The following is a 267,771-nucleotide window of genomic DNA, read 5'->3' on the forward strand; positions in this document are numbered from 1 at the left end:
TTGAAGGCTGCTATCAAATCCCCCCTCTTATCTTCTGCAGACTAAATAACCCCAGTTCCCTCAGCCTCTCCTGATAAGTCATGTGCCCCAACCCCCTAATCATTTTCATTGCCATCCACTGGACTCTCTCCAATTTGTCCACATCCCTTCTGTAGTGGGAGGACCAAAACTGTATGCAATACTCCAGGTGTGGCCTCACCAGTGCCAAATAGAGGGGAATAATCACTTCCCTCCATCTGCTGGCAATACTAGTACTATTACAGCTCAATATGCCATTGGCCTTCTTGGCAACAAGGGCACACTGCTGATTCATATCCAGCTTCTCATCCACTGTAATCCCCAGGTCCTTTTCTGCAGAACTGCCGCTTAACCAGTCGGTCCCCAGCCTGTAGCGGTGCATGAGATTCTTCCTTATACATGAAACCTCTGCACTTGTCCTTGTTGAACCTCATCAGATTTCTTTTGGCCCAATCCTCCAATTTGTCTAGGTCACTCTGGACCCTAGCCCTACCGTCCAGCGTATCTACCTCTCCCCCCAGCTTAGTTCATCTGCAAACTTGCTGAGGGTGCAATTAATCCCATCATCCAGATCATTAATAAAGATGTTGAACAAAACTGGCCCTAGGACTGGCCCTTGGGGCACTCTGCTTGATACCGGCGGCCAACTAGACATCAAGCTGTTGATCACTACCCATTGAGTCCAACAATCTAGCCAGCTTTCTATCCACCTTATAGTCAATTCATCCAATCCATACTTCTCTAACTTGCTGGCAAGAATACTTTGGGAGACTGTATCAAAAGCTTTGCTAAAGTCAAGATATATCACATCCACCGCTTTCCCCATATCCACAGAGCCAGTTATTTCATCATAGAAGGCAATCAGGTTGGTCAGGCATGACTTGCCCTTGGTGAATCCACGTTGACTGTTCCTGACCACCTTCCTCTTCTCCAAGTGCTTCAAAATGGATTTCTTGAGGACCTGCTCCATGATTTTGCTGGGGACTGAAGTGAGGCTGACCAGTCTGTAGTTCCCCGGGTTCTCTTTCTTCCCTTTTTAAAATATGAGCACCATATTTGCCTTTTTCTAGTTGTCCATTCTTGTTCAGCTAATAGGATCCTTTAAAGTAGCTCATATGTGGTTTACTTGTTTAACAACAACAAAAAAATATTTAAGAACAAGTGTTCAACGAAATTGAAAGACATTGCCTGAGAAATTTCACACAAAGAAAAACTGTAATTTAAGTACTTTTTTCTTGTTGCATATTCACAAATGCTGTAAGTGTTATTTCTCAACTGTTTTTTTCAGTCAGTCTGTGCAGGTTCATATGCTGCTCTGGTTTTTAGCTAGCTTGTATGCTGGCCTGTGACAAGTCTCTTAATGCCTCTTCTGCTCTCAGTATGAGACCTCTGTTAATATTGTCTTATAATCTAACATTGCTACTTTTTTGTATTGAATTTTAAGTCTTTCACGTGTTTCCTTGTCATGGAGATTTTTGTCTTCTTTTCCACTTTGTTAATCTTTTCTCTTCCCGCTTTCTTTCCCTGCTTTATTTTCTGATCTGCATATCTATTTCAGTTTTTAAAAAATGATCTGTGTCCTCCATGCTGCTCCCAGACCTAATAGTTCTTCATTTTCTCCTCTAGTTGAAATTCTCTTTCCCTTTTCTTTTTAATTGTGTTTCTGATGTATCTGTTTCTAGTGTCAGCATCTCCCTGCTCACCTGGCTGCTTAGGTACATATGAAAGAAAACAGTAGTGTCCAGTCCAAGGTCCTGATCCTGCATGTGGCTGGACCTTTGTGCCCATGCGCAGTCTTAATGGCTTCAAGTGAGTAATCAATATTTGATAACTAATTATATAGCCGGACTGTGTAGAGACAACTATAGTTATGGTTCCCTGTTTCCATTCTACATTGATGTTTTCAGTTGCTAATCATTTTTGTCAAACGTTCACCAAGCTTTGATCTCTACATAAGTGAACTTTTTTTTTTTTTAAAGTTTGGAACAAAAATGGGTCTGCCTTTTCAAGGTCAAAGACAGAGAGAAAAGGGAGAGAGAAAACGCTACTCAGTAAGGGGGGAAAGAAACATTGGAGACAGTTAATGGTTGCCATCTTCAAATGCCCCTGCTGTGGGATAAAATTGCACCTCACAACATCATTCAGTGCCATGTAATAACATTACATTCTTGGCCCAAAGAGTTTAAAATCTAGGGTCCTGCTACTGCAAACTGCTCCACAGAAGTATGAATGTATACAACTTATTACCGGAGAAGGGCCTAGATAGTGATACATGCAGATGAACTGCAACTAGATATTTTGTCTCCTATATTTTTCAACCCTCAAAATTATGGACATTTTAAAATAATTCTCTACAACGTGATGAACATATACAAATGGGGTAGGTCCTGTGAAAATAAAAAAGACTGTCACCCTTATCTTTACAGGAAAGCACTGAGGTTCAAGGGTTTAGGACACTGAGACCATGTCTATACTAGCACTTATATTGGCAAAACTTTTGTCGCTTAAGGGTGTGAAAAAACCATTCCCTGAGCAACATAAATTTTTCCGGCATATGAGCTGGTTTTATTATGTCGACAGGAGAGCTCTCTCCCGTTGGCATAACACAGCTACACAAGTGCTCTTACAAGTTCTGTAAGCTTGTAAGTGTAGAAATGGCCTATGTCTCAAAACTTCTACTGGTAAGACAAAATATTATGTTGTGATATAAAAATGGGATGCTATGGCATAGCACAGAAGATGCTAGCCATCATAAATGATAAATATTACTGAATGCAATAACCACTGCCTTCCAGCTCTTGCTACCTGCCTAATGCTTTAATGAAAATTACAATACCCTGGTTGTTACTTTCAATTTTATTTACTCAGTCTTAATTTTAAAATTTTTTAAACAAACACAAAAACTTCTTGGTTTTTTTCAAAATGACACTCCCCCCATCTATTCCACTGAAAACTACCAATCCTGTTAACTGTAGGTGTGAAAAAGATAAAAGAATCATGTCTAAAAGGAATAACTATCTGTGACTATATGACCCAGAAAATACCTGATCTTGGAAGCTAAGTGGATTTTGGCCCTGTTAGTACTTGGATAGAAGACTGTTTTAATATGCTGGGTGCTAGAGGCTTTCTTTCCCTTTTTTAGCACAAGTTGTGGTAGTCTCCTCACTGTGTGTGTTTGCCATCCGTTTTTGATCCTATTGGCAGAAGCAGGAAGCGGAATGAGCAAGGATTTTCAAATCATCTCATTTTAAAAAATTCACGAAAGAAAAAAGTAGGAAAAACAAATAGCTGAATGATGTCATTTTCCAATATTTATTTTACTTTTTATTTACAGTGTGAACAATTACATTCTTGACATTTATTTTTTGTATAACTCACCTGGTTATGCAAGGCACTTAGTGCACAAATCTAAGGTTAGATATTTTTAACTGCTTTGCTGCTGGTATTCTGCCGCTTCACTGCATCTTCACCTAGGTTTTATTTTTTTAGTATGTTCTATCAGTGCAGAGATATCACAATGGAATATCTTCAAAGGATTCAGCAGCATCAGTGGTACATTTTAGGTAAGAGCAACATATTAAAAGCCCTAATAGCTGGACATCTTTCTATGTGTGTCCACACAATCATACTGGCAGAGAATCTTCATTTTTTCAAAAAGCTGTCTGTTAATCACATAAGCTGACTCTTTTCTCTTGTAACAAATTCAGTTCTTATTACAGCTTGAGTTCCCGATACCATGGTAATCGACATAGTATTAAAACCTCAATAGATTAAACCCCACAATACCATTCTGGGGTAGGGAAAAAAGGAATAGTAAGCTATCAAGCAGCTCTGCAGGAGAACTGAGGGCAAGATTTTAAAAAGTATTTAGGTGCCTAAAGATGCAGATAGGTACACAGTGACATTTTCAAAAGTGCATAGGTGCTTTGAAAATGGCACTTACATATGTTTAAAAATCTGGTCTTCAGTTCCTTGCACCTCTCATTTTTCCAAGGAGTAGGGGCTTTGGGCATTAGCTCTCTAACCACTGTAGATCCAATGGCTAAAATATCTGCCTAGGACAACTGTACCCATGTAAGAGTGGTCCTTAGGTGGTTGCACAGTTGTTCCAGAAGTTGGTGGAGGGTGTCTAGGAAACTACATGGCTCAGGCTCTGTCTACACCAGCACTTTTGTTGCTCAAGAGTGTGAAAAAACATCCCCTGAACTAGACAGCACTTCATAAGCAGGAACCACGCTCCTGTTGACGAAGCTACCACCCCTCGCTGGGAGTGGTTTTATTTTGTGGCTGGGAGAGCTCTCTCCTGCGATAAGGAGCAACCAGTCCCTTATACAAAAAACAGCTGTAGTCAGCAAGCACCAGGGCTGGCCAGGGCAAGGGGGAGAATGCACAAGGGGCAGTTTGCACCAGGCCCTGTGTTTGAAAGGGGGGAGGGTCCCCCAACCTGTGGAACAACATCAGGCAGGGTGCGCTGGGCCCCATGGTGCGAGGAGCACTGCAAGCTGGGGCGTCGGGCGCTGCACCGCTCTAGCCAAGGTGCGCGCTGGGTGCACGAGGCCAGGTGAAACCGGCTCCTCTCAGCCCTGGGGCCAGGACAGGAAGCTGCAGAGACCCATCACTCAAGGGCGATGCTTACAAGCGGGGAGCCGCTTGGGAGAGGACGGGTAGAGAGTCCCAGGGGCCAGGCGCTTCAGAAGGATGGAGGCGCCCCCTCAGTTGAAGGTTTTGCTCTGGGCCCCTAACGCTCTGCGCGGCCCTGCTCAGCGGTCTGGCAAAACGCGCAAACCAGCCGGCAAATAAACAGAGGCAGCCGTGATTTTAACAGTATTTTAAAAAAAAAAATTAACGTAACGGCTGTTGGGGGTCTGAGCCCCGACTGCAGGACGCGTGGGACTGGCCCTAGCGCGCCGCTTCGCCAGCCCCTCCTATAGCAAACGCGTGCCGCCGCCGCCGCCGCCGCCCTGCCCCGGGCCCTGCGCCTGACCTAACCCCCTACCGGGCCTGGGCTAAACCCTTTATTCCATTCCCCGCGCACTCCACCCCCCAGGTGTGACGCTGCATGGGGGCGGGGCTCCATCATTAGGCTCTGCCTCGCCGCTCCTTTTACACCACCCTATACGTGGGGGAGGGGGAGAAGTAGTGACGCAATAAGCCTGCGGTTGTCCCGACCTAAATCCTCGCGCGAGCGCGGCCCCGCCTCCTTTTTCGTAGAAGACTCGTAGTAGTAGCAGCACCTCGTGGGTTGGCAGGGGTGCGGGAGTTGCCCAACCGGGGAAGTGTTGGCTGCGCAGGTCCGTTCGCTCCCTGCTAGAGTTCTCGCGATATCTGGAAGCCGGCTGGGTTGGTTCCTGGTTGGTGGGGAGCGCGCTGAGAAAGCCGGGGCGGCAGCAGTGACGGGGGGCCTCAGCGCGGAGTCTGTGAGCGGCGCCCCCCCATCCCCTCCAGCAGCTGTGTGAAGGGTCGCTCCTCCTCCCCGCCCAACCGGCACAGCGGGAGCGGGGTCCCGGCCCGGCATTGTCTGCGGGGCGGGCGCACCGGGATCATGTCCGCCGGGCACCAGGAGCCGCCGCCCGATGAGACCCTGCCCCCCGCCAGCACCGCGCCTCCCGCAACCACTAACAACGGCAGCGAGGCCGCGGGGGCACCACCCCCCGCCGCGGGCGACGCTGACATGGAGGTGAGGACCCCCGTCCCCGAGGAATAGGAGTGTGAGCGAGGAGAGACCGCCCTGGGCTGTGGTGCCCCGATTCCCACTCCGGGGTTCTCCTGCTCCGGCCCCAGCGGTCCCCTCCGGACACTCGGGGCCCCTTTGCCCCCCACTTGGGGAGAGGGGGCCCGGGGCGGGGATGAGCCGGGCAGAGTCCCCTCCCGGTCTGTTCGTAGCGCCACGCGGTAGCCGGTGCCCGAGCCCCTTTCTACCCGCCGCCCGTCGCGCCGTGCCACGAGGGCTGGGTGCGGGAGCCGCGTGGGGCAGAGACAATAGAGCGGGCGGGCGGATGAGGAGCCCTTAGCGGCGTGTGTGAGGAGGCGCAGAGCGGCAGCGGAGATGCCTCCCTCGCTGGCCGCCTACTCCGCACAGCGTGTGCGCGTCGCCTTCCTCCCCTGGGTTCAGGAATGAATGGGGGGTGGGGGTCAGGAAACGGGCGTCGCGTCTCCTTGTGTGCAGGGGCTGTGGGAGTCTCTCGAGTTCCCAAGGGGCTGGGAAGCGGGTAGCTGTTGTGCGGCATAAAGAGCAGCTGTTACAAATGCTTCGAGCAGAAAGTAGAGTCTCCTCCCTCTCAACTTCCCTTCAGCGTTGTTGCTCTTTTTCTGTTCATTGCCCGGCCTGTCATTTCGGTGGGCGCTGTGTACATCAATCCATTCAAACAAGAGGTCCCCTCCCCCTCGCCCATTGTTGGTGTACTACAAACTTCTAGAAAGATGAGAACACCAAGAAATATCGACGGGATGCGCTTTGACTAACTGACGATTTTAAAAAATTAATCTGAAATGTGGATGTTGAAGGCACACTGAAATCCTCACACGTTAACAGTTGAATTCATTCGTCTTCTCTTCCAAAGTGAGCATCCCAACAAAGACTTATGTTTAGCTATGTTTTCTCTTTAAATTATGGAAAAATTGAGTACATTTAGCAATGTTTTATAAATCAGTGGCATTTTCTGTGATCTGAAATGTCTTATTTTGGCAACACGTGCCTAATCCAGAAATTTCCAGGGTTTAGGAAAACCTGGGATTTGAACTAATGCCTAGAGATAATTGTTTTGAAACAGCATTTGTTTCTTTAGCCATACATGGACACCAGTTTGTCTTTTTTATTGCTGAACATTTCATGTTTTGAATCATTCTTTATAGTCAACCTACGTAATCTGACTAGTTTGCAAATTACATATTTTTAAGTAGCTTCTTTAGATGAACAAATCACTAAAGCATTGGTGTAATAAATACTATTTAAACCTACAAAAGTAAGGCAACGTAGAGTTAGGGCTGTTAAAAAAAAAAAAGTAAAAGCTAAGTGGGAAGCTGTTAAACAAGGATTTTTGATGTATGTGGTTTTTGTCTTTTGTATAGTTATAGTTCTATTAAGAAGAAACCAGACTACTTTGGATGTATGTTTAAAATTATTTCTTGACATACTATATTTGGTATTTCTTTTTTTAACTGGATTGGAAAGTTTCCTGATGAAGATTTATAAGTGCTCTGCCTCCTTCCTCTGGAATATTGATTTACGTTGATTCAGAATGAAAGACCTTTAGCTGTTGTTACCAGATTTGCTCTCCCCCCCCCCCCCCCCCCGAGGTTGCTTAACTAGCCAAAGAGGCAATCAGATCCCAGCCATAAACTCACTTCCTTCATCCTATATGAAGAGCTACTAGGGTCTTGTCTGCGCTAGCATTTTTTTAATCTCCCACCATTGCACCACTACTGATGTAACTCTTCTATTAGTAACAATGGTGAAAAAGCTAGTGTAGACTAGCTGCTGGTGTTCTAAGGGTTAGAGGAGATATGGTGATAAAAATGTTGGTGGACAGGGAATCTTGTTGCTATCAGTGGTAGGAGACGTGAAGGAAAAATGCTAATGTAGACACATCCTAGGAAGCCATGAAGAGCAATGACACTTCTTTGGATGGAAAGTATAGCTTCCATTTTGGGAAACATGCCATAATTAGGTAATTTTCATCTGAGAATTTTTGTTCATGTAGTTCCTTCTTATACAGAGGAGGCCAGCAACATATAATGTTACACTTTCAAAAGAGGAAAAAAGAACAGCTGATTTATTTACAAAACTTCAAGCATTATGTGAATTCAAACTTGGTTGAAGAAGTGTTTAATGGTGTCTTGACTATTTTATGAACTCCTGGTTTCAAAATCTTATTGGCATGTTAAGAGGGAAATGCTTGTCCTAAATTCAGTCTACAGTTGCTGCCCATTCATTGTCTTTTTAAAGTTGTACAGTGTAATCATTTGTATGTGTATAGATTTATGTGAATAACTTGTCAAAAGTGTCTGTCTCCTGTGCAGGGTTCACAACAGTTCTCCTCCTCTCTTAGCAAAAAGCAGGAGAGGGTTTCAAGTAGACCCTGGCTAGATGGGCAGCACAGTCTGGTATAGAAAAGGTTGAGAACTACTGCCTTAGTGCAGTGAATTTTCCACCTCTTTTCTGTTGGATCCTTCCCTCTTTACTGGCAAATTAAAATTCTGCTTTTACATTTTCATATCCCCTTTTGATAAGTCTTGCCTTGGCACAGTACTTACTATGTCTCCTTTTTATGTCTCTATTCTTTCTTTTCCATCCTTTGCTTTGTGTATGTTCCTGCCTGTTCTGTTTTGATATTACTTGTCCATTACCCACTGGCCACTAGGGACTGAAGTGAGGTAAATAACTTTTTGCATAGGCCATCTAATCTAAACAGATGGTGGATGGTAATTGTCTGTAGATATCTCATTCTCTTCCCCAACCTCCTTCAGAACATATGTTGTAAAATGCCCCCTCAGGACAGTTGCATGGGGGAGGATCATGCCAGTAGTATTTCCACTTCCACTACACATTGCCTCTGTTCCTAGCACTAGGAGCAGAGTGAAACTTGTAAATTGTTAATGGAGATGCACTTGTGTGATGGGGTTATGGAGATGAAACAGAGTACTTTATTGCCAGAGGGGAGAATGGGATTTTATTTATTCCCTATCTGAAAGGGTAGTCAAAGAAAATACCTTCGCCTTCCCCCCCCCTTTCCAAAAAGGGAAATGTGTGTGGGGTGGAATCAAATTACTGAATGGAGACTTTTTTGTCCCAAATCTAATCATCAGTGATAATTAGTTGGTTTGGTAGGCAAAAGAAAATCAAATGGCACCTCCTTATTAATTTGCCACCCTGCCACTAGGTCAAAACTAAAATTAAAACAGTGCAATTCTTGGTAAGTAAAATTGATCTTGGTTTGAATGTATCAAGGAATTGAGATAGAGGTTTCATCCTCTGGATAAATGGTAACATGAATAAAATAAGATGATTTCTGCGCAAGGCTGGATATCTTTATAAAGGAGAGTTCAATTTGTGTTTAATTTTTTTCCCTCCTAGGAAGTTTTTGATGATGCATCACCAGGAAAACAAAAAGAAATCCAGGAACCAGATCCTACATATGAAGAGAAAATGGTTTGTAATTTTGAGCACATGTGCAATATGGTACAAATAGCCACTATTGATGTAATTGCTTTTTATAGAAAAGTTAATTTCTTGCTCTTATTTGAGACGTCTTAACTTGTTTCCTGGTACTCTGACTAGGCATTTCTGCAGAAATCTTCATTTTGAGATTTGTAGGCTGCTTCCTCTTCATATTTTGTCCTCTGCTCCTCCCTTATTTTCCCACATGCCTTGACATGGTACAAGCTTCTGCAATTTTTAGTGGTCTAAATGAAGTGAGATATCCTAGCATTTTGGGGGTACTGTTTACAAGGAGTGGTGTAATGTGAAGATCTGCCTTGTGACACATTGTTCAGAACTTGATTCTTTCCACTTGTGTTGTGAGTGGAATGGTGGTGATGTACTGAGCTTCTGGAGGGAGGGAACACTTCGCATATGTTATGCATCCTCCGGCTAGTTCAGAGCTGTGTCTATAGACTCTTGAGGCAGTTGTGCCTGGTCGTGCAAAGGACTCAGGCCACCTTAAGAGAAGTTGAGAAATAATCATTCACCCTCTGAAACAGGAACTTGTATCTGGTCTGAGGGAGCCCATCAGTATCTTAAATCAAAACCCCATAGAATTACTCCATAACTTTCTTAAAATATAGGGTCAGATAAGGTCTAATGACCATGGCCTTTATTTTCCTGCTCTTGGAAAAAAAAGTTTAGTATCTTACATTTTTTACTTCAAATGCTATAGCCCTATACCAGTTGTCCCCAAACTGTGGGGTGCCACACCCCTAGAGTGGTGTGGAGGAACTTTGTGGGGGCAGGGCTGGGCCAGCCCGCATGGGGGGTGGGGAGGGAGTGCCACCCAGCCCTGCTCCCAGCTCTGTTGCAGCCTCAGCACTTGGCTGTGGCTTCACGCTCTCCCGCAACCTCAGCCCTTGGCTGCAGCTTTGCTCCCTGCTCCAGCCCTGCCCCCTGACGGGGGGGGGGGGGGAGCGGGCAACAGGGGTAAGGAGGGTGTGGCCATAAAAAGTTTGGGGACAACTGCCCTATACAGTAAAAGAGAGGTAGTTGTAGTGTGAGGGAAGAATAAAAAGCTATGCAGCAGAAAGCTCTGTGTTGGTGCTGAAAGTTCTCTGAAGTTGTATTAATTACCAGGCAAAATAGATTTGAGATGGGAAGGCTTCAAAGTAGGCAGAGTCTTCTGAAGTAGCATGATTTAGTGGACTAGCATACTAGACTGGGAGGCAGGAAATTCTGAGTTCTAATCCTGACTCTGAGTCATAGTGTGACCTTGGGTTGGTGACTTAATCCAGGGCTTGCAAAATGTACTAGACATCAGAACCTGATATAGAAGAACTGAGGTGTAGGGGCAATACTGCTGGGAAGACCTGCCCTCTCTCCTCCCCCCCCCCCCCTGCTTTAAAAGGGGATGTCACTGGCTGCTTTAAGAGGGGATATCACTAGCATTCATAACAAGTTAATGGATGATCTTCTGTCAAACTCTGGCTGGTATGTAGGGAATGAGGCCATCCACCACCCTATCTACTCTCCTGTCAAAGCTTCCTTTTTTACATCCTTCCTATTAATAACTCAAGTACCTGTGTCTGCTTATAGCTTTACTAAGCTGCAGAAGCGTGAAACTGAAGTGGATGTTCTTAGTTCACTGCGTCCCTTGTGATGCTGAATTATTAACGTTGAAAATTAAGGATCTTTGTCAGTTTAATACTGCTGTTTCCTGCCAAAATTATGGACAGCGGTTGCACTAAGACTTTGTGAGTCTGCACACTGACAACACTACATTGGTTTACTTACAAAAAGGTTGTCTTGGGCCTACTGGTGCTTCACCATAATAAACCAGACTTCTCATATACAGGGGTTTCTTCAGTCTTGGACATAGCAATTTGTATTTTGGAGCTTCCTGGTCTCAAAGCTAGATTTCAGTCTTATTCAGGTGTCCTCTGTGACCTTGGCCTAGACTTATTCTGGGATATTTGATGGGCTCTCGTTTGATGGGCTCAAATCCATTTCACAGCCATTAACTTTTGTAGCTACCTATTTTAAAGAATATACATTCAAATTTGAATCATTCTAAGCCATTCATTGTAAATAGATTCTAAATTTTTATAATATGAGCATATTGTAATGTCTCACTTGCTCAAGTGACTTGTTTTTCATTATATCAACAGCAAACAGACAGAGCAAACAGATTTGAGTATCTGTTAAAGCAGACTGAGCTGTTTGCTCATTTCATTCAGCCTGCTGCTCAAAAGACTCCAACTTCACCTTTGAAAATGAAACCAGGACGTCCACGAATAAAAAAGGATGAGAAACAGAATCTGCTGTCAGTTGGCGAGTAAGTAATACCTCTTCTTCTAGTTATGCCTGCAGTATGTTTCTGTATTTTTTTTTGCAGATTAGGAACTTCCTTTAAAAGATGAGTGATGCTGGAGGGTATTTTGCTGTATCTTCTCAAAATTGCTGATGGTTTGGCTTTGTTTTTTAGACACCCATACAGCATTATAAAATGGAGAGTCATTTTGCAAAATAACCACTGCTGTTTATAAATTGAACTTTGGTCAGAATCCAAATAATTTTTGCGGTGATGAAGTGAATGAAGAAAGAAGGTGGTGGTGGGGAATAAATTTAACAGCTCTTGGGGAATCCACATGTACTGAATTTTGTAGGTGAACCAAAATGCTAAAAAGAAATATATTTTGTTTTTGCTTTTATTGCCGTTTATAAAGTTGTAGATATTTTTCTAACTCCTGAAAGAGAGCTCTTGAGCAGCTGCCTCTGAGAAGCTTTGCAGAAGCTTAGAAACTGCCTGTTAAAAGTACAACCTCCCTGTTAGAGGATAATGTTAGCATCCTTCCTATAGTCTTTGCATTTTTGCCCTCCTGCAAGCATTTTGCTCCCTACCCTTGTATTGGAGCCCTGGTAGTAACAGAAGGAGAGAGAATATTTCTTCTACACACAGATAAATGCAGCTGGAAGTCGAGCTGTCAGCACAGCACTAACTACTCCAATCAACATAAATCAGCAAACATGGTGACACAAAACAGTAGATGAGCATGTAAGACCATGCTGTGGAAAGAGTAATTATCCACAGCATGGTCTTACAAAGCATATTGCAAATGTTTATAAGAAATCAGTCTGCAAGTTTCTTCAGACCTCTCTTGTTTACCTCTATCAAGAATGGTATCAAGATTTTATTATGGAGCAGTCTGGTGTCTTCTCAATCTAGTTTGAAATTTGTTTTATATTTTACTTTTGATCTTTTAGCTATCGACATCGTAGAACAGAACAGGAAGAAGATGAGGAGCTATTGACAGAAAGCTCCAAGGCAACTAATGTATGCACTCGATTTGAAGATTCTCCATCATGTATGGTTTGCTCTTTCATTCTTTGTTCTTGGTAAAATCTCAGTGGACCCTGCAATTCTTCTATTTCTAGTATTCTTGCATTCCTGAGAAGCGTGTCTTTCCTGCAAGATCCCCATAATCTAGAACAGTGGTTTTCAAATCTTTTTTCTGACGACCCAATTGAAGAAAATTATTGATGCCTGTGGCCCAGTGGAGGTAGGGGTGTGTGTGGGTGGCGCGGGGGATGCTCAATGCTAGGGCAGAGGGTTGGGGTGTGGGCTTACCTTGGGCGGCTTCCGGTCAGCGGCGCAGCGGGGATGCTAAAGCAGGTTTCCTGCCTGTCCCGCCACTGCGGATTACGCTGCGCCCCGGAAGCAGCCAGCAGCAGGTCTGGATCATAGGTGGAGGTGTGCAAGCAGCTCCATGTGGCTCTCGCCCTCAGGCACCGCCCGCCCTCTCAGCTCCCGGCCAGTGGGAGTGTGGCGCCAGTGCTTGGGGTGAGGGGCAGTGCACGGAGCCCCATAGCCGCCCCCCGCCTAGGAGCTGGACCTGCTGCTGGCTGCTTCCAGGGCGCAGCGTGGTGTCAGAACAGGTAGGAACTAGCCTGCCTTAGCCAGGCAGCACCACCGACGGGACTTTTAACAGCCCAGTCGACAGTGCTGACCGGAGCTGCTGCGAACCAGTGCCTTACATTCTGCGACCCAGTACTGGGTCATGACCCGCAGTTTGGAAACCACTGAGTTTATGGAAAACTGTAAATTTGCAAATGTTTGGATTTTGGATATTCGTGAATCTGTTGAGGATCTGGCAGTTTAAATTTTTAACTTGCTATGTGGCTGGAAATGTACTTTTTTAAGATGAGTTTTGATTCTGCAAAAAAAAAATAATTTTATGCTGAAGATGTGATACCTGTGCTACAGTAGGGAATTTTTGTACTGCGTAATTTCAATAACTTTTGCTATGAACAGCAGATGCAGGACTTTCTTCTCTGCAGCTGGGGGTAGAAAAATAGGACTCTACTCTCTCTCCTTCCTGCGTCCTCACCAGAGTATTTCCAGTAACAGCGTTGCTGCCTGCAAGTAGCTTTCCTTGGTAGCACAGTGAAGTTTACTGTAAGGTAGTTTGACTCCTATTCAAAAGATTCAGAGCAGCAGCTGGAGTGATTTTACTGTGAAAGACACATACTGGTATAGTACTTGCCAGTGGTGGGGTTTTATTTTTCAGATTATGCATACTACGTATTTAGCACCAGTCTAATCTATCTTCCAGTACAATTTAATCTAACTGATCGATTGATCTTAAATTTTGAGGAGAGATAATATCCTTTAACCTGATATTGCTTCGTGGTTACAGCTTGGGTTTGAGATTCGAATTAAGATTATTACATTAGAATTTTACCACGTCTAGTGATGTTGAGGGAAACATGCTCCTTATGTTTTCACTCTTCAGGCTCAGAGACGTGTATTAAGAAATGCCACAGCCTCTGCTGGCAGTGTCCTAATTACTCTCTGGAAAGTATTACTGTCACATTCTCCTACCTTTAGATAAGAAATACTGTCAGTTAGCAATAAGGGAATGCTGTGATGACTTCAAATATATTTTTACAAATCTTTTAATCTGTTTTTGCATGTCCTCACTTTTAGATGTAAAATGGGGTAAACTGCGTGATTATCAGGTCCGAGGGTTGAACTGGCTCATCTCTTTGTATGAGAATGGCATCAATGGTATCCTGGCAGATGAAATGGTAAGTGCTGCTAATTTTTGTTGAGTCTGTTTGGGGAGAAGGGACATGAAGTGTAATCAAATTTTGGTCTAGTTAATTTTTTTAAAGAAGCTGTTTATATTATAAAATGCAAGATGTTACTTGTTATGATACACTTTGAATGATTTTTTTTTGTAAAATGTGGTTAATTCATACCACAACATTTTTGTTAAAACTACATGCATGACATTACTACAACAGCTGTCAACTATGGAACAGCTTCCTTCGTGAAATGGAATCCCTTGGATGTGCTTATCTACCTCAAGGAAATCCAAACCCAGAAAAAGTTTGTTTTATGGAACAAACTGCCCTTTATATTATTTTAAAGCTGCAACTGTTTTGAGTGGTATTCAGAAAGTTCTCATGGTAAGGAGCATTTAAGGTGCAAAAAGAATGGCAGCTGCAGGGAACCAGATGGAAGCCATTTTCCTCGGGCCCCAGTCCCTATAGAACCCTAATACAGTGAGAGAAAAACCCCCACTCCCTCTCTAGTCGTCATTGCTGTAGAGAACAATTTGTGGGACACTTAGTGTTGTGAGTAGGGTTAGCTGACTTGATTGCAAAAATGCCTGTTTCCTCTAGATTAGCACTTCCCCTAATGGGAACTGTAGCAATAGGACATTTCATAGGGTGCTACCTGGTGTGCTGCACTGTCTGGCTTGATAAGGTCAAGGGTTTTTCTATACCAAATGGTAGAAGTACAATTCTAACTGGTTTCAGAGTAGTAGCCACGTTAGTCTGTATTTGCAAAAAGAAAAGGAGTACTTGTGGCACCTTAGCGACTAACAAATTTATTTGAGCGTAAGCATAAGCTTTTTATTTCACTGTGTGCTTTAAAAATAAAGTAGTTGTCTGTCAGTTCAATGTATCTTGAGGATCTCTGTTGGGATTTCTTATTTTTGCTAGTTTTGTTTTCACCTGCCTTTTTAAAGTTTACCACTGAGTTGCTAAGGACATTTTTTTTTTAAGAGAGCCTTTCCCCACTAATAGAAATAAATTTTAACCTCTTAACAGGGTCTTGGAAAGACACTGCAAACGATTTCTCTTCTTGGGTACATGAAACACTACAGAAATATTCCTGGCCCTCACATGGTATTAGTTCCCAAATCCACTTTACACAACTGGATGAATGAGTTCAAGAGATGGGTACCAACACTTCGAGCAGTTTGTTTGATAGGTGACAAAGACCAAAGAGTAAGTATGAGACACTATTGCATATTCATATTTTTCTTCTCCCCTGCCCCAAAGTGTTTATATATGGTAGACCCAACATATAAACTTGCCACCTTGTTATGTTTTCTAATCAACAAGTAGCTGCTGTAGATTGTTCAGGAGGAAGACTAATGCTTCCGGAAGTAGATGCCACGGAATTTTCAACTTAGGCTCAGAAGTGCTCTGTATTAGATACTAGATGACACCCTTATTTTTTTTTTTTGCAAGCAAACAAAAATTGACAAATGAACATATAAAAGTATACAAATCTATTCAGTAACTTGGACTTTTGTTGGTCAATATAAGACCTAAAAGGGATGCTATTATTTGAAATCAGCTTAAAAAAAGAAAAGTAATTTCAAGCACTCCCTGTCCTCTTTAATTTCCTCATTGAACAAGGGTGATTGGTTTGCTGCTATTGATTTGAAGTGTGCCTACTTCTGCATAGACATCCATCCTGCACACAGAAGATTCTGGAGATTCACTGTAGGTCAGGACTACTACCAAACCAGAGTGCTCCTCTTCGTCCATGCAACATCGCTATGGGTGTTCACAAAGGTGATACTGGCAGCCCACTTCGGCTGCCAGGGCTCATCAGTTTCCCCTACCTCAGTGATTGGTTACTAATGGGAAAATCTAAAGAGGTGCAGATAGCAAACTGCTCCCTACTCACTCTTGCACTCATGGGGACCTTGAGCAAATGTAGAAAAGTCCATTTTAGTTCCCCCAAGGACTATAGACTTTATCGTGGCAACCCTGGACTGTATTAGTGCCACGCTTACCTACCTCAGGACAGATTCCAGTTCATAAGAATCTCATCACTCCACTTCAGCTGCACCTGCAGATGTCTGTTCATGCCTGCCTCCTCCTTTTAGGTCATATGGCTTCATGTACTTGACACCCTTCACAAGACTTTTTGCCTTTGATGTCTGCAGGGTTCGATGCAGATCGTTTACATACTGAGTAAACAGTTTGGACAAATTAGTCTTGCCACCCCACAGAGTGCAAGCTTCCCTCTTCTGCTGGGAGAACAAGGAAGTAGTGTGTATATTTGGTTCCCTTTGACCCTCCTCCACCTACAGAGAGATTGATCACAGCTACTTCCTTACAAAGGATGGGAAGCTCAATATGAATATGTAGCACAAAGTATATGGACCCCCTCCCGCCAAATTCCAGTTGCACAGAAATCTCCTGGAGCTGTGGGTAGTCCATGAAGCCTGCAAGTGGTTCATACCATTTATTGTAACCCTGCATGTCCAAGTCACGTCTGAAATGGCAAGTGTTCTGCATCAATAAACAAGGAGTAAGGTCTCCCCCTTTCTTTATATAGAAGAAGTCACGCTTTGGAGCTGGTGTATTTTCTCTTGGCAGAGCACCTCTCAGAGATACATAAGAAGTTAGGAGATAACCTCAAGAGGCACTTCTCCAGGGACCGTGAATGGGAGCTACATAATTTAGTGGTTCATAACGTATTTCAACAATGGGGGCCCCTATCTTGGAACCTCTCTGTGTCAGGAGAACAAGAAATGCCCAATCTACTGTTCTGGGGGGACTCAAGGTTAGGGATCCTGAGGAGACTCTCTTCTACTACCATTGTTGGGACAACTAACATATGCCTTCACACCTCTTCCACTCTTACCCTGGGCCCTCAGAAAGATCAAGCAAGTGGGAGCCTTGGTGATGCTTATTGTCCCAGATGGCCCAGACAATTCTGGTTTCCTGAAATTCCAAATGTCAGCATGTCCATGCATCCGTATCCAGCTGTTCCTGGACCTATTGACCCAGCACAAAGACATCCCAGTCCAACTTTCCTTCACCTAACAGCCTGGTATTTGGATGGGCAAGAAACCTAGAAACGACATGTTCAGAAGAGCATATCTTTAGTAATAGGAAGGCGTCAAACAGGAATGTTCTATATTTCAAAGTAGAAACGATTTTCTGTCTGGTGTCAATACTTTCAGGTAACACCAGAAGATTCCGACATTCCTGTCATCTGAAAATATCTCCTGTCCTCAAAGACTTCAGGTGTTTCTCTTTGCTATCTCTGTGTGCACATAGCAGGTATCAGCATCTGTTCCCTTTGGTTGACAAACACTCTATCCTTACCCATCCTGTGACAGGTACATTGTTAGAACTTTTCCCCTGATATTGAAATCTACCCCGACTTGGGACCTCAGTCTAGTCCTATCAGCATTAATGAAGATTCTGTTTGAACCCTTAGACATATGTTCCTTAGCTCACCTATTGATTTGTGGTGGCTATCACTACAGCCAGAAGAGTGGGTGAGCTGGGAGCCCTTGTGGTTAATCTGTTTTACACAACCTTCCATAAGGACAGAGTGTCTCTGAGATTACACCCAAATTTCATCCCCAAGGTGATCTCAGAATTAATTTACCGGTCTTCTTCCTAAAGCTGTATGTCACCAATGAGGATAGGAAGCTTTGCTCTCTGGATGTCGGTTGAGCGTTGACACTACCTGCAAAGGTCTAAATCCTTTAGGAAATCATCTAGATTATTTGTATCCTTTGCAGAATGTGAAGCTATCTCATCCCAAAGACTGTCGGATTGAATTTCAGGTTGCATGTTGCTCTGTTATGACTTAACAGCAATTCCTCCCCTAAAGAGTGTGAGGGCCCACTCACTTAAAGCTCAGTCTTCATCAATAGCATCAGTTTGAGAAGTCCCTCTCCTGGAAATCCTTAAAGCGGCACCATGGGGCTGTGTTCACAAGATGTTATGCCCCCAGTGCAAGCTGGTACAGCATGGGTCCTTGCACCCTCCTACTCAATGAATACTACTTGTTGACTCACCCACAGTGGAATACAGATCAGGACTATCACTCGAAGAAAGGTTATGTACCTTAGAGTAACTGGAGTTCTTTAAGACGTGTGGTCCCTATCTGTATTCCGCTACCCGCCATTCTTCCCCTGTTCTTTGGTGCCGTATCCTAGGGTTATTTTGTGGTCAAAAGGTACTAAAGAGGCAGCTGGTCTGTGCTTCCTCCACCATGACCTTGGTTCAGAGCACGAGGAGGAGAGGCGCCTAGGCATGGATTAATGTACGCTGGTAGCGAGAATCTTCTGGTCTCAAGAGCATGCACACTGGTGGTGGATTAGAGGATAGGGACCACACATCTCGAAGCCCAGTTATTGTCACATAAATAACCTTTCTTTTTGAATTCTCCATTGTTGGGCTGTATTGTAGTCCCTAGATGACCGCACTCAGTAGCTCAGTTGTTTTTTTTAAATTAGCCTAGCGGAGTCACAACTTGGATTTGCTTTACATACTCCAGACCCATTATACTCTAATCTAGTGGTCCCCAAACTGTTTACCTCACACCTCCCCTTACTTCTGTCCGCACCCACCCCCCAGAGCCAGGAGCATAACTGCAGTTCCAGGAGGTGGGAACGCGGACAGGAGTAAGGGGGCCAAGACTGGGGCCACAGCTGGGGGTGGGGTGGGAGCAGAGCAGTGGCCGAGGCCAGCAGCCACAGTGGAGCACAGATCCCTGGGTGCAGGGCTGGCAGCCGGCGTTGAGACCAGGAGCGGAGTTTGGTGGTGCTCCCCCGAATGTTCCTCTGCGCCCCCCAGTTTGGGGACCATTGTTCTAATCCAACTGAAAATATTATAACATTACTGGTGTTAGTGCTCCTTTATGATTTTTTAACCTTACAGTTTACCCATTCAAAAACTTTTGCGCCTACTCTTCTGGTAAAGACTGATATCTGAAGCTCACTTTTCTTCCCCACTTAAAAATGAGATATTGGCACTTGTTCAGTCTAGCGAATCTCTAAGACTAGAAAGCACATCTGTTGCATTAAGGCTACAATGAATTTTATTTTTAACCCCTAATTTTGCAATGCGAGGGGGAAATTTTGTTTTGAACACTAGACAGAATATATTTTGATTTGATTTAATTTAGTTATGAGATATGGTAGTTAATCTTCAAGAACTAAGTTTTTCTTTTTCTTTCTTTCTAACCAGGCTGCCTTTGTCCGAGATGTATTGTTGCCAGGAGAATGGGATGTCTGTGTAACATCATATGAAATGCTCATTAAAGAGAAATCTGTGTTCAAAAAATTTAACTGGAGATATCTAGTTATAGATGAAGCCCACAGGATCAAAAATGAAAAATCAAAGGTAATTTAGAATTTACTCAAAGTAGACATTTGCATAGATTACAGATTTTTACAATAATACAGTCTTGATAATTGTCTTGATCTTTTTCAGTTGTCAGAAATTGTGAGGGAATTCAAGACGACAAATCGGCTGCTGTTAACTGGAACTCCACTTCAGAACAATTTGCATGAACTCTGGGCACTTCTCAACTTTCTTTTGCCAGATGTCTTTAACTCAGCTGATGTAATGTTTCTTATTTTTCTTTAACTGAGTTTATTTAATTTTTAATCTACTGACTTGAGAGAAATACAAATAACTTTAATAGACCTGGTTAATTATGTTGTGACTGACAGTCCATTCATTTCTGGTTGTTGAAAGGTATAGTATGTAGATGAATTAATCCAGTATATTGTCCACTGTAAGTTGTTTTAAACATTATTGTCCACTTAGCGCACACAATGGGTGTTTCAGTCACTGTGGTTTGATACTCATTTTCATGCTGATGATTTTTAAAGAAGGATTCTGTACTGTGGTATCTTAAATGACTAACTTTTGTTATCAAATCAAATTTTAAGAAACATTTTGTTATTTAGTCTTCACATCTTGAAATTTAGTTAGCAAGATTTTGATTCCATATGAGTTGGGAAAGCCAATGCAATTGTGTAGTGCACTCACTGCCAGGCTTGAGTGCCTTGTGCCCACATCTGATGGTGCTGCAAAGGCAGTGTATTTAAGTCCAGATTCAGTAAGGTTGTTTTGCTTAAGGTTATGTGCTTTTGCTTAAGTACTTAGCTGAATTGGGCTTTAGCCCCTGTGGGAGAAGAAGCTTTGCAATGTATTCAGGTAGCATGCATAGCTCCCCACCTTTTCCGTCCATCAAATGCTCAGTGGCATCCAGCCAGAGCGGATAGTGATATTCTTACTATAGAAGATCTGACGGTGGCTGCTCCCTTCAGCAGAAAAGAGCTGGTACATTAAATGTTGTTATGAGTGTACCGAGGTCTTCCATAATGACCATGAGAAAAAATGACCTTCATATTGGAGCAAACAAGAAACAGCACTTCGATTCCAAAAGCAACTTACTTGGCTGTTTGCTTTCTGTATTTTTCTCTTCTTTGATTTTGAACAAACTGTCTTCCTCCTATATCAGCTTCTGTTGTGAAGTCATCCTGTTTTTGTGGACAGGGCGTGGAAATAAGTATAGTGTCAAAAAATCAGCATTGTAACTTAAGGGTGAGTTATACAGTTTTTGTACTGCTATAACCATATCTGGCTAGGTACTGACATAGTTAAAGCAGTACAACCTCTTGGGGGGATTCAGTCGTACCTAGTATAAATGTGCTTATATTATTATAGCTGATTACATATCAGTATACTTAATTACTTATGTTGTGAAATTTAAATTGAATTTGTAATGGTCATGTGGTGAACTACTTTCTTTATTGCAGTAGATTAACTTTCTTGGTGTAATAAAATGATTTCTGTATATAAAACATTTTATTAATATAGGACTTCGATTCATGGTTTGATACAAATAACTGTCTTGGAGATCAAAAGCTGGTGGAACGTCTCCACATGGTAAGGTTTTTTTTTTTTTGGTGTGTGTTTTGTTTTGTATGTGTCACGTTCATATAATGTTGAATAAGTATTGTCATTAACCAGTCCACTTGTTCCAAAGATGTCTTTGCTCATAGAACATTCAGGAAAATACCCTTATTCCAAAACATATACTAGACTTTTAGACTATTTTGCAGAATAATTGCATCCTGACTTCAGTGATGCAAAGGATGTATTTCGTTCTTAAATAGGCTTGGTTGAATAGCTTTAAGCCCAGATCTTACATTTTGAAAAAGGTGTACAAATTCCAGTATAAACAGGTATTGTGTGTATTCAGCCCCACCCCCCATGTTAAAAGAATATTATTAAGATTGCAAAGTCAATCATTCATATTAGGAAATGCTTGAATTAAGGTTGTCTGTACAACTTTAATTGAGTTCCCTTGTGCATATATATTGTGATACAGTCTTTAGTTAGAAGATCACATACTGTTTTTTCCCACAGAACCCCTGCCTCATTCTGTGCACAGGATGGATGGTGCTAATTTAATGAGCAGCTATTTAATAGTTTGTTTTCTTGTCACTGTTCAAATATGTGGCCCAGTGCCTTATTTACTGAACACTCTCCTAAACCCCTGTTCTGAAGTCAGAATTTATTCATTTCCTCTCGCTTTTGTATGGCACTTCTCTATAGTATCTGAGTGCTTCATAAATATTGGTAAATGTATTTTCACAACATCCCTGTGAGATGTGGAAGTATTAGCCATATTTTGCAGATGGGGAACTAAGGTACAGAGAGATTAAAGTCAAAAGTATCCTGTAATTCTGGGTGTACAATTTGAGGTCCCTATCATTCTGAAAAATCAGGTCCTTAGCATTTTATATGTTCAAAGCACAACTCCCATATTCTTATGATCCTATTCTCCTCTGTAGGCCTGGCTCTCTGTTCTTACTAACTCTCCCATGGTGCATCAGTCTCCCCTTTTGATGAGGGTAGGTGATGCATTATGATGTCCCATGGCTGCAGTGCAGCGTGGGACATGACATCCAGCTAGGGAACTCATCCTTTTGAGGAGAATAGAGACATTAGACAACCAAACTATAGGTAGTATGAGGCACTATGGGGGCATATCTGAACTGAAGTATTATTTTTGGCAGGCAAACAATTTTCTGTGGAAAACAGCCACTTGTGAAACATTTTTATTTAATTGAAAAATCTTTTTTTTGTCAAGACAGATTTGACAAAAAAATTTCACCCATTTTGAGTTGTAATGTAAGTGCATGAGAAACCAGAATATGAAACTGACCCTAAAGAAACTGAAACTGGTGAATCTAAATCTTTTTCCAGCTTGAATCATATACATTGAAAGTACCAGAAACACTAAAATGTGAAGAAAATTCAGAAATGTAAGGTGTTCCTACTCATCTTGTCTGGCACAGATAACTCATACCACTCGGCGGGAGTCGGGGGACGACGACAAAACAAAATTCTTGTGAGATCATCTCTTAGAGAGTTAGGGCGTGATGGGCAAAAATGAGTGTGGGAATCTCTAGCAGCTTTTCATATCAGTGATGCCACTTTGATTTGTGGGGCATCCTAATGCAGCTTGGTTATCTGTTACTGCTTGCCATGCTTGATAACAAAAACAGAGGTGCGGCATTTGGATCATAGCAATACTTGTACTAACCATGCTAGTATTTCTTCCTTTTCTCCCTGTGGCTCTCAGGATGGTCTGGTTTGAATCCTTCAGAGGAAACTCAAATGTATTCCTCTGGAAGATAGCTGTCTGTGTTAATCATTTTTCCAGAGGACCTAGTTATGGTCTGGAGTTTGTTCCTCCTAGAATTTCAATGAAACATGGCTTTAAAGTACCAATGGATTCGTTTTCAGAAATGTATTCAGTGAATCTTCTCTATTTTATTGATAGCTCTTGCTTGTCTAGGAAATAAGAAACATGAAAGACTTTAATTTCTTGCTTTATTTGAAACTCAGTTTAAACATTCAATCTTCTCCAGGTGCTAAGGCCATTCCTCCTACGCCGTATTAAAGCTGATGTAGAAAAGAGTTTGCCTCCAAAGAAGGAAGTTAAAATTTATGTGGGTCTAAGCAAAATGCAAAGAGAATGGTAAGTAATTCAGGCATTTGTCTGTACTACTGTTAAAGCTGACTAGAAGTCTGCTGTCCACAACTGAACTAATTAAACTACAACTTCTGCAGAAAAATGCTGTTGTATTGTGCAGAACCTGATCTAATTGCTTATGATGCAACCAGCTGGGAGGAATTTAATATGTGTCCTTGTGATAGCTTTACCTAATAGCTAAGTTGCTGTTTATGCAGTCATCAGTGAGCTCTTCTTATGGAATGGGGGAGGGTCTGCTTTTGAATTCTTGCTTTATAACTTATACAATAAGAGGGCCTTTACATAATTTAAGTATCCCTTTCAATTATAGGTATACACGAATCTTAATGAAGGATATAGATATATTGAACTCTGCTGGGAAGTTGGACAAAATGAGACTGTTGAACATCCTGATGCAATTGCGAAAATGTTGCAATCATCCTTACCTCTTTGATGGAGCAGAACCTGGTCCACCTTACACAACAGATATGCATTTGGTTACCAACAGTGGCAAAATGGTGGTATTGGACAAATTGCTACCAAAGTTGAAAGAACAAGGTATGACTCTTATTTCTTTCCTGATTTGTTTGAATCATTTGTCTGACTTCTTGTCTGCGTCATTTGATTTTAATAGATGGAATTTAATCTCCAGATGTATTTTCTCTGTAGATCATAGATGTTGTGGAGGCTAGGGTGGCCTCATAGGTAATTGGATCACAATCCATTAAAGGTTTTATAGATCAGGATCAGGACTTTGAAATCTGTTCTTCAGTTAAGTGGGGGCCACTGAAGCTTCAGTTGGTCCTGAATGTAGTAACCTGTTTTCTCAGCAACAGGTGCCAAAAGCACATCACTGTGGAGTTCTGCTAACTATACTGGCTCTCTATAAGATACCAGATCATATTCAAAACCTTGGTGTTAACCTTCAAGGCCCTCTATGGAATTGTTCCAAGGTACCTTGGAGCATGTCAGTCTCCCTTAATGGCAACATTCCCAGGACATATGAAACTCAACTTAAGGGGAAGCTTGTGAAAGTGGGGAAACTATGCTTTCTTGGCAACAGGGTAAAGGCTCTGGAATTCATTATTGCAGGAGCTCAGATTCACTACAAATATTCCTTCCTTCAGAACAAAGCGTAAAATTTACTAATTCAGTTAATGTTTTTACAGACAGACCTAAGCACAGCAAAGGAGGAGGCAGTCGAAAACTTAGGGGCAAGGGAAGATGTTAAAGAAAAAACAGCCATAGGCAATAGGAAGTAAACCTAGACTTAGCCCTTTGGCCTGTATTTTTGCTTTATCCCTTGGGAGATATTCAGACACTATAGTGATGGATGCCATAAGACAGGAGATAGGAGTTAACAAATCAAAATGATAGTGTTGGCATTTTTTGCTTATGAGGCTTGTTGCTATATACTGTTTCATTTTCAGCTGTCATGTGACCGTTGCCTTTAGTCCTAGAAAAAATTATCTGGATTAACTAAAAATGGATTGCAGTGAACAGGTATTTATCCAGTGTAAAGGGTAAGCGTCATAACTAACTGAACATGGAAGAAATAATGGTGGCAATTTTTTTTGCCATTTATGAACACCATAAACAGGATAGGGAGTTTGCAGTTCTGTTGTGTTGCAGTAGAGCACATTCTTGACTTACTTACCAAGACCAGCATTTAAGTGGGTACTTGCCTCTCAGAGGATTTATTTTAAAAATGTGTTTAAATCGTCATACTTGTTAAATGCTTTAATGTCCCAAATTGCTCAGTTCATCTTTAAGTTTTAATTTTCAAGTATTTGCACGAGGGTATGGGGGGAATGGCTTGATTTTAATTACTTTTTTAATGAAAAGGTGAATCAGTGGTGGTTTCTATTGAAATCCTTATTTAGTGTGTGCCTTTGTGTTTTAAGTTGTCCTTGTATATAACTTGCAGTAAAGGATCAATATCATTTTCACACTAAGGATGAAGAATTTTTAAACAATATTGATATGTCTATGATAATGCTATGGACATTTATTGAGTAAAATATTGAATAGCAATATCTGACTATTGCAGGTCAGCATTATATATGTATTTCTGTTCCATATTAAATGAGGTGGTTCTTCGAGTGTTTGTTCACATCAGTTCCAATCAGGTGTGCACGCGTCGCATGTACGACTGTCTAAAATTTTTCCCTTAGCAGCACCTGTCGGGTCAGCCATGGAGCCCCCTGGAATGGCGCCTTTATGGAGGTCAATGTATGATCCTGCCGACCCGACCCACCCTTCAGTTCCTTCTTACTGCTGGTGACGGTCATTGAAATAGCATTCACTTGCCTCACGAGTTCTTCCCTTAGCTTGTTGGTTAGGTCTATAATTTAGCATAGGTTTCACTTCTTAGTTTAGCGTAATTTAGAGTTATACTTTTGGTTAGGGCCCGGGGTTTCACCCTATCCATTTCCTTCCCTCGGGGTCAAGTGTTTAAACTGTGTGGGACCTGCAGTAAGCCCATGTCAACAGGTGACCCCCACGACGTATGCCTGAAGTGTCTGGGGGAAGAGCACCAAACAGACAGGTGCAAAATCTGCAGGTCCTTTCCACCCAGGATGAAAAAAGAGCGGGACTTCCATCTCAAACAGCTTTTGATGGAGTCCTCTCTTTGTCCTCAACCTGCCTCCGAGCCTGGGGTCCTGGCGCTGAGCTAATCAGTGCGCAGCACTCTGGCCTTGGTGCACAATACCGCACTGAGAACAGAGTCCAGAGATCCTCAGCACTGCTCTCCAGCTCTCCAGACTACCTGGCACTGTTCCCACTTGTCAGTACCGGGGGGAAAAAAAAGGGAAGAAAACTGACAGAGGCCACTCGCAGAAGCCGAAGGTGTCTCAGCCTCCGGGTGCATCAGCAGTGCGTCCCGGGAAGGAGCACTCTGCACCCAAGGGTCAAGAGTCAGCACCGTTGATTTTGGTTCCCTGACGGGGGAATGTTGAGTCTGGTGCCCTGTAACTCCCTCAGACAGGCAGTGCCAGGTGGAGGAATTGAAGTTACCCTCCTCCCCGGACACTTTCAAAGCTGACAGGGAGTTGTGAACTGATGGCACCGCAACTCCTGGTGGTCAGGGACCAGCCCCCTGTACCTCCACGCCTGACACCATCTACAGGGAAACCAGCTATGATGCGGCATTCTCCTCCTGTACAGTGCCGTTGTCCTTGGCGCCGCTCCCGCTCGCCATCTCCCAGGCACTGGCAGCCATCTCGGGATCCCTTACACTTCTCCCCGGTGCTGCCCAGGGGATCTAGATCTCTGGCACTGTTAGAGAGGCAATGATCTCCAGCACCCAGCTCTCAGCATCGATCCCCGATGCGGGGATATTGGCACTGATCCCCTGTGCAGTACTGGTTGGTGCTGCCATGGTTGTCCAGGTCCAGATCGAGGTCGTCAGACTCGGATGCGGAATCATTCCACTCCTGCCACAGTGGGCGCTGTTCCCACAAACGTAGGAGCAAGGCACCTGTAGCTTGGCCTCCGCACTGGCAGCCTCAGCTGCAATGGCCCTTTTGGACCCCTGGGCTTATTGCCAGGTCCAGGGTTTGTTCTCCAGGGACTCTCGTTCGGTTGTCTCCGAAACCAGAGCACCCCAACCACCTAGGGATCGCCCAGCCCCTAAGGGATCAGAGACTGCTACTTTCTGTGAGCAGGTGGCCCAGGTCATCACAGAGGTTGCCACGGTGACCATATCGATTGCGGACCAGGCTACAGTTGCAATGTGGGTCAGCCCACGGGGCCCAGATATCAAACAGGAGGAGGCCAGAGAGTTTGAGGGACAAGAGGACCCCATGCCACTCCTAGCCTCATCATCCTCATCCCCGATGAGGCAGTAGCAGGGGCCTTGGCTTCTGGACCTCCACTGATAGATCAGAGGGCATACCAGGACTTCCTGTGCAGGATCGCCTGCAACATGGGGTTGCAGGCAGAGGAGGTTATCAAACCCTATGGTTGATATCCTAACACCAGAGGGCCTGCCCAGGGTTGCTCTGCCCAATTAAAGCTATACAGACAATGTAAAAATGCTCTGACAGACCCTGGCATCCATTCTCCCCCTCCCTGCCCAACTGCAAGGGGCGTCGAATGCAAGTACTTTGTCCCGTCCAAGGGATAGGAGTACTTGTTTCCTCAGCAGCAGCAGTGTTCCCTGGTTAATGAGAGAGAGAGAGAGACACGGGCAACAGGGGCCGACTCCAAAGTCAAAGGAGCCAAAACGGTTAGACCTATTTGGTAGGAAGGTCTATTTCACTGGGGGCCTACAGCTGAGGATAGCTAGTCAACAAGCTATCCTTAGCAGATATAACTTCAACTCGTGGGCCTCGGTGTTTAAGTTTAAGGAGCTTATACCATCAGACTCCAGAGCCGAATTTACGCTATCATTGAAGAAGGAAATCAGTGGCAAGGACCTCCCTTCAAGCTTTCCTTGATGCGGTGGACTCTGCCACCCACACACTTTCGTCTGGTCCAGCCATGAGAAGGGGTGCATAGCTGCAGGCGTCTGGTCTACCTCTAGAAGTGCAGCAAACCCTGCTGGACCTTCCGGGGCGCAGAGTTATTCTCAGACCAGACTGATTTTAAGTGCACAGCTTAAAGGACTCTGGCAATGATGAAGTCGCTGGGGATGCATACCCCAGCAAAACATTTCAAGCCCCAACAACAACGGTTCTACCCTCCTCGTCCCAGACAAGACTTTTACAGGTGGCTAGAAATTCTAGGTGCAAACCAATCCACTCACAGTCAGGGCAAGGCCAGGGCCCAACCAAGCCATTGTCTGGCTCAAAGCAGGCCTTTTGAAATTGCACCTGAGGACGGCATACCCACCATGGCACCAGATCTTCCCCCTTACTTTTTGAATTGCCTATCCCACTTCTACTGTGCACGGTCCCAAATAACATCGGACCAATGGGTTCTTTGCATGGTAGAGGTGGGATATTCTCTTCAGTTCTGCTCCTTCCTTCCCTCCCTCCCTCCTACCCACCTTCCCCATCCCTCCTCAGGGACCCTTCTTACGAGCAACTTCTTATCCAGGAGGTGTAATCGCTCCTAGATGTAGGGGCAGTGGAGGAGGTTCCTCAGGAGCAAAGTGGCAAGGGATTCTACTCTTACTTCCGCATCCCCAAGGCAAAGTGGGGGTCTCAGACCCATTTTACATCTGCGTGGTTCATGATAAAGTTGAAATTCCACATGGTCTCCCTGAGCACAATTATCCCTTCCCTTGATCCAGGAGACTGGTACGCCACCCTCGACATGAAAGACGCGTACTTGCACATAGCCATTCAATCTCGGCACAGACAGTTTCTGCGGTTTGTGGTCAGCCATAAACATTACCAGTTCACGGTCCTCCCGTGCGGCCTATCGACTGCACCCTGGGTATTCACCAAGTGCATGTCGGTGGCAGCAGCCTTCTTCCGCAGGAGGCAGGTACAGGTATATCCCTACCTAGAAGACTGGCTGCTGTGGGGCCGTTCCAGAGAGCAGGTGGAGTCTCATGTCCAACTAGTCAAATCCATGTTTTAGAGACTAGGTCTCCTCCTCAACATGAACAAGTCAACCCTATCACTGACCCAGAGAATAGAATTAATCAGGGCAGTGCTGGACTTGGTACAAGCGAAAGCGTACCTACCAGACACATGATTTCAAGCCATGGCAGGCGTCCTTCAGAGCCTCGTGCAGTACCTGACCACTATGGCGTGGGGTTGCCTGGCCCTCCTTGGCCACATGGCAGCCTGCACTTACGTATCAGGCATGCCAGACACAGGCCATCCCAAGTGTGGCTCACTTCTGTATGTCGCCCGTGGCGCAACAGGCTGGACTCAGTACTTATGTTGCTACAAGTACTCCAGTCCCTCCAGTGGTGGCTCGACCTCCGTACAGTGTGTGAGGGAGTTCCTTTCAACAACCCACCTTGACCCTAATAATGGACACGTCATCGTTGGGTTGGGGGGCACACCGAGGGGGCCGCCAGACGCAGGAGCTGTTATTGCAAGACGAGCGCTCTCTTCACATCAATATCAGGGAGCTCCGAGCAGTACGATTGGTGTGCCAAGCGTTCCAGTCCATGCTACAAGGCCATTGTGTGGCAGTGATGACAGACAACACCATTGCCATGTTTTACATCAACAAGCAGGGGGGGAGCGTGTTCCTCCCCCCTATGTGAAGAAGCCCTTCAACTTTGGGAGTTCTGCATACCCCACTCCATGCACCTGGAGGTGTCCTGTCTCCCAGGAGTGCAGAATGAACAAGCGGACCACCTCAGCAGATCGTTCGCAATCACGAGTGGTCTATCTGACCCGATATCAAACACTCCCATCTTCCTAAGGTGGGGATTTTCCGCAAGTCAACCTGTTTGCCACCAGGAACAACAGGAAATGCCCGATGTTCTGCTCCTTTCAGAACCACAGCCCAGGGTCCCTCTTGGATGCATTCCTACTACCCTGGGGAGACGACCTCATGTATGCCTTCCTGCCGGTCCCTCTCATGCACAGGGTACTACTCAAGATCTGCAGAGACAAGGCAAAGGTAATCCTCCTTGCTCCAGTGTGGCCCCATCAGCATTGGTACATCATGGTTAAATCCGACAGAACTCCTGTGCCCAAGTCCTGTCAGGAATGTCCTTCTTGGTAGTAGGAAACCATCCACCAGGGCCACTTATTTAGCCAAGTGGAAAGGGCTCATGTGCTGGTGTGAGGAGCATCCTATAGCTCCCTTACAGGCATCAGTTCCGCTCATCTTAGAGTATCTCCTACACCCGAAACAATAAGGCCTTGCACCGTTGTCTATTAAAGTACACATCTCGGCCTTCCACCTGGGAGCGTCTGGCTGTTTCGTATTCGCCAATCCCATGGTAGAGTGTTGCTTGAAGGGGCTGGAAAGGTTATACCCACGTTTGTCAGCCAGTACCTGTGTGGGACCTTTAACCTGGTATTATCCGGACTCTTATAGTCTCCCCCCAGCCCTCCCTGAGCGATTGGCAACTTGCTTTTTGCTCTATTTGTCCTGGAAGGTGGCCTTCCTGGTCGCTATCACATCAGCTAGGAGGGTGTCTGAGTTGAAAGCACTAACTTCTGATCCACTTTACACAGTCTTCAAGGTGCAACTCAAGCCTCACCCAGCTTTTCTTCCCAAGGTGGTGTCTCGTTTTCGTACCACGAAAGATATCTTCCTGCTTGTTTTTTATCCCAAGCCTCATATCAGTGCCCGGGAACAACTGCTTCATTCACTGGATGTTCGGAGGGTGTTGGCATTCTACATTGAGCGCGCTAAGCCGTTCAGAAAATTGAGCCAACTATTCATAGCAGTTGGAGATCGGATGAAAGATTCCTGATCTCTTCAAAGTGCATTTCGTCTTGGATCGCAGACTGTATCCACACATGCTATGAGCTGGCCAAGGCCCCGGCTCCACCTATTACAGCAAACTCCACAAGAGCTCAAGCTTCTTTGGTGGCATTTCTGGCCCAAGTCCTGGTACAGATTTGCAGAGCAGCTAGTTGGTCATTGGTGCCTACGTTCACCTCTCAGTACGCCATCACCCATCATGCCGGAGACAGTGCAGCCTTCGGCAGAGCGGTGCTCCAATCAGTAGTTCCTTGACTCCGACCCCACCTCCCGGGTAGAGTTTGGGAGTCACTTAATTAGAATTGAAGTGAACAAGCACTCGAAGAAGCAAAAATGGTTACTCACCTTCTCGTAACTGTTCTTTGAGATGCGTTGTTCGTGTCTATTCCAATACCAACCCTCCTTCCCCTCTGTCGGAGTAGCCAGCAAGAAGGAACTGAAGGGGGGTCGGGTCAGCAGGATCATATATTGAGCGCCATAAAGGTGCCACTCAAGGGGTTTCCATGGCCAACCCAACGGGTGGTGCTAAAGGAAAATTTGCCGACGATCGTCCATGCAACATGTGCACACCTGATTGGAATGAATGTGAACAACCCGTCTTGAAGAACAACGTTTACGAGAAGGTGAGTAACTGTTTTTAGAACCTTAAATGTCAGTTCTTTAATACAGCAACTCCTCGCTTAAAGTTGTAGTTATGTTCCTGAAAAATGCAACTTTAAGCGAAATGATAAGCGAATCCAATTTCTCATAAGATCTAATGTAAATAGAGGGGGTTAGGTTCCAGGGAAATTTATTTCACTGAACAAAAGACTATATTTTATATATCTGTATATTAAAAAAAATAGTCTTTTGTCCAGTTTATTTTTCTCTCTTTCTCTCTCTTTCTCTCTTTCTCAACATTTAATACTGTATACAGCAATGATGATTGTGAAGCTTGGTTGAGGTGGTGAAGTCAGAGGGTGGGATATCTCCCAGGGAATGCCTTACTGCTAAAGATGAACTAGCACTCGATTGTTGTTAACATAGCCTCACACTCTGCGAGGCCGCACAAATTGAGGGAGGGGAGACAGCATGGCAGACAGAGACACCCTGTGTGAGAGAGACAGATGCGCATTGCCCCTTTAAGTACGCTTACCCCACTCTAAGTAGATCAGCAAGTTGAGACATCAGCTGCAGCCAGCAAGCTCCCTCTGTTCTGAGCCCTGTTGTCTCTCCTCCCCCTCCCCCCACCGCTCTATGGAGATGAGGTAAGCAGGGGGTAAGAGCAGGGGAACACCCCCAGCAAGCAGGAGACTCCTGGGAACAGCTCCAAGGCAGAGGGCAGGAGCAGCATATGGCAGTGAAGGGAGGGACAGCTAAACTGCTGGCAATTGATGGACAGCTGCTGCATGGGGAACTTAGGGGAGCAGGGAGCTGATGTGGGGGGGGGAGGGGGGGCTGCTGGTCCACCCTGGTTCCAGGCCCCCACTAGCTAGCTCCAACGGGCTGCTCTTTCTGCAAGCAGTGGACAAAACAGGCGGCTGCCAAACAATGTTATAAGGGAGTATTGTGCAACTTTAAACGAGCATGTTCTCTGATTGATCAGCAATGTAACAAGGAAACAATGTTAACTGGGACAACTTTAAGTGAGGAGTTTTCTTAATCTAGATTAGATTTTAAAAAATTAGTTTTAGTAATATTTGTCAGGTATCATTTTATCCGTTTCTCACATTTTGAAATAAATGTAATCTAACTAGATGCCCACATTGATTAATTTTTACCAGGTTTAAGAGTAAATAAAACCCCCAAAGCTAGTGTTTATATATAATTCTTGGCTATTTATTTGTTGAACAATTTTACTTTTCACCTCTAATAGGCTCACGAGTATTAATTTTTAGTCAGATGACAAGAGTACTAGACATTTTGGAAGATTACTGCATGTGGCGAAATTATGAGTATTGTAGATTGGATGGACAGACACCTCATGATGAGAGACAAGTGAGTTAATTAAAATAAAAATTAAATAAAATTGCGTACTCAAAATATACAGTTGCATTGACTACTTTCTTATTTCTACAGGATTCTATTAATGCATATAATGAACCTGACAGCTCCAAGTTTGTGTTTATGTTGAGCACGCGTGCCGGTGGTCTTGGAATCAATCTGGCTACCGCTGATGTCGTAATTCTTTATGATTCAGACTGGAATCCACAAGTAGATCTTCAAGCTATGGTAAGAATTCCGAGTCAGAAATATCATTATATATCAAAACGTGCTTTTCTTACAGAACTGCCATACAAATGTATATATTGCATTTCATAGTGTCCTGGGTTTGGTTCTATATATACTTTGGTCCATTTTAATTAAATAGTGCAGTCTTTTTAAAATTAAGACTGATGTCAGCTACTCTTGGAGCACAGAAATTAAAAAGGGCACAGCACTTAAGTCAAATTTGGCCTAAAACTTAAAGCCTTAATCTGTCATTTTAAGACATTGGAGTAATCATCACTAGTATCTCTTGAGTTGAATCAGCTTTTCTGTTACTAACTTGCATTATAGGGGCACACATGCTTAATCTTTATATTAAAAAATGTTGCTTCTCAGTCTTTGATCTTATGGAGATAACAATGTATTGACTTACACGTTACAGAACAAGAAAGTCAATATTTTTAAAACTTTCATATTAAAGGTATAAATTATAAAATATGTATGTACAAACCGGATATCTGTGTGCACATTGGCATGTTGAAAATCTGAGGATTTCAGCCAGGCTGCAGATATTTTCAGATATGCTTAATAAAGGTTGTTCAAAAGAATGACACAACAAAGGCGTAACAGGAACCAATGGATGGAAGTTAAAGCCGAACCAATGGATGGAAGTTAAAGCCAAACAAATTCCAATTGAAAATGATACTTTGAACCATCACTGTTAAAAAAAACTAAGACTTGAAAGCAAAGCCTCTCTGGAAGATTACTTTAGTCCAACACAAGTTATTAAACTCAATATAGGGATAAGTGGGTGAAATTTTCTGAGCTGTTTATATACAGGAGGTCAGACGAGATGATCTAATCTCTTTTGGCCTTAATATCTGTGAAATATCTGTTTAAAATATGTACTGTGTCTTTTAGGCAGGAATCTTAAGCAATGTGCACTGTTCTCTGTGCAAGAGACCTCATTAAATAAGCTTTATAGTGCCAATAACAACTTTTTTGAGCAGCCATGTCAACTGGATTTATGAAAGGATTTTAACCTGAAATGTAGGGTTTTTTGTTTTTTGTTTTTTTTCCCCCCATAAACAAGTATGGTGATAGCTACTCTCTTAAAACCTGATTTTAAATTCAAGCAATAATTGTATGTATTTGTATTTCAATACAAACACTTTACTGTGCTATGTTAAATGACATGAGTATTTCACAATTTTCTGCATAGGACCGAGCACACAGAATTGGCCAGACAAAAACCGTTAGAGTGTTCAGATTTATCACAGACAACACTGTGGAGGAAAGAATAGTGGAAAGAGCAGAAATGAAACTTCGTTTGGATTCCATAGTCATTCAACAAGGCAAGTGTATTGACAGCTTTTCTACCTTTGTACTTTGCTATTTCTCTCCTTTGCCACTCCCCTTTTTTTCACATGTAAATTCTGGATAAAATTTTGGCCCCATTGAAGTCAGTTGGAGTTTGGCCATTGAAGTTAGCAGGGCCATGATTTCATATTCTGTTCTTAGGATGGAAGGGGATGATAAATTTAAATTTGTTTTTTTTTTTCTTGTGTGGCAATCTTTCAGCATAACACTTGTTACTGCATTATGGAATGACTAGGGCATCCCAGATGGCTAAGAATGCGTATACTTAAATAAAAATATAAAAAGTGAAAATGCTTTAAAGAGGGAAGTGTAATAATAAAGTTTTATTTCTGTGTCTAGTTTTAGGGTAATGGAATAAGAGTAAGGCTGATGTAACTCTGTACATTAGCCCAGCCCAGGGGTTTTAAAACTTCCTTGCACCGCAACCCCCTTTTGACAAAAAAAAAATTACTTCATGACCCCGGGGGGGGGGGGGGGGGGAGGGCAGGACCAAAGCCTGCCCAAGCCCCACTGCCCTGGAGGTGCAAAGCCTGAGCCTCACCATTCTCGGCAAGGGGGCCAAAGCTGATGCTCAAGGGCTAACTTTTTGACTAGTCTAACTTGAAATCAGTTATTTTTAAAAAGTACCATAGCTATTGCTGTCATGTTCACAGGGAGATGTGGACTTGAAATTGTGAAAATGCTGGCCAGGAATGAAAGGCTACATGGAAGACTTAAAATCCTGAGTCTGTTTTTTGATGGACCCCATTAATTTGTATTACTAAGCAAGAACCAGTCCTTGCTTAACTATCTAGATTTCTGTCAATTTTTAAAAAAAAAATTTTTAAATGTTGAAAATAGTTCTTGTGACTGATTTATGTATGGCCTGTGACAAACATAATAAACAAGGAGGGAAAGGAAGTGTTTTCTGTTCCTGACACATCCAAGTGATTGGCCTAAAATCACTAAGCTCTGCAATAAGGTATTGTCCTCCAATATTTTTGTCTTCAGGAAGACTGGTGGATCAAAATCTGAATAAAATAGGAAAAGATGAAATGCTGCAGATGATTCGACATGGAGCTACGCATGTGTTTGCCTCAAAGGAGAGTGAGATTACTGATGATGATATTGATGGTATTTTGGAAAGAGGTGCAAAGAAGGTAAGGTGCAAATTAAAGAAACCTGAGATGTGTTTCTACTATGGATAATTTGAATAACATTACAAATGCAATTAAAATTTTTCAGACTAAAATTTACATAGTAGATCAGGAGTGTTTTTTGGCATTAAGATCCGTACTAGCAAGTCATTTTTGGAGTCTCTCTCATGAATGAGGAGGAGCTTTTTTGAAAAGTGTTTCTCATTGATAACTTCTTTTCCAGACTGCAGAAATGAATGAGAAACTCTCAAAGATGGGCGAAAGTTCACTTAGAAATTTTACAATGGATACGGAGTCCAGTGTATACAACTTTGAAGGGGAAGATTATAGAGAAAAACAAAAGGTAATATCTGAATTTGTTTTGGAAGAATTCACTGGTAGTATTTGTATATGTTTACTGCATGTTGCTGGTTTGGTGAACATGTGATAGGTAATATGAAGGTTTCCTTGCTCGTTAACTTTGTGGAAGGCTATTATTGTTTCACGTACTTTAGTTCTAGTTTTGTGTAAAATTTATACTTTGTATAAAATACCTTAGAACTTGAAGTCACTTTAATTTATTTCTTTAATATTATAGATGGCATTCACAGAGTGGATTGAGCCACCTAAACGAGAAAGAAAAGCCAACTATGCTGTTGATGCTTACTTCAGGGAAGCTCTTCGTGTCAGTGAACCAAAAGCACCGAAAGTGAGTTGATGTACTTTAAACCAGAAAATGATTGAAATGTACAGCAGACAGACTTATCTTAACTTGCTTCCAACTATAAATCAATTTGTACACTTTTTTATAAATTTCCATCAGTGGAAAATTTTTGTAAAATAAATGAATGGTGTATATAAAGGCATTTTAAAGATGCAAACTGGAGTGTTCAAAGGAATCTCAACATAGGACTCATGGAGGGAGAGGAAGATTAAAAGAATGAGATCTTTCAGTCAGGTGGTGGAAGATAAGGACAAAAGAGGGTGAGAAGTCTAGAATTAGATTCTAAATACCTAAGTAGATTTACCTTAAATAAACTTTCTCAAGCAATTCTTTGGCCTTCCCAGTGGTCCTACTTAAAATGTTTTTTATTCTCCTAGTTTCTAACTTCTTAAACAACCCAAATTACATTTGATGTGCAGTAGTGTTATCCTTCTTTCCACAATATGAACAGTAGCTTTCCTCATACAGTATTACGAAGTAGTGTTTTGTTGTGACTGTGTGATGCTCCCAACTGTGCACAAGAGCATGAGTACCAACCTGTTAAAAACCATGGCACAAACCCCAAATTCTCTGGTAGTTAAAAATTAGATTTCACTCACCAACTTCAGAGTCTTAAGGCACTTCAAAAGCCTTAAAACGGAATCACAAAGTCTGTCATCCCACACAGGTGAGCGTTTCTCTGTGATACATGGCCCCTTACGTCAAAAATCACAGCAATATTTAAGTTACTCCTAATTCCAAAGGACCAGTCACTTACCCCAGGTTGATTATACTTTAGGTCTCTCATCAAATACAACACTTGTAGCCAATCCTATAGTAAACCATATGAAGACTTATTAAATATGAAAAGGAAATTAGAGCGTTATTTACAAGGTTAAAGCAAAGAAACATAGACATAAAAGTGAGTTACAGTCTTACCTTTCAAAAGATAATAGAGGTTTCTATAATCAGCAAGCACTGTTCTTTAGGGTTAGCCTAGGTTAAGCAGCTGGGGATCTCTTGCTTATGCCTAGAAACACCTCGCTCCCACAGAGTCTGAGCAGCACGGAGATCCTTAGTACCTTATGGCTTTTATCCCCTCCAGGCATGCTCTGAGCTGCAAACTCGGCTGATGGGAGGAGTCCATTTTCATGACTCATCTTCACGGGGGAGGGGAGCAGAACAACAATAAGAGTCTTTAGTCTTTTTGTTGATGGTTTCTCATAAGAACATAAGAATGGCCATATTGGGTCAGACCAGTGGTCCATCTAGCCCAGTATCCTGTCTTCTGACAGTGGCTAGGTGCTTCAGAGGGAATGAACGGAACAGGCAGTCATCAAGTGATTGGTCCCCTGTTGTCCACTCCCAGATCCTGGCAATCGGAGCCTAGGGACACCCAGAGCATGGGGCTGTCTCCCTGACTATCTTGGCTAACAGCTATTGATGGACATATCCTTCATGAACTTACCTAATTCTTTTTTGAACCCCATTAGAGTTTTGACCTTCACTACATTCCCTGGCAACAAGTACCACAGGGTGACTGCATTGTGTGAAGAAGACTTTCTTGTGTTTGTTTTAAACCTGCTGCTTTATTAACACACAAACCAGTGGTCACCCAATGAAATTATGCAAAGGAGTAAATAACACTTTCTTATCCACTTTCTCCACACCATTCATGATTTAAATCCAGATGTAGGGAGTTTCCAGGTGTAAGATCCAACTGTAGCCTGTCTGGTGGTATTGCGTCTCCTCTTTTGGGAGGGGCATCACAATTTTTGTAGAAGAGCAACTCTTCACACTAATGTCCCTTTCCTGCATGATGATTCATAGTGTCAGAGGCTCACAATACAACTGCTCAAATATTACATTACAATACGGAGCATGGATATTACAAGTAAAAGATTAATGCATGCAGCAAGTCAGACATTCAATAGAGTTGAAATACTAAACACTTTCTTATAATTCTAATACCTATTTTATCAATATTAACCCACAAGTGAGCCAGATTCCAGCTATGTATCTTCATGTCCAGACATGAAGATCTTGGCATCAGCTGGCACCTGGTCTGCCAGTGTCCGTCTCCATTGTGAAACAAGAACAAAGGTTATTAACCTCTTAACAAAGGTTCTTGTGTATATTCTTATACAACCAAAGCTCTAGCTCGGGGTGGGCAAACTTTTTGGGCTGAGGGCCACATCTGGGTGAGGAAATTGTATGCAGGGCAGGGGGTTGGGGTGTGGGATGTGGGAGGGGATGAAGTGTGCAGGAGTGGGCTCAGGGCAAGGGATTGGGGCAGAGGAGGGTGTGAGGTGTATGAGGGGGCTCAGGGAAGGGGGTTGGGGTGCAGAGTGCAGGAGGGGGCTTAGGGCAGGGAGTTGGGGGGCGGGGTGTAGGAGGGGTCTGGGGCGCAGGCTCTGGCCCAGCGCTGCTTACCTAAAGCAGCTCTGGGGTGGCAACGGCGTGCACTGGGGCCAGGGTTAGGCTCCCTGCTTGCCTGCCCTGGCCCGACACCACGCCGCGCCACGGCCCCTGGATGAGTGGGGGGCACAGGGCTCCGTGCACTGCCCTTGCTGTGCCTCCAGGTACCTCCCCTGAAGCTCCCATTGGCCGCAGTTCCCCATTCCTAACCAGTGGGAGCTGCGGGGGTGGTGGTGCCTGGAGGCAAGAACAATGCACGGAGCCCTCTGCTGCCCCCCACCTGAGCTGTGCAGGGATGTGGTGCCAGCCACTTCTGAGAGCGGCGCGGGGCCTGCGGATCCAAAGCCCTGGATCTGGCCCGCAGGCCATAGTTTGCCCACCCCTGCTCTACCTTCTGATGGACTACAATTTTACTTCTTTTTTTTTTTTTAAATTACATGGTTTCTGAATGAATTTAACTATAAGCAAAACATACTAAACTTGAAAGTGAATTAAATGTAAAGTATATCTTTGATTTTTATTTATTTATTTTTTTAAGGCTCCACGACCTCCGAAACAACCTAATGTTCAAGATTTCCAGTTCTTTCCTCCACGTTTGTTTGAACTACTAGAAAAAGAGATTCTGTATTACAGAAAAACTATTGGGTACAAGGTATTAAAACTGCTCTTACACAGTATTTGTGTATGTGCTCTTCTGTCCTGAGAAACTTTAATTACTGCAATTAAAATATTTTAATGATGACACTTTGTGCTGTTTTGTCACTCAAAATTCAGATGGAGTACTGTTGTTTTGCATGCTGAAAAAATAATCAGCTCTTATCTGGAGAGTTCTGGTTAAATTCTGTGAAACTGAAAGGTAAAAGCTGATGAAATTTCTCTCTCAGGTACCTCGTAATCCAGACTTGCCAAATGCAGCCCAAGCACAAAAGGAAGAACAGCTTAAAATTGATGAAGCTGATCCCCTTAATGATGAAGAGTTAGAAGAGAAGGAGAAACTACTAACACAGGTATGGTCATTCTCTTAAAATAACCTCCAGTTGTACCTAACTTCATTTGCTTTATCTTACAGATAGATATAGGAAAAGCCTTTTGACTCTGTGGAATAGACCACTGGTTCTCAAACTGCAATTGTGAATCTGGTTCTAGCATCTTTCTCCAACAGATATTCTGATACAAACCAGAATGAGACTTGGAAAATAGCTCCTAGGTGTCGCCGGCCGCTCGTTGAGCTCCCCCTGCTGGACACTCACCATGCTACTGTATTTGGATCTAAACACTGGATCCTGTGGGCATCTAAGCCCACTGCGTCTGAACAGCATCAGGGCTCTGCCTCTTGCTTCTGGCTCTCTAGTGTCCCTTCTCAGACCCTGCAGTCCAGCTGCCTTAGGCCACAAGATCAATGCTGACCCCTATCCCCAGTCTCCCAAGTAGCATAAGCACATCTTTTCCCAGAGTACTTCCAAGAACTTGAAGGTTTGCAAAGCCTTCTTAAATGTGCGCCCCACTCCCAACTCACTCCCTTGCATAGAGGAAGCATAGAGACTTACAAACTCATGCATAACCTTTCGTCCATTGTCCTCACCACTCTTAAGAGTTTGTTTTAGGCCAGTCCATTCAGAGTACCCAGATCCTTCTCTCCTACTAAGCCTTCAAGATCTCTCTCACCTGTTCAGGTCCAATAGTAAAATGGTTCCTCTAGCTCAGAGAACATGTGCCTTTTATCAGCAACTGTGAGCACCTCTTCCTTTGTTCTGTTCTGCTGGGGAATTTCTATTGCCCCAACTCCCTCCCTGCAGACAAACTGGAATAACAAATTTCCTTCACTTGGTCAATCTCTTTAGCATGTCCATTGGATTGCCACGGTAAAGTCATTCCATGTTAACAACTTATTTGATTATCCTGTAGCTGCTTTGTGACATGACATGGTTTTTGTCAGCAAATAGCTGATTTTAATACACACTGAGAGTTAATTATATACACAGAATTAATAAAATCAGTCAGAATTCATACGTTTTACATAGATTCCCCAAAGTATTATGAGGCAACAGGCGAAGAGGGGAAATTTGGTACTAATTAACATAAAGTCTTACTCGTGAGAAGGAAATAAACTAGATACAGAACAGAGGATAAATAACTAAGCCGATATATCCATTAAAGCAAGTTTAATTCAGCTTCTCAATAATGTACTGATAATTTTTCAAATAACAAATCAAGTGAGCTGTCTCTAAAATAATGTGTCTGGCTGAATATTATTATTTTAAAAAACAACAATGGTAAATAAAATTTGAGGTGGAAAAAAATGCTTTAAACTCAAAACTGGACCAATTTGGTACTCACCAGGTTATAATCTGGTAGCCGTTGGGGAATATCAGGGTATTTTTTTATAAGCCAGTCTAGTTCCTAGTGGATAAGTATCCTCATCAAGGACGTTTACTACTGACATTTATTGAAGCGTTCTTTGCTGTATAGGGGTGGGTAGAAGCCCACAAGTTCAAACCTAGAGCTAATCTTTCTGTTAGGGCAAAAGCATTTGTGCATGGGAGAGATGTAGAGACTATTCTTGCAAAATATACTGGGTCATGCTAGATGATTTTTAACATATATTTTGTGGTTCAGCTATCTATGACCGATGGAGCTGTTAAGAGGATTAGCTTCTGAGGGCGCTTATTCCCTTCAAAGAATATCCATGGATGTCTCTATAAGGAGAAACCTTTGAAGGTGGAGGAAGAGGGTGTTTGATTAGGACCTTGAAATGGAAAAAGAAAAGTGGACTTGGGACTGGAGAGACAAGTGGGGATAATGTTTATAATTCTGGGATCCTCCTGTGCAACAGTATTGGGGGGAGGGGAGGATGAGTAACCTCTCTCCCTCTCTGCTCTAGTGGAGAAAATGTTTTCACATTAGCATGAAACAAACTGTAAAAGAACAGACTTTAATGCTACTGGTGTTCTGTTGTTGTGCTTAGGCAGTGATTCTCAACCAGTACATTTACTCCTGGGGTACGCAGAGGTCCTCCGGGGGTACATCAACTCATCTAGATATTTGCCTAGTTTTACAACAGTCTACATCAAAAGCACTAGCTACGTCAGTACAAACTAAAATTTCATACAATTACTTGTTCTGCTCTATATACTATACATTGAAATGTAACTAGAATATGTATTCCAATTGATTTATAATTATATGGTAAATAAAAGAAAGTAAGCAGTTTTTCAGTAGTAGCGTGCTGTGACACTTGCACCTAGAGTCTTGTATGTGTCTTTAGTATTTAAATTGAAATTAATGTCTTGTTTTTTTGTTTTTTTGTTTTTTTTATGAAGAAAACCCAACACAGTTAACTAAAAGATGTCTATATTGCTTCTTATTGCTTTCAAGGGATTTACCAACTGGAATAAAAGAGATTTTAACCAGTTCATCAAAGCTAATGAAAAATGGGGCCGTGATGATATTGAAAATATAGCTCGTGAAGTTGAAGGAAAAACCCCAGAGGAAGTCATTGAGTATTCAGGTAGTTTTCTCCTTGAATGACGTGAACATATAACTAACTTGTAGTGGATGGTACCTGATGTATTTTGGCACTTTTCCAGTTTGAAATGCCTGTAAACATACACATTTTTTTTTTGCTTTTGAGAAGTTTAGATAATGGCTCTTTAAGACATGGTGAAATAATTGATTGTTGGAAAAGGACATGGGTTATTTAGTCACGTATAGCCACTTAGTAGTTTAAAGCTGCACTGAGATTGAAATTAAGGAGAGTTGGATACCTAAGCGCTTTTGAAAATCCCAGTAGGTACTTGTCTGCATCTTTCGCTTAAATACTTTTATAAGTCTCTGGCCCCCGGTCTCCAACACTTTTAGACATCAGCCCTCCAGCCTTCTTGCCCCAATCCTAGTCTACCTCGTATTAGTAGCAGTGGAGTGTTGAGTTGCAACTCCTCTGCAGAGGCAGCTGTGTCCTGTGGGTAGGGGGGAGAATCCTGGTCTGATGTACCTGAGGGAGTGTATAGCAATAGGACTTTTCTGCAGAGATTGCCCATAAGCTTTTATAGCCATAACTGGCAAGCAGTGCTGAGCAGGGGAGCATCTGCTGACTCCCTGGCCCCTCTGCCTAGTCCAGTTACTTGCTCAGAGTAGGTAAACTGCTCCCTGGTTCCAAGTCCCACCCCCCACTTTCCTGTTACAGACAAAATAATTTTTCTCTTTTCCTTTGTTATTGTGAATGTTCACTCTAACGAATGGTGTGGGGGGAAGTGAAGAGGAGAAATGCTTTTTCTCTTTTAGTTTGGAATGAGGTTGGGAGGAATAATGCCGGAGACTACCTGTTCAGATTGGTCCAATTGGGACAGCTCCTCATTCTGCTCTGATGAACCACAGGAGGCTTGTCGGAAGATGATGCACTCCTACAGTGGAGTGGATAGGCCTGCCCCTTTGGCACCTTCAGCTGCAATTCTCTTCTCTTCTCCCTCTGACCAACCCCCTCTTTAGTAATACTGGCTTTGGACATGGTGGGAGGTTGACTTGCGGATGAAGAGAGACCTCAGGCACAGAGCTGTCCACCCCACTTTGGGGAGATCGTCATCTTCTGGCAGACATCAGGTTTGTCAGAGAGGAGTCCCAGTTTGACAAATCTAACAAGGTGTGCCAGAATGGAACTCTTGCTGTATTTGGGTTATGACTTAACGAAACTGGAGGGACAGGCGTGTGTCTTGTGTGCAGAAGGCCCTCCATGTTCTATCACTTCCCCACTCTCAACTATGTATATAAGGCTTCTGCATGGTATGCAAGTGGGGGAAGGCATGGAAGTGCTGATGTTCCTGTTCATGACTGGGTAGGGAGGCCAGTCTAATACAGCCTAGATTACCCTTTAGCTTGTCCCACCTGTCGCGTTTCCCTGGTTTTGGGGAAGAAGTGGGCCAGCCAGTGGAGCTCCAAAGCAACAAATTGCCTGTGGATCACCAGACTAACTTTGCTTGGGTGAACCAGAGGTTCATTCTGACCTGCTTCTCACTTCCCATCTAACAAGGTTTTTAAACATTGATATACATGTTTGAAAGCTTTAGTTGGTATGGGAGGCGAGCATATCAAGCAGTGGGGCTGCTTTTGGGAGCAAGTGTGGTGACGCAACTGTATAGAGAGCTCTCAAAGAAGGGGCCCTGAGGGTTGGGGGAGTGAGGAGAGGCCCGGACCAGAAGAAGGGACTGTTTGTGTAATCTTGACCAACTAACATTGCAGCCCCATTCTTATAAAATGGGACTATTGGCCTGTGTTTGTAAAGCACTTTAAAGCTTCTTTGAGAAGTAATGAACCAGGTGCTAAATATTTTATTTTTAGCATGTCATTAGTGTATCAGTCACCATCATAATCCATATCCGATAGATAACTGGGTTCCCAGTTAAAGATCTACAGTTAATGGCTGCCTCCATTTTTCTATCCCTGCCTCTCAAAATAGTATTTTATGTGGCTTAGGACAGTGGTTCTTAACCTCGGGTACGTATACCTCTGGGGGTACTCAAAGGTCTTCTGGGGGTACTCAACTCATTTAGATCAATGTTTCTCAACCTACGGTCCACAGGTGGTCACAGGAAGGGATTATCGGGGCGTTGCAAGTGCAGTGCCGGCATTAGGGGGTGGGTTTCAGCCCTGGATGGCAGGGCTTGGGCTTCAGACAAGGCTCACAAGTGACAAACAGGCTCAAGTATCACATGGAAATGTAAGTATAATATTTATATTCCAGTTGTTTGTTTTTTGTTTTATAATTGTATGGTCAAAATGAGAAAGTAAACAATTTTTCAGTAATAGTGTGCTGTGACACTTTTGTATTTTTATGTCTGATTTTGTAAGCAAATAGTTTTTAAGTGAGGTGAATCTTGGAATACGGAAGACAAATCAGACTCCTAAAAGGGATACAGTAGTCTGGAAAGATTGAGAACCACTGGCTTAGGGTATGTCTACACTGCAGTTAAACATCTGTGGTTGGCTCATGTCAGCTGATTTGGGCTGTGGAACTTTTAACTGCGGTGTAGAAGTTTAGGTTCAGGCACCCTCCCCATTTGCAGGCTCCGGAGCCTGGCCTCTAGCCTGTTCCCAAATACGTACACTGCAGTTAAACAGCCCCATAGTCTGCGTTGGCTGACATGGGCTAGCCGTGGGTATTTATTTCAGTGTAGACATGCACTTAAGGAAATGGAAAAGATGGTTTTAAAGCAAAGCTTAGTTTCAGCAGCTGGAGCTTCTTTATTATGTAAAGTTTGTGCCTATATCAGCGGTAGTGCCATGGCTATCACTGTTATGCAGGAGTAGGAATTAGTTTCTGACTAAAGGAAACTGCAAGTGAATAACATTTCACAGGTTTTTACCATATAAAGGTGATTGAGTCATATGTGTGAGAAGAGACTAGCAAGTGTTTTTTTTGTTTGTTTGTTTTTTAACTGTTAGCTGTGTTCTGGGAAAGATGCAACGAACTCCAGGACATAGAGAAGATCATGGCTCAGATTGAAAGAGGAGAAGCTAGAATTCAGAGGCGGATTAGTATAAAAAAAGCACTTGACACAAAGGTATTTGCTGTGGTTTTTTTTCTTCCTTTTATTGTCCTGTATCTTTTGGGCTAAACATGATCTAATTCTAGCTACCAGTCTTTATAGGGGTGAGATCTGCACTAGAGTCGTATGTTTGGAGCCCCTGTAAAAGGGTGCGGAGATAAAGCAACACTATTCTCACTGCCAGCAACTGTCTCCCTGGTCTTTCCCACCCCTTCATAAAAAGTCATATACTTGCTGTCCATATACTTGCATATAACTTGCTACTTTACCAATAAATTGCTAATCTCTTCCTGCTTTGGCTGATATCCATAATCTGTCAAACTGGGTGTTCTTATGGCTTAATCTATTGCTAGTTAATTTACCTCTTTGTGGTTTCATGATATGAATTGTTCATCCTGTGATCTCTGAATGTCTAGCACAGATTTGGGAGATGTGAAAAACAAAAATTTGAAAAAATCCAGCTCTTCCAAAGTATTTAGCCAAATTCACTTTATACAGAGAGGGAATTCTGACTCTATTGTCAGAATGTAATTGAACCATAGCACTTTACTTTCATCTGTGGGGGTGCAACATGGGGTAAAATGCTCTTTAAGTAAAATATCCATTACTTAAGTAACAAATTTACTTTGTGCAGAGGTATTGTCCAGACGGTTATTGAATTTGATATTAACCTGTACTGATATTCAGAGCTTTTAATTGTAACAGGGTTTAATAAAAATATCTACTGTTCAGCAACTGGGTTAATATAAAACTACTCTTGAACTGCTAGTGGGATCTGAATATCAATTTTGCAAATATGACAGTGGTGTCAGGACTCAAAATCTTAAAGCTGGTCAGAAAAGATTACTAGTCACCAAACATGTCTGGATCAGCTACCCATGCTGCTATTCAAACATTTAAACTGGTAAATTCATCACCTGAATTTGTCCCTTGAACAAGTTGGATTCATCTACTTGACTTATTTTTACAATTTTAATTGACTATCATTTGTGTGTCATGGACTGTTTAAATGATGTATTTTTAGTATTGGTTGCATGTGATCTGTAGCTTGATATGAAACATTTGTCTCTAATCTAAGTTGTTCCTTAATTTTGTGTACTCAAACCTTGTCTCTTTCCTTTAGATTGGCAGATATAAAGCACCTTTCCACCAGCTGAGAATATCATATGGTACTAACAAAGGGAAGAATTATACAGAGGAGGAGGATCGCTTTCTAATCTGTATGCTTCACAAGCTAGGATTTGATAAAGAAAATGTTTACGATGAATTAAGACAGTGTATTCGAAACTCTCCCCAGTTCAGATTTGACTGGTTCCTGAAGTCCAGAACTGCAATGGTATGTGTTGGTTTGGATCCTTTTGTTCATTGTTTTTATTCACAAGACATTCTCATCCACATAAAGTTTATATTTGTCTGTTCTGTTTTAAAACCTGTGTGTACAAACTCTACCAGGGAGAGAACATTTTCATGGCAGGGCTTTTAATGGCCTTTGAAATACGTAGGTTGCTATAGAGAAGAAATAGTGGGCAGAGGGCAAGTAGTCTGAGGTGCATGATGAATTCACTCATCAAATGGCTGCAAAGCTCATCAGCATGTGATGAGGGATGTGTGTGGGTGTGTGTGTATATATATGTGTGTGTGTGTGTGTGTGTGTGAGGTGTGTGTGTATGGGGGGGTGTATATATATGTGTGTGTATGTATATATAAAATAAAAAGTTTTCACTATTGAAAATTGATGAATGAAGTTTAGGCTTTTGGTTCCTGTATGCAGCATCTGTAACTTAATCCTGATTCCTTTTTAATCTTACGAATAGCTTTGACTGTAGAACTGTGTAAAACAAACCTGTTTCTGCACATTTTGAAAAACAAATATTCTTGCCTCAGTTCATATGAGACTTTAATATAGGCTTGTGTGGTACAGAATGTCTTTTTAGAATACAGGATCTTTTTTAATATCAAAGCTGAAAATTAAAGCATAAACACTTAATATTGAAAGGGTTTGGTTTTAAACCAGCAAATAGCGGTAACTTTGGAATAAATAAATGGAGTTTTTGACTTCACTGTGGGTTTCATTCAAACCTTGTTGTGTGTTTTGAGACTGGATTAAATGTTGTTCAAGACTTTGCACTGTTAAATACAGAAGTCTGTTAAAACACTGGATAAGTAACAACTCAAATGGCACTAAGGTCTTGAATTTGTGTGTTTATAAAATTTTATAATCTCCCCCCCACCCTCCAAGTGTACAACTGATGTGAAAAACCATGTCTGAAGATAGGTACTATATAGGTGAAGTAATCAAATGGCTATCTTGTGTGTAACTTAGGAGCTACAGAGGAGATGCAATACCTTAATCACTTTGATTGAAAGAGAAAACATGGAATTGGAAGAAAAGGAGAAGGCAGAGAAGAAGAAACGTGGACCAAAGCCTTCTTCAGTGAGTTTTAATGCATCTTAAATCTCTGTTCAAATGCTTTGCTGAAGAAAATTACCTAGTTATAGGCTGCATCTCTGGTGTCTGAGAAGTATTGGGTACTTACCAAGTGTCTGGAAAATAGTGTGACTTCTCAAAAGTGGTGCCTAAAGTGCCATTCTATGGGTCCATCTACTTAACACATTTAAAAACCAGCGTGCCTGGAAGCTAGGCTCCTAAAGCCATACTTTTGCACCTAAATAAGTAAGTTGATTTTTCAGAGGGTGGAGCTTTTTATTTTGGGCACTTGGGTTTGAAAATCTTAGCTTAGTTTTGTAACTACAGACCTGGAAACAACCTGGAATCTGAAAAACAGAGCTCTTTAAATTTCTTGCATCATCAGTGGCAATAGATTTGCAATCAAAAATTGATTGAGTTTTACGGATTCATAAAACAGATAAAATCCAGGCTCATTTTCTTGTGTTTATATGGTTTGCAGGGCTTTGCTGTATTTTAAGCTTTTTACTAAAATAAGTAGATATGAATTAGACTTTCAGGAGGCAGATGCTAAGCAAGTTAAAATGGGAATTTCTTTATCACAACCCTTCTTAGCACAGAAATGCTTTCAATAAGAAATGGGCAAAGAAATGCAAGTGAAAATGTTCTCTAGTTTTTGGCATTATTTTTGCATTGTTTCCAAATTGGTTTAGCCACCACATTGTAGCTTGTGCAAAAATATGGTGAAGATTTGATATCTGCCATGAGTAGAACCACCCATAAATTTCATTAGATTTGAATTTAAAATGGGAGTCCTCTAGGGTATAAGTTCAACAGGATAATTCTGACCTTCATTATTCACCCTTCTGTAAGTGTGACAGTCTTATTTTTGCAAAAAGAAAAGGAGTACTTGTGGCACCTTAGAGGCTAACCAGTTTATTTGAGCATGAGCTTTCGTGATGCATCCGATAAGCTCATGCTCAAATAAACTGGTTAGCCTCTAAGGTGCCACAAGTCCTCCTTTTCTTTTTGCGAATACAGACTAACACGGCTGTTACTCTTGTTCATGCACCTAAAGGTGGTTCTACAGCTATTCAACTTTTGCTGACCTGCCATACCAAACTGGTTCCACCTTAAAGAGCTGTAGGCCTCTTATCCCTGATAACATTCACTTATTCAGAATAAGTAGTTGAAGGCAGCAGCTGATTGAGTAGGGAGATAACCATGGAATATGCTTTAGGCTCCAAAAGCATCATTAAAGTCTCTAATACTCACTGTTCAACCCAGTTAATGTATTGGGTATTCACTTCTGCAAAAAATAAGCATGCATGTTATGTAAAGTCCATAGCTCTTTCTGCTAAGTAGAGGAAAGCCTAAGAGCCCTCCCCTATACTGGAAATTGACCAGGGTTATCTGAACTGTTTAATGTCCTTGCAAAATAATGGTTGTCTAACTCTTTGTTTTAAACGGCTGTGTTCAATTGGTACTGGCCAAGCAAACAGTTAACTTGAACCCACTTTTAACATTATACAGTCTCCAAATAGGTGGGAATTTTTGTTACAGTAAGCAAATTTTGGGGACAATAAAGTAGTGATCCATATATTTATCTTACAGGCACAGAAGCGTAAAATGGATGGTACTCCTGATGGTCGAGGCAGGAAAAAGAAGTTAAAGCTGTGAATGCTGAACTTTTGTAATCACTAAATTTTTAAAAAGTAGTTCTTTAATTTACGGGTCTTCATAAGATGTACTGTACAATGCTCAACTATTATGTCATTAAAGGACATCAGGTTCATCTGTTTACTGAACTAGAAACATAGTACTTAATGTAGTTTCACTTTTTTAAATGCAACAGCTGTGCTGAACTTTTTTTTACCATTAAAGTAATAAAATAGGCTTCATTTATTAATAAAAGGCTTCAGTTGACTTTTTCTTTCACAAGCTTTCAGCCGGAGCTCTTTAAATGTTTGAGAACTGGTTTATTTAGAGTTGTGTAACTTCAAACAAATCTTAACCCTCTTGTGGATATTCCCCCCCCCCCCCTTTTTGTGATTGGAGTGACTGCTTACTCCAGTCAAGAGAGCTAAACAGACATGTAAGTGTGGTCCACCAACTTTTGTAGGCCTCTAGGGTTTTTTTTTTCTGACCTGCTACTTATTTACAGACCTCAAACAGCATCTGTTGGTGAACTACTCAACAAAAAGTGATGGAAGTATAACTACAGTGTTCTGCTTTGCCCTAACCCATTGGAATCTATGATGGATATCCAGATTTGCCACGAATCTTTGGATTAGGCCAAAATAGCTCATCTCGCAAGCCAGAGTGAGTGTGGAAGTAAAATTACTTTGTTGAATCTCTGTACTCTACTGAAATTAATAGTATGATAACAGCCTTAGCTAGGAGCATTTGTATAGGCGGCTTTCAGTAAGTCAAGACCCAGTCAAGTTAGAACTACATAGTTAGGAAAAAACAAGTGACTATCATTTTGTCTGATGTGAAAGAAAAGCAACTGAGTTCAGTGTTCTGGCCCAGCTCATGGCTTTCTCACACTTCGGTAATGTTGACTGAGTAACTTTGCAGGATGGGCACAATCATTCAGCGAGCAAATCGATATGCTGTCCCTGAATGTGAGACTTTAATTCAGTGCATTTTCTGGAGGACTGGCAAACTAACTCTACAAAAGCAGAAAAATCTCACTTTGTGCAAATGAGCATCATTGCACAATGTTTTCTAAGATTAAGCCCTTTCTTAAATACCACAACGATGGATGTATTTGAGAATTTGGAACAGAGCAAAATCGTGAACTCTACAAAATCAACTTGTTTAATACTGTACAGCAACACTGCATCAGGTTTGGTACACAATTTAGTGTTCCTTCCATTTCACTACTTGCAGATGGTGAAGTTTTCTTTTAGCACACAAGTGTACAATATAATGCTGCTTTTGCATTTACTACTTGAGTTCTGCCTCTACTTTCCAAAAGCATAAAAAGATGTAAGAGGAGCCCCAGAAATGTTGTACCATAATTAACCTCTACAAATATTGTTTCCCTTTGAATGCTGTAACAGGAGTGGTTGTATATGGCTTTTAAGTACATTTATAATCTAGGGCCTGGCGAAACTGAAATTGGCAGCTAAGAGCACCACTGTTTACATCAAACAAAAGCCTGAAATTGTTTTGTTTTTGCTTTCAGCAAGGCCAAGAAGTTTGTATGTCATCCTAAATGTAAATTTTTACAGTATTTGAGATTTATGTAATTTTCACTATACATGCTGTTTTCCTTTTCACAAAAATAAATCTATATCGTAGCAACTAAAACATCAGGCTTACATCGTGGCTATAAAGGCAGAGTTAGAGCTGTACCTACACTGGTTCAAAAACCCCCCAGGGTCTTCTCTTGTTCCTGGAAAAGGGTTTTGAACTCTAAATCACTCATTCACTCCTGAACCTGTTTTTAGTACTAACACATGACCCACCCAATTACATATCTGTGCAAAGTAGTCAGCCAGACACTTGCCTGAGTTTGCTTTTGCAATTAAATGACATCTTAGAAGGATAGAGAACTGGGCTTTGAAAAGCCCCCTACACTTCAGAACTGTCACTACTGCTGTTACAGGTGGTCATAGTTGCACTGCTGCTGGAGTAGGTGACAAATGGTTTCCTCTTCCTATCAGAGGACTGTCCCCTTTGCTTTAACAGAAATACAATGACTACCAGAGTGCTGATCAGAAGCAGCAGCCCACCTGCTCCTCCCACAACAGGTATTATGCTGTTTTCAGAGTCTCTACTAGTGATTTCCAATACTGGTCTTTGATACGGCTCACCTGCCAGGAACTGATCATTCTGGGTGATTTTACTGGAATGGTAGAGGACTATATGCTGAATGTTTGTGCCCCTGTTTTTATTTGTTCCTATGTCTTGTATGAGGGCAGGGCCCTCAGGATTGGCTCTCCGACTGCGCTTCGGGGTCCTGGTGCTGCTGAGTGCCTCATGATGCTCTAGGCTTCTCTTGCCCATGCCTCGGTAAGCATTCTCTCTTGCCCTAACCGTGTAAATTGTATGAATGTACCACTCTCGGCCTGCTGCTACCTTTGAACAAAACAAAAAAACTCTCTTTACCATACATTGAAATCACAAGGAGATGATAAACAGTAACTTGCAACATCTGTGCCTAGACAGCTGTGCACAGCTTTCAAGTAAAAGTACTTTTTCCATTTGCTAGTACCCTCAAACCGGGTTCTTCAAATTGTGCTTCTCTATAAAAGCATCTTTAGGTTAATCTTGGCCCTCCCCCATTAGTAATACCATTGGCTCTAGTTTCTGCTCTCAGTCACAAAGCCATGCAATCTCATTGTTTTCAGCAGTTCGCATTGAGATAGCTCACACTTAGGGCTTGGCTACAGTATGCCACAGTGCAGACTGGAGCAGTGTGACTTGTAGAGCACCCCAAAATACTGTGCTGTAACTGCCTTGTGTGGACATTGACCTCAAAGTTACTTAGTTTGCGTTAGTGCAGTCGTCTTTCCAACAGGACCATGTTAACGTGAACCAGGTACCAGCATCCACCCAGGGCAGTTACAGCACAACATTCTGGTGTGCTTGGGAATTCACCCTCCCCATTGTCTACAGTGTGGCACAGCACACACAATGCTGATGATACACAAGAAGAAAAAAAATCTAGTTCCCTCTCTTACCTGTGCTGAATCTATAGGACTAGCAGTAGTAAAAAGCAGTACAAATGACAAATACATGCAGGGAGCTGATCCGTTGAGTCAGAAGATCTCATGCTTTTCAAGGTAGAAAGCCATTTAAAGAAAGTGTAGCTAATTCATACAAGCAAAATACTGAAAAGCGCCCATGAGGAGGGAGAGTTCACCCATCACATCCCCAGAGGCTCAGCAGCTGCTTGAGATAGGTTTATGGTTTTCATGGGGTGTTTTTTGTTTTTTTGGGTGACTCTTCTGGCTGGTTTCCAGATCACAGGTGAGCATGATAGAGTAAAAAGAACCAAAGTAGTCCATGATGATAAAATGGAGATAATATCCTTTTCCCATGAGTAGCTTTTTGTATAAACATAAATACCAGAGAACTTACCTGGAAGAGAGGAGAGGATGATAGACTGAAACCATCAGAACCAGGCTGCTTTACTAAAGGATAAGCATCTGCATGATCAATAGCTAATTTAGCGTGAAACTTCACATTTCCAAACACTTCTGCCTGAGTGTCAGGTTGAGCTTTATCCTGGGGAAGTGAATAAAACATTGCCAGATTACTATTTTCAAGCTTTATTTCTAAATTGCTCTATGTGAACTAACCATTTACATACCAGGATCTTGAATCTGTACAATAGGCTAGGTGAGTCAGCCAGGCACCCATATTCCTTATTATCCGGACTGTATTTGGGCACATATCCATCAGCCCCAGTGCACAGGAACACCTTCTCAATGTTGCAGATGAAAGAGTCTCCTAAGTTCTGAACTGGGTCCACCATCACTAGGCCATAAATTTCAGACCCTAATAAAGCAAATTAAACACTTGGTAACCATACAGGAAGTAATTCATTTCACGTTGTACAAACAATGGTACGTAATAATAAAACCAATGCAACGAGACCTATGGCTGTGTAGTCAGGAAATGATCATGTTAAGGTCTCAATTGCCTGTAGTTGTATATAGTACCTTTATTACTGATTTAGCACTGGCAACTAATCTGCAGTAGTTAGTGCATTGTAAGCAGTGTTTCCTGAGTAAGCAGGCTTTTTTTCTTCTTCTTACTAGGGGGCAACCCATGGCCACGTAAAAAGGTATCCAACATGATAGCTATTATGCTCAAGTAAACTACTGATCTATGAAGTGTTGTTGTAGTCAGGTCCATTCCAGGATATTAGAGAGACAAGGAGGGTGAGGTAATATCTTGGATTGGTGAGAGAGACAAGCTTTTGAGCTTACACAGAGCTGGTCCAGTCCAAGATATTACCTTCCCCGCCCTGTCTCTCTAACCTACTGATCTAGCAGACTATCTAGGTTTCATAAGGTGGTCTTGTGTTGGAGACCAGTTACGCACATAATGAATTGTGCTGTAATGTTGGCATAATTGAACTTTATTATGAATCCCTGAAGCACATCCAGAACTCCAGTCAGTGCACAATGTGAAAACACGTAACGTGTGCTCAAGTCTTTGCCCTGGCTTCCTGCTTCTGGTTGCAATTCATTGTGATGGTGATTGTTATGGGTGAGGCTCCCAGTTACTTGAGAGAGTGAGCTGTACTTTTCTGGTGATAGGATCTTCCCAATTAAGAGGCCCTATCTGTTTTGAATTTGCTCACACCAGAGCTACAGTCTAACAACATTCAGGGCAAGAATAATTTATTTTGTTTAGCCTTTGATAAACATTTAGAAATCCCACACCCACCACACAGGTGCCTCTGTAATAGGTGCTATAGAAATGAGTAAAAGAAACATTCAATTATTGTTCAAAGTAGATCTATTTCCGTGTTCATAACAGATTAGCAGTATGTAATACAATAGGATGCGGGCTACTAAAAGATGTGCTTACCTTCAGCAAACACCACATCCGTTCCTTCCCCAAATCCCATGGAGCCATTGGATATCCAGAGCTCCTTCTTGGACAGCAGGAACATTTGGGTATTGAGGCTGAACTCAGCCGCTACTGGGTCACTGACCTGTGGCAAAAAAAAAAGAAGCTCTGAAATCTAGCTACAGTTTTACAAATGTCAGTGCTTACTGCAGATTCTGTGATGTTCAGCTAATCAGATCACTCAGTACTCTGTACATCTCAAATCCGAACGTAAAATTAATACATGCAGGGTTGCTGTACAGGATAAAATGGGATAAAATCATCATTTAAGAGCTCTATGAGCTCTGGCACTGGTCCCATGAATGATAATGTGTCATGAAGAAGATCTGTGAAGCTTGAAAACCTCTCTCTTTCAGCCTGTGTTCCTCTAGGGTGCACCTTGCCCCCACTCCTTCCTTCTGGGGCTGTCTACCACCCCGTTTCTCCTATGCCTATCAAGTTTCCCACCAGTTGAACCAGATGGAGTGGCATCAACTCTAGGAGTCGGACCATAACCAGTGAAGCTGGATTGATCAAACCAACTCATTTCACATATGCCAAACACTCAGTAATGACTTTTGGTCATATTCAAACTAACAACCTAAGCTCCAAGTGCCACAACCCAATCCCCTGAGTTATGTTCTTCCATGTATTAAATTATTTTTAATTCAGGAAAAAAGCCAAACCCTACTGCTATAACCTTAAGATTGCATATTTGCATAGGTCTGAAAATAATTCAAAATTATTCACACAGCAACCCTAACCCCTTCCTTACCACATAAATCATGGTACAAAGTGTTAACTTCCTCTATGTACCTCTATATGGCTGAGTAATGACTATGCTACTGTGGAAGGCATATTTTTTAGTTTCTTGCCCTTGTCTGCTTACAGCCATAAGGCTGATTTGGTACATTTTTTTCATATAATTAATTACCATATAATAAATAAGAGTCCTATTTACACTGACACAGATTTTTCAGGACTGGGTGCCTAAAATTAGGCACCCAAATACTTACTTAGGCACCTGTGTTAGGGGCCTAATTTTTAAAAAGATGAGCACTGTGCAACTCCCACTGAAATCAATAGGTGCTGTTGGGTGTGTAGCATTTTTTAAAATCATGCATTAATTTAGGTGCCTACATAAGGATTTACAAGCCTAAATTCAGGATATTTGAAAATTACAGCCACACTGCAGTTTAGTGGGAAGACATGTGCTCAGTTTTGCAATCCTCTTGCTTAACTGCTACCTAGATGCGCCTTCTATCCATCGACAGGGAGAATCTGCTACACATAAGACATCCCTATAACACAACAGAGGTAATTCATGGGACACTATATTCATTCATACCATTTAATTACTTTCATAAGCACAGGAATATTCTGATTTAAATAGGCACATGTCCATGACAAATCTGAACGAAGTGTCAAGTGTACAGGCCTGATTTTCCACTCCATTACAGCCAGGGTCTCAGCATTAAAAGAAGTTGGGGTTCTAGTGCTACCTGTTATGAACACAAATGATCTTATTTTCAGTCTGCTCAATTTTTAACATCCACAAACAGCTCTCATAAACATGGTGTAAAAAATATGAAGTAGTTGAGCCACAGGCTATAATAAATTGTGAAGGAAGGAAATGAAAAATATTAGTTTAATTGTCATGGCACAGTGTGAGATACACCAGACAAACACAGCTCTACAGCAATTTGAATGCATGAAGACAAGTACGGCATTTAAACAGTTAACCTTAAATAAAAATGCTGTACCTGTTGGAACCTGATATCAACTTCGAAGGTGATTGGTTCCCATGGGTTACAGATGATAGGAAGGGTATATTCCTGGTTGGGTGCAGCAGTACATGGGATACATTTTACAGTGTAAGTGCCAGAATAGTCTCGTACCTAGCAAAAAAAAATCCACAACATTAGAAAGCGAACATTGCTCCATAGTCTCTGAACAACCAGTGCTTCAGTTCAAAATACAGGGCACTGCCACTACCTTTATTGTAATCCTTCAGTCTAAACAGCATGTATATTCAAAGGCATAGGTCTTCTATCTGTTACCTTCCTACTTAACAGTGTCATATGTACACAAGGACACCCAATTGTAAATACTTTTCTCAGGGAAGCAAGACAGTTCAATCGATAGGAGTCAGAACTGGGAGTCACGAGACCGGAGTTCTAGTCTGAGCTGTGTATGTTGAACCTGCATATCAAAAGAGCTATTATATAATTTCTCCTTTTCCATAATTTTCCCATAATTTAGCCATTCCAACCCTAGGCCCCAAACCTCCATTGTAATCCACACGGTCCACCTGCACAGATTACAATGTCGAGTCAGGGTCATGATTGTACCTATTTACTTACATGACTCCCACGACTGTAGCGTCAGATTTCTCTGGCAATGACTCCCTTTGGACAAGTCACTTAAATTCTGTCTTATCTTAGGCAAATCATTTACTCTTCTTCCCCCCATCCGTATACTGGGGATAATAATATCTATACACCACACCAGGGAGTTGTGATCATTCATTATGTAAAAGTAAAGCAGCTGGAAGCTGGCAAGCATTAAATGATCGTCGTCGTTATATCCTTGATCAAATCTATGTGAACAGACTCGGATTGATTTTGTAGAACCCACGGCAGGACAGCTTTCACCAGAACAGAAGTCAATCCTGCATACTGCCATCTCCCCAAATTCCCACTCTGAATGGGAACTCACAGCAAAGTCTGAGCTAAGGCTCCACTGCTGCACGGGCTGGTGGAAGGTTGGCTCACTTCGTAACAGGCTCAGTGTGAAAGTGAGGTCAGGGTGGTCAGCAGACATCACCATCGATGACAGAGAAGTACCTGTAGAAGCGAAGGGTGAGTTATATCCTGGAAGGCATCAGCATCAATCAGCACACAATGACAGCCGACACAAAGGAATCTCCGCCATCCCTGAGAAGAATGGTTTCAATTTCCTTTCCCCCCCATCTGTTGAAACAGGGTCTTTGTTATAAAACACCTCCCTTCCGTCAGGAACAGACAGTGCTCCAGATGGCTGTCATGTCTCCTGGAGATACTAGTCCAGGAGAAGAGACCAAGTACTTACTTGGGTGAGACATTACAAGCTGTCCTCGAAACCGAATCTGAGTCCTGAAATTCACCACCAATCGCCCTTCATCGTTGATTCGCATGCTGGTTGGGTAGAGGGAACCTAGACGGAAAAAAGCCATCATGTCTACCTAGAATGGTTTTCAGTTTGCTTTTTGAAAGAAAGGCTCTTTGTTAGTGTCAGTATTTGGGGAAATGAAATAGGTTGCTAAGTTCTGGCACTCTCTGGGTGATCTAAACCCTCCTGCATTATAGAACCTTACTGTGACTGATATTCAGACTAATTGACTTTAATAGAACTAAGGGTCTGCTCCACTGGGACAGATTCCGAGTTACACTGATATAAATCAGGGTAGCTCAGCTGAAGTAAAGCTTCTACAGGTACTTCTCTGTCATCAGTGGTGATGTCTGCTGACCACCCTGACCTCCACTTCACACTGAGTCTGTTGTGAAGTAAATGGAATTACACTAGTGTAAAACAAATACCAGTGGGAGTAGAATCAGGTCCACTGAGTTTTTGTCTTCAAGCTTTAACACAAAGGCTTCTGGCTCAATTTCCAGTAGGATCGCTCTTTTGCTGGCACTCAAACATTTCCATTAACACAGGGGCTTGTCCATTGTTTTGTAAACCTACATCCATCCAGCACTCTGGGGGTTTACCCTCCTAAAAATGGCCTCTGTTATCTATTTCTAAAATGGGGCTGTCTATTGTTTTCACTCATTCTGTGGTAGATTTAAAGGGCTATATGTTTGGGGAAAACTTTTAAAATATCTAATTCAACAACATATGGAATTAAAAACAAACAACCTTATTCTTTGGGTATTTTAATAGTGGGAATTAGCCTTGATGCTGCTTTTTGTGTGATTCTCAAGGCCAGGAGGAGTCTTGATTTAATCACACAAACTGCCATATGCTTCCCCCAGGAAGGAAGGGGGCCATGATGGGACAGAGTCTAAAAATAAGAAGGAAAGCAGCAAGAACTGACCTTGGAGCTCTGATTCCGGTGGGCTGCCTATGCCATCTTTCCACAGGATGGCGGTATCATATACAAAGGTGAGTCTCAGTTCCGACTGCAAGTCAAAGTGCTGCCAGCCACCAATGGCAGCAGGAGAGTGAAAGATGTAGGAGACATAGAGGGGCACCCGCAGCGTGACATACGATTGCACCAGATTTAACACCTGAAAACCATTGGGGCAGAAGGTTACTGCACTTCTGTCTAATGCTGAGAAGTTAGTTGCCAAACTTTCATTCTAGCTTTCATTGTACTTTGTCAGCCATAAGAAAACACCTAATTCACTTTTATATCTTCAATTAGTCAAATGTATGGAAATGTCTCTTTTTTTTGCCGTTTGCATTGCTTACATTTCAGACCCTCCACACATTTTACTCGATGTGTTTACAGACCTACTTTCTGCCATTGGGAGTGACTTCCAGTGCACGTCAAAGGAAGAGAGTTATGGCATAGGCTGAAGCACATCAGCTTGGGCCACAGCTCTGGCATTGACCTAAGAGTTGTTCCAAATGTTACAGTCGTTCTGGGATATATAGACATATCCATTATGGAATAGATACTCGCAAGCTCACCTTCACGAGTGAACTCTGTTACACGTCAGCCCAAAATTCTGGAAATGAAACTAAGCTCTGGAAATGCACTAAGCTCTTCCTTATTCAAAGCGCCTTTTCAAACTGAACACAGCTGATGTCCTCTCAGAATTAGCACGAGCCAAGTTTTGTTGCTTTTTGATTTTTCTTTCAGAATTGATTACAAGTTGCATGGTGTTACAGATGGGCTGCACCAAAAGCCAGATTTGACAACCACATACTTTTGAGGCATTGAAAAACAGAACGTGGATCGAAAACCCAATTTTGAAAATGGCACCTGTCTTTATAATATATTGAACCAAAATTCCAGACTGGAGTCTCTCCTCTGTTTTATCCATGATGGGGTTGGAGTGGGAGAGTCTATAGCTATATACCCATACATACACATTTTGGGGGCGCCCCCAAGCTCTAGTCCCATTGGACTTCTCATTAAGGTGGCTGATCATAATGGAACTCGGTTATATCAAGGCCTTTTCTAAACCACCTCTGGGTGCAGTTGCTGGCATGTCTGGCCTTTGCTGGACATTCTAGTAACTCATACATAATAAAGTCTGGGATCATGGTTGGTTATTCTCAGGAAAGTGGATGTCTGTGTGTGTTTTTTAATTTCTAGCATCCAGGCCTCTGACTATGTTCTGTCACCTGTCTGGCAGCACTACCAAGGTGCAGTCATTGCTAAAATGACTGAGCACGGTGAATCTGTCCATAATTAGAACTCCCAATTTAAGAACTGATGAAGGGGTTTCTTTTCTTTCCATAGTCTAAAAGTGCACACAAGAGAGTTATGAGGCTTCTGACAATACGTTATGTATATATTGTCAACAGGGCCAAATTCTGCCTTTGTTTGCATCAATGTAGCAAATAAAGATAATTTGGTTGATATGGTGTGCGCGAGCACACTTGGAAAAAGAAATATTTTGGGTTAACAAAAAAAGCTGAAGTCTACAGGCACATTCACACCCAGGTTAGGAGCAGCAGCCAACAGGAATCACACACACAAGGTGTGTATGTGTGAAACCCGCACTGAAAAATTAATCATGGCAGCATGCAGAGGTACAGTGCCCCACCTAGTAATAAAATAAATAATAAATAATAATACCACTTAGCTCTTGTATTGTTTTTCATCAGTAGATCTCAAAGTGCTTTTTAATGTATTTAAAACAGTGGGGGAAGAAAATAAACAGCACAGCAACTCTTATAAAGGAGCAGTTTTTTTAAAACCAGATCTTTTCTCACTTCCTAGTTGGGTTAGTTGTCAGGGTTTACTAATTAACAGAGCACTGCTTTATTTAAGCCAGGAAAGAGTAGCTTTCTATTGGAAGTCAGAGAGGAGTGAGGTGGCTCTTCTACTTTTCATCTCTCTCTATTTCCGCCTTACATTACTTCAGACAAAATCTAGAAAGGGGATTTGTGGTTATGCAAATAATCACTCTGGCTATACTGGGCTAAATCTGCCAGTCCAACTGAGCTTTTCTCAGTACAGTATGGGTGGAAGGAATATAAAGGCAGCCAGAAATCAGAAGGATGCAAGGTGAGCTGGCCACACTCCCTACACCTGGTGCCAGGATGTGCTATTATCCAGCTGGATGCCAGCCCGCAATTTCCAACCGATTGGTGCAAAGCAGCCAGACTGGGAGTCAGGGTCTGGCCCACTGTCTCGTCCCAGTGGTATTTTAGCAGAAATTGAGGGCACTCAGTACCTCGCTGGATTAGTCATTAGAGAGGAGACTAATTTAATGAGTGGAGCAACTGATGGAGAAGCTATTTATCAACAAATGAAATACAGGAAACTGAAAGGGTTCTGGGGACTTCTGAATGTCTCTAAATTGTTCTAAAGGAATTGCGCCCAGGACAGCTGAACCTTTCTTGTGAGAATTTGTATCAAGTGATCTGTATAGCGGCTAATGCTTTGCTTATAAAATAAAAAAGTGTTTCTTGCTTGGACTTGGTTCTTCACATTTCTGTCTCTTGTGCAAGTGCTTCCGCAGTGACACATACCTGGCCATCGGTGCCAATGGAGCCACCGCAGTCAGTCAGCAGTTCAGACATAGCATAGTAGCTGTTGAACTCCCAGAGGCAGGCCTCCAGGTTGAGGTTACGGTAAAAACGCAAGGTCTTAGTAGATCGCAGAGAGTTGCTGTACTGGTAGGGTGACGTTTCCCCAATCACTTCAGGGTTCTTGGTTTCATCTGTAACAAAACCATGTTTGGTCTGGAGCTCATTATAATCCAGAAGGTTGGAGCACTTGTGGTTGCCCACACGAGTGCCATCAGGGCTAAGAGTCAGCTCGAAGTTGGATAATGGATGAGTTGAGATGACAGGCAGCATTCCTGAAACACAATGCACACAGTCCATTTAGCATTCTCAGCTGACGAGACTGACTGGTCAAATGTTCTAAGCACCTTGCAAATGTACTGACAATTCTGACATCACAAATGGGGTAGGGAAAACTTCACCCTTCTGCTACATGGGAACATTCTGAGGCTATAAGGCCATATGTACACTTCTGTACATTTGTAAGTATGGAGACAGTATGAACGTCACGGATTCACCATGTTGTTCCAGAAGGACTTCCACTATGGCTTATGAGTATGTGAAGTATGCCATGTATATTAGCTGTGTTTGTTTCAGGTGATTTTTTTTTTTTGGTGGCTCACTATGTCTTGTGTAACAACGACCCTAAGTACAAAATCCATTGCGGATAGCAAACTTTACATTTCAGAAAAATTTGGCTTCGGCTGTTGAAGGGTTAAATGCAGATGTCCCTGCAACTGCCTAGATGCCTAATCCCTGTCGCTGTAGCCGTATAGCAATAATACAGAGAACTGCATGGAAACCTTGTTCATAGTAGAAAACTGAAACATTGCTGACCAAAGTTTTTTCAGCAATGCTTCAACCATGTACTGGTACTGAAAAGGTTTTAGGCCTGAATGTATCTTTTGAATAGTTTCAGTGAGTATTACCGAGACTCAAATATGCTTTCTACAATGGTATTGGAAATGATTTTGTCTCGCGAAGGCTAACACCTACATTATTGCTGAAAACCATTTTCAGCAATGGCTCAGTTTCCTAACAAAGACCAGTCTAGATAAAGTGCCCCTTGAACAAATGAAAGCAATTTCCTTGGCAAACCTCTGTTCTGAAAACGTAAGAGGCAAAGGCCTTGCCTCTACTTTGAGCCATGCTACTAATAACTGTGTTACAAAACATTTAACACACATGGTTCTACTAGACCCACATAACAACTCCCTTGTTCGAAGATGGCTGCCAACCACATTTTTCCGATCATTCCAACCAGGCAGTTGCTAGCAGAATTCTAACACACTGGTTTTTAGACCCATGCTAGCCCAAACTGCAGCAGCTACCTTCTGCAGACAGTCTATAGCAGTGTTTTTCAAACCGAGGGTCGCACCCCAGTACCGGCATGGCATGTAAGGCACTGGGTCGCCTTGCTCTGGTTGGCACTGCCGACTGGGACATTAAAAGTCCCATCAGTGGTGCTGTCCAGCTAAGGCAGGCTAGTCCCTACCTGTTCTGATACTGCATTGCACCCTGGAAGTGGCCAGCAGCAGGTCCGGCTCCTAGGCTAGGGGGGGAGGAGGCAGCAGCATGGGGCTCCGTGCACTACCCCTGCCCCAAGCACTGGCTCTACACTCCCATTGGTCAGAAACCAGCCAATGGGAGTTTGGGGGCGTGCCTGCGGGCGAGAGTCCCACTGGTCGCTGGGAGCTGCAGGTGGCCATGCAAATGTAAACAAACGGTCCGGCTGCCCGCCAGCAGATTACCCTGACGGGCCGCAGGTTGCCCACCACTGGTCTATAGCATGGTTTCTAAACATGAAGTTGATTCTCCTCTCACTTTGCTTTAAGCCAGGAATAACTCTGTTGAGGTCAGTGGAGTTACACCAGTGTAAATGAGAGGAGAACCCAGCCTACTGTGAGTATGTTTACACTGCAATAAAACACCTGTGGCTGGCCCGAGTCAGCGGCCTTGGGCTTGGGCTGCAGGGTTATAAAATGGCAGTGCAGATGCCCAGCCTGAGCCCGAATGTCCACATTGCAATTTTATAGCCCTGCAGCCTGTGCTGCATGAGCCCGAGTCAGTTGACACAGGCCAGCTGCAGGTATTTTATTGCTGTGTAGACACAGCCTGTGTGTAACAAGATTTTTGTAATAGTTTCTGGTTCAGCTGCAAAGCATGTGATAACATACTAGGCTGTAACAGGGTTTGAAAACAGATTTAAACGAAGTATGTTCCATACTGTGGATAGGACCTAATCATAGAATCATAGATTTTAAGGTCAGAAGGGACCATTATGATCGTCTAGTCTGACCTCCTGCACAATGTAGGCCACAGAATCTTACCCACTCACTCCTGGAACAAACCCCTAACTTATGTCTGAACTACTGAAGTCCTCAAATCATGGTTTAAAGACTTCAAGGTGCAGAAAATCCTCCAGCAAGTGACCCGTGCCCCACGCTGCAGAGGAAGGTGAAAAACCCCCAGGACCTCTGCCAATCTGCCCTGGAGGAAAATTCCTTCCCGACCCCAAATATGGCGATCAGCTAAACCCTGAGCATGTGGGCAAGACTCACCAGCCAGTCACCTAGAATTCTCTGCAGTAACTCAGATCCCACCCCATCTAACATCCCATCACAGGCCATTGGGCATATCTACCGCTAATAGTCAAAGATCAATTAATTGCCAAAATTAAGCTATCCCATCATATCATCTCCTCCATAAACTTATCAAGTTTAGTCTTGAAGCCAGATATGTCTTTTGCCCCCACTGCTTCCCTTGGAAGGCTGTTCTAGAACTTCACTCCTCTGATGGTTAGAAACCTTCGTCTAATTTCAAGTCTAAACTTCCTGATGGCCAGTTTATATCCATTTGTTCTTGTGTCCACATTGGTATTGAGCTTAAATAATTCTTCTCTCTCCGTGGTATTTATCCCTCTGATATATTTATAGAGAGCAATCATATCTCCTCTCAGCCTTCTTTTGGTTAGGCTAAACAAGCCAAGCTCATTGAGTCTCCTTTCATAAGACAGGTTTTCCATTCCTCGGATCATCCTAGTAGCCCTTCTCTGTACCTGTTCCAGTTTGAATTCATCCTTCTTAAACATGGGAGACCAGAACTGCACACAATATTCCAGATGAGGTCTCACCAGTGCCTTGTATAACGGTACTAACACCTCCTTATCTCTACTGGAAATACCTCGCCTGATGCATCCCAAGACCGCATTAGCTTTTTTCACGGCCATATCACATTGGCGACTCATAGTCATCCTGTGATCAACCAATACTCCGAGGTCCTTCTCCTCCTCTGTTACTTCCAAGTGATGTGTCCCCAGTTTATAACAGAAATTCTTGTTATTAATCCCTAAATGCATGACCTTGCACTTTTTGCTATTACATTTCATCCTATTACTATTACTCCAGTTTACAAGGTCATCCAGATCTTTCTGTATGATATCCCGGTCCTTCTCTGTATTGGCAATACCTCCCAGCTTTGTGTCGTCCGCAAACTTTATTAGTACATTCCCGCTTTTTGTGCCAAGGCCAGTAATAAAAAGATTAAATAAGATTGGTCCCAAAACCGATCCTTGAGGAACTCCACTAGTAACCTCCTTCCAGCCTGACAGTTCACCTTTCAGTGTGACCCGCTGTAGTCTCCCCTTTAACCAGTTCCTTATCCACCTTTCAGTTTTCAAATTGATCCCCATCTTTTCCAATTTAGCTAATAATTCTCCATGTGGAACCGTATCAAATGCCGTACTGAAATCGAGGTAAATTAGATCCACTGAGTTCCCTTTGTCTAAAAAATGTATCACCATATGAGAAAACCTCTCTAACCAAGAGCCTACAGTGCTGTTTCTTTCAAGAAAAATCCCTCTTTGCCAGAAGTAATGCTAAAGTTTGCTATAAGGTGGACACATGGCTCATGACTGCCACTTATCTGTGGCTGCTGGAGATGAAAGTCCAAGGCAGCATCTGATCACAAAAGGAATTATGTGACCTTTTCATGCTTACCATCCATATGAGGCATTGTAACTGTTAATTTGATCAGGTTGGGGTAATCGGGATCATCTGGACCCGTGTAGCGAATCTTGGCTGAGAAAGGTTCTGCTCCAACCGTTCCTGGGATCCGAGGTTGACAAAGACCTGGGGGGAGGGAGAGATCATGAAGAGTCTGTTAAATTGCGAGACACTAGTCTAAACAAAAGTCAGAGCTTGTTCTACATGTCGATAGCAGGGCTGGATTAAGGCAATCTGGGGCCCCGGCACACCATAATGGAGCTCCTTGTGCCTCCAGCTCTACCCTCCTGTCCCTGTTGCATGGCTCCAACCCTAATGTCAGGGCTCCATGTCCACTTGGAGTGGTGATGGCAGGATGTCTCCCTCCCAGAGAGGCAGGAGCAGCAGCAAAGGCCTCCAATCCCCTAAACTGTCAGAGAGGGAACGGTGGCAGCAACGGGGCCTCCCAGTATACCCCAGGAGCCAGGAGGTATCTAGGCACATGGGGGAGTGGTCCAAGCCTGCTCCACTCTTCTCCTCCTGCCACAGGGTATGTCTACACTGCAGCTGGGAGTGAGCCTCCCAATCCAAGCAGACAGACTCCCACTAGTGGGGCTCAAGCTCGCAGGCTATAAATAGCTGTGTGGACGTGGCTGCACTGGCGGAGGCTTGGGCTAGTCAACTGAACTTGGACCCGGGGGGGTTCGGTGAGTCTGAGCTCAGGTGTCTAGCCTGAGCCTCTGCTGGTGCAGCAATGACCACTCTGCTATTATAAGCATGCTAGTGCGAGCCCTGCTAATACAAATCTGTCCAATTGAGCAGGGAGGCTCAGTCCTACCTGTAGGGGGGACATACAGACAGAGTGCTCTACACTGGGGTATTACAGGCAGAGCCCTTCAAAGTAACGGGTCTTGGAAATAATACCGCACTGAGATGCATGGGGCAGTTCACACCATCAGAGCTATTGTTCCTGGCTCTCTGCAGACTCAGGCAGACCTCACTGCATCAGTTACACACATTTCCATGTTTTCAAGCTCTTCTTCCCACCCATCAGGCAGGGAAACTTACATGCTTTAAAAAACTGAAAACAGAGATTCTGATCTTATCAGCCACATCGTTCTTGAGGAGCTGAGGCCCTGGGCATAGACCTACAGCGCCTATGCTTAAACCAACCCTGGTCTGTAGATCTCTAAATGTTCCCATGTTCAGAAGTCCTTCGGTTCTTCTGAGCAGGCTTCACTGCTCTCTACTCATTGTTGCTAACTGTTCTGTTTTGATGTCTAAAATAGAAATATCCATATTTGCTGTACATACATATAAAGTGAAAAGCAGAGGACACATTCAGGAGTGATCTGGCTGTTTGGTTCACTAGAAATAGATGCCAAATAAATGAATCATTGTCTCCATTCCACCCCCTCCCCCAAATATGAATGACACCTGAATTATGGGTAGACATGAAATGCTGACATTACAGGGCTGATGTGGCACCTGCCTTTCATTCAACATGTTACCACATACCGTCTTCTCTGTTCACTGTGTAAATAGGGCTCAGCAGTTCCAGACCCACATCACCATTGGCACTGACAGCCCGTGCTGCACACTGGACCCTTGATCCAGCCTGGAAGTATATGGAGTCCAGGGAGATGGACTTGGTGTTGGTAAAGAAGGTGTTGGAGTCCACTGCCCGCAGGGGGCTGGTGACACCGTCGCTGCCACTCGGAGCACTGATAAGCCAGCGGTACAGGGTCAGAGTGTCATTGATGTTTTCAGCAGCACAGAGAGACCCAGTCTTGTCATAGTCTGAATACTTGGGATTACATGCCTGCAGGTCAACAGACACACAAAATATACAGCGTTATCTCTAGTTGCCTGTGTGCTCTGGGAAAGCTAGCAATTAAATGCTGTTCTAATACCTACTTCTGGTAAAGTTTCAGAACTTAACACCTTCTTTTTACAGTTAGAGTTCTCTGTCACACAACTCGATTGAGGAGACAGGAGTGAAGGTCTGGGACTTCAAAATTTAAGAAGAGGAAGTGTGGAAAACTCTTCACTTTATCATGTACTTGCTAACCGCATCTCCCTTTGCTGCACAACCTTGGAACGTAATGGGAGCTACAGGGCTCAGCACCTCTGAAAATCAGGCCACTTATTTGTGTATCTAAAGATGGAGTTGGGTGCTTAGCTTTAGGCATCCAGGTTTGAAAATTCTGGTCAATCTCTGTGTCTTCATTCCTAAATCAGTAAAATAAGGGGACGTAGGCCTTATCTATATGGTCTGCAGGGTCTGAGTAACCACACATCGCAGTGAAAGGCAAGCTGTGTCCACACTTGTCACTGTAATGTGCAGCTACATGCAACAGTGAAAGGCTCCACAAAGTCGGAAGCAACAGGAAAAGGTTCTGGCCGGGGGGGAAACAGCAGGATACTTCGCTAAAAATAGACATGGGAGGCACTGCATGGGTGTGTCGGGAGCTGTGGCGGGTGGGAGATCAGGCATGAAGGGCCCTCTTCTTGCCTAAGCCATGCCTCACCATCCACCCTGCTATTTATACCTGTGCTAGCTGGGTGTGCCGTGTCTGTACTCTGCACACCCCAGTAAGTGTAGACGCACCTTTACATACCTAAGTCACAGTGATGTTGTGGGGCCTGAATGATTAAGCTTTGAACTCTAATCCTGGTTCTATGTGACCTTCCAGTCTTAGTTTCTCTGATTTTCTTACCCACCTTTTCCCAGGGGTGTGTGCGGAATACTAAATTAATGTCCGTACAGCACTTTGACCCTGGAAACCACTCTGTAAAGGACTAATAATTATTATTTATGTACAACAACATAGCTGCACTGCTGTTACCCTGTTGGCAGGATAAGAAAGCAGAGAAAGCAGAAACTTCACTGGAGGCTTGATCCAACTGTATAGGTAAACTAATTTACTGTAGACTGTAAGTTCTTCCTAGGATTGCCCTTATAAAAAAATACTATAGTACTCTATAGCATTCATCCAAACCAGTACACTGTACAAGTGTAAATTACTACAACATCAGAGCCATTGCTGTAGAATACACTAAACAAGCATGTGTGCACATGGAGTTTTTTGTTTTTTTTAAAATCATGGCTATGATTGTCAGGGCTTCCCAAGCTCACTCAGGCCAACAATAGCCCATAGTAACTGGCTGCTACTTGTAGTTCTTATCCAGGAGTTCTTTTTTCTCTATTTGCAGCCTGACAAGCACCAAATGCCTTCTAGGCCATTAGTAAGTAATATCGTTTAGACAAAACCATGCAGGAACAGTTCATACCGTTACACACACAATAGGGTAACCAGTTGGAGGATGTGGGTTCTCTTTGCTTTTAGAAGTGTCATCGTACATCAGGAGCGATACAACCTGGGGCACAGCTGGGAAAGTCACATCTGCAATACTGTCCACTTCTTCGATGTACACAATGGCTTTGTTCATCTGAATTGTGAGAACGAAAAGGTTACTACTGCAACTGAAAACGAGGAAAACGTAGTGCTGCAGCTGGACTTCTGCCTCTGAAATTCGTTCGTGTCCCTCCCCCCCCCCCCCCCAGAGTGTTCATCAACTGTTGCTCATTGATCCTGCCTATAAAAGGATCGTCTGATGTTAAAACCCCCCGTAAGTTTTGAGTCTCTCTGTATAAGGTCCGTTCACGCACAATTAACTATTAATGAATATCACACCACCCCGTGCCTGTGAAGGGAAAGATAATTATTGGGAGCAAGAGTAAAGATTAATTCTAAATGCTTTCTCCACATATTCAGGTGCCATTGATACCAACAGCTGCATGTGCATGAATCCAGGTAAGTATAAGGGGCAAGACTGTTTTATAAAGGGTGGTTAATGTTAGGTTCCTAAATCCACATTTGGGTTCCTAAATGAATTCAGCCTGATTTTCACAGGTGTTGAGTACCTCATGCTTCAATTGATTTCAACAGTGCTTCTGGGTGCTCAGCACTTTTGAAAATCCGGCTGCTTATTTAGGTGCCTAAATACGGATTTAAGAACCTAATTTTAGGCTCCCAATTTTTAAAATCTTGGCCTACTTTGAGTTTACCTTGGTGGAAGTATAGGAATGGTATAACGTATCCTAGGATTGTAGTATCTATTGCGATACGTGCACACACTGTTATATATACGTTACCCAGATATCTCTTGATGCCAATTGGCAAAGGGCACAAGAGGTACATGAGGGTTACAGGAATCCCCAGGGCCTGGTATTTACATTCTAGTTCCCAAAAGAATGTCCTGTGAGGTTTCTGATGAAAGCTTGAGTCATATGGGCATCAATATCACTGCAAAATGAGTGTACAGATGTTGTGTAAGGAATTACGTGTATATATTGAAAATTATGTTCTTAAGGTCTGTGTCTAGGGACTTGTCACCAGCAAAGTGAAAAACAGGTCGTCTTTCAGGCAAGAAATGTTTATGTATCTGTCTGTTTACATGTAAATTAAGTATTGTATGGTTCACAAAAGGTCTCCCCTCACCAGTCTGAACTGAATACTAAAGAGGGACTGTGAAACCTTCAAACAGAGGAAAGAAACAGGAAGAGGTAAACAGCGGGAGGAGGGAACCCAAGCTTGAGGTGCACCTCAAAGGGCTGTGCTGATATATTTAGGGGTTCAAAGACACACCCTGGCATCCTTCACCTAGTCAGTAAATGGACAGCAAATTTGCTTCATGAAAAAAAGGAATCTCAACCAGACGTGGTTGAAAATGCTGGAGAGAACTTTGGGTGAGAGAAGCTTTTTTAGAAAGAAGGATAGCTTGTTAGTTAAGCTTGGTCTCTAGGAAGCTTGTTATGATTTTGTTTGATATGTAACCGTTTGTTTCCAATATTCTTACTCATTATCTCTTGAATCTCTGTTCTTTGATAATTAACTTAGTCTTGTTTTCACTATAAATATATCTAAAGTGCTGAGTGTTCAGCAGAGCTGTGTTCTAAGGTAAGCTGCGGTGTATTGTGACCAGTAAGCTGGTAACTCTGTAGAGCATTCAGTGGACAAGGGGCTGGACACTTCAGGGAATACTCTGACGACTCAGGAGGTGGTGTGTGCCTGTCGCTAACCTGTACGGAGAGAGTGAGGCCTGTAAGGCAGTGCATGTGTTGCCAGAGGCTGGTGGTTTCAGGGAGCTGATCCACACGAGGCACAGCCAAGACTTCCTCGTGCTAAGGGCGGGCGGCGGCGAGGTGCCTCACAACCCTAGGTATCCCCAGGAAGTGTCACAATATAGTTACAAAACAAGAAGCTGTAAAAAGAGCTGAAGCCAAATCCAGTCTCTAGAATACAGTCCAAGGAACCAGGACCTTTTGGGTTGCAGTAGCCTCCAAACTCACAGTGCTTCCCTTCTACACTTCCATGGAGTAGAAAGGAATGGCCAGGGGCTCCACATCATTACCCTGTTTGTCCCAGACCCACCTCAGCCCTGTCCCCAAATCTCCACCCATGGAGATTCAGAAGGAGTCTTTATGGACCCATACTCTGCAGTGCCGAGGGATATGGAACACTGCTCAGGATCCCCCAAAACTCCCTGTCAGAACAGCATTGTGTCTGTTGCATACAGAGCCCTCCACACCATGCAGTTTGCCCTTTACAATGAGTCTGATGGCTGAAAATAAATAGTACTGATATGGAAATATTAAAAGCTGGATCCTAACTATTGTAGCAGCCTCTGTCATGGTTTGCCCTGTCTGTAACTGAGATCAAAGTCAGTAGACTGCTGCAGAATGATTTGCATTTTATAAAACCAGAGAGCAGAAACCAATGTCATATAGATGGGGAAATCACTGCATTCCTCTTTTTCTCCCTCCATCTGACAATCACACTGAAATCATTGGATCTATAATTCACTGTTTCCGGGGCCAGTTTTCAAAGTTTGATACCTCCATTTGTATCTAATTCATGTGCATCTGCACAGCCAGTTAGGGACCTAGCTGGCCATGTGTAAGCATGAACACCGGACTGTCATGCATGTATTGGCTATTTAAGCAACTAAATAGGCACACTGAAAATCTGAGGCTACATCTACACTTAAGACAGAATGTAGAGCACAGGAACCACATTTGTAGATACATGCCGCAGTGAAAGGCTCTGTTAGGGGGGAGGCAGCAGGGAAAGGGTCAGGCCGTGAGGAAAGGCTCCAGCAGCTCTTTGCTGCTGGAGTCTTTTCCCACCCCCAGTCCCCTTCAGTATGGCAGGGAAAGGCTTTGGCAGGGGAAGGCAGAAGGACATTGCTAAAAATAGCAATTAGATATGGGAGGCACTGTTTGGATATGTCGAGAGCTGTGTAGGGTATATACTGTGGGGGTTCAGGTGTATAGGGCACTCTACTCATATAAGCCATGCCTCGCCTACGCTGCTGTTTATACCCATGTTAGCTGGGTATGCAGTGCCTGTACTCTACACACTGCCCTAAGTGTAGATGTAGCCTGAGGGGAAAGAATGTAGGAAGGGGGAAGCCTTTGAAAATCTGGAGCTCTATATTTCACGAAATAGCCCTACAATTACTGCATATTATCACAGGGACATTTTTTTTTTAAAATTTGCAATCTGTTATTAATGAATAAAGGGATATTTAAAACATTGACTGGGTTTAAAAAACAAGCATGCAAACCAAACCAAACAGACATAACAAAATTAAAAAAACAAAACAAAACAAAAAAATCCCCCATCGTTACCTGTGTCTCAGCCACCATATTCTCATCTGGTTTCAAGTGGACTGTAAATGCTTCTCTCATTTCTCTCACTCCATCGTATAAGACCTCAACTTCAACAATATGTTCAGTTTCTCCTTCTTTGAATTCAATGTCTGGTTTAGAGACAAACAAATTAACCTTTTTTCCTAATCAATAGCAGAATCACTGTTTTCTCTATCGTGGATGTTCAAATGACACGTCATGTTGGAATGGAACACTTCGGCTTTTCTGTTGGTTCCAAACATTCAGAGGGGGCTATAAAGTATATGAGCTTGTTAAACTGTTGAAGTGGTCCTGCTGAATGACTGAGCCTAAGTACACTTGAGTCTACTGTCATCTGATACAAGACACATGAATCGCTAGAGTCATTTTTAAAAAAGAATTAGGGAATTATATGTAAAGCCAATAATGTTGCTGCTCGCTATACTTCATTCATTTGCATGATAACTTTCTGAACTGGCATTTCAATAATTCCATGACAATCCTTACCATCAGACATTGGATTATAGTCTTCCCCAGAGGTGGCAGAGCCATCTTTTGTGTGGATTCGCACAACAGATACTTTTGAGCTGTCACCCAGACGTAAAATGGGGATCTTTACAACTGCAATCTCTCCAGGCTCCTGAGGCTCCTGAATGCTGTGTTTGATTTTGGAGAACTTAATCACTGGTTCTGTAAGGGAATTGAAAAAAAAAAGTCACTCTTTCCCATTTGGATCAAGTGCAAAAGTCATTAATGAACTGCCAATAAACAGCTTGCACGAGAAAAATGGGCCAAACAAACGTGGAAAGTCAAACAAAAGAGCTAACTGTTTTGTATCTTTTCTTAAAAAGAGAATGACTAGTACTGTGGTTGAGACAAAGTGGGTGAGGTAATAGCTTTTATTGGACCAACTTCTGTTGTTGAAAGAGCCTTAGGCTATGTCTATGCTACCGCGGTGAGTCGACTTACGCTACGCAACTCCACCTATGTTATTCATGAAGCTGGAGTTGACATACCTTAGGTCGAGTTACCGCGGGGCCTACACTGCAGGGGGTCAACGGGAGAAACTTTCCTGTTGACTTAACTTACTCTTCTCATCGGGGGTCGAGTACAGGGGTCGACTGGAGAGTGATCTGTTGTCGATTTGGCGGGTCTTCACTAGACCCGCTAAATCGACCGCCAGTGGATCGATCTCAGAGCGTCGATCCCAGCTGTAGTGTAGACCTGCCCAGAGACAACCTTTCAAGCTTACACAGAGATCTTCTTCAGCTCTGGGACAGGTACTCAGAGGTCACAGCTAAATGGTAGGTGGAATGATTGTTAAGCATAAGTGTTAACACACGTTATAAGGTACCATTCAAAATGAAGTGGGCCATTAACACCCATAGCCATAGGAACAAGAGGTGGTGGTTAGTGGGTTACAAATGGTTGTAACGAGACATAAAACCAGTGTCCCTATTAACTCCATGATTTTTGGTGTCTAGCAGAGTTAGGAATTTAAGCTCCCAGGTTTGTCTTTTGAAGGTGTTGTGCATGTTTCCTTTGAGGACAAGGACATAATATTGTGGTTTTCATTCAAGAAACACAAAGAAAAAGAAATGGTTATTTGTAAAAAAAACCCGTTTATCCAACTTGAATATATGTAGTAGGCTGTGATAAGGCCACTGTACTTTCTTATCCAAGAGTGTACATATACACTACTGTGTAAAAGGGTGTGACACTTAGCCTGAAAGGGTTAAGCAACTTGCAGGCTAAATGACCCAAATTCAACCTTTAAAGCCATATTAGAAAAGTATGTAAATTGTAATTGGGGCCATTCCTTATAAATAGTTAAAGCCATGTTAGACAGACTAGTGCTTTGAAATGTAGACTTGTATTGTTAGAGAATTGGAAGAAGATTGAGATTGTATTGGTCTGTTTACACCTATACATTGTTAGAGGTTAACAATATAACCAGACAGCTCCTGTCTGTCACTATTTTCTATTGATTCAGAGATCAAACGGGGATATTAACGTTTAAACAGAACTTGCGTGTAATAATATCATTGTCTAGATTTCTCTTTGAAATTTGTAGTAAACTGTCTATGAACTGCTTAATGGATAACTACCTTATGCTGATGAATGCTACTAATTACCTGTGTATACACAGGAAATAGAAAGTTTTACTTCAAGGTCACAATGCTTCACCCAAGGAATACCTGCTGTCAAGAGGCTATCGATAGCCTGCCTAGGGCTCTGATCCTGTTATCTCAGGTCTGCTTAAGCTTGGTCAGGGGAAGCTTGAGTTGGAAAACTGAGGTCTCTAGCTTCAGTCTGGATTACCCTGCTACTTCTCATGGAAGAATTTGAACAAACTCTCTATATGGACTGCCTATTTGGACTATAACCTGATGGACTGATTCGGGAAAGAATTTTTTTTGCATCTCAGCAGCTCACCATCTCTACTATGAAACTGACCTACAAACTTTATTAATATCTGTATGTATAATGATCTTTTAACCACAATACTCTCTCTTTTCTTTTGTAATAATTTTTAGTTTAGTTAATAAGAATTGGCTGTAGGTTTGTATTTGGGTAAAATCTGAAATATTAATTGACCTGGAAGGTGATGTGTCTGATCCCTTGGGATTGGTAGTAGGGATGTTAATACCATTTAAAAATGTAACCTTTTAAATTATTAAAAATATTTTGTCTAAATGGTTAACTGATTGTCTAAATGGTTAACTGTGGCTGGGGCCACTTCGGCCAGGCAGCACAGCTGGGGTTGGTGGGCCGGCATGGGGTCGGTGAGCCCGGGGTTAATGGTTAAGGCAGGTCAACTGCTAAGACTAATGTTTATCGGCTAACCTTTTACATCCCTAACTGGCAGACTTTTATATATGATGAACAAGACTTTCAGTAATCCTCATCACATTTGACTTGGCTGTCTGGGTGGGAGCCCAAGGCTGGATTACTTAAAGGGAGCTGTGTTTATGGCTTCTGGGTAACCAGTAAGGTGTTGTAGAAGCTGTTTTGTTGCTGGCTTGGTGAATCTAATTATTAGAATAAATAACCATCAGTTGGGGGATTGTCTACCCCATTCTTTGCAGTTTGCCCTGATTGAGCATTCTCAGTGTGCCCCCCACCCCAAGGCAACCACAGGTCACACAGGGTCTTCTCAAACCCAGTGTCAGACCCTGCCGCTGTCTCAGTTTCCCTACTCTCATATAACCTAGCACACAAACTCACCAGTCAGTGCACCAACAAAGCTCCCACCAGTGTCAGTATTTAATTTTTTCCCCGAGGGGTGCATTTATTGTTCAAATGTAAAATTCAACGTCGTGGGGGGGATGGAGACATTGGAGTCACTGCTTCATCTGTTTTGTTCTGGTGGAACCTCTGGATCTGGTGCATACTCCTCCTCAGCTGGATGAGGGGACAGGTCCAGTTGCCTTCTGCAAGGGAAGGGAAGGGAAGGGAAGGGATGACTTCCCTAGCAGACTGGACCAACTCTGAGGGATAGTACTGGTTCCATGGGCCCCAGTATGGTCAATAGGATGGATCAAAGTGAGGTTGTGGAGGTCTCCATGGCACAGTGTACCAATAGTTTTGAGGTAGCTGATGAGGTGGAGGTTGGTCCCAAGCTGGTGCAGGCCTTCTGCCCAGGAAGGTGTGTCTTTGGAGGAGGGAGTAATGGTTCACAGGGCAGCTCAGAATCTTCTGATGAGGAGAAAGCCAATTCCAGATCTAAAAGTGGTACAGATGGTGCCACCAGAGGGAAATCATAGCCAAAAGATGGAACAGGAGACAGACCCCTCCCAGAGGTCAGCTCTCCTGGTGGGGTCAGAACCTCTCTCGAAAGGCAGGGATCCAATGGAATAGGAGACTCCGGGTCTGGGACAGAGAAGATCTCATCAGGAGGAGCATGGGTCTTGACTCTTGGGTCTGTCTGAGCTGCAGTAGAGACAGAATGTGCCACAGCCACGGAAGACAAATATGGTACCGTGGGTAACCAATGCTCTTGGTGATCGGTCTTCATTGGTGCTGGCAGATCCCAGGGTTTGTGTTTGGGAGATACCAGAGGCATCAGTGCTGCCGGATTGTGATCTGGTGCTGGTGGAGCCCTAGACTTGTGGGCTTTCTTGTCATGCCTCTGAGACTTAGTACATCCTAAGTTCTCTTGGGCTGAGCTTAGAGACTCGCTCAGTTTAGGTAGGGCTGTATCTGACTTATTTGAAGTGGATTTGGAGGAGGATTTGCTCTCATGTTTACGAGAATGCTCCCTTCTCTCCCGACAAGACCCCGTGGGGATAGATTCCGTCGCTTCTGAGTTGCACCTTGTGGTAAGAGATGCACTCCTTGCTGAGTCAGGCCGACACACAGTGGGGGTCCCTCGGCCTGGGTCCAACTGCGGCCTCATGGCCCTGTCCATTAGGTGCTTCCTACAGCTACGAGTGCTTCCCAGTTACGGCTGAGGAACGAACAGCAGGTACCGCAGCTGGTCACGACGCAGGCCCCCCTGAAGCACCACAGGCAGTGTTGGGTGTCATCACTGATTGAGAAGGACTGCAGGTAGGAAGCACAAATTTTGAAGGCTGGAGTACTGGGCATAATCCAGTACCCAAACAGGGTACAAGACAGGAGGTGCTCCGAAGGTCAGGGAGGCCAACATTAAAAACTATCAGATAAAACTTTAAAACTCTCCAACTTCTAAAAACTATGTGCAGATATTTAAATATATGTTCACTGATAAAAGAATAAAGCTGAAGCTTTGGACTCCGGAGGTTCCGATCCAGACCAAGAGGTGGTGAAAAGGAACTGGAGAGATGGTCAATTCGCACTGCCCTTGATCTCCTTAGTTGGAGGCACGAAGTGAGCCAGGGCACGTGTGGACCAACAGACACTGCTTTCAAAATTCTCTGGCTCTGGGAGCATGGAGCGCATGCATACCTACAGTGGGATACACATAGGGACCAGCATTCGAAGAACTGCTATTCACCATGTATCATTACACAAGAACAGAGGGAAAAATCAGTGAAATTGAAAGGTGTCAAATTCAAAACCGATAACCAGGAAAATATTCATACAATGCACAATTAGCCTGTGGAACTCATTGCTACATCATCACATCAGAAGCTTAGCAGGAAACAAAAACTGTTTCATCGTTTATAAGGGTAGCAGGAGTATTCAGAGTTATAACAGTAAATACATAACAATAAACAACAAGATGCTTTGAAGGAATTAAACTTCTTGCTTCACGTGTAAACAAACTTCTAAACTATTGGGATTAGGAGGAAACTTCCCCTAGGGGTGGGTTATTCAATAAATGTCAACTAGAGGGTTTCTTGTCCCTTCCTTTGAAGCATCTGGTACAGGCCTCCGTTGGCGATGGGATATTGGACTAGATGTACCAGTGGTCTGATCCAGAATAGCAAGTCCTATGTTCCAGCTTTCAGCTACTGCTGTGGTACTACTTTGAATTTGTATATTTAACAATAAACACAAAGATGCTTAAAAACTCACTGTCTTCTTCATCCTTAATCTTGATCAGGGTCTCTTTTTGCTCCCAAATGGAGGCACCAAACGTTGAGGTACTTTTTGGTGTTCCAAGCACTAGTCTGAATTCTTCCTCTTCTTCATAAATTGCATCATCCTCCAGTATTACCACACAGGGCTTCTCAATCTCTCCTGCAGAGAGGGGATAAAACAGGCATTACGATCACCCTCACATGTGGTTACAAACCAACTGCAGCACAAAAGACCCAGGATAAAAACCAAATGCACCTTTAAGGTTCCCTAACTAATTTAAAAAAAACAACAAAAATGACTAATCTCAAGAGAGTGGAAGCAAACAATGTAGTTCCAGGATAGGGTAACTCAGACCTTTCTGCTAGTTCTATTTGATATCACTCAACATATTTTCAGTGTGGTTTTCCTGCCATACCGTCCAGTATCACAACAGGCACTAATGGGCATCCTCAGGAGCACTCAGCGGAGACCAAGGATTGAGTGATCACATAGACTGAGCCGCCTTCTTACCCTGGGAAGGATAGTTAGGATTGAGGTATATTGGTGGGGCAGCATAAAAAAAGCTCTTTGGTCAACAGAAAGTTCTGTCTCCAGGGCTGTTAATTCCCGTTAAACACCTTTCATCAGCGTTAAAATGTACTTTGAGAGACAAAAAGATGTCAGACCTAGTCTTTTCACTGAGAACTAGGACAGAAAGCCATAGTCACCAGCAGTGAAGGAGCTCATTGACCAGGTAAAACACATTTTATTGGGAAATTAAGTGTGTCTTTAAAAAAAAAAAAAGATGACTTCGGGGTCCTCATGGACAGGTCCTGTGGGTGTTGGGTGCAGCCATGAAGAGTGCTGCTTGCCAATCATTGCTGCTGTGCTTCCACTGAAAGCATCAGATCTCCCTTCCTTTTATTTTTTCTGTATACGTACTCTGCTTCAGAAGAACAGCAGGGGCAACGCACTTAGGTAGTTTGATTTCCCTTCCTTCCCCATTTTTGGATATAAAATATTTGAAAATGCTGCAGACTGAAGCTGTGGGTACAGAGCTCTTTGCTGAAAGCCTGTGCTGCAGCAGCTTCATCTGACGTGAGATCCCGCTGGCATTACTTACATGGAGATTCCGCCCAAACCGTCCCCGGCACTCAGCTTTTATTCATTAGCCGATGAGTTCTTTTCCTCAAAAGCACCGAGAGTCACTATTCCTTCTGAGGATCTCCAGTTTTCACGGGAGGGATTTTACCTGGCAGAAACACCACCACAGAGTCATCTGTGTTTGGTCGCTCCTGGTAGTCCATCATGACTTGAGCAGAACCTTGGCGAGTGTAGCAACGGACGGTAGATTTATGGTTAATATCACCACTACGATAAATGATAGCCACTAACTGTCCATCTTTTTCATTCACTGTGTACCATGGTTTCTTGAACTGGACTTTGGGTACTGAAAACAGAAGATTTTACACATTTCATTGTAGAGTCCACATGATAAGAATGCCCATGGCATACGGATAGAGGGTGCTGGTTACATTCTGGAAGAGAAATATTGGACGTGGACCTATTTCTCCTCATAGCCATTTGCAGCAATCAGAAGGGGTTCAGCTCAATAAGTGCTTTTAAAATAATACAGATTTTAACTCCTGATGAATTAAAACACTTTCAATCTGTATTGACTCAGCCACTGACTCAGGGACTGTCTACACAGCACACTAGCCTGCACCAGAGCTGTGTAAACATTAGTCCGCATTAGCATGCTGTGCACTAACTGGCCCATATGGACCTTGCTGGCGTTCACTAGAAGTTCCCTGGTGCACATGAATGTAGTCTATTTCAAACACTACTATATTGATGCTCACTTGTCTAGGGAACTTCTAGTACACACTAGCAAGCTCCACATGGGTCAGTCAGTGCATGACACACTAGTGCACACTAGAATGTACACTCCTCCGGAGTGAAGTAACACACCTTCTAGTCAAGCCCCTAGACTCTACTGACCTCACTGCCTTTCTTCCAAAAGAAACAAACCAAACCAACCCAGCAGCTGAGAATTTGATGTATTTTGATCTAATCTGTTTCTGAATGATGGGATTATTTTCTGTAAATATGTATTAAGGAGTCTTTTCTAGTCGCAGATTTAGGCACGGAATTAATACAAAAGCGATTGAGCGGCACAATCCTGCTCCCTCTGAAGTCAGTGTCAAAACTTCAAAAAGGTACAGGGTTGGGCCTGGTGGTTGCAAATTTCACACAGCTCGAGATTGGAACTAAACTTTGAAGAGCATGTTTAGAGACCAAACTGGCCTAGAACTATGTAACTTCATTTATTTATTACAGTGGTGTTAATCTGCAGAAACTTGAGATCCCAGGGGATTATACCTGGCTACTTATCAAATAGCCAAGTGCTCTGAAAGGCATTGTGCTGATTATTAAATAATGTATGAATTTTCCGTTTGTTATCTCATTGTGAGCAATGCAAGTCAGTGAAGTAGTCTTACTCCTCAGCAGAAGATGCACTACGTGTCATTTGATAGAGCTGCCCTTGAGCATCACAATTTGTACAATCACGTGAGAAACCTTTGAATTTTACGGTCCAAACTCTTATACTAACACGGAGGCTGGATAACTCACCCACTTTTACAGTTTCGTACTAAAGGCCTCAGTACCATTGACATGAACATTCATTTAATGATCAAATTCACCCAAGTGCAGCAGGCCCCGGTGAACGAGCTTACATGTATCTCTAGAAGGACAAGGAGAGCCAAATCTACTTGTCCAAAAACACCATCTTCAAGCACATAGTGACCAAGTGAACAGGCTGCAATATGGACCACAGAGGAGCTGTGCTACAGACTTACTCCAGCTTGTGCATAGAGTCCATTTTCCACCACGTCAGCTAAGGCAGAATTCCATGATAATGAACTGCAGTACATAATTATACATGTAACAGCTAACACTATTGCCAGAAGATTTCCTGGATCTTGTGTGTGTACTTTAAGTACTAAAAATAAAAAAAGCTTCTTGCTTTACACTTACAGTCAGTAATGCTGTCATTGATGAAGATGGTGGTTTTGCTAGGCACCCCAAGCACTGCATTCATGGGCATATAGAGAATCAGCTCAAACTTCTCCGGACCCTCCAAAACAGGCTGCCCCAGGTCGTCGAGGACAGTCACTCGGAACACCTGCATCTTGACTCCAGGAGCAAAGTCCAGATTCCGGCTGATGCCCACGTAATCAATTCCAGCTGTTTGGGAAGCAAAAAGAACATGGCCACTCATTTGCCATATATTAAGATTTTACCATTTATTTGCAGAATATGTTCACAAAATCAAGACAATCTGTGCCTTATTTTTCTGAGAAGTATTTATTTTGGATTTTTGTCACTTGTAAATTAAAAAAAAACAAAAAAACCCTCCCCCCTCCCAAAAAAACAAAAAAAACAAAACAAAACCGAACAATGAGCATAAAAAGCAAAAACAAGCATAAAGGTCCTGATCCTCATTTGCACTAAAGGCTTGTCTACCCAGAAAGTTACTGTGGCAAGCCAGGGTGTGAATCTACAGTGCACTAGCTTGATGCGCAGTAACATCCTGTATGGACACAGCTACAGTACACGAAGTCCTGGAGGGCAGCTCGTCTTACTACAGTACTCCCAGCTGCACTCTAGGACTTGCACTGTGTTGGAGCAATGTCCACACTGAATGTTATTGCACACCCAGTTGATGTGCTGTAGATTCACACCCTGGCTTACCATGCAGTAACATCCTGTATAGACAAGCCCTAAGGCCACTTTACTTCACTCTGGCAGTGCAAACGGACTAGAAATGTGTCTCTTTACACTGCCAGAATGGTATAAAGTGGCCTTGCTGTAAGTGAGAATCAGGACCGTAGTCCATACAGTTTTAAAATAACAATTTGGCCAATACATTGAGCATCATGCCCATGGGCCGTATTTGCTCTTAAAAGTTAAACAGAATTATTCAGTGATCAGAAGCAGTTTCTGAAGTATTACTTTACAGGTTAGCTTTTTCAAAATAAAGGAACAGACCTACAGTAATTCCACACAATCACTTGGGCTGGAAAGGGCCGGTGAAACCCATCTCCAGCACAATGCCAGGATCACTGTATCCCCAAAACATCCCTACCTCAGGATCTCATCATTAAATGTTGACTTTCTCTGTCTATATTTTTTTTACAGTAACTTCAGTACTGGTGAACAGTGCTGGATTGACATCCTCTGGGGATGGATATTCGCTATTCACAGAAGAGGTAAAATATAAAGTCTTGACTGGAAAATTTCCATAGATGGTAACTCCACTGCTTCCCTGCCAAGCACGTCGGCATAGCCAAACTGATTTTATTCTGATTCCACAGCTCTTTGCACTATTTATTCCAAACTTTTCTCCTTCACTGCACCTTAAATGCACTATTTATCACCCTTGATCAATGAGAGCAATCATTTTCCTTCCTCTCCACAGCAGATTGAACATTATTATTTATAAACTTCTATCATTTCTTGCCTCGGCTATCTTTTCAGCAAACTCTGAAGATAGTCAGTCAGATGTAAATCTCAGCAGAATTTGACTTACGTGTTTAGCTCTCTTAACTTTTCTTTACCTTCACATGTATATGTGGACCTCCACATCATGAGACATGCCAACAGTAGAAAATAGTGTGTCACTCTCACAGTTCTTCAAACATGTTATAGGCACTACTTCTCACTGAGAATTTAGTCCTCACCAATTCTGAGCTTTATAAAATGTTATTTTGGTTTATAAAATTTTAGTCCAAAAATTTGTTTGAAAAGTTTCTTAACCAAATATTTCCTGCTTGGGTATCTCATATAGATTTAAATGGAATTTCATCAAACTTTACAAATATTTGGAAAGTATGAAAAATTTTAGAGGAAATTTTTTTTTCTCCAGAAACAGTAAATGTCTGAAAATAGGGGGTTATAACTGAAGCGTCTCCTCAAATCAGACATGTAGCACCCTGAGTGCAACATTATTAAATTGCTTTGTAGCCAGCACAGAGCCCTACAGGAATCCAATAGCAATAAAAGCCTCCATTTCTTCCTGAACTAACAACAAGCCTTAATATTTACCACACACCATGTGTGGTTGTCTAACTACTTCCCTGACTTACAGTAGTTCCATACAAACCCCCATTTCTCCTATTTCCCTGCATGAATATCATAAGTTATATAATTAAATGCCACTTGTACCTATTAAAGCCCTTTATTCAGAGGTGAAAGTAAGCCGGTCCGGTCCGGTACAGCGTACTGGCAAGAGCCAGTACGCCGTGCAGGACCAGACTGGCTTCCCCAGGCTGGCGCTTTAAAGGGCCCTGGGCTCCCCGCAGCGGCCGGAGCCCTGGGCCCTTTAAAGAGCTGCCTGAGCCCCGCTGCCGGAGCCCCTGGGGTAGCGGCAGCAGGGCTCCGGTGGCACTTTAAAGGGCCCAGGGCTCCGGCTGCTGTTTGGAGCCCCGGGCCCTTTAAAGCACCCCTGAGGCTCCCCGCAGCGGCTGGAGCCCCCGGACCGTTTAAAGCTCCCCCCGAGCCCCGCTGCTGGAGCCCTGGGGTAGCGGCGGCACGGCTCTGGTGGTGATTTAAAGGGCCAGGGGCTCCGGCTGCTGCGGGGAGCCCCGGGCCCTTTAAAGCACCCCCCCCGAACCTCTGGGGCTCCCCACAGAGGCTGGAGCCCCCGAGCCCTTTAAAGTGCCACCTGCGCCCCACTGCCGGAGCCCCGGGGTGGCGGCGGCAGGGCTCCGGCGGTGATTTAAAGGGCCCGGAGCTATGCTGCGGCAGCAGCGGCCACAGCCCGGGGCCCTTTAAATCGCCCCTGAGCCTTGGGGCTTCCAGCTGCCTCTGCAGCTGGTAGCTCCGGGGGTGATTTAAAGGCCCCGGGGCTCCCAGTTGCAGCCGGAGCCCTGGGGCCTTTAAATGTTGATTTAAAGGCCCCGCCTCTTCCGGTTGAGGCCACGCCCCCCTGCTCAGGACTCCGGAGAATTGGTAAGTCCTTTAAGTTACTTTCACCCCGCCTTTATTACTTGTTATTTTGGCAACAGCTCTGACCATTTATCACACACTTATTAAAAAAAAGAGAAGACTGCTTTCAACTTGATTAATGGGAAGGTCACTGAAGCATTATTTGTCTTTTGCCAGCAGATCACCAATGAGGAGGAATGAATGATCCTTAATAAATGCTGTTTGCTTTCCAATACCTAGCAGTTACCACAACTGCTCTTTATGTTGCTGGCTGCTTAATTAAATTCAAACAAACAGCATCCCAGCAAAACGCCATCCTACCCAAATGCTCCCAAAATCCCTCTTAAAGAGATTGTCTTTGCAACCTGGCTGAGAGATGAGCTATTTTGCAGATGCAGTCAACAGGTCTGGGCTACTTTGGATCAAAGTGAGGAAGGGAAGGTTCCAGGGCTCTCATGGAAAATGCAATGCCAGCAGTTTCCTCTCTAATAACTGAGGGAGATCCAGCTTGTATACCCTCTTTCCCTGCAGCTGGGGCAATATTAAATAGGAAAAGAGGTAGTCTCTAAGGTAGACCAATCCCAACCCAGTTAGGGCTTTCTAGATTAAAAAAATAATTACACCTTGAATTCCACTCATGAACCAACAGACAGCCAGCACAGATCACAGAGCACTGGTGACATGTGATCCTGGTGAAATTCACCACTTAAAGAGTGGACATTGGCATTCTGCCCCATGCAGAGCGTATTGCAGTAATCTTATTACGAGGTGACAAAGACATCGATAACAGCAGTGAGGTCTGCATCCCATAGAAGAGGTCATAAACTCTTTATTAGATGCAGCAGGAATAAAGCCATCCCAGCCACTGTATCTTATGATCATCTAAAGCAACTGGAGGCCTAACAACGCCCCTAAGTTGCAAACTCAGGTGACCAATTTCAGAGCAACATACTTAAAGGGGACAGCATTGTCTGTGCCATCTGTTCTAGTTGCTTCCCTCAGCCTATCCTCATCATTTCGGTCTTGTGTGGATTGAGCTATAATCAACTTATTAACATTCATGCCCCAGACTCTACCAGATGTTGGTGAATGAAATCATCTGCACTGTCTGAGTCAGACATAAGACTGGGTATTATCTGCCTGCCAAAAGCACCAGATTCCGCACTTCAATAACCCTGCCAAAAGCCTCATACACACATTGAATCAGAGGAGTGTCAGAATGAACCCTGATAGCACCCCACGTGAGTACAGATCAGAGAGCAATCTGAACATTTTTTATTTGAAAGCAACTCACCCTTTGCTGATACTGGCTCCGTTTTCCTGGAACGTGCAGTGACGGAGGCCGGTTTGGAGAGATCTGTTCCAGTTCTCCAGACACGAACTTCAACGTAACCAGCACTTTCATCCACCCGATATTCAGTGTCGCCGAAGTATAAAGCAGGTTCTAAACAGAGAGAGAGAGAAAAAGGGGAACAGAATGGAGACAAAGGTAAATTTTCCAAAAAGCCTTATTTGTGCACGTGTAAATATGGGGACATGAACTTGCACTCTGCAGGCGCACACAGCTGGCCACCTTCTACCACCTGTACTCCCTCTTTCAATGCTCTTAACACCTGCAAGGAAACAAGTGTCAGAAACTGCACCTGCAAAGCCCATTGATACCAATGGAGTTTGCAAGTATAAATTCCGACACTTGTGAGCTCACAGGTATTAAATAACTGAACATGAGCATGCAGGTGCTAGAGTGTGTGCAGAAGCATGTATGTACATTTTTGTCCTCACAAGTGGAGGGCATGCTTTGAAAATGTGCTTTTAAGAGTGAGAAAGTATTACATTTCTTTAAGGTTTCTGTTTTTCCCCTCTGTAACTGGGGTAGGTCAGTTTAAGAACCTCAGTAGTCATTCTAGCAGGTTAGCTTCACACCAGTCCAAAAACTGTACTATATGAAGACAACATAGACGTAAAACTGTGGGGGTGACCCTCACAGTATCTTTTCTTTTAACTCAAAAAAAGTAGAAACATATCTGAAACTTACTATATTATACTATATTTTTTAAAAATCTCCCCAAAAATCCCAAGTCAAAGGGATACGTGCGTGGGGGCGGGGGAAGCAAATGGAACTTCAGGTATTAAAAGATCTGTTTTTAATTATTATCAAAGCAAAATTTTGACATGGACATGGCAGTTTAAAACTTAATCTTTCTTCTCTCTCTCCTGCGATCCTTCCCCCCTCCACCCCCACCCCCCCATAACAAACTGGCCTTAATTTTTAATGGGGAGGGGACAGAGTCTTAAGATCCAGATCAAGGAAAAGGTCGAAGTTAAAATGGGCTTAAGCAGTCACCCTGTTGTTTAGAGTAAGAGATCAAACATCACAAGACTGTTTCAAACTAGCAGTAATTTAGCAGCTTTTGGCAAATCGGGGTGGCTTGTGGAGGTAAGCAATGTCCTCGGAGTCCCAACCAAAAAGCATGAAGCCTGCACTGGGGGTACTTTGCACTATAGGAAAGTATAACACTACATACAGTGTCTCCTAACCTCTATTCACAGCTTCAGCTACTTCTGTCATCTAAACAATAGCTGTCTTTATATTATGATATTATGATATATATATAATTATGTATTATCTGAAATCAGGGTTACTACAGCTTGACAAGTTTTTCCCATGCTACATATTATTACTGGTATGTATTAATGCCTAGTATAGGGAACACCTGTAATATCCAGGTAATATGATCTGTTTTCACACGGAAACCGGTACCTTTTTAACGGTAACCACTTTAGTGGCATGAAAATTTAGATGCCAGTTTAATACTTTGCACTTATATAGTACCTCTCAGAGGAAAGCTGCGTTAAGTGCCATTAACTTCACTGAATAGCGGGGGAAACTGAGGCACAGAGGGGCTAAAGCCCAAATTCCCATAAATGGCCAGTAATGCAGGGTGGCTTGGTTTTCGGCACCCAAATGGTGACAACTAGGGCCTGATTTTCAGAGGTGCTGAGCCTGCACAGCTCCCAGTGAATTTAGTTGTGGGTGCTTAGCACCTTTGAAAATCAGGTCCTAGTCTATCATGTTGGGCTCCCAAAAATGAAGCCACTTCAAACTAATACCCAAATTTTCAAAAATGGTTACAAGTGACTTGTCCAACTCTGGACAGGGGGTCAGTGGCAGAGCCAGGAAAAGAATTTAGCTGTGTCTTTCGAGAATGTGAGCAGCATCTTTCAATTAACCCTTGCCACAGGCACTATCTGCCACCCACCCACACAGAGAGAGAGAGAGAGAAAATCAAATAATCATCTGGCCTACGTCCAAACATTTGCCACCCAAGCTGTCAGACATCTTTAGGTACTTGCAGGAATTGTGTCGAATCACTGAACTGTGAACTCCTGTGTTACTTTACTAACTGACAGGTTTCAGAGTAACAGTCATGTTAGTCTGTATCCGCAAAAAGAAAAGGAGTATTTGTGGCACCTTAGAGACTAACAAATTTATTTGAGCAGTCTCTAAGGTGCCACAAGTCCTCCTTTTCTTTTTGCTAACTGAGTAAAACCTAATCATCACAAGAGACTCTCTGTTGCTGAAGAGGAGTCAGGGAACCTGGCACGTATTATTAAGGAAGGTACAAGTGTTCCAACTGAGGCTTCATGCATATTTACTTCCAGCCTTTTGACAGATTAGATTTAAATAGACAAAAATAAATTCTTCCTCAACAGACTGTGTAGTAGTAAGACTACCAAAATATAGACATTTTGGGATGGAGAAATCCAAGGAGAGATTTCAGTATGAAACCAGGGGCTTTTGTTTACAACAGTAAAGGCAGTAATCACTTTGCTTTTTCCCTTCAGAAATGTGCAGACTTCCATAGCTTTCAAAACAAAAGTTTTTGGTGCTCTGCTTCATCACATTTCGGGCACTGTGGTGACCATAATTACTACTCCATTAGAACACTCCCCCACACCCCCGGAATCAGAATCTGACCCATTGACTCTGAATGGACAGGGAATAAACATTTTTTCAAAAGCACAATATAAATAGTTTATCTCAACTGTAATCATTCTAATTGTTTGGGGAGCGCAATTTTACAGAAATTGTGATTTTACTGATCTTGTTCACAAAGTACGCTTGCCATTGTGCAATGTATTATAGTCCCTAGAACAGTGGCTCCCACTGGCCACAGTTCGCCGCTCCAGGCCAATGAGGGCTGTGGGAAGGGCGGCCAGCACATCCCTTGGCCCGCGCCGCTTCCTGCAGCCCCCATTGGCCTGAAGCGGTGAACTGTGGCCAGTGGGAGCCGCGATCGGCCAAACCTGCGGACACGGCAGGTAAACAAACCAGCCTGGCCCGCCAGGGGCTTTCCCTGAACAAGCGGTGGACCACAGTTGAGAACCACTGCCCTAGAAGGATAGCTAATAAGCTGTGCAATTTCTCTTCCCTTCTCTTCCTCTCGCCACAAAAAGAGATTGCCCCCAGATACTGGACTTAGTTGAAATTAGCCTGGTTCATTTGCTCTATTGACATAGAAATTGGCTTTCAAATACCATATGTCCACTTTCTAACACATGGCTTAACAGGTTTTGAAGTATGAATGGTAAATTCCTTTAAAATTTCAAGAGATCAAGCAATTTAACTTTCTTGCAGTCCAGGATAATTGTCTTGAGCTAAACCTTCATATGTCAGGCTCAGTGATGCAAGTAGAAATAATTTCTTGACGGTATGCTGAACTCATGGGAGGGACACAAAGGGGGAGCATGTGACCTCCCCACATGACCCCCCCATGCGACTCCTTCCCACACGGCCCCCAGCCCAGGGCCCCCACACTCTCCCCATCCACTCCCCATGATCCACATCCATCCCACGTTACCGGGGGGGCTCAGTCCTCCTCCAGCTGCGCTGGAGACTTCTGCTGTACTGACCCCAGGCAGGAGGACTCAAGAGACACAGCTGCGTGGAAGGGCTGGGGGCTGGGCTGGGGGCAGTACAGCCGCGCCGAAGTTGCTGCTGGCATGGGGCTGCCCAGCAGCCCCATGTTCTGCTCCTTTCGCAGGGCTCTCCCAGGAACCGCAGCAGCAAAAGGAGCAGAATGTGCGGCTCCTCCAGCGGGGCTGTTGTTCCACCCTCTGCCCCAGCCCTGTCCTCCGGCAGGACTGCTGTACAGACCCCAGGCAGGAGGACTCAGGAGAGGCAGCTGGTGGAGGACTGGGTCTGGGCTCCTCCTGTGTCTTTCTGGTATGCTGTACCAGCTATAAATATCTTACTGGTACGGCGTACCGTACCACCCTACTTGCACCACTGGTCAGGCTCCTTAACTAAGAGAAGAGTAGCATTTTCTTTTAATCCACATGTGTCTACAAATACATGTACTGCAAACTCATTACAACTTAAGGGATCAACACTGCTGCCATTGAAAATGAGCCTATAGTTTGGAAATGGGACAATGAAAATTTGATGATCTGGTTATTGCATTGTTCTTCCTCCCCTGATGCTTTCTACTTGTCATTTCCCATTGTAAAACCTTGTCTTAAACTGGATTGTAAGTTTTTTGGGACTGGCGCATACCGTCTCATATATGTCTATTGCCTAGTGCAATTAGAAAATGATCTAGATTGGGACTTCTGAGCCTAAGTCTAACAACAATGAAAAACAAAAATATGTATTAAAACACTGTTCTTAATTTCTAATATTTGTGGTTATTGTAAGTTTCTAACTACGTACTTCTCATAATTCAAATGAATTTGTTTTTCATGCAATCACAATATGTCTCAAGAGAATAGTTCCTTGTGTTTATGTACATACTGTGTGTCCTTAGACCAGACTTGGAATTTTAGCACTATCAGTATTAGATCAGTTATTTTAATCTAGATACACTTATTCTCCTAGAAGTAGCAGCCATATAAACAATTAGTCAGTAGACTATGAATCAGACATGACCTTAAGGAACATGACACTTGTCACGCCTCAATTATTATAGGGCTTTAATCGCTTGTCTCTGAAACATAATCCACTCTTACTATGTGGACCTAAACGTACAGCCAGTACCCTCTATAAAGTTGATTTTAAAAATAATTGGAGAGGAACAGAAGCCTATCTAACATATGCTTTCTTCTGTCTTGATAACAGATAACCAATACACAGGGAGTAGATTCCCAACTGAGTTAAAGCCACATGCTTTTTGTAAAATTATAACTGTGAAGCCAATCCAAAACAGTAACAAATCAAAGCCAATGAGTTAGATCAGGGATCAGCAGCTTGCAGCAGGAGGACTGCATCTACTCCATCAGATCATTTTATTTGGCCTGCTGTTAGGGTCGCCCCTAGAATGTATTTATTTATTTTAAGATTGAGCCAAGGCACTGAGAGAGTCAGTCTTTTAGTACAGATGCTCCTGACTCATATTGCTTGGCTTGGCTGCATTCCCGTCAACACAGGCTCCAACTCCACCTCATGCCATCCAGGTCCAGTGATTGCCTCCCCACTGGCTGATTGGTTCTCAGCTCCCAAACAATCAGGTCCTGGCCAGGCCCCACCTAGCAGTGTTGTTACGACCTTAAAGCTGCCCATGCATGAGTTAGATTACAATCTCAGTGACACTGAGGTAATCCAGAGCAACCCTATGGAAGAAAATGGTCTCATGGAGGTCACACACTTCCCTATGGTTAGTGAGAAAGCCAGTGCAAATCAGATCCCATGTTACACCAGTGGTACTTACAAATCCTGAAAAATCTGGTTCGTTAAATCACCATAAGATGTAGCTAACTCTGGCCTGGGGAAATTGCTGCTGAGGCAATGCTTTCAGTGATGACACTTATTATAAAGACAAAGAAGCAGGGCACCACACAGTATAGGAACGGGAGAGACCAATGAGCCTAAGCTGTTCTATCATTTTAACATTCATTCATTGCCAGTGTACTGAAGTCACTAGCTCTCAGCTCAGCTCAGCAAACAGCACCTACAGCCCATAGTGCCCATAAATCCCATGGGAGTTATGATCTACTGTGTTTGCTTACAACAAAGTATGCCGTGGTTCTACCTTAGAGCTACAGGGCCAGATTTTGGCCTTTTTGCACTGCTCTGATGCACAAAGGGTTCATAAACCTATCTGCAATAGACATCTGGAGATCCTACTTGACACGGGTGGGGCTGTTACCAGAAAACATAATGCAGAGCAGCTCTAGCCTGGTTCAGCGCATGTGATGTCGCCATCTAGTGGCTATCTGCAGAAACCAACAGTAGTACTTTAGTATAGTTGACAAGGCCCTTCTGATTTGATACCAAAATTGCTAGACTGATCCCTGTTGATGACTTTGGAATCTGTATGAGTAAGAGGCAGTAATTTGTTAGCTGTCAAATAAAATCAGTGTAACTCTAACAGATGAATCAAGAAAGTATGTTGGTCTTAAAACTCTACAACAAGTCATTTGACTCTGGGATCACGCAGTCCTGAACAATTCCCCAAGAAATAGACACTACAGCATTTTTCTCTTATCCAGGATTTAGTTTGTGTGGCCTTGCCATATAATCCCTGTAATGGTACATTCCCCATTTACCAGGGAAGGTTATGCTAATTCTTATGGGAGAATAGAAGGAAACTCTACCTTTCTTGTTTGTCCCCAATGACCTGATCAAAGAAATTCCCCTAGTTTTAATGACCATGATTTTTTTGTAAAAATTCTTTGCATTCAGAGGACATGTGCTAGTATGACCCCTAAAATGCCTGGGTAGAATTTTCTATAGAGGTAACTCAATTTACAAAGATAAACATATTATTTGGATTTTAAACAGCTGATATTAAGTCAAAGAAGGTGGAGGGATCCCAGCCAAAGTAGTTTATCTTGAAATGCAGCGGATTAACAAAGAAAGCAACTCTAACAAAGGAGGTCATTCAAGTTTTTATCCTCTTCTTTCCTATCCCTTTCCATTCCTGTCAATGAAGAAACTATCAGTTTAATTACTAACCACTTCATTACATGAAGTAGAATGGCTTCTAAGCTAACTAATAATCTTTACTGATGGCCATAAATTGCCATAAACAAACCATTCATTCAAAATCCATATCCTAGTTTTCAAAAAGGCCTATAAAGTGTTTGCTCAGTGCAGACAACCTGGCATTCCCTTAACTATTGAAAAAACAAAGTTATGGTCCTGAAACCTTCTCTGTTTGTGATGCTACTCAGGCACTGCCAAAGAGCTGATGAAGATTTCTGCTTACTTATAAAATTATAAATTGTTTGCACCTCTTTCTTCAAAGCTCATTACTGAACAACTGGTTCCTTTTTTCAGTTACACACAGTCAGACAGCATGTTGCCACATAATATGAAAAAGATACAGAACCTAGAGTTTACTAGGATATGATCAAGGGCCCATTACAAAACCCCCATTGTCTACTTGTATGTAGAGAACCTAGATCAAAAGGACTGGCATTTTGTCTTGACTACCTGTTTCTGCTACTTCTTTTTTCTTTAATATTTGAATAAACAGTTTCCTTTACTTAAATGCTACCTGTGATGTTACTGGTATGTGGAGTACTAATTAGCTTTAGATATGCTTATGCTTTAAATCTTTTCATCTGTTGAGTTAAATCAAACTGGTGCCTATGGAGGCTTTACATGAGTCCTGAGACCGAATTTTGAGTTTTCTCTGGGTATTTACAACACATAAAAGATGTCAATTAGGGTGACCAGATGTCCCATTTTTAAAGGGACAGTCCCGTTTTTTGGGACTTTTTCTTATACAGGAGCCTGTTACCCCCCTCCCCCGTCCCGTTTTTTTCACAGTTGCTATCTGGTCACCCTAATGTCAATACAGGTACAGAGTAGCATAATGAAGGCCCCGATCCTGCAACAACACTGGCAGGCAGAGCCCTGCATCTGTGTAGAGCCCCATTGACTTCATCTGCACATGCTGTTGCAGGATTGGGGCTTAGGAGAAGTGACAGAAAAGTCTAGTAGAAATATTATTTCAATAAACAATTACAGGATGTCTCATTATAAAGCTCTTCATTTTAAGGAACCACTTGATATATGCCTCTCAACTCCATTCAAATCCATTTCAAGCTCTTTCTAACATTCACTCCATTATAACATGAAAAATATATATGTATCCAAGTAAAGATGGGTCAAAACTAGAACCTCAGATCTGAAACCCTTCAGAGTCTGAAGGGGTGCATGATTGCATATGAATCAGCTCCTGTGATGGTGGTCCCATGTCAGAACCAAAACCTGAAGGGGCCAATGTTTGGAAGCAGCCAAAAATTCCACAAGATTTTGGCTCAAGATGGTGAAAAATCTCATGGAATCTGGTGATCTCACAAGATTTTTGAGACTGGGCAGAAATCTCATTAGAGCTACTTGCAAGATACTAGTGCTGTCTCGTACCTACCCTAACCATAACATGGATCTGTGACTGAACACCATCTCTTTACCTTTTCTCTAGCCCCAATACTAGACTTACAGAAAGGGAATAAGGACTCAATTTATTGCACTGGTGCTTGAACGGCTGACATTTACCTCAGCTACACCATCTTTACTGTTAGAACAGATTTTCTGTAAGACATTGTTTAATTTGTTAAAGGTGCCGTATAAATATTCAAATAGCACTAATGCGGTAATAAAACTTTCTGCAAACACCTGCAATTTTTACTGCTAACATTTGAATTCACTTTCTTTCTGTTGTAAGGAGAAAGCTTAGGTTGGTTACCACATGTGGCTCTGTGACTCTCACTGACATGTTGGAGCTTTAGAAATGCTTATGTCGATCGGCCTCTTAGTTCAACGCTCTAGTGATCAAATATATAACTTAGCGCTGACACGTTTGATAATGGACTATTCGATAACCCAAACCTGTTCCATTAACCATTTTGAGAAGTGTAAAGCAACAGACACAGGAAATAAAACCCAACACTTTGTCTCTTTACTTTCAGAAATTCTCTGGAAAGAAATCTTTTAAACCAAATCTTAAAAAATAAAATAAAATAAAATAAATTCTTTGGGCTTGATCGTGCACAGTGCAGTTACTGAGTGTTGTGCATATGAGTGCACGGTAAAAAATGATTATTGGTACAGGTAGTGCATGGGGAGCCTGATGCAGCATTCGTGAGAGAAGTGCAGTGTGACTGCCAAGTTGCGCATGACTATTAAAGCATAGGGGGAGAAGGCCTTGCTAAGTTTCTTATTAGAATGATAAGGATCATGCTTCTACCTACATAGCCCTTCTAAGGGTCTGATCCTACTCTCATTGAAACCAATGGCAAAATTCCCAGTGACTTCAATGGTACCAGATCAACCCCATACAGGCTGATATTATGCACTCATCTGAGTGCTCAAGTCTGTCTTCTCAGACACATCTGTTCTCTACTCACATCTCACCCCATTTGTACCCTGTGCACTTGCAGCTAAAGGGTTTTCAGAGCGGAGACTGTACCATTCAGCGTGGAGGACTATGGCTAGCACTACCCCTTAATCTTATCTGCCCCCAAGTGCAATCTCCACTCAGTCTTGTGCTGGAGTGCAACAACCTTCTGCACGATGCAACCACTTAACGGCATCTTTTTTTGTAAAATCAAATGCTTTTATACACAGAGGTGCCTCTATTTGAGCCAACTATGGACTGTTTTTGGCTTAGCTCATGCTCCCCAACACTGACCATTTCTTCTAGGAGTGCAGTAAGCGGGAATGTTATCAAATGGATAATTTCATGCACTGGATCTTTCCCTTCAATACCACGTTTACAAGCTGCTGCTGAATGCTGATATCCTAACTCTGGAGTAACAAATGGAAATACCTATAAAAGGGGTCAGCTTGTATACTAGAGCTCCCAGAACACAATTTACCTTACTGAGGCCACAACAAGGGATTTTTTTTTTTTTTTTTGATATTGTACTGTAGTAGGACAACTGTTTTGAATTTAAAAGGCCATAAGCCTAAAATGCATTTCAAGTTTTGGGTTCAGTTACTGCAAAACATTTTGTCTGATTGTGGGCCTGATCCTCCACTGCCTTGCACTTTGGGTAGTCATTTACATCTGCACAAAGTGAGGGCATTGTGGCTATGGAACGGTCTCAATCAAAATAGGAACCCTTCACACGCACTTTTCAGAGGTATAAATCATCACACAAGGTAAAAAGCAGTGGAGAAGCAGGCACCATGATAGCAACTTTACCACCCGCGCCAGAGTCCACTTTCATTTGTTTTTGTCAGACCCTCTCATTTGCTCCTTCCATTAGGCTTTGGTGCAGCTCAGAGGACTAATAGAACTGTGGCACAGTGCATCTAGTCATGAGTAATTTGGTCAAAGAACTCTGTGATGAGTTACCAAAGAAATTAAACACATTATTTGGGAGGCTTGGGCATGCTCTTTGTATCTGTGTAGTTTTTGACTTTTAAAAGCTATAATTATTATTCGAGTAGGAAAGAGGCATTTTTCTGGTTTGAGAGTGCCTGCAAATCCCATTAAGCATAACAATTTGAAATGTCAATTTGGCCCACATGTTCTGTTTTGTTGTGTTCTATTTTACAAAAGATGTTTTTTTAAAACAAATGAAGAGATGATCTTGCAAACACTACCAGTGCTTCCTACTATGAGAAGTTCCTGTGACTTTAAAGGGACTACTCACTGTAGTAAGCATTATGTCCATTTGTTGGATCAGGATTTTGTTCTGTAGGAAAAGGTACTGACTGAAATCCTGACTCCAATGAAGTCAGTGGGAGTTTTGCCATTCAGTGGATCCACAATTTTACCCTTAAACACTGTCTGAAATAATAGGTTGGAGAAGGATGGCTATTAGACAAACTTTATTAACTTGAAACAAACAAAAAGGTAATCTCCCCAAAAGGGAAAAAAAGATAAAAATGTTTTATTTAAAATCATAAAAACGTAGTGCTGAAACAGACCTCAAGAGGTCATCATCCATCCCTCCCTTGATGAGGCATGATTAAGTATAACTTAGACTATCCTAAAGAAACAACTGATTTGGAAAAGAGAGTCACATATAATATCTTCAGCAATAAGGATAGCAAAATATATTGCCATAGCTAGCCCACCATAAAAATACAAGAAAACCTAAATATTGATGAAGCTGAGTGGGGTGGCGGGAGGAGGCAATGTGCCATAAATTATATAGCAATAATATGACATAGGGACAGTACTAATTCCAGGTCCAAAGCTCAAATCCAACACCAGCTACCAAAATTTGGGAGACAAAAAGTTGTTCAGCTTCTCATCTCTAGATCCAAAACCACCTATGCAGTTTTAGTTTCCAGATCAGATCCCACAACAGCAGGGGCCTGTTTTCTGGATCCAGTTCAGATTTGGCTCAGGATGACTGAAATCTCATGAAATCATCCAGTCTCAGAAGACTTCAGTTATTTTGGATCAAACTCCTCCAAGGACAATTCACAAGATTTTTGAACCTAAGCCCAAGCCCTAGTTCCATCTGAGATACAAACATCAAACCACAGCTGAAATGAAATCCAGATTTTGCCTAAATACCACCTCCTCAGACTACTGTTAGCTCTCAAAAACTCCTCTCTTGAAATCTGAAGGGGACATGTTTCACTTTGAAGTCAATGGAACTTAATTATAGTTAAGCATATACTTAAGCTGGACTGAGGCCTTAGAAAGTTCTATGACTAAAAGAGACAAGCAGAATAGCCCGACGCCAAATCAAGGACCCATAAGAGCCATGCTGCAAAACAGTGGCAATTCTCAATTGCACCCTTTGATGGCATTAAGCTTGAGACAAGCACATAGCACGGGAAGCAGTTTTTAGCTACAGCTACTAAATGGATTTTTTTTCATGAAGGTAAAAACCTGGTTTTTAAATCTGGAAGAGCTCTTTTCTTTTCATGATGGCTTAATTCCTCCTTTATACTCTCTTCCTCTTCCCAAAATAGGATAAAGAAGCAGCGATGTCACTATCAGCAGAAATTATAATGGCTTTTAGACAAGCCTCATCTAGTGAAAGACCATTATATTTTCATTAACCGAAATACCTTGGCCAATTTCATCCCTGATGTAACTTCACTAGCTTCAGGAGAATTACACCAGCGATCAATATGACCCATTCTCCTCTTTTCTTCATTTGAGAAAACAACATAGGATCTGCCCACATATCAATTTGCTAGTGTCTGTCTTGAATAGCTGAATTTCTGCAGGACAGGACAAGAAGGTAGACACAAACAATACTTAATAGTAATGCTTGTTTCTGGATCTTGGTGTTATTAACATCTCTGCTTCATTTAACACAGTGAAATACATTTTTATTGTGGAGCATAGAAAGGTAGGCCCAAAATTCCCATGACTATTGAAGGGCGTGGTAGGCCTTGAGCCTCACTAAAAACACAAATCACTGCTTCAAGAGTTCAATAGATGCCCTACTCCTACACCTGAAACTATGGAGTATAGTAAGGTGCTGTGGTTAGTTAGTGCACTAGCCCGTTACCTCTAAAGCTCAAGGTTCAAATCCTGTTTCTATCACAAGTGAAAAATTGTTTTATAGTCAGAGCCTAAACCCTAAAGACTCTCCTTACAAAATCTCTGCCTAAAACAGCACAATTAGATTCTGATCAAAAAAGGACTGGATTAGCATGGACAGTGAAGATCAGTATTGAAATACATCCAATAAACTATGCAGCTAAAATACATAGCTCTTCCTTTGCTGTCTCTGTATCATATTACCAGATCCTGAAGCAATTTTTTTTTTCTTTCTTTCTCACCATCTCATAAAAACACACAATATCCATATCTTCCCAATAAAGTGATTAAACTAAACATATCAGGGTACAGGGTATCATAAAATAAATGAGCCATTCCCAGCAGCCTACTATCTACTTCTAATCTTCAACTTCACCTAATAATATATAGTAAAATTCTATCCAGGGCATGGTACTTCACAGAGAAAAAAAGTCTAATGGTAGATATGGATTGCATTCCAAAAACTAGACTAATCCTACATCTGTGCAAAATATTCAAAATAAGCGTAGACTTGTACTTCAGTGATACAATAGCCAGTCTAATCTAATAGATCAAACCTTGGTTAATAAAATTGCAAGTCTACTCCTAGACAAGGAATAAAATTCAGTGTAATCCTGGACTCTTTACTTTAGTAAGAAAATAGCTAGTGTAAACCCAGATCTATGATTCAGATAACCATTTGATCCTAAACCTACACTTCAATAGAACAAGCAGTTAACTCCTCGGCCTATGCCCTTGTATCATAAAATAGTTTAACCTTAGGCTTTGTGTGATGGAAAAATATTGTGAAAAAAAGGCACCTAGCACTATAAGATCTACAAGGGAAAACCCTTACAGAATAAAATTACTTCTGCCTACTCACCATCCTCTGTGCTAGCCAGGATTACCACTTTGGTGCTAGGAAATTTAGCACCGATTTGCCCACCCATCGGCATGCTCAGCGTGACATTGAAGGTCTCATCTTCCTCATACAAGGAATCATCAATAATGATGATGCGACAGGTTTTCTCTCTCTCATACTTATCAAAGTGGATGATGCTGGTATGATCTTCAGGACGGGAGATGTAGTCAGAATAGGATAACACAGTGGAGGGATTTGTGCCTGTGGCAGAGCCTACATGGGGGAAGATGAGAGAGGGAAGAGAGAGAGAGAAAATAAATGAAAGGGAATCAGAATCTTGAGGAAAAACCATTCCTTCTGCGCTGAAACACAACAAAAAATGGTTTAAATGTATTTTATGCTGGTGCTGAAGTATAAATATGTTAAAAGTAATTACTTAAACACAGGTAAAAATCTGTTGAGTTCTCACAATTAACTGCATAAAGTGTTAATATATTTCATGACTGGAATAATATGCATGGAATAATGGGTAGACACTTGCATTTTTACTCCTATATGTGTGTTATCACAAAAATAAAAAAAAAAACCTTTTGCTTCTTGAAGTTACTTTTTTTAAGCTATTAAAACACATTTGACACAACAGTGAATGAATGCGTTCCCTTTGAAAAGTAATTTTAAGTCGCAGCATTGCTTTTTAAACTAACATTTATGGGTCAGATCCTGGAGACCTTATTCAAGCATGACTCTGACTTCAATGGACTTGCTCAAGTATAGATAAAGGCAGATTTTGGCCTATAACATATTAAATATTACTTCTGATCTCTGATGTACAGGATACTCAAATACTAGGATGTCAAGAGTGTGTATGCAAAAATTAATATACTGTAATGAAATAAATCAACTATTTCTTTCTGTCCTGGCAGAAAAAGACCATTTCATTTTATCATCAAGTTGAGAAATCACACAGGTGCTCTGCCTGCAAATGGTGCCTGGATTGGACCTCCACACTGTTGAAAGTTGATGGTCAGTAGACAAATCTACATCTAGACAAATCTACATCAATCCTTTTGCTCATTAGAACTGCTACATTTTTACTATGAACATATCCTTTAAGGGCCGATCTTGCATTGCACACCCAGAGCGTTCACTGAAGTTTAAGATCAGGATCCCAGTCAAACAAATGGTAGGAATTCAGACTCAACTTCCATCTCGCTGTAATTTACTAGGACATAAAAATCACTCTGGCTGACTTAAATATATTTACTTAATCTAAACACTGTGAGCCAAAATTTAAGACTTAGATGCCTGAAGTGAGACAACTAAATCTGTATTAAACACCTTAAATTTGCATTTCTGGCTGATTCTCCAGAGGGCTGAACAAACTCTCATCTTGCAGTGACACCATGGTCCCCAATGTGCAGAACGTGGTCTTTCATGTGTCAGACAGGTACATGTAAGTGAGACTTTCAGGGATAGGAATGCATTAGGATAAAAATAGAAGTGAAGTGGAAGCTGCCACGTTTAGGGCTTTGGATAAAACCCTGTTTTACTTGCAACCAGTTTGCTGGCCAAATAGAACAACATAGCAATTAGGGTAATTGACTGCCTTTTTGGGTAAAATGGCCAGTATTGCTAAGGCCAGACAGGTTGATAATCCACAGGGATGTAAAGTCCTAAATCACTCAGTGAGATTTTCTGTGCCCCAGCATACCACAAAAGAGTGTGTTGGGGGGGGGCGGTGCAAGGGGAAATGCTAGTAAACCCTTGCAAATCTCTCATAAAGGAACAAATGACCTTTGAGTCCTTGACTTTTCTAAAGATTCCTGCCAGTCACTGAGGCTTTCTGACTAAGACAGCCAAGGTAAGGAGCAAAATGGAAAGAGAAGACTTTAAACAGACTTTCTGAACTAGAAGTTAAAAAGAAAAAAGGCTACAAAACTGAGAATGAGCTTCCATTTTTCTGCTCAGAGAGCATGCAGGATGTTGATATCACAGGCTATGATTAGCTGATAGAAGACTTCTTTCCACATGAAAAAGAGTCTCATCAAAATCTCCACATTTCACTGCTCAGACTAAATGCCAGCATCTATCTAAGCTTAGTTTCATTTATTAATGGTCATTGCCTTATCTTTATGAAATCTAGTGCCCTAGTACATTTTATTTTTCATCATCAAATAGTTATCTGGTATATATTACAATAGGCAGCATTTTGCCCTCCTCTGTCATCTTCCTTTTTCAATTTATAGTAAATTCAACAATAATCAGCTCTGACAGACAGATCCAGAGATTTCAGCATCATCCTGAGTGCATTGTTTATGTAGGTAAATTCTGTTGGAAAATTTAAGATTTAAAAACAAAAAACCGCTCTGTGATACAAATCTAATTCTCAGTACTCTGCCTCTATTTATGAAAGTAATTCCATATGTAGCATCGAATTAGGAATGAGCACAATTCCAGGAAGCTGCATCTGGAAATCCCTGCACTTTTTGGGAAGCTGGGATCTGGGTTGGCATTCTGCAGCTGTCATCTACCCTTATACGATATGTCTACAATGCAGCTGGGAACAAGACTCCCTGCCCAAGGAGACAGACTCGCACTAGCTTGGCTTGAGCTAGGATGCTAAAAATAGAAGAGTGGCCTTTCTGGCACTGGCAGAGGCTCAGGCTAGCCACCCGAGCTCGGACCCAGGGGATTGGGTGAGTGTGAGCTAGGATGCTAACCTGAGTGTCTGCTGGTGCTGCAAAGCTCAGACTATTTTTAGTGTGTTAGCTCAAGAGTCTGTCTGCTCAGGCTGGGGGGCACATTCCCAGCTGCAGCGCAGATATACCTGTAATGACCCCCACAAAAATCTGGATCTGAATTTAGGGAAAGTTTGAATCAAAATCTGGATCTGATCTTTGCAGCTCAGGCCCATCTCTTCATAAAATGCCCTCTCTAATGAAGTAGGGTAACAACTCAGTTAAAAAGTATTACGTTTTGAAGTACTGAGAAAAACATAATTTGTGGAATGTTCTATGTCCATTACCTACAGAAAAGAAAAGTGGAAACCAATCCCTTTGGTGTGACAATTTTGAAATATAAATTCCTATTAAAGTATCACTTTAGATGATGTTTCATATACAGTAAAAGGATTAGGAATCCATTGCCATGCAGTATGGTCCGAGGTCACTGAAGTCAATGAGAGCACTCGTGCCTAAAATTAGGCACACTCTAAAGTACCTTGCTGAATCAGGACCTATATCATCATCAAAGGATATATAGTGAAATGTTTTCAACTAGAAGTTTTGTTGTTGGTATTTCTGCTTCACCTAAATCTACTGTGAAGCTGTTGCTAAAGAAAAGCTGAATGGCACGGTAGAGTTTTGATTATCCCTCTGCTTCACTAGGACAGGAGAAAGGAAAATGCCTATCTGAGTGTAATGAAGGGATTATGACACCGTTCTCCAATCAATCCACTATCTGGCCCCTGTATATATATTTGAGCAAGCTGCCTGAATCTATCTCATTCTTTCTTTTCTTTTTTAAAGAAGCTCCCAAAATGCTGCCTGCCTCTGACTGAGTCTTATTAACCAACCATAATTTCTCAGGATGTTTGAGACATTAACAGTGGTGAGGAATAGAGGTTTTACTATATTCTGTGGAAAGGGTCCATGTCATTGGCTTCTCCCCTGCAAACTGATGTATTCTTCCCCTTCATGGAGGTAAAACTACTTTCTCCCTTCATTGGGAAGCTGATCCAATGATAAAGAGCTTCTCCATCAATGAAAAACTGTTTATCTTTAAAAAAAAGCAAATGTGTAAAGAAAGAAATTTATGCAAAGGTAGTGGCTGATTTTTTTTCAATAAAAGAAACAGCATAAAAGTATGTGTCTGACAACTGGGGGAAACCCCTACCCCACAAAGATTTAGACAAACAGATACAATCTGTGTGGCATATACTGCCTATAAATGTCTTACTAACACTGAGAAGAACTCTCCAGATCATGAAATAATTTCTCCTCAACACACCATATGCCTTTGCTTTTTGACCATCTAGCTGAGGTCACCGGGACAGTGATTTCATTTTCTTTTCAGCGTCCATCCAAACTCATGGTGTTCAATTAGCTTCCTTCATATGCTTAGCACAATATGCAGGGGTAAAATTTGTCAGTTTTTGTCCTTCCACACTGCAGAAGAGAAAATTCTCACTCCAGTAATCAAATAAAGGGCCAAACTGCATCTTTCCCTCACACAGAAAACCCATGAGAGGCTTAGAGGGGCCAAAACACTTAGTAAGGTTCTCCTCACAGAAGCTTTTCCCCTTGAGTGAGAGAAATTTGGGGGTTCATGGAGGATAGAAGTATGTTGTCTGAATCCCAGATTCCCTGGATCCATGGAGAAGGAAACCCCCAGTCTTGTGGAATCCTAGTTTGTGTTTGTCTTCTGCCTCTCCAATGCAACATGGCTCCCAGAAGCCATATTATTGTAAAGTAATAGTGTGCAACACTGGATCTGATCCTCTGAGGTGCAGAGTGCCCTTAACTCTACTAGGAGCAAAGCTGCTGGGTATCTTCCAGGATCAGGCTGACAGATTGTACAAGCTTGGATAAAACAGTTCTGATCTCCCTCTTTCATGTAGTCTACATACATTGAGACACTAAAAGAATATTGCATTTTCCAATATAAAGAGGAGTTGCGAGAACTACACCTATGCAGTAAATCTGAATCAGTTTAAACAGTCCTGCCTAATACTTGGCGCAACAGTGCTGCCTACCAGTTAAGAGTTGAATCCAGATGGGGCAGGTCGAGGAGCAAAGCCAAACGTGATAGTTTGGAGTCAAAGACCAAAGCCTGTGCCAAAGGCGTTGCAGTTAGAGGGTGGAGCCGAGGGTCTGAGCTGGGAGTCAGAGGTCAGGAAGGAGCTGGGGGCTGGAGCAGGAGCATATATAGGCTGGGGCTGGGGCACAGGAGCAAGGCTAGAGGCAGTGGAAGCAGGGACAGGATCAAATGAAGCTGCAGGCAAGGAATGTGTTGAGCAGCCACTGGCCTGCTGCTGCTACTGAGCTTAAGTATCAGCCTCTAGACTCCAGCAACCAATCAGGTGGCACAGTCAGACAGCTTCACTCATTTTACTTGCCACAGGACTGGCTCTGCTGCAGGCTGGCCTCTGACAAAACGACACTGAAAAAGCTCCATGGCAAAAGTTAGTGAAGCTAAAGCAATCTATCTCTGTAACACGGCTATAGGCCAGTGTAATATTTGCATCTTGTCATGAGACCCCACAGCTGGGCTGACATACTTAACATCTGAAACTTCAACAGGCTCCTCCTTCCCAACAGCCGACATGCTTCACAAACACAAACCAACTTGCCTTACTGGATCTATAAATCTTTCAGCATGTGCCTTTGCAGAAATCAGGAAGTGTTTCCTAAAAGTGAAAAAACCCCAACAACTCTCTTTATATATGCTGTTCACAACCTCTCCCACTAAGGTCTGTATAATCTGTGTAAGAAGGTATCCTTTATCATAGGAGGGGTTGGTAGCACAGTCTATTATTAAGGTTGTCCAATGTATGTTCCATTATAAGAATCTATTTTCAGTTGTTTATAACTTTGACAAATTACAGACAATAGTCTCTTTCACTACACAACCCTGATTCATCCCCAAAGCAGGTCCATCCTATGCACTGAGTGAAGCAGGGGCCCAGTGAAAAAAAATTATACATGGTGATGTAATTAAAGATTGTATCATGACATATACACACAAAGGGGCTGAATTATGGTTACACAGGAAACCTTAATTCTGGCATTTCCTATCTTTTGACTGCTTGACTTTAGAACCTGAAGAATGTTAATTTAATGTAGGTTTTTGTGTTTAGTAAGAGATATGTTGTGTGGTTTACCACACAGTCACCCGTATTTGGTAAGGTGCAGTTTTTAAGACTCCAGCAGATTTCTTTGAAGGGCTAAGCTGAAACACAAACGTATTTACATTCTCTCATTCTATGAGACTATAGCTATTATGACCTGATACACATGAAATAAGGGCATAACTGTGAGGTCAAGGTCCCCTTAGATCCCTGTACTATAGGTATTGTTTATGAATGTTCACTCAACTATCTTACAGATGAACTCCCAAGTTAAAATGAAAAATGCAAGCTAAGGCCCATATCCTACAAATTACTGTGGGTGGGTGGATCCCTTTACCTACACAGTCCCACCAAAACCAAATAGGGCTCCATAAAGGAATAGCGGTCTACCTACACCGAGATAGCCCCTATGGCCCTGATCTTTCAGTTAATTGTGTCAGCAATGCTACCAAATTATGCACTCCTGAATGTCCTTAGCGAAGCAGAGAGCACCAGAGGATTCTACAATCACTGAAAAGAATATTTTAAAATGTAAACTACAGTGAATTTCAGTTCTGTATTGCCTGGCCTGTGGCATTGTCAATGGGGCATTTAGCATACATTTCTGGGTTTATATATCTTGTAAATTAATTTCTGAAGTAGACCGATTGTAGAAACTTTTGATCTGAACATGGTCACAAGCTACACAAACACAGTCCATTTTCAGCACACATAAAATAGTTTATCATGAGTGACCCTAGTTACAATTTTGTGTATTTAAGCCACATGGATCCCATTCCTGCAAATTTGCTTACATTTACACACTAAAGAGTTCCACCGATATCAATGGAAGTACTCATGGTACATAAAATTAAGCATGTGGACCAGAGTTTGCAGGCCACAGAATCCATGCAATTTCGCCTTGGAAGATGGCAGCTAAACCACTGCTTGAAAGATGAAATAGTACTCCAGTGGCAACGAGAATTTCAGAAATATAGACAAAAACAAAATACATCTTAGCTGTAGAGTAATCGCTTATTTTCCTCTATACTGTGGTATTAGATTCTGCATTTAATTTTATTAGTAATTAAAGCACAATTTTTGAAATTGGGCAGACTGAAGGCATCAGACAGATGATAACAATAGCATCTTGCTTAGAAAGCGTATACCAGACTTTTTGAAAACTATCCCTAAGATGGGCACTTGACAAATGAAAAATAATAGATAACTTGCAACCAAAAATAAGATCTGATCCAAAGCTTATTGACATCAATGGGATCCTTTCCATTTGATTTCAAGAGGCATTGGACTGGCCCCATATTGCATAACATATATGTAAATTCATATTAATGAAGTGTCTCTATTACTCCATGTAAGGGCTGGCACAACATTGTATATCTTTGTTATCTTAGTAGGTAACATACCTTGATATGTGCAACAAACGACCATTAGTTCTTGGCTGATATCTCCAGATCTCCTAACAGGGATTAACAGCTCACCAATATCTTCCTCTACTCTGTACTCCAGCCAGGGAATGTACACTATAGATTCTGGAAAACAAAAAGGGTAAGAGACAGAGTATAGTTCAATGCTGATGTCATCGATGAATTTGGTCAATAGAGAGATTTAATCTGCTGTGCTAAATCCTTGTATATTTATGTGTAGCTCCATTCAAACCAATGGGAGTTTGACCTGAATCAGCATTCAACACAACAACTGAATCAAGACCCCAGGACTCAGCCCATGGACTGCCATGGGAGCTGTGGGTGTGTGATGTTACACTCCATGTTCTTTATGAAAATATGCTTATGATATGGATATGACATAACAGAGATATAATTTATGCAAGATGGCTCATGTGAGATATCATTGGAAAGGTTATGATTTACTGAATGTGATTATACAATGTGTATGCCTGTATCATTTCTGTATCTGAAGTTAGGAATATTGACCATGTATCTCTATTTCAAATGTGCTACTTTGGGTGTGACCCACAACTAGCCCTTCAGGTACAACAATGGAAAAGCCAGACAGGGCTGATTGCCCATTAGCAAAGACAATGGACTGTGAAACAGCTTAGTCTTCCTGTGGACACTCCAAACAGCCTGCGAGTAATGGCTGCTAGGGCCCTGCAAAGACATGTGACTGAGTCACCTAGTACTGGACCCCACCTTGGAATGCCAGTGTTTTTCCACCAGAAGACAAAGGGTTCCCACCATACACAAAAGTTATATAAGGCAGGGAAGTGACATCATCATGGTTCTCCTCTGCCTCCCCACCCAAAGAGACAATGGGAAACACCTGGAAACAAGAACTGAACTGGGGGGAGAAGAGTTGAGCCCAGGCTGGAAGGCTGTCTAACCTGTGAGTAATAATACCTGAAGTTTTAAGCTGCAGGCCTGTGCAGCTGGCTTTCAAGAATCTCTGTAATCTGCCGGAGACAACATTTAGGGTAAGGAACTACTATTTGTAGCCAATTTCTTTAGTGAATCAAGCTTAGTTTGCGTGTTTTGTTTCATTTGCTTAGTAATCTGCTTTGTTCTGTTTGCTATCCCTTTAGCCACTTAAAATCTGCCTTTTATAGTTACTAAAATTTGTTTTGTTTATTATTAAACACAGTTTATGTAATTTCTAACTGGCGGGGGGAAGCAAGAAGTCGCGCATATCTCTTTTCACATTGAGGAAGAAGGTGAATGTTATGAGCTTGTGCTGTGCAGATTTTTCTATACAGTGCAAGACATTATTATTTTGGGTTTATCTCCCAAAATGGGTGTGGACGTGAGTACTGGGTGAGTCCTCTCACACACAGCTGACTTCAGTCTGTGTCTGCAGCTGGGTATGGCCCTACCTGTGTGTGTGATGCAAGAGGCCATGAAAGCCTAATTCAGCAAAACGGGAAGAGGGAATCCAGGCTGGTGGAGCAGGAGAGGCTCAGTTAAACCCTAGTACATCAGGTGGCATCCCGGGGGTGGCGGGGGTGTCCAACCCATCACAGGGTGATCCACACTTCTCGGGATCATGAATTTTGTGTTACGGAATGGAAGAAGGGGAGCAGTAAATGCCACATACCGTCACCAGGATCCACAATTTCAACTGTCGCTATTTCTGGAAACTCAAGGGCAGCCATGATAGGATCAGACAAAATGATCTGGAAAGTTTCAGATGCTTCATATTCATCATCTATGGTTATCCTCACTCGCCAAGTAGCCGTGGTCTGTCCTGGATTAAACTGGACTTGTCTCTGAGCTTTCCCTTTGAAATCTTTATCCTTTTTTGCTGTTCCATCTTTAGTCCCAATACCTAAGTAAAAATTGGAAAAACTACTGACTTCCCAAAAGTTTATGTTTGTGTACTGAATCAATTGAATAAGACAAGATTGTGGTTTTTTAACAAGTGTCTGCCAATTACAGATCTTTAGGGAAAAAAAGTGTTTGTAAGATAGACCATACATGGCTGGAAAATGTATTATGGGGCACATTTTAAAATGTGGTACTCAGGACCTGACCCTGCAAACACTTATGAATATGAAGAACTTTACTGCATGAATAATTCCACTAATTTACCCAGTGTGTACCTAAAACCTATATTAGCATGTACAACTACTTCAGTGTACGGTTTCTTGGCAACTATAGATTTGCATTGAGCACGTCTGTTCACACTGCAAAATTACTCTCATGCATAAGTGTTTTCCAGGTTAGGCTCTCAAGTTGTACCTACAGAAAATGTTACATGTGCCTGATGAGGCATGAAAAAATCTACATGAACTAATTGCATACTTGAGCAGTTACTTGTGCACATAAATGCACATTTTTCCTATTAAATGGATGCACACATATTCATTGCAGGCACAACACAGGCATCCACATTTAAAATTTTTGGTCCCATCCTAGCACAAATTAGCCACTACATAATCACAGTAACGTCTTTATTGTAATATCTCTTATTGCTTTTTATTGGTTTTGTGCTTGCATTAGTTTAAGTTATATGGAATTCTTTCCCATTGATGTAATTTGTTCCCCTATTAGAGCCCTGAGGATTTCCCCCATTTATATAACCCTTACTCTTGTAGACCTACCCATGCAGCCACCAACTTGCCAGAGAGAATGACTTGACTGGACCCTTTTCCAGGAATCACACAATATAGAGATGGACAAGCCCTACTAGGTCATTAAATCTGTAGGGTTCTTCCTACAGAAAATTTAAAACTAGACTGGGAATAAAACAAGTAAAGTGTTGTACGCACTCAGGTTTCCATCACTTCCATTGAGATGATATCCCCCCAGCTAAGAAGGTTTTCCTTTGAAGTTGCACATGGATCCATTTAGTCTAAGCCAGAATTGTACTGATAGAGGATTTAACCCTAAGAAGGTTTAGACTGATACCTAAAACAGATGGCTAGGGCTGTGACAGCTCTAGCGAACACTCATAAAAGATGTGTGACTCAGGAGAGAAATTAAAACAACCAGAATGACAGAGCAGTTGTTACAGTATGCGAGAGAAATACATACAGAGAGATACAGTCTCAAAACTTGAACATACGCTGGAAATCTAAGAGAAGTATGCCATATCTGTGAGTTGTAAGATGCATTTTGCTTTTACTATTTACTATCCTTCAAATGTGTATTTCCAGTTTCTGTGTCAACACATTTCACCCCAGCAAGGAAATAACTGATTCCTGAAGTCCACATTTTCCTGACTGTGCAAGTGCTCTAGCTTCATACAACTGTACTTAAAGACTTGAGGAACTGGGGTCTAGTGGAAAGATCAAGATTCTTGGATTCTCTTCCTGGCTTTGCTTCCAACTTACTGTCTGACTTTGTTCAAATCACTTGAAACCTCTCTGCATCAGTTTACCCATCTGTAAAATGGTCCTCATAATGACGACTACCTATTAGGGGTGTCATGTGGCTTAAACTGATTAATGTTTGTAAAGTACTTTGAGATCCACAGACAACAGCATTACAGAAGTACAGTGTTTTTAATAAGAAACATTTTGTAACCAAAGTAGAAGGTACCATATTTTAAACATATAGCATAAACCAACCTAGATGTGTATTGCAGAGAAAGAGTTATTTCATTTAAAATTTAAAGGGTTTTTGCACTTTAATTTTCCAGCTGTAGAAATTTTACAGTTAGGTAAATCAAAAGAGCGTGAGCAAACTAACAGACTCCAACTGTGAGTTTAATGAAGCAAGGCTCTATACCCCACTATGGGGTTTTGGTGTTCATTACTGTCTAAAGGTTTCTACACAGCATCAAATCAAATAGGTGGACTTGTTTTTATTATGGTTTGACGCTAGCAATTATGAAACACTTTACTTCCCTGGGATGAGAATAATGAGCTCCTGTCATGTTGAATCCCTTACCCGATTATGAGAGAATCTGATATCCTGAAAACTGCAGTGTGAAATCATTCCCAAATTAGGACTCCCAGTTCTTACACTTGAGAAATATTTAGGAATGCTTGATTTAATACTCAGACCAAATGGGCCAAATGGACACTACTACTTAAAATCCTGGATCTGAGGCACATGAAGTGCAAGCACACCTAGAGCAGAACATCCATAGGGACACTACTTTAAAAAGAAGGAAGAGTTTTTGGCCTTCTTGACCTAGACTTTTTTCTAGGTCAAAGCAAAGAGCTCTCTCATTCCTGACCACAGGCATAGGAATTTGTCTAGCTTCAGCTTCCAATCATTATGCCTGTTTTTGCTAAATTAAAGAGCAGTCTACTATCGAAAATCTCTTCCCCCATGTACGTACTTGTAAACTGAGATCAAGTCACCTCTTATCCTTCTCTTGGATAAACTGAACAAACTAAGCTCCTGTTGCTATAAGGCATGTTTTCTAGACCTCAGATCATTCTTGTAGCTCGTACGGAGGTTATTTTGAAACAAATAAACAGGTATGTGGGGGACAAAAGCCAGGATCCAGAAACCAAAAAGTAAATTGACGTATAAGAAACAAACAATTATTATCTTCATTATCTGTCACATGTTTTCGCTTCTTCTTTGGAATTCATTTTATTCACTGTGGGATTTTCAAAGATCCCGAAAGAACCCAACTAGGCTCCCAACTCTCAGTGAAATTTGATGGGTAGGACACCTGGCTTTAATAGGGGCCTTTTACGCCAACAATAGTATCATCTACGCTGGTGTCAGCCCGTTGAGTCCCCTGTTCTAGCTCAGTGGTTCCTTTTTTCAGCTGCTTCACAAACTGCTCCTGCATAGGAGCTTCAACCTCCTGGTACAGAAAGCTGAGGAGCAGAGCGGTTTAGGGACTTTTTCAACAACATTTTCTTTGTTGAAAAATGCTGATTTGTCAAAACTGGAAACTTTTCACAGGAAAGGCTCAGTCAGTTTAGAGGAATTTCAAAAATGCTGAAACAAAAGTTTAGAAATTGTCTAAACATCAACAATTTTCACATTTTCATAATGAACAAATTTGGTTTGCTGGTTTGAAATTTAGAAATGTTAACAAATTATAGTAAAAAATTAAATTAAAAATGTTCAATATTGAAACAAAAAGTTTCAACAAAACTGACTTTTCCCCCCAGATTTTTGGTTCATATTTTTGTGTGTGAGAGATATCTACTTTTCATCCCAGTTTGGAACAGGAAGCGTAAATAGCTAGCACATATTGTAAGGTAGAGTGGCCCGTTAACACCTCTGTAGTCACAGGACTAAAAGAGGGGGTTAGTGGGTTACAGTTTGTTGTAATAAGCCATAAATCCAGTGTCTGATTTATATGACTGCAGCGGTGTTAACGGTGCACTCTTCCTTGAATGTCCCTTAGAATAAATGCTAACTACTTATGCTAAGCAATCTGCTCCACCTTGCATTTAGCTATTTAGGCTCAGAACATCTTTCCCAGACCAGAAGAAGAGCTGTGTGTGGCTTGAAAGCTTGTCTCTCTGACCAACAGAAACTGGTCCAATAAAAGATATTACCTCACCCACCTTGCCTCTCCAATATCTTTGGACCGAGATGGCTACAACTACACTGCACACATAAAGAGCCCTGTACCAACAATAAATAACAACTGTGGTGTCACTACTGTGGTCCTTGGATGTTGACTAGGTAAAAAACAGCAGCACCAGCTGAACAGTAGCTACTGATGCTCCATAACAAAGCTGCCGCTCCCCCCATATGACATCTAGAACAATTACAAAGTAACTCACTGATGAAAGATGTCTCTCCTAGGTATCCTCTGCGCTTGAGAGTCACCTCCAGGAACCTGGAGTCCTCGTCTACAATGTAGTACTCTTTCTCCAGTGAAATCCAAGCCCAGTTCAAACGGAAGCATTGGCCCTTTAGCTTGTTTCCTCCTGTGATTCATGGAAATAACAGACATCATGATACAGCACATGAATTCCAGGACAGGGCTAGAATTCTCTGAGATTGTCATTCAAATGTATTTGCTTTGGCATCAGGGCAAATTAGGAGGCTTTTTTCCTCATCTAGGTATACTTGAGAAAACAAGTGCCCAAGCATGGAATAACCGAGTACCTTCCCACAAGCTCCCACAACACACACTAAATTCACACTCTGCAGACCCGAAGGCCTGGTCAGAAGGCAGAGGTCAGTGTGTTTTAGTGTACAGACTCCCTAACTGAGCTAGCCATTACTTTGCAGAAATTAGTCCTACTCCTGATAGGAAAAGTCTGGGAAGGTGGCTTTTCAAGGAGCCATGGCTAGGTCAGAATGCGGTGTTGCATTAATGCTGCTTTTGCTATGCCAATGTATACCATCTGCACACAAAAAATTGAATATAGTCTGAATTTACACATATGCCACATGTTTGGCTACTGAGTAATAAAGTGAGATACGACATTCTTTATTATGTGAGTAATACTTTGCATAAGAGGAATAATCAGGAGTTGTGATTAGTGTCCCTTCTTATTCTTAGGAAAATAATTTAACAACATTTACTTCAATAACATTTCAGATTATTCTCTGTTTTCTTTTATATAGATGAGACTAAGAGAGAACTATGAATGTAATGTCATTTAAAGCTAAAAAACCTCAACGATAAATCATACTAAACACTCTTGAAAGGATACTTAGGGAATTTGCACATCTAACTTATATTCGAACCAACAGGAGCCAGATGTAATTTCCTTCCAGCATCAATGGGAGACCACATTAATATTGTTATTTGTATTATGGCAGTGCCTAGAGGTTGCAACTGAGATTAGGGCTCCATTGTGTCAGGCAAGATAAATGCCTTTACAGCAGCAGTAAAGGCCTAATCTAACTCCCACTGAAATCAGTTGAAGGACTTCTGTTGACAGCAGCGGGAGTTGGATTGGACTCTAAATCAGGAGTAACTCCAATAAAAATCTATGAAGCTCCATCAATGTAAAAGATAATAATCAATCCTAACATGATTCCTTCCTCTTATTCCATCTGACATTTCCAGATTCTAATCAATTGTACTCCTGAACTAAAGATTTTAATGGCACCTAGGAAACTCAACATTCATCAATAAAGAAATCCTGAATATCACCTTTGTTAACTGCTGAAGCTTAGGGCTATTTACCAATCCACAACCTTTTCAGTTTAGCTGTTTGTTTACCGCTCTGGCTGACATGGAGTCACACTGTGTAGTCTGAAAAATTACCTCTGAAAACATAATCCACACATGCATCTTTATGACTGGTGTGCAATGGCCAGTGGAGGTGGTGATATTTTTTTGTCCTCAGAAACACCCCAATAAATCATATAATTATTTCTGGTGCAAAGTGAAGTTCAGTGTGATTAATGGCTAACAATCAAAGTTGTTCTTGGTTGCTATTTGATACAGCCTTTCTTCCTTTTTCTCTCCTTATCTAATCAACTGTTGTCAGGGTTGGGTTATTTCTTTTAAAAAAAAAAAAAGCACTAGGTGCCCCAAATTGCCAGTGCTACTTTAGCCTGGAAGTGGAGGACTGGAAACAAATGAAGTGCGAGTGTGATTCAGAGCCAGATTTTTAAAGAAAAAGACAACTTTTAAAAAAGAATCTTTTGACTAGTTGAGGAATAAACACACTCCTACAGGTGACAGTTATGCGAACAGACTACACAAGTTTTCAAGCACTTAATCCAGTCTAGGATAAACTGGAACATTTCTAATTTCTTAGCATCTACAACCAAAAGAGAGGTTTCAATTTAAGAGTACAACTTGCAAATTATGACACTACACAGACACATAGAGGAGAGAGAGTGCAACTACATGTCTGACTACATCTGTTTCCAATCATGAATACTGACTTCTCTGAAGTCACTGTTTGCATTCTAAAGCACTCACCCCCTTCAAATCACAAAAAAGAGCAGAGTATTCTCCACACGCCTGAACTAACTGCGGAAAACAGAGGTTAGTGATGGGATGAGGAACTTGTGCTAACTTCCCTAGGCCTTTACAACTTGTACATTATGAATGGAGAAAGAGAAAGCAAACTAAGTTGTTGGTCATGCACTCTTCATGGGAAGAAACTTGTGTCCACCGTGTCTGGGTGGGTTAGAATACTCTCTGGAATTTCTTCAACAGCAACATTCCACACACACCAGACATATTTGCATCAGTCAGTCATTAGAAATGCAATTTATGATGTGGCTCTGCAATCTATCACATATGTTCGTATGTACACACTCAGGAACACACATGTATAGATACAATAGAAATATCACAGAGACAATTGGGATATCCATGCGAAAAACTGCCGCGCCCTTTATGTTATTGATATTTGCCAGTGGAGAGAGCTGTTGTTTTTATAGGCGCTTTACGCTGCTAGAGCATTAGCATTATTAAGGCAGCCTGGTTTTTCAGGTACAGAGAGATGAAAACAGGAATGAAAATGTATTTTTAAAACTCACAAAATATTTCTGAAATACTTTATCTCCAACATCCATGGTAGTCTGGTAAAAGCTTTGTTGGGAAATACCTGCATAACTCACATTCGGCTTACCACCCATGATTAACATGGACACTTAAATAAAGCATTTTTTCTCCCGTGTGACTATAGCAATCTTGTTGCTAGTGTGACAGGAGAGATATGGGACAGAAGACATCAGCGTGCATTTGCTGGTTTCATGAGCTAAGGAGGATTCTAAAACTCACCTGTAATGAACAATATCAAAAGGCGGGTGTACGTATTCATTCTTACTGATCAAAACCAAAACACTGTCTAAATATTCCTATTGTCATGTTACATAAATATTTTGCCAAATGCAGGAACCATTTTTGTTCCACTTAATGTTGCTAATGTTATTGATGAAGAAAGAAAAGCATAGTTCACTGAGACGATTATATTGTTATGGTATGAAGATACCCACAAGCCAATACACTCTCTCTTTAGAATCAGCTAGTACATGGAAAGAGCCACAATACAGACACCAAAAACAGAAGAAAAAGAAGTGTTTTTTGCATATGTTCACCTATTAAAGCAACAGTGACCTTGGCACAATGCGTATCTTGAGGATTAACGATTAAATGGAGGAGCTGATGACCCAAAGCAGCTAGTCACTAATCCCCAGGAAATGCCCTGTACCTCTGTCATCACTGCTGAATAAAAGAGCATGAGAGGTACAGGCACACACCATTTTTCAGCAATGCATGCTTCAGGCTTTGATTTAGTTACTGTGACATTTTGTAAACTCCCACATAAAAATCCCTGTTAATTTACAGTTAAACTTGTTCAAGCTCATTTCCCATCAATGCTATTGAAGAAATCAAGAAACTCCCCAGCCGAGGGAAGATAAAGGATGAGATTGCTCTGGATGTTATGTCTTACCACTCAAACACCACAACACCTACAACTTCTCACAGACTCTTCACCTCTACAACAGACTTCTCTTCTCTTTCCATGCAACCTCCCTCACAGGGCTGGCCCTAGACCAAATGGCGCCGCAGGCAAGTAGTGTCTTCGGCCCCCCCCCCCTTCATTTGTTAAACTTTTGAATACCTTATTTTTTATTGCATTTGTAGCCCATTTCATGACTTTGATGCACAATCTGCATGCATGATTTATCCCTGTCATAGAAGAAGGTAAAATTTGCACACTAAGATCTGTAAATCTGTATTTATTCATGCCATAAATAAACAAAATAAAAAAATTGTTTCCTCAAAGCTTATAGAAACTTTCTAATTTTAAGAATAAGTGAAATGGACTAACATCAAGAAATTGAACTGTGCACTCACGTTGCGTAGACCAGTATTAAATAGTGTTACAGTAGGTGACAGCCTTAGAATGTTACCCTAGCCTTTCAATTCAAAAGGTAGCTTTTCTCGCCTTTGCCTTCGCGAGCTGAAGCACAGAGTCAGAGAGATCCAAAGAGTGGCTAATGGCATTTTCAAGTGATAAAATAACAAGTGATGTCAGGCTCTCATTGGCCATTGATCCATTGAAGATATGTTTTAATGAGCCTGAGCTTCGAAAAGTTGCGCTCATCGCTTGCAACTGTGATCAGTAGCATGACAGAATCCTCAAAGCTATCCACACATTAGGGGGAAAAAAGTGTTCTTCATCTCTGCATCATGAATGAATTGGAGAACTTGTAGTGGAGAGTGCTTTACATATTGCAAAATGTGACGGATGTTGTCTATTTAGACATAGAGGTCTTTATCATTAACTTCCGAACATTCATTGACGTCCAAACATGTGTCAGCATCCAGTGAAGGTCTGTATAATTGTTTAAGTGTTTTCCTGTCTGCCGGCAGCTTACTAAAGTAATATAAAAAAAAACAGATCTTTTCGTGGTGCTTCATTTGTCCAAACCTTCCTCAACAGATACTCGAGCAGCATCAACGAGTGAGCAAAAATATTCCCTCTTGATTTTTTTCTTCTGCAATTTCCAGCACCTCACCTCTGCCTTCGGAACCAAACTGTCTCTTCTTCTGATGAATATGAGTTTCCTTGAAGACAGGCTCAACTCCTATGTTTTCCGCCATTTCTTTGGCAGCAGTGATGGCATCTTCAAATCCGTTGTCTCTGTAGGCCACAATGAAATCAAGGCAGCTTCTCATCAAAGTAGTAGCAGTTGCAATGTCCATCGACGGAGTTTGTAATGCCTTGCTTACAATGTTTACTTGGAACAGGATATCATGCCAAACCACAATTGAGATCAGAAATTTGAAGCCAGTGATCTGGTTTGCCAGGCTTTGCTCCTTGTCGGATTCCAGCCTCAGCTTTACTTGACTGCACCAGTTCCATCAGGGCATCGTCAACCTCAGTCACTTGGTACCTCACTGGCCTTACACTGTCATGGCGACTCTCCAAGTCACTTAGTGGCTTCACAGACAGATTTGTAACATTGTCTGTGAGGACCTTCCACATAATAGTTGATGCTAAAACCAGGATGTATATCCTTTGCAGTACTCCGAAAAGAGATACTGAATCTAAAGATGATGACGCTGCATCTGACACAACCAGGTTGAGGAATGGCAGCCACAAGGCACGAAGAAAACTCTTGGATTCAGTGCAAGAATCCTTGCCTGGATGCCACTGTTTCTTTCCTATGTGCACATGCCATTGTTGTAGCCTTGGCTGTGGCAGTCCTGAAGCTTTATTTTATTCTCATTCAAAATATTCATCAACAGTTCTGTTATGCCGACAAACTGGAAACAGATAAAGTGTTCCTTTACTTGGATACAGCCATTCTTGTTGTCAACAAATCTTACTGTAAAATGACATCTTTTCACTGTGACTAATGTCGGGAGTGCAGTCCATTATTACAGGATAGTACTTTGTCTTGCCGAGCCACATTAATATGTTATCAAGCACCTTCCTTGCCATAAGGTCAATCAATTTGTTTTTAATTGTTTTGATTTAGTAATGGTTCATAGCTTCTTTACCAACTACTCGATGTAAGTGCTCACATATGACATATTTTCTAAGGAGTTCTACCAAACTAAGGAAATTACCATTATGTTCGGTGAACAACTTATCCAATGAGCCCCGGAAAGCTAAATTATTCTTTGCAAGGAAGAGGATAATTGAGATCAGACGCTTGAGCACGTTCCTCTAAAGCTGGCTTTCTACATTAATAATGCGCTGTTTTTCTGTGTCTGTGCATTTATTTAGCTTGAGCCTGGACTCTACCTCCATCCATTTGAAGCAGGCTGTAAAATGGCGGGGTAACTTTTCATGTAGATTCAGGGCATCAGCTAAGTTATGCCAGTGATTGTGCCCAGAAAGCGCAAATAATGATTTGGCATTCTTATGAAATATTTTGCAACAAAAACAGAACACTTTGTCAGTTGATTTTGAGTGAACCAGACAATGCTGATTCAGTTTCTCACCTTTCATGAGCACTCTTTTACAGTCTGCTCATTTACTGGAAATGTTATAGCCTCAATTTTCCCCGGCCCATTCAAAATTGTACAATAATATCAGCAGAATTAAGGATCACTAGCCATAAAGCAGGATCTAATATATTGATTTCTGGTGTGCAATTTTTCTCACTGCTGTTTCTGTCATCATGCAAGGCTGATTCTTGTTTATCGTTTCTCTCCTTCTCATATGAGCCACATTCTTCTTTATCATTCTCATTTACCTCTCCAGGAAAACTAGATGATTCTCCACCACTTTCCTCAGATTTCCATTCCTTATCTTCAGGTAAATCTGCTAATTCCTTAGTAATAGAACTTCCATAATTTTACACTTCGCTCCTCAATTTCTTCTGCACTGGGATGATTGCTACTACCTAAAGCCCGGTCTATGTTGTTCTGTATCAGATATTTTCCTATCAAATTTGCCCCTTGTTGCAAATTAGATTGCAATTGAGCTTTTCGCTTCCTATACTGAGCTCCTGAAGGCTTCTTCGGGGGCATCTTTTATTTTCTACGGGGGAAAACAGACATTATTAGGGAGAGCAAAGCAGACATTATTAGGGAGAGTTACATTGTTGTGTAGATAGGAGTTTGACAGGAATCTCTGGTGTCTCATTAAATATGTCCTTTATTAATTGCTACTAATACTCTTCAAGTCTTAAAACATAAGTACAATTGCACAGTAAAACAAGGTTCACAATATCGCAGCTGCGCTCTCACTTCACTTCGTTCTTACATCTCACTGACTGGCTGGTGATGCCCTGCCCCCTATATACCCACGAGGGCATGGCTGACAACATTCTAGGAGGTTCGAGGAAAATGTAGTTCTCATAAACTCTGGAAGTTTCCATGAGATTCTACAAAGATACAGAACATTCTAGGAGGTTAGTGAAAAATGAATCCACCTACAGAGTACCTGAAACATTTTAATTCAAACATTCTATTTTTCCCTGTCGTTAACAACAAAAACAGCTCCCCGAGCCTGGCGCCCCAGGCAGTTGCCTGGGTTGCCTGCCCCTAAATCTGGCCCTGCTACCTCACCTCATAATGTGCACATTCAATTGCTCCAAGTCGCACTCAAATGCACAAATTTAACTACACCTCCAGGAGATTAACATATTTTACTGACATACGACCATCATAAAAAAAGCAAAGGATTCTCTTCTGCTCCAGAGCTCCTCTTGTCACAGGCCGGTGGTGCCATCAGGGAATTAGTTTTGGCTTCCCAATCCTCTGCCACCTGGCCCCAGTGCAAGTTAGAGCAGCTGAGGAACTGCTAGACCACACTGTTACAAGGTTTGATGCCCCCCTCCCCACCGGCTCCCCACACCAGAGGCAGCTCGAGCAGGAAGTGGTTATGCTGCCTTCACAAGTTTTACACCAGCACAGAATTCCCCTGTGCAAGGATAATTCTTCAAAGATTGCAACTTGAGTGGTGATAAATGGATAAAATGGACGACGGAATCAAAGCCATAATTTGTTATTGCTACTTTAAAAAAACAAACAATCTGTCTGGTCTTTTCAGCCATATTATTATTTATTTATATTGCCATAGTACCTAAGAGCCCTAGTCATGAACCAGATACATGCACTGCACAGACAGAGAACAAAAAGAAGGTTCCTGCCCCGAAGAGCCTACAATATAAGTATAAGACAAGGGACAACAGATGGATACAGACAGACAGTACAAGCAAACAATGAGGCAATACCGGTCATGATGGCAGGCAGTGATAACACAGCAACAGGGATCCGACAAAGGGGAGGGTTTCAACCAACTTGTGCTGACAAACCCAATTTGCATCTCTTCAAGGGCAGACACACAATCTGGGTTTGACGATTGTAGTTCATCAGACAGAAGAGCTGCTGCTCTTCCAATGATTCCTAGGTGGTTTATGAGAGAGTGGGACTTCTGCTGGTGATCCTAACATTGGCCAGCAGTTAGGGTCTGAGGAGGGGATTCTGAACAGCAGGCTCATGAGCTGACCAGCTGGCTGTCTCTACCAGCAACCTGTAGACTTTGAAAGCAGCCAACTAAACACCCAACAAGCCAATTCTGGCTCAGTAGTGAAGCTGTGGAAGAATAGAGACTGGGGTTAGGAAGCAAGGAGGCTTATGGGCTGAGGACCAAGTTCAGCCTTCTGGCCAGCCTGTTTTCCTGACTCCTCACAGTTAGGAGCAGCAGAGATTGTGTATGAGAGATTACGTAGGAGATGAGCCGATGAGTCAGGGAGGGAGCCTGGCTGCATGAGGAAACCGAAGTAGTTGACAGAATTTTACAGTTACACGGGCTACTCATTCAGAAGACCAGTTAGGTTATAACAAATTAGAGTTATTTTCCTATGTGTTTAATTGTAAAAGTTCAAAAGTGACTTGTGTTTGTGAAGTCTGCAGTTTGTGGGGACAGTTGTTATTTAGCTAGACTGCAATCACAGAAAAACTGAAGACTCTCAGGCAGCATTTCATAAAGGGGGTATTAAAAAATTCCTCTGGAAAAAAGTATGTAAATATTTTTTAAGAAAATACATGGAAAGTTGAGGTTTTTTGTGAAGAGTTATTGTGCCAAATTTGGAGTCTAACGAACAGATCCTGAGCGGGTGTAAAACAGCATAGCTTTATTGACTTCAACGAAGCTATGCTGATTTATACTCACTTAGAATATGTCCTTAAATACAAAAAAATAAAAAGTGAAAAGGAAGGATTTAGAGTAAAATTCAACACTGCCTCCATAATACATTTGGTCAAATTCATCCCTGGTGTAACCCCAGTCAAGTGCAGTTGCACCATGAATTAATATGGCTCAATGTTTCGATTTTCTTTCAGTGTATTAATTTCATTAGCATAGTACTGAGGCCTTGGCTACACATACAGATGTAGAGCGCTGTGAGTTAAACCCGCCTTTGTACAGCTGAGTAGGGAAAGCGCGGCAGTCTGTTCACACTGACAGCTGCCAGCGCACTGTCCTGGCCACATTTGCAGCGGCATTGGGAGCGGTGCATTATGGGCAGCTATCCCAGCATTCAAGTGGCTGCAACGTGCTTTTCAAATGGGGGGGGAGTAGAGTGACAGGGAGCGTGGGGGGAGAGAGAGTGGGTTTTTGGGGTCCTGAGAGTGTGTCATCACACTGTCTTGTAAGTACAGACCCTTCTCCCTCCCCCGCCTCTCTCTCACTCACTGAAAGCAAACGGCAGCGGTTTCTTTTTTTCTCATAGACGAGATAAGCAGCCACTTGCCAAAACGGACCCCAAACCCTCTACATGCCTTGCCAATGTGGACGGGGAGTAAGGTAGAGCGCTCTGGGAGGTTTTATTGCGGTATAACGTGCAAGTGTAGCCAAGCCCTGGGATTCGACAATACTTGACATGTGCGTTAAGAGAGAGCAAAACTAACTTGGGAAAAACAAAACCAGGAGAGTGGCTAGGAGAATGGTGCTAAAAAAAGCACTGAAAACTAAGAGTGCTTGTTTTTGGCTTAATTGACGCTCAGGATGTCTTCTTTACAAAAGTACTTTTTGACAGGAGAAAAACTGTAGGCTTTGCTTGACAGGTAAAATTGGCAATATCTGTCATTCCTAGGAGGTATGCTTTAGGGCAGACATGGGCCTGTGGGCTCTGTAGTGAAAGAGTCACAGGCCTTATTAACTATAATCGCTTGATGGAGTACCTCAGCTAATTGAAGCTATGCAACTGTCATCCAGGGTAATCTGAGTGCAAAATTTCAAGGTCTGGTGTATGGTAATTCGAGTTTGAGATCCCTGCTGTAAAGGATGTAAAACTCTCTCATATTTACATTAGCTTTTAGGTCTTGAACTATGATTTGAACACAGATCTACATCAAGTGACAAAGAAACAGAATGATACAACTGAGTTGCGGACACATCTGTTCACATGTCTAGAAGCCTACCTGGGTAGCGTGCATTACGTTGGCACAGTGACTGACTGTTGTTAAAGCAGCAGTAAATGGAGCGTTAAAGATCAAACAGCCTTCCTGCTGCAGTCCAGAAAGCTGAATGGAGAAATCCAGCTGCTGAGCAGCCCACAAATAGCAGGGCAGGCTCATTTCCCATGCACTAGATTTCGCATATATTACAGGTCCACATCAAGGCTTACATTGGTGTATACCAGGAGAAACTCCACCAAAGTCCATGGAAATAGAGCAGTGCGAAAAAACTCAGAAAAAACTCAGACTCTAGAACTCTAAATAACGTACAGTCGTATAACACTAAAAGTGGGAGGGGGAATAGAATTTCAAGCATGGAATCTAATTCAGAAGGAAAATTTAACTTCTGTAACTTGCATAAAGAAAACATATAGGGATCCTCAGGCTCACCATCCTACCAGACTTGGGGAGCCCTCTGTTTTAGCCTGACTGGCTGACCTTCATTCTACTCAGCTCCAGCAGATGAAATAATGTTCCTTTACCACACATGCTCTGTGGATGCCAATATTTTTGCAGATGACCATTGCCATTAGCAGGACAGTGGATACTAACCCATAGCTTGAAAATAAATGGGTTGCTGTCAGGTGATCAGGGAGACGGTGCAGAGAAAATGGGCTCAAACCCTGGGATACAGTTGGAAGGTCTATCTTCTTGCTGCTGAATGTCAGTTATTCACAACACAAAGCTTTATAAAAGCATTTGGGCATACTGTTACTCACACAAGAAACAAGTAGCCGCTGTGAGTAAATCAACTAAAACAGCTGTAGTGCATCTCTAATCTTGTTTAAGCTTCCTTTCTTCACCATGGATTTGCACATAAGGTCTATTGCAGGGGTAGGCAACCTATGGCACGCGTGCCAAAGGCAGCATGCAAGCTGATTTTTAGTGGCACTCATACTGCCCGGGTCCTGGCCACCGGTTCCAGGGGCTCCACTGCTGGCCTGGTGTACCGGCCGCCAGCCCGCTGCCAGCTAGGGTTCCGTCTGCCAGCCCCACTCAGCCCGCTGTTGGCCCTGGGTCCCAGCCATCGGTCCAGGGGACTCCGCTGCCGGCCTGGGATACCCGCCGCTGGCCCCCTGCCAGCTGGGGTTCCATCTACGGGCCCCGCTCAGCCTGCTGCCGGCCCCGGGTCCCGACCACCAATCCTGGGGGGGCTCTGCTGCTGGCCTGGGGTCCCGGCTGCCAGCCTGGGGCTCTGCAGCTGGCCCCAGCCTGAGGCAGTGAGGGGTGAAGACAGGGGCAAGAGAGGTCACAGCTCAGCACCCCCACCTTTAAAAATTGTTCCAGTGCCACTGTTCTGGGATATTTTTTAGTCCTATTTTGCTGCTTACATCACGTCACGTGGAACAGCACACTGCATTTGATATTGAGATTAGAATGTACATGCAAGAACTGGAATCAGAATTTTCTGACAGATTTCAAGATTTCCAGAGATTTGGCCCAATGCTTTCTTTTCTCATTAAACCTGAAAAGTTCAACAAAAGCGACTTGGATTTGTCTGTATTTCAGTGGATGGGTGTTGAAGATTTCGAAATCAGTTAAAAAGCTCAAAATTGTGGGCATCAAAGTTTGGAGATCTGTGGAGTGCACTTAAAGCTACCGAGAGAGATCATGGGGCCTCTATCTGACCTGCTGGACGTCCCTGCCAGCGAAATTTAACTATTTGAAGAAAATTGCGTTTGCAATGCTTTCAGCATTTGGATCCACATACCTGTGTGAACAGGTATTTTGACACATGAAATCTGTCCTCTTTCCCTCTTGGAGCCGGTTAACAACTGATCACTCAGAAGCCTGTGTGCAGCTTAAAGTATCCAAATACGTGCCAGACATTGGAAAACTCAGCAAAGAAAAGCAAGGGCAAGGATCACACTAAACTAATAAGATCAGCATTTTAATTTAATTTTAAATGAAGCTTCTTAAACATTTTAAAAACCTTATTTACTTTACATACAACAATAGTTTACAGACTTATTATAGACTTATAGAAAAAGATCTTCTAAAAACATTAAAATGTATTACTGGCACGCAAAACCTTACATTAGAGTGAATAAACGAAAACTCGGCATACCACTTCTGAAAGGTTGCTGACCCCGGGTCTACTGTATACTCAGCCGCTCATTCAGGCTGTGGGCAAGCTCACTACACTAGGTAAAGGAAAACCTCGTTTTCACAAAATGTAACTTCTCAAAGGTTGATGATATATCAAAATATTTCTGTTATTAAAAGTAAAATTGGATGGATTTTTTCCTTATGAAAGGACTGTTCCTTCATATGACCCAAAAACAACATAAATTACAAATATTGGAATGATCAAAAAGATACTACCTCAGTCATTGTAAGTCACATTGTTCAGGAAAGGGTTATCTTTTCAGACAGACATATCTTAAGCCTTAACGTTCTACATTTCTGCACAACAAAAGACAAACATTTGGAGAAACATCAAGATATCAGTACAATTACTTTCTTATATACAAAGTCTCCACCTGTGCTCTCAAATACATGGAATGCGATATCATCATAAATTCCAGTCTAATGACACACCGGCACTTGCAGAATAGATACAGGATAGTTGCTGTCATTGAGCAAATCAATACAAAAATGATGCGTAAGTTATAAAATAACATTTATTTTAAGTCAATTCTTCGAGAGAGTGTCCAAATACAATAGGCAGAATGGATAACAAAGCTGGTTGTTGAATATTAAACCTTTTTCTAATATTAAATGTTCACAGTGCAGAAAGGGGATCATTTTAAAAGTGTTGCAAAAGAGTATTGGATTTCAACTGATTAAAAGTTAGCTGATGAAAAGCTGATCCTTATCCATTGCAGAGATCAGATACGTCCAAGTAACTAATTCTACAACAGCTGTACTGCCACATATAGTTGTATACATAAAAGTTTTTGACAGGCATTAAAGCAGTATTTCACCCAAAATAAATCATTTAAAATGTCTTATGTTCATTATCATTGGGAAATGTTAATGTCTTTATAGATTTTAAATTATTTACACAATGAAACAGTTTTCCACTTGGCCAACCATGTAAAAAGAGAAGGAAGGGCATATCGTTGTTTATTTTCATTGTAGCAAATTGTGTTACTATAAACTATGATCTGGGGCTGAAATGCACAGTTCAAGTTACCTGGCCTCCAGATTTTAAATTTAACATAAAAGGCAGGTTTCTTTCCCCAAGAGACCTAAAAGTTCACTGAAAGAGTTGTAATTTGAGACCAATGAGCCAATGCATACAGAGAAACAGAAAGTCAGTTTGTACAGTAGGAGGCTGAGAGGCACACCACCCCCTGGTCTTTGCCCACCCAATCCCCCTCCTTCAGAGCTCTCTTATACTCTAAGGTTGCATGTGCTGTCATTGTAGCAAAAACTGCAAGCAATTTATAAAAACCCAATCTGCTTAATGAAATAAAGCAATGCTCCTTCCTGATCAAGGATATTATTTCATATATGGCTCAGACCTTTTGCCTCATTCACTTAATTTGATTCCATTCCATTTTACAAGAAAAACAGAACAATCCTTATTCGGACTTACTTTCAGAGTCCATTTCCCGCTCCCTCTCCACCTAAATCAAGTAGCACATCCCCCACCAAAACAGATTTTTTTATTGTATTGTCTCCTTAATACTGAACACATTTTTTAAAAAGCAATCCACAATCTTCCTCCTTCTGGTAACTCAAAAGTTGAAGTTTTCTTTAAAATCTTGACTTAATGTGCCATGATGTAATACCCCATTCTATATTATAGAACGTTACCCAACCGAAGTCACCACAATATACTTGTAAAACACTAACTCAGTGAAACACAACAGACCATTTTTTTTTAACACACCAGCACTGACATATATGGATAACTTAACTTTGATTGGAACACATCTAAAAGTTTTTGATATTTCCCAGTTCTAGAGGGTTAATGTGCCAAACAGAAGAGATGACAGTAAAAGAGGCTTTTCCTCTGAAACAATACAAATGTTCTTCACAAGGTTATGGTAAAAATTTTCAAATGTCCAAGTCTAAGGTGAGCCTGCAAAATATTCATGCATACATAAAATTCACATTTACTCACAAAAAAGAATATTTTGGCTACTCAAAAGAGATAATTACCCAAGCTATTACTATTGCATGTATACATATGCTGGGTTTGTATGTACAGCTTGTGAATGAAAATTAATTGTCCACATTTGAACATTTAGCCCTGCAATCACTGCCTGCCAGAGCTGTGTCCATTCTGCATTTTAAAAAGGGATGGGAAGTAGGTTTCTAAATTCAATATGGTGTTGCTATCTGTTTCCAGTGCATTTTCTCTATAAATTATAATTTAGAGGCCATATAAAACCAGAGTAACTCCACTAAAGCCACTGGTTTACAACTGAGAGTAAGATTTGGATGTAGGTCTTTAATCCAATATTCATAAGCACAGGAGGAGCGTGGATGTCCAGTACATTATAAAGAAAAAAAATCTTTACACAGACTGTGTATTGTGTCTTAATAAGGACACTGCATGTTGCCTTTTCACTGTAGATTTTAAGACTGAGATCAGAAATTTTATCAGTAGGGACTCTGAAATCTGTACTGAATCTCACAATTCTATAAAAAATTCTCCTTTGTTGCTAGCACAGTAGTAAAGCATTAACGTATGACATTGTCTTGTGGAATATCTGTGTTTAGGAAGATCTTGTTTGAAAGGACTATCCCTCGCTTGCTGTGAGAAATTTAGGTTTTATAAAACCACTACTCTCATTCTCAGAATGGCAAAGATTCCTAAGGGGACCCTGAAGACAGGCCTTTAGATTTCCTTTTGGCAAATGTATAGCTACAGAAGGAACTTCTCTTTGTAGGGACTACATATCTGGCCACTACTTGTAAAACTGAAGTCAGGACTTCCCACACCCTAAGCAAGAGGAGACCGACAGAATTGTGGAGGTTAGACAATGAGATTTACTGGGCCAGATCCTCAGCTGAAGGAAATCAGCCAAGCTTTCACTTAGGTGCTCAGTACAGGACAACAGAGAAGAAAAGAAACAAGGAATAAAACTTGAGTCAAATGCTAGGCCCTTCTCCGTCTCCTAATCCCTTTGGGTTGTTGTTTTTTTTCTTCTCTGTATGGAATAAAAAGAATTAAACCTGTTATAAATAACCTAAGGTGATAATATCATCTGCATTCCCTGTTATAAATCATAACGTATTATATATAAACTTGTTTAGTGATCATTCATTCTTTCCAAGTTTGTTATTCAATTGCCACAGTATGGAATCCCACAACACCTAGCCGCATACAACTGCTTGAAATCACAGTCTGTTGGTGACAGTCGATATCAGTCATTTCCAGAGCGCACTTAAAAACAAAAAGAAACCTAGTGCTCAGTAAAATCTCCACACTGCATCTGGTGCTGTTTTCTTTTATAAAAATTAAAATCTTCAGCCCAACATTCTGGCAGCATTTCAATCACCAGTTGTAGAGCTGAATGCTCAGGTGTATTGACACACCACATGGCACAAGCTGTCAGGGCAAAAAAGGTAGTTCTGATTCCTCTGCCTTGGTTCCTATAGCCAGCTGGGGGCTGGCTCGAATTTTTGCCAGCTTGGAACAGCCATTACTACGGTCAGAGATCACCAGAGTACAGCATGGTCCAGCCATGATCTAGAAACACTTCCTACTTTGCGAAGATTTAGCAAGTAAGGGGTGGCTTAGGCTGGTGTAGTTGTCTGTATGCCACCCAGAGATTCCCCACTTGTACTTTAAGGGAAACCTTATGACTACCTTGCACCATTGCAGAGGCAAAGCAACCTGATTAGGAGGTCAGCATCTGGCCTATTGTATTCTTCCCATTCACAAGGAGAAATTGCCTGTCTAATTTTTTGCCCTAGAGGGTTCTCAGATTGCTTTACTGTCCAAGAGAAATCTATGAGATTGAAAAATAAATTGTCTGAACAAAGTTAAGATCTCTCTGCTGTACCAGTAACCTGAAGTGTCATGATGATGCCACCATTTCTTTCCACATACCCCTCATTCCCCAAAACTGTCTGCAAAGTCAGTCTTTGGGACCCAGGAAGTCCACAGCTGAGAGAGTCCCTGATTTGGGCTAATTTCATCTTTTATTTTTAACAAAATTTAAAAAAAAGTTTATTTTCCTCTTCCTGGGGAGGACAGCCTTGAAAATGTAAGCTGATTACTAGGGTTGAAAGTTTGTCATGAATTTTCTTCAAGTACCACTCGTTATTCATGGTCTGCACTACAGCTGTCCAAGGACAACAGCCGTTCAGATTCATAAAAATTATTGCCACCAGTCCCTCAATTTTCTGGGGGATTCAAATCAGTTCATAGCTACAGGGGACAGTGTGTCTCAGACTGCCACTGATAGCATTAGGATAACTGCAAGCTCCTGCAGCCAGCTTCCTGACACTGAGCCAGCTTCTCTTCTGAGCAACCATTGTGACCTCTGGCTACCGGAGGGGCAGCTCAGTGGTGAAAAATAACATTACACCAGTGGGCTGGGCATGAAACTGAGACTAAGAGCTTTGACATGGACGCTGTCAAATGTAGCCTTTGTCAAGTCACTTGCCTTTCTGTAGCCTTTGTCAAGTCACTTAACCTCCCTTCTTTAGCTTCCTCCTCTGTAAAAAGGGGATAACAATAGTATTATAAACATACCTCACAGGATTATTGTGACAAGTAGTTGAATGTTTGTACAGCACTATATTAGTGTTACAATTCACCAGAAACCCCGCAAGAGCCCCCTGTGATGCCCAGCTTACACTAACAACAGTTCCTTGCAAAACAATTTTAGATGTTGGCAATGATGCACAGAGACCAGCTGGACTTCACTGTGCCTGCAACAGGAGGCTAAGGGTGTCTGGAAGCTTCTGATCCCCCCCGCCCCTTTCTTTCCTTACATACCAAATGAGTTACATTTGAAGTTGCATTCCGAAGAGCTAACTTCTTTTCACTGTTTTGGTTAATTACATAAATCATCCAATCACAGACCAGAACAATATCAGGCGATCCATGTAAATTGCCAATCTAAATTCTGAACATTCACAATTCATGAGCAATCTGCAGACCAAAGATTATTCACTGAAAAAACATTTGTGAATGATTCCCAATAATAAACACATTCCAGCATTTTGCGATCTCTTTGAACACAGAAAAAAAGGCACAATTCATCAAATACATCTGGCATTAAAAATTATTCACACAGCTCTACTTAATGTTCACTACATCTGTGTTCTGCCTGTGGTTTGATCCTAATCCAGTCTAGTATGTCATACTTAGTTTAGACATTCTCACAGAGGGTCTAAACAAAGCACCGATCATTTTAAACATCTATCAGTGCATTTAAAAGCTGACTAGTCTGATTACCTATCCGGAGGACCTGCCAAGAGTCTCAGATGTCACAAGACCAATATATACAATATGAGTTTTAACAATGACCTTATTAACACTGGAAATATAAATGCCTTACAGGCCATATTGTAGGCTGATAAACGTGCTTTGTGGGTGCTAGTACAATGCAGTCAAGTAAAACGAATACAGGATGTAAGAATAAATCAGTTTTAAGAATAGATTGACTGTTCACTATACAGATCCTTGTCTGTATTCTGGAGAAGTGCCAAAACGAGGGTCAGAAATGTAATCTCCTGCTATATGCCGAAAACATTTTTATACGTGCTTCCTGGCCCAGAACAACCCATAAGGAGAAAGGGGCTCAAAGGCTCCCTGTGGCTTTTACAGCCTCAGGTCCATTCTCCAATTGTATCACCACACTGATACTTGTTTAACTTCTTGGGTTTGTTGCCAGAGCAACTATAACTCTGACTCCCTCAATGACCAAACCAACTGTACTTCACCCACCTCATTGCCTTGCTCACTAAGCCCTGGTCTACACTAGGACTTTAGGTCGAATTTAGCAGCATTAAATCGATGTAAACCTGCACCCGTCCACACGATGAAGCCCTTTATTTCGACTTAAAGGGCTCTTAAAATCGATTTCCTTACTCCACCCCTGACAAGTGGATTAGCGCTTAAATCGGCCTTGCCGGGTCGAACTTGGGGTACTGTGGACACAATTCGACGGTATTGGCCTCCGGGAGCTATCCCAGAGTGCTCCATTTTGACCGCTCTGGACAGCACTCTCAACTCAGATGCACTGGCCAGGTAGACAGGAAAAGAACCGCGAACTTTTGAATCTCATTTCCTGTTTGGCCAGCGTGGCAAGCTGCAGGTGACCATGCAGAGCTCATCAGCAGAGGTGACCATGATGGAGTCTCAGAATCGCAAAAGAGCTCCAGCATGGACCGAACGGAGAGGAATCCGTGCTATCAGAACTCCGTTCCAGTTTTCGAAATGCCAAAACCTTTGTCAAAATCTCCCAGGGCATGAAGGACAGAGGCCATAACAGGGACCCGAAGCAGTGCCGCGTGAAACTGAAGGAGCTGAGGCAAGCCTACCAGAAAACCAGAGAGGCGAACGGCCGCTCCGGGTCAGAGCCCCAAACATGCCGCTTCTATGATGAGCTGCATGCCATTTTAGGGGGTTCAGCCACCACTACCCCAGCCGTGTTGTTTGACTCCTTCAATGGAGATGGAGGCAATACGGAAGCAGGTTTTGGGGACAAAGAAGATGATGATGATGACGAGGTTGTAGATAGCTCACAGCAAGCAAGCGGAGAAACCGGTTTTCCCGACAGCCAGGAACTGTTTCTCACCCTGGACCTGGAGCCAGTACCCCCTGAACCCACCCAAGGCTGCCTCCTGGACCCAGCAGGCGGAGAAGGGACCTCCGGTGAGTGTACCTTTTAAAATACTATACATGGTTTAAAAGCAAGCATGTGAAAGGATTACTTTGCCCTGGCATTCGCGGCTCTCCTGGATATACTCCCAAAGCCTTTGCAAAAGGTTTCTGGGGAGGACAGACTTATTGCGTCCTTCATGGTAGGACACTTTACCACTCCAGGCCAGTAACACGTACTCGGGAATCATTGTACAACAAAGCATTGCAGTGTATGTTTGCTGGCGTTCAAGCAACATCCGTTCTTTATCTCTGTGTGTTATCCTCAGGAGAGTGAGATATAATCCATGGTCACCTGGTTGAAATAGGGTGCTTTTCTTCAGGGGACACTCAGAGGAGCCCATTCCTGCTGGGCTGTTTGCCTGCGGCTGAACAGAAATGTTCCCCGCTGTTAGCCACAGGGAGGGGGGAGGGTTGAGGGGGTAGCCACGCGGTGAGGGGAGGCAAAATGCGACCTTGTAACAAAAGCACATGTGCTATGTATGTAATGTTAACAGCAAGGTTTACCCTGAAAGAGTGTAGCCAGTGTTTTATAAAATGCGTCTTTTTAAATACCGCTGTCCCTTTTTTTTTCTCCACCAGCTGCATGTGTTTCAATGATCACAGGATCTTCTCCTTCCCAGAGGCTAGTGAAGATTAGAAAGAAAAAAAAACGCACTCGAGATGAAATGTTCTCCGAGCTCATGCTGTCCTCCCACACTGACAGAGCACAGACGAATGCGTGGAGGCAAATAATGTCAGACTGCAGGAAAGCACAAAATGACCAGGAGGAGAGGTGGCGGGCTGAAGAGAGGGCTGAAGCTCGAATGTGGCAGCAGCGTGATGAGAGGAGGCAGGATTCAATGCTGAGGCTGCTGGAGGACCAAACCAGTATGCTCCAGTGTATGGTTGAGCTGCAGCAAAGGCAGCTGGAGCACAGACTGCCACTACAGCCCCTGTGTAACCAACCGCCCTCCTCCCCAAGTTCCATAGCCTCCACACCCAGACGCCCAAGAATGCGGTGGGGGGGCCTCCGGCCAACCAGCCACTCCACCACAGAGGATTGCCCAAAAAAAAGAAGGCTGTCATTCAATAAATTTTAAAGTTGTAAACTTTTAAAGTGCTGTGTGGCATTTTCCTTCCCTCCTCCACCACCCCTCCTGGGCTACCTTGGTAGTCATCCCCCTATTTGTGTGATGAATGAATAAAGAATGCATGAATGTGAAGCAACAATGACTTTATTGCCTCTGCAAGCGGTGATCGAAGGGAGGAGGGGAGGGTGGTTAGCTTACAGGGAAGTAGAGTGAACCAAGGGGCGGGGGGTTTCATCAAGGAGAAACAAACAGAACTTTCACACCGTAGCCTGGCCAGTCATGAAACTGGTTTTCAAAGCCTCTCTGATGCGTACCGCGCCCTCTTGTGCTCTTCTAACTGCCCTGGTGTCTGGCTGCGCGTAACCAGCAGCCAGGCGATTTGCCTCAACCTCCCACCCCGCCATAAACGTCTCCCCCTTACTCTCACAGATATTGTGGAGCACACAGCAAGCAGTAATAACAGTGGGAATATTGGTTTCGCTGAGGTCTAAGCGAGTCAGTAAACTGCGCCAGCGCGCCTTTAAACGTCCAAATGCACATTCTACCACCATTCTGCACTTGCTCAGCCTGTAGTTGAACAGCTCCTGACTACTGTCCAGGCTGCCTGTGTACAGCTTCATGAGCCATGGCATTAAGGGGTAGGCTGGGTCCCCAAGGATACATATAGGCATTTCAACATCACCAACAGTTATTTTCTGGTCTGGGAATAAAGTCCCTTCTTGAAGCTTTTGAAACAGACCAGAGTTCCTGAAGATGCGAGCGTCATGTACCTTTCCCGGCCATCCCACGTTGATGTTGGTGAAACGTCCCTTGTGATCCACCAGAGCTTGCAGCACTATTGAAAAGTACCCCTTGCGGTTTATGTACTCGCCGGCTTGGTGCTCCGGTGCCAAGATAGGGATATGGGTTCCGTCTATGGCCCCACCACAGTTAGGGAATCCCATTGCAGCAAAGCCATCCACTATGACCTGCACATTTCCCAGGGTCACTACCCTTGATATCAGCAGATCTTTGATTGCGTGGGCTACTTGCATCACAGCAGCCCCCACAGTAGATTTGCCCACTCCAAATTGATTCCCAACTGACCGGTAGCTGTCTGGCGTTGCAAGCTTCGACAGGGCTATCGCCACTCGCTTCTCAACTGTGAGGGCTGCTCTCATCTTGGTATTCATGCGCTTCAGGGCAGGGGAAAGCAAGTCACAAAGTTCCATGAAAGTGCCCTTACGCATGCGAAAGTTTCGCAGCCACTGGGAATCGTCCCAGACCTGCAACACTATGCGGTCCCACCAGTCTGTGCTTGTTTCTCGAGCCCAGAATCGGCGTTCCACAGCATGAACCTGCCCCATTAGCACCATGATGCATGCATTGGCAGGGCCCATGCTTTCAGAGAAATCTGTGTCCATGTCCTGATCACTCACGTGACCGCGCTGACGTCGCCTCCTCGCCCGGTAGCGCTTTGCCAGGTTCTGGTGCTGCATATACTGCTGGATAATGCGTGTGGTGTTTAATGTGCTCCTAATTGCCAAAGTGAGCTGAGCAGACTCCATGCTTGCCTTGGTATGGCGTCCGCACAGAAAAAAGGCGCGGAATGATTGTCTGCCGTTGCTCTGACGGAGGGAGGGGCGACTGACGACACGGCTTACAGGGTTGGCTTCAGGGGGCTAAAATCCACAAAGGGGGTGGCTTTACATCAAGGAGTAGTTCAGGCAGGACTTCACGGAGGGTTCCAATAAGAAATGGTGCACCTAAGTTATTGTTCTTATTGGAACAAGGAGGTTAGCCTGGCCTCTGATTGATACATGGCTAGATTTACCTCGCTGCACCTTCTCTGTGAGTGACTGTAGTGTGACCTAGAGGAATGAGTCCCCTAGACAGGGGAGGAGGCAAATGAGTACAAAACAAATCTGGTCTATTTCTTGTTTTGATCCACTCCATCTATCTTTTACATCTTTGGCTGGCAGCAGACGGTGCAGAAGGACATATTGCCTACCTGCTCACCATAAGACGGTTCAATAGGACTGACTGCCGGACTTAAGAGAATGACCTGGTCAAGTCACTAAAAATTTAGTCCCTGCGCCCACGTCTGCCCAGGCGCTCCTGATCGACCTCACACAGGCGACCAGGAGTACCTTGGACATGACGAGGACGTCTACCAGTCGTATTGTACCTTCTGCTGCCACAAGGCAATGGGTTGCTGCTACTGTGTAGCAATGCCGTGCCGCGTCTGCCAGCACCCAGGAGACATACGGTGACGGTTACCTGAGCGGGCTCCATGCTTGCGGTGGTATGGCGTCCGCACAGGTAACTCAGGAAAAAAGGCGCGAAACGATTGTCTGCCCTTGCTTTCACGGAGGGAGGGAAGGGGGGACTGACGATATGTACCCAGAACCACCCGCGACAATGTTTCAGCCCCATCAGGCATTGGGATCTCAACCCAGAATTCCAATGGGCAGCGGAGACTGCGGGAACTGTGGGATAGCTACCCACAGTGCAACGCTCTGGAAGTCGACTCTAGCCTCGGTACTGTGGAAGCACTCCGCCGAGTTAATGCACTTAATGCACTTCTGTGGGGACACACACACTCGAATATATAAAACCGATTTCTAAAAAACCGACTTCTATAAATTCAACCTTATTCCGTAGTGTAGACATACCCTTATTCTCTGCATTACTGCTCCCTTGGTTGATTATCCATGCAGTTGTTTTGTGGCCTCTCTTTATTAATCGACCTGTTGCATTATTGATCATTGGCTAATTAATTTCTCTGCCACCCCGCTATCTACTTGGCATTACCCTGTCCACATGCCTGCCAGACTTCTTTGCTCCTTCATTCTTTCTTTCTCCTTCCCTCTTTCCCTGCATCACTTTCCATCGCTTCTGTCTCCCCTTCCCCCTTTTCTGTTCCCACCAGCTCTGTCTCCTCCGATCTCTGGTGATATCTGCACAACCCCAGGCCCTCCTTCCATCCTTTCCTTCCCCATCACCATCTCTGCCCACCTGGATCGTCTCCCTTAAACACCAAGCTCAATGCAACCTTTCTCTGTTCCTTCCTTCTCTTCTTCTACTTCCTCTGAAATGCCTTCTCCACCTCACAGAAGATCACTGCCACCCATTCCCTCTGTCTCGTTTCTCCACCCCCCAGAACTCTCTGAAACCTGGCTCCCTCACTCTCTGACACGGTCTTTGCACATCCCCAATCCCCTGATAGCTGCAAAGGAACGTGCTGGGTATGTCCTGTGAAATAGGCGTGCTCTGCTCCAGGCACACATGGACTCTTTATAACTATATCTTCCAAACAATCAGGAATAGCACTGACTGGGCTATGACAGCATCTCCGTTCAGAGCTCCTGGTCAGGATACCATTGTGGTAAGGCGCATGTAAAAGAGAGGGAGTAAGATACCCAAGAAGAAAAATAAAAGCCTTCATGAAGGTACAGCTGGAATTCATGGAATTTATGAACCAACTGGTTGTCCCTGTGTGACAATTTCCTAGTCTCTTGTGTATTGTACCACAGGGAAGAAAGACAGTGGCAGACACATCGTGTTAAAAAATGGATGGTGATAGTGGTGATGTTTGAATATAGAACACACGACACCTAACTGGTCCTACTTTTATCTGAAAACTTTTAACAGAACATGCTATATCCAAAAACTAAACAGATTGTCATTGCCGAAAAGTTGGCAAGGATGTATTACACACAACGGAGAGAAGGCTGTCTTCTGCCTGTGGATGTATTCCACCTAGTATTTCCTTCCTGCAGGTTCTTGAATTTCCAGACAATACTATGACTCTTCAGACTGATTGATGCTTAGTGCATTGACTCATTATAAATGCCCTTTACCTTAGCCACGGAAACTGCATCACCTAGCAGAACAAAGCCTTGTGTCTGGGTCTATGTCAGGCTCCCTGCTAAGACTAAATGGCTCTAGAAACAAGTCTCAGCCAAAACTCTGATAATGAGTGGCTGGGGTTAATGGCACTCAGCTAAGTCTTGGGCCATTAACTCCTCCCAGATGGCCATTGATCCCCAGAAAATTGTGCTCTGGTTGTTACTGTTATGAGTGTCTGCTTCATGTAACAAAATAACAATGGTGAGAAGTAGCCATTATCCATTATCTGAATGACAGAGCAGAATACTTACCTGGTATCTCAAATAAAGATTTATTAACAACCAGTTCCTATAATCATAACTATGACAAACACAGACTATTTACTGGAGCTATGTATGAAATCAAAAACCCTACAAAACTCCCCACCTGTATTTAGGTTTTATTACAAATCCAAAACTCAGCGCAGATTACTGGAAAGGTCCATAAACCTTTCAAGTGAACTTGGGCTGATTTATGATTCCATGGCCAAAACATGATAAACCTGCAGTTTTGATAAAAAATAAAATATGAAACTCCATGATTTAGATCGATTTTTGCCTTGAACAAACCCAAAGCTCAATCTGAAAATCAGGCTGTACAAACCAGTGCAATCTGTAGCCAAAGGAAAGTCAATGGAGTTACAGAAGAGATGAACTGGCTGTTGGTGTCTAATGCTAGAAGCCCTATCAGTGATGGACACCAGATGCTAACAGTATTTCCAGCAACTAATGCCAGGCATAGCATTAGATATTAGGGGTCAAATTTTGATCTCACACTAGTTTTACACTCTGTACCCTTCTATAGAGTATTTCCAGACATCTACCAGTGCAAGTAAGATCACAACTAGGTTCTACAAGATGTCTAAAGCTAGTAGCACTGCTAATACGTAATGTGAACAATACTACTAGGAAAACCCAATAAAGTAGTGTGTCATGCCTTTCTAATGGGATAAAATCTGTACAACCTTGGATCAACATTCTGAACAGTCCCACACTTTGAAAGTTAACTTTGCCTGTGACACAATCAGAAGCGATAGAATAAGAGAGAGTTAAACATCAAACAGAGTGGATATTCCTGAAAAGTACAGACCTAACCTACTTAGAAATGTATTCTTTATATGTTTGTTCCTCTGTCAGATACTGATCATGCAGTCTTGTGGGCAATTCCTGCACTAGAAAAGGAAGAACCCTTCCTTCAATATCTGAACAGTCCCGCCTTCACCTCCAGCAGAAAAGAAGGAAATAAAAGCAAGTATATAACATTACAGCAAACACCATCCCATTTAAAATGAAGCCTATTCTGTTTAAGATATGCCTACTACAGTGCTAAAAACATCCAATTCCACAATATTCATTAAGTAGTAAGACAAAATATATTACCTGTATTTAATTATCACATGGCAACCACAACTCAGAAGTGCCTATTATTATAAAGGAGGAAAAAAATCATGTTTTCCAAGGCTGACTTTGTGTGTGTGCTAGCATGAGATAAAGTTGACTATTTGTAATGTGAACATTAGCTTTAGTCCTAAATTAAGTTATTCCTCTGAGTCAATGCTCTTTTGTGACACATTTTAATATGTTTGGCATTGCAGGTCCCTGAAGGTGCTGAATCTATATGGAGCTCTCAGAGACACTGTAAATCAAGAATCAGTGCAGGAGATTTATTGTATAGTTTGACCTTTGAAGAGTTCTAACCAGAGCAAGCTGACTGATTCATGGCTTGAAGCTGCCAGGTTGGAAAGTTATGGCATTTGTAAATCCCAAAATTACATCAACATGTCAAAATGTACCAATACAGCTGATGTTATAAACAGTCGCTAGGGTATGCTCCTCAGAGTGGTGTAGGCAAAGCTCAGGATGAATCACGGACAGCACCTCTGGGAAGTGAAGAAGAACTTTGCTATCTGGGAACTATAAGAATAACTAACTCATTTATCACTTGCTTTCTCACAGAAATCGGATAAATCTTCATGTTGTCAATAAAAATAGCTGCTTAGATACAGACGTATTTCTTTCATAGACAAGCTGACATGATTGTCACCAACCTGTTGTGGTGAATCTTGAATAGCCTGATGAAACATATACTGGCTAGCAAGGACAGAAATGAAAGCATCAGATTTGAATATCACTGAACTTGGGGAAGGTCAGACCTAGATCTGAACTTTGCAGGTAGGACCCACCACTAATACAAGCTGATTTACAGAGGCACCTGAAATGTCAAACATATTTAAGTGTGCTGTAAAAGAGCATTGTCCCTGGCTCCAGCACAAGGAGAAGGGCCCTTCAACTTTCCCCCACATTGGGCAGCTATACAAGGGCAAGGGAATGCAGACACTGCATTAGGGGGAGCACAAGGTCTCCTTCCTTCTGTGCACCCTCTAGGGTGCAGTCTATCTCAAAACAGAATGGGCCTGGGAGAATAGAAGATGAGACCACCTGCAAAGGGAACCATTTTGACTTTTGTAGCGGGAAGAATGCGGCACCATCCCAAGGAGGAGGGCTATGTGCACATCCTTGCTGCACTCTAAAGAACTGAGGGAGGATTTTGCCTCCTGAGACAAAACTCCTCTTGGTGCTTTCAGTGGCGATTAATCTGTGGCATGTGCAGTTTGTACATTCTGGTCATCAAAATGTAGCTTTTATACTTTATTGTTAAGCTCTTTGATTTTCTTATTGTTTCAAAATATCTATTTTTTACAAAACAGACATCAGGCCAAAATGAACGGAGGGTGCTAGGACACACAACAAGAAGGCTGACGTTGGGAAATTCTATGTTAACTTCCAATCACTACTCCGATTGTACCCACATGTGCAGTTTTAACCTCGCATCAGTGGGCTAGTCTGCAATCAGGTTCTTCCTTTTCTAAGGGAGGTGGGCCCAAACCAAACTCTCAGACAAAAACACTATAGAACTTTGGGAAAATCTGCATCCGAATCCATATCAAAAGTTTTCAGCCATTCTCCATTTCTGTAACTTGCATAACCCAAGAAAATCTTATCAGTTCTGATATTTTTATGAACTAGAGATTTTGCAGGGGGGGACAGAATAGAAGGAGTGGATTAAAAATGTTTGAAGAGGTGTAAAGACAAGATTTTTTGGGAGCATGGGTGTGAGGATAAAAGGAAAGGGGTAAGAATGTCAAAGCTGTGAGTATAAATGATGGGGAGGTTACTGGAGTTTTCAAGGGTGATAAAAAGTGTGAATATGATTAAGAAGAAACTCTTAGAAGTTAAAGGTTTGTCCTGTATAGGTGAAGGAAGAGGTTGGACATCAAAAGACTCAGGGAGCGGCTCAATGGAGACAGAGGTAAATTCAAGTATAATCACTACAGAAGTGTTAAAATCTAGAGGTATTTAAATTTTGTTTGAAGAGTAGATTCTCTCTACAGCTGTAGTTCACTTAAATAAACTGCTATCAAGTAATTCTTTGATATGTTTAATTCAAAAAAGCTAAACTGGATGAGTATGTTCAATATTTTGCATTTTTTAACAATAAGTACTCAGCCATGTGTAAAGAGGCCCTTCCGTGTGGGACTTATATTAAACCTTGCCAATTTCCCATCTGTTTGCTGTTTGGTTTCCATGGTGTACTCTTAATGCATACTTTAAAAACAATTAAGGTTTCCTTTTTTATTGGCATCTCTCTTTATAGTTGCATACTCCACCATAAACTTTTAAAGATGATGCTTATTTAACTTTAAACAAGCATGAAAATGGTTTTGACAAATGAAGTAGCACTCAGAAGCAGTTCTCAGTACGTATCTTTGAGCAAGAACAATAGCGTGGACTCAGATGAAGACCTTGGAAGGCAAAAGCATACTTGCCCGGTTTACACCCAATGATTATCTTAGGTACTATGAGAAAGAAGCTATGTGGCAGATCTCAGCTAGTTAACAAATCAAAGGTTTAAACACCATTCACTATGCTGAATGCAAACACGGTCAGGGGTATTTTTTTGTTTTGTTTTGAATCCTGGTACATAAATGGCCCTGCAATAATTACTGCACTACCAAGAAAATATTGTGAAAAAGCTCATGCTTAGATTGCACCAATCCCTTCCAAAAGCACACACTGTTTTTAATTATTCTCATGTGCTCAAGCTATGATGAATCAGTAATAACACTAATAGTGCTCTATATTTATAGAACATTTTTCATCTTTTAGGATCTTTAAAGTTCTTTATGGGCTCTCTATGTAGGGATTACGCACCTAAATGAATCTAAAACAAAAATAAACGGGTCTTTGTGCAGATCTCCAAATAAATTAAATGGAATTTCTGAGTGAGACTGACAGAAGCATCTGGCAATTTATATCTAAAAATCAGTCCTATTCTGAACCTAGCAACACTATAGCTAAGGCTAGAAAGTAATTTCTAGACAAAACCACTTTATCTAAAAAGTCATAACTATAGCAAAAACGTTCCTTCCAAACTTGGTCTCAGAGTGAGAGTGGATATGTTTTTGCTAAGTTTGACCAAATATGAGTCTCCAGGTTAACATTCATGTGTATGGAGAGGACAGGGCCTGATTCTGATCTCATTTATATTGGTGCAATTCAAAAGTTATTCCACTGACATCAGTAGACTTACTCTGGAGTTATTAGTATAATAACTAACTAATATTTGACAAACTATTTGAAATTGACACTGTGGGCCTGATTCTAGATGCATGCTAAAGTCAGTCACCTAAATATGTGACATGATTTTCACCTCTTTCTTCCTCCAGTGTCAGTATGAGTGTTAGGTAAGAAGCACCTCTGAGAATTAAGCCACTTTTTTGAAAGGTATATGCCTATTGGCTGGATTGTGGCTTAAATGCCACAACCCACAGATGGGAGTGGGATGAAGCCACCCCACTCCCGAAGAAGAACTGGAGCCATTTGTCCCATCCACTAGTATGGAGCAACAGATTACTTTTTCACATGCACTGACTCTCTACGAGTCAGCACAGGGCCATGAGCCCAAACTCCTCCCTGCCCCCTTTTCAGAGTATAGCTCCTGGGCAGGGAGCAGGAACAAGAAGCCATAGGAAGTAGGAAGGGATCAGGCTAATCAAGTCCATTTTATTATATTGGTAAGTGTTCTGCCTGAGAAGTGTTCTACTATTCTCTGGAAGACTGTAGAAGAGATCAGAGTACGAGAGAGGGAACCCAGGATGGGGATGCAGGAGGAAGAGGAGTTGAGACAGGAGAGGAAAAGCAGGGCAGGAGACCAGATGAAGAGGTGGAGACTGGAGAGGGGAAGGAGACCAGAAAGACAAACCCCTGGGATGGTGAGTGGTGGGCAGGAGGTGCAAGAAAGTGGGGACTGCAGATAGGGGGATCACAATGGAAAATGGAGAGGTGAATCTGAGAAGAGGGGATGTGGAGGCTAGAGAAGACAACTTGAGCTTTTGGAGATTCTGAGGCTAATTAGGCTAATCAAGCAGCTGAAGATCCCAATAAGTTTCATCAGTGTAGCTGAGGCTTGGCCCAACATGAGTAATTACTACATGGAGGGAGGCCTCCTTTTTTGGAAGACAGAATTAGGGAAGTAAATGAGTCGTAAGCTTGAAAACACAATATTTGTGCTAAATAAAGTAAGGCAATAGGTCAGTAGTTTAAGAAGACAGTGTCTGAGCTAACTAAGATAAGATGGAGAACACCCAGGGAACTATATACTATGAACTAGATAACAAGGGACAAAATAAGTTGGGAATGTAAAGATGAGGTAAAGAGGAAGTCAAACCATGGACAGCGCATGCTGCACAGGGACTGGTTACTGCAAAGTTACCAAGCCAATCTTAAAATGTGTGATGCAATGTACAGTAAATGCAATGAGAGGTGTAATGAATATAAGGGGAGGGGGTAACTTTGGAGCTGTGGTGTACCCTACATCCATCTCCACTGTGTTTAAGTCTGATCAACTCTATATAGCTTTGCTATATGCCAAATAAAGACACCTGAGTGATAAAGTCTGGAGTCAAACTGAGTTCTTGGGAAGCTGAGTGGAAACAGGTCTCAGAAGGAATCCCAACAATCAGCATGGTGGGGAGGGGAAGAGAGGCGCCTTGGGAGTGAATAATTCTCTTCCCTTCTGCATCTATCATTTAAATGATGTTCTCCTGGCCCTATGCAGAGTGCCCTGGACAGTGCAAAAACACCTGGTCCCATTTCTACTTGCTTGGGATCCGGTGAGCATGAAAATGTCACCACTTTTTCAAAAACAAAAGAAAATTCTCAGGAAAAAACGTTAATTAAGCTGTAGCTCAGTTTGCAAATATATGTGGGTAACTTAATGGCAAAACTACTTTACGTCATTGGGAATGGTGGGTGCTCAGTGCTCTTATACAGATGACTAACTTTTAGCTAACCACAAGTTTGAAAAATTTTGGCCCTAGAATTTTAATTTACAACACTGCAAGCAGCGTATCTTGAAATAATAAGGGATGATTCAAAGCCAGTCAAGAACACTTGGGTGTTTTCATTCCACTAAAGCTCATGTTTGTTCCTTCCAGCAGAAACATAATGCCTTTGCAAACACCAGTATCGAAATAAAGCATCCCGCCCCTCATAGTTCTGCACTCCTGAGGTCAACACAGGTAACATACATCATTCAATGTTGTCAAGCATGAAAGAAAAATTACAGAACATTTAAAAAAAAGTATTAAAAAGAGGTCTGCATTCTCCCACTGAATTCTAAAGATTCCTGTAGTGCAAATTTCTTGATAAGCTTTATTGTTCAAGAAATCACATGCCTTTGTTGACTAACCTTTCTGATTTTTATTAAAAATCAGTGATATAAGTTTAAAAAAATCTTTTATTTAACTTGCTTGGGAAGGAATTTGGTTTCTTATTTAAAGCCTGGAGAAGGTGGGCCAAGAATTAGAAATCATGTGTTCTATTCCTGGCTCTGCCTTTGTGTCTCTGTACCACAGTTCACCTATCTCTAAAATAAAGTATAATAATACTTACATCACAATTAATGTCTTCAAAGTATTTTGAGATTCTTGGGTGAGAAGGGTGCAAGTACAAAAAATATTACAACAGAATTGGCAATTCTGAGCAACAGAAAGCACTCTTTTACATGTGATGTGGTAGTGCAATGTTATGGAAGAAAATGTTTGAGACAACTTGTACAGTCAATAGACCAATGCTTTACTTAAGCCCTAATTTAGGCTTACTACATATCAGATATAATCTGTCATTAACTACATGATATGCAAAAACTTTACCACAGATATGGAATTTGGCCAAGAATTGAACTCTACTCATTTGGACTGTCAAAAGATTAATCAGCTGAGTTTCTCATATACAAGAAAACGTTATTATGGAAAAAAATCACCACACATCATAGGCAAGACTTGGACCAGTTAGCAGAAAAAAGAACACATACGGACATAGGTTTGCTTAACATTAATGTATCAAAAAGTGAAGAGTAAGTAATTACTACACAAGCAATTTGTTTAGAATGTTTAAAATATTAATGTTTGGGGGGAAAATGTTTCCATTTACTGCAGCGAAAACTTATTTAAAATAAAGAAGTGATAATTCTGATGTTCATCTTTATGTGTGTATTATGTGCATGAACAAGAATCGTGATTCCCAAAGCGCTGGGACATGAACTCCAACACTATTTAAACTGTGGGGGAACTGTGTCCTACTACTTCAAGGAAGCATTTGATTATTATTGTTGCTTGTACTGCTGTAGCATCTAGGAGCCCCAATGATGCACCAGGACCCTATCGTGCTAGGCATTGTATAAACAGAACAAAAAGGCAGTCCCTGCACCAATCCAACTCCTGAACCAAAAAAAAACCAAAAAACCCCCCCAAAAACAACATGGTGGAAAGAATGAAAGAATGAAATGGAAAGATAAATAAAATAGGAAAGAAAGGAGGATGAAAAAGAAGAAAAGAGAGCAGTTATTTGACAGATGTGATTAGATCTTACTGTAGACCGGTGCTAATGTTCCCCATGGACGCATCAACCTGACATAAATTCTCTCTCCTGTGCATAGCCTGAGCAGCCTGCTGCATGCTGGGAACTCCCTTGGAGCAGAAATCTTCCCAACTAGACTGCATAGCTACAGCAAAGCCACTCTTCAGCTATTACCTGCCCCTCCCCCTCCTCTGGAGCTTAAATAGCTTGTGCCCCTCTTATGCCTGAAAAAGACAGGACTGGAGAGAAGATGGCTGATGAGTCCCTCCCCCAAACTCTCTTCTGAACCTAAATCCGTTTTGTGGATTGTGTGCGGTGCATACCCTCACTTCAGGTTCCCCAAACTCCCATACTCGAGAGAACCATGCTGATTCTACTCAGGACAGACCCTCAGCACCAACAGAGGAGGGGTCTCGATTTCACACTGATTTTCCTTACATTTTTCCCTGATTTTGACTACTGATACTAATGTATACACAGATAATTCACACCAAACTCTATGGCTCTAGTTCTTCCATCACACATACAGTAGTGTAAACTAGGAATAGCTGTACTGAAGACATCAGCTACATCAGTGTAAAACCAGTGTAATCAGGCCTTATCTATGCACACCGGTACAAGACCTATAGAAAAGCACATACATATAAAAGTACAACTAATCTTAGTATCCTAATGCTAGCTTTCTTGGGGGAAGATACGGGTTCTGCAATAAGGAAAAGCAATAGGGTCATATTATGTTTTACCTCTCAATTTTTTCAACACTGTTATCCTAGTGAGATAAGTGTACATTTTAAAACACTCTCACTTTACCCAGGACAGGAGAGCAAATCCTGACTGACAACAAGATTAAAGGCAAATCAGAGTAATGCAGGGCATACACAGCACCAATTAGACTTCCCCTTTGATTCACAGTCTATCCCCTACTGACAAAAAGCAAAAGCACTACTCGCCACACTTCTAAAAGATGTGAGCTAGTTACAGTAGCTGAAAGCTTAAAAATAAAAAAAAAAAATTAAAAAAAATTTTTAATGGAGATTTTTATAAAAAACAGGGGAAAAACAAAAACCAAAACACATTGGGCCACATTATGATCACAGTTACACTCACATGTCCCCACTGATTTTACTGGATATGTTTAAACAGAGGGCAAAATTTAGCCTATATTCTTCTTCTTAAATCCAGATTTTGACTGGCCTCTGTGAGGTTTGAAAGGGAGTGGAAAGGGTGTGTCACAGTTTCACTCTCTATGCTCCGCTAAGGATAGAGTATGCTTTCTGTTAGGCCCAGAGGGCACTATCCAACCCAAGGGGTGCATCGAGGAGGTAAGAGCATGGCGGGCTGTGTAGGTATGCTTCCCCTGACACTGCACAACTCCCCCTCCCCTAGGTTTTCATGGATACCAGGCACCACGTTACAGTCTCTAATACTACAGAATGGAAATCTCACAGTCATAAGAAGATAGCTGGGATGATGACAAATGACATAACTTGATGGAAATGGAGAAAGTCAAACCCATAAAACATTTAAATAAGGGAAAGGAAGATGATATTATGGAAAAGGAGTGGAGGAACAGAGCCCTGGAAATCACCAGAGGAATCCTCCACATGCTCAACAAGATTAATTTAATCTGAGTACCTGGATGGAGGTGTGGGATCTGTAACCAGGTATAGCTCTTGTCACTTCAAATCTGGCCCCAAATCAGTAATAACCAAACAACACTGTAGTCAGAGTCTGGCTGCTGTTTGTCAGTCTATGAGCATTGTGTTAAATCAGTGCAACTCCTAAGCAGCAGATGAGCAGAGGGTAGGGGGAATCAAAATGTTTTTACAGCATTTAACATTCATATTAGAGATGGAGCCAAACCAGAACCCTGGATCAGACCCCATCTCTTATGCCAACCTTGAAGCAGTCTGAATCTGGATCTGATCTAAATCTGAACTTTGCAGTTTAGACTTCTTACTGCAATGGGCATGGGCAGAACACACATCTTGAACTCTGAGGAAGTTCAGACCTGAATTTGAACTCTGTAGCTGAATCTCCTCTTTTAATTTTGTGATTGGTATAAAACAAGAAAAATGTAGAAAATGTCATACTTTTAGAGAATGTCAGGATTTTCCTTAATCCCACATGTAGTGTACTTGCACCACCACCAGTCTATGGTGGGTGGGAGTCCATAGCTGAAATCCTGGCCCCATTAATGTCAATGATAAAACTCCCATAAACATCACCCCAGGCATGCTGGGAGCTATCCCAAGCAGGACCCACAGAACAAAAGAACCCCACATACTTTATATTACTAGTGTGGTAAGTGTCCCTTACCTATAGGCTTATTTTGGGCATTGACCTGATAATAGGGAAATGCTCTTAATTTTTTTTAAATGGTCAGCAGACAATCTTTAAAACAGTGCAGTAAAATTCCCTTATACAACAGAATTGTAAGCTTAAAAACAGCTTTCCATGCAATGCTTAGAAGATGTCTGAACTAGTCTTGCAGGATATCAGCAAAACCCTGTAGCCTTCAGCATCAGTTAACTCTCCAGACTCTTTTTGCTACAGTAATTGAAAAGAGGTCTCCAGGGCAGCAACGATAGTGGATGTCAAAAGGTTAAGGGTACTAATAACTATAAAAAGAAAAGGTGAAGCCTCCAGGTGGTAAAGAGTTATTTATACATAGCATCGCTGAACATAAAAGAACCTGGAGAGGTATTGTTTGGTGCCCACTACTCCATCTACTGTGCTTTGCATGAAGAGCATCAGGAAAAATAATGACTTCTTCAGTATTTAAATGTCAGCATAGAGTAAAGTCAACAATAATAGGCTCGGAGTATATTGCAAATCATTACATATTGTTTCTTTGAACAAACATAATATTATGACACTGCCTCACTCAGATTTAAAAGTACATTTTATAAATATGAACCATACCTCCTTTTGTGGGTTTAATTTTTGCCAACATTTGTGCCTGTAAAATGACCCATGGACATAAATCTGAATACTTGGGCATTTAACTGCACAATCTGTGGTGTAATCAGTTGATTATAGGAGCTACTACTCAGATTTTCACCGACAACTCAGTAGTGGGTACAGTTTGTGCAGGTAAAAGGGAGACCCCACCATTTTGAAAATTTGGTCCTGAGTCAGTCACACTCTCTCATGCATGCACACCACCAATAAACTTACCCAGTAACTCCCCTAATTGACAAATCATACTTATGTTGCAGATCAAAACAACTCACATTTGTAATTAGTGTATTAAAGAGAGCTTTCTTTCCCCCATAAATTAAATTATGTGATTTAAAGGGGACACCATCAACTTAAAAGATCACACTTCTGTCTCAATTACTTTTGCTTCTTATTGGTACAAGTAACTTCTAACATTATTGCAAGCCAAAGTGACTGGACAGAAAATTATTTTCCCTCTAAGTTTCAGTTTGCTTATTTGCTGCATTGGACAGCTGCTACTCATTGATATGATACTCTCTTAATTGACAATGGTCATGTAGTTTTTCCTGAAGTTATGGCAGTCATGTTAGCTAGCATACAAAAAACCCAGATAATAAATAACTTCAGCCGCTTTCATTTATAAATACACACAGCTACATTTTAATTTACTCCCACAGTACAACTGCCTTAATCAGACGCCAGCTTTCTTATTCCATTTTATTTATATAAAGTAATATCCCATAGTACCATTTATGGCCTAGTAATTTATCTGATAGGACTGCTCAGTTTAGCAGAGACTAGAAGTATTGCTGATGAAATGTCTAAAAACAGGCTTCCAGTTAAACAGACCTCTGTGTGTCCCCTGGTCGATAAGTAATGAAAGTTAACATCTGTTCACTGTGTGTGGTTCCCTCTCTCCCAGGTTTTCTAATCATTTTGCAGTTAGCCAAGTTAGTCATGCCATGGCCAGTGAAGGACTCACATATTCATCAACTGACAGCAAAATAAGACTTCTGGAAGAAAAGTAGGTGGCACTTCATAGCACCCTCTCCTGCATACTAAGTGCAATGTTAGCAAAAGGAAACAAGAAATGCATCTCCAACCTGTCATAAATGACTAGACCTATGTGTTGTTTAACGGCATCAGTTACATGGCATTACAAAATGGGCTAGAAAATAATTGGCTCGAGAAATATATTTTCTTTTTTGCCAATTTCTTCCCAGCTGGCTTATGTTCAACTTTTTTCTTTCATCAAAGGGAGTACAGACCAAAGGCCATTTGCAGTCTCTCATAGCTTTGTCTATTGACTACTCTATTGGCTCCTAAAAGGGAAGATCCTTCCAGCTGTAATGTTGCCAAGGATACAAAGTGCCAGCTATGAAGTACGGCTTAGTGCATTCGTTGATTATGAAGCAGAGGCCTTCCAGTTCCTTGAAAATCAGTGTGACTAAAGCTGAATGAAATAATTTACTCACCCATCTTAAACCAGAAAGGAAATTGGTTTCATTCAGACTACGAAGGCTGTACACTTCCAAGCTGCCTACTATTCCATCTTTGTTTGTAAACATAAGACAAATTCTTCCCAGATATAATTCCACTAAAATCAGTTGAGTTATATCAGGGTTGAAATTGGTCCAATATTTTAAATTATTCTGACCTCCATAAAATGATGTAATGGTTCATAAATCAAGAAACAATAACAGAAGAGAAAATTGAAGATAATGAAATGTGATTATGGTTTTACTAAAGATTTGTACTGAAATTGGGTGAGGAAATATAATAGGTACAACTAGAGACTACTAGTTCCATCATTAACAGGAAATGTACTGAACTGAATTGCCTTATTCACTCAGGGTGCAGATACTTTCATAACAGTAACTCATTTCTCAAGTATGCACTTACGTGCACACTGATTGGCTGTGGGCAATCATTAGCCAGAGCACAGAGATTTGCATAATAAGGGTATGGGTATTTTTAATTACTTATAGTGATTAAGTAAATTGCACGACTCTGGTTGACCACTAGAAATGTCTGTGTAGACCTTCTGGGTTGATTTCTGACTGGAAATCCTCCAAGGCCCAAGGAGAGCTTACCACAAAGAGCTCCTCCATTTTTTCCATCCCACTTCAATCCCACAAGCCACAATGCCCTGATCTCCTAGCGAGTTTCCACAGTGTCTGGAGACCAACAGGGAAGAATCAAAGCTTCTGCTCCACCCATCCCATTGTCGGATTGCTCCTATTCTGCAATATTTTTCCTGCATTATTCTCTGATAGAAAGATGCTTGCATTATTCAGCTATGTCAGGGATCGGTAACATTTGGCACGTGGCCCGCCAGGATAAGCCCTCTGGTGGCCGGGCCGGTTTCTTTACCTGCTGGGTCCATAGGTTCAGCAGATCGCGGCTCCTACTGGCCGCGGTTCGCCGCTCCAGACCAATGGGGGCTGCCGGAAGCAGTGGCCAGCTCATCCCTCGGCCCGTGCCGCTTTCCATAGCCCCCATTGACCTGAAGCGGTGAGCCGCAGCCAGTAGGAGCCGTGATCGGCCAAACCTGTGGACGCGGCAGGTAAACAAACCGACCCAGCCCACCAGGGGGCTTACCCTGGAGGGCCAAACCTTGCTGATTCCTGTTCTATGTAGTGGAACAAGATAATGCTTGCCCAATGCTATTCCAGTATATGCAAGGAAGAAAGTTCCTATCAGATTCAGTCACCTTGTTTCGAAACCAAAAGAAATCCAGAAGTGATCATTAATCTTTGTACAATGGTGTCAGGATATCCTGGAAAGTAAGAATCTTGTCAGATTCACTCATCCAGCATCTGAATCAACATGATACTCAAACTAGAAGTAGGTGATAATCTATATCAGCCAATCTGCGCTCACACTCATAATAGGACACTTTGGGACAAACATATGTGGCCTCCTGCCAACCACCCACAGCTGTCAGACTCCTATACCTACACCTCAGGAACCAGATCTGCTCCCATTGAAATTAGGTGCACACAGATTAATCCAAAGACCTTCCACTCTCATCAGCGGAGATTCTCCAGATTTACAATGGTGTAACAGAGAGCAGAATCTGGCCAACTGGCACTTCTGCTATTTATCAGGATCTGGCCCTTACTTACAGGTGGTCAGCAAAATGAAATCAAGATTTACAACTCCCAGATTAGCCCTTGGTACACCTATAAACAGAAGAGTGTATTTAAAGCACATTTTAATGTTAATTTACAGGATGTCTTCCTAATTTCTTAGGTCTTAGAAGTGCTTCCAACTGCCAGCTCCCACTATGGTCATCATGCCAGGATGCAAAATCTAACTGGGGCTTATTTGTTCGATGTTTGTACAACACCTAGCACAATGAGGTTACTCCCGATCTTGATTGGCACTTCTAGGTGCTATTGTAAAACAAAGAACAATAGTAATGCATTCTCTTTGGTGGCCTATCACCATGATGAAAAACAGCATTCATGCTGTCTACAGGATTAAGGTAAGTGACTGTTCCCTTCTCAGTATTCCATAGATGTCCTGAATCTTCTTTTCAAATAAAGGACATGTAGTAAGAACACTGGGATGAGTCCTGCATTCCTTACCTTGACAAAACTTTCATTGAAGTGAACTATAGTTTTAATAACTCCCTAAGGACTAAAGCCAAGATTTAAATAAATAAATAAATAAATAAATAAATAAAAATCAGTGCCTAAAAACAGGCCCCAGCATAAGTGGCCTGATTTTCAAAAGTGCTGTCACCTAACAATTCCCACTGAAGTGCTCAGCTCTTTTGAAAATCAGGCTGCTTATTAAGCTGCTATGTGAGGATTTAGGAGCCTAACTTGTAGGCACAGAATTTTGTAAAGCTTGGCTTTTAGATTATGGCCAGCTGACAATTTTAAAAAGCCATGAAATACTGGGGGAACTTGGGGAGGAGGGCAGGAATTAAGCTAAAGTGCTATCAGTCTGCATGCTCCAATGCTGTTCGATGGTGAGTTTGCAAAGTACACAATGGGACATCACACTATGACGGAGTCTAGGACTGGGAAAGAACAACACTTCCCAGGTGTATCAAAGGAGGAAAGCAGCAAAAATTTACATTACAAGTGTGCTGAAATGCCCCTAGCCTGCTTACGTGGGGCACTGAGTGCTCAGTCCCAAAGCTCTCATTTTTTGTTTTTAAAAACACTCCTGGGTAAAGAATCTGTACACAAAGCTGTTCACTTAACAGCAACAGGACAAGCACCTTTGCTTTCCTTTTTGCAGTTTTGCTTTCAGACAAAAGTGAATGTAAAATAAGCAAGAGGAGAACAAGTCCCCTGTGGGAAAACTTGTAGAAATGATCCTGAGAAAAAGCTCTTGTAGTTTCCTCCAAATTCTCTCATTGGAGCTGCAGATGGGAGTTGCTCCCCTGCAAAAGTAGTACTGAGTTTGGCTTCCAAACCCCAGTGTCTCTGAATTTACTCCAGGGCAGTGGCTCATTAATGTGTCTCCTGCAACTCTTTGCAGCACATGGTATTAAAACAATGTGTGATTTAACTATTAATCAAAGTTATTAGCCACCCAGGATGCTTTTACTATGTTATTGACCAATTAAGTTATCAACCTGCACTAAGTTAACTTATTTGCTGTGAGAATATTAGAGAGAGAGAGAGAGAACTATATTAAATGAAACAATGAATTTATACTACTGTGGCTCTTCTGCGTAATGTTGATTGCTAATTTGGCTCCTGAACTACTGAGGTCTGAGTATCACTGCTCCAGGGCCTTCTGGCCTATGGCCTTAACTGTTTAAGCAAAATCATCCAATAAACTAGCTCTCCATAGGATTTCAGAAATGCCTGTATTTATTCAGTTGGGTAAGGAAAACAGACATTGTTGAGCAGGAGTCCTGCACGGAGGAGGCAGAATCCCTAAATTTGGCCCATCCTGAACAACATACTAGGTATCTCTAGAGAACAGGGTGAAAGAGAATATATCCTCCCCACTCAGGCTATGGAGCTATTCTGAGGCGGCTACGGTAGCCTAATAGCTCATCCTTCCCCAATCTGAAAGTGCTTTGAATCTTGTTGCTTACACACATTACCCCACCCACTCCCACCCATGCTGTGAATGCGGCAGGCAAGGAATCCCTGCAGAGCTGGGCTCTGTTATAAAATGAGATGCATATCTACTATGTAGCGTTCCTTTTGCCCAAAGCCATCGCCCAAAGTCCATCTCCATCCTGTACGTAGAATAGCCACACCATTTCCAATGCCATAGGGTGCTCCAAAGCTGCAGAGGGGTGGGCTGCATTTGCCCTGGCTTCATATGCTGCCTTTATTTTAGAAACTTGTTTTCAGCAAATAGAATGTAGCCCACCTTTTCAAAACACCACAGCATCACATTAAATTTCTCTAGCTTTCCACTAAGTAATTGATCAATATTAAAATCTAACCAGACACTTTTATAGCCACTAGCTTTTCATTACTTGCATTTGTTTTATCTTCCGACTTCATTCTAAAAATCCTTTGCCCTTCACACCCATCTTTCGGCTCATGAGACCATTTTGTTAAGCATCTTTTGACATCTAAACAGAGAGCAACCCTGTAAGCCATTAAGAATGGAACTCTTTTATTGCACATTTATTGTAATTACAGAAACCTTTATAAAAGCAGCTCCTTTTCAAGCTTTGGATGCCAGATCTACCCAATAGGTTGTAATTCCTTCCTGCACTTTGTTAGACTTCATCCATCTGCTAAGTCATATAAACATATACCACCAACATACATGGCTCACATTCCCATAAGTCTCCTGGAGTAACTGGCTGGCAAACAGATTTGTTTTATTGCGATCAGCTTTCTTTTTTCCAACAGATGACCTTGTAAGGGTCTGTGTAATAAACTGTTGTGGGTAGAACACTGACATTTATGTCAGATTTCTGTTCTCTCATTTACACAGTGTGTCTTCATGCACTTTAAAGTGATACCAAATATATCAGTGCGCTTTGGAATCACAGAACGTTAAAGTTGGATCCTCAGCAGAAACAAGGATTTCCACGAATGAGGTAAATTCACATAATTTTAAGCAACAATTTAGCCCTATATGTACAAGTGTCCAAGCTACGGTTGCTGAAAGAGGAATAACTTAGAGCTTGAGTGAGGTTGAATTTTCATCTACAATGATATTTTAACACATTTTGATTTTAATAATATGAAGTATTTTTGAGTACTCTGAGGATAAAGTACAAACTCTGCTCATGACCACTTGCCTTGGCTTTTCTGCTGTAAGTTAGGTCTTTTTCCCAAGCTCATTTATTTTATTTATTTATTTGTACATTTCCTACATTTTAAACTCTGTAAATCCCAGGCACAAGCTAAACACCAATTTTTATTGGAAGTCGCTAGAGAATAGGTGAGCTGTCTCCATGCAACAATGTACAGTTCAACTATTTTTGTATTAACACAACTGCACATCGTGACATTTGTCCTATTTGTAAATAACATGTTATTTCCATATGATATGATACAATAAATATGCAAAGTCATTCTTGTGACTCTATTTCTGTGTACCTATAAGCCCATGGACCTGATCTTGAAACCCCTACACAGGGATAGATTGTGGCTGGGTGTGACATGCAATAACATCTCCCCACTGCTTAGCAGCTGCCTGAAGCTCAGTCAACAAACTCAGCTTTCCACGAATAGAGGTATGGCTAACTGGAGAGGGAAGGAGTGGGGAAAGAGGCACTCTGCATGGTACAATCCCCTTTCAAAGGGTCACAATTTACAAGGCCACTTGCACAGTGAACTACGACTGTAGGAAGCAACAGCAACTCCTCCTCTCTGGCTTTGACACCCCAGAGGAGAGTCTGAAATAATGGCAGGTGGTAAAAGACATCAATGAGAAAAGAAAACGTTCCATCCACCGCTGCCTGTGCTAATGGGAAGAGTGGATATCAGGGTGCCTTTCAACAGCGAGCGGTGCAGCATGCCAGCCTCGGCATGATCTGCAGCCCGAACTCCCCGCTGCTCGCTGGCTCTCAGAGGCAGCCCGTTTTCTCCTCTGGACAGGAAGAGGAGGGCCGAAGAATAAACGTGATCATCGGTCCAGAGTCTAATTTTGGATCAGTTTTAAACTGGCATAACTCTATTAACTACAGTGAAGTACACTGGCACAAGTGAGAACAGAATCAGTTCCATTTTTCAATAGACTACAGCGGTCACCATTCAAAAAGAGCACCATTTACCGGGCCGCTTTCCTTGTTTCCTATAATTAGAACAGGATATAACACACTGAACTAAAACAACATGGTGACAGTCATTGTACCGGAAACTAGATTTGATTTTGGGTCAACCATTTTGGAGAAAGTATTTTAATGCTATTACAGCCTTCGTTTAAGGACTGACAGCGAACACTCAAAAGGGGTGCATTTAAAAAAAATGTAATTTTTATGGAATGTTACACTTAGGGCCTGATCCTGCAAACCCTCCACACACAGAACTTCCATTAGCCTCATTACACTGAATCAGCCAGGAAGTTTGCAGCACTTATTATGAAAGCATATAATGACAGATGTTAATCAGTCTGCAAAATTCAATGGATAATTTCTGCTATGGTAATACCACAGAATGAATCTTCCTGTCTTCCCTCAACTAGGGCCCATATGCAGAACTCCTGTTAACTTCAACAAGAATTCAAAATGCAAAACACTTGCAGGATCGAGCCCTTGTTAAAACAAACAAGCAAAATACCCCAACTATTTCATTCAGATAAATCGTTACTGCAAAGGGCAAAATAGTGCATGCATTACCAGTATTCATAAGGTGAATAATGCCAAACTGACATCACTGAAAGCTGAAGTACTCAAAACAGATACTTGCACAGCAGATCCTTGACAGGTGTGGATTGTCATAACTTCATTTAAGTCCATATAGCTATGACAATTCACATCATGTAAAGATGGTCCCAGCATAGGTGACAGCAGTACAAATTTAACCAGGCTGCCCTATCAGCAGCATACCAGTATCTCAGTCCTGTTCTAGAGCATGGGTCGGCAACCTATGGCACGCATGCCAAAGACGGCAGGTGAGCCAATTTTTAATGGCACGCTGCTGTCTGCTGGGGACCCCAGCAGACAGCAGCGTGCCACTAAAAATCCTGCCCGGCCCACTCTTCTCCACCCTCCCGCCCACCGCTCTCTCCTTGCAGGACAGGCAAGCATTCCCCTTCCCCCCGCCTCTTCCCCCAGTGTGCTGGGTTCCTGCCCCTCCTTCTCTCCCTCCCTGTGGCCAATCAGCTGATGGCCCTTGCTACAGAGGGGGAGAGGGAAAAGCAGAGCCGCAGCACACTTGTGCTCTCTGCTCCGGGGACCTTGGGGAAGGCGGGTGGAATCAGGGCATATCCCCTCCAGCCCCCTGCCATGAGCCGCTCAGGGCAGGCGGCTGGGAGCACCCCCACAACCCCAGCCCACACCCCCAGCCCTCTGCCCTCACCCCTGCACCGCCCTCACACCCCCCCCAGGCCTCTGTCCTTACCCCTGCACCCCCCCACAACCCCAGCCCTGACTCCGGCACCCTACTCACACACCCCCAGCCCCCTGCCCTGACTCCTGCACCCCCCACACATACCCAGCCTCCCCACACCCAATGCCCTGACTCTTGCATCCCCCACATCCTCACCTCCACCCTGAGCACCAAACGGGAGTTCCTGCGCGCGCGCGCACACACACACACACACACACACACACACTCCCACCTGCACCCCTCGCACCAAATGGGAGCTGCCCAGGTAAGAGCTCCACACCCAAACCTCCTGCCCCAACCCTGAGCCCCCTCCCTCATTCTAGCTCCTGGCAGACCCTGCACCCCAACCCCCAGCCTGCTCCTTTACCCCCAGCCCTGTACTCAGTGCACTCCCACCCTCATCTCAGTGCAGAGAGAGGAAGAGAACGGCTAGAACCAGGCAGAAGGTAGGTACCCACTCTATGTGGACAGGGCCGGGACCGCAGACCGGCAGCAGGGCTGAGTGGGGCCGGCAGCCGGGACCCTGGCTGGCAGGAGCCGGCAGACGGAACCCCAGACCGGCAGTGGGCTGAGCCGGTCAGCCCACTGCTGGTCTGGGGTCCTGGCCGCCGGCACCGCTCAGCCCACTGCCGGTCTGGGGTTCTGGCTGCCTGCCCGGGGTTCTGGCTGTCTGCCCCTTGCCAGCCGGGGTCCTGGCCGCAGGACCCGCTCAGCCCGCTGCCAGCCTAGGTGAACGGAACCGCAGGCCGGCAGCGGGCTGAGCGGGCTGGCAGCGTAACATCAGCATTTTAATCTAATTTTAAATGAAGCTTCTTAAACATTTTGAAGACCTTGTTTACATACGACAATAGTTTAGTTATATAATATATAGACTTATAGAGAGAGACCTTCTAAAAAACGTTAAAATGTATTATTGGCACGGAAAACCTTAAATTAAAGCGAATAAATGAAGACTCGGCACACCACTTCTAAAAGGTTGCCGACCCCTGATCTAGAGGGACCACCTAGATGGTGTGCTGGCAATGTAGTGTTCAGTCTCCATGCTGATTCTGTTCTTGGTCTCTCTGCTGACACTATTAACAAGAGCCACCTATAGTAATATTAAGTTTTTGTAATGAGCATGGCTGATCACTAGGAACTGGACTAGAACCAACACTTTCCACTGAACAGCAATCATATGATAACAACTTCTAGTTACTACTGAACTGTGAGAAGATTTGAATTAGCAACACCATGGTGAAAGATTTTGTAACTCATTAAGAACTTCTTACACCATTTAGTTTTCCTTAGCAATTTACATTAATTTTAACATTATATATTTAACAAGTGATTCATCCATTATCTCAGTATAAAACTGTACGTAAAACTCATGAACTTGCAGTAAAATAGAGTGAAGTATTTTATAATTCCCATATCAATACTATTCTGTTGCTGGATCTCATTTTAAGATATAGTATATATAAGAAGTATAACCTTACCATTGTCTTCAATGGAGAAGTAGATGATGTCACTGGTAGAACTATCGCCCTCTTTCAAGACATAGCTGATCTTCATTTGATCAATATCAGCTGATAAATGAAACATGCTAAGTGAATCACCAAAGCATTTTACTGCAGAATATAACACTTACCAATAGATTTTGAACTTTAGTATTTTAATTTAGCAAACAATATTTGATAACATTCTCATAAATTACTAATTGTTTTTGAAGAATAATACTTTAACATTGTTCTTTGTCAAACAAAGAAAAAGCCAGTTTTAGAAGATGTATCACCTTAAATTGTATAAACAAGAACTCAAACTCTATTGCAGTAGCATTAGTTCCTACCATGGTCCTTGCTCTGCAGTGCAGCAGTAATTAACCTGATTATTAATTTAAAGCTAAAAACTAACTTCTGTTTTGTTTTAATCTGTTCTTTAATATAGTATTTAAAAGTTTAAATTAATTGCAAATTCTAGTTTTCAGAAACCCTTCACCAACATTATAATGAGAATGACTATGCTACACCTAAATTGTACATTGGGGAATAAAACTTGATCCCCATAGTTTTGTGCTTTTAAAAAAACAAAACAAAAAAACCCCCAACAACCTGTACCACACAACTATTTCAAATGACTGGGTATCAGATGAAATAGTGGGAAGTGTGGAAATTTTAATTAATTTTACTTTATAGTGACTATTTCTGAATTTACTAAAAGTCTGATTCAAAGCTCACTGAAGATCTTTTACTTTTGTTTCTTCACACACAAGAAATAAGTTGACAGTTTCAGTTTTAAGTGAACATTCTTTGTGCATCTTAAAATACCTATTTCTTCATACCCAACTCAGCAATGCAAATGTCCTGGATCTAATGCTACCCTGCCATACATGGGTGGTTAACTCCCGTGGACTTCAATAGCAGTGGTACCTGCTTGCCTCATGGTTGATTTCAGTACTTTTAGTTAAACTGAAATCCTAATTCTTTACAGGTGTGGAACATTTGCAGCTGAATTGTAAACAAATTTTACTACATTAGAGCTTGAAAGATTAACCGAAAGACTTTTAAGTAAAGTGATAATAAAGAACTAAAAATCTGAAATCATGCAGATTTTCAACCTAATAGCTTTTTCTTCTTTCTCTAAATCCAGAAACAAAGGTGGCTGCCTTCCCCCTTTTACCTTTGTCCCCACTTTGTTCAGGAATCTACCCATGGGAGGTGGACCCGAGGTCTAGGGTCAAAGCACTTCTGGGGCCAAATTAAGACTTGATTCTCCCCCATAAGAGATGAGTAACTCCACATTGCTATCAATGGGAATTACTTATGTCCTGTGACAGAACAATACACACCATCAGTAAATCTCCAGACATTTTCAGCCCATTTTTACAGATGGTGAAACCAAAGCACAGAAACGTGGAATGACTTCTCATAACTTACACAGCAAGACAGGAATAGAGGCTAGGGCAACAATTTTCAAAAGTATTTACTTGATTTAGGCTCTGAAGTCCCAGTTTCAAATGTGATTTAGAGTGATTTAGGGACCCCTTTCAAGTCTCATTGAAAGTCAATAGGGCATGTGCTCCTAAATCACATAAAGACAGGTTTCAGAGTAACAGCCGTGTTAGTCTGTATTCGCAAAAAAAAAAGGAGTACTTAGAGACTAACCAATTTAAGCATAAGCTTTCGTGAGCTACAGCTCACTTCATCGGATGCATACTGTGGAAAATACAGATGTTTTTATACATACAGACCATGGTGCCACAAGTACTCCTTTTCTTTTTTTGTAAATCACATAAAGTATGTCTACGCAGCCCGTGGAAACAAACCAGCAGCAAGCCTCCCAGCCTAGGTCAACAGATTCGAGTTTGCAGGGTTCATGCTAGTGCTCTAAAAATAGCTGCATTGACACCACATTGAAGTTGCAGCTCGGGTTCTGAAACCCACCACATTTCTAGGCTTTAGAGCTTGAGCTCCGGCTCAACCTGCAACTTCAAAGTGCTGGCTACACAGCTAGTTTTAGAGCACTAGTGTAAGTCCCACAATCCCAAGTCTGTTAACCCAGGCTCACAGCACGGGCTGTGTAGAGAAACTCTCAGGTGCTTTTGAAAATATTAGCCTGTGCCTCCTGATGCATTGTACCAGGACCTGACCACACGTTAGGGATGTTATCAAGTCTTGCAAGTAAGAAAGAGAACTTTAGGTTAAGTGTTGGCAGGTAAAACAAGCCTTTCAGCTTCCTTTTAAAATGTATTTATTTGTAATTTCAAGGCTACCCATGTACCTTGTAAATGGTTTAAGATCTTTAAGTTTTTGTCGTTATTTTTAAAAGACAATCCAGTTTAACCTTAAATTACCTCATAGGTGAGCAAGTGAATTGTCTAAGGTATATTCCTGGATCTAAAGGCTGTAAATGAATAAATCCATTGGCACCAACCTTGTGTAAATGTGTTAATGCTCTCATTTCCAAGGCCAATATTAATGATGAATCCATGGTCTGGGCTATCTGTGATTTTGTACTTCAGCAGTTTGTGTGGGCTGTCTCGGTCTTCTGCCTTCAGTGACTTGCTGGTGATCAAGAAGCCCAAGTGTCCAGTCGGAAGGTTTCTCAGAGTTGGGGCACCTTTGTTCACCACTAACTGTGGCACCCCATTGTCCAGGGGATTGATCTGGATCTTCAACGTCTGGGGTTGATGAGTCTCCAGAATGGTGTCAGGGAAAATGTAAAAGTCTGTGTGGGTCCCGTCAGTCATAGTGAACGAGAAGCTATCCTGGCTTGTTTCTGTACCATCATGTCTATAGCTGATCAGATTCTCATTCAAATCTAATTTGGTGAAGCTGGTCACAGGATAGCTGCTGTTATATAAAATCCGGCCATGGACAGGGACCTGGGTAACCATGAAACGGAGCAAATGGTCAGGGGTGTCCCGATCTTCCACAGTCAACTCAAAGGGGGTAATCAGTTTGGTCTTCCCTTCCTCAACTACAAGGTCATTGATAGTCAGAATTGGCTTTTTATTGTCCACGTCTGTAATGGAGACCCTGAAGGTACGGAAGACCGGATTATAGCCATCTGTCACTTCAAACTCAAAGCTGTCCATCTTCACCTCATCCTCTGCAGTGTGGATGTAGTAAATCTTATTGCCAGCTAGCTGGAGCTGAGAGAAGGAAGCAACAGGCACCCCAGGATTGTCTGAGCTCTCTAAGTGCCCTCGGCTAGGGGCCCGGGTGATGCCAAAGCGCAGGTTCTCATCAGGGCTGTTAATGTCACTAGTGCTGAGCAGGTCAGTTGTGAGCGTCACCTTCCCACCCTCTTTCAGAGTTACCCCTTTGTTAATCACCTCAGGAAAGACTATGTCAATGCTGCTGATGGTAATATAAAAGTATCTGTCTATCAAGGGGTTAATGCCATCAGTGACATCAAATTTAACCAGGTCACGGACCCCTTGTTGGCCAGTATGAGCATAACGGATAAAACCATGGTCTATATCATCCTGGGTGAAGTTCATGCCCACTGTAATGTTGCCTAATGGCTCCCCGTGTCTGCTCACATGCTGCAGAAGACCCTGCCTGGGTGCCAAGCGGATGACGTAGGTGAGGTTCCTGTCTTCTGAATCTATGTCTGTGGCTTTAAGGTCTCTGTTCGTGATGACCTTAGACCCACCAATCTCTATCTCCAGCCCATCATTGATAGTCATCCTAGGGGTCTCATCATCCATAAGGATCACCATGATCAGCACTTTCTGTTCCACTGTGTGCTGGCCATCACTTAGCTGGACTTTGAAGCTGTCCTCTTTAATTTCGGAGTCATCATGCTCATAGACAATGCTGGAGGCCTCCTGGATCTCCTCCATTGTGAAGTTGCGAATGGGTATGGCACCAGTTGTCAGCTGCTGCACAATTTGCCCATGCTTAGGGGGAACACTGATGAAGAAGTGCAGGTGGTCTGGGGGAAGATCAGCATCGGCGCCATTGAGGATGGGCGTGTCAATAACCAGACTCATCCCCTCCAGCACCACAAACTCACGCACAGACAGCTCAGGCTTTTCATCATTGGTAGGGATGATGATAATGGGGAAGAAGTGGTATGGGGAGACGTTGACGCCATCAGAGCAGCAGAAAGTGAATCTGTCCTCTAAGGGCTCCACCCCCTTGTGGATGCTCTGAACATAGCTGATATGTCCCAGGTGAACATCTTTGACGGAGAAGGTGCTAATGGCAGTGCCAGCCCTAGACTTTTCAGACCCCGGGGCTGGAGAGATGTTCTCCAGGTATCCAGAAGTAGACTGAACAGTGATGGTGCACAAAATGTCATCTGTGGGTGTATCCACATCCTCCACATCCAGTTGCTGCTGGGTCAGAGCTTTCTTTCCTCCCTCTGAGACAATGAACAGCTCGGGCCCCACAATCACTTTAGGTGCAATGCTGTCCACAGGCAGCACAGTCACAGACACACATACCCCTTGCACCGTGCTGCCTCCCACCACCCACTCATGGGAGAGGTCAGAGATGGTCAGATTGAAAGAGTCATATCTCTTCTTCAGGCCAATCTCTCCACCAGTGTGAGCATAGACTACTGTCCCACTGATAAGGTCTTGCTGGGTGAATCTCTCCATGGGCACCCGATTTACCAGAATGTCACCCAGCTTGGGCGGATCCTTCACAAAGAAAGTCAGTGCCAGATCATCAGTATCTTCATCTGTGCCCTGGAGAAGGGAAGTAGTGATCTCAGTGACACCATTTTCTAGCACATCAATAGAGGGTCCCAGCAGCCCATTACCACCAGGTAGAGTGATGCTAGGCCTTTCATCGTCCACTGGCTGCACAGTGATCCTAACAGTGATTGGCACATGGTGGATGCCATCACTCACTTCCAGTTGATAGAAGTCATTGGTGGACTCATCACCACTGTGCTGGTAGGATATACGCCCACTGGCAATATCATCTAGCAGGAAAGATTCCCCCTGGACCATCAGCCCCTCCAGGTAGCGCAGGTGGCCACGCTGGGGTGCCTGGTTTAAGATGAAGACAATTTGGTCTGTGTCCGTGTCCTGGTCAGTGGCATCCAACTGACTGGTGGTGAGAAGGAAGCTGCTCCCCTCGAGCACAGTGAAGCCCATGTTGGTGATCTGGGGTGGCTGGTTGTCCACTGGCTGCAGGAAGATTGTGAAGGTCCCTGGCACAGAGTTGCTCGCTGAGTCCTCTACACTGTAGTTAAATTGTACCACCCTTGGGGTGATACCCAGCTCCTGGTCAGGAGGCCGGTATGCCACCTTCTGATGGTTGACCTGGGCTTGGGTGAACTGAGTAATGGACACCAGAGGGTTGTCAGCCAGCACGATCTCTCCAGCTAGCAGAGGGTGGTTCTCATCTATGTCAGTTGGGGGTGTAAGCAGGGTGTATTTCAACTCGCTGTCATCTGTGTCCAGGTCAGTGTAGCGCAGATAGCGCTTTCTGAATTGGGTCACCTGGTACTCCAAGACTGTCATCTGTAGGCTAGTGCCTGGGTATAGCTGAGGGGGCAAATTGTCTACTGGTTGCACTTTGACGGTGAATATTTGCTCCCCAGACTGGTTAGGGGGCTCATTGTCATCCTGGAGGCGGAACACAAACTGGTCTATCACAGGACTGGTGCTATGGGGTCCTGTGTGCCTGTAGAACAGCCTTCCATCCAGGATGTCCTGCTGCAGCCATTCACTCACCACCTTCTCATACACACCCTCACTTTCCACAAAGTGCCATGAGGAGGAAGCACCACCAGCCTCCTCCATGTCCTCTTCCCTCTCATAGGATGGCGGTGTCTCTGCCTGGCACAGGAGAAGTTCACCCAGGCGGTGGGAGTGTGAGGCGTGGGCAGACTCCTCAGGGTCCTTCTGAAGTATAAAGCGAATAGTTGACTCTTCAGAATCGATGTCAGTGGCGCTGAGAACGAAGGGTGAGATCTGGACAGCCTGGCGCTCTCTCAGCACCAGCCCTGTGTTGGCGTTGAGCAGGGGTGGCTGGTCATCAACAGGGGCGATGATGATGGGGAAAAGAAACTCCACCTGGTGCTGCCCATCCTCCATGAGGAACACGGTGTTGTCACTGTAGCTGTGTTCGCTGCCATCGTGCTGGTAAACTACCTGCCCAGCCTCCAGCTCGGCTGCTGTGAAGTACTTGCGGCTGGGTGGCGCGCCCAGTACCCTGAGCTCGCCATGTCGCAGGCCCCGTGTCACCCAGACCTTCACCTCGCTCAGGTTGTCCTCATCGCTTATCTCCAGAGTGCCAGACAGAGGCCTCGACTGCCCCTCGAAGAGCATGAGCTGGGGGCTGGCGGCTTGGCTGAAGGTAGCCACTGGGGCTAGCGTGTTCATGGGCTTCACCACCACCATGAAGGCAAAGGGCTTGGAAGAGGCGCCCTCAGGGTCCAGCACCTTCATTTCCATCTGGAAGATGCGCTCCTGGTCCGAGTCCACAGTGGGCGGCTGGTAGGCGATCTTCAGCTCCCTCAGCTCCCGCTGGGTGAAGGAGGTGAGGGGCCGGCCGGGCTCGTCGGTGCTGAGCAAGTAGCCCCGCAGCCGGAGATCCTCGCCTTCCCGCCCGCCGGGGCTGGGGCTGGGCCAGGGCGCGGTGAGGCTGAAGAGCAGCAGGTCCGGGGGGCTCTCCAGGTCCTCGGCCGCCAGCATGTCGGGGGTGAGGGCGGTGAGCACGAACTGACCCACCTCGGCCACCAGCAGCGCCGCGAAGCCCAGGGAGGGGGCCGCGTTGGCCGTGCCGCCCCGCAGCCGCACCGCCACCTGGAAGTACTCCGGCTCCGCGCCGGCCAGCAGCTCCACCCGCATGGGGATGGCGTCGCGGCGGGGCCAGGGCTCGGCCGCCGTGTGCTGGTAGCGGATCCCCGCCCGCAGGAAGCGGCCGCACTCGCTGCTGTAGCCGGGGGGCAGCGGGCGCCCGTCGGAGTCCACCAGGCGCCCGTGGGCGGGCAGGGGGGCGCCGCCGTCCGACGGGGGCCGCGCGGTGAGGCGGCAGCGGCCCTCGGGGAAGCCCAGCACGCTGGCGTCCAGGGGCGGGCTGAGCCCCAGCCGCGACTCCACCGCCAGCGGCAGGTGGCGGCGGAGCAGGCGCGGCGGCCGGGCCAGCACCTCCACCGGCAGCGCCAGGGGCAGGAGGCGCGGGCGGCGGGGCGAGCCCGAGCGCAGCTGGAGGCGCAGGCGGTAGCGGCCGGGGCGGGGGGCGCCGTAGTGGGTGTAGGTGACCTGGCCGGGGCCGAAGCGGCAGGGGAAGCGCCTGGGGGAGAGGGCGCCGGAGCTGGGCGGGCCCGGCTCTTCGCTCTCCAGCGCCGTCAGCTCGCACGTCTCCCCCGGCGGCACGCGGATCGCCAGGTCCCGCGCCGGGTCCAGCGCCACGGAGCGGCCGCAGGGCACCCGCAGCCCCCTGCCGGCCACCAGCAGCCCGCCGCCGCCGAGTCCCGGGGGCAGGAGGAGAGGAAGCTGGTCCGGGTCCCGCTGCCCTTCTCGCCGCGCCGCCAGGCTGCACAGCAGCAGCCCGGCTAGCAGCACTAGGCAGTGATCACTAGCCATCGCCCCCTTTGGCCGGGGGTGCCCTGCTCTGGGAGCCCGGCTGCTGCACCGGCTGGGGCGGCTCCGCGGCAAGGTGCACTGGCCGCCTCCTCTTCTAGCAGCTGCACGCGGGGCTGGGCGAGCGGTGCGCTCTGTTCTGCCCCAGCCGGCTGCAGGTACGAAAGAGAAGGGGGCGGCAGCTCCTAGCACCGCCCCGGCGCAGCCTGACAGCCCACCCGGGGACCCAGCGCCTGCTCTACAGCCTAGAGGAGAAAGCAGCTCCTGCACAAACTAACCCAGCCCCCAGGAGACGGGGAGACAGGAACCCCCCTGCTGGGCTCTGATTTTGCACTACAGGGACTCACTCGTCTCTTCTAGGACTGCAGCGACTTCAACTGACTGGGGCTCTAGTCCCATCACGAATGGCTCTAGGTTAGTGTGTACCCCCCTAGGGCACAAAGACTTCAGTTTATTCTCTGATATACTAATCTCTCACCTCACATAAGATGGTTTGTTATGAACTACAGCTTCCCAGTGCTTCCTTAGATCAGCTTTAAGAGCCTGACTTTGCACTCTGTTTAAACGCAATGTCTCTACCTTTACACAGGTATCATTGAGAGCAGCATAGGGCTTTTCATCTCATCTCCTTCAATCAACTAACTATGTAACTGTACTATGATACAACTAATACTAAGCTCTTACAGAAGAACCACAGCTGAAAATAATTAAGCTTGCTAAGTGCTGTCCAAATTGGGGAGAGTGACACTGGACCTGCTTCAAATCCCTTATTACCATAAACATCTTTCTCTGACTCTCCAACAGTGTTTAAGGAACAGGAGGGTATTCCAGACAGTTTTTTTTTTTTTTTTTTAAAAACACCTGGTACTATCAACGCCTTTCCATACAGCGTGCTATACATCTGGAGAAAACATACTTGCCCCTTTCCTAGTTTGGTGTCAAGTTCCATGGTGTGTATATTAAGAAGTGAAGTTTTGAGCCTACTTTGGAAAATTTCTGTTGCCTTTGACTCACTATCTAGTTCTGCTAAACAAACACTAGCAAATCCACATGAGACAAGGCTGAGATTTTCAAAACTATAGCATTAGGGAGGGAAGAGGAAGGCTTGAAAAACCAATTTACTGAATGGCTACTCTTACAGAGACAAGAAGGAGCTTACCCAAACATATGCAACCATCATGACAAACTACTATAACGGCCTTTTCTGTAAATATTGGTACACAAATTACATTCATGGTGATCTTTTTTTAAAACAACAACAAAAATCAAAAGCAAACATGCATTTAGTGATCACTAAAGTTATCACAACATTATGTGCTCAGTTTTTCTTAATTATTAAAATGGAAAGAACTGTAAAATCATATTTATGTTTTATGCTTTATTCTGTTTTACTGTTTGCAGTTTGGATAGTGAAAATAGCCTGGCCAGTGTTACATTTTCAGTAAGTTTCTTGTTAATTTCACTTTCCATCTGTGTACCAGCTCAATGTTAGGATTGCCTACAGGGAAAATGAATGTTTATTTAAATCAATTTCCATTGGAATAAAACACAGTCTTCATTTTTTAAAAGCACATTTTTAACAAGGTTTTTGACTAGATTTATCCTAGTACTATTCTGTTAAGGGGACAAGAGTATAAAATACTTTTATCATATTTTATTTACTTTCTGTAATATCCTCTTAAGAACTTGAAGAAAAAAATACTAAAAATATTAACCCAGTTTATTTTCTTTAATGTTTGCCCTGCTACTGCTTCCATTTAAATCAATTGGTCATTTGCCATGGACTACAATGAGACCAAGATTAGTCCCTATAAGTCTTTGTGTTTTAAAAAAATTTTTTGGTTTAATTTGTGGTTTTTGCAGCAGAAAAGCTTTCAAAAAACTTCTAGTTTGTTCCTGTAGAAGCAGTAGGGGCACACTGGGAGACCAGATACTACTTTTATCCAGAGCTTTATACAATTTACTGCTTCTGTTAGTTTTTAAATTTGCCAATGGTGATGTAAAGAGTAAAAACTTTCCCTCTCAGATATAGCATTTTAAGGTACAGTAGGATAAGCTATAGTTCTACACACTCCTTGGAGTGTTCTTTGGAGTAAAGACTTCAAGATTAAAGCGTGGTTGGGAGCAATCAACTTTTATTGGGATTTGTCTTTTCAGTGACTTAAAGCTGTACATCGTACATCAATATATGCATAAAATTATTTGGAGAGAGACAAGGTGGGTGCGGTGATATCTTTTATTGGACCAAATTCTGTTGGTGAGAGAGAGCAGCTTTGGAGTTTATACCCGAAGAAGATTATTTGTAATAACGATTGTATTAAGAATGCTATCCAAAATGAAGGCCAGATCCTGCTCACCGTCCTCACACAAGTAGTTTCACTGAATAAGGTGAGCAGGGCTTGGCTATTATGTTGTCTACTATTCATCATATAACCAGCGTTCCATGTAATATGTATTGTGTGATCAGGGAATGTGTAGTATATATATTAGTCAAGCATTAGGAAAAAAGCATATAAAGGGCCTGTCACCACTGTGTTGCTCCAGCTGTACACCTGTGTAACTGACTGAAAAACAGGTGTACCATAGTGGTGAATCAACCCCTATATTTTCTTGGATACCTATTTAGCATCTATATTCTACACATTCCCTGATTAGGATCTAGTTTTTTTCTTTATGTTCTTCACAATTTGTTTCTTTATGTTCTCAGATGGAATTAAACAATAAAAAAAAACCAAACCCCTTAGAGCAGCTCAAGATACAGGGTCAGATCCACAGCTGGTGTAAGTCAGTGTAGCTCCATTGACTTTAATGAAGGGTCTGGCCCATCTTTTCTAAGGAAGAATGAAGTAAGAGTAACACCTGTTTTGAGGGTTTAGTAAATGATAAAACATGTCAGAGGAAAATAAGATACTGACACAGTGTTCCAAATCTTCCCATGGAGAGTTAAACTAGCCGTGGGTGGTGGTAAGAAGTTCTTTGCAAGCTAAGCAGGAAAAATGAAAGTTATTTGCCAGTCTTCTCTGATGTGAATCAATTATGTTGTTTTCTTATGACTCTAGTACATTTTGCTTTTTGTTGTGAAAGCATTGCTGCATAGAAATAACCTTTAGGAGGTGGCTAGGTAGAGAAATCCATTGTGATGACTCTGATGTACTACTGGGCTGACATTTCACAACAGACTACCATGGCAATTACAAACTGCAGCCCAAGTGAGCAGAAAGGTCTTTAACAAAACCTGATTTCTGGTAATGGACCGTGTTGTCACACTGCGATTCTTTTTCATAGTCACCTTGATGAACAGGCATCAAGCTGACCGCCAGAAAGATCTCTGAATGTACAGAGCGTTATTTGCTGCACAAGTAGGTATGACCCTCTTAACACTGAAACTGAGGAAAAGTCTTTCAATAGAGGTAGCTATTTTGTAGCACTACAAAATTCCAGATTATAAACCAAATGCTACACAGGTGTCAAACTGAATGGACACTGGAATGTCCAAAGATACATCTCCTTACCTATTTTAGGAGGTGTTGAAGTACTCTCAACTGACATTCATCAAAAGGTCTGGTTGTCTGAGCAGCGCATTGAAGTGGTGCTTCCATATTAGGCTTGGTTCATGTCTTCTGAATCAGGATAATACTCAGCTTCCAGGCCCATTCAAGCTTTTCATAGATCAAATCCCTCTTTATACAAGATGTAATGAAGAGGTTTGTTGGATGAAGCTCTGCTGCAGTATTTGTGTTTTAGGGAGGGAGGCTTTATTAATGGATATCCAGAATAGAAAAAGTACCAAGCAGTCTGAAAAATAAAAAAGGTAGAAGAGGCATGTAATAAAAATGATACTTCTAAATTTAAGTGTAAATATGGAACTATTTTCTTTTGCAGATGGGTACATTTAGCTACATTAGCTAAAAAAATGAAATCCCCTTCTTTTGAGAGTGGTAGTATGAGCTGATCTTGGTGCATAGATATTATGACATGAGACATTCCTAAAATAGGCAAATAGATCTCAATGCAGGGTAGCAGCTTCAACCATTGCTTTCTGAGGGTGCACACACTGGTCATGTTTTCACTTGAGATATCTTTCACAGCAACTAGGACAAAATCAGCATAGCCCCCATAAGACAATAGGCAAATTCTGCCCTAGGATGTGCAGGTGGGGCTCATATTAACTTAGTTGGGAACCACACATAGCCATTTGAGAGCATAATTTGTCCTTTTTGCTAATGATATTAGGACAAGATGAAAAAATTTATCCTGGTTTCCAAAGCCTGGTTCCTCTGATTGTAATATCATAGGCACAAATGAGATTTCAAACTCTAATGCCTACACAGCAAAGAAAAACCTGAGCCCGGAAGGCCACACTGCAATGAGACAGCCTGAGCCCTGTGAGCCCAAGTCAGCTGGCATGAGCCAGCCATAGGTTTTTCTTTGCTGTGTAGACATACCCGGAAACTCCATCCACAGGGCGGGCCTCAAGGTAAGTGGTAAGCGTGCAGCTGTCAGGGCCTTGCTTTGTTAGCATTCTCTTTCCCACATTGGATAGAGGAGGTTGTTGATGCATGCTATGTGAGTGGTCTCAACTGACATTGACCCTTTGACCACCACCAACTTGAAAAAATGAACTGCAGTAGCTCAGTCTCCATTTTAAGTGCTAAAATCCTCCATTCCCCACCTTCCTTGCTGATGAAAATCTTTGACTTGTCCCCACAATTACAATGCATCCTAACCTTCTTTCCCTAATTGCAAAGTCTCCCATGCAAACCCCCCACCCAGCTTTCAAACTGACACACCTAGATGTACTATACAGGTTATAGGTGTTTGCCAGAGCTCTAGCAAACTTTAGCTCTCATAGGGCTTGCAAGTTCCTAGTACTAACCCTGCTCCTACATCAGGACATTTGGAAGTGTTTTTAAAAATTGAATTCTCAATTCTGAAACAAAAAGAGATACACATTAGACAAACCACTTTTTTTTTTTTTTTTAAAGTAGTGTTAAGGAAAAGTTAGCACGTGACTCCATTTTGGTTTAGGGCCCACCATTGTCTAAAAGCAAGCACATCATGCACCAGGAGGAGTGTTCCTTAGATACTGCATTCCTGTGAAAATCCTCCTCCTTGTCTCCAGCCTGCCTTGACTCCCGGTATCTGTTCTTTGTCAGTCCCTAAACTCCCTATCTCCTGGCCTTTGATGTGATGCCTCCCATCCTGATAATAAAAGTTACTGATGCATGGCTTTAGGACCATGCTGTGTAATTAACATACTAGTTTAGCACGAGGAATGCACCAAACAGGGATAGGTGGTAGATAAGAAAAGGGTTTGTTTATTGGCTAAGGTTTCCGATGCACGAGGACAACATGCTTTGCTAAAAAGTATATAACCTTTGTATAATCTGTATTCGGGGTCCCCTCCTGGCTAGCAGGGGGGCACCACGCTCGAGCGTAATAAACTTGGTGTTTTTTGGGAACGCGGCAGTTGTGGACTTTGTTCATGTGCCTCAGCCTAGATTCGAACTGTGCGTGTCCTACCAGGTGTAATTCGCAGCAGTTGTGTGCGTGTCCTACCAGCTGTAATTTGCAGCAGGAGTACACAATGTACTCCTGAAACGTGACCACAAATTATGCATGGTTCCCTGACTGAGATGCATAAAATTTTTGATAAACTGTTAGTCTTTAACCAACTAAGACCCCATCCTGCAAAGACTTACATTTAACTTTACACCTTGTGGGTAGGTCCATTCTGTTCACTGGGATTACACACAGTGCACATGTCTTTATAGAATTAGGGCCTAAGTATGTAGAATAGTTTCAGTACTATGCACATTGTATCCACTAGAGTTGAGGATTATATGGTTTTCTTAAAAGGGGACCTGAGCAATAATAATGAAAATAATGCACTTTTTCTAGCTTTATCTGAGGAGATCAAACATTTCACCTAGCACCCCTTTAAAGTAGATAATGAAAGCACTGTCCCATTTTTAAAGACAGGGAAACTTGGACACAAAGGAGCAAAGTAACACGCACAGAATCACACATCATATGAGAGCTAGTGGACTAGAACTCAGGTCTCCTTACGTACAGACCTGTGCTCTAGATACCACAGTTTCACATACAAGGGCCATATCATTAGAAATATGGATGTCAAAATCCTCCCCCCCCCCCGAAGTCTTCTTCCAGTGCAGCATCAGTAAGTCAAAGAAAGTCACCAAATTTGGCTGCAGCAATGACACACATGAAGGAGTTAAGAGTTAACAACTATAACTGATCTTTAATTTATGACAAGCAATGTACTTAAAATTGTCTGCATATCCAGTATAGAGTATGTTTATGTTATGATATTTCAGATCCTTAGAGTGCTAAATTTATTGCTGGATCAAGCAGGTACAATTCCATTCAGTTGCAAAGGGTACACATACTAGCTTTCAGTTTGGCTCAGGGTTTTGGCCTGTAATCTTCAGTGTGGGAGCTACATTACGTGTATCTCCTTTCAGCAAAAGGAAAAACAAATGCCTAGTACACTTGCGTGTATTGCATGATGTTAGGGCATATTGTATCATGTGATTTATCTAACTGGATATAAATGAATGAGAAAAAGTAATGTAAAACAGAGGTTTTGTGTCATAGGTTGGGCACCTACATGCAGAAGGCTTGCCACCCATGTAGCTTGATGAGAAGGTGAGTATCTGAGATTAGGCTGCTGGAGATCTGCAGGATGTGATTCAGTTTGTATAGAATTCTGGTAGAATGCTTCTAAAATCCCCCCTGAAGTATTCTATACTGGGAGCAGCTGTTGATTCTCATCAAGTGTATATAATTAGCTGCAACAGAGTTTATTTGTAAAATTCAGTAGTTGTGTAAGAGTCTGGTATGGACATGGTACAGTACATGAAAACTGGATAATTAAGTCCTGAGTCTGAAAGCCTTATGCAAACACCATCACTTTTATACTTTGTTCAACTGACGGCACTATGCAGAATTATAGGGAATAATTAAAATGGTGTCTGAAGAGCACAGGACAATTTGGCAGCTTTCTGGTGGGACTTTTGCAATACCTTTGTCCAAAGTTTACAACTTCAGTAGATTCTATTGGGTTCTAGTACATAACAATAATTTTGGGTGCTGTTTTCTTTCCCCCTTCTGGACAACTCTCTTCAAATCTTACCTTAAAACGTCCCATTTTCTCCTTAAAGATTGTATATTGGAATAAGTTATTTTTATATCTTACAGTAAAAGTGATCAGACTATTTAAAGAGAAGAGTGGAGAGGACAGATCTGTAGATGCAGACTTGGGTCTTTTGAGTGCATTTCCTCTATGACTAAAATACTAAAATCTAAAAATAACTGAAAATGCGTAACCCACTGTAACGTGACAGGGTACACACAAGCTGTGGAAGTGATAATTTAGATCAGCTGTCCACAGATTACTTTCTGTCTGGTTTAATAAGATGTCAGATTTACTAGTGTCAGTGATTTAGGACTCGTAACTCTTTATCCTTCCTGAAGCTGAGTTTGTTAACCAGATACATGAAGAGCAAGACAAGAATATTATGCATATAAGTACTTCCTATTTCAAAACCAGCATTAGGTACCTCTAATCCTAGTAGTGAAAACCACAATATGAAACACTGCAGTACCTAACAAATTGGTGCTGTTCTGAGCAGCACTGAAATCAAAGGGAGTTGCATGTGGGCATCTCAGGGTAGAGGGAAAAAATTAACTACTAGAAGTGAAACCCCCAGAGAGGACTGGAAACTGACTCACTGACTGTCAAAAGGGTGGAGTCTGGTCCCTTTGGAATGATCAGGGGGAAGAGGGTGGTGACCTCAGGAGACCATTGAAAAGAGAAAGGCATTGCCAGTGGAGCAGCTGTAGCTCCATTAGGACTGTGCTGTCATGGAAACCTTCTAGCTGCAACCTTGGGGGTGAGGTGGGTCTGTGATCACTTTGTAACCAATTGGTAAGGATATTATTCTCAAGACATGGCCCTCCACAACCTTTTACCATTCTGTTTTATGCCCACTTCAAGGTGGCTGTGGGACCCCCAAGGAATGTGTGTGGTTGCACCCACTGGTGGTCCCCAGCTTCTCTCCATGGTGGTGCTCCTAGCCTGTAGGAAATCTCGGCTTTAAAAAAAAAAAATGTTGAGAGCAATAGCATTATCGGATGTCATCATAACCATAGAGCTAAGGGTAGCCTAGAATTCCTCCTTACCTGTAAGGGGTTAAGAAGCTCAAATAACCTGGTTGGCACCTGACCAAAAGGACCCATGGGGAAAGAAGATACTTTCAAATCGTGGGGGTGGGGTGGGGTGGAGGGGAAGGCTTTGTTTTGGTGTGTTCTCTTGGGAAGCAGAGAAGCATCAGGTCAGAAAACTCCTTCTCCTATAAACCATCGTAAGTCTCTCATATTACAAATTGTAAGTAAAAGCCAGGCAAGGCATGTTAGATTATCTTTTGTTCTGCTTGTGAATTTTTCCTTTGCTGGAGGGAGGTTTATTCCTGCTTTTTGTAACTTTGAAACTAAGCCTAGAGGAAGTTCTGCTGTGTTTTTGAATCTTTTGTTACCCTGTAAAGTTATTTTCCATCCTGATTTTAGAGAGGTGATTTTTACTTTTTTAAAAAATAAAATCCTTCTTTTAAGAACCTGACTGATTTCTTTATTGTCCTAAGACTCAGGGGTTTGGGTCTGTGATCACTTTGAAACCAATTGGTAAGGATATTATTCTCAAGCCTCCCCAGGAAAGGGGGTGTAAGGGCTTGGGGGGAATAGGAACTCCAAGTGGTCCTTTCCCTGATTCTGTGTTAAATCACTTGGTGGTGGCAGCGTACCGTCCAAGGGCAAAGAATTTGTGCCTTGGGGAAGTTTTAACCTAAGCTGGTAGAAATAAGCGTAGGGGTTCTTTCATGAGGGTCCCCACATCTGAACTCTAGAGTTCAGAGTGGGGAGGGAACCCTGACAGATGTTGACAGTTTCCATGGCTTCTGAGGGGGGGGTGATGTTGAGGATGCAACTATCCCCTCCAACCTCTCCCATCTATACTAGGAGATCCCTGAACATACAAGCACCTTAGACCCACAGAAAAATCTTGAACAGGTCCTAAGTGGAGAATAAGTACATCTGTTTTAGCACAGTTCCTGGGTTGTGCATGTATAGGAGCCAATTTTGACTGGTACTTGGTGAACTTACAGCTCTTGTGTGCGCACGCAGGGGACCCTGATTTTTTGGGATAGAATTTGGCTGACAGCATCTTGACCTAATGATCATGTCTAATAAGATTATGCTGTAAACTGAGAATGAAACCACCACTGCTTGCTTTTACTTTTACACAATTGACTTTCAGGATACTATTATTCTCCACTCTAGTTATAAAAGCACTTCTCCAGCTGTCATGTGATTTCAGTGTTGTTAAGCTCGTGTTAATAGATATATTTCCCTCCCACCTGGGAAAAAAAGTTTACTTTTGGAAAAGAATTGTTTTAAATACTTAATTTTTCCTTCAAAATGGTAAAAATTAATTTTTTTCATAATTGGTCTTCTGGTACAGGGAAGGAATGTATTAGATTCACAGTTTAACTCTTTCACCCCAACTACTACTTCTCTACACATATACAAACAGCACATCTTGTATTGATGCTCAGGGAGTTTGCATTTTTTATCACTATGCACATTCATTTACTTTTCACTTTACACTGCTTTCAATCACTGGGCGTTCAGTAGGTTGATCAGCACAGACAGACAGAGTCTACTTACCAGCCATGAGGCTACATTTGCTTTTGGGGTTGCTCAAAATACCAACGATCTGGTGATCTGCCTCGTCCCTATATTCTGTTAACTTTCTCTCTTCATCTAACAGATGGCTGTTTCTCTCAACACAGAAACCCAAATGTGCAAGAAGTATATTACACTAACTGTAGTTTCAAATAAAGCAGATAGACAGTCCATAAAATGATGACACTTACAGTATACTACACTACCTACATACTGTAGATGCATTTTAAAAAGCAACTGATACAAATATTTCGGGCTCAACAGCTTTAACATTTAAAACAAAATCAAGGTGTTGTGATGAAGCAAAATTGCCAAGATCCATACATTTAAAACAAAATTAGGTAATTAAATATTTTAGAACTACACACTGGTCAATTCTGTGAATCCTAACTCGCACGACTGATTCTTATTAACATGAATAGTCCCATTGTCTTTGAGAATATGGATTACTCCCACTAGTAAGAGTACTAAGGACAGGGCCTAAGTTACTAACCTAAATCCAGGTTTATTCAATAGTATTATGAAGCCTGTACATAGGCCAAATCCTGCTGGTCTTCTCTAGGTGGGGACGGGCGTGAACCAGAGTGTCTCCATTGCAGAAAGAAGACAGGATTTGGGACTCCCTGTGCTTCAATGCACATGGAGTTTTTGTGGCTAGGCAGGGCCAAGGCCAGTGAATGCAGGACTACCACCAGCTATTCTCTTGCATGGAGGAAGGATGTATCAACTGTCAAGGATACTCCAGATTCTGCAATCTGAATGGAAGCAGAATTAATTCATTCCCAGCCATGATGAAGCAGCTCATAGCACAAAGAGCCATTTGGGCTACATGCTGAATTGAAGAATTGGATGCACCTTCTCCTGAGCTATTCATCTTCCAGCAGCAATTTTAATTCCATTTTGAGATTTGTGTAAAACACAGTAAAGATGAGCCATTGCAGCTAAATTTTGATAACCAAAACATACCTGAGTTTTTAAGCTGGCATAGCTGGTGCCTGCTCCTCTCTCTAGTGAGAGCTGAAGATGCTCAGCACTTTTGAAAACTGGACCACTTTTATTTAGATGCCTAAATGGGGATTTGACCATCACAATCTGGGCTCCCAAATGCTGCTTAGAATCCTTTACTATTTGAAAATACTTGAAATCATTTTTAGTTTCTGCTGGTTTTAAGAAAAAACTAAAACTCAGATGAAATTTTAACTCATCTGCCCCTTGACTGAATTACTAAATCACCTTTAGTCATTCAAGTTCACAATTAGGGCATCCTGCTATATCCTCTCTTTCGAATCGACTCTTGCCAAGAAGAATGGTATTTTCCGTGGACGTGGGCCTCACCACCATTCCCCATGGTTTGCCAGAGTTACCCATGCTTTTGGATTACTGCACTGTGCTCTACTTATACTGTCTCCTGAAGGCGGCTCAGAAATTTCAGCTGGTGCAGAATCTGGCTCACTGCCTGTTACTTGCTTATTAATGCTTCCTGCAATGAGTGTATTAGACCTGTACTATAGAGACAGAACTGGCTGACAGCATGATTATTCTATAAAGCCCTTTTTGATTTTGGTCCTGCATTTAACTGTTACCTCTCTCTTCCTAGGTGCAACTTAGGCCAACTGGAAAGCTCAAGATGATGGTCCTTAATTACATTTGTTTGGAGAAAGAGGGAAGGAGTTTACAACAGAGGGCCCATGACTTTGGAACTTACTCTCCCCTGGGCTACCAGAGCCACATTCTATTGATCTAAAGGGGACCTTGCAAGATCATGGTAGACTGGAAAAACACATTAATGTGGCCATTGGATCAATTTGAATTTGTATTCATGTATTTTATGTTGAGCTGCACATGCATCTAGAGTTCTGGATAAGCACATTTTATAAATAGGAATAAAGAAAAAATGCACCAAAGTTCTATAGAATACATTGTTTTAGAGCTCAAGGCTTCATCATTACAGTGCAAAACCAAAGCAACTGAATAATTAGCAATTAATACAGAGGTGCTTAACAGTAAGACTAGTCCTTTTCTAGAATGATTTCTAGGCCAATGGGGGCTGTGGGAAGGGCTGCCAGCATGTCCCTTGGCCCGCGCCGCTTCCCGCAGCCCCCATTGGCCTGGAGCGGCGAACCATGGCCAGTGGGAGCCGCGATCGGCCGACCCTGAGGAAGCGGCAGGTAAACAAACCTGCCCGGCCTGCCAGGGGCTTTCCCTGAACAGGCGGCGGACCGGCTTTGAGAACCACGGCTCTAGATGACATTGGGTCTGAATGCAGTGTATGTTACCATAACTTTAAAAAAGAAAAAAAGTAATTCAGGGATAGAAATTATCTTCAAAGTACTTGTGGAAATAAAAGGATTTCACATTTTATAATTTAAGAAATGAAGTTATAGTAAATTAAGTACCCAAATACATCTTTTCCATTTTCATTATAAATTCTTCTTCCAGTTGGAAACCAGATGAAAGTACTCTGCATACCTCCAAGCTCATGAGTAGTCTGCATATCCATTTTCATTTTGCTTTCCTATCACACTTCTTTTTCCATTTCATGCTGAATTGGATAGTCTCTACTCTGATAGGGGCTGGCTGATGCAAGCTTGAGCCTCCAAGGTCAGAATGCTTCAAAAATCAGCTGCATCAGGTATTCCACTGTGTCCAACATCTTCTGGATAACTTTTGCTTGTAATTCGATGAACGCTGGGTAATAAAAAGAAAAAAAAAAAGACAATAGCATTATTGAAGGTTATACGTCTATAGAAACTGAGGTGTAGGAGCAACGGAGGAAAATCTGAGGAAACTGAAACCAGAATAATTGCCAGCTCAGTTTCTGAAATCACTGCCATTCTCTTTCTCGCTCTTTTTTTTTTTTTTAAATTAAATGTGAGTGACCTTTTCCTGAGTTGAGTGCAAAACTGGCATAATTAGGAGTCCCAGTTGAAGTTGCTCTGAAGATTACAAAGCCCAGTGGCCGTGATTCCCATTGTCCTTTCTTTCTGCATTGGTATGGAGGAAGCAGTTTGCCAAAGGATTATCTAAAACCATACCCAGCCCATGTGTTGTGCTTGTGGCTTCCCCTAACTTCTGTATTTTATTTGTCAGTCTTTACACACAAGTTCATCTTTAACAACACACTATAGATTTTTGGCATGTGATGTGCCACATTGCTGCAGTGATATGTTTGGTAAGGACCTATGAAACCAAATGCTCCCCTTACTTTACACCTTACTGTATCCACCATTTGCTCTGTCATATATACTAGAGGATCTAGTTTATATTTAGCATACAGTAGCTAGCATATGGAGAGGGTTTAATTGGCTCCAAGTCAGCAGTGCTTATGATTGCAATGCTATCCGGCTTCAGGAAGTCTGCTGGCACTCAGACATTTTCCCTGATTTTCAGCTTTTATATACCTACCTTTTCTAGCCTCTCACAGCTTCACAGTTACTGCCACAGCCCAAAGAATTCAGAATGTTAGGAGAAATTAGGGGGAAGAGAAATATATTGTAGGCATTTATCTCCTGTTACATATGCACGTGCTCGCTTGCTCTCGTGTGCTCTCTGAGAGTGAGAGAGAGAGAGAGAGCGCGCAATTTTTTTTGGAGAAAGATCTCCTCCTTATTTAGATCCTTTTTGAGAAGCAGAAAGGTATTAATACCCTGTCAGTGATACCAGTTATCTGAAAAAAAGAAAAAAAGCTATAGTTCCACAAACATCGTGTGTGTGTGGGGGAGATTCTAATGGTACATAATAGCTAGTCAGATTTCTAGGACTGCTGAAGAAGAGGTGGTAACTGAATTTAAATGAAATACATCTGCCAAACTAAGCCATTCCAAAAAGCTCTGTTTTTGAGAAGGCATTTGAACAATTAGGAGAAAAATTAAAACAAAAGATGATGAAGCCATTTGATCACTGTCTACATGCCAATTAAACAAGATTCTGATTGATCACAGCACAGTTATAGAGAAGCATTCAGAGCCTTTAAGAAAAGTCTCACATTCTTCATGTAAGAGTTTTGACCAGGATGGTAAAGTATGGGAAAAGAGCAAATACTTGCAATCCTAATTAAGAAATCTCTCAGAGGGCCAAATATTCAAAGTTATGTGCCAAAACCATGCCTACAAAATACACGCATGCACCTGTTGTCACAAAAAACTCCACATTAGAATGCACAGACATATTGGGATTGTACTCAGACACATCAGCGTGGGCTCTGCACGCGCAACAGCTGCATTCACCTGTTTATGAGGATCAAAGATAAGTAAGCAGTTAAAAATTTGTGATGTTATGCAAGAGTCACCATGGCATTAGGAAATCAAGTACAAGGTTCGATTGTTAAAGGACAGCTAGTAGTTGTGTCAAGTCTTGTCGTAGGTCCTGGAACTCTGGGTGCTGCCGCATCAGGACTCTAGAAACTGACCTACATTGTTCTGATTCTCAGTGACTGGACTGCACTACTACTATGAATTTATCATGCTGAATGTTGAATTTAGTTAAATCACTTGGAATATAAAAAAATCATGTAAATGTTTCAAATTAGCCTATTTTTTAAAAAATAAAAATAATATGTATTTATAGGCATTCTATGCTGTTCATTTTCATGGCATATGAGTGCCTGCAACTTGAATTTGAGCTGTCCTTGATGGCCAGTTCATACATTTTCAACTGAGGCATTGTTGCTCTTACTGGTAGTTCTTTTCTGTAAGGGACAGCTGTGTGAATTGCAGTGAATTTAAGAACACATCTGGAAAGCAAAACTCATTACAAAAAGTAAAACGAAAACTCTCTTTCAAGCTTCTTTGCTTAGGTAGTGGCTGTAATACAATCACTGGTCAAATCATCATGGAAATAAAATTTTGCCCTCAACGTACTTTCTCTCTTCTGAGCTCACAAAAATCTCTCTAGCTCCTCCTAACTAAGAGGAGATAGTATAACAACTAAGCCTCCAGTCAAGGCAGAAGAAAAGATTATGGACCTCATTCTACTTTCACTCTGGTATTTACCAGTGTAACTTTATTGAAGTCAATATAGTTACTTCTGATTTATACTGGTTAATTGAGAGAAGAATCAGGCCCTACATTTGTCCAAGCTACCACCAACAGTCCTTCCTGCAGCTACGTCTCTTTCCCAGAAATAGACACTATCAATGGGCTATGACAATTTAGAGACTGATTCAGATGGGGCACAAATTTCATTCTGATCATCTTGCAGTTTCAGTGTTTGAAACAGTTTGAAATTTCTGATAGTTCAGTGCTGCAGATTTCCATTAGCCAATATATGGCTAGATTTTCAAGAGGACATGTGTTGGGATCAGGTGGGCTGGAAAGTTGTCCCTAAGGCTTGTATTTCTTTGCAAGGTCCAGTGTGAAGTCAGAACTTCACTGTTCAGCACAAATTCAGTACCTGGAAGTTCTTCTAATATTAAGAATACTAGAGAGTCACACTCTATTAATCAGACCAACTCTTCTTAAAGAAAAGGGCGTTGTATTAATTTAGATGGAATAAATGGGCCTAAAGAGTCAAAGGTGTTAACATAACCCTGAAACTGTCCAACATTAAACAGTTTGAACAAAGTTTGGGTTTGATACACAGAGATCTTGGTTTTTTAGCAAGATACATTCCTAAACTACTTAGTGTATTAACTAAAATACAGAAAAAAAGAGCCAAGACAAGTTATAAAGCAGTCTGAAATTAAATTATTATATGAGACAAACTTAACCAAACACCTACCAAAGTGCTTTTGTAAGACAGGATGTCAGGTACAGTCCCCTTTTCAGCTGGATAATTCTTTTTAGTAGGGAGGAAAAGCCTAGTTTTGTTGCTTGGTTTCGAGATGTGAAGAAAGAAAGAAAAAGTAATCATTCTTTCGACAGAGACGAGAGCTAGAAGAGACAGGACAGTAAAGGTGGAGAAAATATGGCTTTTGTTAATGTCCTTGTGATTTTGGGCAGCAGGTCTGGGTGGGCAAGTCAGCCACAATGGCAGTGCTCTGGCTCATTTTCTGGTCTGGAATGTCCTCCAGTGTGGTCTGGTCTGGTCCCCCTCCTTTCCCGGTCTCTCTCAGGCTGGACAGAGCTGGATGGGCTGTCTGACCTCATTTGCTGGTGCCATGTGGTACAGCTGATCTCAGATCAGATGGAAAGCTGGAGGGGAGAGAGAGCACGCGAACAAATAGGAGGAAAATTAGTGGGACAGAAAGGAACACACAAGGGAAGGGGGGGAAAAAAAAAAACGCATGTGTACCTGGCTGGAGTCTCCACTGGTGCAATGACGATGACCAGGTGTCCCCACTGGTGTGGGGAGGTCTGGCCCTGGCAACGATGCAGTGATTTTCAGCATCCTCAGGTGAAGGACAAAGTCCCTGGAGCAGAGCAGTATGGAAGCCTGACAGCCTTCCCCTCATCCAGGAATTCCCCCAGTTGGTTTGCTATTGCCCACCCTCAAAAGTCTTTTTAAAGCACCCCAAAAGGCAGCGAGAGGAGAGGCTATTCCACCCTTCATTTTGTCCCCCAGGTAGGCCTAATTTCCAACACACTAGTTTTGGTTCATTGGTTTCCAGTCTATCACTGTTTTTGTTTACCAGCTATAATCTTAACATAGTTGTACCAGTAGGCCTTTTTGGTTGGATTAATTCAATGTCTTCCCAACCCCCCCGCATCTTTTTCCACCAACATTTGTTATATGTTATTGTGACGTCTTATTAACTTTCACTCACTTTTTACTGTTGAGTGTAATTAGGGTAAATCTGTAGGCCTAATTATTATGACAGGGGTGAATAGTATCAATCACAACACCATGAATATCAAAAGATTTCACATACTGAGAACTGTAGTTTTTTGTTTCAGAGAGCTACAAGCTGCTCTAGACTCTAATAGGGACCAGATCCTCAGTTGGTGAAATCATAATGCCACTAATGTCAGTTTATGCCCATTGAGGATATGGCCCTAGGTCTGCTAACAGCAACTGGGAAGTTTATGAAGTTAAGCAAAAGTGTGCCTGTAGTTCCCTAAACTGGAGGGCTTCTCTATTACCTTTAATCTGGGTTTTCCATGATTAATCATGTCTGTATAGAGAATACTGAGTTTTAAATGTACACACACAAAATAATGTCACCTCGCATTGCCATTGTAAACAGCACCACACTTACCTAAACTGTAAGCATAATACACCAATCATGTAATCTGTTACACTATGGCTTTTGCTCCCATAGAAATCCTTTATTTCATTCCCTAGAGTCATGCCCTGCTGTAGACAGATCAAATACATTTCTTCTGTTTATCTCTCCCAAATCATACTATTGAAATTCTTTAGCTACAGTAGTGGTGAACTCAGATGATAATTGTAAGTCAGTGGAATCCACTTCTTTAGATGATGGTAATTGTTATTGTTACCAGCTACTGACTTTTAAATCATGCAGGGCATTGCAAGAGTTTCCAGTCAGCTTGAGTTCTATGTAGACAGTCAGAGTGGGAAAATACAATGGGGACAGATTCTTAGTGGATGTAAAGAGACAACACTATTAGATTATATCTACAGTTACAACTATCAAGAATCTGTCCCATAGTTTCATTTTCCCTTGCACTCAGTGAACCGGATTAGCTGTTGTATATTGATTGAAAAACCATACTCAAAGGCCACGTCTACACTACCCGCTGATCCAGCGGGTAGTGATTGATCCCCGATCTCTCTGCTGTTGACTCCAGAACTCGACCAGCGTGAGAGGCAGAAGCAGAGTCGACGGGGGAGCGGCGGCAGTCGATCCCACACTGCGAGGACGCGAAGTAAGTGATTCTAAGTCGATCTAAGATACGCAACTTCAGCTACGAGAATAGCGTAGCTGAAGTCGATGTATCTTAGATCAATCCCCCCCATAGTGTAGACCAGGCCAAAGAGTAGTTATCGATGGTTTGCTCTCCAACTGGGAGGTCCTATCTATTGGAGTCCTACAGGGGTCTGTCCTGGGTCTGGTACTATTTTACATTTTAGTTTATGACTTGGATAGTGGAGTGGAGAGTATGCTTATAAAATTTGCAAGTGACACCAAGCTGGGAGGAGTTGCAAACACTTTGGAATATGGGATTAGAATTCAAGATGCCCTTGATAAATTGGACATTTGATCTGAAATCAACAAGGTGAAATTCAGTAAAGTGCAAAGTACTACACTTAAGGGGGATAAATCAAATATACGCATTGTGACAAAGCTGTCCTTGCTTCCGTGGGTCCCGCGTTTCCTGGTGGATTTCGCTAGCCTCAGAGGCTCACTGTGACCCTCCACATAACCCTTCTCTCTCTCAAGACAAGGGTCACAGTCTACTGAGCCATTTTCATCATAAGCCAGCAAGGGAGGTGAGGAGAAGTTATCCTTCCTTGCACAGTCTCTGTTGTCTCCCAGTCTCAGTGATTAATCAGGGGGGAAAGGTGGGGGGGGGGGAGGGGAGCCCAGGGCCACCCTCTACTCCAGGCTCCAGCCCAGGGACCCTAATAGTATCAGCTATGGTAGCTGACCTTTTAGAAACATGACATGTACAATTCCCTGGGCTACTTCCCCCACAGCAGCCCTCACTTCCTCAAGCTCCACTTCACCCTTACCTCAGGGCCTCCTTCTTTGTGCCTGATGTGGTGTGTACTACTCAGCCTCTCCAACAGCACAACTTCCTTCCACAGCTCCTGACATGCACACCCACCTGACTGGCTGGGAGGCTTTTAACTAGTTTCAGCCAGCCCCTGATTGGCTTCAGGTGTCCCAATCAACGTAGCATTCTCCCTGCCTTCTGGAAAGTTCTTAATTGGCCCCAGGTGTCTTAATTGACCTGGAGCAGCTTCCATTTCACTTAACCTGGTACCAGGGATTTGTTTAGCCTGGAGCTAATATATCTATCTCCCACTACTTTTCTATAGCCATCTGGCCTTGCCCCGTCACAGCATTCAAAATGGGGAATAATTAGCTAGGCAGGAGTGCTGCTGAAAAGTACCTGGGTGTTGATGTGAATCACTGATTGAATAAGAGTCAACAATGTGATGCCATTGCAAAACCAGGTAATATTCTGGGCTAGGCTTAAGAGTGATGCAGCCTAGTGGTTAGGTCCCCTGGTAGCAACCCTCCCCCATTTTTAGCATCTCCTGCCAGTGGTTGCTCAACTGCAATGGTGGTCCCTCTTACAGTAGATAAAGTCTTGGCCCCCAGACTAGGTAACCCTAGGAGTCCACCCCTTTCCAGAGCAACACGACTCCAAAGTCCAATATCCCCCCCAAAAGTATCTTCAGCCCACCTCCATGCCCCGTATGCCTCACACCCTTGTCCTGGTTCCTCTTATCTTTGTTTCCAAACTGCCCTCAGTCTAGCATCTTGATTTTCTTTTTAGCACTAAATTAACTGAGACCTTCTACAGAACTAGCAGTACCATGCAAGATCCAGGAGGTCATCACCTAGGGCAGAAATGTACTTGGGTCAGCAAGCTGTATAGTAATGGTTTATCTGGGCAAGCATAAACTAGGGGAAGGGGATATTTTGCCTGGTTTGCACATAATAAAAATCCCTAAATTTGGTCCTAACCTACAACTTTTCATGTGTTTTGCTATGCTATTACTTCTGCATGCCATGTATTATTTCCCCTTAGTTCTCATTTACAGCACATTCTGCAGTCCTTTGGTATGCCAGGTATAGGAAATCAAAGCACCTGCAACAGGCAACTCAAACACTGGGAAAAAGTGATATGAAAATTAACCTCCTGACTCTTTTGGGAGGGACAGAGAGAAAAGTGTGGGGGCTTTCCCCCCTTTCTTCTATTAAATACTTTGTTTTATTTTATTTGTCCTTGCAGTTATTGGAGGAGAAGCATTGAAGGGGATTCTCTGGGACACCACCAATGTGTCAGTGTCATGCCGAGACATTCATGACACCTGAGACGTGTGAGAGAGGTATCAAGGAACCAGTGATGGGCTTACTTCCTTCTGCAATCTTTGTGGTAATAAGCAGTTCAAACAGACAAATACTTATGCTGACCCTTGGGTCAGCAAGTGCCCTCTCCATCTATACATGCTTACACTTCTAGAGGGCCTGAACAAAGGAAGGCTTTCTGGCACACCTTTGGAGATTTATCTTTTTGAGCATCAGTATAGCCATAGGGGAATGTTTGTACATGAATTTCTCCCTCTTGAATCCTGTTATTAGGACCATACTCCTGTATTGGGGTCTGCATTGTTAATAAGGCTCTCTTTCAACAGGTTTCTCATTAAACCACTTGTGTGGGTTATTGATTTTCTGCACCAGCACTTTCATTTCCTCACAACAAAATTGGTTCTCTTCTCCATTAGCTGTGAGAGCCCCAGCAAAGATCAGTCAGACCCAGGGGTGAAAGTAAGTCAAGTGACCTACCAGAACTTTGGGGCCAGCTCCAGGAAGGGGCAGGGCTGAGGGGGTCAGAGCCAGCCCCAGCCCACCCTGTAAGGTAAGTGCCCCCCAATTGGGGTAGCAGTAGCAGCCCGGGGCTCCAGGAACTATTTAAGGGCTGGGGTGGTAGAAGCAGGGGAGCCCCGGGCCCTTTAAATAGCCACTGGAGCCCCGCAGCCGCTACCCCAGGGCTCCAGCAGCAGGGCTCTGGAGGCAATTTAAAGGGCCTGGGGCTCCAGTCACTGCTGGGAGCCCCAGGCCCTTTAAATTGCCCCCTGGAGAAGCCGGGCTGCCCCAGTAGGGCGCAGTGGCTCTTGCCAGTACGCTGTACCAGCTTACTTTCACCTCTGGTCAGACCTTGCAAACTGTTGCTGGCCCACAGCAGTGGAGGCAGAAGTGAGAGGGAAAGGAGGTGTGGTTGGCATTCTCCATCTAGGAGAGGGGTGGGCAAACTTTTTGGCCCGAGGGCCACATCAGGGTTGCAAAAACGGTATGGAGGGCTGGGTAGGGAAGGCTGTGCTTCTGTAAACAGCCTGGCCCCCACCCCCTGACTGCCCCCCTCAGAACCCCCAACCCATCCAACCCCCCCCTGCATCTTGTCTCCTGACCATCCCCTCCCGGGACCCCACCCCGTATCCAACTCTCCCTGCTCCCTGACCCCTATCCACATACACCCCAACCCATCCAACCCCCCTGCTCCTTGTCTCCCCCGTCCTGGGACCCCCCCCACCCTACCCCCCTAGCCAACCCCCCGTGCTTCCTGACCGCCGCCCCCAAACCTCCACCCCATCCAACCACCTCCCGGGACCTCCTGCTCCTTATCCAACCCTTCTCCCCCTGCACCCTTACCATGCTGCTCAGAGCGGCAGGACAGGCTTATTGGAAAGCCTGGGAGGGACAGCTGCCCGCACAGCTGCAAAAGAAAGAGGACAGCGGGGCGGGGATAGCCCGGACGTGGCCCGCGGACCGTAGTTTGCCCGCCTCTGATCTAGGAAGAGGCTTGGATTTTGCCATCTAGTTGGCATGTACATTTTATTCCACTTGTGCACTAAACACCATGAAGAGCAACTTGCTGTCTAGTGCTGTCATGTGGGTAGTCTGCCAAAGCACATCTGGCCCAAGGTGAGTGTACTAGAGGGATGGAAAGGGCTGCAAGGAATGCCTTCGCTCTTTCCCCATGCAATGCCCTCTGCAAGGGGCAATCAGAATTTGGTGGCTGTCACAAAGGGCAGCTGGCACGTACCGCTATAGTATTTATCCTCCTGCCCGAGACAATGCAAAGTACCAGCAGGAGACTTCCTGGGGGAGTGGTGGCTCCCAACCTCCCTACTTTATTTTTAGTTTCTGCTTACAAAACAGGCACGAGCTCACGAAAAGTGCAGCACCATCACTCCACTTCCTCAGAGCACTTGTGGAAGCCGTATGTCTTCTTCCTTCAGGGCTGCTAAGGAAGTTAGGGAGTGGCAGGCTGGGGACCAGGGAGGCCCCACACCACCCCAACAGAAGTAGCAGCTGCAAGCCAGAGCGCCCCTGCTCCATGTTCTATCTAGAGGCTGAGGCCCAGACCCCTATCTCACCCCCGCACAAGGCTTTTATATGAATGGCTACTACCCTAGATTGGCAATGAGAGGGGACAAGGATCATAGGACTATTCTGCATGGCTCTGATGAGGGCTGGATTGCCATAATCCAGCCCTGCATACATGGGTATGGGTGGTGGCGGCAGTGTTTTAAGCTTCAATGTGTGCGCACCTAGAGTGGTACAATAGGCTCACTATATACACTGGAAGCTGAAATATTAAAGAAATCTCCATTACAGTCCCAGAAATCCCTGTTTGGCTTTGAGCACTTTCACTGGTGGTGTGATTTTTCTGTTTGTAGTGCTGTAGTACCTAGAAGAGCCCTTTTTTGTGAATGAAAATCTTCCAATAATCCCATTAAGAGGTTCAACTTCTGTTTATTAGTCAGTACATTGACTAAATGCAATCTGGCCACCTGGTTTACTAGTAAGTGGACAAATATTTCTAAGAAGCTCTGCAATTAGTTAGAACAGAGTCTTCAAGCTTTGTACAAAGTGAGTTGCTTGTTTCTATGTACCATGTCAGTTTTATTACTATTGAGGACTATGAGAAGATAGGGTTAAAGTCTGTCAAACTGCTGAAAGCCAGGAAATCAGGATTAAAACTGAAAATCCATCCTTAACCTACCTCATTGTCCCCAGATATTGCAGGTGAGTGATGTTTGTACCATAATACCTAGAAGACAGACATAAAAGGAAGAAGCTTAGGAGGAGATTTCAGCCTTCCCTCTGAATTTCCTGGTTTTTGTGTTTTAAAAATAGATTTGTAACATTTCGAACATCTACAGACAGCATTAAGAAAAATACAGCAGCTTTAGAATGACAGGATATGGGGAGTGCCCCAAATATTAAATATTAAAATCTTTCAGAAATTTGTATAACCCTTCATCTCCTTATGCTCATACGAACATAAGAATGGTCCTACTGGGTCAGACCAAAGGTCCATCTAGCCCTGTATCCTGTCTTTGACAGCGGCCAGTGCCAGGTGCCCCAAAGGGAATGAACAGAAGAGGTAGCCAAGTGATCTATCCCGTCGCTCATTCCCAGCTTCTGGCAAACAGAGACTAGGGACACCATTCCTGCCCATCCTGGCTAATAGCCATTCAGATCCTCCATGAATTTATCTAGTTCTTTTTTTGAACCCTTTTATGGTGTTGACCTTCACAACATCCTCTGGCAAGGAATTCCACAGGTTGACTATGCGTTGTGTGAAGAAATACTTCCTTTTATTTATTATTTGCTCTGTGCTTGTGTTGTCACACCTGCTATGGAAATCCATCATGGGATCAGCCTGTGGAATACAAGGAAGTATTTAAATTGGGGACTTTAGTATATTCAGTGGAAAGGAAAAAAACCCCAAACTAAAATACTAACCAATTGGGTTGTGTATGGAGATGAATATTAATTTCAGATTTTGGAAGGCCAAAATTTGACTTACAGATTTCCTATTCCCTGCTACTGTTCCATTGTCTAATTGTACCCTAAAAATGTGAAGATGAGGGAACTTCTCCAAGCCAAAATATTTTACTTTTGCCAGCTCCTAGCTAACATTTAGCTGATTCCTTCCAGTTCTTTGGTGGAGAGGGCCTCACAGGTTTATTTATTTAAATTCTTCTGTGGAGTTTGCAACACTTTTCTCTCCCCCTTTCAGATGTTTGCATCCAACCAAGCTGGTTTCAGCAGCTTCTCAGAGGAAGTCAAGTTCAGCTATCAGTGCAGCCTTTGCTCACTCAGTGTTATTTAACAAGTACCCTGGTGTAGCCAACTACACAAAAGATACTTTCAAAGAGTGTAGGCCAGTAGCGCGCGAGCTATGAGGAAACTTGGGGAGCCTGAGCAGGTTTTATTCAGATTGTATCATCCTCTCCTGCATCTTAAGTGCTCCACTAAAATACCAGGGATTTATTAGAGTTTGGAGGGTAGGCAGGTTCTGGACTGACTTACTGCTTTGGCTGGCTGTAAAGGCCAGTGTTTAGGGCAACCATCATTCAGCTTCAGATTCAAATTTTCCCCCTCAGATATTAAGTGTCCCAATATTCAATAGTCCAAAAATACAAATATGGTATATCTTTTCTGGGTATCCACACTTAAGCATGGAATGCAGCCTTACTAGTCATTTCAGAAGATGAATGGAGGGACGACGACAGGGGATTGTCTTGTTCTTTTTTGTAGAAATTTTTAAGCTGCATAACTGGACCCACTGGCTGGCTGAGAAGAGATTAGGCACAAGTAGGATTTGTTAAAGCCATCTGCTTAAGATATGACAAAGTCAGTCAACTGTGAAGCTGAGCTACTCAGACATCCAGGAAGCCTTCTGAAGACAGGAGATTATATATTGCGCTCATAAAGAAGCCATGTCAGGGGCAACAAGATCAAACAAATGCCTTAAGTGCCATTGCCAATAAGAGTATTGTATTTACTAAGTAATGTTGCTTGAATCTGTCTGCTAGTTCTTTCTACATACGTAAGAGATTATAGAGTGGACAGTGGGATCAGTTCAGTACAAATATGTATCTCAACCTTCTGAGTGATTATACAATGAAATGAAAAAAAGTGAAAAGGGAATATCTAGACAGGGAAATATAAACCAACACAACCTGTAAGTTTTTTCCACTCCTGTTGTGAAAGTGAGGCATTAACAAATATAGTACTGCGTTATATACTGCATTATCCCTGATAGATAATGCAAAGTCTGAAAGATTAGCTTATTTACAGTTCAAAGAGGAGGTCTGGCCATACTATAATTGTGAGAAAGGGGGCAGGCAAAAGTTTATTACTAGTATTACTCCCACCATTCTGTAAAATAAATTGCACCACCTCACACTATTATGCCTCCACCAGAGGAGTTATATGGCTCCCATTTATCTAACATCAAGCCAAATTCAATGTGTGGGTCATTATATCATTTTGCCTAACTACAGTAAAAATTCCCCTTTACTTTGCATTAGAGATCCTATAGTTAATTTGGGTTTTAAGTTATTGTTTAGCACCACCACTGTATATGCTGTTACACAGTGTTCATCCCAAGGGTAGCTGCACTCTAGGACTATGGCCCAGGGCTGCATTCACATCTGTGGCCCAGATCCACAAAGGGACTTAGGTGCTGGGAGATGGGAGACCCAGGCTTCAGTGACTCTGTACAAAGTGGGACAGCTTCAACAGGAGAGCTAAAGGGAGACCCTTTTCTTCCCCTCTGGGAGGGCAGGGGGCAGGAAAAGAGGGGAGAGAAAAAGAAGGGGGATTTGAACCTGGGTCTCCCACATCCTAAGCAAGTGCTCTAATCCCTGGGCTGAAAGATGTAGGATGGACAGCAGCTGCAGCACCACTACCAGTACCACTCATATGACCAGCAACCACTCTTCATAGATCACCAAGCAGAGTTAGGCACCTATCCCCCAGACAGAGATGGGGCTTAGCTCTCATCACTGTTGTTGGCATCTCCCATTGGCTTATTTAGGTGGCTCCATGCCTACCGTGCTGGGCTTGTGGATGCTGAGGGGTCTAGCTCTCCCCATTAAATTGTATGGAGAGTCTACTCACCTAATTAGGTTTTGTAGATCACAGTGCTGTTCCTGTGATTTTTCTAGGTGACTAAAAGATAGCAACAGTGAGTATCACAGTGCCAACGCTAAGTGCCTTTGCGGGTCCCACCCAAAAATCCATAGCTTATTTCCATGTGTCTCAGTTTCTGGGTAACTGCACCTGTATTCCCTCCTACCCTCCCCGCCCCCCCCAATCTGTATTCCATCCAGGAGTACCCTGTCAGGCCTCCAGCCATCACTTATATCTGGGCAGGGACCATTGTCCCACTCCCTTCTGACCTGGGAGTTAAGGCTGCACAGCAGTGTCTCTGCCTTACACTATGATATCCCCAGCAAGCCAGTCAGCAATACACAGACACTGGCTGTTAGGCATTCTGTCAGTGCTATGAACACTGCATTTCTAGCAGTTGCACCTCATCACATAGCTCTAAGCAAGCATATTTATTCTTAAGGTAAAAGCCTCCAGAGAATACAATTTCCTATATGCATGCTAAAAGATGACCAGCGGTCACCCATCAGTCTTACGGGGCTCTTGTAGGCCAAAAAGAGTCTTTCCAATCCTTCCAAAGGTCGGGGTTCCCCCTTAGAAAGAAAGAAGGTCCTGAGTCAGTTAAATGCAACCTTTTGGGGCAAAAGCTGTTTGTCTGTTGGTCTCCAGAAAACGCAGTATCTGCAAACCCTCCTAGTGGGTAGTACCTCTCTGTTTGGAACCCAAGTGATTCATCTTAATGACCCCATTGTTTTTAGTTCCTGGAAGAGCTGTGGCAACCTCCCACCCTGGAATTACATATAATTCCTGATCCACAGTGATACATAAAACTTAATACAATATATTCCTCTAAAGATACTCCATATGGTTGCAATGTCACACCAGGCTTCTGATCAGGTGAGTTACTCTGATAATTGTGGTTTCAGAGTAACAGCCGTGTTAGTCTGTATTCGCAAAAAGAAAAGGAGGCACTTGTGGCACCTTAGAGACTAACCAATTTGTTTGAGCCTAAGCTTTTGTGAGCAATTGTGACATCAAGATGCTGATGGGGAGGTGGGAGAATTTAATGTGACTGAGATAACAAGAAGTGACAGACACACCCTATTGCTGCTCATACCAATGTGCTAGTTGAAAACTGAGACAGACGCTCCTCAGCCAAACTATTATTTAAAGAAATTTGGTTTTGCAGTGAAAAATGTAAAGGATACACTTACATTAAACAGTTTCAGGTTGCGTGCTCAGTAAAAAAGCTTGATAGATAAAGTGACAATATTTTCAAAATAAAATCAGGACAGTTTTGTGGTGACATTTTTAAGATCACAAAATAATTCGAAAGACAAAAGTACACTTAAAAAAAAAAAAACATACTGTCACTGCTTCCAGATCTTACTGAAGAGTACCACATGCTCTTTCCTTGAGCACAGGATTCTTCCAATAATTTAATATTCTGAATGAGTTTGACACACTAAACAAGTACTGTTAGCATTCATTCCATGCAAAACAGTAGCTTTGATAGTATAAACTTTAAATTGACTTTTCTCTTCCCTCTGAAGACTCTGCATAACACACAATATTCATTCCATGGCAACATTCTAGTCACCACAGAGCAAATTCTGCTCAGTAGAGGAAAATGTTTTAGCTCCCAAAGTTTCCTACTACATTTTTTGTATTTTTCCTGCCCTCTTTTAAAAATCAGAGAATAAAAAACTTTAGAAGCATATCTTCCAGTCATGGGGAGGGGTGGGGGAAATAAATCAAAAAGTCAAATCCAACTAAGTGCAATCTAGGGAATAAGGATGAAATGTGAGCCTGGAGACAACTGTGAAAGCTTAAATCAGAACTCTCAATGACATTTTTATTACAACCATGCAAGGAAACTAAGGGCTACCAACACAGAACAAAGGTCAGGTGTGAAGTCAACATAAAGCATTTTTCCAAGTGAAGTGCAAAAGCCTTACAACAACACGTCAGTGTAAAGAAATATTTCCCAGACCTCTGAACTGTAGTCAAATTTGTGCGAGTTAACACATAGCAGCTCAGACAGAAAGTAAGTCCTATTTTAACCTTTGTTAAAATCTTTACAGAATACAAACCATAAGACCTCAATTTGATAACTTGGTGCACAGTTAAGGTATTCTTATTGCAAAAGACAGGTTTCAGAGTAGCAGCCGTGTTAGTCTGTATCCGCAAAAAGAAATTGGGTATTTGTGGCACCTTAGAGACTAACAAATTAGAGAATAAGCTTTTGTGAGCTACAGCTCACTTCATCGGATGCATACAGTGGAAAATATAGTGGGGAGATATATACACAGAGAACATGAAACAATGGGTGTTTCTTGTTACAGTCTGTATGGTAACACCCATTGTTTCATATGTGTATATAACATCTCCCCACTATATTTTCCACTGTATGCATCCGATGAAGTGAGCTGTAACTCACGAAAACTCATGCTCTAATAAATTTGTTAGTCTCTAAGGTGCCACAAGTACTCCTTCTCTTTTTATTGCAAAAGGACCCTTTTTCATTTGCTTATAACATCGTCAAGAGTTTCATCTTTTCAGTTCAAATTTGGTAGGTTTACTTTGAATAATTTGTTGCTGAAAGTTTCTTCTAAAACATTAGAGCCTAAACCCTGGCTCCATTATATCAAATCAGATTCCATTGATTAGAGCTTGGCAAAAAAAAACAAACAGATTTTTCAGTGTGCTGGAAATTCTGGGGGAAAAATGTTTTGAGTTGAATGAAATATTTTATTTCAACAAAACAAAATGTTTTTTTTCCAATTTCAACCATTTTAAAAGTTGATTAAAAATTAGACTTTTGAAACAGTCATTTCAAGCCCCAAAATTGAAACATTTTGATTTCTCTCGTGTAAAAATGACAAACCAGAAACACTGATGTGAATTCACAAAAAAATATTTTGTTGTGCCAAATCTGCATCTTTTATTTTTATTTTTTTCAGAAAATAATAATTGGGCTGAACAATTCTGCCCAAATTTATCACTGACTAAGGAGCTGTTTTGATCATAGCGATTTGGATAAATTGTTTTTATTTAATATTTGTCACTTAATACAATTCAGTCTCTTTTTGGATCCAGAAAGAATGTTGATTGCTGAAGACCTGATCTCGGTATATGCCTGGAATTCCTAGTTATTTTATTTTGAATGGGAGTTGCTTTATATAAGCAAGATAATTTACAATTTTTCTCCCTGTCCCTCCTCTGCTTTCCTCTCCCTCCAAGTGCTTCTTTGCAACTGTGTAGATATAGTGATTATAAAACTGCAGGAAAAATATCAAATATACAGTGATATAATCTTTTCTGGAAGCTCAGAGACTTATGCATGTGACAATTAGCAGGCGAATTTTAATCTCCATACAATAACAATCTACCTCACCAGATAAAAATATGGGGCCACATTCTCAGATGATGTTAACTAGTTTAGCTCTACCTGGCCCACGATTTAAATTACTCGTTTCCATCCTATTTTAGATATTATCTGTCTTCACCTACCGCCCTCCATCAAGTTATTCAGAAGTGTGAAAAATTAATGTAAAAGTATGAGTGGAGAGGGGAAAAAAAAGAGCACAGAGGGTTATTCTGTGCACAGAGATAGAATCAAATCCAGAACCTTTATCTAAACTCTCCCTAAACTAAGATGCATCTGATAAAAACAGAATCCACATCCCATGAGCTTCTTCTTAGTTTGGTCTGGCAAAACAAAAACCCAGCTGATAAAGTTTTGCAAAGCGAACATCTAGCTGCCTTGGCCTCTCTAGAACCAATTGAAGACTCTCCCCCCCCCCCTCCACCCCGCGAGGGTTCTGCTTAGCCCTCTCAGAAGGCAATAGAAGGCACTGTTGTGTTTTAGGATTTAATAGTACTCTTCTCTTCATTGCTTGCCTTTCAAGCCTCGTGAATTAGGTATCAGGAGTTTAGACTCATGGTGCACTGCCTTTCATAAGGGCCATTTCCTTCAGCAAGCTTCTAGCTTTGTGGTGAATGATTAACTGTTAGCTTCTAGGCTGACCATGTATCTGAGGATTAGTTTGGCATCGGTTCTCATTCAGCTTTACCTAAACTGTCATTCCAAAGGCACAGTTATGAATCTGAACTTTATTCCCTTTTAGTCCATTATTCTTTAATGGAGCCATGCCTGACAAGTGCCTGGGGAAAAGGTCTGAAATCTAGTCTTTTGTTTTAAAGCACTTTTCCCCCTGTGGTGCTGTAGGTATGGTAGATTTTGTCCCCTCATCCCAGAGAGTTTTTCCATGTCCCTATTGAAACAACAATGATCCTTCACTTCTTACCACCACTTACTTAATCCACTCATTTTGGTGGAGATTTTTGCCCCCATCTGCCTGGTAGATGGAACACATGGGAATCCCTTTTGAGTTCATTAGGGCTGCTTCTTTATTCCTGGCAATTTCAGCTGAGAAACTGGAGAGAGACTTGGTCCAGAAAGTGAGCTCCCTTCTCTGAGCAACTGTTCTATTTAAAAAGACATTATCTAGGCAGTGGGTGGATCTTTTATGGCTACTATATAGAGGACATTAGTCTCCAAGGCTGTCAATCCAAGTAGCATTCCACTGGGGATTTTCTGATCAAAAATACACTCAAACTAATAAGGGGCAATTTTGTCTCCTTGTATCTCAGACATGGTCTTAAGTGACATTCAGGGATCATAACAATAGCCTTCTCTTCTGCAAGATTTTTTTTCCAAGCTTGCTTTTAAAGGATGATCAACAGGTATGCAGGGTATCATCTGTACGTTACAAATTTGTTAATTTGCTAAGCATGCTGGCTTCACATATTAAAGAAATTGAAGCATTTACATTACAGCATGCTTTAGTAGATTAAGTACTATGATTGAAAGAGGCCATCAAGCACCAGCAAGGAATTAGCGAGCCTGCACAGATGCTAAATTACAACCAAAGTATGTTACCATTTAAGAATATGTATCAGATCTTTGTTAAACCATTTCATCTTGAGTCAATAAAATGATAGATCCAATTTTTCCCATGCTGAGAATGAACTCAGGAAGTGAGCAAACTCACGAGTAGATACACTTTTATTCAAGTTTTCCCAAATACCATGCATTTCATTGTTCATTATAAAAATGGTGTGAGATCAAAACTACTACTGTTTACAAAGCCACATCAAGTAATATTAATGGGCTTTTGCCAATTAAATTTAGTAATTGTTAGAATTAGAGGATTTTCTCACAGAATCATAGGACTGGAAGGGATCTTGAGAGGTCTTCTAGTCCAGTCTGCCGCACTCAAGGCACAGCTAAGTATTATCTTCTAGACCATCCCTGACAGGTGTTTGCCTAGAGAGGCTGTGGAATCTCCATCATTGGAGATTTTTAAAAACATGTAGACAATTTATTCCAGTGCTTAACTACCCAGACAGTTAGGAAGTTTTTCCTATTGTCCAACTAAACCGTCACTGCTGAAATTTAAGCCCATTGCTTCTTATCCTATCTTCAGAGGTTAAAGAGAGGTTAAGGTGAGCCTTAACCATTTTACCTACCACCTTTTATTACCTACAACGCATTCTTTGTTTAAACACATTACTAGGTAACATTTGAAAGAACACATCATCATAAGGACAACAAAAATCAGAACTACACCGGTATCTCTTAAGTCATATTGGTGAGAAATGAAAAAAGCGTGTATTTCCTTTTTACAACAATTTCTTTATGCAGACATCAGAGCTCAATGACCATGTTCCATAACCAGAGGATAGCTTCTGTATTAAGGGAGGCTAGGCACTGTAAAGTTGGGGAGGAAGTCTATGGTCTTCACGTGGTGCTCCCTCCCCCGATCTGTAGTGAAAGCAAAGCTAAAGTAGACAAGAGGCAAAATTGGAGCTCAAATTCTCATTGTACAAAGCAAAAAGACAAATACAGCCTCAAGGAGTCATCATTCCTTTTTACAAGCCTTTCCCACTCCTGGGCTTTTATATGTCCTGCTCTATTCCTCAAGGAATCCCCCAAATCCTTGCCTCCCCTCCCCACCATAACCTTAGAGTAAGTATCCCATCCCAAGGCTATCACAATCAACATTCTTCCCCCACCATGCATGCTTCCATAACCCCTATTGCTAGACACCAGGCACTGCTCAGTGCCTGCTGTGCAAGTGAGCTCCATCAGGAGGGAATCTACCTCCTAGCTATTAGGAGGGGAATTCAAAGTTCCCTCTCATCTTGCCACTACTGCTGCTCCCACATCTTCTGGCCAGGGCTTGAAAAGGTAGCTCACAGAAACAGCCAGAGGGTGGGATTTTTCAAGTGTGCTTAGCATTGGCTTAACTCTAGTCTTACTGAAGGCAATGATAAACTCCTCCATTTGACTCCAGTAGGAACAGAGTTAGGTCAATGATGGAGTGAGAGAAAATGTGCAATATTTCTTCTCTTTGACCCCCCCCAGGAATGAAAATTCTAACTCCTTCCCAAATACACAGACGCTGCTTAAAATGGCTATAAATATCTGGGGTGAAATCCTAACCTTATTTAAGTCATTAGCAATACTCCTCTGATCAAATCTTAAACTTTGAATTTGTTTGGAAAGTTAGCCTGAGAAGTTAGTTTGTGTAACCACTTGGAGATGTAACATTATATCCTCTTGTACTGTTGGTGTATATTTGTTTGGATCAAAAAGAACCTTCTTTCCAAGGGTATGACTAGACTGCAGTCACAAGGTATGATTGTAGCTAGAGCTGACATACCTGAGCTAGCTTGGATCTTGGAACAGTGAAGTGTGGCAGTGAGTAATTTCCCAGAGTTCCAGGTGGGCTTGTATGATCCAGGCTGAAGCAGCTTCAAGGTTCTGGAACCAGAGCTAGTTGATTAAAACTAGCTTGGGTATGTCAACTTGACCTGCAATCAAAACCTGTGACTGCAGTGTAAACATACCCACCATAATAACTATATGTTGCAAGACCCTACTTCCCTTATGTCTCACCAATACAGCTCTTTGACCAAAGGCTAGTGCACACTATTTACATAGTCACCTACCAGAGAGTCACACATCTAATATTATTATAATGCACTTTCTGACAGGAGCTTAGTGCTGGGGATACTGGACAGCTATTTGACAAGCATATTTATCTGGCAAAGAAGCTGCCCACAGTCCAAGAATTGCCCATTCTCCTTAGTTCAAAACTTTTTAATCATGAGTTAATGAGTATACCAGTGCCTTAGGCCAGCAAAGGTCAAGGAGCCTGTGGAAAAGTAGTAGCTAGCTACTCAATGTTCTATAGTAGAACAACTTGTATTGAAGAAGACCGGAGTGTTCAATGAAGGGATTTATGTAAACAATTAGACTAGAGCTTTTTAATTAGTATTTTTTTAAAAAGGGGAAGAGGCCAATTTTAGGATCTCTGCTGCCAGCAGCTAATTTTTTTTCTTTTTAATTAAGAAGCCAAAACTACATCCAATTTAGAAACCATTTTGGATCAATTTAAACAGATAAGCGTGTGCATTAAATACTGCTCATGGCCACTTTTAAGTATGTTAGGCACAGTTCCAGTTATTCTCCCATGTAGAACAAAAAAGTAGCAATTAAAACCAGAGTATTCTAGAACGTAATAAACAGTCACTGTCTTACGTCTCAAAGCTGACAATGGAATGCCAAGAAAAAACAAACCCCACATTCTTTGAAAAATATAAAGAACGATAGGATTTTGACTTGAACATTCACAAACAAAGCAAGAAAATAGGACTGGATGACTGAACCTAGCTGGCAGCTTGTATTTGTTTCCTCATCCCCCAGTTATCTACTTTACCTGTACACGGAGATTGTTAAAATATTTTTAAAAATTTTCTTAAAAATTTACATTGAATTTCTGAACACCCCCGCCCCCCCAACATCGTCACCAGTGCTACCTACAAGCACAGTAGTCTACATTGATTGCAAAATGTCAGAGATATTGCAGTATACTTGGAATAAGAAATTTTATATAGAACTATGTTTTGTTGAAAGTTTGCGGTGGACCTCCGACAGTTTATTAAGCTCGGAAAGTGCAAGCCTGAATGAGAAAATTAGTCCATTCTGGATATACTGTAGGCCTAGATAAAGTGTATTCAAAGATATAAAATTTATTCACGTTATGAAAAAAGCAGAACCCTCCCACATTGAAGTCAAAGGCAAAGTTTCCACTGACTTGAACAAGGACAGAATTTTATCCTACATTTAGTCACTAGGATGGTAGTGAAGACCACCACGGTGTCATGCACAGTAAATAAAATGAAAGGATTTTAAAAGAAAAAAAATCACTATAAAAGTAGGAGTTGCCCCATAACCTTAAGAAAATTTCCCCTCCCTCCATTGATATCCTGGTTGATTGCCTCTCTAACCACAGAGGGCTATATTTCAGTTGTGCTCTATGTATACAATGTAGTTCGGGAAGCATCTGCGGATATTTTTGATTAACCAATGTTGGATGAACCTAAAAATATATTTTGTAAATTTCTCCACGACTGAGCCACCTCGAGTTGTTTTCTGATGGGAGTGGGGATAGTAATTAGTTGTGACCAACTTATAAAAAAAAAAAAGGGGTGGGGGGGGTCTCTAAGACTGTTTTAGCCTGAGAGAAGTTAAACATACACAGACTCCTTGACAGATTTTTCTGTGTTCTTTCTTCTTGACAGTTCTATTTTTATTATGACTTTCAACACATGAGTTTTGGTGACAGATCTAGAAAAAGGGAGAACAGTTTATTTGTGGAATTTCCTTCCCTGGTCAGTTTGCTTTTTAAAATTAGTTAAAACAAAAGCATTGTTGCAGTTAAAACTACATTTGAATTCAAAGACAAAATGTACTGTCTTCAGAAAAAACAGAACCAGGGTATTCTAACATGCTTTAAAACAGACTGGCGACAAGCATACGTTACTGATGTTCAGATAAAGCAAAAAAGATCAGGTGTGAAAGTAGACAGCATAGAACAGCCATGGAGATACAGACTACACTTGGGAACAGCAGTCCCTAGTGTGGGGCAAGGTTAGATTCAGAAGGTGGAAGGTCATAGAAAGTGACCTCAACACCAGCAACTTGACATTTCTAGTGTTCTGCTGCTATTTCTAGCCACATCAATTTCAGAGGAAAGAATTGGTAGAACTTAACATGGTTAGATCTTAGTTGTTACTGTTAGGTAGTAAAAGCAGGGCACAAAGAAAGACCAAAACTTCATGAAGTTTTCCAAGCCTGATTCATAAAAGGTGCATGTATTTCAGACAGACACTCTCTCTGAGAAACCAAATGAAAATGGCATCTGTTGAGCGGAAATGACCTCCCCAGTCATTTGGGGCAGGCTCAGCCAATTAGGGATGCAGAACAAGTACCATTTGACATACACCATTGGATCTATCCCAACAAACATCACTTCAGTAGGAAATACTTTATGGACATCAAGATAAAGAAAAAAAAAGTTCTCAAATAACTTTGAATGGCAATTTATGAATTTAAAATAGTTCAACAAAACATCGTCTGGTTTGCAAATGCAGGACAAACTTCAACAAAGGTTGACTTTGAAGATTTGTTTGGTTAAAACCAAATTCTTCCACACACAGTTTTAATAAATAGGTGGCAGGATGAAAGCACATCTACTTTCTTCTTAACAAAATGTGAGTATGAACAATCAGATTTCCCTCTCTATCTTATCAGAGTCAGCTCCTGAATGCACATGTGCTTAGTCCTATTGAATTCAGTGGGGATACTAGTGTATGTTTGCAAGATCCTGTCCTAAGTCCCTATCCTAAAATAGGGCACCATGTCTACATTTTTACTTAAACTTAATCAGGTGAAGGAAGTCAATAGCAAATGACAGTTTAAAACAATTAAAATCAGAAGTAGTAAATTTCTGAAGAAAACTGCAAAAGAAAAAACGACTTCAGGAATTGCTCAAAAGCTAAGATGAATGAATAATGGGCATATTACCATAGCAGGTGCCAAGGTTTTGCAGCTGCTACCATGCTTGAGGGTTTGAAAGCTCCATTAGTCTCTACTTAAGAAAGCAATCTTCAGTAAGGAGGATTTATATGAAACAAAATTTTAATGCTGCAAAAGCACTGGCCTGGGTAAGAATCCTACAAACATACATTTTTAGAAGGCAGTTCTTTTTCCTCTGTCCTCTCCTGTATTATTTGACTGATTAGCTTTGCTGAACTGCTTTGAGCTGAACATTTTCCCCTTCCTCTTGTTGTCAGTCTATACATGCATAGCACCATAGGCATTACTGTATGGAAATCTTCATGGTACCCCTCTTCAGTCCTTCATTTTCCCCAGAAGGGGGATCAATATTCCAAATGGTCTTTGTAACACTCATTTCAATTATAACTCAGAAGGAACAGCAATGAGAGGTCAGCCAAAGGATTTCTTTATGGGATTAACAGCCTAAATGGTTGCATTTTGCCTAGTTCATTATGAAGATGTTGTCATAATGGAATAAAAAAAGCATCTGGTTCTTTCTACATATCCTTTACCTTTGACAATATTGTTTACAGGCAATGGATGTGTGTTTTTTTTTAAACCAAAAAAAAAAAAAAAAGAGACTTGACCAATATTATTGATCAAAACCTGCAGCCTTAGACTGCAAGGGAATTACTTCTTATTTACTCCAATACAAATACATTTGTTATCCTAACAAATACTATAAAAGAAGAGCAGCATAAAAGGGTTAACAGCTGTCTGGTTGCTCTTTAGAATGCCAGAATTTACCTGCTTTCAGCAGTGGGCATTATTTGTACTCTGGAACAAAAGCTTACTCCTATATTAAAAGGTTAATCTTATTTTGGAAGACAGTTTAAATTAGGAAGACATTTTGTCTACCAATCTGATATTAATACTCCCTTTGGGCCAGATTCTGCTGTTCCCTATTTCAGCTGACAGGATTTTGTAGTCCCATAGACATTTGCTACACGCTGGTCATATTACATACCTGCACAAAGAGCTGATCCACATCAGAGAGATCAGTTAGAATCTTAGAATTGTAGGACTGGAAGGGACCTCAAGAGGTCATTTAAGTCCTGCACTCAAGGCAGGACTAAGTATTATATATGTCCCCCAACTGACTGGAATGCACCCTGAAAATTATTCAGTTGATTGCCAGGAAGGCAAAAAAAAAGTGATAGAAGTTATTTCAATAAATTTGTAGGGGCAGTCTCAGTTGAGTGCCAGTGTGGATGCATCCCACTAGCACAATCAGTGCAGTCATCTTTCATAGCTGTCATCTTTGACAGCTGAGAAAGCTGATAGATCCTTCAGCTGGAGAACCTCCTAGTTTGCCAGCTGAGAGAGTCACCAGTTCCCTTTCCACAAAACATTTTCGAGTAATGCCCTCTCAGACTACCCCTCTACCCCGAAAATGTCCTCCCTTCCACAGTGTCCTGAAAAATGCCCCCTTCCCAGCTTCTGCTTGGGGGAGAGCTGAAAAAAGAGTGGGGTAGGGGGCAGTCTCAGAGAACTGAGGGAGTTCCTCACACTAGAGTTAAGATATCACCTGTCCTCACCCACAATGACTTTTCAGAACTGCCAGAACAGAACTCCATATTATACTTTCTTCCTCACACATTTGTACCACATGACAACATTTTGAATTAGAAAATAATTGGGATCCTGAATGTCTCAGCTAAATTAATACAGACTAGGATTATTGAACCACTGCTAGAAAAACAGATGTGTAGAAAACAGACACCGTGTACAACATCAAGTAGGAAATCAGATGTACACAAAGTAACAGCATTCAGGTCTAATTTATACCTGAGCTTTAATTATTAGGTTCAGAGCACAAATATGGTCTGTTAAAAATGGACTGACAGAAGGTCCAGCTGCACTGATGACTGATAATGAACAGTTGTATTCGAGAGATGCTCACTACTAGCATGTTAATAGTCAGTCTGGGAGAAATATACTTAAATATGAAGAGGGTCATGCTTTTTATTATTCCAAATCTTTACAAATAAAGGTGTGCGATATCAGGGAGTAGGGATGTTGTTGGGCCTAAAGCACTGGACTCTGACTCCAGAATCTTGCTTTTATTCCTAGGTCTCTCACAGAATTGCTGAGAGAGCTTGGACAAGCCATTTAACTTTGTGCCTCAGTTTCCTGTCTCTGAAATGGGAATAATGCTTTCCTCTCTCACACAGGGCTTTCTGAGAATTAATCCATTAATATTTGTGATGTGTTCAGATATCACAGTGATAAGTACCAAAGAAAAGCCTGTAAATAAATAAATAAGTGCTATAAAAGCCAACCACCATAAACACACAGACTTATTATTTGCAGAAAATCATAGCATCAGAGTACTAGCATTGTAATTGTAACATACATAACTTTCCACACTAATTTAAAAATTAGACTAATCATTTCAACTCTCTCATAAGTGAAACATTGCAACTAATGGTGCAAGCAGCACCAATCATGAAAACAGTGCAAACACTACAATTTACAAAAATATTAATGGAACCTGTTTTTTCTGGATCTCAATATCTTCAGGAAAATGGGACAGTTCTAGTCTTAACATTTCCTCCAGCTGTTTCTAGAATAATTATAGACACAGTCCACTATTCTAGTGAGGGCAAACCTCTTTAAAAAAGTCTAGAAAAGAAATACAATATTGTTAATGACTAACAATCTGAAAGGGCCAGCTTGTGCAGCACAAGGTACCTTGAATAGTACCTTACACTGCAAGTAATCCCATAATTGTCAAAATACATACAAAAATAATACCACTTACGTCTCATAAAGCACTTTTCCCCCATCAGTGGATTTCAAAAGGAGGTAAATAGCACTATAACCATTTATAGATGGAGAAACGGATGCACAGAATAAGGGTTTCACACACTGGCCCAAACTTATAAAATGTGGCACAGGATGGACTCACCTGGTATTTATCAGAGAAATCTGATGCAGTAAAATATATCAGATGTTTGACACCTAAATTATTTCAGTCTCTGCTTATCCATTCATCCAATTTTCTTCCAGCAGGGATAACTTGACAGGAGTTGGAAAACTATGTTTAAGCTATTTGATCCTTACAGTATATGAAAGAGCGCCTGCTCTACCTATTCAAGGTGAGGAAAGTACTGTACATACAAGAGAAAATACTGAGTCATAGGAGAAAAGTGAGGAGACTGGTTTATCATGCTTATTTCCCCCCCCCCCCCATCATGCTTTTGATTTGGTATAGAAAAAGTTTCATTGCTACTACTGTAATATTTATGATGGAACTGTAAAGTCATTTTTTCATATGTGGAATTTCTAGTAATGTTAACTAATGGCCATTGAGGATGCAGATTATGGACAGCATATGGTCCTTTTACTTGTTAGGAAGTTATTTTTATTAAATTGCTTCATATGTGCATATTCACCACTCAGTGACAGAACAGTAGAGGTAGTAAAGGAAAGTTTCATGCCTCATTGTACATCTTCCCCTCTTTAAAGAATTTTTAGTACATGAAATAGAAATAGTTTAACTTTAAATAGTTTGTCTGAGGGCCTTTGTAGATACAAAAATCCAATGCATATTAAAAGGGACAATCAAAACCGTCTAAAGAACAGATTGATTCTACAACATGAAATCAAAGTGTCACTACATGTAGTTGAGAGTTAAAACTTGAACTTTTGTAGGTGCAATAGTTTTATAAATTAGTGCATCTCCCCACCCGTTGCAGATATTTTTATTCTTACAATATACTCAGGAGCTAGTGTCTGAGCATAACCATTTATAAATAAATACACCAAGCTCTCTCAGTTTCTAATCTCAGGAGCTCAGGTCAAACACTGACTTCTCCTAGCACAGAGGATTCTCCTGCTTGTTTCATCTTCACCTAAGTGACCACATGACATGTTCTTTTCTGGTACATGGCTACTTTTCAATTGATTGTCCCAGACTTTAAGAACTTAAAACAGGATACCAAGCATCTGTTTTGTGTTCAGGAGTGTGTCTGGGTAGGGGGTGCTGTATATGCTTTAAGAAGCTGTTCTCTCTAACTCCTGTGGACAGCAGTCTCTTCCCTGAAGAGCTGCTGTCAGTGGTACCAGGACAGCATCACCATCTTGTGGCCACCAGGCTGACAGCAGTGGGACCTATCATGCTGGCAAGAATGGGGCTCAGTCAGCACTGATGTGAGTTGAGGAGGGCAAGAGCAGGGGCTCCCTGCTCAATGGGGAGTGACAGGTGACCCATTTTTCCTTTGGAAACCTGATCACATTACCAAAGGCCACTACACAGAGTTTAAATACTGAGCTGCATGCAGTTAGCTGCAGTCTGATTCTTCTATTTAGCATTCTTCCCTTTGGTGTGCAGTAGTCTAGTAGCACTGCACTTGGTCTTTTGAGTTATTGTTTTTGGTTACTTATTGATGTAATAGTGAAAGTGCTGTTCTGAGGTGAGGAGTATGGTATTGGGAACTGTAACATCAAGGGTTTTAGCTTCCCAGAGAAAGTCTGGGGGAAGAGATGCTGAAGAAGCCATGTTGTGTTATGCAGAGGCATTTTGGAATTAAGTCCCTGTATCTCCTTCATGGACTTTGGGCCCCAGACTGATTCCCGAACACCCACATGGTATTCAATCACCCTGATATCTGCTGGGAGATCAATACAGCGGTGCACAGACAATCCAGGAAGTTTTTGGAAAATGTAGGGGACAATTTCCTTGTGCAAGTGCTTGAGGAACCAACTAGGGGCAGAGCTCTTCTTGACCTGCTGCTCACAAACCGGGAAGAATTAGTAGGGGAAGCAAAAGTGGATGGGAACCTGGGAGGCAGTGACCATGAGATGGTTGAATTCAGGATCCTGACACAAGGAAGAAAGGAAAGCAGCAGAATACGGACCCTGGACTTCAGAAAAGCAGACTTTGACAACCTCAGGGAACTGATGGGCAAGATCCCCTGGGAGAATAACATGAGGGGAAAAGGAGTCCAGGAGAGCTGGCTGTATTTTAAAGAATCCTTATTGAGGTTACAGGGACAAACCATCCTGATATGTAGAAAGAATAGTAAATATGGCAGGCGACCAGCTTGACTTAACAGTGAAATCCTTGCTGATCTTAAATACAAAAAAAGAAGCTTACAAGAAGTGGAAGATTGGAAAAATGACCAGGGAAGAGTATAAAAATATTGCTTGGGCATGCAGGAGTGAAATCAGGAAGGCCAAATCACACTTGGAGTTGCAGCTAGCAAGAGATGTTAAGAGTAACAAGAAGGGTTTCTTCAGGTATGTTAGCAACAAGAAGAAAGTCAAGGAAAGTGTGGGCCCCCTACTGAATGAGGGAGGCAACTAGTGACAGAGGATGTGGAAAAAGCTAATGTACTCAATGCTTTTTTTTGCCTCTGTCTTCACAAACAAGGTCAGCTCCCAGACTACTGCACTGGGCAGCACAGCATGGGGAGGAGGTGACCAGCCCTCTGTGGAGAAAGAGGTGGTTTGGGACTATTTAGAAAAGCTGGACGTGCACAAGTCCATGGGGCCGGATGTGTTGCATCCGAGAGTGCTAAAAGGAGTTGGTGGATGTGATTGCAGAGCCATTGGCCATTATCTTTGAAAACTCTTGGCGATCGGGGGAAGTCCCGGACGACTGGAAAAAGGCTAATGTAGTGCATATCTTTAAAAAAGGGAAGGAGGATCCTGGGAACTACAGGCCAGTCAGCCTCACCTCAGTCCCTGGAAAAATCATGGAGCAGGTCCTCAAGGAATCAATTCTGAAGCACTTAGAGGAAAGGAAAGTGATCAGGAACAGTCAGCATGGATTCACCAAGGGCAAGTCATGCCTGACTAATCTAATTGCCTTCTATGATGAGATAACGGGCTCTGTGGATGAAGGGAAAGCAGTGGACGTGTTGTTCCTTGACTTTAGCAAAGCTTTTGACACTGTCTCCCACAGTATTCTTGCCAGCAAGTTAAAGAAGTATGGACTGGATGAATGGACTATAAGGTGGATAGAAAATTGGCTAGATTATTGGGCTCAATGGGTAGTGATCAATGGCTCCATGTCTAGTTGGCAGCCGGTATCAAGTGGAGTGCCCCAAGGGTTAGTCCTGGGGCCGGTTTTGTTCAATATCTTCATGTTCAATAATCTGGAGGATGGTGTGGATTGCACCCTCAGCAAGTTTGCAGATGACACTAAACTGGGAGGAGAGGTAGATACGCTGGAAGGTAGGGATAAGATACAGAGGGACCTAGACAAATTGGAGGATTGGGCCAAAAGAAATCTGATGAGGTTCAACAAGGACAAGTGCAGAGTCCTGCACTTAGGACGGAAGAATCCCATGCACCGCTACAGACTAGGGACCGAATGGCTCGGCAGCAGTTCTGCAGAAAAGGACCTAGGGGTTACAGTGGACGACTCATATCCAGCTTCTCAACAGTGTGCCCCTGTTGCCAAGAAGGCTAACGGCACTTTGGGCTGTATAAGTAGGGGCATTGCCAGCAGATTGAGAGACGTGATCGTTCCCCTCTATTCGACACTGGTGAGGCCTCATCTGGAGTACTGTGTCCAGTTTTGGGCCCCACACTACAAGAAGGATGTGGAAAAATTGGAAAGAGTCCAGCAGAGGGCAACAAAAGTGATTAGGGGACTGGAACACATGAGTTATGAGGAGAGGCTGAGGGAACTGGGGATGTTTAGTCTATGGAAGAGAAGAATGAGGGGGGATTTGATAGCTGCTTTCAACTACCTGAAAGGGGGTTCCAAAGAGGATGGCTCTAGACTGTTCTCAGTGGTAGCAGATGACAGAACAAGGAGTAATGGTCTCAAGTTGCAGTGGGGGGGGGGTTTAAGGTTGGATATTAGGAAAACCTTTTTCACTAGGAGGGTGGTGAAACACTGGAATGCGTTACCTAGGGAGGTGGTGGAATCTCCTTCCTTAGAAGTTTTTAAGGTCAGGCTTGAGAAAGCCTTGGCTGGGATGATTTAATTGGGGATCGGTCCTGCTTTGAGCAGGGGGTTGGACTAGATGACCTCCTGAGGTCCCTTCCAACCCTGATATTCTATGATTCGGAGTAAATAGAAATTAAATAACTAGAATGGAAGAAGAGAGCATTTAAAAACTCCACCAGAGCTGAAACTCTCCGGAAACAGACAGTGAGAAGAGATTTAAGTTGAGCTTCAGTCTGTATCTGCAAGCTCTGGGAACCAGTGACAAGGAAGACTATCAGAAGGTAGTCATTTCTGACAATAGCAAGTTCTGATGCACTTGAGGTGCATAACAGTTTTCAGTGAGCCCTGTTTGCCTGAGTTACCTATGAAACTGTAGTGCAGAAATTTGGGGAACAGCTCTCATTTTACATGAAGTGCAAAGATATTTTTAGCCAGAGGTTACACAAAGAACATGAAAACTATACATGAGTGTATGGTTGATCTAAGGCTGAACAGCCAATCTTGTAATTTTATTAGAGACCAGATTATAGCTGGAATCCAGAACAAAAATAAAATAAAAATCAGAGACTACTGGGTCAGAATTAGTCCTGGAGTATTTGCCAAGCAAGGGAAGTCCTCCCATCTGGAACAAAAGCTTATGAACAAAGAAGTGTGATGACACCATAGACATGATTGAATATCCAAAATATGACAACAGACTTGAGGCTGCAAGACAAGTGGAGCTCAAAGTCAGAGTCAAGCAAGACCAGCACAAGGCAATGCACACTGTCATCCAACTCAAGTCAGGAAAATGCTCAGTATGTGGGAAAAGATGCAAATATCACTTTGCAAGAGTTTGCAAGCACCAGCCGAGTGTGCACAGCATGGACCAGTGGGATGATGACAGCAGCACCACTATCTCAGGTGAATTTTTCATAGGAGCAATGGACATTGTTGCAGCTGCGGATGATTGGACTGTCAGCCTAAAAGCAAATAGTCCCTTTATTCATTTTAAATTGGAAACAGGTACACAAGCCACTGTATTTCCAGACACCAGTGTTAATAACACTAAAAGAAAAGCCACAAGTAATGAAAGGTAAACTGGGAAAACTAATGACAGGTTTCAGAGTAGCAGCCGTGTTAGTCTGTATTCGCAAAAAGAAAAGGAGTACTTGTGGCACCTTAGAGACTAACAAATTTATTTGAGCATAAGCTTTCGTGAGCTACACGAAAGCTTATGCTCAAATAAATTTGTTAGTCTCTAAGGTGCCACAAGTACTCCTTTTCTTTGGGAAAACTAAGGCTCACAGGGTGAGCCCATCCCCACTAAAGGTATAGGAGAACTAGATATATGGGTAAATCAACTGGAAGTGATAACACTTTAATAGTACTTGGCAAAAAAAGAGCCCCCATTATTGGGTTAAGAGTGTGTCAAGCCCTTGTTCTCATCAAGAAGGTGCACTCATTGGAGGGGCAGTGGACCAAAATACTTGAGAAAGAGTTTGAGGATATATTCCAGGGGAAAGGAAAGCTCTCAACAGAGTACAGAATAGAGCTGAAAGAGCCCAACTATCCCACAATTCACACCCAAGAAAAGTTCCAGTTGCCCTGAGGGAGAGGCTAATAAGAATAGCTAGATAGGCCTATTGCTCTGGGAATCAGAGTGAGTAAAAGAACCAACAGGTACACTTAGTCTTGGGGGGGGAGGAAGGGGGAGAAGAAAAAGAAAAAGGCAGAACAGAAGCCTCCTCTTACGTGTAAATCCAAAATAATTAAATGTTAAAAGGGAACACTTCTCACTATCTACAAGGGGAGACATTTTGGGGGAGATGTCGGATGCCAGGAGGGTTCAGGCAGATGCCTTGAGAAAAACAGCACATATCTGTGCACATTCCACATCCCCGTTGCTAAACATCATTTCCGCAGACCATTGCTTGGATTGTGTTCTGCACCCAACATGTTTCACTAGAAACAACAAAATTTTTTAAATGCTATAGAGGGTACTAAGCTGTAAAATAGATTATGTTGTCAGTAGAAAAGCATGATCAGAGATCCAGTGTAGCCAACGATTTTAGTTTGTTATCCATTTATTGTGTGATGTTATGATTAATCAAGGTTATATTACATATATTCATTGTATGTTAGAGTTAATTTGTAGGATTATAAAGGTATAAGATTGATCAGTATTTAGAAGAACCAAGCATTAGACATGAGTCAGACAAGCTGAAACGCAAGAACCTGTAGGTTGAGGCATACAAGACTTTAGCTTAGCTATTTTAGGCCTTGGAAACAAGACATTATGTCATAAGTGACTGGAAAATAACTCGATGCCCTAAGATTATGGGAAAAGAGGTACCAAGTGGTAATATTGTGAAAGATTACCCAGAAGATTAATATTAAATCATAAAAATACTGTAAAGGAGTATATGTCTCTGACGTGTCAGAATCACAGGATACAGCTTGGGCATCAATGCTAGTGAGAATAAAGAGAATTTACACAGCCTATATAAAATTGGGGTCCCGTAAGTTTCTAGGGGACACAGACTAAGAAGAGGGTTGACACTTTTATGGACATGCACAGAATGTAGGTATAGCCAGAATCACACTATAAAAAGGGGATGCCCAGAACAGGAAAATTGAGCTCCCTATGGGAGACTCCAGCAAAGACCATCCCTCTACTGATGATCAAGCCATGAAAGACCCATTAGCTCCCAACACTGTTGTTAAGGTTGGGAGTATAACTATATTTGTAACTTGTGCATAGGTCTGTATAGAATTTCTATATGCTTGGGTAATCATAACTTTAATTGTAAACTGTAATAAAACTTGTAAAGCAGACTAGACCTTATACTTGTGAATGTATGTGTGGTCACTACCTTTGGTCTTTATGTGTTCCTAGAGACTCCAAATCTGAAGCAAGTAGCAGAGGTGATGTTCACTCTGTTAAGCTTGAAACTGTGGCTGCTAGAGCCGAACCCAGGGTGGTGTAACACCACATTACAAAATTTATTTTAAATAAAATAAAAGGCTACACCAGGCAGCTCTGAAAAGAGCAAGAGCTGCTGGGCTAAAGCTGAACAAACAAATGTGAATTTTATATAATGCAAATAGCATATCCAGGAGAGACGTGAATACAGTAAGGTGCACAGATAAGATCATGGCAAGGTTGAGGCCATCCACAACATGCCTGCCCCAACAGACAAGGAAGGGGTACAAAAATTCCAGGGAATGGTGAACTACACAGGGAAATTAATCCAGCTTCTCAAACCAGCAACCCAAGAGCACTACCTTGCAAAAGATGTCCAGTGGACATAGGATGCAAAATCATGTCCAGTTCAATGTATAGCCTTATCTTAGGCCTCTGTTTATTCTCCAACAGAAAAAAAAGGTAATATCTTGTTCCTAACCTAGATTGTAGCTGCCACCCAGGCTAAGAGGTCTACAGAGCCTCTTTCCCTTTCATACTCCTCTGCTGCAGCCACAGAAGAATACACTCCCAGCTCTCGCCTACTCCCAGGTCCCCATTTGTATCCCCCAGCTGGGAATCATCAGACCCAACCTCTTGTTGCCATCCAGCTGGGTTTAATGAGGCCCAACACCTACCTGCCAAGCTATTTTTCAGAACAGAGCTGGTAACTCCGCAGCACCCTGACCGTTAAAGGGGCAGACTACTTTCTTACAGTATGCTTAAGTAATTTGTTGGATTCTGGGTCTTCAGCTCCCACTGAAGTCAGTGGATGTTTGTGAACGGCAAGGAATAGAGCAGCAGGAGGCTTTGTTTATAATATTCAGACAATTGGAACAAAAATACATGAGTGGAAGGTACACTTCATCCTGACACCAGTTTTTACCCACAAGACATGCTAAATCACCAGGACACAGAACCTCAGTACATGAGTGTATTGTCTAAGCTAAAAGCAGGCTCTGATCCTGAAAAGGAATCTGTGTGGAAGGACTCTCATGCCCACATGGATCCCTTTGCAGGAATGGGGTTTAGACTAGGAATTCAAGGATGCATAAATCAATTTAACAACTCATGCCTTTATTCCTATTCTTTCCTCAGTATGGAACCATGATACTGAACAGTGGTAAATGTCACCTTTCTCTGCATTGCTTCTCTATGCAACTGCTTAGAAAATCAAACAAAAAAACAAACCAACCATCTTGACATGCAGGCTGCTGGGGAACCCAGATTTCAAGGGTCCATGGTTCTGGGACAGTGCTGTCCTTCACTCAGGGTGGCCACTAAAAGGCAGGGCTGCCTTTGCGGGGAGGGAGGAGGCAAAAGGGGCTCTTTGCCCCAGTATCCCTGTTTGAGAGGGCCCCCAAACCAGTGGAACAATATGACAGGGGGTGATGTGGATGGCTGGGCCTGTGACCTGGCACGCAGGGTCGCAGCACAGCATCAGGTTTGGCCTGGGTGACTAGGCCAAATTTGCGTGAGTAGCTTTACAAGCTGGGGTGTGGAGTTGCAGCTCCACAGTAGCTAGATCAGCGCTTGCATGCAGCATACTGGGGCCTTACTTGCCAGCTGCAGAAACCATGGAGGCTTCTCTCAGCACTGGGGACCAGCCAGGAAGCTGGATGGACCTCTCTCACTGGAGAGTGAAGCTCACCAGCAGGGAGGGATAATGTAAGGAGTAGGTGAGGGGAGTCCAGGGCTCTGGGAGGAGGTGGGTTTACAGGCCCATGGGCCGGGGTGGGGTGGGGTTAAGGCTTTTTGGAAGGGTGGGAAGCTTCAGTCTCAGATTTTGCTCCAGGCCCCCCACAACCCCTGCTGAAAGGCACAGTTCCTAATACTACAAGGAGCACCTACACTGACTAGCTACATGGGGCACCAAGATGGAAATGCAACTCCCCGCAGCATAGAGAGGTCAGGTTCTGTGTCACTACTCACACACACACACAATTGCTTCTTCCTGTTCACTTGAACTTAAAACAACTGCTTCCCATTAGGTCCTTGCACTGTGTATATTTTCCAGTGTACAGAGGAAGCTCTGCAGGCCCTGATTTCATACATTTGCACCTCGGTGACATTAATAGATAACACCACCACCTTACAAGACACCCTGAGTAGGAACAGCACATAGTTGTGCTTCCTCATGTTCACACCATGTACTGAATTGTGACTCAAGCACTCTTTGATCCTTGCCTTCCCTCCCACTTTCTCTGCAGGGGAAGTAAGCTGCACCAGCCCTTTTTCTGGCACAACTTACTTCCCCAAACATGCTGGCTCAGCTGTACTCCCCTTCCCCTTGTAAGGTGGTATCTTTTGCTCTCTTACTTTCTCACTGTGGGCACAATGTAGGCAGCTCACAACTGAGCACTTAGAAAAGGGCTGCCCAGGTAAAGAGATGGAACTTCTACACTCTTGTATCCTTTGCTGAATTCAGGTATAGGAGCCAATTATATTAACATTTATTTTTATTAGTACAATTGATAGAAAGCAAAAACAGGAGAAAACTGACAAATGCCATTGCTTCCTCTTCACCTCTCTTCTAATTTTGTATTTAACACCATCATCCCCAACCCAAGGAAAGTAGCAATGCTAGAACTAATATGTTTCCCTCATGCCTGCATTCTTACTCAAGGCCAAATCTCCTTTGAAGTCAATGGGAGTTGTTTGTCCTGCAATGGACTGAGAAAGGACTGCAAAAGATTTGGGCATTACTCCATTAATAATGATCAAGAACAGTCTGGTTTGTGAACCATTTGTTTGGACCAAATTCTGCCCTTAGATAGGTCTGTTCAATTCCCACTGAATTCCCAAACAGAATGTGGCCCCATGTTTTAAAGGTTGCTGAGCCTGGAAATGGCCTGCCATCTCCACATTATTTAGTGAATGCAAACGGAGTATATTTTGCAAGTAACTCAAGCTGTTTTTACCAGGAGCAGCATTACTGAATGCTTAGTTGATTGAGCAAATGAACTCATTTCAGAGTTGTCATTATGTCCATCTGACCCTAGAATGAAATGAAAAGCATTCCTGAATGTTAGCAAAATTTTCCCCCAGTGACATAATAGTACCATGAGAGCCATAGGAAACACAGCAAAGGAAAGGAGAATACATCTCACTGCACAAGGCCTTTCTAGATTAGGAAACCGGCAAATACCTAGCTCAAGTAACAAACTTTATTACAATATGCTTAACTGCTGTCCAGTTTCAATAGCCTATGAAGGTGTGAGTTTATCAAGCCACTGGCTAATGAAAGATCTCACATTTGGAAGCTGCTCATCAAGTGCAAGTTACACCAGAGATCAATTTGCCTCAATGAGCCTGCCACTTTGCGTTTGAAATTTGGAGCCGTGTAGCAGTGGGAGGAAACAATGAACATCACTGGAGCAGCTGGCCATAAATATACACTTTTACCTTAAGGGAAGCAGCCAAAAAGCCTATTTGCAGAGCCTTAGCAGAAATATATTTTCTCTGTTGCCTCATTCTATAGGTGCTGGAACTAGGGATGCTGCCACACCCCCTGGCTTGAATCAGTTTCCATCATATACAGAGTTCAGAGTTTGGTTCAATGACTCAGTATCCCCACTATACGCCCTTGCCTCATTCATCTGCTTTGTAACCATGGAGATCTTTTGTGAGCAACAAATCACACCCTGGGTTGGTTTCTATTTCTGGGGTGCAGGGCTTGCAGTGTAGCCAGTGCCAAATTCATCACTGCTGAAGGATTTACCTATGGCATTGCCTTTTTATCATGTGCCCTAAGTCTGTCTTCAAAGCCCAAGCATTAAGAGGAAGCAAAAATTGAGTGTAAATCTAATTCTGGAAGCAGTTTCAGATGATATATTAAGGTCTCCGCTCTAAAGTATCCGTTCAAGTTTCTAAGCCATAAAAATAGATGCTCTTATAAAATTATGCTAAGTACCTGCAGTACCATTTATACCCTATTTCCAGCCCTCTGACCTCCATCCAGGAATACGTTTGGTCCACAGGTTTGGAAAAACATAACATTCTGGTTGTTCTCTGTGATCCTTTTGTTCAAACTTTGAGCCATTTGTTTTTAAAACCAGCAAAATAAGCAGCTGCAAAACTGCAAATACTTGATTACTGCCCTGTCATGTCTGTGAATCCAGCTCCTTGTCAATGACAGCTTGGGATTGCCTCACTGTCAGTTCCTTGCAGGTAACCCATCCATCATCTTGGGGCACTTCACAAGGACCTTTGTTCTTTCTGTAGTTCAGAAAATTGCTTTGACTGTTCAGACTGATGGTTATTGGAAAACCAAGTGCCTGACATTACCCCTTCCTTGGCTTCCTTTCAATAATTTGCAGAGTTTTCAACTGTTCCCCAGTATGGGAGAAAATCCTATCAAAGAATAATTCACCACCCATCAAGAGCCAAAATATGAGACACTGACTGATAAAGTGAGAGGTAGCCAAAATGGGAAGAGAACAAAACAAAAATATAGCTAGGAAGAAAGCTTGATATGTGGGATTAGTGATGTAAAAAGCTCTTCTTTTCCTATAATCTCAGTTTCATAGCTCAAGGTCAACAATAATAAACAGTAAGATATCAATAGTTTATATACTTCATAATCAAATACCATTGACAAGTAAGATTCCAAGAGTTGTAACAATAAGATAGTATTTACGATAAACTCCTGCCCAAATTCCATTTTGGGTAATTGAATTCTGCTCCTCTAAATTCACCCTGTCCTATGATATAATGTTACTGCAAGCAGTTAAACAGTTGCTGTCCTGCACCCCAGAAGGAGCTGCTTTTTGTTGGTAGGAAAAATAATTCCAATAAGGATAGTTAATAGATCTGTTTTCAGATTTTAAAGAACTTTGGAAGCTTTGCAGATTAAATGGGCTAAATGTAAGTCTATTAAACAATAGACAAGATAAAAAAGAAAAGCTGGGGGCTGGATTTATTTTGATAAAAAAAAAATCCACACAAAAATAGTCATGCCTTCTTATCCCCATAACCACATGTACTTTGTGTAGTTACCAAGTAAAAAATAGTAACAGTGAAGAGATGGTAAACCTATCACTAATCTGTTTCTACTATTCACAAATTATTGTACTGAATGTTTAAAATTCCATTATGCTATTTGGTTTAGTATCTTTCAGAATGAACTGTAGCCCCTAATGCTTCAGAAAGTTTAATAAAATGATACACTGTAATAATATAATTAGAAATATAATAATTGGGTGAGATAAAGGCAACAAATACAAGATGGCATAGGTCAGAGGGGTTTTTCATCTTAGATTTAAATGTGATGGGGAGGGATACAGAAGGCAGGAGAATCAGCATAAGCTCTTGAACAAATCCATTGCCACACTGGAAGATCCCTAACCCATTTCCATTAATAGAATGAAGAGGGGGAAATGCTTTTTAGCCTGCTGGGGACTTAGGATGAAACACAATTAATCACTCTTAAGTATTTATCTTCCTAAACCCAACACAAAGGGTCTTCTCCTCTTTGGTACACCAGTTTTATCTCATCGTAATTCCATTTACTTCAGTGGAGCTACTCTTGATTACCATTAGTGTAAGTGAGATCAGAATCTGCTCCAAAAATAGAACACTAGTTGGGACATAGAGCGAGTCTAATTTGGTTCTGAGGGCTTTCGACATGGTGACTTACTGCACAGCAAGCCAGGTGTGAATGTACAATGCATTAGCCAGCCATACATTAACCTACATTGTGGTCCCTGCTGCACACTGGAAGTTCCATACTTCTCTTTGATGTAGTCTCATTTCAAAGAGCAGTACGTTGATATGTACTACAGAATTTTTAGCGTGTGGTACCAGGGTCCACACACCCAGTTAATGTGTGCCAGATTACTGTGCTGTAGATTGACACCCTGGTTTGCCATAACTAATTCGCAATGAAGACTAGCCCTAAGTAGAAGAGAGGACTGTGTGAATAGCACAACCTTTGCATTTTTACTTTTCAGTCTCCCAAACACCAGAATGAAACCTATTTCACAGTGGCTGTGTGGCTATATTTTATTAATCTTTTCATGAAAGGTGCTGACATCAATAGATCTACACTAGAAAAATTTACTGGCTAAGCACACTTAAGCAGACATAAATTGTCTGAGCATTTTTGTGTGTGGATGTGAGGTATTTTTACAAGTGTGCCATCAGCTATGCTCCATAGATTATGATTTTTGTTTTAGAGTTAAGTACTAGTTTATTTTGAGCTGTTTCAGCCTGAACCTTTTTAGCATGCCAGCAATCCTCTTCTTCAGGGATGCCAGCCCAAACACCAAATCCTGTTCCAAGGGAGCAACTATTCCCCAGGAATTGACTCTAGTTAGAGAGACTAAGGCAGAGAGCAATCTCCTTTGGTGCCTGCCACAGCTCCCCAAAGAATTTGCATCACAAAAACAACAAAAAACACCCCCATAAGTTTCTCCTAAGCCTAAAAACTTGCTCACACACTAAGAAAAAGAAACCGTAAGCCTATGTATAACTATGCCAATTGGTGACATCTCTCATAATAATATTTATTCCATGTATATCACCACAGTATCTGAACACTGATATGGCAGGTGCTGTGGGACACCACAAAATCCTGTAGTTTAATCCATGGGTCTACTATATTTCAAGCTTGTACTATGTTTTAAAAACTAGGGTTTTTTAATGGAGATTGCATTGATAGTTCCATAAACATTTCTAAAGCTTGAGCACATATCTTTCTTTAAATACGGCTTACTGCTAAATAAGCATCAAAGTATTTATTCACTGTCTTACGGGGTTTAGGAAACCCCAAAATACTTAATTATTTTGTGCACCAGATTATTTTTTGGTAGGCTGAAAATTCTCCTTTATTTCTTCCATACAGGGATCTACCTGTTCTGCACCCTGGCTTTGCAGCATGCAGCACCAGCCTGGTTTTTGCTCTATCAATCAAACTCTAAAATATGTTCTGCTGTCAGCTATTCCTGCACTTACTTACATATTTTCTTCACAGTCAATGAAGCTGCAATTGTTCAGCCGTCACACAGTAATCTCCCCAGACCAATTACTGGGCCTGGCCAGAAAATAAGAATTCCATTTAGTGAAGAATGTTTAGGTTGAGATTTGTTTTCATTTTGCATTGCCAGTGCTACAGAAGCTAATTATTATTATTAGACCTGGTTTGAATTTGGCCCGCTATATTAGAACTTTGAGCAGCTGTTGATAAAAGAAAAAATGAAGTAAAAGAAGGAAAATCTGCTATTACATTATAGCACAATGTCTAACTGTATCTGACAAGAATTCAATTCTGCTAAAGATGTTAAACCTGTTTAGTTTAGTGTTACATCAACAAAAAGGAACATGTTATTTACAAGTTCTTTTCAGCTTTCGAAGAGAGGGCCTGGTTATCTACTCTGTGGCTGTTTTTTGTCTGCTTTTAAAGTGACGTCTAGAGAGCTGTCTTGCCATCATTATCACTATACATTTATCTCTTTCGTATCCTGTATATAGCTGGACAGATTGTTCTGAAATGTGTGATGGAAGCTCAAGATGGAAACTTGAGCCAGCAATCATTCCGGAATGATAGGCATTTCCCAGAGCTTTCCTCCAATACCCTTTATCTCCTGATGATTCTGTAGGACAGTGATCTCACACATCAAATCTTTAAGAAAAGAAAAAAAGAAAAGAGCACACAGTGGGAGGAATAATACGCAGTATCACTTTCATAGAGCCATGACCATGGCCAGCTATCATTTTATGGCTTCAAAACACATCTGGTGTTTGCCAAAAGACTCCCCTGCTGTACAACCTACTGGCTTCATCAATTCTTCTCTTTTATTTGTAGTTTGCCAGTTTGTACATTTGGATGTAGGAAAAATGTAGAGTTGTGTTTCACATGTTGTGTCTCATCCAGATGAAAAGGGTTTGTATTCTATAACCTGAACCCCCCCCCCCACTGTGGAAATATAAGTACCCAGACTTTGAAATCAGAAGATGCAGATTACTTTTATTTCTAAATGAATCTAGTGCTTATGAAAGAACGGCCATTGATTCTTCTACCAGATTGCAACTGGAGTATTTGAGGAGTGAAAAAGGTATTACCTTTACATGAGTAAGGGTATCACAATCTGGCCCCAAATACAGTGGTGGAAGTGACAGTGTTAGGTTCCCCAAACCTACAATTTATCCACAACTTCATTCACCTTCCATGTCCCACTCAATTCAATTAACTCACCCATCACCCTCATCTCAGAAATCCCCCAAAGTCCATCAGCTCACTCTACCATGACTCCCAATGTTTCTGATGCTGAAGGAGGTATGCACAATTTTGCAACAGTGAGGAATTTTTAGTTTGTTTCCCAAGAGTAGACAAGGCCTTAGTGCAAGCATGGTTCCTACTGCAGATAATGAGTTATTGCAACAGGTTTTTTGTGTTTGTTTTTTTAAAGGAACTTTACTGGAGTAACATTTTCTGAAGTGTCTTAGGACTAGATTTTCTGAAATATGTAGGCACCTAAAGATGCAGATAGGTGCCTAAAAACCTTTGAAAACCTGGACCTTAATAAATAGATGCTTTTGAAAATTTTACCGTGTCTAATGTCACAATGTCTAATGACTTATAAAATGCTGTTTGTTCTTCTTCAACAGAGATGCAAAATTCAGAAAGCAATTTAATTAGTATAGTCTGGCATTGTCCAAAATTGTCTCGATATTAATATGGAAGAATATGGCACATCTTCAAAGTAGCCCACGGAGATATTCTTTAGGTCCTTTTGCTTCTTTAGTTGCATATGACAGAAAATATCATAATGTCACATTAGACATAAATCAGTAGAAGTTTGCTCATTTGCTTTCATTGCTAGCAAAGTGGAAAGCCATTCTGAATTGAAAACTAGAGCTGGCATGACAATGGATATCAGATCTCTGGGATATTTAGCTCCTTAGAAAACGTCCCTTAAGACCCACGGACAAGTTAGCAGACTAAATTATTTTTCAAAAGAATCACAGTAGACTTTGAATAGCAACATGATTGCATTAAATTTTTAATACTATTCATCTTATATCTTTGCTTTATTATTTTCTTTTCCATTTACCTGGAAACTGTTTTTATGCAGTTCTGCTTTTGTCACGGTTGTAAAAAGTTTCAAAGATTGAGTTCATCCTTGCATATTCAGATAGAATGGGGATAATAAATTAATTTTGGATACCTGTAGTTTCAGATAACCAGGGGAATAATAGATATTGGGGAAACACAAACTTGACTAGGAAAGGAGGGCGGTTGGAATAATAGCTGTTTTGGAATTATTTGCCACTGCTGAGTATCCTGAGGTATGCATCCACAACCAGGTACCTCATTTTGGAAGCTATTCAGGGACTATTCATTGCTAAGAGTGAAATGTGGCTGAGAAGTTCATTTTAGCTGAATTTCTTAAGATAATTTATTTTGTACAGCTGGTGATGTGAAATCTGTTTTCCTTTGTCATTGTGGATGGGTTTTGTTTTGTTTTTGCTTACTTGTTTGTTTTTGAATGGTGGAAGGGCTTTAAGAGATTGTATTCTTTCAGGCTTAACTGAATTTCAGAGAGTCTAGCTAGATTACAGATAAAGTGATTCTAATTTATTTAATGGAAAGTTGCTGCATGGAACACTGGCTTACAACTTGTTTAGTGGCTCTGGTAAAATTAGTGTTAAAAGATGTTTAAAACCATTCCTTTCTTTCTCTAGCCATGAGCTGTGTTAGAAATGGAATCTAACAGCCCCATGTTTCACAATGCTGGTTTAAAAACCAGTTTGGCTAAACTGACACAAAACCTCATCTGTGGATACTCTTAAATTAATGTAAATCTGCTTTATATTGATTTAGTTTAAGTTAGTTCCTTACTGAATTAAGCTAAATGGTTATAAGTCTTTTAAAACAGATTTAAGTGTGCGTACAGGGGTTTGCACTAAATTGGTTTAAAAACTGCTGCAAGTTTGCGTGTATACTAGGCCCATGAGGAAAGTATTCATGTCATTGTTAACTATGGACCTTATATTCACACCAGGCCATATTCTATCCTCACACACATGCTACTGCAAACAGATATAATAACTAAAGCAGTGTGCTTTTGTAAGTAAAATGAAGGGTAGTATCTGACAATGATCCCACCTTGCCACACAATCCCACATGGTCAATCTGTAAAGGAAACAGAGAGATTCTGCTTGACTCAGCGTTTACTTCAGCAATGTACCAGGCCAAATTAATCCCTGGTGTAGCTGAATTGAAACTCTGGCAGCTGCACAAGAAATGGAGATTATTCTTGGCCAGAATATGTAAACACACCAATACATACACAAGAAAGTGGATTTGGACATGTAGCAACATGGTGCTTCTAAATTCCCAGTGAGTGAATTGCAGAGATACTTCTGAAGGATTCATTGCTGAAATTTTTCAGTGGCTGCTGCTGTCCAGGGTGAGTTATTGCCTGCTCACTTCACTACCAAGATTGTGACTGTAGGATAAATGTGGTATTTGATATGGGGCATTTCCATAAGGTATCTACCTGGAGCTGTAACATATGTTTCCATGAGCTTTCAGTGAAAACTACTTCCTACTGCAAGATATTTTAATTTGCAATTACAGCCCTATGTCTGGTATATTTGACATGAGAAATTCATATAGAATCAATGAACAGTTACCACTTCCTTGTTATCGTATAAAAGATTCGGGTTCAGTACATGCTATTAAAAATTCAAAGCTATGGCAAAACATTTAAAACATTTACATCTTTGCAGAGAAAGATGTGACCCTGCAGTGTCTGGTATTTGCATGTGGACAGAGGAAATAGAATATGCTAATATTAGTAATCAGGAATCTCATATAGTTGAGAGGCTCTCACTGGATATACCCCTTGAAACACAAATGGTTAGCCAATTTTTTTATGTTACTTCTACCTACTTGTGACCCACTGTGCTACTCAGTTCACTGCTCCTTCTATACCTTCACAACTGTCAAGTTTCTGGCACTTTGTGCTGAATTTAGCCTAATGAGGAGCGTCACATTCAACAGCACATTTCGCACCCCTCAAGGATCTGCTCTAATGGCTGATCTCAACTTCCTACATACAGAGGACATCCAGGGAGTTCCAAGCATGTGGGGAGAAAAAAAAATATGAGTCAAGTTCTCTAGTGTGCATGTGACCTGAGAATTTTGTACTGAGGTGCAGCCCCACCTCCATGGAAACAGCACTCCCTCCAGCAGTAGGGTCCGTATGGTTCGACCTCGGATGGGAGACGGTTGGGTTCAAGGATGCCGCACAACAGCTACTGAGCCAAGCTCTCTGGGGCCTTTTCATGTCAGTATGCAAATGTGGGAAAGGATGGAGCAAGGGAAGACTGGGATAGGATCAAAGAATCTGCTATTTAAATCCCCTGGTCTTCTATCAGCAGTTAAGCCATTTTCAGGGTGTGTGGAGCTACTTTTTGACATAGGCATAACCTTTCTGCCAGGAGCTGTCAGCAGCAACAAGGGCTGGGTTCAAATGGTCAAGAGGGATTCCTCTTAAAACTTAACAAACACCACCAGCTTGAGTCCCAACCCAGAAACCTGGGAAAAGTAAATACCTTCCCTGGTTGCTCTTAACAGGCAATACTGCTCCACTCACCAGCACTGAGTTTGTGTGTGAAACAGGAAAAGACTTTCAGGGGACATGGCATGAGCTTGGGAGAAATTACAACAGTATGCAAAGTGAATTATAAGCAAAACATCCACCCCTGTTGTCCTTTCCTTCAGTACTCCACCCATCAGTGTGAATATCTGATAGGCAAATGCCCCATTAACGCATCACTTCCCCCTCCATTGTGCTCACTCACAGTTTGGTGTCAGTGGATAGCATATTCCCTGAGTCTGGGAGTGCAGTTGGGCGTCTCTGTCTCTAGTCCCTAGGGGAAGTGCTGCCTGGTCCAGCCCAGTGGCTCTGTCACCTAACCTAGCCATAGTGATTTCAGCTTTATTAGTACTGGGGAGGGGATGGGGCCTCATCAGAGTTCACTCAGCTTTGTTGCTTCAGTAAAGAGTCAGCTCTGCATCATCTCTCATAGTAAGGTTGTCTCCATCATCTATTCACAAAATATTCAGTGCAGGAGGAGAATCAATAGGATATAAAACCCTTGAGCAGAGTCTTTGCCACTAGGGATGCATTCCTTGCCACAGGGTAGAAACTCCTTTACCCTTGTCTCATCTCATCCCACCAAGAGTTAATGTCCAAGTCTTATGAGTCCCCAAAGTGTCACTTGGAGGATTTCTGGGTATAAAGCTTATGCAAATAACTTCTGTAGCCATACTTCCCCTTGTTCGCCAAAAGATGGGAGCAGAGAACTCCTTTCTGTATGAAGCTTCTGTCCACCTGTTTTAACAGATAGTAACAATGAGTTCCATACCTTCAGGCCACAGAACATACATTGGGCTAAAGCACCCTCAGTAAAGTGGCTGTGGAGCCACTCCAGAGGTTTCAGGCAAGACACCCATCACCCTAGCACCTAGCCTAGATACTCAGACTAGATGGTGGGTTGAAAATTTAGCCCCAAGTAAGTGAAAACTCTCTCTATTTGGTGTAGATTCCATCAGTAGCAGTGCTTGAATTTAGCACCATTCAGACTGAAGTAGGTGAACATCACAGAGGGAGATGCTCTTTTATGGATGATACATGCCTGTGACACTGCTGATCACTCTAATTCAACCTGTTCAAATTAACTAGGAAAAGGCTATGGAAACTTGTATTTCTCCCACCTGGCTCTCCCACATGAGCACCCTTGCCATGGGGCTATAGAGTCAGTCTTTCTTCCTCTGGCCCAATTAATATTTATTTATATAAAGTGGAATAGTTCCAACAAGAGGCCCCACAATAAGATTAGCTGACAGCCTGGTGGTTAGGGCATTCACTTGTGAGGTAGGAGACCCAGATTCAAATCCCTGCTCTGCTTAACTCAGGGCAGGGACCTGAATCTCCGCTGCCCCACGTGAATACCCTAACCGCTGGGCAGTCAGCTACTCTGAAGTCTCCCTCAACCAGAAATTCCATTCTGGACCTGAGAAAGTTTAGTTAAAACTTTCCTGCAAAAAGTTTCAGTTTTGACAAATTGGCATTTTGTAATGAAAAACATTTAATCAAAAACTTCCCAACCAGCTCTGGCTATAAGAGCTACAGATGAAGAGTATTATGTAGGCATTAGTTATGTTAAGGGTTGGATCCTGAAACATTCCTCTGCATAGAACTGATCCAGAAATTAATGGAAGTTGTGCAGAACACATGAAGGACCATCCCCTTACATTAACAACGCACACTGAATGTTGTCGTCATCTCAAACAACCAAGAAATACAAAAGCCAAGGTTCCAACAGCAACATTGACTCTCAGCTGTCTTGTACAGGGTGTAACAGAAACTTTTGCTATATTATAGCATTTACTGCTGATAAACTCATAATTTAACCTACACATTTTCTACTTCATTGTCATCTTCCAACTTGACTAGTATGAACGGGTGGGAATTATTCCTACAGTTGGAGAGGTTTCAGCTGGCAAAAACTGACTTGCCTTCAATGTAGTTGGTTCTGAGTGTGAGAGACAATATAATGGATTTTTAATCTCTTCCTGAAAAAAATGTTTCCAGTCTAATATGTTAGCTGGCAGAGTTTTCCTTCAAGTAGATTAAATACAGTGTAAAATATAATGAAGAATACAATGCTACTATCTGTGGTTAGAAGTCCCACACTGAAGGACTGGATCAAGGACATTTTTGGAATGTTTTATTATCTACTGTGGGTGGGTTGAAACCGTTACAATGAATAGAACATGCCAAGAATAACTGCGGCAAAAGAAGATAAAACAATTTTCACCCCTTTCTTTGGGCTGGGGAAATATATCCTAACTTCAATCAAAAGTGACAATCAATCCCATCCACAGGGAAGACTCTCAGACCACGCGCTTTACTGAAACAGGCAAAGCCGGCTTAAAAAAACATCATTGCTTCAGGTGCACTCTTTCCCCTCTTTCCAAACTTGCAAAAGCAAGACCGACCAGCTGAAATTCTACACACCTCGATTCAAGCTACACACTGTTGACATACAGGGCTCTCATCACTGGGGGCAGGCAAGAACATTTACTCAGGCTTAAGGAGATGGGAGGGTTGGATAGGCGTAGGAGTCCTGGAGGGCCTGTCAGGGGGCAGGGGTGTGGATAGGGGTTGGGGCAGTCAGGGGACAGGGAGCAGGGGGGTTGGATAGGGAGTGTGGTCCTGTGGGGGGGCAGTTAGGGGCAGGGGGTCCCAGGAGGGGGCTGTCAGGGGACAAGGAGCAGGGGGGGTTGGATGGGTCAGGAGTTCTGAGGGGGGCAGTCAGGGGGCGGGAAGTGGGAGGGGGTGGATGGGGGTGGGGGGGAAGGCTGTTTGAGGAGGCACAGCCTTCGCTACCTGGCCCGCCATACAGTTTCGGAACCTCGATGTGGCCCTCAGTCCAAAAAATTTGCCCACTCCTTCTCTAAATAGTACATCTAGCCTATAGAATGAGAGACTAAAGAACCAGGGTCAAGTCGGGATGGAAAGAATAATTTTACAAAGTTTAGAATATGGCAAGAAATACTTTAAAATCAGAATCTTTATTGCTTGAATTACCAGGCTCCCATGCAGAGAAATATTTGTACTCAAAGGTTACCTGCCAAAAGGGTGGAGAAAATGCTTTCGCTCTTTTGTAACTGTGATGGGATAGTCTGCCCCTTAAAGGTTGTAGTGCCTAGAGGACAGCCTAGCCCACCACATGGCATGGTCTTTTAAGGGTTTGCACGGTCCAATATAAGGACCGAAAGGGGATATGGATAGCCTCAAGGAGGGTATTATTGACTCAGAGGACCTGAGTTATTGAGTTACTGAGATGGGAAACTGAGGCAGGAATGCCTGGAATGCCACACTTAGCCTAAAGAGGGCACTGCAGGACAGTTACACCTTGTAACAGTAACCTAGAAAGAATTGGCTTATCTTCCTCCTGAAACTGGGTTCAGACAAAACCACACAACACCGTCCCCGCCCCCCAGAATACATCTGGCCAATTACTCAACTGCAGAAAAAAATTCCTATTTGACCCCCGCAAGGGACCTGCTGAAGCCCTGAAGCATGAGATTTAATTGTAGTCATTGTCTTAATGCAGAGCTGCAAGCATTGAGCAGCGCAGGCCATCCTGTTCTCCCTAGGGCCCATGAAAGAAGGAGATTAACAGGGGGATTCATAGACTCCAAGGCCAGAAGGGACCTGCCTGACCCTCTGCGCCCACAGACAGCATATTTTTAGATATATATCTAATCTTATTTTAAAGACTCTAAGGCATGGTGATTCCACTGCCTGGAAAGCTGTTCCTGTGGTTAATTACCCTCCCACCCAGGAAATTGCATCTTGTTCCAGGTTGAGTTGTCGAACTTTGATTTCAAGTCATTCGATCCTTTGCCTTTTGTCAGTAAGACTGAAAAGCCTCTTACTGTCAAATATCTTTTCCATGTGTACACAATGATCAAATCACCTCTCTGCCTTCTCTTCAGCACACTGAATGTTATCTGCTTAAGCCTTATAGTTCCCTAAAATCTTTGCGGGCTGAAGACCCACACATGTTCTATAGTTCAGTTCTTCTACGCATTCATTTGGCAAAGCAATCTACTAATAACTATTGTTTTAGGGATAAAGAAGGAGTTCTCAAATATTCTCATAGTATGAACCATATCTCACTACAGAGTAAGTTTCTTGGACACTTCTCCCATTCCTAAATCACATGGCACAGGCATGTTAACTATACCAATTGTGTACCCAGAAAGCATTAGCAAGGTAGTTAATGCATTTTTAGCTTCTTTTCTTGGGGTTAAGCAATTGGAAACAAGAAAGAGAGTACAGTCTGACCAACCAGCTATCTCTAGACTACCAGCAAAGGCTTTGCAGACTGCATTTCAAGGGCCAAATACTGCTATTTTGCTACTCTGTCATTGATTTATTTTTGGGTTTTATAGCACCAGCCTTCTACCTTAAGGTGCCATAGTAATCAAACAGAAATTAGTACAAATTTCAAATTGCCAATGCTCCTATAGTACAAACCCACCACATAATAACAGCCATCCCAAGTCAAGCTCCCTATAACCAGGTCCATAGGTTCCAGAGATTGAGGTGGGGTGGGATGCGGGGGACGTATGAACCATTGTACCTCCCCTTTAGAAAACTAGGCTGGAAGAGAGCCTGCTGTGGACTGGCCCAGCTGGCTGGCAGCTGGGTCCCACTGTGTGTTATGCTGAATGCAGCATGCCACACAATGGCCAGGTCCAGCTCTGTGTTGTGCCATACACAGGCAGCTGGCCCTTCACTAGCCAGCTGCTGAATTGGGCAGCAGCTCCTTTTGGCTCTGGGGACCGGCAAGGTCCAGGAGGTGGGGTGGACCTATCATCCAAGGGTCTTGGATTCACCAGCAGGGTGATAGGCTCTGGGATGGGGGGCGTCCTTCCAGCACAGTCATCAACCTACAGTTACCTGGAGTAAAATGGAACTGCAGTCTCTTGGCTGTCTGTCTAACAAAGCATCTGAGCAGCTAAAGAGATTTCTAAGACTGGCTACCAAACCTACTGCAGTCTCCAACAGGCAGTATCCAGGTGAGGTCACTGATACATGATGATTCACATAGTCCATTCTAGTAGTAGACTAGATGTTAATCTCCCACACAGCAAAATGTCTGCCTCAAGCCCAATCTCATGCATCAACCTTTGTCAAATGACATTCCTTTGCTGACCTATTTCATTGTAACTTCTGGTCGCTGGCAGTTGATCATCTGACATAGAAGATGCCTTCTTGTTGTAATGACTTTATATAAACTCTGAATTTTTTTACAGGAGATAAAGATAATGAAGTTGCCATCATCTGATACAGTTCCCATTCAATTTCAATCACATGGTTACTTATGTTCTGTAAATTTTACAGTATAGTAATTCTAGTTAGAGTGACCTGAGCATTTCTCAAATACGGCCAATGTGGGTTTTTTTCTTGCGGCCACAGCCTCTTGGGTGGTTCTTGGGGGGAGGGGTGGAGGAGGGGCAAGGGACAAAGCTGTGGCCCCTCTCTGGAGACATAAAATCTGGAGGAGCAGGCAGCCAATAAGTTTCCTACCTTCCCAGGGGTGGTGGGGTTGGGCTTCAGCTCTGGGGTGGCAGGCTCCAGCCACAGGGCTTTGGGCTCCGTTCCCTAAGATCACCACCCCTCCCATCACCTCTGGCCTGCGCTGCCTCCCCTAGAGCCCCGTTGCCCCTGGCTCCCACTGCCTCCATACCCACCTCCCCATCTAGGGCTCAATTTGTCCCCAGGCTTGCTGGAGCTGAGTAAGTCTGCTGTGAAAAGTGATATTTGTGTAAGCAGAGTCAGGATGGGCTCAACCCTGACATCTGGTGGTGAGGTGTGGCAAGTTGTGGAAAAGAACTTCATGGGCTGATCTCAATTTGCATAGGCACACCCACCCCGCCTAGAATGAGGCCAAATGGTCACTTTGGCTGTTGTGGGATCCCCAGTGTCTTTGTTATTGGGGCGGGAAGAGTAAATTGTTATTACCCTGATTATGGGAACTGTGCTTGGAACTGTACTTGGCCTTTTGTTATGATGGAGGGACTCACCATCAACTGAGTAGCACTCGCTAGGCAAGGGACATGGGTTCCAAAACTCTGTGAAGGGAGAGAGACTTGAGACAGGTATTAGTATCTGGTGGCGTGGGCCCCTTTGTGAGGGCCTGAAGCACCAATTGCACCTCTGTCTCTCTCCACTGTGGAATGTCAGAGCTAATTTTGGGTCTATTAAGAGTCTTGCTACAGGTACTGTGCTGCATTCACTTTGGCCTTATGGTGCACCAGCACTAAGGCTCCCACTACTATGAGCTGAAATCACTGAGAGCTGTGTCAAGTAGTGGGGAGCCGGAAGATCTACAGTGCAGTGGTGCTGTTCGTGAGACGGCGAGCTGTGCAGAGTGGAGCCGGTTGTGGTGGAGCAGAGCTGTTCGTGAGACAGCGGTGTGTTCGTGAGACGGCGAGCTGAGCAGAGCTGTTTGTGAGATGGCGAGCTGTGCAGAGCGGAGCCGTTCGTGAGACAGCGAGCTGAGCAGAGCTGTTCATGAGACAGTGAAATGCTGCAGAGTGGAGCCAGTTGTGGTGGAGCGGAGCCGTTCGTGAGACAGCGGTGTGTTCATGAGACAGCGAGCTGAGCAGAGCTGTTTGTGAGACAGCGAGCTGTGCAGAGCGGAGCCGGTCGTGGTGGAGCGGAGCCGTTCGTGAGACAGCGGTGTGTTCGTGAAACGACGAGCTGAGCAGAGCTGTTTGTGAGACAGCGAGCTGTGCAGAGCGGAGCCGGTCGTGGTGGAGCGGAGCCGTTCATGAGACAGCGGTGTGTTCATGAGACGGCGAGCTGAGCAGAGCTGTTTGTGAGATGGCGAGCTGTGCAGAGCGGAGCCGTTCGTGAGACAGCAAGCTGAGCAGAGCTGTTCGTGAGACAGCGAAATGCTGCAGAGTGGAGCCGGTCGTGGTGGAGTGGAGCCGTTCGTGAGACAGCGGAGTGTTCGTGAGACGGCGAGCTGAGCAGAGCTGTTTGTGAGACGGCGAGCTGTGCAGAGTGGAGCTGTTCGTGAGACAGCGAGCTGAGCAGAGCTGTTCGTGAGACAGCGAGCTGAGCAGAGTGGAGCCGGTTGTGGTGAAGCAGAGCCGTTCGTGAGACAGCGTAGCAGAACAGAGCCCTGTGGGGCAGTCAGCTTCAGGACACGTAAGGTGCCCCTTACCCCTTTCCCCCACACACAGGCACATTTTAGCCAGACTGGGGAGTAAAGCTCCGCAGATAAACTTTCGAACTCTGGGGCTGCCCTGACCAGGGACAGAGACTTTTGGGTCATTGGACTTTTGGGACTTTGGGAGATTTGGGGTTGCTGGACTCAAGAACCCAAGGGAAAGGGGCATGCCCCAATTTGCTTGGGATGGGTTTTTTTTTTTGCTCATGGGTTGTGTTATGAATCCTGTTGGTGGTGTTTCCCCAACATAATGTCACATTGTTTCTCTCTGTTATTAAAAGGTTTTTTGCTACACTCAGACTATGTGCTTGCGAGAGGGGAAGTATTGCCTCTTGGAGGCGCCCAGCGGGGGTGGTATATATTTGTCCCAGGTCACTGGGTGGGGGCTCGAGCCGGTTTGCGTTGTGTTATTGGAATGGATCCCCTAGATATTGAACCCGGCCCTTGTTGCTGCCAACTCTGATGGGCAGAAGGGTTACATTTGTGTGTTTGTTAATACCACTTTGCACAGCAGACTTAGTAGCTAGCAAGTCTAAAAAAAAAAAGCAACCAAAAAAAGCAAAAGAAACAATAAGAAAAAAGACAAGAACATGCAAAGCACCTTATTTGTGTTTCTATTCTGTTTAGGTCCAGTAAAGAATAGAGACAACCGTACATTATTTTTATTATTGAGTCTGCAAAAAAAACCCAAACCCTACATAAATAAATTACAATGATTTGGACATGTATATGTGAATATTCATTTGTTTTTTCTAAAGTGAATTAAGTATTTTAGGAAAAATTGTCAGAGCCACTCTGAGGCCACCAAAAATTTTGTTGTGAGAACCCCTGCCATAGAACTCCCTGTATAAGTTACTATGTGGATTTTAGATGTTACCAAACTTTCCTGAAAATGACACAAATGAGTCACTTTTCTGTGCATTTTCTAATCAAATAGGTTATCAGAATAAAAAAAGGACAATGAATTTGCTATAATACTTACTTATTGCAACATAGTTATTCTAGCAGTTGCTGCTGCCCTCTCCGGGGCTTCCCCAACTTCAATAGTTCATTACAACACTCAGCCTTTGCTAACTATTTACCCAGCACAGATTTGCATTTTGCATTTGAATTTAACAATTCCTGTATGTTTAGTACTGTGATCTAGAAATCTCTTATCTTGTGATATCAAAATTCATATCCCAAGTACCATGCACTGCATAACTGGCTCTGAGGTTGTTCTTGTCTGTAGTGCATATCTGCTGATACCAATATAAATCTGTCAGTGGACTGATTTTTTTCATTTAGCACTCCTTTTGAAATTGTGTTGTCAGCATTGGTTTGGATCATTTAGGCCAGGGGTGGACAAACTTTTTGGCCCGAGGGCCACATCTCGGCGGCGGGGGAAATTGTATGCATGGCCATGAACTTAGGGCTGGGGCAGAAGGCTGGGGTGCGGGAGGGAGTGCAAGGTGTGCGAGGGGGTGTGGTGTGCAGAAAGGGGCTCAGGGCAAGGGGTTGGGGTGTGGAGTGCAGGAGAGGTTTGGGCTCCGTCCTGGCACCGCTTACCTCAAGTGGCTCCGGAGTGACAGCGGTGTGCAGCAGGGATAAGGCAGGGATGTGGTGCCGTCCGCTTCTGGGAGCGATGCGGGGCCAGGGCAGGCAGGGAGCCTGCCTTAGCCCACTGCACCACGGGGCCGGCAATCCCATGGACTGGATTAAAAGCCCTGATGGGCCGGATCCAGCCTGCGGGCCATAGTTTTCCCTCCCCTGATTTAGGTTCACCTGGAGAAATAGGGTTGGAATGCTGTGCTGTGTCATGTGTGGCTTGACATTTTTTATTTACTATTAGAGATTGCAAAAAGAAAAGGATGAATCCGATGAAGTGAGCTGTAGCTCACGAAAGCTTATGCTCAAATAAATTGGTTAGTCTCTAAGGTGCCACAAGTACTCCTTTTCTTTTTGCAAATACAGACTAACACGGCTGTTACTCTGAAACCTATTAGAGATTGTAACTGATAAATTTATTAATATATGATAGGACTGGGCTTGTTACTTTTTGGGGTGCACTCGTTCTACTTTTGTTTAGCAGTGCTTTGCAGATGTTACTCATCACTCATATGGCATTATAATCTCTGGATTAGAGTTCAGTCTCTTTGCAATTTTTACTGCTGATAATCAAACAGCAACAGAAATATTTGTGTGTGCCTCTCATCATCATGAGCTGAAGTACTGCCAACCCAGAGAGAGACTTCTGCTCATGGTCTTACAGTCAGAACCATGGGTAGTAATTACTTGCAGCATATTTACTAGTTTTGATAATTTTATCATGAAGCTTCTGTGCTTTTAAATACAAAACGTATACAATTAAACATAACAAGTCAAATACATTTTCATGTACTAACATTTCTGCCTGTAATAAATGCTGATTTAGGCACTCCATGGGAAAAGAGTAGTTATAGTTTGTTGATGTACCTAATGAAAGGGTTCACTGTAGTCATTAATAGTGCTCTAAACGCACATAACTTGCCATTTCCAAGTTTCTTTTCCTTTGATGAATATTTGGCTACAACAAGCCATGTCTCCAAATAATACAGAAAAAGAAAGTTCCCCTGGAGTATTTGCAGTGTCTGAGAATTATTCGTTTCTTTCATTGCTTAGGGCTATGCCGGGCTCATTAAGGATCAAAAAGTTTTTTGTAAACACAGGTTGGTAAAGGAGGCTTATTTCTGACATATAGGGTAGCCAGCAGCCACAAAGCAGATGTTATCTCTGGGAAGTGATGGCACCCAGCTATTAAAAAGGAGACTGTAGTTCATGGGGGCAGGGTGAGACTGTTCCGTATTTAGGAGATGTTGCCATAAGTGAGACACTCTTAATTTGAATCAAGAAGCCTGCATTCACCTGGAGGCTATAGCTTGTCTGTCTCTGACCTGTCTACCAAAACCTTCAATTTCCTCTTACTCTCTTCTCCCCCTGAGCTGAAAATCCACACCCCACTCAGTGCATGTATTGCCATTAATGTGAGGCTCAGCTTTTCACCCTGCAGCCCTGCTTAATTACCAAAGGGAAGCACTAAAAGAGAAGTCCGGGGTTAACTGAAAGTGCATATTGTGCATGGCTAATATGCTAATTATCATATTGCCTCAAAGTCTCCAAACGTTGTCCAAATTCATAGCAATTTTGTACAGTAAAGTTACTTTAAAAAAATAACTGTTTTTATGGCCTAGATCTTCAGGACAATCAGTTTTTATGGGAATGGAGCCTACTCTTCCCCGTAGTGCATATTAGGGCTGTTGATTAATCACAGTTAACTCACGTGATTAACTAAAAAAAATTAATCACAGTTAAAAAAATTAATTGCAATTAATCACAGTTTTAATCGCACAGTTAAACAATAGAATACCAATTGAAATTTATTAAATATTTTTGGATGTTTTTCTACATTTTCAAATATATTGATTTCCATTACAACACAGTATACAAAGTTGATAGTGCTCACTTTATAATATTATTTTTGATTACAAATATTTGCATTGTAAAAATGGCAAACAAAAGAAATAGTATTTTTCAATTCACCTCATACAAGTACTGTAGTGCAATCTCTTTATCATGAAAGTGCAACTTACAAATGTAGGGGTTTTTTTGTTACATAACTGCACTCAAATACAAAACAATGTAAAACTTTAGAGCCTACAAGTCCACTCAGTCCTACATATTGTTCAGCCAATTGCTAAGACAAACAAGCTTGTTTACATTTACGGAGCTGTCTGCTTCTTATTTACAATGTCACCTGAAAGTGAGAACAGGCGTTCACATGGCACTTTTATAGCTGGCATTGCAAGGTATTTACATGCCAGTTTTGCTAAACATTCGTATGCCCCTTCATGCTTTGGCCACCATTCCAGAAGACATGCTTCCATGCTGATTATGCTAATTCAAAACATAATGCATTGATTAAATTTGTGACTGAACTCTTTGGGGGAGAATTGTATGTCTCCTACTCTGTTTTACTTGCATTCTGCCATATATTTCATGTTATAGCAATCTCGGATTTAACAAAACACAAAGAAGGTACCAATGTGAGATTTCTAAAGATAGCTATATCATTTGACCTAAGGTTTAAGAATCTGAAGTGCCTTCCAGAACCTGAGTGGGATGAAGTGTAGAACATGTTTTCAGAAGTCTTAAAAGAGCAACAGTCTGATCAGGAAACTACAGAACCCAACCTACCACAAAAGAAAATCAACCTTCTGCTGGTGGCATCTGACTCAGATGATGAAAATGAACATACAGGAATGCATCCGACTAAGTAGGTATTCATCCATGAAAGCTTATGCTCCAATACGTCTGTTAGTCTATAAGGTGCCACAGGACTCTTTGCTGCTTATACAGGAATGAACATTCCTTGTCTGCACCGCTTTGGATGGTTATCGAGCAGAAGCCATTATCAGCATGGATGCATGCCCTCTGGAATGGTGGTTGAAGCATGAAGGGACATATGAATCTTTAGCGTATCTCACACATAAATATCTTGCGACACCTGCTACAACAGGGCCATGCGAACTCCTGTTCTCACTTTCAGGTGATACTGTAAACAAGAAGCAGGCAGCATTATCTCTTGCACATGTAAACAAACTTGCTTGTCTGCGTGACTAGCTGAACAAGAAGTAGGACTGAGTGGACTTGTAGTCTCTAAAGTTTTACATTGTTTTATTTTTGACTGCAGTTATATTTTGTACATAATTCTACATTTGTAAGTTCAATTTTCATGATAAAGAGATTGCACTACACTACTTGTATGAGGTGAATTGAAAAATACTATTTCTTTTGTTTTTTACAGTGCAAATATTTGTAATAAAAAGTAAATATAAAGTGAGCACTGTACACTTTATATTCTGTGTTGTAATTTAAATTAATATATTTGAAAATGTAGAAAATATTCAAAACTATTTTAAATAAATGGTATTCTATTATTGTTTAATCGTGTAATTAATTGCGATTAATTTTTTAAATCTCTTGACAGCCCTATTTTCTAGATGTTTATAAAGATTGCATTAAGTTTCCTGTTTTTTCTTTCTTGTACTCTATCACTTCCTGGTTCTGGTTGGGAGTCTTGGGCCTAGAAGTTACAAAATATCACAGGAAGGCACTAATAGCTCATATGCCCACTGAGCCATTTTCTTTAAATATTCCTCTACTCTGTGGTGCTCTGGGAGGCTGGCCTGAATGTGCTCCCATGCCTGAGCTGTGGGAGAAGAGAAGCAAAGCCAAGCCAAGCTGGGCTGCAAAGCTGTTGCTGCTCCAGTTCATTACACATGACTGCTCCTGCATCAAGGGAATTGGGGGCTACCTTACAGACATGGGAAGGAAGAGTGTGGCCCATAAGGAACTGCCTGACATGTTACCTACAGACTCAGGAATAAGTGCAATGCAGGGTGCGAGGGAGGAAGGGTGATGCAGTTTTCACTGTCCTCACCTTTTCTTTGTGCACCCTGTGAACTACTATTGTTGTCACCTCCCCGCATCTTGGGAAACCCCAACCTAGATTGCACAGGATGTGGTATTGTTGATTCAGGTGACGCCTTTCCAAGTTGCTACTGAACCAATGCCCTGGGACACTCTGCTGCTAGAGCTGTATCTATTCGCATGAGAAGTAAGGCGGAGGTAATTAAAAGTGTCCCATGACACTTTTATTAAGAGTTAATGGCATTGTCTGTGGTGTCCTGGTTGAACTCCAACTCCACTAATACATTCTGTCTATTTAATTCCCTTTTCAGACACACAATGTTAAGAATACAGCACCTGCCAGAATGGGGTTAGTGTCTCTAGGTGTTATGGCAAGAAAATATGTCTATTTTTGTGCATACAGTTCTTTGCAAGGACGTGCTTGATATTTAAAAAGATGATTGCACCTGTAAATCTGGTGCTTGGACATCTAGATTATTTTAATTGAACATGGATTTATTTACCTTTATTTGAAACATCTTGTCCACATTGAATAATCTGAATAATCCATAACATTATAGGTTTATTATATAAGAATAATGTTTTTATGGCTAAGGCACTGGCCTTGGATTTAGGAAAACTGGGTTCTAATCCCAGAACCACCACAGACTTCCTGCATAATCTTGCACAAGACATGAGGGTATGTCTACACTGCAGCTGGGGGTGAACGTCCCAGCACAGGTAGTCAGACATATGCTGGGTCCACTCAAGCTAGCATGCTAAAAATAGCAATACAGCTATTACAGCATGGTAGTGGAATGAGCTAGCCACCCAAGTACAAGCCTGCTCAGCCCCCTGGTCTGTGCTCGTGTGGCTAGCCCGTGCCACTGCCCACATGATAACGTCCACACTGCTATTTTTAGCATGCTAGCTTGAGTTGAGCTACAGCATGTCTGTCGACTAGGGCTGGGAGGCATGCTCCAGTTCCAGTATAGACATACCCGTAGGGTCTGATTTGCAGATGCTCTGAGCACCCATAATTCCAAGTGAAGTTCTTGGAACTTCTGAAAATCAGGGCCTTAATCTGTATCAATTCCTCATCTGTAAAATGAGGCTAATGCTTCCCTACCTCAAAGGAGAGTCATGAGGATATCTATAATATTAATGAATGGCTCAGAAGCTATGGTGGTGATTGCCACAGAAAAGCCTATACATTGGCATATAAAAATCTGCATTATCTAGTTATTTTGATTGCCTATTTGATAATTCTTTTAAAACTAATCTGACTTGGCAAAGTGTGTGGGGGAAAAGCAGTTATTTCCACAGACAGGTGATTTCTAAGAAGAGCTTATTTTAATACAGATCTCAAAATTACCCTGTTTACACAGAAGTTTGCAGCTGGGGTAATCTGATCTAGATCCTGGCAGGGTTACATGATGCTATAAAGGGTGAAAATAAAGCTTAAATATCACTCTTATGTAAATATGTAAATAGTGCTGGCTGTTAAGTCTAGATGTGGTTATTCATATTGTATTTATATCTGTACCGCTTACAGTAGGGGAAGATGGTTGGTGTAGGAACACTTAAAGATGCTAAGAATATTCTCCTCAGTCCTACTGGGGCCCATTTACTGGCACGGAAGTAATAAACCTGCTTTTAGCAGCTATTTTATACCACTAATTGAGGGAACTGCATATTTTTGGGTAATAAACTGACCCTCAAAATTAAAAACCTGAACAAATCAAATAAACCTGGGTGAAAGTAACAAAATGGTTAATGCACTAGCTTTCTGTCTCTGAAGCCTCTTATTCATATCCTGTTTAGGGTACAAGTGAGATGAGTCTGGTATTCTCAGCCTACTCACATCTGTAAACCACATTTCTAACAAGTGTGGCGTTCTTAAGAGGATCCAATGGGTAGGCACATTGTAAATGTTGCAGCCTATATGTTAAGACCTAGGTGCATTATTTGGTAGAACTATATGGCGATGACAGCAGAGTGCCTGGCTTCACTGCAGTCAGTGCTAGTCATGATTTTTTTGTGATTACTAAAATCACTAAGAAACTGTCTACACTAATTCCTGTTATGTTATGGGACCTTGTTAATAATATGGTAATTCTCTGACAGAGTGAAAACATGATTCTGTCTTGCACTTTAGGTGGTGGTCAGACCATATCCCTGAATCATGCCACACTCTGGCACATTTGCAGGGCAATAACATGGTTCATGTTAAATATAGTTCAGTCACAAGTATTTCCTGCTAGTCTCTTCCCTGCCTGGCTAGCCTTTTCCTGAGAGCTGTTCCCTGGGCATGGGCTGAGAAGAGAAGTATCCAGCCCTCTTCTCATTGTGCATCATGAGATGCCTCAGCTTAATGTTGTAATGGACAAGTCTTGACCTGATGAGAATTACGCTGAGGATCTGGCTTCCTGTGTGTTGGATCAAACACTGAGGCTCAGCTCAGGGAAGTCTAAATGCAGCTGGCTCAGCTGGGGTTTGGACTTTCCCCTAGCCCTAACTGGGAGATTGGATAGAGTGGGTGGAGAGGTGGTGAGAGAAGATAAGAGTTGTTTGTGATGTCAGATGACCACTAAGTTCATAGTTTTTTCCATTTCTTGCATATGGTTAAGTCAAAAGTTGGCCATCACTTTTGATAAAATTGCAAAATATAGTTTTATAGCCTTGATTTTTAATACTGATGGCACTGTTTTAGTAATGACAAAAATCATTAGAGATTTTGTGATACCGCTATGTGTGCAATTTTCAATAATAAACAGGAATGTGGATTTGAGTATCCCCCCCGCTCCAAATATTCTTGTTTTCAGAAAAGTAGTTGTACAGGTATATTTGGACCTTCCATTATTCTTAAAGGAGAGCTGAGGAGTGAAAGACTGGTTTTGTGTCCTTTATGAATCATCTTGTATAAAGTTCTAGATTTTTTATTTAATGAACTTTGAACACTAATGAACACTAGTTGTGTTAGGGCAGGGTGGAGCAATGAAATATCTGGACTCTCTGATGTTCCCTGGTTTTGCTGGAGGTCTTCTTGGAAAACTCTGATGTGGTTGGGAACTCTCAGCCTGTAACTGAAAGAGTGGGGGTGTTTGATCTTTATTTACACTGCTTAAAACCCATTTTAGTATTCAGTTTAACTCAAATGCCTGATAAACTGGAAGACTCACTTCCCCTCTAAATTAGTTATATTTCACTTTCCTTTATAGCTGTTGTGTCATCATAATCTTACTATTCTCCATTTGTCTACTGAGACTTCCACCTAAAGGTCTGAATCTTCACTGTAAAAGAAGGGCCAAGAAAACAGCCAATAAAACAGTGTTTGTGCTGTATGCAAGGTGCCAATCTGAATTCCTTGAACCGGTTACAGTAAATCTGTATTGAGAAGGGAAATGGGAGAAGCCTCGTTCCACAGAACCCTTACGGATATTAGCGTGGGTATGGATGACATTTTAACTGCTATTTTCTTTTTGAAGGAAAAAGGCTCAAACACATTTTCAGGTACACAAGCCCTGAGCATTGGGTATGCAATTCTACTTAGTCTTCTGAAACCGACACTAATTTCAAACACTTCTTCTCCTTTACAGAATCATCCTTATTGAAAATCCTCTGTGCCTAAGAATTGAGAGCTATTACCAGTAGATGCTGCCCCCTAGTGTATTTTGTTTAAACTTAGGCGTTAATTTTTGTTGTGGGTCATTGGTAACTATACAAAGACCAATTTTAATTTAACTTGGTTTTCTTAAAAGAAGATTTTTTTAAAAAAAGAGAAGGATAGTGTTAGGTCAATGTTTAATTTATCAGACCTCTGTTCTTAAAGAAATACTAAGCAAGAGACAAAATGGATGCAATGTATGAAGATAAGAATTAGATGGAATAATGGTAGGGATCAAAGCATAAGGCAGCATGGTTATCACTTAATTGTTGTTTTAATTAGTGTCAGAATTCTAGCTTCTCAAACATCTAAAGTTGGTTGAATGTTTTCCAATGGAATGTATGTCAAAAATGCTATTTTGTCAAAAAACAAGACAAATTTCATTTCGGAAAAAAGTGAAAAGCATTTTGATAAGGTCAAAATACTCCTTTTTGACATTTTTGGAATGGAACATTGATTTTTCATTTTGAAATAACTTTGTTTAGAAATTTATTTTCTATTATACAAAATTAGTCTAAAAAACAAAAACATTTTGATAGATGCAAAAAGAAACATGAAATTTCATTTTTCAGGATATTTTAAAGTGTTGTTTTTGTTCCGATTCAAAACTAATCAAGTTTCAAAACTGCAGAATTTCCCACAAAACAAATTCTAGTTCCCACAGAGCTCTAGTAACATCATTTGAAGTGACCAGCTTTTTAGGATAAGGCATCAAAGTTATGTTATTTATGCAATGGGTAACTGTGAACCAAGTTTCAAAACACTGAATTAAAGGAGAATACTACATAGTGTATATTTGTAGATAACTAAAAATTAGACACATTAACTTTATTTTAGTGGGCAGGCTACAGGGATAAGTATGTACATTTTCATCCAGTGTATGGAGATGAGAATTCTGTCACTGATAAGACAAAACATTGCTATGCCTGAAAAGAATCTGTAGCCGTATTAATTTTGAGCTGTGATCTAATCAATGTGCATAAATTAGACAGTCAGGCCAAATTAACAACTGAAATTAAAAGAGAAAAAATCCTGGTGCTTTGGGAAGGTCTTGATGATTCAGCAAGTAGGTGGCACTCTTCCCTCTGACTCAGTATCAAACTACTGTGCCACATCATGTTAGTGACACTGTGCTATTGGAGGTGCTTTCTTTCCAATGACAAGAAAAACTGCTGTCCTGGCCACTTAATTTTATTAAAGATTCCATGGCACTTTCTTCAAGAAGAGGTGTATTAACCTCTCTGTCTTGGCCACATTCCATCTTGGGTATTCTCATCTAATGCTACTTTTATAATTACGTTTAGCCCTTCAGCTGGGTAAGGTATTTTTCTATCTCTGTTGTTGTGCAATGTTATTGTGCATTGTTAAATAGCTTCTTTGTTTCACTACAGAGCTGGCTGCATTTCCATGGTGGATTAAGTGAACCCTGTGTATAGTTTGCATCTTTCTTGTTAGTTTGGAGTGTGCTCTTGGATATAAATAACAAAACAAAAACTAAAAAGCAAAATAAGTTATATAGTTATATCTTTCAGCCTGACTATAATGAATGGACAGTAATTTGTAGTGGTGTGGACTGAATTCAGAGGTGAGGTGTGTTAGTTCACTTTAGACCTATTTATAAACACTCTCTTCACATGTAAGTTTGATGTAGCTTACTTATTAAGGAACTGGAAAAAGGTGCAAATTAAAAGTACAGTTTTCTGGCCCCATAGGGTAAAAGCAACTTTCACATGAGAAGAGTGGATATAAGTATGTTTAAAGAACTAATCCAAAACTCATTGAAGTCAACAGGAGTCTTTTCATTAACTCTATTCATTTTTTGATGAGGTGCTAAGGACTCAATCCTGCAAGGTACTGAACACTCCAGGCTCGATCTTGCCAGGCAGTTGAGCACTTGTTTATCTTTAAGCAGACTGCTTTGCAGGATCAGAGCCAGAGTTTTCAGCAACCTTGCAGGATTGAGCCCTATGTGAGTTTAACTGCCTCACACACTATGTCTGAATCTAGCCAAGTGCAAACAGACAAACATGCTATGGATTTTTGTGTCAGAAAACTCACTTGCAGTGGGGCTGTCACAAAATATAAGTGAAGTGGACTGGATGACTTGGGGATGGTACTGATAGAGCCTTCTAGCTACCTGCTTAGAACCTAGCAAAGCCTCATAGGGAGAAGGAGAAAGTTGTTTCATTAACATCCAATGGAAGTTAGATGGCCCACATGGAATTTATTCCCATTTATACCAACCTACTAAAAAGACCACACATCTCAAGGCTTGGGGTGCTCTTGATGTTAAACATACATTTCATTTCCAAGTGAATGCGTCCACCTCACCAAGAAAAGCTAACATGGAAACCATCCTTCCTCTAAAAAAGCTCATCATTAAGACATCCAAGCCAGACAGCGCCACTCCATCCTTATGTAGTTGAAATCTTCCAATGGAAATGAAGCTTCTAAGATCATAGAATCATAGAATATCAGGGCTGGAAGGGACCTCAGGAGGTCATCTAGTCCAACCCCCTGCTCAAAGCAGGACCAATCCCCAATTTTTGCCCCAGTTCCCTAAATGGCCCCCTCAAGGATTGAACTCACAACCCTGGGTTTAGCAGGCCAATGCTCAAACCACGTCTCCTGAAAACACTATGGGCTAAATCTTGCTCTCTGCCATACTGGTGTGCAAGGAAAAGAGGCAGAAGGGAATGAGGGCACAAGAAGCCTCTTTCCCAAACCTATAGGAAAAGCAGGTTGGTGTGTCACTATAGCTCTCGAGAGCAGTAGGAGAACAGGTCCGAATCCATCATCCCAGGCGCAAGTCGTCTGTTAGTGTGCAGGTTAGGACGTAGGGGGTTGTCTAGCTCCCAGCCAGCTGGGCACATGCCTAACATGGTCAGCATCAAGAATTTCATATCATCAGGGTGGGCATACTTTGCTGAGCTCAGAGATTCAACAACATGCTCACCAGTCTTGTACTCTGGTTCTCCTCGTGGGTTCCTACCAGGCAGCAGTGAAATCTGTAGTTTCCCTTGCTGCACAAGCTGGGACAGGATTTATTCTTGTTCTCTTAAAGAAAACGTGGGGAAAAAAAGAGATTTAAAAAATTCACTCCCCTATTAGTCAGATTAGTGGAAGTGCAAGGAGAAAGAGGCAAGTGCCAGTGGCATTAGCAGCCTCAGGAGGCAAAGCAGGTTGGTGCCAGAGGGAGTATGGTCCAGATACTAGATCTAGTGAAGTTCATAAAAGCACATTGGAATACACCAGAAATATCTCTAGCATCAGGATTCCCAAGAACACTAGCTATAGCAAGACTTCTACTAAGTGCTGTCGAAATGTAGCTCAAGTAACTAATATGTTGACTACTTCAAAGGTTCACGAGACTTAGTCTTGCCATATATGCACACCAGGAGCTTTTGCTGCTCTAGAGAGAATAATAAACACTGTTCAAAGTCTATGTGCTCAGACTTCATGTCTAGAGTTGACAAATGAGTGGTATAATTCTGTCTCAAAATATACCATGAAGCAGAGGGATGATATATGTCCCACAGGAAATAACAGAGTAATGGATATGACTCTACTGATTATGCTAGATCTTTTAAGTGCCAGGAGAATAGCAAATGGTCCATGAAGAACTATTCTGCTAACCCTAAAAACACCTCCTCTCTTCCTCATCTGCACCCCATCACTACAGCTATGATTTATTACTGGGTAAGTAGCCATGTTGCCAGATTTCCTCCTCCCTTATAATAAATTGTGCAAATCCCTCTTGAACTGATTTATATCACTTGCTTCTATTGCCAGTTCTGGTAGTTTGTTTCTTATTTCAACTGACCTTTGTGTAAATTCTGCCTGAATTGCTTCTAGGCTAGGCTTCTCCTTAAATCCTGCTGGCATCAGCACTTGTCTCCAGTCTTTCCATTGCTGGCAATAGGTTTCTTGCCAGGCAATATTGACTAGTGATGTCAAGGCGGTCGGTCTTGTCTTTGTTGTCAGTCCTAACAGCTGACTGGCAGTTTATTCCATGCTTTTCAAGAGCTTATGAGTCAGCATGAGACTCTTGTCCTCAGAAAGTTTGCTTCCCTATATGGCCCTAGCGAACTTTCACTTGTAATATTTGGTACTGCTAAATCTTGATGTAGTCTGGTAGTGCACATATGCATTGATCCAATTTCTTTGGTGTCCTTTTGGAAATCTGGTGCACAGAATGGCACACCCAATAACATGCTCCAACTATCTGCTTGTCACCAAGTGCCATCAAGTGGCAAAATAAGTTTTACAGTTTTCTACTTTGCATTGACACATTGGAGTGTTTGCTGCCAAACATGCTACATATGGATTCATTGTGTTATCCACAGTTGCTCTTTGCAGGTCTGTCATTTTCTGACCTCAGTATCAGACTAGCCCCTCTGATTAATGTTAAAGACATGGTTAAATGACAAAGTTTGGGAACAAATCTGGATTTTCCCCAAAGCTCAGATCCAGGGTTTTTGTGAGATCCAGTCAGAGAGAAAAACTCAGATGTGGACTCAAACTTTTATCAAGTTTGAGGTGTTCAGATCTGGGATTTGGTTTTGGGACCATATCTACTTATTTTTGGTGCTTAATCTCATTATTGCTAAAATGAATTACAATGAATTGCTAGGGATAGAATTTTCAGAAGGGCTCAGCCCCACAATTGGGGCTAGCGTTTCAGAAGAGTTCAACTCCCATTTAAGCACTAGCATAAATGACTGGATTTTCAAGAGCTCATCACTGTGGGTGCAGAACTCTTTTGAAAATCAGGTCAGAAGCAGCACAACAGGAGCTACTGAGCACTGATCTCTGAAAAACCTGACCCCAGGTTCTGAGCTCTTGAAAACTAGCATGGAGCTATTTGGAAGTCTGGCTCCAAACCTTTTGTGGATTTGTTCATCTTATCCCAGAATACTCATTTGCTTATCCTTTGCCCCACATCTGTGCTATCCTCTGATTTCCTCATCCTGGGGAATTATTTTCTCATCCTTGTGATTTTACATAGCACAGTTAAATAAAAGACTGTTTAATGTTGCTGATCCTTTCGGCACTCCACCTGTTACTATCTTCCCCCATCAGGATAAAATGGGAATAAAAGCAAAGCTTTTCTTTTTCAGGGATAAGGAGGGCAGAAAAAACTGGAATGCTGAATAGTGTTAAAAAAGGTAAGCGGATGTTGAGAAGAATATTGGATTATGGATGTATGCAGCATAATTGCATACATGGAGGATAAGAGGTAGGGCTTCCAGCTAAAATAAAGTCTGTTTGTATGTAATGTGATATGAAAAGGAAACTGAGTACTTGTGGCACCTTAGAGACTAACCAATTTATTTGAGCATAAGCTTTCGTGAGCTACAGCTCACTTCATCGGATGCATTCAGTGGAAAATAGTGTTTATATACATAGAGAACATGAAACAATGGGTATTACCAAGTAACTTGGTAACACCCATTGTTTCATGTTCTCCATGTATATAAATCTCCCCACTGTATTTTCCACTGAATGCATCCGATGAAGTGAGCTATAGCTCACGAAAGCTTATGCTCAAATAAATTTGTTCGTCTCTAAGGTGCCACAAGTCCTCCTTTTCTTTTTGCGAATACAGACTAACACGGCTGCTACTCTGAAAAGGAAATTGTATCCCTATAACACTAATTCAATGAATAAGCTACATGTATATTGTGAGAAAATGCAAGGAACTATAAATAAAATGACTGTGCAGGGTAGTAACTACACAGCTAAAACTTCTATATATAAATGTATTTTGTAAAACAGATCCTTTGTCACATGTGCATAATACTATGAACAGAAGACTGTTATATATCTATTTCTCTGTTTGGGTTTATTGATTGTAGGCTCCAACCTTCTCCCTTCCTCATTCAGAACCTTTAAAGAAGCTGTAATAATTTTGATCATAAACTTTAGGTAAGTGATCATTATTTCTCTTTTTTCAGAGAAAATTCTTTGGTAAACTACTTGTCTACCTATCACTGCTCCCATGATGCTAATGACATTTGTGACTTAGTACCACAAAGTAGAATCAGATGTATATCACCTCAGATGACTTAGACAAATCCTAAATATTTGCATAATTGTGGGCAGTGAAACAAATCCCTCTATAGGGCTTGGTGTATTTCAGAATGACAGGTCTGTGCTCTATTAAATGGAACCGAAGGAAACTTTACACATTTCTTAATCTTTGAGAGAAACTAAGGGGGACTTCTGAAAATCATTCTAATTCAAGAAATACACTGGAGAAGTACTTGAGCTGTCTTCAGTGGCTCACAGTACTACCTCGTTCCTCCAAGATGTTTCAGTGATATTAGAAACATTTGGATACATAGGAGTTCAGATAATTCACTGGAGAACATACTAGGACAGAGGGGTGTGTGTTGTATGAACAGAATATTTCTGCATATGTTATGCATAAGAGTTCTCTCAGTGAGCAATTCCTATCTGGAGGGGTATGAATTCTATTTTATTTTCATTCTTCAAGCACCAATTCCAAACATTTTCTAAGATTATTACTGTATAAACTGCCAGGCCCTCACTTAGTCCTAAGCAAAACATTGAGGTCCTTTCATGCTTCTCCATGGCTCAAAATAGGGGAGGGGAAAAGGAGAGTCACACACATACTGTCACTGCAGCATGAACATGGGATAAGCCAATGGGGAGGCAGCTTATGGTTAAGTAGCAGTGAGCATTCTAATACAAAGCAAAGATATGCCTTCAAGTGACCTGTTCTTTCCTTTTAAATATTTTATTTATTCCCATTTTATTCTCTCCAGTCTTGCATAGTCTCTTCTCTTTTTTTTGGTTCAAGTCGACAGTAAGATTTTTTTTTTTTAAATGAGAAGAACTGCTGGTATCCAGCTTCTAATGGGAAAAAGCACAGAGTGAGGCTCCAACATTATTCACCCTGATGCAGTTAGAACTAATTGCTGTGATCCCTCCCGTTGGCTTTTAAATTAACAGCCAACTGTAGGAGAATCAGCACCGCTTTCAGCAGCCAGAAGCCCTTCACAACAGCAACCCCTAACATTGTTTAATTTTTACAACTTTGAGGTCACAGAAGAGGCCACTAAATGATTCAATGACTCTGCATAGGGTGGGGGAGGCTGGATGATTTGTTTCTGATTTAGGATTTAATTTGAACAATCTGGATTTCCCCATTAGCATATAATAAATCAGCACGTTGCACCAATTTCCCACACATCATTTTCACTGGGCTGCCAACCTTAGGAGCATGTGTTTAGACAATGAGCACTTGAGCCACTGAGATCTATTTCGAGTGCATTGATCACATCAGCTCTTGGTTTCAATCATCTTTTTTTAATTTGTATATCATTGTTAGTCATTTTCCACCATATCCAGGATTAACATGCACACAGGCCACACAATTTAGCCTTGTAGCATCTCTAGACAGTTATAAATATTACTTGATTACTTACTGATTTATAAATATATATATAAAGTTACTGATTTAGATCATAGGAAACGTTTTCACTAGAAGATGAATTATTTTAAACAGAATATAGTAAAGTAATATAAAAGGGCTCCAGGAAATCAAATATCAAAATCCACATTTTCCTTCCCTCTCCCCAATTTTCTACATTCACATACATATATTTTATAAGTGATGAAATCTCACATATAGAGAAAAATATTTATTTATTAAACCAGTTTCTGGCTGCTCCTATTCTGCAAAACACATGTAACATAAACCAAAACACCCATGTTAATAAAAAATAAACCCCAAAGCTGATTGAAAATGGGGAAATATTTTGCAAAGATTTTCATGAAAAAATTGTCTTGTTGTTTGTCAAATATTTTGAAATGTTTTGACCAGCTCTAGGAAACTGTGTTGCGATAGGGATCAGTACAGAGACCCACTTTATTTGATTTATGCAAAAAATAAAATATTCTATCCAGTGTTCTAGGTGCCCCTGAGATAAATTACAAAACCAAATAAAATTAGACCACACACTGAAAAAAAATTCTCCTCCCACTCACAGATCTGATGTCTGTCAAAAGCCCAACTCCACAGCCTGCATAGGAAGTTGTCCCCTGGGTTTGAGGAAAGCCTAATCTTGAACTGAGGGCCCCTCACTGAGAATGATCTACTGTCATCCCCCTCGCTCAAAGTGAGAATGGTCCAGCTTGAATGCCTGTGCCCTATGGTATGAGGAAATCTCAAGTGCCAAGGTCCCCAAGCCATTTAGGGCTTGTGAATCAAAGCCAACACTTTAAATTTGGTCCAAAATACAAGCTGAAACTCTTACTGTGGCCAAAGCAAATAATAAAATAAATAAATAAAAAAAAATCAGTGCTACTTTGAGCCTCTTTCCTCACCCTAGGATTTAGAAAGTCACAGCTGGGAGAAGAGGAGGAGGGAGACTCAGTAATACTAAGGCACTGATCTCCCAACTGACTCCAGGTGGTGCACCCATGGTGGACGGAGCTGGAGCCTGCTGAAGTCAGTGGAATTCTATGTGGGTGCTAGCGTGGATTCACAAGCAGTCAACTGCAGGATCAGGGCCTACTTGTATTTAGTGTCTTGTAGCCACTTCAGCTTCTAACTTTTTTCATCTTGCTTCTTTTACTGTGATAGCCCTAGAAAGATGGACGATCTTTTTAACTTGAATATTTTGATATGTTTTAATTTTGTTGAGCAGATAGCCTCTAGTTTTCTAAACAATCAAGTGATGGTAATTCTGCTCACACTATGAGAAACAATAATTATTTTAAAACTCCAAACACTTTATAACAGGATTAGATCCCATAATTTGCCTTATGAAAGTTAGCAGTAGACTATACAGATTCTTGAGTAAATATCAACGAAGATTTTCTTTAAATTAGCTACCGGGGGAGTCCACACCATCCCAGGAATAATAGAAATGTCTTATTAGTAATAATCCTCATCACCTACATACTTTGCACTTTCTAATACTTTGTGCTCCTGAGGATCTCAAAGTGATTTACAGGTGTTAATTAAGCCTCACAAGATCTCAGCAAGTTTTGAAATTAACGTAAGTAGAAATTGAATATTTGACATAAGATGAAGTGTTTGAAGTGCTGTGATGTATGGCCAGAAAGGGTTAAACATCCTGTAGAATAAATGACTCAAATTCAACCCTGAAAGGCAAATAGGGAGATAATGTTTGTGTTTCTGTATATGGGTAGTGGTCAACAATGTAATCAACAGTCCCTGTCTATGATGTATTCTGTTAATTCAAAGATCAAAAGAACATCCTAGAACTTAAATGAATTGTAAACATGGGATATTGCTGTATTCATCTCAGATCTGCTTAAGCTTCATCAGGGGAAGTTTGAGCCACAAGATTAAGGTCCCAGTTACACTGGTATTCCCTAAAGGTGATATTGGACATAGTCCAATGAACTAAATTCTATAACCTAAAAGAACTTTTTGCAACTACAAAGCTCACCATCTCTGCTATGACTCTAAACCTCGAGAATTGAACTCATATCTGTATGTATATTGATCTTTTAACCATGCTCTATTTTTTAAAATAAATTTTAGTTTAGTTAATAAAAATTAGCTATATGCATGTATTTGGGTAAGAGCTGGAATAACCTGGGAGGTAATGTGTCCGATCCTTTGGGATTGGTAGAACCTTTTCTTTTATATGATGAAATAAGATTTTCAGAAATCTTCATCATATTTGACTTGGATACCTGGATGAAGGCCAGAGGCTGGGTTACTTTATGGGAACGGTGTTGTTGGTTTCTGGACAACCAGTGATAAAGGTAATAAAGAGCTGGTTTGTGCTGGCTTGGTAAATTTACGTATTGGAATATCCACCAGCTTTGGGGTTTGTCTGCCCTATTCCTTGCAATTCACCCTAATTGAGTGACCTCAGCAGGCTCCCCACCGGGATCCCAGTCACAAGTGCATTAGCCAGTTCACACCAAGAGCCACACTTAAAACCAAAAAATAAATAAAAGGGAAGGAATTGTTCACATTTGTATTAGATCCATACCTACTGTAAATCATTCTAGTTCCACTGACTTCAGTGACAGCATTTTTTGGCAGCTGTGGATATTTCCTTTGGCCTTAGATTGCTCCCAAGAGCTTTCTAAAGTATGATGCACATGTTATTGCAAAAAAAGCAAATGCAATTTTGGGTTGCATTAACAGAGGCAAAGCATGTAAGTCATGGGAGGTGATAGTATTGCTCTACTTGGGACAGATTAGGTCTCAACTGGACTACTGTATCCAGTTTTGGTCACTGTTGTATAGAAAGCTTGTAGGGAAACTGGAAAGGATCCAGAGGTGAGTGACAAAGATGATCAAAGGGATGGAACACAAGCCATATGAGCAAAGGCTAAAGGAACTAGGTATTTTAGTTCGGAAAGAAGAGATTAAGGTGGGGGGGGAGGACATAATAGCGATTTTCAAATACTTGATAAGATGCCATAAAACAAGATGGAAAAAAATTGTTGTCTCTTGCCACAGAGGGCAGGACAAGAGGCAATGCGTTCAAACGATAGCATAGCAGATTTAGATTAAATCGCAGGAAAAACTTCCTAACTGTAAGAACAGTACGACAATGGACCAGACTGCCTAGGGAAGTCATGGAAGCTCCTTCGCTGGAGGTTTTCAAAAAGAGGCTGGATAGGCATTGTCTTGAATGGTTTATATACAACAAGTCTTGCATCTTGGTAATGGTTAGACTAAATGACCCTTGCAGTCCCTTCTAACCCTATGGTTCTATGATTCTAACCTAACTTTTTTTTTAAATGCGGTTTTAGAGGAATCACAAGTCTGCCCAAAAACAGTAAGTTCCAGTGCTTGGCACTGTCATCACAAATATCCAACATTTTCCATAATATCTAGGCTTATATGTACAGCACTCAGCACAATAGGGATATGTGTGCTACCATAAAATAAATACTTCTTAATCATCATGAGTGGGGAATGAGGATGCCAAGGAGAGCAATCTTATCATACTGGAGATTGGATACTGGAGAAGCCTCTCAAGGCCTTTTTATAGTCACCTCTGGTGAGGGGAGCAGGGTGAGAGGATATGTATAGAGCCTCCAGAACTGTCCACGTGCCTCTTCACAATTTTCCCCATTAAGTGGTTGCATAGGTATCATGTGTAGGATTCCCAGTGTAGCCCCGTCCACTTTGAAGCAGTTAAATCACACTGATTCTGCTGCCAGTGAATCCTCTGTCTGCTGGGGAGGATGGGTTTACCCCTTAGCACACAAAGAAGGAGTTCTGATTGATAAAACATCAGTTGTGGTTCATAAGTACATGGTCGTTATTTTTTGATGTACATCAGAGGCAGGAAGCCTGCCAAACAATCAGTGGGGCCACCGGATGATCAAGGTGCTAAAGGGGCACTTAGAGAAGACAAGGCTGTTGTATAGAAGCTAAATTAATTCTTTGAATTGGTCTTCACTGCAGAGGATATAGTGAAGATTCCCGCATCTGAGTCATTCTTTTTAGGTGACAAATCTGAGGAACTGACCCAGACTGAGGTACCAATATAGGAGGCCTTGGAACAAATTCATAAATAGTAATAGGTCACCACGACCAGATGGGAGTCACCCAAGAGTTCTGAAGGAACTCAGGTGACATATCACAGTTAGTAGTTCTGCAATTTCATATCTGTCACTTAAATCAGCCTCTGTACCAGATGACTGGAGGATAGCTAACTTAACACCAATTTTTAAAAAAAAGCCCAGAGGTGATCCTGGCAACTACAGGCTGGTAAGTCTAACTTCATTACCAGGCAAATTGGTTGAAACTATAGTAAAGAACAGAATTATCAGTCACATATATGACCATGATATGTTGGCGAAGAGGCAACACAGCTTTTGTAATGGGAAGTCATGCCTCAACAATCTATTATAATTCTATGAGTGTGTCAACAAGCATGTGGACAATGGTGATCCAATTGATATAGTGTACTTGGACTTTCAGAAAGCCTTTGACAAGGTCCCTCACCAAAGTCTCTTAAGCAAAGTAAGCAGTCCTGGGATAAGAGGGAAGGTCCTCCCATGGATCAGTAACTGGTTAAAAGATAGGAAACAAAAGGTAGGAATGAATGGTCAGTTTTCACAGTGGAAAGTGGAAAATTATCAGGGTCCCCCAAGGATATGTATTGGGATCTGTGCTGTTCTGCATATTCATAAACAATCTGAAAAATGGGCAAACAGTGAGGTGACAAAGTTTTCAGATGATATAAAATTATTAAATAATTAAGTCCAAAGCTGACAGTGAAGGATTACAAAGGGATCTCACTAACCTGGGTGACTAGGCAACAAAATGACAGATACAATTTCGTGCTGATAAGTGCAAAGTAACTCACATTGGAAAAAATGATCCCAACTATATATTCAAAATGCTGCAGTCTAAATTAGCTGTTTCCAAAATCTTTCTTGAGTGGTGTTATTGTGGGTAGTTCTGCTCAATGTGCAGTGCCAGTCAAAAAAAGCTAGCAGACTGTTAGGAACCATTACAAAAGGGATAGATAATAAGACAGAAAGTATCATAATGCGACTACATAAATACATGGTACGCCCAGATCTTGAATGCTGCATGTGATTCTGGTTGCCCCATCTCAAAAGAGATATTAGAATTGGAACAGGTACGGAGAAAGGCAAGAAAAATGATTAGGGGCATGGAACAGCATCCTTGTGAGGAGAGATTAAGAAGACTGGGACTGTTCAATTTAGAAAAGAGATTACTAAAGGGAGGATATGATAGAGGTCTATAAAATCATGAATGGTGTGGAGAAAAATGAATAGAGATGCATTACTTACCCCTTCACATAACACTAGAACCAGAGGTCACCCAATGAAATTAACAGGCAGATTTAATACAAAACATAAGAAAGTATTTATTCACACAATACACGGTCAACCTGTGGAACATGTTTGTGAAGACCAAAAATATAACTTGGTTAAAAAAAGAATTACATAAGTTCACAGATGATAGAGTATGTCAATGGATTTTAGTCAAGATGGTCAGCAATCCCATGCTCTGGTTGTCCCTAAATATCCCACTGCCAAAAGCTGGGACTGGTGGACAGGGAAAGGATCACTCAATAATTGTTCTCTTCATTCACTCTGAAGCATCTGCACTGGCCACTATCAGAAGGCAGGATACTGTGCTCGATGGACCATTGGTCTGACCCAGTATGGCCAATTTTATATTTTTAATCTGGAAGCTATTTGAATTTAATAGCAGGCACCATTTTGATAGCTAGCAGGACTTAATATTTGGCACAGTTCTTCAGATGTTAAAAGAAAGTTAGAAATGTGTTAGCTAGACAATGTGTTAACCAAGACTTCTATGTACCAAGAAACTACCTAAAAATAACCATGTTTTGTGGTAAGGTGGAGCCCAAGCTGTACAATTCAGTCTGAATTCTGAACTCTTACGAAGGTGTTAGTTCTTGTCTCTAAACTGTAGCAGTGATCAAATAATTAAAAAAAACCCAATTGCATCTGAACTAGGTATGAGCAAACTAAGACAGAGAATATAATTGTTCTGAACAAAAATAATTGTCCACTAGAACCAGAAACTGAATTGCCAAAATACCCCAAGAAAATCTCATGTTATTTATGGTCTGACTAGAAGCAGAAAATGTTAGACATCTTGTGGGAGTGTCTGTTTTTGTTTTTTTAGACATCTTGTGGGAGTGTCTGACTCTTCCCCAACAAATTATGTTAATCTGTGTGTCTGACAATTCTGTTGTTTACTATAGTTTCAATCAGTTTGCCCGGTAGTGAAGTCAGGCTTACTGGCCTGTAATTGTCAGGATCACATCTGAAGCCCTTTTTAAAAATTGGCATCACATTAGCTGTCCTCCAGTCATTTGGTACAGAAGCTGATTTAAATGATAGGTTACAAACCACAGTTAGTAGTTCTGAAATTTCACATTTGAGTTCCTTCAGAATTCTTGTGTAAATACCATTTGGTCCTGGTGACTTATTACTGTTTAATTTATCAATTTGTTCCAAAACCTCCTCTAATGACACCTTTATCTGAGACAGTTCCTCAGATTTGTCACCTAAAAAGAATGGCTCAGGTTTGGGACTCTCCTTCACATCCTCAGCCATGAAGACTAATGCAAAGAATTCCTTTAGTTTCTCTGCAATGGCCTTATCGTCCTTGAATGCTCCTTTTCATCTCAATTGTCCAGTGGCCCCACTGGTTGTTTAGCAGGCTTCCTGCTTCTGAGCGACTAACAATTTTTTTTGCTATTACTTTTTGAATCTTTGGCTAGCTGTTCTTCAAATTCTTTTTTGGCCTTTCTAATTATATTTTTACACTTCATTTGCCAGAGTTTGTGCTCCTTTCTATTTTCCTCACTTCCACTTTTTAAAGGATGCCTTTTTGCCTCCCACTGCTTCTTTTACTTTGTTAAAAGAAAAGGAGTACTTGTGGCACCTTAGAGACTAACCAATTTATTTGAGCATGAGCTTTCGTGAGCTACAGCTCATGCTCAAATAAATTGGTTGGTCTCTAAGGTGCCACAAGTACTCCTTTTCTTTTTGCGAATACAGACTAACACGGCTGTTACTCTGAAAACCTTTTACTTTGTTGTTTAGCCACTATGGCACTTTTTTGGTTCTCTTACTATGTTTTTTAATTTGGGGTATACATTTAAGTTGAGCCTCTATTATGGTGTCTTTAAAAAGTTTCCATGCAGTTTGCAGGGATTTCACTTTTGGCACTATACCTTTTAATTTCTGTTTAACTAACTTCCTCATTTTGTATAGTTCCCCTTTCTGAAATTAAATGCTACCATGCTGGGCTGCTGTGGTGTTTTCCCTGCCACAGGGATGTTAAATTTAATTATATTATGGTCACTATTACCATTTCAAAATACTTAGTATCTGTTCAACATATATGAAAACATCATCAACCACCATTTTACCTTTTAAAGATGGAGAAATACCCTGTATACACTTATCCTGGGCTGAAAGTGTCTTTTCCTTTACTTAATGTCCATTTAATCACCTTCTCTGATCCAAACTCTTACTACCTACAGTACAGGCACCTAGGCCAAGATTTTCAAAACTGACTTGTGATTTTTCTTGCTTCAGTTTTTGGGGGCTCAATTTGAGACACTTTGAAGAGGCCCGATTTACAGGAAGTGCTGAGCACCCACTCTCCAGAAAAAAAGATGCCACAGCTGAACCTACAAGAAGAGGTTCCATTCTATGCAGTCCCATATTTACGCTGCTCAAATAAATCAGACCCTCTTCTAAAATAACAGTTTCCAAATGTAAACAACCAGGTGTTAGTGTTGTTGAAGTTCTCTTTAGAAGAATGCATTCTACTTTATGCAGCAGACTACTGATACAGCAAGACATCAAAGGTGCAATTTACCCCAATGCAGAGAGCCAGCACAAGACTCATGTATCTACTTAAGCCTTTGCTTTAAATTATGTATGTATGTATCTATCTCACACACACACACGGACTATTAAAGAATGAATGGCACTTTTTTTTTTTTCTTGGAACACTACTGCTGAGAAATACGCAGCCCTATTTTAACAGTCATGGTCCTCAGTTTAGCATGGCCCTCATGATGTTTCCTGTCTAGATTAGATTACTACAGGTTAACTAGATTCCTACATATCTTTGCTTTTGTTAGGAAAGAAAGAGAGAAATTAAGTTACTGAAGAAAGAAGTTGTGTAGATGTGTCTACGGCAGAGTGGATAAGCCCATATTTTTTCTGGTCATTCTTTTTATGGCAGTTGGCAGATAAAATCCAACTGACTTTTTGCCTCACTCTAAAACAACATTGACCAGCAGCAGCAAAAGTGCATTTGGGAACTTTTAGCAATGAGAAGACACTTCAAAACAAAACAAAAATGATCCCCTCCCACCACACCTCTAAAATTCTAGAGGTCTAAATTTTAATCCATTAAAGGGAGTTTGTGCTGGAAATTTTAGAGGTCATGTAGGATTGAAAATGCAGCCTCAAGTTTAATTCTAATTATCAGTTATGACAGTCCTTTTACTACGCACACAAAATGGGCTGTCTCAGTTGAAGCAACTCTGTGGCCAGCATGGATTCAAAGCCCTAGATTCAGTGCAAAGCTCCTCCTCCCCCATCTGCCCCAGATTCCTGTGCTGCAGTAGCCAGGAGAAGTTGTGAGAGGTGCAATAGAGATCCTGTTCAGAGCAGGTGTGTGCGCGCATGTGCGTGCGTGTGCACATGCGCGCGCATTTGTAGAGTGAGTTGGGGAATAGTAAGTGGAAATTCCCTGTTAAATAGGAGGAGGAGGGAAAAGTTGTGTTGTGCCCTAGCCAAAGCTGTGATAAGATAAGAGCAGAGAAATCCTGATTCCCCAGGGGTCTCAAGTGATCACCACAGCATTCTCAGTCAATATACACCAGCTCATGCTATATTCTACACCAAATGGGTACTGGAGCTTGAGCAAGAAACGTCATGCCAACCTTTCAATCTGTCCTTGAGGATCGGCAACTGCAGGTTTCACAGTATGGTGTGAATTGACCCTGAAGCTGCAAACCCTTATTTAAACCAGTTTCATTCTTCCTTTGAATTCCTGGCAGGGGAAGCCAGTTTTAAATTTAAGAGCACACGCACCTGACTGGCATCTTTCAGTGCAACCAATTAAAAACAACAACAACGATGGCATCAGAAATATGAAGATGACAATAAGTATATGGAGTGACTGCAATCACACAAGATTAACTGCAGTAACTCTCTTTGTGTCATCACCACTGAGGAATGCCACAATGACAGCAAGGTATGGTATATTCTGAAGTATTAGGATTTAAATATTTTCCTGATCATGTTTAAAGTCTTCTTTCGGTGGTCTAGTCTTCAGCTCAAGTTCAGAACTCTTAACTTCTCCCCCTTTCCCCTCAAGCCCTCCCTGCTATCTCTTTTCTTGAACACTGTGGACAAAAACATCATCCTGGGCATCATATTCAACTTAGACCTCTCTGTAGGTCCTAGCATCCAAGCTACATTTACGTCTTGCAGATTCTTTTTGCACAACATCCTCCAAAATACAACCTTTCCTATCCAACCACACACAGCTAAAACTCTCATCCAGGCTCTGGTCATCTTGTATCTCAATTACTGCAACATCCTTTTCTCTGGCCTTGACAAATACAATCTTGCTCCAGTTGTATCCATTCATCATTGCTTTGACCATGTCACCCCTTTCTTTGCATCCCCCTACTGGCTCCCTCTTTTCTATCCCATCAAACATAAGCTACATGTCTTCAGTTTCAAGGCTCCCCATGGCCTATCCCCACATCACCTCTCATTCAGTACTGAAAGGTCACCTCCCTCCTCTGATCAGCCTATGATGCCAGCTACCATCACTCACTTGTATAAATTTTCAAACAAACATCTCCGTGATTTCTCCCACGGTACCCCTCATGCTCGGGAAGAGCACCTTGTACACTTCCACCAAAATCTACCTCATTATTGTCCTTCAAATCCCTCCTCAAAACTCTCCTTTGCTGTGAGGCCTGCAAACAACTTGACAGTGGGTACACTGCTGGTGTGCTGAATCTACTACCCATACAACTGACCAATATTATCTTATTGTTTCCTTGTACTTCCATCTGACTGTATCCATCTGATGTTTCTCCTTTTATACTTAGGCTTTGTCTACACTGGCAATTGAGCGACAAAACTTGTGTCATTCACAGGTGCTTAAACCCCATCCCCCACGAAAGACAAAAGTTTTGCCGCGGCAAGTGGCAGGGTAAACAGTGAGTTGTCGGCAGGAGCTCTCCTGTCGACAACGTGAAAGCTGCTTGTAGGGGGTGGAAGTATTTTGTCAGCAAAAGTGCCAACAAACAGCGTTTACACTGCCCGACTTTTAGCTACATGGCCATGTCGCTAAAAGCTGTGTAGTGTTGACAAAGCCTTAGACTGGAAGGGATGTAACTCCATGACCTTGGTGTCCCTAAGCCTTGGACTGCCAAATGGTTGGGCTGGATGACAGGGGATGGATCACTATGCAACTGATGAAGTGGTTTTAGCCCTCGAAAGCTTATGCCCAAATAAATTTGTTAGTCTCTAAGGTGCCACAAGGACTCCTCGGTTTTTTTGAATGGTAAATCCCACTTCTAATAAAAGAAGTTGGACACTGAGCTGCACTATTATACTCAGTACAGTTTTCAAGAATATCAACATTTCCAGCACAGGGCAATTTAACACCAGCTTGCTTGAGTGAAGCTGCCTCTTTCCTTGGTTGTGGTTACAAGCTAGCATTTTTGTTTAAATGGGAAAATCCCCTTCACTCCTATTGGGGCACTGGCAGCGGGAGGACAGCTGGGGAAGTTGTCCCATGCAGTAGGTCAGTGCACTGCCAAGCTCCTCTGCTTAGTTAGCCTGCTGGCTTCCTCTCCTCAGGGCACTATTGTGCTGAGCTATTGCACAGCATCAGTCCCCATTGGCCATCCTTAGGAGTTGCTCATGTTTCTGCCTCTTTGTTAGTTCAGTTGGTGCTGCAGCAGCTCCTCTTCAGGGACTCTTCCCACCCCCATGACTGTGTATCCTTATCTTCAGCCCCACACCCCCTCTGAGACATTTATGAGGGTGGTATCCCCTGGGACTCAACCTCCTTTTCCTTTTCCTCTCCTGCCTAATTACCCACCCCAAGAGAGATAGCGCCACCTAAGCTCCCCCCACTCCAGAGTAGCCTCAGAGTTTTGGGACCCCTTCCTCCATGCAGACAGCTCCTTCATTTGGCCCTTCCCCCCCATAGGCAGTCAAATGTATATAGGAGGGAGTGGAGGAGAGAGTATGGGGTAGATGAGAAGGAAAGGATAAAAAAATAATAATAATACCTAGCACTTATTAGCACTTTTCATCTTTAGAACTCAATGCACTTTACAAAGGAGGTAAATATCATTATACCCATTTTACAGATGGGGACACTGAGGCATAGTGAGATGCAGTGACTTGCCCAAGATCACCCAGCGGGGCAGTGGTCTCTTGAGTTCCAGTCTAGTGCTCTGGCCAGGAGACCACAGTCTCCCCTATGTGAAAGTGAGTGAATGGGTGGCTGAAGGTGGTAGTGGGAGAGAATAAATGAATGTGGGGGATAGAGAGCCCTTGGTGGAAAGAGATAATGGAGAACAAGCCTAACGCCAACAAACCCTGGTTGTCGGCAGCTGGGAATCAAACCTTGGACTTTGGGAGCTTACTGCATGAGCCTTCTACTTGAGGTAGGAGACACATCTTGCTTAGACAATGCAGTAGCAGACTTATCAAGCTCTAGCTGGTTTAGCTGCCACTAAGGGGGAACAGAGCACCACACCAAGCAGGCATGGGTGACACAAGCAGACCTGAAAGCTATTAAGAAGAAAAAAATATGGGATTATATAATAATAATGCAGAAAATCCAGAAGAGAAAGAAAAAAAGAGCAAGATATTAGGTCAGACTTGAAGAGAAACCAGAGACGATGGGATGGATCCCTACAATAGATGCAGGTGGCCACAACACTATGGGACAGCTAAGGCAATAGATGCATGGAGGGTCCCTATTTCAGTCTCTTTTCTTGGGTTCTCTAGGTCCTGGCTGCTGCCTGACCCTACACTCTGCAACCTTCATGGCGTGTATCACAGGCTAGGTGGGGAGTGTTTTTTATGGGAGCCACTGATGAATATATGAGTAGCACATCAGTGCTAAGCAGCTTTCTAAGTCAGGTTTTAATCATTATTTTGCAATGGTTAGAAAACATGGGCAAAGCTACCAAGGACAGTCCCTGATTTAATACAAGTGGAAAACTTTTTAGTACCTTTCCTTGTGAAATACTCACCATCACTCTTTTAAAAACAAGTTCTGCTTCAACCCATCGAAATCCAATTTGATATTTCAAAATAAGTTCTGAGGACAATAAAGCTGGCAACCTACAATGTGCCTTACTAATAGTCTGATTATTATTCTATTATGGAATAATAGAAACTGGTCACATATTAGGAGCTTGACATTTTAGCAGGCAAAACACTGGCAACTGTGAACTTTAGGAATAGATGGTTATATTTACAATGGCTGCCTAAAGCAAAATAGGAAAAATCCCAAAATACAGTAGCTGCCTAGGACAACACTGAAAATATCCATTGCTGATAACTTATTTTAGTTGACTAAAGCAAAAGCTGACATCTGATGGTAAAACTCTGAAAAGACACTGACAGACTGAAAATATTGGAAACTGAGGGGCATTTGTGCTATTACATGTTCAAATTAGGTATTTTCACAAATAGCTGAATGCTAAGATACCTAACTGGCTATTTGGATCTGCAAATATCCAAGCTTTTGTCCTGTAACTGCTCAGGTAATTTAGGCATCTGCTTTTTTTGTGTGCAAGTCCCTGGGTTCTCGCTTGAGTCACTCTCAGACAGAGAAGAAAAGAGGCATATAGGAGGCAAGGTCGCCTAAGTGGCTGTAGCACTGGACTAGTACTCAGGAGACCTACGTTCTAGGTCTAGCTTTGCTGGTGATTTGGGTAAGTCACTTTACCACCCCAAGCCCCAGTTTCCCCATCTGTAAAATGGGAATAATGATAGTTTTCACCTCCTATTTATTATTAGTTTTTATTGTTACCCCAGAGTGGTCAGAGAACAGGATGCTATGCCACAAGAGACTGCAGTGGACATGTTTCCTCATCAGTGCTGGCAGACACTCCTATCTCTTCACATGCCCTCTGTGGGTAGAAAACCACATTAACCTTGGTCTGACTGGTTCATTCTGGCTGCAGCTAGTTGGCTCAGGAGGCAGGGGTGGTGCTGGAAACCATGGCTGCTAGTTGCAGGTGAATGGTACAGCTGGTAAGAGATGCTGCTGAGACACTGCTCTTTGGTCTGGAGCAGCAAAATTGAAGAGTTTACTAGTTCTTAAAGCAAAGCAAGTTCAGTCTAGAGCAGGCACAAATGGGCTTGAGACTTGCCTCAACTCAGCATGCATAACTATGCTGAGTGATTAACCACATTTGTGCCCAAATGTAGCTTCAGCACACACTTGGGTGGAAGCGCAAAAACCTTGCACTTCCTGCTGTATACTGCATGAGGACTTGTAGAATTAAGGTCTTCAGCTGTAAGGAAGTCTCTGTACATCATGTGTTTTTAAACACACATTTTTTATTCACATACACATAGGGTCAGTTCATTGGGGTTCCACATCAACTTTGACATAAAATATGATAAAAGTGGCTGACATGGCAAATGGGGTAGGTCAAGCCTATTTCCCCCCCCCCGCCCCCGAATTGTAGGCTCAGGAATAAACTACGCAGAGCTGGGGGAACAGAGAAAGGAAGGTACCAGAAAGCTGAAGAAAGGAAGGCCTTCTTCCTTCATTCTTTTATTAGTCTTCATCCATCCTCGCTCAGCTAAGAATGGCTGCTCCCTGTCTTAGCCTGCTGCTCAGGCTGAAAGTACCTGTCAGCCCACTTGGCTGCCTTTGCCCTCACTAGACAGGGAAACTCTCTACTCCTATGACTCAGCTGCAGCAGACAGAGGTGAAGCGGGCACAAGGACCTTGTGCTCTAATGTCATTGAGGGAGGGAGCGGTTTTTACTGCAGCTGCTTATCTGCCTCCACCTCATTTGAGTCTCCCCCACCTAATCTTTCACTTGGATTTCTCCCTCCCACAACATCACTATCTTCACCCACTGGGGGTTACCCTACTTAATTTCCCTCCATCTCCTGTCCTCCTGATGGTGTTCACTGATCACTTGGAGCAAAGGAGTCTGACAATGATCTGCTTCATTCAGGGTCTGAGTTCTAACTGAGCAGCATGGCATGATGTGACCCTTTGCATAACAATCAGTTTCAACTAGCTCTCACCAGAGCCTCCTCAAAGGTACAGTTTCCCACACTCCTCACACTGCCACTATACTACTTGTCTGAAAGCAACTTGTTGGGCGGGAGAGGGGAAATAAAAGGAACATTTGGTAGTGAGGGGACTATAGGGGAAAGGGTGGATAGAACAAATAGAGGGCAAGACACTTTAATTTAAGACTGAGGAAAGTAAACCAGCAAGATATATATAAAAAAAAAAGCATGAAAGTGTGAACAGCACCTAAAAGGTGATACGTATAGTAGTTTTAATTTTTAATGAAATTGTCCTGCTGAAATGTTGTCACATAAACAATTGCGTATGTGTGTTCTGTTCATACACGCACAGGATAGGGTCTGTTGCGTGCCGGTCACAGCTATTTTCCTGATCTCATGTGTCACATCCTTGTAAATGGACTAGCATCTTGACTTCTAGTAGATGTCACCTCCTTAAGTCACAAAAAAGAGGGGTACAGCAGCTATCTGGATTTCCACCTCTCCCCTGAGAGATTGTGTATCCGATATACCCATAAGCAGCTGGTTGCATATTTATTTACCTGTGGTTTGAGTATGTATTTGTGATTTCATGGCGGTACATCAGAAGTGTGATATTTGTCAGCCACTAAAAGTTGTCAGTCATGTCTGTGGTTGATTGACCAGAAGAACAGCTAGAGACAAAGAAAAGGAAACTTTTTATGAGATTTCCACTCAGAGAATTAGTTAGGCTTTTAGCTCACGAAAGCTTATGCTCAAATAAATTTGTTAGTCTCTAAGGTGCCACAAGTCCTCCTTTTCTTTAGGCTTTTCTGTAATCCTCATCTGACCACTTCCTTCCATCTGCAGGTTAGCTGAAGTGACACACTAAAAACCTTTAACGGCTGTGTATAAACAAGGATATTATTTCACACAATGAGATTTAACAGTTTAACAAAGATCTAATTTTAAGTGCCTGTCAGTTTCATTTTGGTTCTGTGAACAGAAATGTTCATGGTGATATACAGATATGACATACACATTTAGGAGTAGCTGAAAAAGGTTTTGATCCTCCAGTTACTGCAATGGCATCCTGTGCAGATGCAACAGTATATCCAGATGCATTTCACTGTAGGATCAGTGTCCATGTAAATCTTAATATGTGCCAGGAATCAGATTCTTCTATCAAGGCATTTCCAGCTGTTAAAGAGCAAAGTCTATTAATTTTTTTTTTAATTCAAAGTGCTTGATTATATCACAGAAATATTGGAGCTGTGGTAAAATTTTACAAGGCCTGTGTCCGTAAAACTGAAGAAGTGATTTTCAGAAATACAGTATAAGATGGGTCTGCTTAGAACACACTATGCTTTAAGACCGTTGTTAAGAATAAGAGACCTCCTTTCATGAAGAGGTTTTTTTACTCAATAGGCTGACCTAGAAATGATCAGTGAAGCAGAAACTTGGTTCTGACAAAGAAAAAACCCTGTGGAAAGACTCTTCATGGAGAAGGGATGGTGATGGGAATGACCTCTCAGACAATTATATGGTGTCAGTGCTTAATTTGTAATGGAAGATGCTGGGGCTCAAGCAATTTTTTTTACTTTCATAACTGATGCAGCAAGCCTCAGTGGGGAGGGATAGTTCAGTGGTTTGAGCACTGGCCTGCTAAACCCAGGGTTGTGAGCTTAATCCTTGAGGGGGCCTTTAGGGATCTGGGGCAAAAATTGGGAATTGGTCCTGCTTTGAGGAGGGGGTTGGACTAGATGACCTCCTGAGGTCCCTTCCAACCCTGATATTCTATGAAGCCCAGAGGTGCTGGGGCTTGCTCCACCTGAATTGTCAAGCCTAGAGGTACTGGGGCTCAGCCCTGGCACAAATTAAGCACTGTATGGTGCGGATTGTTATGTTTTTATCTTAAATTACAATGTGGAAACTAAATTACCATGTTTGGGTTTTTGGCATCCTGAGGTGTTCTCTCAGGGACAAAAGCCTTCCCACACAAATCTGATTGTAGGTTCAGGGCCATGGCACAGGCTATTGCAGTAAAAAGCAGGGAAAGGCAACACAGTACAGCTACCTCAGGAACAGCTACGCTTATGTTACTTTCACAATATTTTTCATTCTTCCCCCTTTTGTCCATCTGCCATTCCCCCGTGGCACTTTCCACACCCCTCTTCAGCCTCTCAGCATCCATCCTCTTCCTCCAGCCCTCTCCCATCCCCCCACCACTGCCTCCATTTTACCCTCACCTCTCTACAGTTCTCACCAGCTCCTCTCCCCCTCCATCCCAATCTCCTCTCTCTGCTCATCAGCACAAATCCAGAGCTTACATCCCCCCTTCCTCACCTGTGGCAACATTTACCTCAACTGTGGCCCTCCTTCAATCCCCACCCTCTCCACCTCCCACACACATCCCCACCCCCACTACCCCTTTCTCATGCCTTCATTTATAACCATATGCCCACCCTCCTCCTTCCCCTCCATCTTGTTGTCTCTGGAATGTCCAATACATCTCTAAAAAAGATCATAATTACCTATAACTTCTTCATATCTCAATCCCAGCTCTCTCCCCTTCTCTCTCTCCCTTTGTTTGACCCTGCCTCTAACTACCTGCTAATTACAGCCCCAATCCTATTTAGACAAAGCTTTCATTGCTTTTAAAGCTCCCCAACCTTGACTACAGATATCAAGATTGATCATAATGTCTCAAGGAACTACTTGGAGAATAAAAGCTTCTACCACCTCTCAGAACAGAAAAACTTGGAAAGAAAACTATTTTATTAACCTAAGATTACTTCAGGTTAGGCTGGAAATAAACAAGTCATTTGGATTTGAGAACAACTGCTCCTAAAAGTTCAACTGCATGCGTGTGAACAAATGAGTGATGTTCTTTGTGACCAGTCTCATTCTCTTTATATTCAGAGTTATTGGGGAGGGGGAGTGTTCCCTGAGCACCAGAAATAAACCAAAGTGAAACGGGTGTTCTATGAAAACTTATTGTTTGTGAACTACACTGCCTTAGAAGGGGAAAAAAAATCAAAGCCCTAATAGAGATAGGCAGCAGTTGGTACCTGTATGCAGACTGGTAGTTAATTAAGGCATGTGCCTAATAGCAGCCCTTGAAAAGTTCTTAAAGAGACAATGTACATGTTACAAACATGATTAATTCCCTCGATAGTAAGGCATCTTTAAAACCAGTGATGAAAGGAAAGAGCTTAAGGATAAAGGGAGTGAATTCCTAGCTAAAGCAAGTCTAGATTTCCTGAAAGAAGAACTTCTCAGCAGAAGTGGTTTCAAATCACAGAATTTGGATCCAAATTTTGAACACACCAAATTTCAGGAGTGTATAGAGCAGAGATTTTGGTTTGACTCATTATAAAGATTGTGGTTGCTAGCAAAAGTTAGATCTGATTGCCAGTTATTATTCTGAACCTCATAAAGTTTTGGGGATCCACAGTCATGGTTTTGGTTCAGGCTCAACTTTACTTCTCAGCTAAGAAATGAAAGATTGCTGTGGACGCTAGGATAGCTACTTATCAAAGCTAGGTGCAGTTATTGTTTAAATAATTTCTTTTCTGTTTAAAACCTGCCGTTTTCATGGTTAAGCCACAACATTTTTGTGGCAGAATTCCATTACCTCAGCAAGTCTATTTTCTTTCTAGTGGGGGAGTTGATTTTTTCATATTTGTCCTCTCTCCTTCCTGCTATATTCCAATAACAGTTTCCTCCAGATGCTCTGATTGAATGGCCTTGACGCTCATATTATTGCTCTCTCACTAGTCTTCCAATTTAATTTTCTTAAAAAAAAAAAAAAGCAGCAGCTTGCGGTCTCCTCAGTAATGACTAATCAGCCAGCAATCTCCTTGGTGGTTTTTACTCTGCGTTGCTCTCTTCCATGTGGCTAATAATCTCTCTCTCACTCAGAATGAAGGTAGAACTAGGTGAATAACTGAGTAAACCTGCAAATCTTCTTTCAGGTGGACACAGTTTTTCCTCACTGAAATTTATTGTTTGACCAAAACAAAATGTTTAATTTCATTTTGGCTTTGGTTGTGTTTTTAATCCCCTTTTTTGTGGTTAAAAAAAAAAATCTACCTACAATTTGAAATGAAAAATTGAAATGTTCCATTTAGAAAATATTGAAATAAAGTGTTCTGATTTTTTGTAGACTTTTTCTTCCATTTTTTCCCCAGCCAGAACTATTGGCTGTATTCAACCCAAATTTGTGAACAGTTTCAGGCACCCAAAGTTGTATTTTTTGGTGAACTATTAGCCAAAAACTTTTGCTTGGCTCGAGATGAATATTCCTTCTTCCCCTTTCTCCTTATTCCCCATGATCTCAGTGTAACCTTTCACACTATGAAATATGTTGGATCAGCTTCTATCAGTCAAAATGTTCTCTCTTCTCTGATTGTTATTCCTTCTCTGAACTATGACGCTTCCTCTGTGGAGTTCTCATTTCTTGGCCCACTGTTCTTTATTATCTGCTTTTTCTCTCAGTGTCATTTTCATCTGGGCTTTTAAATTTACCTACTACCTCACCACTGCTTATCACAGTGTACACTTACGCCTAGGATGGCTCCTCCTGGCTGCTCCGGGGATTAGCTCCTCCCAGGTTGGACGCCCCCTTCTGTCGCTTGTTTGTGTGCCCTGCTGCTTCTCTCTCAGCAACGCAGCATTCTCTCTTTGTGGCTTGGCCCCCTGGTCAGCTCACTGTATGTTTTCCCCTTCCAGGGCTTATCAAAGTCTTTCCGTCCAAAATGGCAGTCTTCTCCCTCACTGCCCAGACTGTGCGACTTCCCCAGTGGCTGGTAGCCTCCCTCTACTCTGTGTTCCAGCTAAGGGACCCTCTAATCAGCAGCTGGTCATTTTCCTTTCCTTTCCCTGCTCTCTCAGGCTTTTGCTCCACCAGCCTTCTACTCTCCCCCGGGTTTCATTCCTCTTCCTCTCCCTCTCTAACAGCCAGAGTGTCTACAGGCTCCCACACTGCTCCCATTTTCTCCTGCCAACTTCCTGGCTTCAAACTAGCACTACCTGTTCCTTCTCAGCTGTACTCTATCAAATCAATCAGGGCCACCCTCAGGTGTGGCCTATCTGATTAATTGGCACCTTCTCAGCCTCATTAACCCTTCCTATGTAGGGTGACCATACATCCTGTTTTGTCAAAAGTGGGCATTTGTCAAAAGTGGGGCACGCACCCCTAGCAGGGCACAAAGGAACATGCAGGGGATGGGGAAAAGTGGCAATGCCAGCCCTGAGGGGGAGGGGAAACAGATTTTAGGTGAGCAGCAACACCCAGCAAAGGGTTCGGGTGAGCAGGGGAAACAGATTTTAGGTGAGCAGCAACACCCAGCAAAGGGTTCGGGTGAGCAGTGCTTCCAGTCACATGGGGGACAAGCTGGACTTGGACAAGAGCCCTGTGCATAGCAGGGGCAGGGCTTGGGCCATTAACTCGGGTCAGCCCAGTGTGCGGGGTGGTGGCAGGGCATGGGTGAGTGGCTTGGCCTAGCCCTGCAAGGTGTCCTATTTTCCCTTTGTGAAATATGGTTACTCTATTCCTAGGCGAGTGTGAAGTGAACACCCCATCACACTGCTTTTATACCCCATGCCTGTCCTGACCAAATAAACTTGTTGCTTCATCTCAGTTTTCTCAGCACAATATCTCAAAGACAAAAGTTCTTCTCTTGTAGGAGATTAGTGTCCTTATACTGACTCATCTAAATAGTATTGGCATCATGTACCATTTTGCCTGCTTGCAGGGGTATACAGACAACAGCTACATTTAAGAATGTCTGTTAATTAGAGAGAGAAAAAGAGACTAGGGAAAGAGAGGACTTTATTAATGACATTCTCACCATCTATAGAAAGCTGTGCCTCAACTGAAAAAAGGCATTTGTTCAAGAAGTAGCAGCCCAAGTAACAGAACTTTCAACACTGTTTTTAGCAGCACCCTTTGGAGACTCCCAATAATTCTTTGTCAATCTCTTCTATTTCCATTTTTGACTCAAACCTGCCATTTACACAATCCCTGGAATCATTCTGCTCCTGAATCTGTTATGTCAGTAAATTTGCCTTGTGGCTGAGGCCTGGCCTTACGTGAGTAATTAACACATGGAGGGAAGCCTCATTCTTTGGAAGATAGAATTAGAACGTAAATGAATCATCAGGTTGAAAACAGAATGTGTGTGCTAAATAAGATAAGTCAGTAGCTCAGTAGACAGAATGTCTGAGCCAACTAAGATAAGAGGGAGAACACCCAGGGAACTATTTACTATGAACTAGATAACAAAGATAAAATAAGTTAGGAATGTAGAGATGAGGTACAGAGGAAGTCAAACCATGGACTGTGCATGCTGCACAGGGATTGATTCCTGCAAAGTAACTGAGCCAATTCAAAAATGTGTGATGCAATGAATAGTAAATGCAATGAGAAGTGTAATGTGATTGCTAGTAGCAAATATCCCCAATGGCTGGTGATGGGACAGTAGGTGCAGAGAACTCTAAGTTACTGCAGAGTGACTTAGAGCCTAGCTGTACTTCAGTCTAGCTGTTGGGTCTTGCCAAAATGATCAGGGTCTAACTAATCACCATATTTGGAGTCAGGAAGGACTTTTGCCATGGGAAAGATTGGCAGAGACCCTGAGTGTTTTTCACCTTCCTCTCCAGCCTGGGGCACATGTCACTTGCAGACTAGGGTAAATGGAGGATTCTCTGTAACTTGAAGTCTTTAAATTGTGATTTGAGACTTCAGTAACTCAGTCAGAGGTTATGGGTTTATTACAGAAGTGCATGGGTGAGGTTCTGTGGCCTGCAATGTGTCAGACTAGATGATCATGACAGTCCCATCTGGCTTGAAAGTCTATGAGTTGTTAATACAAACTTATCCTCTCAGACTCATCCCTTGAGGAAGTCTTTCCAGTGAAAGGTTCAGACTCACTGCTGGGCAAGCTCTCACTACCACTGCCTGTCCTACAGTCCTTACTCAGGCCTAAAACCATAAACATCAAGGAGAGTTTTGTCTAAATATCAACTTCAGGAATGGGGCCAAATAAGAAATGGTGGTGTACAAACACAATTTAACAAAAATGCTCAGCAATGTGACTGTAAAGATTGAGGGAAGAGTCTGTACTGCATCAGAACTGACAACCTACCTGGAGGACAATGGTGGCTTTAAGTCACACGGCCCTCCCAGTTTGGGGCTCTCGAAGGAGTTAGTGAATTTCCTGGTGTACTAGAGCAGCAGAGGCTGCACAACAGCTTGAAGTAGCACAGAATCTCAACAGTGCTCAGTGTACAGGGGCTCCCTTGACATGCTGTCTCATGCCTCCAGCCTCATCCCTAGCATGCCTCCTGCTCCAGGGTCTCAGTGTAGGGATGCGTATGGAAGCCCTACACAGGGCCTGCACCAAAGAAGTTCTTTGCCATCTACTTGCAGCGTTTTTATGGCCCAGGGCAGTGTATAGGGGTCACTCAAAGTAAAGGGGAGGATCTCTCTCTAGATGGACTAAGTTTATGTTGGCAGTTTGCTGCAAACCATATGTAAACAACTCTCTCCCTGCACACGCGCGCGCACACAAAATAATGAAAAACATTTTCTTTTCTGACCACAGTTCACTCAAAAATGGAAGCTAATTTGTTTTCTTGCAACTCTTTCCAGGATCACTGCCAAGAAGCACGTAGTAGTTAAAAATAAAATCCAATCAGAAGAAATTATAGTTTCTAGTAGTGAAAAGGAAAAGCTGAGTGAAATGTCCAGCTCCAGCCTTAGTAGCACTCAAAATCAACCTGGGTTCAAATCCAACCTGCATCAGTGTACAAGGAGCGGTGTGTTGGAAAAGTATTTGTATCTTAAACCTTTCACTGAAACTTGTTGTAAATGTTTTGCTCTACATGGATATCTGGGGCCACTCTGAAGCCTCTGTTTGCAGATTCACTTCAAGGGGTTGTGCTGGCAAACAGCACATTATGCATCATTACTCCTGTACTGAACCCACCCCATATGACATTGAGGATCATGAGAAGTCATTTTAATTTGGTTTCCAGAGACAGAAGCTGCATTTAGTTGTGGCCTCCGAGGCAGGATAAATTAAAAATAAAATAATAATAATCCTGGTATGCTCAGAGCCTATGTCTGTCTGACTCTGGTAGGCAATGGTCTAGTACTTAAAACAGTCTTTATTCCCTCTGCTAAAGGGAACTGCACTATTTTATACTTATTCCATAACTGAATATACCCCCTGATGTCAGAGTCCTGCTGCGCCATAGCTGAGGTCCAGTGTCAGCGTATGCCTGTCAGTCTCTGAAACTGGCACACCACTTTAATTTCCTTCCTTTAGCCTCACATTAGGGGCCTATTCTTACACGTACAGCATCCAATGGGAGCCGAAGGTGCTCACAGGAGGGGCTCAGCCCCTTGCAGGATTGAATCCTATGTTAGTTTTACAAAACACATGTTTCTTGATGCACAATTCTGACTCAACCAGTGCTACCATATCCTTTACCACTCAGGCGAAGTTTCTACCCAGATGCAGTGGAGACCTGCACCCTTCACAACATTTTATGACAGCAGCATTGTACTGTCACAACAAAACTACTATCGAAACCATGCTCGCCTTCCCTTTAATCTCTCCAGATATTTTCTGAAATGCTTTCACACATTTGTAGTCCTCTCTACACTTCCTTCAACCATAGCTCATTTCTTTTCAGCGGAGATAGCATGCTTCATCCTGCAACCAAACTTCTCTGCTTTGGTGACCAAAAAAGGATGAGATCTGCCCCTGAGAGTGTCCCTCCACCTGTCTACCTCTCCCTCCTCCACACTCATTGCCTCTCTTGGACATAAGTATTTTAAATATATATGTGATGTTATATTTAACATTTGTTCTTGGCTCTCTCTAAAAACTCCTCCCACCAATTGCTAAATAAACCCATCAATGATTTTTCTAATACAAACACTAGTCCCACATTCCATTCTAGCAACCCAGTGAACTGTGATCATGCATGAATCTGAGCCTTAACAAGGAATCTGCAATGAAATTCAGCCACATGACACCCTGGCTTCTCCAAACCCAAGCTTTTTGGAACTTAGTGGTCTGCGAATCCATACAAACTGATTCAGTTTCTTAAACAAAATGTCACAAATCCATTTTGCACAGAGTTTACAAGGGTTTGTATGGTTTTAATAAAAAGATTTAAAAATACTGTGCATGCATCTTTTGAGAGGTAGATTTCAATTATTTTCCAAATACATTAAGTCAAGATCTTGTTTGTCTGTAGGACAACCTAAGGTCTTAGTAGATTAAATTGTAATTTTAATCTTATTTGAAATACCTAAGACCAATATCCTTTAAATTCCAGGCACATATATTTCTTTTTCCATCTTATTTTATTTCAACTCAGCCATTAAATTAAAGCTAGCAAAAATATTTTACAAATCCTGGGTATTGCTGCTGCAGAAATATCAAAATACTTTGGCGGGATCTTGAAAGGTGGTGAGCAATCCCATTTCCTATTGACTTCAATGGGAGATGCAGCTGCTCACCACCAATCAATAGCTTCATCGATAAGGCTGAGTTGAACTTTAGAGTAGGGACTTTTAGGCAGCACACACACAAGACGTGATTCGCCTCTCACATACATTCACTGCACACTTGTGGAACTCCCTTGAGTTCAGAGGAGTTTTTCCTGATATACACAGGTGCCAAGGAGATTAGGGAATACTGTACATCATATGTATACACACACAGAGGGAGGGATCACTTGACCCATCACTGAAATACAGACATGGATTTTAATTTAGATTTGTAAACTGTGAAGTAAAAAGTTCATCTGAAGGGCAAATCACTTAACATCTTAGCTTCTGCCCCTTGGTCTACTCCTGAATATCTAATTAACCCTAGGAAGGAGAGTGAATCTTAGATTTACACAGATTAGAACAGGGGTGGCCAACCTGAGCCTGAGAAGGAGCCAGAATTTACCAATGTACATTGTGAAAGAGCCACAGTAATACATCAGCAGCCCCCCATCAGCTCCCTCCTGCTCCCAGCGCCTCCCGCCCACTGGCAGACCCACCGATCAGCGCCTCCCCATCCCTCCCTGCACCTCCCGATCAGCTGTTTCATGGCATGCAGGAGGCTCGGAGGGGGAGGGGGAGGAGTAAGGACATGGCAGACGCAGGGGAGGGGGTGGAGTGGGGGCAGAGTAGGGTGACCAGACAGCAAGTGTGAAAAATCGGGACGGGGGTGGGGGGTAATAGGAGCCTATATAAGCAAAAGACCCCAAAATCGGGACTGTCCCTATAAAATCGGGACATCTGGTCACCCTAGGGCAGAGCCAGGGGTTGAGCAGTGAGCACCCCCCGGCACATTGGAAAGTTTGTGCCTGTAGCTCCAGCCCCGGAGTCGGTGCCTATACAAGGAGCCGCATATTAACTTCTGAAGAGCCGCACGTGGCTCCGGAGCCACAGGTTGGCCACCCCTGGATTAGAACTTGCTTTGACATGTCTGTCAAAAGCTGGCTAGAAAGAAATAGTTCTCTAATATCCATGGTAAATGGTGAGAATGCTCACCATTTCCTGCAACAGATGTGGCATGTGAAGGGAAGGCTATGGTTTTATACATCACTCAATATATCACACAGAAGGGAAGACCTGTGCTGTCTGTGATAGCATGCTAACATTCCATCTTTCACAA

At 42.3% G+C, this 267,771-nt stretch overlaps 3 protein-coding genes across 3 annotated transcripts; 2 read left to right on the top strand and 1 right to left on the bottom strand.

The window, feature by feature from the left end:
• Positions 1–5,346: 5,346 nt before the first annotated feature.
• On the top strand, positions 5,347–49,225 carry SMARCA5 (SNF2 related chromatin remodeling ATPase 5). The gene is made up of 24 exons (XM_074950931.1): positions 5,347–5,695; positions 9,092–9,166; positions 11,332–11,498; positions 12,428–12,528; positions 14,151–14,251; positions 15,284–15,463; positions 19,466–19,621; positions 19,712–19,843; positions 21,110–21,178; positions 23,173–23,282; positions 23,608–23,834; positions 32,482–32,603; positions 32,685–32,837; positions 34,036–34,172; positions 35,188–35,332; positions 35,553–35,672; positions 35,907–36,017; positions 38,968–39,081; positions 39,314–39,436; positions 41,805–41,937; positions 44,865–44,983; positions 46,092–46,304; positions 47,292–47,402; positions 48,990–49,225. The coding sequence occupies exons 1-24, from the start codon at positions 5,561–5,563 to the stop codon at positions 49,053–49,055; spliced, it is 3,120 nt and encodes a 1,039-aa protein (XP_074807032.1). The 5' UTR covers positions 5,347–5,560; the 3' UTR covers positions 49,056–49,225.
• Positions 49,226–49,525: 300 nt separating this feature from the next.
• Positions 49,526–162,350, bottom strand: FREM3 (FRAS1 related extracellular matrix 3). The gene is made up of 24 exons (XM_074950943.1): positions 157,229–162,350; positions 154,795–154,884; positions 110,156–110,302; positions 106,045–106,275; positions 104,400–104,525; positions 97,170–97,421; positions 84,133–84,282; positions 79,887–80,096; positions 78,100–78,297; positions 76,863–77,027; positions 71,868–72,050; positions 71,361–71,491; positions 67,958–68,116; positions 66,182–66,485; positions 64,679–64,810; positions 60,645–60,976; positions 58,030–58,222; positions 57,042–57,146; positions 56,670–56,797; positions 55,715–55,849; positions 53,931–54,057; positions 52,702–52,889; positions 52,470–52,616; positions 49,526–51,464 (listed from the first exon to the last, which is right to left on the bottom strand). Exons 1-24 carry the CDS (start codon positions 162,348–162,350, stop codon positions 50,958–50,960), a joined length of 9,462 nt encoding a protein of 3,153 aa, XP_074807044.1. The 3' UTR covers positions 49,526–50,957.
• On the top strand, positions 128,535–130,204 carry LOC141985838 (uncharacterized). The gene is made up of 2 exons (XM_074950031.1): positions 128,535–129,010; positions 129,599–130,204. The coding sequence occupies exons 1-2, from the start codon at positions 128,605–128,607 to the stop codon at positions 130,096–130,098; spliced, it is 906 nt and encodes a 301-aa protein (XP_074806132.1). The 5' UTR covers positions 128,535–128,604; the 3' UTR covers positions 130,099–130,204.
• Positions 162,351–267,771: the final 105,421 nt, after the last annotated feature.

This window comes from Natator depressus, chromosome 4 (assembly GCF_965152275.1).
Source record: "Natator depressus isolate rNatDep1 chromosome 4, rNatDep2.hap1, whole genome shotgun sequence".
Classification (NCBI taxonomy): Eukaryota; Metazoa; Chordata; order Testudines; family Cheloniidae; genus Natator; species Natator depressus.

Bases quoted from the DNA above. Each gene is read 5' to 3' on its own strand.
- SMARCA5 (XM_074950931.1), top strand. From the start codon at position 5,561: ATGTCCGCCGGGCACCAGGAGCCGCCGCCCGATGAGACCCTGCCCCCC. The intron at 11,499-12,427 runs GTAAGTAATACC...TTGATCTTTTAG, and splicing joins AATCTGCTGTCAGTTGGCGA to CTATCGACATCGTAGAACAG. The intron at 41,938-44,864 runs GTAGTTTTCTCC...TTTAACTGTTAG, and splicing joins GGAAGTCATTGAGTATTCAG to CTGTGTTCTGGGAAAGATGC.
- LOC141985838 (XM_074950031.1), top strand. From the start codon at position 128,605: ATGAAGGACAGAGGCCATAACAGGGACCCGAAGCAGTGCCGCGTGAAA. The intron at 129,011-129,598 runs GTGAGTGTACCT...TTTCTCCACCAG, and splicing joins AGGCGGAGAAGGGACCTCCG to CTGCATGTGTTTCAATGATC.
- FREM3 (XM_074950943.1), bottom strand. From the start codon at position 162,350: ATGGCTAGTGATCACTGCCTAGTGCTGCTAGCCGGGCTGCTGCTGTGC. The intron at 78,298-79,886 runs GTAAGTGTAAAG...TTCTGTTTTCAG, and splicing joins CAATGACAGCATTACTGACT to TACCCAAAGTCCAGTTCAAG. The intron at 68,117-71,360 runs GTAACGATGGGG...CTCACAATTCAG, and splicing joins ATATGGTGGCTGAGACACAG to ATGAACAAAGCCATTGTGTA.